The 262,720-nt window shown below is 41.1% G+C and overlaps 7 protein-coding genes and 1 long non-coding RNA gene across 12 annotated transcripts; 7 read left to right on the forward strand and 1 right to left on the reverse strand.

The window, feature by feature from the left end:
• Positions 1 to 27,722: 27,722 nt before the first annotated feature.
• LOC140997461 (uncharacterized) lies at positions 27,723 to 97,180 on the forward strand. The gene is made up of 3 exons (XR_012179367.1): positions 27,723 to 28,141; positions 61,087 to 61,153; positions 97,134 to 97,180. It is a non-coding gene; the product is annotated as an uncharacterized lncRNA (long non-coding RNA).
• Positions 97,181 to 112,137: 14,957 nt separating this feature from the next.
• Positions 112,138 to 140,926, forward strand: dlgap4b (discs, large (Drosophila) homolog-associated protein 4b). Of its 3 annotated transcripts, XM_073468772.1 has the most exons (12): positions 112,138 to 113,398; positions 113,569 to 113,783; positions 115,505 to 115,606; positions 116,334 to 116,484; positions 118,235 to 118,490; positions 118,848 to 119,000; positions 128,505 to 128,944; positions 129,537 to 129,625; positions 130,650 to 131,137; positions 132,474 to 132,565; positions 135,056 to 135,226; positions 136,135 to 140,926. In XM_073468772.1, the coding sequence occupies exons 1-12, from the start codon at positions 112,196 to 112,198 to the stop codon at positions 136,375 to 136,377; spliced, it is 3,603 nt and encodes a 1,200-aa protein (XP_073324873.1). In that variant the 5' UTR covers positions 112,138 to 112,195; the 3' UTR covers positions 136,378 to 140,926. The 3 variants fall into 3 exon arrangements, with proteins under 3 accessions (XP_073324873.1, XP_073324871.1, XP_073324872.1); XM_073468770.1 differs by lacking the exon at positions 115,505 to 115,606; XM_073468771.1 differs by lacking the exon at positions 115,505 to 115,606 and having other exon boundaries at positions 135,056 to 135,263; positions 136,135 to 136,272.
• Positions 140,927 to 142,119: 1,193 nt separating this feature from the next.
• Positions 142,120 to 149,796, forward strand: tgif2 (TGFB-induced factor homeobox 2). Its single transcript, XM_073467500.1, has 3 exons — positions 142,120 to 142,380; positions 144,412 to 144,653; positions 145,863 to 149,796. The coding sequence occupies exons 1-3, from the start codon at positions 142,362 to 142,364 to the stop codon at positions 147,435 to 147,437; spliced, it is 1,836 nt and encodes a 611-aa protein (XP_073323601.1). The 5' UTR covers positions 142,120 to 142,361; the 3' UTR covers positions 147,438 to 149,796.
• Positions 149,797 to 150,603: 807 nt separating this feature from the next.
• myl9b (myosin, light chain 9b, regulatory) lies at positions 150,604 to 156,702 on the reverse strand. Its single transcript, XM_073468592.1, has 4 exons — positions 156,617 to 156,702; positions 153,099 to 153,302; positions 151,582 to 151,743; positions 150,604 to 151,498 (listed from the first exon to the last, which is right to left on the reverse strand). Exons 2-4 carry the CDS (start codon positions 153,280 to 153,282, stop codon positions 151,323 to 151,325), a joined length of 522 nt encoding a protein of 173 aa, XP_073324693.1. The 5' UTR covers positions 153,283 to 153,302; positions 156,617 to 156,702; the 3' UTR covers positions 150,604 to 151,322.
• Positions 156,703 to 160,067: 3,365 nt separating this feature from the next.
• On the forward strand, positions 160,068 to 173,114 carry LOC140998116 (phosphatidate phosphatase LPIN2). 3 transcript variants are annotated; one of them, XM_073468270.1, is made up of 20 exons: positions 160,068 to 160,095; positions 164,267 to 164,467; positions 164,562 to 164,657; positions 164,743 to 165,014; positions 165,366 to 165,473; positions 165,624 to 165,735; positions 165,860 to 166,694; positions 167,070 to 167,163; positions 167,676 to 167,863; positions 167,976 to 168,069; positions 168,239 to 168,308; positions 168,518 to 168,610; positions 168,908 to 168,966; positions 169,730 to 169,880; positions 170,001 to 170,149; positions 170,283 to 170,369; positions 170,780 to 170,932; positions 171,024 to 171,138; positions 171,548 to 171,651; positions 171,785 to 173,114. In XM_073468270.1, exons 2-20 carry the CDS (start codon positions 164,276 to 164,278, stop codon positions 171,933 to 171,935), a joined length of 3,123 nt encoding a protein of 1,040 aa, XP_073324371.1. In that variant the 5' UTR covers positions 160,068 to 160,095; positions 164,267 to 164,275; the 3' UTR covers positions 171,936 to 173,114. The 3 variants fall into 3 exon arrangements, with proteins under 3 accessions (XP_073324371.1, XP_073324373.1, XP_073324372.1); XM_073468272.1 differs by having other exon boundaries at positions 168,911 to 168,966; XM_073468271.1 differs by having other exon boundaries at positions 165,627 to 165,735.
• A 348-nt stretch (positions 173,115 to 173,462) lies between these two features.
• Positions 173,463 to 177,170, forward strand: trim107 (tripartite motif containing 107). Its single transcript, XM_073467457.1, has 2 exons — positions 173,463 to 173,605; positions 175,027 to 177,170. The coding sequence occupies exon 2, from the start codon at positions 175,038 to 175,040 to the stop codon at positions 176,439 to 176,441; it is 1,404 nt and encodes a 467-aa protein (XP_073323558.1). The 5' UTR covers positions 173,463 to 173,605; positions 175,027 to 175,037; the 3' UTR covers positions 176,442 to 177,170.
• A 151-nt stretch (positions 177,171 to 177,321) lies between these two features.
• tpra1 (transmembrane protein, adipocyte asscociated 1) lies at positions 177,322 to 184,067 on the forward strand. The gene is made up of 11 exons (XM_073467458.1): positions 177,322 to 177,513; positions 178,349 to 178,532; positions 178,656 to 178,788; positions 179,331 to 179,417; positions 180,281 to 180,353; positions 180,548 to 180,627; positions 180,750 to 180,860; positions 180,957 to 181,017; positions 181,210 to 181,312; positions 181,744 to 181,824; positions 181,924 to 184,067. The coding sequence occupies exons 2-11, from the start codon at positions 178,360 to 178,362 to the stop codon at positions 182,192 to 182,194; spliced, it is 1,173 nt and encodes a 390-aa protein (XP_073323559.1). The 5' UTR covers positions 177,322 to 177,513; positions 178,349 to 178,359; the 3' UTR covers positions 182,195 to 184,067.
• Positions 184,068 to 184,288: 221 nt separating this feature from the next.
• Positions 184,289 to 241,439, forward strand: chchd6b (coiled-coil-helix-coiled-coil-helix domain containing 6b). The gene is made up of 8 exons (XM_073469039.1): positions 184,289 to 184,645; positions 185,425 to 185,524; positions 185,994 to 186,048; positions 186,857 to 187,013; positions 203,979 to 204,062; positions 210,719 to 210,789; positions 222,547 to 222,679; positions 241,124 to 241,439. Exons 1-8 carry the CDS (start codon positions 184,562 to 184,564, stop codon positions 241,145 to 241,147), a joined length of 708 nt encoding a protein of 235 aa, XP_073325140.1. The 5' UTR covers positions 184,289 to 184,561; the 3' UTR covers positions 241,148 to 241,439.
• Positions 241,440 to 262,720: the final 21,281 nt, after the last annotated feature.

Genomic DNA, 262,720 nt, shown 5'->3' on the forward strand with positions numbered 1-262,720 from the left:
AATTGGACTGAGGCTGGCCAAGCAACAGGAAATCAGAGGCCGTTGTGCCCACATCTGTTTAGAGACCTGTCCCACAACATCCCGAGTCAAGCTGTTGCTTCTCATGGGCGGACCTTGTTCTGAGCCAACAGATTAGGATTACAGCAGGCTGAGGAGAGGCGGACTCCATGTTTACCTCATTGATGCTTGGTGCTGACATGCAGTCAAAGATGATGGACAGTGTTTCCCAGATGTCGAACTTTCAAAGACATAAGGTACTGAGTATTACTGCTAAATATAAACTTCCTCTCAAGTGACCAGGTGCACACAGCACAGCTCATTCTACTGTAATAATCCCATAAGCCACCCAGTGTTTCTCACTGCTTTTTTTGGGGAAGTCACTGGACTGAGGTACTAATTAGGACACTCCAAGACAGTATTTAACAGTTAACTCTCGACTTTATTTGCTTGTGTAAGCAAAGCTGTGGACACAATGGTGTTTTGGGAGAATGGTATATGAAAACAACGCCTGCTGCCGGGCCATGGGAAACACGGAGACCCAAACATGCCGCTGAGTCAGAGATAGACTGCTGCACTCACAGACAATGTTGTTTAAGGTGAAACGGGGGACAACAGGTGTGTGTGTGTGTGTGTGTGTGTGTGTGTGTGTGTGTGTGTGTGTGTGTGTGTGTGTGTGTGTGTGTGAGAAAAGAGCTGCTATCTTCACTCTATCCTCCTCGTAACACATGAACAGCCAAGAGTGGACATATAGCTGCATACTGAGAATGTGATGTTTGGTTCTCACCAGATCCACTAATAAACAGAGGGAACTGGAGGATATAAGACATCCAAAAGCTTTATTTGAGGAGGCCTCTTGTCAGATGAAGTGGAATGCATGGTGGCCAGTATCGACTGCAGATTTATGGTGTGAATCACAGAGCGTGACGTGTGAGTAAACAGGGGTGTTAATTTTGTTGTGAAAGCCTAAGACAATAAGACAGTTATGTGTGAGCTTTATTAAAATACCACTGAGTCACCACAAGTCTGTGTAATTCTGGTCCGTCAACTATTCCCACCCCTCTTTTTCCCTGTCTTTCCCAGTTTCTGTCTCATCTGCTGTCTCACCAGTGTCTCCTGGGATCATTTGTCTCTGATCGCTTCGAACTGCTATAGTTTTTTAACTGATGATTTTCTGTGTCAGCTTTTTTCTTTGTTTCTCCATTTTCCCCTTAACATCTCTTGTCTTTGTTAATTTCTCTTTTAACTCCCACTCTGCTTAATCCTTTCCCAGCTGAACACACTGTTTTTAGCTCCTTTGTCCCTGCTCCTCTCTCCCTCTTCTCCTCCCTCTCACAGTTTTTTTTTTTTTTTTTTTTTTACAGTAAGCAGTCCTGGAGCAGCTGTTGGGAGGTGGCTGCCTCTGAGTGGAGCTAATCTGTCTGATTTATCACTCAGTAACAGGAACTTGAACTGGACAGAGTTGTTAATCCTTTACTGAGACACTGAGCATGAACATTTCTTATGTGTGCTTATTACTTTTCCTCTTACCCATGTTTTTTAGTCTCTTTCTCTGGTCATTTCTGCTCTCTTTGTACTCTAAACCCTCTTATTTCTATTTTATTACTCCTCCCAAATATCTTTTTTTCCTGGTTCGGATGATCACATTCTTTTAGTTTTTCCTCCCTCTTGTCTTCTTTGATACTATTCCTGTTTTTCATCGAGGCGAGTCTGCTGATGTAAAACTGTGTTTACAGTGTTTGCATTCGGTTTCTCTGATTCGTAGCCACGCCTGCTTGCCTGGCTTTGTTTGGGTTGAGGCTGTGGGTGCAGCAGATGTTTTGGCTAACCATAATCATAAAACCACGCCACACAGCGGTGGGTTGATGGTCCACAGGACCAGCCCAATGCACAACACACAATTTTGCTTTTGGCTCAAGGTCTGAAAGTCTGACTTTTCTGAAAGAACATTACAGGGTTTTTGTTTTTTTTTAATACTAAATGTATATTCCATTTCATCTTGTCTTTACATTTAGCTGATAGTTAAATATGACAATAAAGTCTTATTCCCAACTCAAACACAAAGGAGTTGACCGCCTTGGGAGACGGGTATGTATGCACATATAGTATGTGCACATATCTGGATGTGTTTATACTGTACCTATATTAAGATGCCAAATTACACTGCTGCTCCTTTAAGATCGGTAAAGTGCATCAAATAGTTTGACTTCGTTGTCTATGAACATTTGTTGTATTGCATCATGATTTACTTCTGTTATTTCAAAGGCCTTTTTAGGGACAGGTCATTGGATAATTGATGTGAATTTCTCTTTGTATAATGTGTCTGTTCCTATCAAATAAACATTTAATGAAAGACAACTTACAGTTTAACCACTTTCATAAAAGTGTACTTTGCCATATGCAGAGGAAAACAGTTCTGTCTCTGTATTAGGGTTTTATTACCAAATACACTGGTGGCTCACAATAGCCATTCCATTGAGATATTAAAGTATAAGTTCAACGTAAAATTAAATTTCGTCATTATGTACTCACCTTTGTGCTGATGGAAAGTCAGGTGAGGTTTTGTAGGTCAATGAAACATTTCTGGAGTTTTACAGTAAAACAGAATTCTCCGAAACAATTGAAGTAGATGGGGACTTGCCCAATGGGTGTAATTCAAGTCTCTAAGATCCCAAATTTGTTTGAAAATACTTTGATTACACCCTTTGTAAAGCTGAAATCTTCACTGTAGGTGCTAATAACGTCTTTTCAAATCAATTTGAGGCTTCCAGAGACTTGGATTACACCGAACGAGCTGTGTGGAGCCATTTCATGTCTGTTTTTTAACCCCTTTTTAAACAAATCCCCATCTACTTCAGTTTTTTAGGAGAATTCTGTTTTATTGTTTTGCTGTGAAGCTCCACAAATAATTTGTAGACTACAAAACTTCAGCTGACTTTCCATCAGTTGGTGAGTAGATAATGACTCAATTTTCATTTTTGTGAGAATTTATCCTTTAAGGTTTAAAGTTGGCTATGAGTAAACAAGCTGCAGCACTTAACACTATTATATTACATGTGTTTTGGAGGGCATTTATAATACAGAATATATGGGGAAAATATACACCTACATACTTGTACATTTACACTGAACACGGCTTGCGTCCCTGCCTTATATGGGCTCCTTCACTATCTGAACTTGCAGTTTAAGTGTTGGACCACTAGGTGTCATATTTCATCAACTGTCACAATTGTGTAGTGACTGTAACTTGAGAAGCTCAGAGGTCTTTGCCTCTCTGTATATGCTCTGTTTAGCATCCACATATCATCTTATGACTTCAAAGCATCCGGAATGTAAAAGAAGTGTAGTTCAAGTGCAGCAGCAGCAGCCTTTCCTAAAAAGGACAAGATGATCCACTGGATTGAGCCTGAACCAAACAAGGACTAATGATAAGTGTTTCCTCCCTGCTGCCAGGTGAAGGCCCTCATTTCCACTGGCAGGATAAATCGATCCAGATGGCATGTGGTGGACTCACTCATCGTTAAGGGCATTATGACCCTCTCCTCACCTGCCTCCTTGTAAGGGCTTATTATCACAACACCAGAAAACATCTGGCTGGCAGAGCTGAGTGATGAGAGATTCACACACACATGAGCATACTTCAAGGTTTTCACATCTCTCTGTAAAGAAAGATTTTTCTGGTATATCTGGATTTAGTCCAACTTCTCAGACGAAAGTGAAACTCAGTGTGTCGTATTATAAATCATCTTAGTTTAAAGACACTGTCAGTTGCAAAGAGTAGTGATACGACAAAGTGAGTGTTGTAAAGTGATTCAGTTTGTGTGTGTCACAGAATTTCAGCCCAACAACAAAACAAAGATTGAACAGATTAACTTGTGCTGTGTGTGTGTGTGTCTGTGTGTGTGAGAGAGAGAGACAGACAGAGAGAGAGTGTGTGTGTGTGTGTGTGTGTGTGTGTGTGTGTGTGTGTGTGTGTGTGTGTGTGTGTTAATATTCAAGTGTGCAGCTGTTTAAGCAATCGACCTGACAGGGGCATTAGTAGCAAAGAGCCTAGTCATTAAGGACATGTTTACCTACATGCACACACACACACACACACACACACACACACACACAAAGGATGTGTTCTTAAAGGGGCACCATACAAGCTACAAGCTACTCATGCTAAGTAGCTTGATGATTCCCGCAAACATTACGCTGCATAGATTTAACCTTTTAACGTAATGATTGGAAGTTCAGTTCTCAAAATGTCAAGACGTCAAGAGCAAGCGCCTACAGGACAACGGGTGGTAAAGATCTTGAAAGATTTACTTCCCACTGAATTCTTTTATCACTTGATTTATCCAGTCATTTTATATCTCTGCTGGAGTTATGTTTGAATTAAAGTTGAGTCATCGCATTTGTCAATTTTCATCAATCTCTGTGGATTCTAAATGTCGACAAGTCTGAAATGTTAAAAAAAAAAACACACACGCAACTACCTTTAAATAACTCTGCATTTGTGTGTGTATACGTGTTGTTGTTACATATAGGGGACTGTTTCTTGCATAGACACTGACCATGTGAGGACCAGTAGTCCTCATAGGGACCAAAGAGCGATCCTAATGCCACAAAACATTATATCTGAGGTCCTTGTTAAATTTAGGGATAAGGTATGAATGGAGGTTGGGTTAAGGTTAGGCATTAATTGGTTTGAGGTGAGGGTTTGGGTGAGGCTGTACAAATGGATAGAAGTCAAAAGTCCTAAAAAGGATAGCTTCGCAAACCTGTGTGTGTGTGTGTGTGTGTGTGTGTGTGTGTGTGTGTGTGTGTGTGTGTGTGTACTTTTTCTTTATGGGTTTACTGACACACCTATCTGTCTGTGCTTGTGTTTGCACAGGATTGTAAGACTTTCCGTTCTTAGAAACATTAAAAGCTTTTATGTGGGAAATGTGACTGTGCATCTGCTGGAAATCATGACAAAAACAACAATAACTAATAATAGAAGAGCCAGGATTAATATAGCTGCTGTCTGCCAAGATAAGGCAGAATGCACCCTGGGGGACAGGCAAAGGTCTAGATTTTGTATTTCCTGATTTTTGTTGTATTTGTTCAAATCAATACACTTTTTTGTTCCTTAAGGCACTTGGCAATATTTTGTTGAAAGCAGATTGGCAAAACATTTTACTCCTCTTCAACTAACATAAATAAACTATGTTCGAGGAAATGACATGTATCTATTTCTGTTAAAGGTGCACTCTGTAGTTTTGGGGAAGACATTTTAATCAGAAGACGATTGAATTTCGTCTCCAAAACTACATAGTGCCCCTTTAAAAGATAAAATATAAAAGCGACACTGTTATAAAAGCCTAATTGCAGCTCAGCTTATTGCCAAAGTACATAAATAAAGACCAAGGCGTCTTCAAGCACGACACAGGGCAGCTGACCTCGAGACAGGCCACGGGACGCTATTAAGAGGTCATGACCTTTAGTCTCCGTGACTCAACGTATCCCACAAATCTAGAAAGAAAACAAAAGATACGTCTGTGGCCAACAGGTGTGAATCCCTGACAGAAGACAGAATCCTCCACAGGAAAGTCAGTGAAACTAGTGTCTTTGTGTAGGTTGACAGCCCTACAGGTAGGAAACTTGACCTCCAGGATCAAATGAATAGCTTGATACCACCTTAAAAAATACGTTGACCTACTTTGTGCCACTGCCTTTTGTCTAAACATCCGACAGAAACAGCTCTGTGTCCTAATCTTACTGCGAGGTCTCTAAGATGATAGCCTGTATCAGCTTTCCGTCCTATTATTTTTGACACAATATTTTGAAGCCCTTAAATAACATATTCAGACTTCTTTATTTCTTCAAGGATTTGGAGCTATCACTTTCAAATATCTGGACGTACAAAACAATAAAAGTAAAAAGAAAACCTGTTGCTCCACATGATACTGAAAGGATGTGAAACCTGCACACAGATAGCTGAGCCGAGACAAGCTTCAAAGCCTTGGAAGGACCATTTCTCTCACATAACATGTTTTAACTGTAGCCAGAAAACTTGGTGTAATTCGGCTTCACAAATGTAAAAAAAATGCTGCATATTTGAGTGGCACTCTGGTGACAGCTTTTCAATTAGAAACTGTGTCCAAATTGGTTTTACTAGCCAACTCTCACTGCCACTGAACATAAACTAGAACTCCAATTACATCCAGTGCTACATGATAATTGTTATGTTGACCAGTTGGGAATCACATGTTCTGAATCAGGTAGACAGCAGAAATAAAATAACTTAAAGGAGCACTATGAAGTTCTGGAGAAGAAATTAAAACTCAGAATTTTAATATTTACAATATTAATGAAGTAATAATACAAACTCAGAAATATTTATTATTTCCACGACTGAATGAACAAGCTGTTCTCAGAGGAAAATAAGGTCCCAGAACACTGTTAGAAGCTAGAAAGGTGTCAGGGTCCACCACATATAAACAAAGTAAAACAGTATGAATTGTGTTGTCTGTTTATTCAGTTTATTCAGACGGACAGTTTGGTTATATCATTTGTTTAGGCATGAATATCAATCAATGAAGATCTTTCTCTTCTGATTCCCCAAAACTACATAGTGCACCTTTAAATTAGCATACAGTAGCTGAATTCACTGATGTAATCTGCTTTTATTGACTCTAAACAGATTGTTAATACTGCGTATTGAATCCTCAAAAAAGAAAAAGATAATTTTAATGACCATGTTTTCAAGAATACCCCACGTTCAGCTACTTCATGGCTTCGAATTGCCACCAGAAAAGAGTTAATTCTTGTGGAAACTGTTCATGGGTTTAACTGATTGCAAAACTGCATATTTATTGTGACCCCAACAACGCCTCACTGCTGAGATGTGTATAAAATATTAATTATCACTCCACTTTAAACCTCAGGCACAGGAACGTGTGAGCCTCATCAGTTCAGACAAGCCCGGAGGCAAAGTGTTGCTTACTCTCCCACAAAGTTCCCTCACAAACCTGGAGGCCAGAACTTCTTCCTGCTGATCTTAACTTTTGAGGAAACCACAGATGTATGTATATACTTGTTTTAGGCCTAATTGTTTCTTTTGTTTGGGATCTGTTAATATTTTGTATCTTTTTTAGTTATTTGAAACTGTTTCTCAACATAATTTTAAATGAGTTCCTCCCCTCAGTGATTTTTTTCGAAGTATAAATAAAGAAAATCATAAAAAACAAAAATTACCACTAATTGTCATCATCATAAAAGCTTAATTATAGCATTTAGCCACAAAATATTACGTAAATAAGTAAAAAGAATGCCATACCTTGTGATGTCACCTGAGTTTTCCGTTTCCCAACTTTATGTCCAGCTACCAAAGGAGAATCATCCTTGTGCTGCGTGAAATCAGCTCATTGTGTAGGCCCAACATTGGAAGGCAAGCTGTAACAACATTTCCAATGCAACAGGTGTAGCCTTGGAGGAAGGGTGGAGGGGGAAAAAAAGAAGGAGGGCTGAGGTTTATTTGGGGCGGAGGCTGCACATGGGCCTGTTTTACTGAGAATCTGTAGTCAAGCTACAGCAAGCCTTGTTTTCATGATGCAGTTATTCAAAGGCTTTTATTCTGTGTGTCTCTTTTTCAGTGTGTGTGGCTGTGAATTGAAAAGACTGATGCTGCCAGACACTATAAGAAGTCTTAATCCAACATATTCTAAAGATGAGGAAGGGTTTAAATTTGATTTAACTCCATCTTAACATCCTGTTTTCTCCTCAGCCAGCATTATGAAACACACTTCTCTGGAAGGATGAATTAAAGGAACATATGAACACCAAAGTAACTCTGCCCCCATTGAAGACTCCACAGAGAACACACTGGCCTTCATAAGACATCAGCTGGTGATAGAGGTTGCTGGAGGTAACCTCTTTTGAATAAATATAGCTGTGTACTATCTCATGCACAGCCCGACCCTGTTCTCTGTGCTGTGCCCAGTGTGCCTGCCTTCCACCCGTCACACAAAATGGAGCTCTGAATTTGGGTCAAGCAGCCCCAGGAGTTACGAGGCTGTCTTGTTCAGGCTGCAGTATCATTGCATGGATTATAGTATGTGTTCTGCAACATTAATCAGAATCACAGGCGTCCTTTTTACCCCTCTGCTCACGTGCTTTGATAACCACCTTACTTAAATTGTCACCATGGTGGTGGGTTAGCACAGCTGACAGAGCACATACACAGAATCATATGGGGCGGTTGAAGTGATTTTTAATCAAAGCCAATGCCGCGCAACAATTCAAACTGATAGTTAGGTTTACCCACTCATTGCAATGTTTTGATTTCCTGAAGACTCACAAAGAATTCAACTGAAAAAAGACGTCTTAAAATCTGCTTAAATTGCTCTCTCACAAAAGCCTAGGGATTTTAAATCCTTTGAACACTTGAAAGAGTCAAACATTAGTCAGATACTAAGATTTGATACATGACACACAAATACTATGAAACATTTCTTCGCTCTCAGATCTAATGAAACGTTTCTGATTTCTTTTCCTTGTCTATTTATTTATTTACTTGTGCAGATACACCAAATTGCAACGAGAAAGCTTTGGGGACAGGACATATTCTGTCTAGCCACATTGGGGTGAGGTGACACTCAAAGAAGCATTTCGCTGCTTGAAAGATGGTTCTCGCATAAAACCGGGCTGTCTTTGCAGTAGACAGACACAAATGTTTTTGAAGTTGGTGCTACATGGCCTGAGAAAACAGGAAAAGGATTGTGGTATTCCCATTTGTATGCCAGTATCCAGTGACACACAGAGTATACAGTATACTACTAAACTATACAATATCCTCTTTGTGTCTGTGGATGTGTGCATACATGAATGACACATTTTGTAGTCGGATTTATGCCGACAAAAGAGTGCAGTAGATGTATTTATATTACGCTGGTTGACAGATGTCTGGAAGGTAAGTGCATTGATGCACAGCTCAAAGTAAACATTACAAAAATTACTCTTTAAGTAGACTATGAAAAAAGTATTGATTACTTTTGAATCCCTACACGAACTACTCACCCCTTATTCTTCTCCATGACCCCTCAGGTCAGAGCACCAAATCTTGTTAACAGTACCATGGTCCAGGCTGAAAACAAAAGGGGAACTGTGCTTTTATGGATTTATGCCCCAACACTATGGAAAAAACTTGTCCTACATATCAGATCAGCTGATTCAATTCTTCAATTTAAAAAGCTTTTAGAAACACACCTGTGCAGACGCAGCGTAATGTCTGGGGTTTGATGTCTGTCTTTTGTTTTAGTTATCTGTGATTTGCACTCGTGTTGTATGGCAATGTGCTTCATGAAGCACCTTGTACGTTTGGTTTTGAAAGGCACTATAGAAATGAAGTTTTATTTCATTATTTTATTTAGACTTCGTTAACATTATTACACGACCATTACTTTTTGACTTCAACTCAAAATGATGAGATACTGGATTCTACACTATAAAAAGTCGAAGTCAACATTATGACTTATTGTTTTATAATTAGCCTGAGGATCGAATCTCAATTTTGACATATAACATTTTTATCTACAGTAAAATACTATGAACAATATAAATAATACTATTACATTATACACTATATTTATATAATTATCATTCTCATTATTATTTTCATAATTTTGAACATCATCATTTTCACACACAAGTAAGTAAGTGTGAGTTGGACAATTTTGACTTTACCAACTAGAGTTTTGTTTTGTTGTTGTTGTTGTTTGTTGTTTTATTCTTGTATAAATGAGCTTTCATACATACTGTATGTAATATTCAGTGCATGTTTTAACCCAGTGAGATGTACAGAAGAACCGACAATGTGCTCGACTACAGAGACTGCTGCGTAAACTGTTCTGTTTACTTCATGCAGCATACAGTATGCTTCATGCAGTGCCTCCCACTTCCAGTACAAGACTGTGTCAGCATGACTGTGCCTCCTCCTATAGAAGAGATGTTATCACCAGCTCCCTGCTGTGTTGCTGATGCAGAGATGTAGGCCAGTGGAAGTCTGAGCACCACTTCCTTTAAGTCTTTAATTATTCACAGTGGCTCAGAGACAAACCACAGACCTGATGTCCTTTTAGCCTGCAGGCTGTGCCTTGACTTTGATGATGCCAGTGGACAACTACTGACGCACAGAGCTGTTACGATGAGAAGAAAACAAATAAGAATACTGTAAACTTTCTGGTCAAGGATTTCAAAATCAGACAATAAGTTTACTTGTTCATTAAAGTGAAGAAACATAATCATCAAAACAAAATGCTTTAATTGTAAGACTTTCGAAATGGTTGAATAATCATACAGAAGAACAGAGAAATATGAAAAACAAAAATGAAAAAACACAAAAATGAATGATACTGACAGTGACCAGCTTACTCTACAGTACAGAAATTCTTTGTCATAACTGGTCTGTTAATTCTCATTATAATAATAACATTGGCAGCTCTCCACTCATAGTAAATTAGTTGTTAGCTGTTTCACAACAGGTGCTTTTCTTCCAGTCTAATGATAGGAGGTTTCACTATGTGAATGTAGTGGCAAGAAGGTGGTTGTTTTCACAGTTAATCTGACAATTCACAGCTAAATTTTCTCTTGTTACCTTTTGCTCCCAGATATGAAACTTGCTCCAGGCATTCAGCTATTTCCTGCAAAACTACTAATGAAAGCACTTGATATGCAGTGCTGAAAGTAAGCGAGCTGTTTCGAAAACTGCGTGTAGCCCAAACAGAAAGCCTAATGAGTTGGTTTTTGATCTGCCGTGGGAGCTGCAGGTCTGAGACCAAAGCGAAAATGTTGGGAATTCAGCATTTGTTTGTGTTGCTTTTTAGATCTTATTGATGAGATATGCAGCCTGCGCTTACCCACCCATGACTACACTCCTGAATACTCCTCGTCCTTAGGCTAACTCTGACTTCAAAGATGTGTATTTTTGGAAAATATGACTCATTTCCTCCCGTCAACATGAGGGCATACATCCAAAAAGGCATGTTGTTCGAAGCAGAAATACTTTCATGTGGTGTATGAATGAAAAATTAATCTTGGGCCCACCTTATTTAAAAAAAGTGATCATATTATGTTTTACATAACGTTCAAAAGAACTGCATTTTAGGAAAACATTGTTGCTCGTGGCTAAAAAGAACTCAGTTTGACCTTTGAACAGCGTCTCTTGACAGATTTTTGTGTTTGCATGGAGTTCAACCTCACATCCGTCTCAGATGTTATTAAAAGCCTCACCACAGGGCAAATCAATGGAGACAGTCCTGCTGTGCATTGTGCCACAGTTGAGGAGAATATCTGGAGCATATGGAGAGCTGGGTGATCAATCAGTACAGTCAGCTCACTGATCTCCTGATGCCAAACACGTACAAACACCAACGATCCGAGTGAAAACAAGCATGCGTTGATACAACTGCTGCAATTAATTTGACATCAACGGATCAAGCCCACATACAACATATCAAATCATTATATCAATCTTTGATATTAATGGTTATTTCAGCGTTCACCTTCCACTGAAAAACGACCACATCAGGAGCAGTAACTTTCAGACTAAAAACAGCTATTACTACAGACATTTCAGCTTAAGAAGGTCTTACATAATGAAAATATGACCTCCTAGCATCACACATGTCCTCACCTAAATGACAAGCACTGATACTGCGTGTGTTATTTTGTTATGGATTGCTCATATGGTAGGTAAAAGTAATCATTCATCACTCAATCACTTTCCAAGTTATGCGAGATCAAAAGTTTTAGGATCAAATCAAAAATATCTTATATTTCAAAATAAAATGTTTCATTTGTGCTGATGTTACCTCAGTCGGGTAAGATATGCAAATTAAAGAAGCAGATTTGGAATTTAGCAAACTTCATAACTCAGCTGCACACAAGCACTGTGATCAGAATCAGTTGATCCTAAGCTGCTAAAATGCAAACAAATACAAAAACACACATTCACACTGTTACACAACATAGATAATACACCCACACTCACTCTCATGCAACCCTGGATGACCCTGCCTGTCCATATTTGTATCACTTCACAACCATTACCCGAAAAAATAATGCTTGAAATGGATGCATGTTCTTATTTTCAGGCTGTCAGTTATGGTGGCTAAAGACCATCGCTTCTGTTTTGTTCAAAAAGCTGCTTTGCTTCAAAAAAGTGCTGAGAAGTTAAATATTTTTAGGGGGATGTCACACTCATGAGCTGCAACAGGAGGGAGGAGGACCATTAAAACTGCACTGGCTGAGTAAATGACGGACAGGATGCTACTAAATGCATGTGAAATGTAGGACACAGTGAAGGTGTATAATACATGAGCAACAGCAGCCTCTAGTGGATCATAAGGTGTGGGTGAGTGGGTGGCCGCCTGGTAGAAACACTGTGATGGGGAGATAGAAGACTGTGAGTGAGAGAGGGAAACGAGTGAGAGAGCTCGGGGGTGTTCTGACATCAATTTTATTGTGAAGTCTGCAAACACTGTAAAAGTGTGGGTGTGTTCCTGCAGCGCGCAGAAAGTTGGTTAACACTGAATGTGACTGTGTGTGTGTGTGTGGGCTCGTGCTGGGGTTATTCATCCTGTTCCTGCTGTGTGTCTGAATAAAATTTGAATGTATTTGATTTCCATTTACACTCATCAAAAAGAGGATGTCGATGCATCATGGGTGCAAAGTGCGGCACTGTAGCTGCGTTGTGACGCAGCGCTGTCAACACTTACCAAACACCAGAGCACAACTCAGTTTTATATGTGGGAACCAGGTTGTAACTTTGTATGTTCTCTCTAACTGCTGTCAACTGCATTTACACATTTACACAAGACTACTCTCAATATGCTAACCTCCTCCAATTTGTAATTGTGTTAATGTACCGTATGTCCCACGTGAGTTGTATGATCACTATACCTCTGCAGCAGGGAGAGTGGTGTATTGAAGGATCTCATCTGCAGAGACTAGCAGCGATGCTGTGTGGAGGGATGAATGATGCCCTGAGAGTTTACTTCTGTCAGACGTCTGCTCCCTTTTTCATCTTTTATTTAATCTTCCTCCAGACAGGTGGAGGGTAGAGGGAGACAAAAACAAAAGGGCAGGTGTGAGGCAAGGCAGGGCGAGGAAGTTTTATCTACTATACATCTCATTTAGCTACTTACCTTTCTGCAATTACCACAGATAAGTTAAAACCATTTCTTTATGTTGCTACTTTATGTTAATTTTGGTTGAATTTTCTAGTTCTCTCTTCTTGCAATGCTCCGGAAACGTTTAGGCACAAAAACCACTTGGTTAGGGTTTTTTGGCTTGGCTAAAATACCTGTTGCCACAATCACCACAAAAACAGCTGGAAATATCTTCCCAGGTGTCCTTGAAAAAAATCCAGTGGTGTGACTTGGACAGCCGTTTGGCAGCCTTGTTGGCTTGCAGTAACAACACCCTCCACTTGCTGATGTGAGAAGTGGCTAATAAGTGTATAATGTGATCGTGAAATGCCACGTTGGGTACAAATGCCAACGTTGGTTTGCAGAAACGTTAACTGCCCTACATTATATCCTGATGGCTGAGCTGAGTAAAAATTCAAAAAACAACCATCCGAGACACTGAGGAACTCCACGTTTCAGACATGAACATGCACAGATACGCACAGGCACACACTAAGCCTTTGAAAATAAAAACGTTTTCTGACTTTTTTCAAATTTCTGCTTTAAGACCTTTTCATGCCTGTAAAATCCCTCAAATGAAGCAATGTGAGAATGAAAAAATCCCTTTCTGGTTGCTCACGACTCAAACTGTGATTGGGGTCACAGTAGCTTTATTTCAAGGGGCTGCAAACCAAATGGGTTGTCACTTCTGCATCGAGGATATGCTGAGAAAGGCTCTGAGCTGGGGAGCAAACAAACATATCAAAAGAAAATGACAAAACTGAAGCTCTACGGAGAAACACTGACTTTCAGGTTTTTGAGCGTTTGCCTTCACAAATAAGAGTCGCGACAGGGTCAAGTAGGTATTGCTGCGGTAGCAAAGTCATTCGTAACCTGAGCAGAGAAAAAACATCTAAGTGGTTTCCATATAGTCACATGGTCAGATTCAAACAAGACAACAAATGATGTTACCACATACACTGCAAGATAACTGTCTCTCTGATCAAATCACAGGATGATGCAGATTTATGATGGGGTGTGTAATTTCACTCTTATTCCATCCCCATATGTCATTTGAAAAGTGAGGATGACCTAATGCCAAGAAAAACAGATAGAATGACATGAATAATTGAATCCGTGCGAGGCAGGGGGCTAAAAACAGACACCAAGTCGTCATTATCTGGGACTCTTAATTAGACAGAGATGATCAAAAGCTAATTGTCGGAAATGATCCTCACAGGCAGTGACACCCTCCTACCTGCATCTGAAGGCACTGTGAAGAGGAGAGTTATTTTTCCTATTATGCAAATAGCTTTGTCGCATTACCTTTCATTATCTAAGCTTCCCCTCCTGCGGTACAGTACTTATTCAGAGTCACTGGCCACATGAACACACATTTACAATTTATCAAACACAGGGTGTTTCGAGATATTCTGGGATGCTTGTAAATCTCCTGTCCTCAGTCAATGCTAGGTGACAGGGTAAAACTCTCATTATGCACATCGTAGTGAGGGCCAGTCATGAGTAATCACTCTGTACTGAGCAGGCTGTCCATGAATGTCACTTGGGTTAATGACAGTGAAGGACACAGAGGAGACAGAGAGGGTTGTTGTTAATGTCTAGGGTGTGAGCTGTGTGTGTGTGTGTGTGTGTGTGTGTGTGTGTGTGTGTGTGTGTGTGTGTGTGTGTGTGTGTGTGTGTGTTTATATCAGTGGTCAAGTAAAAACGGAAAAATCATCATGAATAACTTAAAACAATATCTGAGTTAAGCTAAATATTGAGTCTCTTCTGAATTATGCAAAGTTATTATTCCTGCTGATGGACACAAATGTCTTAATGTTGGAAAACACAATGCAGGGCTCAGCAATAAGGATTGTCCAATGGCGAGGGCCGGGCAAGTAAAATGTCACATTGGGCTAGTAAAGCTAGTCTAGTGGTGGTGAAAAAGAATGAAACACATTGTTTTTTTTATTCTAGAGCTGATGATGAAGGTATCTAAGGAGGGAGTCATTTTGCTTCCTTCTCATCTCAGTTGAGAGGATGTGGGCAAAACTCCAACTATGTTTGGATTAAACATGGCAATTAACTCCAGTCTTTGTTGTTATCTGATCTATGTTTGTATATAGCCTGAATTATAACAATATATATCATTTTAGTGCTTACACTGTAATTAGCTAGCTAGCTACATACCCTTGCTAGCAGGTCAGCTGCTAACAGTAGTTAGCAGAGTGATCTTCTGACCAAAGAAAGCAAAAATACTGCTTGGCTTAATTGTATTAATGTAAGTTAATGCAATATATAGTATTTCTTCTTTGTATGTCTATGTGCCTGATCCAGAAAGGGAAAAAATTGGTTGAGTAACTTGTGGTTGAATGTAGGTTGAATGTATTTCCTCTACTGTTTGGGAAGTTGCAAGTTCTTTTCCCACATCTGAACAAAGATGGAAGCCAAAAATGACCTTGTTCAGTTTGTACAATGTGTCTAAACTTTACTTACCATCACTCACAGTAATGTATTTACATGTTTCTTGTACTGCACCAAATGACAGTTCATGAAATAGGAAATGTAAAACAAGTGTGTGGAAAAAGAGACATTTTGGCATACAAGAGGAAATACAACAGACTGGGACATCCGATGGACCTGAGCCATTAACAAAATTTGTTCCACCTGTGCTTCTCTTGCTGTTAGTCTAAATGCCTGCTAAGAAAAAGTTATCGTGTGTTTGGGAAGTGAACAAGATCATTGGAAATATCAATATGAAATATAGGATAATGGATATTAAATACGTGCTATAGAGTTTTCAGGTTGTAGCGCAGTCCACGGACAACGCTCCTTCAAAGCAGACAAACCCACAACACTGCAATGCAGATTTTAGTATTATGAAGGTTTAGGATTTTAAATGTAAGAGCTGTGAGAGCGTGAAGCAAAAGAAGTTATTGTGTCTTTAGAGTTTTTACTGTTAATGCTGTTATCTCACTTTAAATGGATTTAGTTCTTTTGCATTAGATGCACAGTTGGGAATCCCTTCAGGATACAACAGTTTTTAACATCCTGTAAAAACAGAGGGAAGGCTGCCTGAGGAGAGATGGGAAGATAAAGACGCATGGACGCACATAAACACATGCACACACAGTTGACACACAAACAAACACTTATCGCAGACTCTCAGATTCTCTTTACACTTACATTAAAGGACACAAATTTGGCAGGCACATGAAAAGCACAAATCTCTGAAGCAAATCCAACACAGACATGTTTTATAACAAGTATGTATAAACTCTAGTTGTATACTACCCAAAGAAACAGTCCAACCAAGCTTCAGATCACTGATCATTTCTTGGACTGTATTTATCTGCAATTACAGAACAATGGTCTGAAGACTATCAAGATTGGTACAAGTAGAAAGTGAACGTTGTTTGGTTTTATTTTTGTTTTCCTTTTCCAGGAACTCCTTATGCTAGCTCACAGTTCTTCCATATGTTACAGTTAAATTTGTGATTTTCCTCGAGAAAAACAACCTTACATAAAGTGCAAACTCCTAACTGCTCGCAGCCGGAGCCAAATGTTTTATGGCAAGCTTGAAAGTGCTATACAGTATGACTTACTGGTTAAGTAGGCACATAGCTCCATCACAATATGCTTCAATTAAAGGTTGGCGATGAATATAAGAACAACAATACCTTTGATTGGCTGAAGTACTTCTCCATTTTTTTCAGTGTCTTGCTCAAGGCTTTGTCAACGTGTGGACAGGAGGAGATGTGGATTGAGCCGCCGACCCTACGATTAACAGTGATTACAGTCTGCGGAGACTGACTGTAAGTCAATACAATGTCCTCGGAAGTGCGGTGATGGTAGGGGTGAGTCGACCAACACGGCATATGTCCAGGCTAATTAACACATACAAGGTCATGCATAATATCAGTGACATGCTAACCAGCATGTCATGTCATACAGTAACACAGGAAAAGACGTAGCGCTGCTGTTGAGCATTCAGTAGACACTCTCGTATTACATTCACCCTTAATCTGTTATTTATTAAGTTAAACTGTACTGTTAGAAGTGTTGATATGTTGAGGATCACTTGAATTAGAATTACTGTAATAATAATAATGGCCAGATAAAGTAAATATGTGTAATCTGCGCGGGTGGCTCAGACATAAATTGTAGATTAAAGGCATACAAACAAGCTAACAGCACAAAGAGGAAGTGAAGACAAATAGAGAATCCGTGTTGTCCTTCACCTACATGTTCTGTAGCTTTCTTGTGCATTAAACACTCAACAGTGTGGCTGCTTCAGTAGTGTTTAATGTCGTCGTTCCACAAAGGAATAGTATCACTTTGCATGAATGCACCAAGTGTTTCAAATGCCTTGTAGGCCTGAATAATATATTAATGCACTAGTGCAGAACAGATGCATACTAGCCTATGTATTTATAATATATGACAGACAGTCCACAGAATAAACTGGCAGCTGGTGCTGGTTTTCCCAGCAGAATAATGACTGGGATTCGCACATCCGTATGGATTTTCTCCATGCTGACAGTAGTGTTCTGTATTATATTAATTGGTGTGAGGCTTTCTTAATTGCATAATTTTAGGGTGATGTGATAATTTTCTGCAAGTGTAATGCATTTCCAATGTTTTTATCAAGTCTTCAGGGTAGGTTCGGTCACTGTTAGATATCCCACTGTGATGCTGGATATTTAAACTCATCACAGATGATCTTCAGGTTGAGCTATGCCATTGCTTCACTTAGTTAATGGCCACCATGCGAGACAGAAGGGTCCTCCTCGTCTGGTCAACAGCCTTTTAGCAACACAACTAATCGTACAGTGTTGAAGAAGAGCAATATCTCGTCATTGTTCTTCATAGGGGTCAGAAAAGCATTATGGCGCTGTTAGCTTTGTACTGTAGCCAGTCATGCTAATCCTTCAGTCTCCTCCTTTGTCGCAAAGCTGCTTCTGCTCCCATTTGGCTGATTTCATTCTTTTTCCCCCCATCTCTAAATGTCCATGCTAGCATTAAGGAACCATCTGTGGCTGTCTTTCATTGGCCACTGGCTCAAGGCTCTGGTTTTTAAATAGAAGCAATGGAAGGGTGAGCCCCAAATGGAGCATGGTCAGGCTTTGGAAATGTTTGTGCATGAGTAAGCATTAATATTTGAGTGTATTAGAGGATGAATATTTTTATATGGATACCCACTTAAAAAAAGAAACAGGAATGAGTCCTCCAAGAGGATGAGCTCTGCTGCTGTAAGCCATCTCTCTGGACTCATCATTCTCACCAAGCTACAGCATGTGTAGCTACATCTCTATTACCTCCACGACCTTTCAGTACGTATGTCAATACAGACTTCTGCTAGTGCAAAATGTCAGCAAAAACAGCTCAGTCTGTATAATGCTTGAACTCTCTACCCTACAGTACAGGAACTATGTTTACACCTCATGAGTTACTTTTGATATAAATGTGTCGGCTTCAAACATCATGACATTAAAACCTGCATGACTTTTGGACTTTGGAGGAAAGCCATAGGGTGAACGTGTAAACTCCACACAGAATGATGTGCTAGCTTACAATATTTCTTGTACTGCCTGGTACATGTGTGTGTGTGTGTGTGTGTGTGTGTGTGTGTGTGTGTGTGTGTGTGTGTGTGTGTGTGTGTGTGTGTGTGTGAGGAGGAGCAGTATGAGGAATGTTGTGAAGAGGGCAGAAGTCAAGCACAGAGAGTGGAGAGGAAGAAATTGTACATGCCCTCATCTGATTTTTCCCAATGAAAAATGAGCTTTACAGATGCTGGTTAACCTCCACTTGCTATTTCTTTCTCACGCCCGCCTGCACAGTTAATGTATGTAGAGACTTTACCTTTGTGCCAGTGCATGTGTGTGTGTGTCAGTGTCCGTCTGCACTTGAGTCACAGGTCACGTGACTGGGCAGATGTTGACATGTTGAGTCTGCTGATCAGAATAGAAAGAGAGACGTTAGCTGGAAGAGCAATACTGAGAAACAAACCGGTTGGGTTGCGGCTGAGTGAGAGGCAGCACATTTTTCTGACATTTCTTCTGGTGACATTTCCAGTCGGAATGAGAGGGAAGGAAAATACAGAGAGAAAGATGTCGAAAAAGGAAACAATGCAACAATTTAGCTCCTCTTCTCAAGATAGACCTGCGTAGTCTGTCGTGCTTTGCTCGGTTTTCGCACATGAAATAATTGGTGTGACCTCTGGGAGTCGAACACAGATCAATTAAGTGTGTTTTTTGTGTCAGAGCCGTCTTGTTACAGTCTGGCTGAGGCAAAGGTCAGAGAGGAGGCAGCAGACTGGGCAGGTAGGACCACGTCAAAGGTGTATAACTGAACAGTGGATGAAAGTAAAAAGGCTCTTCAAAATGAGATACTAGCATTGAGCCCAGAATTTCATTATAACGTTGGTTCTGTAATCTAAACACGTCTTTTGTTTCAGTTCAAAAGGAATAGAAAATGTGTTGATTGTGTTGGCATGGAAAGTAATTTACAGATGTGAGATACTGCTGGAAGATGAATTGTGCAATATGTTGTTGTAAGAAATAGAACAGGGAGTTAGAAGTGACATCTCAGCAAAAACAAAATGGGTTACATTAAAGACAGTGTTGGATTTTCATTTATATGTTGGCTGAAATACAATTGGTTTAATGCATGGTGTAATAAGAAAAATGTATCAAGTGATCTGCTGTTTGTTTTCATTTGTTTTGGTTCAAACAGGAAACAGATTCCTGTGGAGAGATTAATTCATTTCATTCTTAATCTGTACGGGATCAAGAATACAATTCACAACACTGTATCATTACTGTTACATGTAGAGCAAATCCTACACAGGTTATTTTTGAGAAGGCATTGTGATGATTCCTACAGCTCTTTAACCTGATTGCACAAAGATAAATTCCTGCACTGTAATGCAGCTCTGATTGCTAAAAGCAGAGGCATGCTTTTGTCTGAGGCAGTAAACGCCACTGGGCATCATCAGCCATCAGCCTCTCCCAGTGGCCCATAAACTCCCCTGTGCTCCTGTCACTGGCTTCAAGTCTCATTTGTCGCCATTCACTCCAGGGAGCAGAGTCATGGAAGGAAGGCCGGCTATGACCAGAGACAAGGTCTGCACAGTCCTGCTGTGACCTCCTGACAAATCCTGAGCTCTGCAAAGCTCAGCCATTGTATCAGCTCAGTGTAAAATTAATGTTTAATGTATCTACTGTATTGTTTTCCATGTGGTGGCTGTTGAAATTGCCCCACAGTACATGCGACTTGCTGGATTTGAGCAGCACAGTTTGAACAGCTCTGACTGTTGGTGCAGAAGGTGAAATAGCTGCAAAGGCACAGCACACATCACCTGAATAACCACAAAGAGATTTCTTTTGAATGTTCACCACGCTGCTTACACTTGTCTTTGTTTGGTCTTAACTAAAATTACATTTCTGTATGGGCTGCAATCTTTTTTTCAGGATGCCAAGCACAGACTTGGGGTCTGTAGAAGGATGCTTTAGTGATGCAAGCAGCATGGTTCTATGTCTGATGGTCGTTCACAGACCTTCTGAGGGGCTGTACCCCTGAACCTGAAAAAAACAACAACTTCTGAACGCTGCTGCCTATATGTTAGCAAACTAGCTAGCTCGCTGTTATTGGTTCATGTGATTGCACATTGCAATTTTGTGCAATGTAATGCGAACATGACACGCTACATAGTGAGTTATACCATTTGTTATTTCCACAACTTTCAAAGACTCCCCTGGAGGCCTCACACAACAGCAATAATACCAAGTCTGGATGCAGCAGTGTCATTTGACAGGAGACATACAGTAGGTCATCACTTTGCATCATCTTTATTTTTTTTTTACATCTGCAGGTGTGTGTCCTGGAAGCATGCCCATCAAAAACTAATAAACGTTTGGATGATATGGTGATTTAATTTGGTATAAACTTGTAACAATGCTTTCCTCCTGAGCAGCAGCTCAGTCAAAGAGACCAATTGGGCTGTTATTGCCTTGTGTGCGTCCTTGATGCAACGGTTTTATATCTTGTGTCATGGCCCTGAATTTACAAAAGTGTAAAAAAGAGAAAACCAGACTGTTTTGCCGACAACTGTGTATTACTGCATGCAAGCACCCGATGAAGCACAATGTCAGCTAGCTGTCCACACTAAATACGCTAAATATGCCTTCTGTTACTTCATATAAACAAACCACATGCCATTAGCTGTGTGCTGGAGATCAGATTGGAGACTTAACCACTTGTAAAGGATGGATGAGTCGCTAAAATTACCAATCTTTCTATTTTTGTACTTTCTAAACAGAAAACACATTTAATGCTGTGATATTTAGATGTTTCTCTACTGGTAATTAAATACAATATAGCCAACAATGAGTAAAGTTGGTGTGTTATCTTACCAGTAACTTTCAGTTCCCTGACAATCACCCTCCAGCCAGCTGGCACCATATTTAGGTTTTTGTAGTAAAAGGAGCTGGTATTGCGTCAATAACTCCTCACTTAAACATTAATAATCCACCAATCCTTGTCCATGTCACACTTTTAACATTAGCAACAGGAAACAAAACACCATGTTGCGCTGCGCAGCACTGCACTGCTCGTGGCCAGTTAGGACACAGTGTTAAGTGGAAGTCAGCAACAACTGAGGCAATGAGATTGAACAAGTAATACAAATAACAAATATGAATATTATTCATTTTGGGAGATTCTAAGTTACCACAAGACACAATCAAAATACATTTTAACAACATCACACACACACACAAGGAGTACATGCACAATCCTCGGTATTTATTGCCTCTTACTATTGTGTATGAAGCCCACAGCCATTATAGCCTTATTCACAATCTTTTAAAAGTGCAGCACTGGAGGTGATAATAAATCAAATTAGCAGAGAGAAATTTTTAGAACTAGTTTGTATCACATTTTAGAGGTGTTGACAAGGCAATATATAGCACTGAAATCCCACGCGGTTGAACTCACACACACACTATACAGTGTGATGTGTACCTCACACACGCGGTGGAATTGTATAATGTGCTCATTACAGGCAGTGAGTGCTGATTATATGCATTAAGAAAGACTCAGCCAACACGATCAAAGACTATTTTGTTGGAGTTCAGAATGGGAGTCTTTTGTGTGGTCCGCGTGCCGTCATTCTGGACTAAAGACGAAGCATTTGAACCGGTTGTTTTACAGCACAACACTGTTGCATTCCATTACTTTTACAGGATTACCATTGACTTCGTCTTCCATAACAAAAACAAATCAAAGGTGGTTTCATTCCCACCATGTTGGCCTGAGTGTGTTGATTACTTGACCATGTCCTCTCCACGGTGTAGGAAGCTCTAAATTTGAAATCCAATTACCCACCGAGCGAAAAAAGCCTTGCAACTGACACCAACTGACAGCCTATTGAGATGGTAACGTTTAGCAGAGGCGGACAGGTGCATCTGTGTGTGTGTTTGTGCGTGTGCACATAAGTGTGTGTTTGACTTCTAAATTGGCAGCGCTCCCTTTCTGTTGACTTTTATAAAGCAGTGTCGGCATTAAAATGAGTGATCTGACAGGGGGATGGGTGTTTGGCAGGGAGAGATGCTCAAAGGTGCTGGTCGTAACATTATCAGAGCTCAGGCGGGCAGGGTAAATTTAGAAATGGAGGCATGTGCTATTGTTTATGTTCTCCGCTTTCCCACTAAGAGCCACTCCATATGCAAGCTTTTGTTTAATCAAAGTGATTGTATTCCAGAGTAAATGATGTATTATTCAATGGCTGCACTACTGAGTTCAAACCAGGTGTAATTCGATGGTGTAAAGGTATGTGGACTGTACTTGTCTACAACCAATAGAAAGACAAATTGACAAATCTGAAGTATAATCAATGTTGTATTGAATTGCCATTTTTGATACAATACAGTAGCTAATAGCCATTGTGTTTTATTAAGAATACACATTTTATGATTGTTTTTTTCTATTTGCTGCCATTTTTTAGATTAAAAATTATTCATGCACATTATTCAATGCTGTTTTGCTGTGAAGCTCCAGAAATGTCACCTGACTTCACCTGACTTTCCACAAAGGTAAGTAGATTTCATTTTTGGGTGAACTTCTCCTTTAAGCCATCTAACTAAGCTATCTATTTAAACCACCACCGTTCTAGGGATTTGTTTTGACACACTCATCCCTGTACTTCTTCTTTGTCTTCTATCGTCTTACAAAACATCAAAACTTGCTCTGAAAAGTTGTGTTGCTAATGATGGAGTCTTTTCAGTTTTTCTGCCGGAGACAAGACTCAGCAGCACCCAGCGACACAGAGCTCTCATCTGTTGCGTAGCTCCAACAACATGCCCTTCAACTTTTGTTTCTCCGGTTAATGAGCTGCCAAGCCTTCTCTTACACAGCGTGCAGTTAATCAATGTTGTCACGGACCTTGATGAGCAGGTGCAGACATTACGATTAAATAGGACTATTTCCTTAATTAGTCCAGGCCACAGTCGCACCAGTGTTCATGTAACAGAGCGAAAGGTCCCCTCTCCTTTCTGCCAAATGATTCTGACGTGCAGTTTTAACCGGTAATCTCCTGCTTTTTTCCCTAATTGTGCGAAACTTTATCTGCTTCTCCTGAGAGGAAGTGAGGACATTAAACGGCTTTGATTATGTGGGTGTGTGTGTGTGTGTGTGTGTGTGACAGAGAGAGAGAGAGAGAGACCATCTGTTTATCAGCTGGACCATCACATGACTTACTGCCCTGCCACAGTCATTCTCTGCCCTTCATTTCAATCCATTAATAAATTGCTAACAAATGCATATTTACCTCGAGCACCGATGTGTAATATGAATGCATCCTAGGCTGCTGTGGCAATTAAGCTGAATTAACTAAAATGTAAATGAATGTTTTTTAACGTATGTGGTTATGTGGTGTAATAGACACACGATTAATCACTCTGTTGTAAAGCAAATGCTGTGGGAAATCTCAAATAGACGCCTATTAAGGTGTTTGATTACTGATGATTACACCCTCTCTCTCATGTGTGCACATAACGCCCTCACACACACACACACACACACACACACACACACAAAACTCACCTCGCCTTCTAATTAAGCAGGTAATCCTCCCTCATATTCCCCTCTCACACGGCACAGATGCTGCTGAAAGACATGCTTGGAGAGGGAGAGAGCAGCAGGCGGCCTCTTTGATTCAAACGCACATGAGTTGGGCTTATCTGCGAGGTTCACGCTGCAGCAGACATGATCAGAATACATGTCGAGGTGCCCTGCCACGCGTCGTCGTGGGTCCAGGTCTGGATCTTACAGGGCTTTTTACAGTCACACTTGTCTTCTTTGGTGCCTTTCAGCTACTCATCTGCTGCAGAGGATGCCAGAGAGAAATGTGAAAAGCTAAGCTGCACCTTGCTCTTTGTGTGCAGATCCACTCCTGGCTTTCTCTCCTGGAGAAAGTGTCAAGTGAACTGAGGAGTCACTTCATTACCAGTTCAGTTTAAAATGTTTAACTCAAAGTGCTTGAAGGGAGGTCTAATGAAAGAGTGATGATCAATGAGCAAGAACTCGCCCTGCGTTGGAGAGAAGTGGTTACTGTAGACTGCAGAGATGTATTGATTTAGAGAAAGATGCTTTGGAATAGATCCACACTGTGCTGCTGCCTTCTCACCCACTAATGGTTATTTTACTGCAGAGCTCAGTCAGGGTTAATAAGTCTGATATCAATTGAAGCTGTTGCCAACAAAATTTAAAATTCAAAGCGCTGATTTTTATTCTCCAGCTTCAAATCACCATCTCTGGCAGGTACAGAATCAGTCACAGGAAGTATTTTACAGTCGCACAGCAGTAATAAAAATTACGAATGGGCTTGTTCTCACTTCCGTTGTGTGTGTGTGAGAGAAAGAGCTCAGCTTTGCAATACATCCAGGTAAATGTCGACCTTTATGAAATACTTGTATTCTCTCCACGGCCTTCCACTCCCGGGGACGAGAGCGATCAAACGTGACAGGTGGAAGCAGGCCTATAATAAAGCAATAACCCCGAGGTCCTCCTGCTGCATTAGCCTGACTAAATCTTGTTTGATATCTCACTGCTCTTCATGTTCCTCCCCGTCATTGGACAGCAGTGCATGTTTCCTCTGTGTTCTGTCCTGGTAGCTTGTGTATGAACTAATGTTGTTCTAGCACAGCAACACTAGTCTCAGCGTATCTTTAGTCTGTTCCAGGCTGAATTTAGATCGACTGACACGATAAAAAGAGGTGACAGCGAGAACCAGAGCAAAGTGTTTGGCCTAGTTAGGATACACAGAGCGCTGTCCATGGTCCTGAATCCATTTCATATCTCTCCGTCTTCTACTTTCTTTCAGTTTACCTCGGTCTGTGCTGTTATTGGCACGATGTACAGGCTCCTCACAGTGCCAAAGAAGAGGGTGACAAAATGAATTACATTCCCCGCACAGAAAGAGCAGTCTGATAAGAACAGATGGGAAGATCTACAGTGTTATTTGCATTCAGTATGGTTGCCTGTTTTCGTTAATGCGAGACAACAATCAGCACATCTTGCGGAAAGAAATCTCTCTCTCTCTCTCAGTTCATTTCACTTCTTATATGCCGTATAGGCTTTACAGGAAATAAGCTTTTAGGGTTGCCAAAGCAATTTATCCATGATACTGAAAGTGAGTGTTATACGACGAGCAATATTTACTGTGCTCTTTGTTCGTTCTTCCTCCCGAGCTATGAATCATGTTGCATTTTTGAATGTGCGCTTTATGTATTTTCATGTAGGCCTATATTTTCCTGCAGTTCAAGGCAGCCATTGGTTTTCATTTATTTCTGCTCAGTACTCGACTAGCAGTCTACAGAAGACTTGCTTATGTTGTGTCGTCTTGATCACAGCTCAAGATCAAGTCTGCATTCATTTCTGTCACAAGCTGTATTATCACTGCTGTGTGGTATTTACATGCAGTAAATGAAATTCCACTTTGACCAAAATTAAAGGGGCACTCCACAGATTTTACACACAAACCTGATAATGTCATGAGGGTTGTTGACTTGAGATAAAAAAAAAGTCATGTGGTCACTTAGCCGACAGGGACGGTGTAACAAATAATGACATCAAGTTGCAACATGGGAAATGTAGGATATATTTGTCACTACAGACACTGTGGAGTGGGGCTGCATGCTCAACCAGGTGATCAAATCTAACTATTAAGCAATAAATCTCTGTCTGTCTGTCTGTCTGTCTGTTATTCATATATCTCGAGAACTGTTCATCCTGTTCAACTTCATGCTTGGCAGGTCTGTTGCTGAGGACTCAAATAAGCGTAGTGTCAAATTTGGTGCAACTTGGACACATATGATGTAAACAAAACGGAAATTAGCGCGGTGCAACAACTTGCTGTAGTAACATGGTGCAGTGAGAACACCTGTCAAAATCCTACTCCAGGCTATAAGAAGGCTAAATATCACCAGGGAAACTGCTAACTGTAGCCGCTGTTAGCAAGTCAGTTAACCGTGCAGCTAGCCATCGTATTTGCTCACTCTGCCCGGACGTTTGTTTTCTATCAAACTATCATCTTATGAGGTACAAAGTGGCTAGGTGCTAGCTGGTTAGCATGCTTACTTCAATAGATATCTTTGCAAAGGAAGTCTTTAACATAGCGTCAAAAATGCACATTCTGTTGGTAAATTTAGTTCATTCTTGAATGATTTAAACAAAATCCTTAAAAAACTGCACCTTTAAGACAGGATCTGAGAATATATTAAATGTATCTGCTAGAAAGAAAGAAAAAAAAGCAACTGCAAAAGAGAGGAGGGCACTCCAGGCACACCGCGCCGTATGAAGATATTGGTTTTGCTGGTGATGCGTTTCTAGTGACGTATCTTGGGTGTCATCGGCCACTAAATCAGCGTATCTTGACCTCTGCCACAAAACTTAATACATACTTGATGTTTACATTCATGGATTAGATGATTCAAGCGAGTTTCGAGAATTTGCTCACAGATTTTCATACCCAGTGGAAATGAGTGGAGGCCAATGGCCGCCTCAAACAGTCGGACAACCACATTTCTAAAAACAAAAACAGAGCAGTGTGCAGAATGGTCAGCTGGGAGGTAAAGTGCAAAGAATGTGCAGTATGTGGGATAAACAAGTGGACACAGATAACCAATATTGAATGACTGTCAGCCTAAATACACTGAAGCCTTTCACTTGTGATTTGCCTTATCTCTGTGTGTGTGTCTCTCTCTCTCTCTCTCTCTCTCTCTGTGTATGTCTGTGTGTGTCTCTCTCTCTCTTTCTCTGTCTGTGTGTGTGTCTCTTTCTCTCTGTGTTTGTGTGTGTCTCTCTCTCCCTCTCTCTCTGTCTCTCTCTCTCTGTCTCTCTCCCTCTCTCTCTGTCTCTCTCTCTCTGTCTCTCTCTCTCTGTGTATGTGTCTCTCTCTCCCCCTCTCTCTCTGTGTGTATGTGTCTCTCTCTCCCCCTCTCTCTCTCTGTGTGTATGTGTCTCTCTCTCTCAGGAGTTGGTCGCTCGGGTGCAGCAGCAGTATCTCAGTATCTATCCCGCTTCGCCTGACAGACAGACAGCGGCAGCCCTCCTCTACATCTACCTGCCTACATATCTGTCTGCCTCCTCGTCTGTCTGCCTGTCTGTCTGTCTGACTGACTGACTGACTGACTGCATGTGTGTGTGTCGCCTGTGAACGCTGAGGTGAATGTAAAGCTCGGTCGGTGATGGTGATGGTGATGGAGGAGACCGCTGTGGACCGGGGCTCTCGCTTTTCTCCCCGCCGGAGACACACAAACTCACCGGACGAATAGAGGCGACAGATGCCGGTGTGACGGTGTTCAGTGTTTCACTCTGCTTTTTCCTCCTCTGCCGACACGAACAGATGCTCCTCTCGGGAAGTTACGGACCAAAACACGGATAAATCCTCCCAAGTCTCCAACATTTGCAAGAGGCGCTCTCAGTCGAAGGTAAAAAAACGGCCCCAAAGACACCGAAAACTGTTGCTGTCAGGTGTGTGTGTGTGTTTGTATGTGTGCGTTTGTATGTGTGTGTGTGTTTTACATACGAAGTGAAATGTGTTAGACAGTAGTGAACATTTCGTCCGAAGTGGGTGGGAAGGTGACTCATACTGATTCAAGCGCTGTTTTGGACTCAGTAGGCTATTTACACTGCGCCTTTGCGGCTTTTAAAAAGACAAACAGGCTGAGGGCTCAGGCTAATTCTTGGCATTTTATTCTTTTCTGAATGCACTCAAACAGCGTCAGTCTAAAGCACACAACAGTGGGTCCGTGTGTGTGTGTGTGTGTGTGTGTGCGTGTGTGTGTGTGTGAAATAATGCAGCTCCCCCCTCCACGCTTTTTCTCAGCAGTTTGAATTTTGACAGGTAAAGAAATGCGTGCCGGAGGTCCAGGGTTGGTTCTGGCCTGTTGACATTGTGACTCCTCTAATTGGGTTTATGACACGTCAGTCAAAGACAACAGGATGTGTGTGTTAATGACAGACAGAGCATCCAGGTGGAGAAGAAGTCACCACATCCCTATAGGCTCCTACAACCATAGTATAGGCTATATATGACTTATTCTACATTTTTCTATAAGTGCATTTCTATTGCATAGCAAGACTTGAGAACTTGCTGTCTGCCATTGGCAGGTGGCCCTGAGGAAAAACTGGAGACTTGTTTACGCCTGTCGCTCTTCAACATCGAGAGGCATCGTTTTATTGGTTAAAACACTCCAGTCTTTGGAGTCATGAATCAAGTAGGTCTGTCGTTTACTCTATAGGACCAGCAGATCTGTCATGTGTTTTATGGAGGATGACAAACAATATATCTAGCGTGAGATTAGATTTCTGCAAATATAAAACAAATATAAAATTGGAGGCGTCTTTTCGAGGCGATAAAACACATGAGAAATGGCCGCCCATGTTGGCCACTGGAGCATCCCTCACATTTAGCCCTGCTTCCAGAGATGATGATGATTTAGCTCCCAGTCCAGTCCCATATTTACAAGGTCAGTTACTCCACAAACTCTAATGAATCACCCATGCAGCTCTGTCCACTCAGCAGTCACTGTCCCACAGCGTGACTGAGCAGGGCCCGCTCACAACGCTGAGGATGGAGAAGCAGATATAATTACGAAAAAACTGTGATAGTGCGAACAATAAGTGGACTCTGGCTCTCTCTGTTTGCCACTTTAGTTGTGCATTTTGTAGTTTTGGGGAAGAAATTGTAATCAGAAGAGAAAGATCTTCATTGACTGATTTTTTTTATCTAAACAAACTAAATAGACAAACTTCTCTCGTTTCCATTACTGAATATACTGAATAAACAAACTGACCTTAAAGGACAAGTCAATTTCATACTGTTTTACTGTGTTTATATTTGGCGGACCCTGCCACCTTTCCAGCTTCACTCAGCCATGGGTAGTAATCAATACAAATCAATAGTGTTTTTTTTCCCCAGCAGTTTAATCAAATTAACTCCAGGGTGGCTCTACTATATAGATGACATGAGACCAGCTGTAATCGCCTGATGTACTACAACACACTCGGATCCTTTAGTAGGTTGCGGTGTCTTTCATTCCATCAAATTAACAATGGATTTAGGTCTAGCTACCCTTTTAGCACAGCTTTTTGAGTGACCTGAAAAGCAGCCTTACTGCTGCGTTAGTGGCCTCAATTTGCTTCAGCTGCAAAAAAAAAAAACACACTGAAAAAATCTAGCAGGCTATGCTAACTCACAGCCATTTATGTCCATCTTGCCTGTCGTGTTCCCTCGCTCTCTTGTCCACTTTCACACACTCTACCTCTCTCGCCCTCCTGCTAGTATGCACTCACTCAAACTGTGTCTCATCGCATCTCGTCACTCTCAGCGGCACTCTGCCCTCTCTGCTTGTCTCCGTCACACATGCACACACACGCACATGCACACACGCTCGAAAAGAAGCACACCAGCCATGTTGGATATTATTTGCTAAAATCGGTGATCTTTGCACTTATTCCTCATACGCACCATCTTTTGTTTCTGACTATTTTCTCGGTTAATTTGTTGACATTGACTTTCTCTTGAGTTGTTGATTGACTGCTGTACATGATGACCTCTTTGACCTTATCTGTTAGGAATGCGTGCCTTTCATGTGACGTACTGGACAGAAAGAAGAAGCACCACAATAGAGATTTTAAACCCCAGCGGTATTCCAAGGGCAGGTCGTTTCTATTTTCTCTATTTGCGCAGTGGCTTCATTTTAGAGGGACGGTATATTGCAGAGGGCCATTTATAATGTATAGAGCAGTCCTGTATTAAATATCTGCAGAGTCGGAGGTGTGTATTCCACCGCTCAGTCAGGGGGGGCTACATTACACCATATTGCATCAATGAAAGGATGAAGGCTATATGGGAAATGGGAAGAAAATCTCTTCCTTCTTGTGTTTCTGCAGAGAGTTCACCAGGGTGTTACGACTTTTTGCAGTGTGTGGGCTCGGTCGTAATTAATATTTAAGCAGATGTTTTAATGTCGCTGCAGTAAATATGAGTTATAATGTTGATGTCTAAAGACAAAAAGTTCCTGGTGCTGAAGTTCAAGGATAAAAACATTCAAAGGAAGCCTATGATCGTGTATCAACTGACTCTAGAGCTGCAGAAACAGATAAAGTAGCAGAAGTCTATATTTAAACGGCCTCGCTAGAGAGATAAGATGTCGTCATTCCCCCCAGTTGGAAACTGTCTGCAGAAGAAACCGAATCTTTCATATCTCTGGGTCTTTTTTCAACTTGTTCTCGATACAGCCTTTTTAGAAATAGATCACAGCTTTGCACCTTTTTACAACATTGTTACAGGTTGATTTGGATGAAGAGCCTGCACCTGTTTTGATGTGAGAGCAAATATAGGCATCACATTCTGTAGTAGTATACAGGGATAGCCAGCTATGTCAAAACTGAGCACTTTACACATTGAAATCGTCAAACAATCCTCAATTTTTGCTCTTTGTTTGCCTCGGCCTTGCAGTCCCATTTAGCTTTGGAAAACAAGCAAACCTTCCTTACTGAAAGCTATTTGAGGTGCCAGAAAATCAACAAGAATATTCCTGGTAAACTTGATTATGCTCAGCAAAAAGCGCAATGTCCCGGTCCGGAATTTGTTTAGGAATCTGCAGTGATTGCCACGGAGGATAATGGACCTGAATGAAAGCAATGTTTTCATTCAGATTCAGCCGTGGCACAATTCACAGCCATCTGCTGATTATGGCGTTTAACAGTCACAAAAACGGTGTGTGATTTTCGAAAAATTGTTCATGTCATTGTCACCTCTGCTCATGCTGTTCTTTTACCTCGTTTTGCTTACCTTTCTCTCACTCGCTCTCACCTGTCAATCATTCGAATTTAAGCTCCCTTAAGCACAGACTAGATAATTCTATTTTAACTTACAACCAAAGATTTGGAAAGAGGCCATGTCCCTCCTCCTGCTCCAAACCTCCCACTTCTTCTCCCCCTTGAAATCAAAGCAGTGTAGTGTGGATGTAGCTGACATGAAGAAAAGACACTTTTGACATCAATTAAAGCCTCTTCTGCGACTATCCACTGTAATTAAACCTTACGTCTCACTTCCCCGGAGGCGGCGAGCTCAGGAAGGGGTGCCAAACCCTCTTTTCACCTGGCCTGCAGCTAATAGCCATGCTAGCCATGCTGCGCTGGGATACTAGGGTTGGCACAGGTTCAGGCTGGCAAGGAGGGAGCTTTACCACTGAGGCTGTTGTAATTCTGCACACAACATAACATGCTGCTGTGGTTGGTGCGATGCTAGGAAGAAGTCATTAACACTGCAAAAGGAATCTCTTTGTGCACCTACAAGTCAAGGATTTAGAAAGGAATTACAGCCCAACATAACATAAAGTCTCTCAGTGGATTATTAGTGATGTTTTCGAACATTTAATGGCACTGTTTTTCCATTGATTTACTCCTACGCTGTGTGTGTGCATAGAAAAAATGAAATGTGGTTAAGCTAAGGCAACTAACACACTTTGAATTAGAGAAAGATTGTTACAGTATTGACATTTGACTGTTGGTTGAGACACACAGGCAGCTCTCCTTGGATGATGCTGAATTTGAGTCTCATTCTCGACATGCCAATCTTTAATCCTGAAGGCACTCATGCTAATCAGAACATGAAAATGTCAGCTGATGCGATATCAGGTGAGGATCCTGGTCAGACATGGAGAGAGGTACAATATGTACAAAGTTTGCATACTGATTTGCCAAGTGTTTATCTGCTGCCTGTTTGAAATGCATGTCATGCATCCAAATAAGCATCCACTAAGGAGATTCTGCACAATGTGGCTCTCCACATTTTCTATTCTGCAAAGCTTAAAGTCAGTGGAACCTCAAGGATGATTATACATTCTTCCAAAGATCTGCAAATGACCATGTAAACGTATGCAAAACATCCACCATAGGTCAGCAAAGGTATACCTGGGAGAAATTCAAACGATTCTCAGGTTTTAATTTCAATGCCAGCTACAGTAAGTAGCATGTTTTGTGTGTTTTGATTGTGTGTTTGATGGATTCAGCTATAGCCTGGATTCCTCAGGTGACACACGCTAACGTTCCTTCTTGGCACCGTAATACTTGATGGAAACAAACATCCAGACTCGGCAAATATAACCATGTGTATGTCAGGTGGTCACACTGGCCGATAGCTTAAAGCGATCAACAGACCAAATACCCAGAAGAGTGTAACATGTTTTAGTTAAGTCGATTCAGTTTCTCTGTGCAACATCAGTTATTTATCAGGAGATCTTTTCTTTTTCAGCTGCTCTGGCTCAGAGAAGATCTGTTTTCTTTGGGGTGATTAACTGACTGTAACCTAACAGAGTGTGAGAGCCAACAGCCATGACTGAAGAAAGCCAATAGTGTGAAATGCTGTTGTGATGGATCCGTGTTAGGATTTATGTTTTTGTGTCTGCGCGTAGACTGTCTCTTTATATATATATATCTGTGTGTGTGACAGTGAGTCCCACTTTGTGTGTCTGTTGAGCTGTGGATCGTGTCTGATTGTAATGCAGAAGCGTTGTAAGATTTACTTTTCTCTTGGTGAATTTATTTCTAGACCCATCTGCCAAATGGTGAAAAGGGACTCTTTTTTTAAACCAAACTCAATTCTCACCTATATCTGATGTTTTAGTTTGTACTGTCTCCTCTTTCATTAGCAAAAATATTTCAGAAACAGTGCCACTTTTGCTTTATGTTCTTCATAGTTAGCGTGACACTTTTATTCAGTTAATGAGCTTTGGGTTTATGTTTTTAGGGGTTATCAGATTTAAAAAAACAACAAAAAGCAGATTAATCAGGTGCTCCTATAGCCAAATAATTACAACTCATACCACAATACAAAATTGTCATGGACCTTTGTTGCATGTCATGTTTCTGGAGTTGGAGACAAATAAATGCTCCAAATGGGACAATTCAGGCTTTTTGCTTTGAATTTTTTGGAGAATAAAAAGAAGTCATTAAAAAATACATGACATAAGTTGTATTGGAACAAAATAATTCTTTCTTGCTGCCAAAACTTGTTATCAATACAGCAATAGCTGAGTTGAAATAATCTGTGACGACGTGATGTTTACAGTACTGGCAGTATTAAAAAGAGCTGTTCTACTTTTGTACCGTACATGATGTGGGCGTTTTTGTACTCTGCATGCATTCTTTACTTTCTTCTACACTTCTTATCCTCATTTTTTCTCCAATTCTTTTTCTACATCTTTCCTCTTTCTTCGTCACCCTAATCCTGCCCCCCACCTCCCACCAGCAGCCACCTACCACCCCACCCTGCCGCTGCATCTTCCTCCTCCACTGAGCCACCTCATAACAAGGCTGTTCCACACTCAGGCTTGCATTAAGATGCAAACCCCTCTCTCTCCTGCTCTTTCTCAGTGGCCTTAATCCTTTCCTCCTCTCTGCTATGAATGATAGCCTCAGCAACTAGCCCCCTGTCTCTGGCAGGCAGAGGCCTGTCTCTAAACATAATGGTGAGAAAATGGCCACAGTCAAAAGCTGTGTCTCGATTAGGAGAGGTCAATCCGTCAGCTGGGTGGGAGCGTTGACCTGGGAGACCGACAAAGAGGAAGTGTCCCCGTGAGGCCCACAGCAGAGAATGTGGAGAGTTTCATGGGGGATACAAGCCTTTTTTGGGTAGTCCCCAATAATTCATGTTATGATACAAATTTGTGAAGTTTCTCTGTGACCGTTAGGTACCATGGTTGATTGCAGATATCCTGAAATCTGACAGTTTTCTTTGGAATGAGTGAATCTTGTTCTCTGGTTTTGGATGAAAGCCAAAGGGAAAAAAAGCAAAGGTCTTACACTGGGTTATTTGTCGTATTCTATGTGCTGTATCGTAGGCAACTGGACGTGTTTCAGTTTCTTGGAGTTTCACCTCTCATCCAAGAGGCTTCTTCAGAACTGAAGGAGCGTCTTGGAAACATGTCCAGTTGCCTACGATATAGCACGTGACCCTCAGTTTACACATGAGTCTCCCTAGCCAAAAAATAGTCCAGCACATAGCCTCGTGTGTGGTTTCAGCTTGCAGTGCTTCCAGTCTTTATGCCAAGCTAAGTGCTATAAGACTCTTATTTTGTGTCTGTATGAAAAGCAGATGTTTTGCGCCACTTTCACTGTGTTTCTCACTCCTCCGAACTCCCCTTTAAAGAACCACACCATGCACTCTTTCCCCGATAACGTTTGCTACCGCCGCCCCTCTCCTCTCCCGCCAGTTTCTTAATAGTGTGAGAGAATTGCTCTTTATTAGTAGTGAGGCCACTTCCCAGCTGGACGGAGCCTCATTGAGATGCAAGGCCCCCCACTAGAGTGAAAAAATTAAATTAAAGGACACAAGAACATGCGGAGACGAGACCCACCTCTGTGTTCAATTTACTTGTTAAATCTACTCACAAGGCCTCGGTAATCATCTCTCCCTCTCTCTTTCACACACATGCACACGTTGTGCTGAGATGAATAGATTCACTTAGATACAGTTTGTGAATACCGCATAATAATGTCATCTGTGCAGTTCAGGAGGAGAACTTGTCTCGCTGATAAATTACACATCGTGTTTAACTTTTTTTTACAGTATATTACAGTAGTTGGCTCAAAATTAATAATGTAAAAAGTGTTTCACAAGTGCTCAGAAATGTTTGGTCAAAATGAACTAAATCTTTTCTCGTAATTAGAAATATTTGATTTGTTGTTTATACAATTAGCAAAATCCACCACAGTGTACCTGTATGAGTGTAATTTCACTCAAGCACATTAACAATTGAATCCCCTATTTTAAACATTCTGATAATGTGTCAGTCAAACGTTGAAACACACATAAGCCTTGTTTCCACTGCATGGAACGGCTTACTTTTGGTACCAGGTGCTTTTCTCGATTTCGTTTTCCTCTGCAGACAGCAGCTCCTCGACGTAGGCGTGATTCTTTGAGGATCTTCATAGCGATACCTTGTGAAACAACCATGACATAATCTTCAACTTGCCACAAACACACAAACACAGGTACAATGGAGGATATGGAAAGGGTGATGTTCTTGACTCTCGGTATGTGGCTGTCGAAGATTTCAGAAAATCTGAACACAGCAAGACATGACACAAAGAACGCTTAAATAAAGAGAGAGACAGTATGGAAACGCCTACGTCAGGGTGCAGACAAGAGAACGACTTTGGTTGCTTCGTGTTGCGTAAGTGACAATTCTGTCGGCCAGTCAGTGGTCTGTACTGTTTTCACTTTACCTTTTAAGTATTGGCTCAGCTCACTTGGAACCTTGACCAAGGTGATACCATAAAAATGGTTGTTTAGGTAATGGGAGTCCCAAAAAAAAAGCATGGTTCCAAGCTGAGACAAACAGTACCACGCCATGGAGATGAGGCATTACACACACACAGGCCCTGGCCTTCACACACACTAGGAAAACAAATTCTGTGCTCAAATTAATCGAGGCTTGACCTCAACATCCCCCAGTGATCAGTAAAATGCTTTTAAACACTTTTATGGCTCTCTTATTGCCCTCAGTTGCCCGCAGAAATAACCACTCTCCCTCTGTTCATCTCTCTCTGTCACACTGTGCGGGTATGTGATGTATCTGTGTGTGTGAGTGTGTGTGTGTATCACCAGAAATACTGATACACATTAAAACATATAATGCAATAACTGTGTAGTAACTGCATATCTGTTGCAGCTACAAGCATATTCAGCTAAAATTAGACTGAATCGCTAAGAAGCAGAACAAATGTTAGCACTCAGAGGAGATCTAAGAAGCTAAACTTAATTAAATACTGGTCCAATATAAGGCTCTTAAGCAATAGCAGAACTTTGCCAGCTGCTTTATCATGTCTAAGTGCTTTGATTTGTACAAGGAAATAGATGGGACCTTTTTATTTTTACATTTCCTGTAAAACAGTTTCTAGTCATCCAAGTGCTCTAAAAATGAAGAGATTTCATCACTTTCTGACTACCAGAGGAAGATGCACCTGTTCGTCGGTGTTCGAAACAGCTGAAGACTTACTGTGTAGGGCTGCACAATTAATTACTAGTGCTTTCATGACATTTGGCAGCGCTGCAAAGATTGACTGGCCTACAAAGCTTGTTCTCCAGATGTAATAAAACTATTTTTTTAATGACAATAAAAATTGTGATGTAAAATTGAATCATCCATAATAACCACAAATTCTATTGCAGTCGCAATATCTGTCAGAATAATCGCAATGTCACTTTTTGACCATACTGTGCAGCACTAACACTGTGTACAACTGTCAGCTTCAGCAAGTAGAAAAACAGGACTGTATTTATATCAAAATGTCAGGCATTATTGCTTTACAGCAAAATAAAGTGCATGCTGGGGTGAGCCATGATGCATAATTGCATTGTTACAGCGGGCTGATTCTCTGTCACTAATTGTATATTAGCTAATACAGTACATTCACCAGAAATAACATAGTGTGGCACAAATTAATGACACTGGAATGACTGAACCAAGCTGTACAATAATACACAAAGAGTTTGTTTTCCTCTCTAATTGCCTGATATGATGCAGAATGCACACTGGACATACAGTATGTTGAGCTGCGTGCACGACTTTTCGCTATATGTTGGTGATTTCTATGATTGCTGCACAGTTTAAGCTTTATATTTCGGCCAAAAGGGACGATAGCCCAACCTTAAGTCTTACAGCTGTTATGTTGTGCTATTCTTTTATTATTTCAATGCTAATTTTGCTTTTCTTTTAGTCTATTTTAACTTTTGAATCCATCCCTGCGTTAGCGAAGCACTTTGATACGCCCTGTGTTTGAAATATAAATAAACCTGCCATGGCTGTGGATAGGAACTGTTTTGGAGTAATTGCTGGAGTCCTCTGCAGCACAGACCTGTAGGTGACTCATAAAGGATATCACCGAGTGAGAGGAAGAACAGGGAAGGAGGAAGGTGAAGTCGGTGGAGATGAATAGACAGACAGCGAGACTGCCAGGTTCAGATGCCACCTCCAGACAAACAAATGAGCAATGATGAGTGGTAATGCTCAGGAGACAAAAACATATACCTAATGTGCTGTATTAATAAATCTATATATTAGGGCCATGCTTTTGATCTGTAACTACAAAGGGAGATTGTTTCCCCGAGCAACTGATGTCAGGATGTCAGCCTCTCCCGTATTGTTCTCTGTCAGTGTCAATCAAGTCTTTGTTTGGTTTTCCTCTCTTTATAATGACTTCTCTGCACTCACCCACAGAAGTACCGTTCCCATGAGATTAAAAGATGATGCCCCCTTTTGTGTTCAATTGTTGCATCTGCCTGACAGTTCATAAAACAAGGTTCATTGTAAACCCGCAATGTGTAGCAGTAACATTTGATTCCTGTGTACTTACGGTCTACAGCTCAGTTTGTAAGGTGTAAAGGTGCAGGATTTAACTGCAAATAACCACCTTTAATCATTTTTAACCAAGATACCAGTCAAGTCGTCAGTGTGTTGTCTTAACCATTTTTGCAATAAACAAATTATTGTAATAATGTGTCTTTTTCGCCATATAGTCGACTGGCAAAGTTAGTCTGCCGATGGTCTAGACTGAAATATCTCAACATCTAGGGTTGCCATAAAATACAGATATTCATGGTCTCAGAAGATGAAACCAAATGACATGATGATCCCCTGGCTTATCATCTCGCTCGACCAGTAGCTGTTTTCATTTATAAATGAAATATCCTACCATCCATGAGATGGACTGGCACAAATTTTTGAGAGGGTGAAGCACTTAAGAACAGTCTCACAGAGCTGCTTTTGTTGCTGTAGACTCATAAGCCATGTTTCCATCAACCATTTTATGTGCATTTTGAAGTATCGCATTAAAAAGGTTAATGGAAATGCCAAAATAAGAAAAAGCGTACTCAGTTTCATGCTTGCTTGAGGTGGTTTTGTCTTTCTCTATTAAGATGTAACACACTTAATGGGAGATAGAAACACCTTTTCCGAATATGCTGTAGCAAACATTCAACTCACATGACTGATCGGCTGTTTCCAGTCCGACTGAAGCTTCTGCTTCGCTGAAGACAACATTTATTTACATTTTCATTTGCAGATTTTCTTAAAATTAATTCAAAGATTTGCAATAGATTTACATGGAAATGAAATGCACTCTTGTAAAAAAGGAAATCGCTTGCTTATCTCTAACCAGCCTTCAACATGCCATCAGTGTCAGTTTTAAGTGACACAATAAGACTTCCTGATTAAGTGTTGTGGAGTGGCTTTGAATACGCTCCTCATACATCAAATGACATTGTGTGAGAATATACATCCCTTCCTTTATAAGGTGTCGCACTTCTTTTTATAGCACCTTCTCAGTAACACTCAACAGCCATCCAACCATCCATTAAAAGCTCAACTCTTAGTTTGTAACCGTAGCCTTGCATCATCAAGTATTTATCCAGTCACAGACGATTAACAAGGTTATCTATGCCAGTCAAATCATAAGCAGGTCTTGATTGAATGGCCTGAAGCGACCTTGGCTTATCTGAGGAGAGTGCAGCTAATTATATCATCCTCTGTTTTTTTTTTTACAGCGTCACGGTAGCTTAGCACTGCGGAGCTAATTCATGCTAACCTTCCTCAGTCGCTCTCGTCAGGCTGAGTCATCGACAACTTGTCAGTGCATTTGAGAAGTTGTGAAGGGAGGAATAAGCCCTCTCGGCGCGAGAGCACTTATCATATTACACCAGCTCTCTACAGCACCAGTGACAGATGTTAGCAACAAGGATAAAATATGTCAATACAGTGTTGTTGGACTTCAATAAACCATTTATTTAATATGAACTGTTTTAGTCTTTGTGCATTACTTTCCATTTTTATTGGGATTATAGCATATCATATAAAGATTGTTATTGGATAAATGTACCAGCTCAAATGTGGGTTGTTCTGTGGGGACTGCAGAAGTAAAGTATGCAAACTGTAATTGGAGTTTTAATTTAACAACGTATTAAACACTGTGAAAACAAAGCCTTAAGCAGAGTGGGAAAGATCACATACTCATGAATACACTGCATAAAAAACATAAATTGCAAAAAGTGATGAGACAAGGCTATTTTATGTATCTGGAATCAGTAAGTGGACCTTGACCAGAGTCGGGTTAAGGCTCTTAACGGTGACAGTGTAAGAGGCCAGACATACAACTGGAGGATAAATGCTGTCACTGAGACCTTCCAGTGAATTCTAATAAATGGCTAACTGGTGAACTGAAGCCAGAGTTAGAGCTGCAGCATGTGCTGGTTAAAGTCTGGCCTGCTGCACCCTGCACTGTGGCAGGAGAGGAAGTGATTCATGTAACAGCTTTCTCCACAGTAATGAGCACTTGACCACAAAGATTTAGAAAGTCGTGCCCTTTCCCAGGTAGTCTCCTCTCATTTTCTCTGTGGCATTTGCTTCCAGGACGGCTCTATTAGAGTTCATATTGACAACTGATGATGACCCGAAATGCATTACCTACTAAATTACCTCTACAAAGAGTGAGTCAATTAAGCAGAATTATGTAATATTGTTATAATACAACTGTTACTAACAAATAACAACCCATTCATTTGAATCGGGTGTGTAGGAGCAGGGCAGAGGGCCCACAGGACCAGGAGTGAAAAACAATGTGCTAGCATATCTCTGTTTCCCTGAAAATACGTTGGTTCTGACTAATACTTGAAAAGCAATCTGTCAGTAGATTCCTATTTGCAATGAAATACGATATCTTCTGAAATTTTTTTTTTTTGCATGGACAGATTTAGTAACTGCATCCGCAAACTTTTTATTTTACTTTATTTTCAGTTCCTTTGTGACCCAAATATTTCCAATAACTCTAGCGCGCTGTAAAGCCCAAAACTCAAAATTAATTGATAAAAGCTAGATGCAATCAATTCCAAAATTTACATGTTTTAGCTGAAGAAATATTCTGTTTTAATCTGCCTTTGTAACGGTTTGATCTCGGGCCTGTTGCACCTATGGGGCGGTCTAGCAGCAATTTAATAGAAACATATTCATGAAGGGACGTTGATTTAATAAAATGAGGCATCCCATCATTTTCATGATAGTCAATTGTAAAGATCAGACTGACCGTTGACAGTCGAGACAGGTGTATCTGATGTTCCTTTGTTGGTGTTGTTCCTACAACATCAGAATAAATGTTGTTCCATGACCATCATTGCAGCTGACCAATCATGTTGTTGTGCTGTCGTAGTTCTGCAACACATTTTAGTGTTGTTTCTGGAGAATCATAAATACTTGTAATGTTGCTCCAGTTCCATCGTTGCCACTGAAGAAAAAGCTGCAGAACAAAAATACTTGCTTGGTTTTGGGAAATATGTTTCATAGCATAACTTCTGCTTGTTTTTCTGGTCTTCATGACATTAGAGAAACGTGATTGATCAGCTGCAATGATGGTCCTGGATGTATAATCTACATTTCAGGCATCCGAGTGACACTTCAGGTGAATATTGCCATACCTTAGCCCTCCAAATGTTATTTTGTATCTTAATACATTTATTTACTTAATAAATTCTACTAATTTCATTAGACGGCATCAGTTTTAGCTCTGCCTAATAAACTAGCAACTGAGTGTACATGTCTCTACTCGATCGACACTGATTTTTGCCTTTGCTTTTGAGTAACAGGTGCCATTAAATGTGCCGTCAAGCAGTTCCCTGCACACTACTTATCTGTATGTGCTGGATACCGAGCATATCATTAACCTTTTAAATGCTGCCTGATCAAGTTTAATGTTTTGTGTTGACAATAACAATGAACACCGGCAGCTGTAATTTTCAACGGGCTCCATTGATCACTCTGATAAAGAGGCCCCATTTACAGTTAAGGGATCGCTCTAATAAAAATGTATTCATTCTCTCTGCATATGACAGAGAGACATTTCCTCTATCATTAATGTCACGTCGGGGTATTCTTTGTTACTATCTCATATAATACAAGTGAGCATCCATATTAAGTGCCCATGACCTGATTTTATTCTGCGCTCAGTGTATGTGCGGGCTTTACAGGCGTACCAGCTGCTTCAATGTGGCCCATGTAAGTTAATGCCATAACAGGGCAGATTATAATGAAATCATGTTTGAACATGAGCATTTGTTTATAGAGTGAAATAAAAACAGACAAATGGCTTTCGGGACATTGTAATCTTTCTAAATGGTCATGTGCTTACGCTGAATCATTCTGCATTTCACCCATCACCACCACCCTGCTGAATATAAGTCACGCCATACATTTTAAGTGGGGCAGGAATAATGCGATGTAAAATGTAGTACTTTAACGTATCACTGCATGACTGGTGGTCTCCGTCTGTCTAGCCACCAGTCATGCCTCGCGTCTCATCATTGGCGCCTAACATTGTTCGCTGACTGTGACAGGCTAACAATAAAAGAGTGAGAGGTTGTTCGGGGGGATTGCTGCTAAATCACAAGCGTGGTGAATCAATTGATTTCAGAAGAGGAGCAACACTGAATCCACTACAGCACTTAGTGTGAATAACAGCTTGAATTGACTGAGCCCCTTGCCTTGGGGGGGTCTTGTGTGCATGTGTGTGTGTGTGTGTGTACATTGATTTGTGTTCTTGTGTCGGTTTTATGTTTCACTGGTGTGTGTTTTGTATCTATTTCTTCTCAACAAGGCTAGGAGTCTCCCGCTAGCAGCTCTGTTAGGCAGCATTTTGACACAGGGGTGCTTTGAGCTAAATGCTAATGAATGCTAACATGTCTTACATAAATGTTCACAGTAACTGCATTTACATGGACCATATTTCTTCAATCTGATTGAAATAAACTAATCTGATAAAGATGTGTCTTAACATGCCCCAAGCATCAGAATATAACTTTTTTGACATGTGCAAACTGGTTCTGCTCACTGTGAAGCATCTAATAGAAATAGAACGGAAAACTTTTTTTTTTTCAGCTGTGTTGAGAATATTCAGTTTATTCATGCTTTTAGCGTTCGTGTTTATAGAGCTAACGGTAGCTAATGTTGTGATGTGAGTGTGTCACGATTGAACTAACCAGTAATGCTGCTGTCCTCTTGAGTAGGATCAGGAGCCTCAGACAAGTTATCCTCAAACTTCACATCCACACCATAGCAAATCATGTTCGGCAATCATCGCTCTCTCGTTAGATAATCCGTAAGTTTGTCTGGGTCTGAGCCACTTTTGCCATTTTGACTTTTAACCTTGTAACGCTAGTAGGCTGCCTTCAAACGTCTCCGGCAGTTTTTGATTTGGTCAGCGGTTCGGTGGATTCAACTTTGTTCATCTTTTTAAGCATCAAGGCGTTCAATAATCTTTAACTCCTTTAAAACCTCCAACCACAACAATTAAGTTGCATCGCCCACAGACAGTTTTGTTTTGCTTCCGCCATGTTTTTATGCGTCCTGGAGGCAACGCCACCTATGATGGTACCCCCACGTGGGGAGAACATGCACAGAAAGAATATATTTATTCCAACCAGAGAGAAACAATCGGACCAACTATTTACATGGTTAATATTTTCCTATTCAGCTGACTGCCAAAGGTTTACACCACCCCTGATTGAAAATTCATTGAGATCATGCCAGATCGGATCAGTCTCTTCTGATTGAGGTGTTTACATGAGGCATTTTTATTCTGACTGGGCGTTTATTTAGATTACTAGTGGAATATTAGGGTCCATCCAGGAATGTCATTGGGTTCCAAGCTATACGTAAAAAAAACAAACAAATAGAAATGATTATAATCTTGATGGAACAGAATTGAATGAATAAGAAAATGAAATATTTTATATTTTGTTGCAGAATAAAGTGGCAAAGAGAAAACGTTTTTCCCTGCAGAGCACTGGAAGCACCTGTGTTTCTATTACAAGAGAGCACTGCCGGTAACAGGATGGTCATTGTTGCCTTTAGGCTGTTTGATACTGACAGACATGCTTCCTCCTCCTCTTGCAGTGACTAGTACTTATCCTGCAGTGAATTTCCCTGCAGTGATTCTCATGTATTCCCGACCTCCAGAAGCTGCTCTGCCTTAACTTACTGATTGCAGCATTAGCGGTTGTTATACTGTAAAGAATTTAATTGTATGAGGAATAAAATATAACTGCCTGACTGCCACAAGTGGAGCATTATTATACTGTTAAGTGCCCAACAGCAGGGTAATGACCAAAAAGTTCATCACATTGAGTCCCCAAAGTGAGTGTTTCAATTACCGAGCCATGCAGCTACAATGTGGCGCAGTGGAATTTTAAGCTAATTTTAATGATGTCATTAGCTTGATGGATGGTCAGTATTACACTACAATAAAGTATACTGGAGGTTGTTTTTAATTAGTAACTCAGTAAATACTGTTGCCGTTTGTTTAGATGGTTTAAGTAGATCAGTGCGTCCTCTCTCATCAGTAAAGTCTTATTTACACTGACACTATTAACACGCAGAAGCTGTTTGCAGATTCAAAGTACACTAAGGGGCTTGAAGTGGTAGTGTTTAGGACAATCTTGACACATTAGGTCACGCAGCCCTCCTAGACTTCTGGGCTTAGTGTTTCTGCAATCCGCTGACTTATTTCACGTCTCACAGGTCAGGCTGTGTGACCAAGGTCATACGCAGAATTCACACTCCGTGACATTGTGAATAAATACGTGGGACTTAGTCCGACGAGCCATCTGGACACCCACTGTGTGTGTGAAAGATGCTGTAAGAGAAGGCTGACCTTCACAATGGCAGTACACTCTGCACTCACTGTTAGCCGGCCACATGAGCCCCATGCATATTTGATGCACAAACCTCACTCGACCTCTTCGAAAGTACAACAGAAGGTACGTCTTGTGGCACGCCTCCTCCAGTTAAGAATGTTTTGATACTTTCTTGTCTAAAGCTTTTCGTACATGTCGCTTTTGCGTGATTTTATTGCAGCATTTGATGTTCTTAAGTGACAGACCAAATCTAGGCCCCGAGTTCCTCATGCTTTAAATAGGCCAACTGCTGACCTAATTGCTAGTGCTGCTGTCACTGGAATTGGGACTGGTTCTCCGATGAGGAGGAGAGGAGGAGAGCGGAGCAGGAAATATAAGTGCTTGAAGATGAAGAAGACAAGTAATGGATGAAGAGAAGTAATGAAGTCCTCCACAGAAGAGGAGGGGAAATAGAGACAGAGGTGTGGTACGCGGTGGATGGCTGTCTTGGTCGTCTCGACTGTGGAAATTGCCACATATGGTCACTGCATTCGCACGTACGGATGTGAGCACACACACACTCAGAGAGCAAAAATAGCCAGGCTATTTCGACGCTACCTCAGTAAAATTGACTTGAGGAGGAAACTGCTCTTCAGCTAATCTTGCAGCCCTGACAGGACGACAGGTTTTGTTAGGCAGAGAAAATGGAAAGAGATGTGGGAGCACGATGGTAAACCAGTACTCTCCTGGTGATGGATGGCAGAGAAAGAGAGGACAGAGGAGGAGATGTACTCTTGCATGTTTTTTCATGTTCACGTCCTGATGCACGCGGTATCTCCATATGTGTCTGTTGAGCTTTTAACCAATTTGTCTAATAAGAAGCTATCAAATGTGGATTATGAAGTGAAGTGAGGCCCATGCTCTGTTCTGAGCATGCTAATGCCAGGGTGCTCCGAGGTCAGCCTCTGTCTCTTTTAATGCTATTCCTTTATTCCTCCTTTGTTCCCTCTGTACTCTCTCTGCTCCTCTCCCTCTCCTCCCTCTTCCTCTGCCCCATCACCCCTCTTCCTCCCCTACCATCTCCTCCCCTCCTGCAGCTGCCACTGTCCTTGTTTTTGACCTATATAATGACCTGGACCATGTCCTGACAACACAAGGAACCATCAGATTTCGTCTCTACACAAGCTCGAGCTCCTTTTAGCCATTGGCGATGCGTTGAACACGTGGGAGTTGTACGGTTTAACAAGACTGCATTTCGTCATTCTTGACTCACAGCGAGACCAAACATTGAACAAACTGCTGTTTCTTTCATGGGCTTAATTCGTGTCAATTCCAAAAACATGTCCTCAAAATGAGAGTTTGGAAATGATTCACCTGTCATCTTCGAGTTATTTCGGCTCCATTGCTTTAGCATTTGAAAATGGCAATGGAAAGATTATCCTGGCAGTGACAGTTGCTTAAGAGAATACATAAACTGTTAACACTGATGTGACTCATGCCACCAAAAAAATGTTTTTCTTCTGTAGGATAAGATGCATGAGTCTCCAATCTGGCATACACTGACGTACCTCGGGACAGGCATGTTAAATATGCAAAAACAGAAAAGCACTGCGACATTTTAGTCCCTTTATCTTGTCTTGTTGATCTATTACAGCAGATCAGTTTGTTCTCATTTAAAAAATGATTAAAGGACGGAGTAATTTCTCCTGGAGAAAAGTGACACACTCAAAGCAAACTCCACCTCACAGCAGAGGAGGAAGCACTCAACTTCCCAGCGTGACATCTGCAACAGGATTAGCAAATTGCTGTGACAGTCTGACATTTGAACCCTAGGGTGGAGCTGGCTGGTGAAGTCAGGCCGCTGATAGTTGGTCGTGATCGGGTCCTGACAGTGCCTGTTGGTATTATTATAAATGTTTGTGCTGCACCAACAGTATCCCTGCAAGAGCTTGTGTCATGGTTTTTTACGATGAGGGCAGATTTAAGAAGGATTGGCGGTTAATCCTTCAGGGGTTGCCCATGCTGCGAGATAATAGCTCACTTTGGTTGCAGTTCTGACACTGCAGACTTTGAGGTAGAAACCTGGACTGGAGATGTGTGATGGGAGTATTAATGATCAGGTAAAGGTTGGGTAAAGACACGCACTTCCTGTTGAATAATAAACATCTAACCAAAATGGAAGGAGCCTCTGTCTGTCTGCATCGTTCAAATTCCTTGATAACTGTTCATCCGATCAACTTCACACTAGCTGGGTACCGCTGAGGACCCAAAGAAGTGCAATGATGAGTTCAAGCACTTGAGATCTATGTGACATGTATTTATTAGTAGTACATTGCTTCAGCTAGAAGGACAAAGTGTATTATGTATATTATGCTGGGTACAGCCTGAGCTCTTCACTTACTACAGTATATTCAAGAACAGATGGAGAGACCTGAGGTGGTGCATTGTAGCAAAGTCTTGTAAGTTTGCCATTTTATTTTACTACATTCAATAATTTCAAGCATTAGCAATGCAACTTTCAGAACAATCACTTTTGACCCCAGAAATAGCCTGGTCCTAGATACGGTTGCTAGCTTCAGGTTTGCCCCAAAAAATTAGTTCAGTGCTCAATGACAAGAGACAAATACATGTTTGATCCCAGTTGAGTTGTGCCACGAATCACTCATGATGTTTGTCATTTTAAAAGATTATTTTGCAAGTCAAGAAAGTTGCAGTCTTCCATAAACGTGGTAAACTACTATTTAGTTTTGGGTAAAATCGTTCAGTGAACTACATTGTCTCGACAGTATTTGTCACCAGCTACAACATGGCCGTCACCTTGGCACAGAAAAAGTATTAAAAATTAGGACTATCACAACAAGTGTGGCTGTATTGGCAGCTGCAGTTATACAAAAGGAGGCGTCACTTACGTTAAGTTTGTGTTTATATTTTTTCTTTTACTTCAAAAATTTTATGTGAAACTGCGTCTTTCTCAAACTGAAAAATGATCTGTTAAATTGACATTGTGTGTAATTCAGGGCACAATTCTACCTGGATCAAAAAGTATTTGTCCCTCTCTCTGCATTTTCATATTTCATATATTCAAGTCATATGTCAAAAGAAACTGGCTGTGTCATTCTCAAGGTTTAATCCAATCCATGTGCTGCATACCCAGAATATCAGATCTGTAAATCGACTGGCCTTTAGAAAATGCCTAGAGACTTGAGTGTTGACTGTTTGTCTCAGTGACAAAAGCCTCTCAGCCTCAGCAGCCATGAATGTGCAAAGTGCTTTGCTGCCGGTCTGAGTACGGCAGATAAACAAGTGTGATATAGTTGTCCTGTTATCATATTCTGAGGGATTTTATCCTTTGCTGAAAAAGTATCAGCTTATTTTGCAGCTGTTTCTATGATCTCTTTCCTGGAAAATGTCAAGCATATCAAATCTTCCAAGTTGCTAAAAATAGCAAAGGTAGTTTTATGTGGATGCTTTTAGTGTACTTCACAAATTCCCAAAATCCATTTGTCTGATAAGCCTGACCTCACTCAGCCTCCTTTGTCGACTCATAAGTGTGCTAATGGAGCGTACCAGCTGTAGCCCTCGACAGCCAACACGTTATTGAAGCTGACCAGAACCTTATCTGAGCACAGAGGTCGGGGAGAGGTCACACGGAGTCTCATTAGAAAACCCTGTTACTGCTGCAGCAGGGCTGCGCTGTGAGCATGTGAGTCAACTTTGTTTAGTTCATCAAGCACTGATCTCATGTGGTGACTTATGATGTGTATTTATGGAAAATTGTTGAGGCTGAAATTTGGCTCAGGAATTTTTGCTTGTGGCAACAAGGCAGTGGCATCAGCAGCCTTTCACCCTGAATAATGCTACGTGTGAATAATGAGGATGTGAGACGAGGGTCACAGTAAGATGATTTTCCTCTGCCGTTCTAATTACCTTAACTGACCCATGTTGTGTTTGAAGATTTGCATATTTCACATTAAATTAAATTAGTTTGTGCATATATTTATTTAATGTGCTACAGTTTTACACAATACTCTGAACTGTTTCGTCCATTTCAACAGGAACTCTGTAGCACAGTAAAGTTAGTGAAGTATTACTTCCCTGTCAGTTGTGATCACACCACACGAGTGTACACAGCATGAATGTAAAGTGACAGCAGGCTGAGGTGGATTGCTGAGATGAGACTTTGCATGCCGAAGCATTTGCAGGTGCACACAGACTTCTTAATATCCCGAGGTTAACTGTTTCTAACAGTAGGAGTGTGTGAAGCTAAGTCCATGTAATTATAATTTTGTGCGCCTCAGGCTCAGTTTTGTGCTTTTCATGCTAATTGAGTTTGCTCTTTGTTTGCATAGTTTACACCTCCACAACAAACCTGGCAAAATATTCATGTCCCTTAAGTCAAAACAACTCAAAACAAGGTTTGGCGTGCATGAATTTGTCCGTACAATACAAATATATGTTGTTGTTTTTTTGTTAGTTTCACACTTTCACGCCTTTATGATGAATATTTTGTATGTTATGTATATCCAACAATAAACAGGGTTTCCACCAGTGCATTGCAAGACCGGCTGACTGCCAGGCCTTGGCATCGAGAATTATATATGCTTCAGTTGTGCGTTTAAAAACATCAGCTTGCCGTCAGTATTTTTTTTTAAAAACACAGTCACACACAGTCAAAGACACAGTTGATTTCTGGCTACATTATAATTGGTAAATGATTGCATTTATATGCCATTTATTGTGCCTCTAATTAAATTCTTTACTTATCTCTGCTGATAATTAATTTAGAGTTACTACTATTTGTTCTGGTTTTATTTTGCGCAGTTCAAGGAACCTTCGTGGTAAACAAATCCACACGGTGTTCAGGGGGTCAACAACCAAGCACAGTCGCACTAATCTCACCTTGCTGTTTTGAATTTTAATTAGACTCATTCCAAATGGAATTGCACGTTGCAGGGATTTTAATCTAATAACTGGATTGTGAGGAGATTTCATTGCTAATGGTGCTCTGAAGGGCTTGATGATGTGTCTCTGTGGGAGTCGATATCGACGATCTGTGTTAGGATACAAAGCTCATCCTGCTGATGTGGTGTCGTTGTTTCAAGACCACTTTCTTCTGGCCAAGAGGCAACAACTGCTGCAAACTGTCATCTCCAAACTTTCCCACTCTCCCTCTCCCTTTACCTCTCTAACTATCTCATATTATAATGTCCTCTCTCCCCTCTTACCTCTTTTCCACTCTCTGCGTCCCTCTTACTGACTCCCTGTCTGTCGAGTGCCCTCTAATGCTCTTTATCAACGACGGGGCACAGATGCCGAGTTGTACCCATCCATCTACTCCTCCACAGTCGTTAGCTGTTAGAAAACACGATTTGGTTCAAACACACTGCTCTCATTCAGAGTTGGAACATGTTTGAGAATCTGCTCGCACTGACAAAAGTAAGCCCTCATACACTTTCGCTGTGCACACACATGCGTGCAGAAAATTAAAAAGATAAGTGATTCCTGGCATGAAAATCCAGCCGCTGTCTGCCAAGCTGCCGAAGATTAGATTACCATTTTGTTTTGTTTTGTTTTTGTTTTCCAGATTCATATTGTTAAACTATGAACCCAGTAATTAACTATGCAGATGACGATATGCTCAACTATAATTTTATTATTTAAAGCCCCACTAATGAATACTTTTATATTAACTTTGGATCTGATTACGGTGTGTCATGTGAAAGGGGTCACCTCAAATGACGCAGACAACCAGCCCTCAACTACATTTCCACTCAACTCTATGGAGCTCTTTAGCACCTCACAACTGCACTGTTCATCGCCTTACTGCTCCCATCTGCATGGTTTCCACTCGCAGCAGGCAACTGTTTTCAATAAACTCACTGTACGCTACATCCTTAGGACCAAACAGAAACCAACAGAGCTAAAAGAGACCGAATACCGGACGTGTATTCGTCACGCGGACACAAACACGACTCTCAGTGAATGCTAATGTTGCTTAGTTTCTGCTGCATGTGTAAATGGCTGTATGTTAACACATTTGCCACATCAGCTTTAAAAGGTGATGATATGTTATTGTTGTGTTTGCAGCTTGTTGCTGCCCTCAAGTTGTCAAATAAATAAATTATAGGACATAAAACAAAAATAATGATAGAAACGTTACATATTATTTAATATATCAAAGATTGCACTTATTTGTACCTCTGTCAACCATCTGGTTGAGTTGGGAAACTTTGTGTCGCGTAAATTTGGTTTGTTTGAAAATGTATCAAACAAATAGAACTATGATTGTAATGCAAACACAGTTTTTCAGCACCTGAGGGAGTCAAGAAAAGAAGCAACAACTGAAGGTCTTTACTTAAATAGTTGATGAAAAGCTGATCGATTTTTTCTCTTTTACATCTGTCCTCATTTTTTTTCCTGTGATTATCTATTTACTATCACCTGCCAGTAGTCATTTATTTTGACATGTGTGCAGTCTGGTGTCCCCACAGAGTTAAACTTACCAACCACTACTATGAATAAAATATATAAAGTTTGTGCTGAGGTTGTGTTGGACAGCTAGTCTGATCCCTTCTATTGTAAATTATACACTGCAGCGGTTCGCGTAAAATCCAGATGTATGCAGTTGGGCGTGTGGTAAAGCCGACAAACTCTGAGGTTTACTGTGCTTAAAGCCTCGAAACTGCCTGTTTTTTCTCTTGAATTCAGTATAAAAATGTTATAAATAATAACAATTTTATGCTGCAGCGTTACACATCTACATTTACATTTAGAGTCATTGCCCTAATTTTGACAGGCAGCTGTGAATGTCTATGCCTTTGGCTGTGAGAGTGACGCATTGCAGGCCTGATTGCATCTCCCCTACACAACAACTGAGGGCAAGAGAATTTGGGAGTGAAGAAACCACGTCTGGTAATCCAAATCCTGAATGTTTCAGGCCTTCATCTCTCCTGTTTATGTCTTGACTTCTATTTCCTTACGGTTCTCCGACACTTCACAGGGCTGATATTATAAAAACAAATCCAGTCCCTGATCAAATTAGCTCAACCTGCTACTTTGCTTTGATAAATCTGTGCTGACAAAAACAAAAAGGGCAGTGAATCACCAGCCCAATTGTATAACGTCGGTGTGACAATTGTGAATTACATAATTTACATCCGCTGCCAACAGTCAGTACCAGTGCAGGAAGTAAGGTTGATATTAATGTAGATAGACAGGTAAGTGGGCGTTTAAGGAGCCAGTCTTCAACACTGGAGGACGGCTAATGCGTCTTATATTATATCAGAGGTTAGCAGTGACCTTTTTTAAAGTTCACACATGATGAAGGTCCTTCTCTAACTTTAATCATATTGTTTGGCTGTCTAGGGGTTTGAGTCATGAATTTTCACTGGCACCAAATTTTGTTTTTATTACGATTCACATTGCAACGATTCACTTTTCAACAGTTCTTGATGCATCTTGATGTATCTCAGTGTATGGCATCATCAGATTTCTATTACAAACTTCTTTTCTAAACATTGTTTAATACGAGCAGTAAAATGAAATTAAATTCCCTGTTTATTTAGAAAATCTGAGTGAAAAAAACAAAACACAAATCTGTCTGCAGTCTGTTACACACTTGCTGTAATCTACAAATATGTCGTTTTCAAATGGCAGATTACTGAATGTGGCAAACGCCACAAACACGACTGCTGCACACACCTCTCTCAGAGTTGGACGGCAAAGTTGACAGTGCTTTTTCAATTCATTTTATTGACGAAGCACTGTTATTCTTTATGGCTGTAGACTTAAGCTTTCAGTTGGAAACGGTGATTGTGGTTAGTAATTGTTGTGAGCCAGTCCAGGTCAGGCTTCCCAGCAAGTTCAGAAATGTACCCAGAGGTCCACTTTCAAAATACTGGGTGCGTTTTTATCACACCCTGCTGATATCTGCCTCCCTCTGTGATATCTACTAACATAAGCAACGTTAGCCTAAAGTTCACCCACAATTCAATACAATAGAGCGATGTTGCGACGTAACTTTCAAACTTCATTTTCCATCCTACCATTAGGAGTATTATACATATGGGAAACCAATAATTGTTTCAAAATGACAACAAATTCCATCAAAAGAAAGAAACTTTTTTGACTTTTGTGGGTTTTTTTTAAACTTTGTGATTGTTGGTGTAATGTGCAGGGAAATATCTAAACTGTGGCAGCATCTGCACTTTTAGCTTTTCTCACTTCATCAATTTTTGATTACCTCTGCAATAGTGCCTCCGTGCTTAAGGTTGAAATCCACCTTTTCTTCACTTTAAACCACGGTTTAAAAAGACACGAACTTAGCTGCCTTAACCAAATGAATCCATTAACTTGTTGCCAGTTTTACTTTGATTACAATATGAGTGGACACATTTTACCCTGTGATTGTTTTTTTTAGCATAGTCAGTGAAATGGACTCCTGCTGGACGCACTCTGTGACACTGCTGGGTTGTTTGGACATATATGGCTTAATGCTGTGGATATTCATGAAAGCTTGATTTATTTTGTAGAAATTAACCAATTTGTCCACGCTTGTCATTTATTAAGTGGGGCCCCATTTCACCCTGGAATTTAGACTCTGAAACAAAAAAGGGGTTTAGAAAAGTAAAGATTTGCTCCACATCTGATTGAATTTAATTCCCTTTTTAACAGGGCAGCTTCTCATGTTTGCCTGAGATTCAAGGGAGAAACAGACAAAGAGAGAGGGGGAGAGAGAAATATCGAGGGAGGCAATATTACAGTAATCTAAACCAGAGTGATGGGACCATGAATCAGGAGCAGCAGAAAATAAGCTTGGTGGTGAAGCTGCCTTCACACCACTGCTTTCTCATTCCTACTCTCTTTCTTTGGACCCCCTCCCCCCCTTTCCCCCTCTTTCTCACTGTAAGCATCACCTTGCCGGATGCTGTCTCCATGGCGATTCTTATGGGTCTCTTTGACAAGGTCACCTTCACCAGAGAGGCGAAGTCACCCGGAGAAGAACAGGGAAGGAACACGGGAAACAGAGACAATTTGAAGACAAAGATAAGGAGTGTGACTAACAAGCAGAAAATGAGAAGGGGGAGAAAATGAAGGGTTTGGTTGTGGGGGGGGAGAGGTGTCAAGAGAGATGGAAGAAAAGCAACAGAAAAGAAGATCAGGGAAGGGGGAGGGGTGCATAAACAAGCAAACAGCTCAAAGCCAACCTCATGTGTTCAGGCTAATCTTGGAGACACATGTTTAGTGGACACTGTATGGACAAAGTCAAGCTCAGGAGTCCATGCACGCTCTGCCTTGGACGAAGCTCCAGATCACCTGGAAGCAAACCACCGGACGCATGTGACGAAGCCAGCTGGCAGCTGGGATAACATGGTCTTTACACACACACATACACACATACATACTCCATCATTTCTCCTCATTTGCTTCACTCCACCTCGCCTCCATCTGCTGTGGCAGCCCTGTCCTCTTCACTGAAGTTCAGCCACTCTGACTCAATGTGACTGCGGTCCTGGCCTGTACCCCCTGCAGAGTGTGCTGGAGGTGGCCCTCGCCTGTGGCCATTAATATTTCAGGCTCTCTCAGCGCTCTCGCTCATGGGGGTACATGGGCCGCTCGGGGCCCAGGGGGGAGTTGCTGACAGAGAGGCAGAGCCGGAGGGAAAAAGGTTAGAGCGGAGACTGATAGGTGAGACGGAGCGGGTATGATATTGGAGAGTAAATGATGAGTGTGAGGGATGGAGAAGTAGAAACATTGAGAGGGGTGAATGGATATGAGGAGAAAATGACAGTGTGCACTATATAAGAATACAGGGAGGGGAAAATAGATGTGGAGATGTGGATAATGTAGAGAAATGTAGAGAATGGAAGAAGCAAAGGCTGGTGAGTGAAAAATATGATGATGGAAGGCAGGAGTTGATGAAAACCAAATTCTTTCTGCTTTGCTTTTGGATGGATGACTGCTGGATTTATCAGGATTGTTAATGCAGGCATATCAGTGTTTCATGATGAACTGAGAGTAAATCTCGGAAGAGACAGCGCAAGAGAAAGAGGGGAATAATTGTGATGATGGTAACGATCTGTATATTTATGACTCTGAAAATCCATTTGCTTGAGGAGAACATTAAGCAGTTAATTATGTATTGAAAATGAGGCAATAACAAAGAGGGACAGATGAGAATACAGAGGGGAAAGTGGGCAAGAGACAGATGGACCTACGCATGGACAAAAAAAGAAGTGATGGATAGATAGATGAGTGGATAGATGGAGAGATGGATGAATGGCTCGAGAGGAGCTTCACCAGACACAGATGCATATCCTGTCTGACTGCTGATGACGGAGAGCGTCCTGCTCTCCCTTCCTCCTCGCCCTCTCGTCCTTTTGTCTCAGCGTGAAAGGGCTGCACTAGCCAACTGTTGCTACGACTACAGCTGTTGCCACAATGGTGATCATTAGGGTCGTTACCATAGCAAGGAGGTTCCCGGGGGCAATCAGAGGAGACATGCTGCACCCGAAGTGTTGGTTGATACCTCGAGATTGTTTATGAGTGTAATGTCAAAGCAATCATTGCAGGGAGTCATAGTTCATCAGCCAATCAGATGTTTGTATGGATCAGAAATTAAACTTGATTGTCTACTGACCTGGGAGCCAATGAAACGAGTAGTTGTTATGACAACGATTGAAATTTCTCAGATTGGGGTCTTAATGTAATATACTGCATCGTAGGTAGTTGACCTGTAGCTATAGTCTACAGCTGCAGAATCATATAGAGTCTAATGTATCCAATGGTCTGTTGTTCAACTGCACAGTTACAGTAGGTCAAAATTTGTGATGCCATTAAAGTCTGTTTTCACAAGTCTACCAGCATGCTCGCAGCTTGTTGAGGCTATACTTACAGGCACAGATGTGCATTGAGATGAATGCTAACATCTGCATGCTAACATGCTCAAATTGTTTATGCTCACATGCACTTGTTTAGCAGGTATAACATTGACCGTGTTCATAATTTTAGTTCAGTTTAGTTTTTGTCAACATGCTAACATTTTCTAATTAGCATGGATGATGAGTTTGTTGTTAGATTTGTTAGTTTTTCCTAAATCACGGAAATAAGTTAAGTTGGCATTTTCGCACTTCCAGTTCCCTCGTCTCAAAGTAAGTGAGTCCTTTGAATGGGTTTTCAGTTAAATAGTTATGTTAGCTTTTTACTTTTGGTTATTTCTTTTACGCTTCAGTTTTTTTGCCGAGGGAACCAAGGCGATGCTAACTTCCAGGTTAGCTTACAAAAATACATCATCTCTGCAGCACTATGTGGTCAAATTGATTAATTCATCCTGAGGGGGGCATGAATGAGTATGCAACATTCTTTGGCAATCCATAGATGAGACATTTCACTCAGAACCAGAACTGAGCCCAGAGAAGAAAGTCAGCGTCACAAAAGTTATTATGGCTCATTGTCTGAGAACCACAGATGTCTGTATGACAATCCATCGAATCCATCCAGCGTTGTGATATTTCAATCTAGGCCAAAGTGGTGGACCAACAGATCGACCCACTGACGTTGCCATCCCTAGAGCCCCCGCACCAGAGAGGCTAAAAATACAAAAACAAAGTAAGATGTTGTATTTTCTACTGTATCCATCTAAGATACATTACATATTGAACAACTAACGACTAAACATCAATGTTTGCATATTAGTCTTTTTCCATGCTGTAAAGAGAGTTATATGTCAGCAACATTTGTCAGCAACCATGGACTAGTTAAAGAAGTTAAGTATGCCAGAGATAACTTATAGGGGACAAGAAGTGGAGCATGAAGTAGAGCAGGAAAGTAGCACTCACAGAGCGAGGCTAACCTAAAGTGAGCCTCTTGCAGTATTCCCCCTGGCGTCAGCTGCAGTCACACTGTAACAATGACCAGTTAGATATTTGATCTCAGTAGGGACGATTCTAGGATGAGGAAACACAAAGTGCCCTCAGACCTGTACATCCAGTAAAATGACCGTTTTGAGGAGTTATGTTTTGCTGACGTCAAGTAATAAGTAATAAGGTAATAAGGAAGAAGAAGATCCTGTGTTACTGCATCCCGATGATTTAAAGTGTCGTGTCTGTGTGTGAAAATAATTTGAGGTTGTTGAGCGGCTGTCACTTCTTCTGTAAATACAGAAGCTGATAAAATATCCACGGGGCGATATGAAATATCGACCAAGTCCTTGGCACTGCCCTCTCAACCATCCTCTAATTTAATCACACTCTGACACAAAACGATCACCCTCGAGCTTCTCCCACAGCGCTTTCCAAAACACTTTGGAAGGTGACTGTCCCTACGTATCACATCTGATGCCTGCGCAGTTTTATCGGCGGCTTCACCTAGCCATGACCCGCCATCCTGGCAATTGGTTACCTTTGAGCACCCTTGCTGAGGGTAAGAAGTGGGTAAATCCTCCACTTCCAAAGTGGATTATGGGGGTACTGCTCCCTTGGTGCGCTGCCTCAGTCTGTTTATAAACGGCCCAGTTGGGAAATAGAAAGGGATGACAACTTGCATATATTTGATACAGAAGCCTGCACATTTGTATGAGAGCGTATACTGTATAAGAGCAGGAAAGAGAGAATACGAGGAACATGATGTCATGTTTGTTTTTCTGAAAATAACTTCTTCGCATCGATCTCAGTGGAGTAGTCGCTGTTTGCTTTATGCCTTTTGTAATACGAGCGTGAAAAAGAAAAGAGCAGGACTAAAGAGGGGAGGGGGGGTTTCTTTGTTCAGTTTCAGAACAGCCTGTTATGTCAGATCGAAGCAGGATTGCGAGCCATCAACCGTGAGTGTTGGCGAAAAGATAGAAGCAGTGAGAAAATCGGACGGATAAAAAGAGATGGTTGCACGGGGTTTATGTGAAAGCAATTAGACAGAGTGGCAAAACGAAGATGTCGGCAGGTTAACAGAAAGGCAAAGGAGAGATGAATGGGAGATGACAGACGAGCGGCTGACGAGCGGCAGAGAGGCTGTGTGGCCTGTAGTGAAACAGTTAGATGTGGCTCAGACAGCAAAAGTGTGTCACAGTAGAGCTAGGCTAATGCACCAGGCTAATGTTGCCTCAATGAGCCCCTGCTGCATTCAGGCCTCCCGGTTAGCACTTACTGTTACTGTTTGTGCACGTAATGCCCCGAGAAGCCATAACAGCATGAGCCACAATGGAGGGTTTAGCTCACACGTGGGCAAAACCAGCCTGCGGTCCAACTCTGCTGTGAGGAGCCTCGCTTGTCACTTATCGCTGCTCAGTCCGTAGAAATGACTTTTTTTCTCCTCAGATGACCTTAAACCCACCAGAGAGTCACCAAGAAGCAAAATTTGTAAACCAAACACCAAAGCTATGTGCACTTTCAAGGATCAATACAGTATTGGCAGAATTATTGATCTCAGTATACGCAGTGCAGAAATTCATATTGCAACATAGTGCTGTAGAATTAAAGGCGCCATGCGGAGTAAACACACAGTTTTGTTTAATTGTGTTCACAAAGTAAAGATTTATGTATCACTAAATTAAAACAGTTTGTACCACTGAAACTAGCTCTTACATAGAAATGAGTTGTCGGAGTAGCAATCTGAACTCACTCACAATGCTAACGTTAGCTTGTATTTATATTACCTCCCTGTCCAGAGGGAAGAGTAAAGGAGATAATCGGATATGTGGCATAACACTTGATTGAATAATGTTTAGTGTTGATGTAACTGGGAAGTTTTGAAATTACACTTCACAAATAATAAAACAAATTACACCTCAAAATTACAAAACGTCGTGTTACTCACACACTAACTAAGTTCAGGGAAGGGATGTAAGTCTGTGTTGTGGGGTGTGTTGGAACTGGTGCTGAGAAAATCTTAACTCTGTTCTTTTAGTCTTCAGGATCTTCATCGCAGTCTTGTTTATGCTGTCTGTAATATCACTCTGGGAAAATAGACCTCATTACTGCTCCAGTCTCTAATAGCGCAGGCACATTCGATTGTGGCTGCAGGCTGCCAATTATGCTTCAGGCGTCACTTTGTGTCCCAGCAGATAGGTTGTTTAATTTGATTTCTAGGAGTCCTTCTCTTAAAAAAGAGGGGGTTTTAACAGTATTGATTCAATCACACACACACACACACAGATCCTCACAGAGACATACAGGTAGAAATGGGTACATGAACTCATCCATCTTATTCAAATATTGCCAGTAAACAAAGAGCAGTATACTGGATGCACACACCTACACACATGGACCACCCGGCTGGCCTTTAGCTAATGAAAGATGAACTGAAATCCCAAAATGATGCTCAGACATTTAGAGGAGGTCACACATTTAGCCTGCATCAGAGCCTTGAAAAAAACCCGGGGGAGCCACAGCTTCTCTCATCAAGCAGAGGTCAGGTGGAGGTCAGCTCAGGTCACTGATCAGTCCCGGCTCAGCGGCACACATCCAATAACCATCCAAATATCATCACTGATGCTCACCGTGCGGAGGAAGATAAGAAAAACAACAGGCGACTGGGCCAAAACCTCTTATTAATACCTGTCCTCTACTCAAATGAAAAAGCCTTCACATTGCTGGAAAAATATATTAAATATCTCAGATAGGTGTTTTCTCTGTGTCCGTCTTGGTATCTGCCTGCAGTGAATCCCACAGTCTACTGGACCCATCAGACTAATATTTATTGTGCACATTAATCACAGTATGTTCAAGAACCTCTCATAGTTGCTGTGAGTCACAATTTTTGAAAAACGTATTTTATTCACCTCTCTGTTTGACTGCTGACTCCTCACTCCTTTAAGCTGATCAACAACTGCTTCAGGGTTGAAATCTTGTTTCCGCTAGGGACTACGCAGCCTTTGAGGCCATATTTTGGCCTTCATCGTGGCTCAAAAACTGACATCCGTACTTAAGTTTGTCCTTGTTCTTCTCTGCAGATGCTCCATCTTGAGCTGGAGCATCCGATATGTTATGACACACGAAAGTTAAGCATGATACGAGATAAATAAATCCCCATTTTTGTTATCTTCGCTGCCATCTTGACTGTAAGAGTGGAGGAGATCAGCTCTGAGTGCACTCTTCTAGTTCAATATTTTCTTATTTAGATATCAGAGAAAAAAATAACCTAAACCTCTTTCACACTGGGCAAAAACCCCACTTACACCCACTAACATCTGGCTTTTGCTCTTCATGGGAATGGGTGCGATCTGCATTTACTCCCACGTCAAATGGGTAGTCACCAGCTGTGATGGAAACACAAGACCCAGGTGGACACGCTAGATGCAATGACGCGCCTTTACGTTAAGGATGCTGGCTTGTGAATACGTCCTGCTCTGTTCAAACACCATTCAGGCTGTGCTGAGTTTGAAAGAGAGACTAATGTAAGTAGTATTAAACAGTAACCACCATAACATTGTCAGTGGTTACTGATTAAGACTTTCAAGTTTAATGTCTGTTGGATGTAGTCTGATGTCGATGTGATACTCGTGTATATTTGTAATTCCTTTAGATCACTCTGTAGAGATCTGCTTTTACTTTAAAGTCTTTTTCTGTGACCAAAGAGCGACATCTAATCTGATCCAATGTTGTAAAACAAGAAAAACATTTTCCTTAAAGTGTAAGAAATCCGAACATCGTGATTGGTGGCCTTGTATTTTACTTTTGAAATATTATTTAGAGATATTATCATCTCTAGTCAGTCTATCCTTGGTTCTTTCAGTCTTTCTCTTTTTTATTCTGGCTTGTATTTTGGCTAGATCGTGTCAAACTGACACTAACACAGAGTCGTGACTGCACAGCCAGTCCATTTCAGTATCTGATATTGAAGATCCCAGCTGTTATCAGCTACTCTGAATGAGACTGATAACTAATCCCGGTGTGATCACATCAGAAACAGACTAGAAAATAGCTCTTATAAAAGAGAGGGTGCCCTTCATAATGTGGTAGGTCCAACTGAACCACAGCAGTCCTCCTGGGGAAATAATCAGTTTGATATTTCTGCTTGTGTCGCACACACATTTGTCACTAGAAATAGTCTGCTGCTTTGCGTCACACCAGGCTGCAGTGGATGTAGCCTATAATATTTAATGACAGACTGCGACGACATCCTAAAATTAGGTTCTGTCATGTGCTGTCTGTGGGATGTTTGCCCCTAAAACGCTCTTATAAATCACTGTATTATTACAAGTACTTTACACAGACACTAGCTTCTCTCAGTGGAAGTCTGTTTGCGCTTTAATCTCTGAATATCACCTGTGACACATATATAAAGAAAACAGAAAAGCTTTGCCTTCATACTGTCAGTGAACAGTATCCGAAACGTCATATTATGTAAGTGGAAAAGACTTCCTGCTGATTCATGACATGGCTTCCTGGAGTTTGACTGCCGTAGGAAGCATTTTCCTAATCTAATCTATGGTTTTTAATTGAAATGCTTTATCTCTCAAGATGTATCAGTTTGCCAATCTCCAAAAGCTAATTGATTTTTCCAAATATATGAAAAACTTGTCAAGACAATAAGCAGTTTTGAAGACAGTGAAACATTTGCCAACAAAGCGCTGTAAAACGTTCAAATCAAAACTTTGCTGGACAGTAAAAGAAATCCACCGACGCAGCTTTTGCAGGCATTAACCTTTAAAACAATTTAGCTTGAACATTTTTAGTTTGTTATACTTATTGATGCGTCATCTTTGTGTTGCAGGATTTCTTCCTCTCTGAGCCTGCTCTTCACTGACCTCAACAAGAAACTCTTCAGCCCCTCCAATAAGGTACATTACAGTTTTTTTTCTCAGGCCCTCAGGACTGTGATATTCTGTCTTTATTTAATGCCTGCATGAGCATCTTATACCCTGTTGTGAACCGGACTGGAGAGCCAGTGCTAATGAGACAGTGGACTGCTTGATGTTGTTGCTGGATATATTGAAACCGCCAGGAGAATTAGCTAATAGGCTACAGAAAGACAGCACGCCTTGACCTTGTCTAGATTGAACTACGATGGATCCGCAAGGCGTTTAGACTGAGCATGGCTGTCAAACAGAGAAAAGTATGAAACTGTGGGAGGCAGGACTTGTCCTTTGTGCAGACTAATAAATCTCTGAGGGCTTCTTTTTGCTCGGGCCAAAAGCTGAATCTGAACAGAAATGTCATTTTGTGTGATGTGAAATAGTTTGAATGTAACATGAGTACAGTAAGTGTACCAGTGTTGGGTTGCAGCATGGATGGAAGGGCATGTTTTGTCATGCAGTCACATGCACAACGTTGCCTGCAGAGCAGTGAGAGCTGATGGAACATAGCCGCGATGCTCTGCATCATGAGTGTCCTCTGTGGGCTTCCCTGTGGTACAACACTGGACTCTTGATTTCACACTGGATTACTTTCACTCTGAGCACAAACCTCTTCTGCAATGCTATCCATAGGAGCAAACTGATGCAGAGAAGCACTGCAAAGGGCTTCTTTACATACAGTACAGCCACTTGCGCTTTAGATCTGCAGGCAAAGAACGCTTCAGCGTCTTTCTTTTTACAGAGAGTACGATGGCTGGGGAAGTTACACTGATTTGCGTACTTTGTATTTAAAGGATATCTATTATTCTCTTTTTTAAGGTTCATAATTTCATTTTGGGTTACTACTAGAATAGGTTAATAGGTTAATGCTCAAAAAATGCATCCATTTTCTGATTCCCCCTCTGTCTGAAACACTCTGTTTTAGCTCTTGTCTCTTTAAGGCCCCCCTCCCAAACAGTCTGCTCTGATTGGTCAGCTCACACACGCCTGAGCCAGCACCGCTTACAACAACAGAGCAGCTGTGCTAAATCAATTCTCAGGTGCCAAGCTAGTTGCTAGGCATGAATTATGCAAATGTTTTTTGGATAAAGTGAACAAGTCTTTTACTTGTTGGGAGTAGCTATGATTGTGTGCCTTGTTGTTAAATTTGCCACACTGATGGTCCTTCCTTGATTTTTCTACTCAAAGAAACAAATCAATATCCTTTTCTGCAGCTGTTTGTGATTATTCGCTCCACTGAGCTGCTTGACGTACATAAAAACACAGTGTATCATTCAACAGGGCGCACTGAAAACATCAAAGGGTGAAAAGTTTCAAAGCCGAACTTTTTTTTTACATCTTTTGCCTTTAATAGATTTTTTGAACAAAGGCTGACCTCTGAAAATATTGACTGGATCAATATCACCTAAAATAAAACTACCCTGCAGGTAGGAATCATACATGGACAAGCATCTGAGAGCAAAACCCCTGTCAGAATAGAAAATCACTTGCTCACCGTGTTCATTTACTTCCTGGGAACAGTGGTTAATGGATACCTCATGTTGTCATGGTGGGCATTAATAGAAACCTCACAGTTAAAACCGTCACAGAGAGACATTCTCTGACACCTTTGCATGATCCCATAGCCTAATAAAATGCTTCACCAGTAGTCTATTCAAGATGGAAATATTTGACTTCAGTAAAATCTGTCTCTGCGTAGCTTACAAATGCATGTTGTCGCAGTTATTTGCATAACACGGCATCTTTCATTTACATATTAGGACACTTAAAGCGTCACCCTGTAGCACTCCCATAGGATTTCACTTAATTGATCACCCAGATGTTCAAGACTGTCCTGCTAACTGCTGTTAATGTTGTGCGTACAGTACGTACATGTACGTTCGCAAATAAATGGCCTCAAGAAGCACCATCATAAATCATATTCCATTTAAGTGTTAATTAGATATTAAAAACCACGCATATTGTCTGATATTAGAAGCTGATATTGAAGAATGGGGCTGGGTTGCATTGACGACATTTGAATTTGCTGCTTAATGTTAATTGTAGCAGGGCACATGCATAAAACATTCAATTTGAAATTCAAATGATTGTTGTCAGAAAAACATACAAGCTAATTATGCCATTTCTGTCTGTCTTAGATAAAGTGTATGTATTTATGTACCGTTGTTTATGTAAAGCATTTCAGTGTGTCAGACAGAAAAAGGGCAGAGTGTTTGTAATTAAGATGAGAAGCTACTGTTATATCTTCTATACATAACAGCATCAGATATTTGTGCTTTAATTCAAGGTGAGATTGCATTTTTCTTATTTACCTTTACCTACGTACCTATAGTACTGACTCCCAGTCGCATCCACCTTCCAGACACGTTGTCATTACAGTACATTTGGTTAATTTCTTCACGGCTTGAAAAGTGCTCATTACTGAATGCCTGCAATCCCCAAAGCTCTGATTTCATTGCCTTCATTCAGCCCACAATCACTTTGCCCTTTTCTCTCCTGAGAGTCATAGTGTTGCATTGTATCCATGATGAATTGTCGATGTTATTATGTTTTGCTTTCAAACGTCAAGGGAGACTGTTCTAATTTATCTTCGGCACAGGACAAAAACAACTCATCCGGATTGTTGTTGATCACTGCAGTCATTGTTCAGCAATGTTTGAGAGTCGGGCTATTGCTGTGATCTTGATCAGTAATATTGGCAGTGAAATCATAAATGAGGAGCAAAATATCCTGTTGTTCATTATTCCCAGAGCTGTCTTCAAGCTGCTTGTTTTGTCTGACCAAGAAACAAAGACATCCAGTGATATTAAAAGGCACAAAGCAGTTTTGGTCGATTATAGAAATTCTTGCTAACGCCAATAGATTCATCATTCCAGCACTATAACATAATGTACATGAGCCGCTGGGAACTGCCAGAGAGAAATGAGTGAGATGGGAGGACAATAAAAATGAGTCAAGTTCAAATCAAATAAATGAATCATGGTGAATTTCCTTTATTGGGATAATCATGAATTACCTCACAGGAGTGATTTGAAAATGTGTCTAGCTTGATGACGTACGGCCCTATTTTGATTCCCTGATTAGTTAGATACGCTACAAGCGGAGCCCGCATCTTTCCAGTCATTCCAAAATCCTAAGCCTGTCAGCATGACTGAAGGCTCAGCCTGCCCATCGTATCCCCCACAAAAAAAAGTTAAATCAGTTGTGTGGAAATACTGTGGGTACCAAACTAAAGACGGACAGGGATATGATGTGCCCACCATTTATTTATCCCTTATTCCAGCATAGCTTCCAGCACAACACTGTAATCCACAGAGAAAAAAAATGTAAGATAAAGTGATTCCAGTATACAGGGTCGAAGACTACATAGTATAGAAACAGGAATACTTTCAACTTGAGATTCTCTTCCAGATTTCTCCTCTTGTTCCATATTTGTGTTGATTGTACTGTATTTTGTGACTGAGAGTGACATGAGTGTCACAGCTGTATGCAGCAGGCGAGGCTCGAGGCTGAACTTCTGCGGGGGATTTCTTCCTCTCATGAGAACATTTTGTTCCATTAATTTGCATAGAGGCACTGGATTGACTTTAATGAAGTTGCAGCCAACTCCTCATGCGTGGAGCTTTTATAAAACTTCTTTATAGACTGTTCAATCTACTGTGGCCACAAAAAACAAAAGTGCTGACACTATACTGCCAGAAACGTATATTAGATGTAAAATGCAATGCTTCATTTGTTGTAATAATTACCGGGCGACATCCTGGAGCAGTGAGTCATTAGATACTGAAGGACTATTGTATGGGTCGTTCTCTCGCTTCATTTGTGGGACTTCCTCTGGGGAAGGTAGAAGTAATGTCTGATCGGTGCAATTATAAACTGCTGGTATCAGTGCAGCTGGTCTGCTGAAATGTTGGTGCTCTTAGCGGTCATTGTAGAGATCGCTGACCCTCACCTTTTCAGGACGCTGGTACTTAAGCTGGGACTGATCCGGTTTTCTGACTAAATAACCCAAAGCACAGTTTTGTATCGATGCTGCCTCAGAACAACAGTGTTGTGTTATCATATTAACGTACTACAGTTTTTAGGCTTATTCCTGTCATTCTGTTCACATGCCACCGTCTCTCTCGCCCCCATGTGTGTGTGTGTTTATGTGTATGCATGTTTGTTTGTGTGTGTGTGTGTGTACTGTGTCCAGTTTGTGTAGGCATTGCATTAACATGGTTTAATCCTCTGGATGGCTTATTGGAGCCAAATCCCTCCCAAAGCTTTTAAAGCTCCTGCCTTTTCATTTCTCTCTCTCTCTCTCTCTCTCTCTCTCTCTCTCTCTCTCTCTCTCTCTCTCTCTCTCTCTCTCTCCTATACCTACAGTATCCTTCCTTCCTTCCTACTGTAACTTCTATTTCCAAATCCTCTCTTGGTGTCACTTCATACTTAAACGGATCATCCTCCCACAAAAACACGGCCGTATAGGTCGTCCGTGGAAGCAGCTTATTATGACCCATATTTATGTTTACTTGTTATTATGATGGGAGTGAAGGAGGACTCACACGACGTAGTATAAAAAGCAACCAAGTCCATGTAGGGAGAAAGTCAGAGTAGATGGAAAGGTCAAACAAAGACAGGACTTTTACCTGGGAGACTGCTGTTTATGTCCCGTGTAAAAAACTAAACTAAACTTTGACCTGACCTATTTTAACTTGAGTACATAAGTTAACTTATGGACACAACTGAAGTAGTTTTGTTGTATAAGCCTAACCAAACTGCAACTGTTTCACAATGTTAACCACATTTTTATCATGTAACACCTCTTGTTGGTACTCTCCAATGGTCATATATGTCAAACAACCTAATCTGTGGTTGTGTTGTTATACATCCTTCACATGTGATACTTGTTCTATTGGGTAATTTTACATGTAGGCCAGTCCCAAAATGGCATTTTTTGTAATTTTGTCAATTTTGTTATTTGATTCCAGTAACTATGACTTAACTGCTTGACTGCATGTTACTCATCATCCAATTTAACTTCAGTTTGTTGGATATTGCTGCTTCAATATCAATGAGAAATCAGTACAAAAAATACTGTTTAAAGCTGAATTTTGAAACCTTTTTTCTGGCTCTCGAATTAAATTGATCCCAGCACGTCAAAAGAATGTGTGGAATGGCATTTGTATTCCTTTTGGAGGCAGCTCCAGATGAATTATACATTATACTGTATGTGTAATCCATTATGATGGTCACGATAGTGTATATTTCATGGTATATTTCAAAGCTATGAATGTATTAATAATCAGAATATACACACATCCTCATTATTGCTCAAAGCAGTAATAAGAGATGTATTAACTGAACTGAGCCTCAGTTATACGATGTGTACTGAGCTTTGATTTAGGCAAACTTTGTGTTTAAGTTTGGTTAATAGCATCACGGTTAGATTTCAATCTGGACTGATCAATGTAACAATCAAGTGAGGGTGTCAGGGTGGCTTGCTAGACGCTCAATGTCCAGGAATGTCTGCTGGACAACATCCCTCCCCTCTGTCTCTCCCTTCTTCTCCCTTTTAACATAATCTATCATGATGCACAGTCTGTCACTCTGTTCTCACTTTGAACATGTTTTAAGGATGAACAGCCCTCTGCTGAAACTGCTCTTCCAAACTTGCTAGCAAAGCCTCTCCCTATCTAACATGATTGAGAACAGCTGCAGAAATTTGCTTGGTGACTATCCCTGATTACCCCGTCTCCCACCAGCAACAGTTGTATGCCTGTGTGAGGAAATGTTTACCCATAAAACCACCAGAGCTCTGACATCTCTCTCTCTGTCTCACACACACACACACATATCCATAACACATGGCTTTGTCTAAGCAGGGATTGGAGCAAAAATAGAAAAACATTCAACAGTGCAAAAAGACTATTTTCTGCTCATCGAACAGAGAAAATTAAATTCTGTTCTGTTCCTCTTTCTTTATTAGTTTTTTTTTAGAAATGTCTGGCTTGGTTGAAAGTGTTTCTCGGCAAAATGAATGCTGGAGAAAAATGTGCCCATTATTAAAATGTGGGTTCTATTTTAATAACCTCACAACCAATTACTCTAGGTCTTCAATATCCACTGTCACACCATGTAACCTAATTAACGTGACAGAGACAGATGCTTTAATTTCTCACATATGATCTCATTCCAGATAATATTTGAAGAGAGAAAGTATATTGTTACATTACTGAAAGGTAATTGAGAAAAGGCCTTAAGGTCCAGAATTTCACTTGGAGGCTGGGACCTATTATGTACCAACTGCATTGTTCACGACCAGTTTTCATTAATTCAAAAATAATTGCATTTTGCAGCTACTGAGAAATGCAATCTAACATTAACTGTGTGTTGTAAAAAAAAGACAACAAAAAAAACATTCTCGTCATTATATTAATGTTTTCGTGCATTCCAGGTGCAGTGTCAAAATCCTCCTAATTAAACGGGCACACTGGTATTGTAACCTCCTCATTTTGTGAGGAAATAATCTCAAGTGCCCTGAAGAAGTTCTCGTGTGAAGGTCATTTTTCCCCTAGAGTAATTTATTTATAAGCTCGGCCTTAACTGCCACAGTTGGTGACTTTTATGGATCTTCCCACAATATGGCTACCTGTTATTTTTAGCTCTGTCGAGCTGTGCAGTCATGGAAGACGAGTTATATTTCACATTGAAGTTCAAGCTATCTCATGTCACATCAACCATTAAAGCTGCCATCTCGTACGTACAGTATATGCATTTTTTTCCTGAACGATGACCTCAGCCCTGCATCAGCTACCTCCTCGCGTCGAAGGTTGTCGGTAACTTCAGTCCTTTCTGTGTTTTTTTCACCCATACACGCGTTTCTGCTGATGTCTTGACACCTGACTTACCTCCAGCATGCATAATTCAATGGGGAGCATTTTTTTGCCGCCTGTAACGACAGCAAGTTGTAAAAGAAAGCACTACGACTTAACATCTGAGAGCGAGTGACAGCAGAAGCCACATCCTGTCATTTTCCCTGACTGCTTCCCCTCTTTGAATTTCTCTTCATGACGTCTCACTCCTGCAAATACGTCTCCTTTCTCTTTCCCCCCATCTTTACTCAACGCAATAAATGCTTGCCCCTCTCTTCCTTCTTTTTGTATGCACTGACTGCTCTGTATTCCCCCCCCACCCTTCAATCTGCAAGGCCATCTGGTCTTCTGTCCTCGGCCTCGTGTCTGTCTGCAGTATCTTTGCTCCCTGAATCCATTTGACAAGATTAATAGAGTGAACTTCAGACAGATATAAGCTGCTCATTTTGATAGGGATCGTTGAGAGGAGATAAGTTCAATGCTGGCTGGGAGCAGATGAGCAGGCTTGTTCCCTTTTTTTTCCCTCTCATCTATGATAGCTCACCTGGCCAATAAGGATTTAGGTAATAAAAAAAAAACTAAAAACAACAATTTAACCTATTTAATGTGAAAGATTAAGATTAAAACTAATCACTCTGATGTGACGTCAGGTTGACATGAAGGCGTGATGCATAAAATGTGACCCCCTTTTATCTTCCAGTGTCAGACTAGGTCACAAACACATTGAAACCACCCAGCTGGCAGGATAAACATCACTACCCTGAGCTGTAGTCAGCTTAACAGGCTGCCAGGTGGAATACCGCTGAAAAAGATGACTGGTTTGGGATCAGCTGTGGTTTGTGCAGAACATGTTGACAGTATAGTTTATCATATTGTTGTTTTAGTGAGGATACCCTGTGTGTGCCAAATATGACCAAAGAAATGTGACCAACAGTTTATAGACCGCTTAAGAATGTTAATAAAAGCCTTCTGAGTTTCTTATAATTGTTACTTCCGCCAAGGAGGTTTTGTTTTCAATCATGTCCATTTGTTGGTTGTTTTGTCAGCAGGATTACACAAAAACTACTGAACAGATTTCCATTAACTTGGAAGGAAAATGGGTCTTGGCCCAGAACAGACCCCATTAACTCTCCAGATAAAGAACAGATCCACACATTTTTTCTCACTTTCTTGAACATTGTGACATAGGACATTTAAAACCCATTTAAAACTGCCCAGAACATCATTGGTACCCATCTATCAAGCATCAGTCATAACAGTGAAGTGAGGTGTCTGCACAGAGCCCAAAGGATAGTAAAAGACGACACCCACCCCAAACACATGTACTTTCATTACCAAACATTTGTCTGGTGACCGAAGTTGGGTAACACTGCTCTGGCTCAGTTGTGAGCCTGTTGCACGTCATCCTCTCCCTGTCCTCCTGTTCTCTACAATCAAGCATAAATTCTTACGAAAAGTGTTATTACAGTACACTCCTCTGGGAACGTGAAGATTTGACATTCAAATCACGTGAAAACACTTCTCATTCATGACGTAATACAAACCCATTGGCCAATCCTGGCACCCAGGTAAACTACACATAGCAGCAATGTGGTGATTCATGCATGATGTTAACATTTAACTGTTTTTTAGTGTGTGTGTGTGTGTGTGTGTGTGTGTGTGTGTGTGTGTGTGTGTGTGTGTGTGTGTGTGTGTTTACTTGCCCAATTATAGTTTCTACCCCTGCAGACACATTTTCTTCTTTCATTTTCTTCCACATGTCTCTTAACCTCTTCTCACCCTCCACTTGTCTTTTTCTTTTTACAGCAAACCAATTTATCTTGCGTGCTAATTAATGAGGTTGGCCTCAATTAAAGCAGTAATTGGACTGTATGGACAATACAACATGAGACACATCAAAGACACAGGTTCTTAGTTATCCTCCTGTGAAGACATATTACTATTACTAAGGGAAGTTTGGTTTTGTCTATGATTTATACAGTATTTATTTCCTGTAGTAAGATTTGTTTTAGTGAGGAAAAAAGTATCCTTGCTTGTGCAGAGGAGCCCTTGACTGTAAGTGACAGAACATACTTCCTAGTTTAGTCCTATCAAGATACGCAGATTTTAAATTCACTGCTAGATGGCTAATGAAAATCACACCATCACTCGCAATTTGGTAAATGAATTGTGAGTATCAAAATACAGAAATATAATGGAATATAATGCTCACTCCTCCCTCAAGTTGTTGAAAATGGACAGTTTTGGGACCAGAGAGAGATATGTTTTTTTTTTGGGCTTCCCTTTTCCCTTTTTTCCCTTTTTCCAAGATGCACACCAAACTCTACAGCCAGAAAAACTAATGAAACTGCACATAAACTTTTAACCTGCCAGTGCCAGGGACAAGGGCAGACTTCCGCGCATCATTCGCTCTGCTGAGAAGGTGATCGGCTGCAATCTGCCATCCCTCCAGGACCTGCACGCCTCAAGGACCCTGAGACGTGCAGGTAAAATTGCTGCCCACCCCTCCCATCCCGGTCACAAACTTTTTGAGACTCTCCCCTCTGGCAGGAGGCTGCAGTCCATCACGACCAAAACCTCTCACCATAAGAACAGTTTCTTCCCATCTGCAACTTGCCTCATTAACAAGGCCTGTGACCCCCACTAACACTGACCCCCCTCCCTCCCCCTTCACTTACATTACATTAATGTAACTTTAAGTCACCAGACGCTCTTATTTTGCACATTGCAATATCAGTATCTACTGCGACCTTGCACACACACAAAGACAAAGAGTAACATTAGCTTTCATTTGGTGAACGCTAACAGAAACACTCTGTGTTTGTAAGTGAACAAGTAATATTATCGCTCCTTTCAGCGCTGGTTTAGTCCCCAACAAGTCCTGAAAAAAATATTTTACAATCTTTAGCTAAATTCAGGAAGTATTCACTGAAAACAGGTTGATTAGTAGTGCACTAAATGTGTGGTCTGTAAAAACTAAAACAACAATCTTAATGAGGCTCACATTTACTGAACCTTTACCGAACGTCTGTTCTTGTTTTGCATGGTTGTAAAATGTTTATCCACTGAGGGTTGTAGATGATCATGAATTTATCCATTGCCACAGTCTGAGCTCAGCATAACAGGCACCATTTTTAGTACAACTGAGAAATGTTGGCTTTAAAACACTTATGAACCATTATATTGAGCAAGCACTGTAATATCTGTCAACTTGGAGTAGAATGGAACAATCAATGTGCCTTAACAATGGTGAGAAGTGCCACAGCTTTTTTTATTATTGATGGAAAATTGGACCCATTTCAAACACCATTTTATTAGAATAAAGTTCATGAATTATTTTTCTTATCCTTTTTTTGTAACATTGCTGAAGGACACTGATCTATCCCATTAATTATTGAAATTTCTTTGGTCACGTTACTTTGTACTCATCACTGTTTTCCAGTAGACCAGTACGATATGAAGGATACCAGCAGCACTGATTTCTCTCTGTAAGCATGTTCTGTACATTCCACAAGAATACACATGAGCCGTTTTACTGTTGTTAGGCTGGTAGAAGGCTAGAATGATGAAAAGACTATTGTGGCCTCAAGGCCGTGAAGGCTTTTCTTTGGTATTTCCAGTTCATTAATATGTTAATGTCCTGGAGTTCTAGTTGCTTACCATGCATGGCGTACAGTGATGTATGGGGCTTTGTTGCCACTTTTCTTAAAATTGCACCATTACTGTTGACAAGGACGTCCATGACAAGAAATAAATGAAGGGGTTATATGATATTCAACAACACATGTGGCTCTATGAATATCATTTCACATTCTCTCCTGCTTTGGTACTATATTACTTAGTCTTAACAACGACAGAGCTTCGGGAACATTTTCTTGAAAAGGTGTAACAGCAGCTGGTGGTCACCCCCACCACCGACCTTCAGGGAGGCAGGTTTTTACAGGCTTTTCTTCTTTTTAACGAGGAGACAGGGACTGTGCAGGTAATGGGCTTTGTTCTGTGTCGGTAATTGCGAGGTGGAGAATAAAGTACGCTATATAAATGCTCTGGTTCTGAAGAATAGGATATAGGGGCTTAGCAGTGATTAGCATTCGGATGTGGCAGATTCCAGATGTTAGCAAGTGTTGCACTCATTAGCACTCCCAGGAGAAAGTGAGATTAAGAAATAGCTGTTAAAGGCTGTAGCCTGAAGGTTAAAGAAGGTAATGGAGGTACGCTCATACGGTAACTGGAAGCCCCCACCCCACCGTGACTATCTCCCCCCAAAAAGCTGGAGTCTAAATGTGCAAATAGTTGACGTACCAGCTAGGGTTGCTGCGGAGACACATTTTCCCACCAGCTAATAAATTTGTAACAACAAAGTGTTACCAGTTTCACATGGTGTCTTAAGCTCGCTCACTGTCCGTAGAGCGCTGCCTTAATGAACTGCTAATGCAAACCGGTGAAACACAAGTTGACTGTTATTGTGAAGTAGGGTCGTCACAGGAATCACAATGTGTTCAGTGAGTTTAGCACTTACCACTATCATTCTTCAAAAATGCATTTGTTGACCCTGGATCAGTTTTACATATGTCAGGGAGTAGTTTTATTGAGTCTGTTGGAGTGATGGAACAAGAAGGAGCTGTTAGATGAAGAGCTGCAGGATGCACACCTGCAGCTTCTCAGTGAGGTAACCAACTCCCTTTCCCTCATTAATGTTATGAGGTTCCCTGTATAAGATAACATACGGGAAGCTTGACATCAACTTACATGAAGACCAGCCTCATGGATGAAAGTCCTGTGTTTGTTTGACCCATTCAAGCACACTCACCTCCTCCTGATGCCGACTTTCTTGTTCTTTATACTAGTTCACCTTACATTTTGTAACAAATTGCAGCTAAAATCACATGCGAAAATACATTGTGATCACAAAATTACTTTATAAAATGGTATGTCCTTTGTACGCCATTTGGTGATAACAAGGCCGGTTGGTCGACATTATATCTTATGAAGTTCAATCAAGTAGACTATGTTAATGCTCATTCATTCACAATTCTCCCGCTCACTCTCTCTCTCTCCCCACTTCTTAATCAGTTGAACCAACCAGATTATACCAACCAATCAAGTCGTTGCTGTCAAACTAAATTCGTTCTCCTCCTCCTCCTCCTCATCGTTTCAGTATAAAATCGTTGCAACCCTCCTCCACCCCATTCACCTCCAGTTCATCATATTAGGTTGAGCTCAACAGAGTCTCCCCCATCACATCGAGATCTTCAGCCATTTATCATCATCCCATAACCACCAGCAGTATCTAGGGGCCATGAGGGGGCTTTCCTACACATATCACGGCTTCACCTTCCCTCTTAAAATATAAAGGTGAGGCGTAACTAACGTATCTAATTGCCAGAGACTCATACTCTCATCTGGTGTGCACATAGCAATAAAAATACTATGTACTCATTCAGAACAAAGTCTCTCCTGATTGAAATATGATTCTTGTTGTTTTTTGTCAACCACTGTCCTTTTATCCACATCTGGGGTGACTGACAGCTCTGTTATATTTTAGTCTGACAACTGTGGGAGGGAACTATAACTGTATTCTCTCCACACAGAAAAGACTTGATACCAGAAACATCCTGCTGTGTCGAGACAGTGTTACTCAAACTAAATCGAAATTTTCTGACAGCCATCTTTGCTGAAAGCGTCCTATTTGCTCCCAAATATGCCAGTGCTTTAAAAACTTAAGGCAACCCATGCATGTCAATGCTTTGCTGATGCTCTAATAGTCTCACAGCATAGCTAATACAGTAAGTAACCACTATGCTAAAATTGTACCTTCACGTCGGCAACCTGTAAGTAGCCTGTGAACTCATGAGAAACCAAACATCAAAGGTTTAAACTGTGTATTTCTAATACAACAGCATGTTAATATCCTCACCATGTATTTTGCATTCCCACCTGTATCAGACAATGCATGGCTGTGACAGTATTTCCACTCTTTCTTCCTTTGAGGATGAGCAAGGAAGAAGCTCCTGGTCTGAGGATATGACTAACTGCACAAAGCAATCTTTTTAAGACGCCGTGCACAATTAATCCTCCAGAAGGAATAAAGGTTTTAGATTAAGCCCCCACAGCTGCCTTGCAATGCTAACTTTAGCATTATCCACATCCACTTCTGCTATGCTTTTTTCAAATGAATGGGGATATGGATTGTACCATGACTTACCAATCAGGGTGCTAATGCATTGCTTTGCACCAGATTGAACTACATTAACATTGAACACACAAAGGTGGAACTCATCTGCAAATATAATCAGCAAGCGAGTTTTGCCGAGAGGCTGACTGTGTATTCCTGTGTCTGCTCTGAGGCTGTGGTTTGCAATAAGGCTAACGCGCTAACATGGTAAATGGACCCCGGGGGGGTGGGAGGAGATGAGATTAAGGCCACGTCAACTGGCCACAACTCGAGCTTTGGCATCATCAACACGTCACTACAGGATGTCCACATGTCAACCCATGTGCAAAGCTTTATTAAAACACTCCCGTCCAGGCCATTCTGCTAAAAGCTCCAACCCTGTCACAGAGACACACACACATCTAATCATGTTGCCAGCAGCACCAAGCTAAGGTCACTGGGTCACTTTCCATTTTTAAAGTCTCAATCCTCACCTGCTTCTCTTTCTATCGCTACCATTTTGACCCTACTGACGTCTCATCAGCCACACGATCTCTACTCCTCTCCGTCTTTCCTCCTCTGTTGTACTTCCCCACGTAACTCTTTCCTCCATTTGTGATTTACCTCAGTTGCAGCATCACATCCCACCCCTTCAGTGAGCTACAGTAGTCATTGTGGACCCATTAATATGGAGCGGCTGAGCCTTTCCGGAACTGTGACGCGTGACCGTGTCTGGCTTAGGATTTTAAACCACCTGCTGTCTGTTCGAAATGTGGGCTAGATGGTTGGATGGATGGATGGAAATGGTAATGACGTGGTGAATGTTGGGGGATGTTAATGTGCGCAGCGATTTTTGTTTGTTTGTTTTCTGTCTTTTTTTTTTTTTTTTCTCTGAGCCACAGTTGACCATGACCTCCAGTGGTCTGATGCAAGGGAGTAGAGCACATCTGGTGTTTGGATATGTGTGTGTGTGTGTGTTTTCTTCTGTGTGCGTGTGGATAGTGTGTAAGTTGAGCATCCCATCTGGCCAGGCAAAAAACAGAACTGCAGCCTGGAGCGTGCAGTGCATGAGGGCTGTCGCGCACTTCTGCGAAGATGCCAACATCTGTTTCTCTTCCTCACATACACAGGAAAGTAAATAACAACACAAGTAAACTGCAAAAATTTGGGTAGCAGAAACTACACATATTATAAAGCCCCCCCCTTCTTAGCTGAACCTCTCTGCTAGGGGTTAGCATGCACTCGCACAGCACTTATAGCTTGTGACATACATATCTTGTGCTGTTGAATGCACCATAATGGCCTGAGGCAGGTGTCCAACCCTGTGGAAAAGAGCAGCAAAAATAGCATTCACACAAACACAAACACATGCATACATGCTCTCAAACTATCTCTCGCTTAAAGTGTTGCCAAGTGAACCATAGTTGAACATATTGCTTTTAGTATATTAAATTATAATCTTGAAGGGTATATTTTATTATAAAAAGCCAATGTATAGGTTTTTGTTCAGGGATTTAAGCTTATGTTTGAGGAATATTCATCATTGTTATCTGAATTAATATGCTATCAACAGAGTTAAAATCATAGAGACGTTAGGTTTAGATAGCAATCAATATTAATCCCTGCGTCTATTCTAAAGTGTAGGCTAACATTAGCAGCTCTGTCCTGCTCTATTTGGAAGGATTTGGAAGTCCACTCCCCAACAACCCAGACAAAACTCGTTATTTGAGATACTGTTACGTTTGCATAACATATCGACTAGTCCTCATCCTCGAAGCATTTTGTCTTCTACGGTAAAGCCACAATCTAACCTCTGTCTTGCCTGTTTAAGCATGTTAGCTAAGCAGCTAGTTACAGTAGTTTCACTAAAAATAAGTCTGATTTTGATTTTCCTAATCATACTTATATTAGACTTATTAGCTTTACCCTGCAATACAAGGGCTGTTTCTTTATTTCCACATCCACATTGATTCGCAACTGATGAGGCAACAAAATTAGCTTGAGCATGAGTTTTAGCACAATATTATGTGAGCATCAAGTGTGTATTTAACAACGTTTATGACTTTTGCAAGATTGTCCTTCAAAAACTTCTTTGCTCCAAAAATTGTGAAGAAATCTACTGGAGACAGTGTGATCCATCAAATCATGGAGCTAAATTTGCTAGTTAGCGACAGCTGATAGAAATCTATCAGATGCTAGCAACAGTTGGCATTCTGACCAGCAAAATTGATGGTCGCTGACTAGAAATGAGAAAATAAGAAATGAGAAATGAATTTTGAGCAATAAGCTGCTACTATCATTGTGAGAACAACACATGCAACAGTAGCCTAACTAATGGGATTGGGGCTTCGCTAATGGTCACTTGCTTTCTTTTTCAAGACAGCTTCATTATGGACTTTAGACTTTTGGTAATAAAAACGATGGGATTTGAAAAGCCTGTGTTGACAAATGTGACTGTCTTCACAGCTTGACTCTATTAAGGCTCTCAAAGATCAAAAGGGGCTGAATTAGCATTAAAGTATGACGGATGGTGACAAAAGCAATGCTTTGAATTATTCTCAAACCTCAATTCCTCAGAAGAAAACAATATAATTTAATTAGTGAATTAAATTGAATTAAAGTGAATTAAAGTCATATGTGAGTCAAAGATATGTGAGTCATGTCTGTTTAGATGGAGCGCCTCATGGTCTTATTCATTTCATGTGTGTGATGTAACTAAATACTTGGTGGTGGTGGTGTAAATGTGATGTAGATTTGTAAAGCAACCCTCAGCTTTGACTGAACTATGTATCCACTGATCCTCAACAACAGTGAAGTCCAAATATAACAGTACTAACAAAGAGAAGAGCTGACACGTTCAAACAGACTCCGTGCTATTTTCAGTCCACTGTCAAAGTTATTTAGGGATGAGAGCTCACTCAGACATTGTTTTGAATTGCTGTTAATCTTTGGATTTCATTCAGCGACACCCATTAACGATGAACATGGACCTTATCAGTGTGGGTGCCAGGATGAGACAGTTTCCCTGCATCCTACAGTCATTCCCCCTCCCCAGAGACACACTGTGTACTTGGCACAGGAAGTGGTGCTATCACATTCTGTGTCACAGCCACGCAGTCGTATTAAATGTGAGAGGAGGACCAGCAGTCTGGGAAATATGAGTCAGGCTTTGGTTTAAAAAACTCTGCAAAAGTCATCACGTCAAGGTTGAGTAGGAGCTTTAGAGACTGCTTTCCTCATTTTTCCTTTAAGATAAAAATAGAAATAAATAAAAAAAAGAGTGCTAAGATAACCTCATTCTTCTTGGGGGGGTTGCTGATAGCTTACACAAACACGCCTCCCACCACTTTAGATGTCTCCTTCTTGATATGTCTTCATCATCTTTGTGTGTGCAACACTGTTCGTGAAGATTTATCAGTCCTTTGTTTTTCTTTTATCCTCCTCCGTTGCTGCCATTCATTTCCCACTGTGCCTCTGCCTCTGCTCCCAAAAAGTGTTTTGTTCCAGCGCATGAGGCTGTGGAACAAAAGCCAGAGTCAAATCAAGCTGACAGGTCAAGTGAACCCAGCGTGCTTTGACAAATATGGACACTTCCAGGAAAGTGAAAGGGTTTTTTGTTGTTTGTTTTTAGAAGTTCACTGTCCTGAAACTTTTGTAGTGAAGGGCTACTGTGTGATTTTTGAGTGATAGTTGAGTTGATTAATTTAATATCAGAATCTATGAGGACAGAAGCACTGGAGTAATGAATAGAGTGTTGTACATTTGGGACTGCTGCACTGGGGCAGAGATGAGCCAACACGCAATACAGTTGAGGATGTGGTATTAGCAGAGACATTATAGAGAGGAGACAAACCACTTTAAGCATTTTGAACGTAAACAGCAGCAGTACGATGTTGACAGTCAAGTGGTCGGCATTCTCACCTCAAAAGTGTGTGAGCATCAAGCGTCAATGATGAAGACACAGAGTCCACCTCGTAAAAGAAGATGTTATCATTAAACCATGCTCATGCACAATAGAAGTCTAACCTGTGGGGGAAAAGGCATTTTAAACCTTTTTTGAGTCAGCAAACATTTTATGCAGGTTTTTATCAGATTTGACTGGTGATTCTATACATGCAGTTTTTATGTCCTTGTGACCGCTACTCGGCAGGCCTAAAAGGACTCTGGTATTAATGATTTAATAGATGTTAAAGCTTTGACTATATTGAGAAATTTCAACAAATCAGTAGATAAAAAGTTCACTCCACCTGATGATAAACGTGGTAACTGTGAAGGTCATTAAAATCTCCAGTGATACCTTATCAAAACATCCATGTTTCTCCATGTTTGTCTTCGAATTTAGCAGCTGTCTGTATGTCACCGTCAGTCGGCTGTATGTTGAAACGTAAAAAACATTTGACCTGGAAATTATTCATGCAGAACTGGCTACTGATTTTGTGATTCATTATGGCTGTTGTAATGATTGACTTTCTCCTGTCACCTTTAAATTCAAACGATGATTGTCTGTGTGCAGGGGGTGTGATTGATTGAGGCGACTGAACCTGAAAAACATATAAACTTCCTGTATTAAAGGTGCACTATGTAGTTTTGGGGAAGAAATTCTATTCAGAAGAGAAAGAAATAAAAAATGGTTTTGCCTAAACAATCTAAATAAACAAACTCTCTTACTAAACTGAATAAACAAATTGAACTTAGAGGACAACACGATTTCATACCGTTTTTCTTTGTTTATTTGTTTGGCGGACCCTGCCACCTTTCTAGCATCAAACAGTGTTCTGGGGACCTTATTGTCCTCTGACAACAATTTCAATTCAAGTATTTCAAAAAATAAGCACATACAGGTGTTATTATGCAAATTAAGGCAAGCAAAGACCCCTGCACTCGTAGAGGTCCTCCTCTATGCCACACTGTGTAGCATGCTGTTTGACTTCAAAATATATAACTTTTACATAAGCTTATTAGGATTCGTATTACTCCTCTGTGACTCACTACAGCATATATAATTTACGGCACATATAGAATATTAAACTCTGGCATTATATAAGATTTCCCTTAAGCTGTATCTGCTCTTCAGCAGAATGACTGTGCCGCCCAGTGATCTCAATATAAATCACATTTCTCTCCTATTCTTATCCATTCAGCACGAAAAATGCATAAATGAGTCAGGTGTTTTGAAGTCTACAGCCAGTCTTTGGTCATGTCAGTGTGGACTGGGAGCTTCCCTCTTCCTCGTAAAGCTGCTCCGGCAAAGACGTAAGCTTCTCAATTGGCTTGGGATTGGTTTGAGTGAGACAGGCTCATGTAATAATGTCAAAGTGGTTAAGCCCCCCTGGGCATCTTTAAAGAGCTTTCAGCAGCCACACGGGGAGGAAGAGGAGGAGGGGAAGATGGAGCAAAAGGACCAGAGAGAGATGGAGAGTGGAGAGACCTTTTTAAGTGTGGAGTGGAGTGGAGCAGAGGAAAAAGGTGGAGGAAAGACATCTCATTTGGCTTAAGTGACATACAGTAGCAATGAGGACAGATAACGCGGGATGGTAAAGAGAGAAAGAAGAGGAAGTCAGTGATCTCACACACCAGCAAACACACACAGCTTGGAGTCAGAGATGACTAAGCTGTATTTCCGTGGATGCACCAATGCCTGAGCACCTCTAAAGCCTCTGGCAGTGACACAGTAATGTTCTCTCTCTTCAAAGGAAACTCCCAACGCCTGTGTGATTTACATTAAAGAGGACTAATAGAGTTTCTGTAGTTATGGTTGACATATTCAATTCTACTTAACATTTTGAGTGTGATACGTTAAGTCTCGGTAGGCGGTAAGAAAGAAAGCAATCCTGTCGTGTCTGAAGTGCTTCCTGTTTGCTGGAGGAGTTCACGTCAAGATGCCTTATTCTGACGCAAAGCCTCAACCGCAGCAAAGCGTGGTTTTCTATAGGATGGTTCGGCTGAAAATGTCCTACATCTATTTTTTATTCCTGAAAAATTGATGCATGTAAAAGTAGAGCAGATCTCACACTGTGTATACCCTCACCGTGCCACATGCCTCTTCTATCCATGCTAATTGCAGTCTTCTCACCTGTGAATTGTCAGCCTGAGCCAAAGTCCCAGGAGGTGCACGTAGCCGGTTATTAATCAGCCTCTGAGGTCAGAGATATACGCCCACTCATCCCCATCTTGTTTTCTCCGTGAATCAGCCAAATCATCCATAACTTCAGTGGGGGGGAACACATTCGGTGACACATCTGACTGTGAGTGAATCGCCTATTCACATCCTGCAGACGAGTTCCTGACACTCAGGAAAACGAGGATTCAGGCCGACTCATTAAGCGAGCGTCTCTGCCCGTGAATGACAGCACACAGGTGTCCCGATCCCTTTCTCTCTGCAGGTGACACCAGATTTGTCCGTGACAGGCCAGCATGGTTGTTTTTCATATTTACATGGCTTGACTCAGGATATGAAGTGGAAAATTAAAGGAGAGCCTCAAGCAGGAGTAGTCCTATTTATTTAAATCACAGGAACAGATCTGCTTTTTTTCCCAGAGAAGGAAATATGCATGAATAAGAAAAGTGACTGGAGTTGCCTGAAGGTTTAGAGTAGAAAATACTAATTTATCGTTTTAATTCCTTAGTTTGATGTTCCACTTTGGGGATTGGGATTGACTGTTTTCTAATCTCATAATACTACACAGCGCTCACCATGTCAGTCAGGTAGCAGTGTTTCTTGTTCTGTATTCTTGAGACATCCTTCTCCTTATGTTAAATGCACAGTCTAATGGCTGTATGAATATGGGCCCATCACAGTGTACGATAGTTGAGTCATGCTTTCTGTTTTTGAATGCGTTCCCAGTTACAAATCAGTACAAAATGTACAGAACTGTCTTAGTGGTACAAAGATAGTGCTTCAGTAGGACAGACTTACGACTCAGTTCTGTTTTTGTTCTACATTTATGTTATGTCAGAATAACCACATGCTTCAGCCAGTGAACTTCCAACGAGAATAGAGCAATGATCATGAGGTATAAAAAAAAAAAGTATAATATTTATTTTTATATCAATGTGTCACAGTAGAACTTCTTTTAATTGTATTAATTATAAGAAAATCTGTGCTCACAAAAACATTTATTTGTGAAGGATTCTTTGTTGAGCAGGACTGCTTTATAGCAATATCAATTTTACAGGAGTATGTGTGAATGTAAGTGCCTTGGTCTACGATAAGAATGATGGATTCATCTTTAAAACTCAATGTCAAGGCCCAGTTATATTGCTCCTACAGCCCTTGTTTAGTGGCTTAGCTGTCCATATTGGCCACTTTTTGAAAGACACCATGAAGGACGAAACTATACAAGAGCACCTTCCTCTGCAGTTCCAATAAAGCAAAACAAAATTAACTTTATCTCAATGTTTTGGGCCATACATACTGTAGGATGTATTTAGGGCAGCGTCTAATATGGTTAAAGACAGCATTAGCATTTGATTGGTTGCTTTTAACAGGCGGTAGCAAAATAAAGACCTCAAGATGACATCAATGAATTGTTCAAGCATCAGACAGCATCAGGTGGTTTCTTGCATAGTGTTTTTGTTAGGAACCCCCCTCTCCGGAGCCATGTAGGGTGCAGGGGTAAGTGTGTCATCAGTGATGACTATGAATGCTAAGGCGGCTAGCATCACTGCAAAGCGTCATCACCGTTTTGAAGTTTCCCCTGGGACCGAGTCACAGATGTGGAAACAGAGAACTGGGACACCTTCTGTTTCAGTTAAGACTTTCTCAACTAGAGAAACAATGATGAAACCGTCCTCAGAAGGAGTCAACAATTGTTTGGCTGATTTTGTGAGATGATAATATGCTTGACTTTGGAGGGTGACATGCTAAATGAACAGTGTTGGAGGCCTATCCCTGGACGAATCACAGCTGTGCAGTAGGTATCAGTCAGCCAGATTAACCTATCGGACAAACTAAGCGGTTGTTCAGCTATACAGGGAGTGAGAAACAACAAAGCCTTTGACTCAGATATCATTCAAATGTTACCCTCAAATGATCCCTCTAAAGGTGTGAGGACAGAATTGATAGAAGCAAAGAAGACAGGAACAAAATGTTCAGGAAGATGTTGCCATTTTGGAAGTTAGAAAAACAGGAGGTGTTCATCCTCTGACATTTACAAATCAGGCGGAGATAAAAATAGATTTGGCGCAGTCTGTCATACTGTTTCTATTTAGTCAAAGAGACTTTTGAATGTTAGTTTCTTACGATTCTTACAATGCTTTAAATTGTAGATTGTTAGAATATATTGCTGTCAATCATTTACTTACATAGTTGTCAAGTTTAACAAAACCTCTCAAATGTAAATCACTTGGAAACGAAAGTTAGGAATACATTTGTGTCTGTGTGTGTGTGTGTGTGTGTGTGTGTGTGTGTGTGTGTGTGTGTGTGTGTGTGTGTGTGTGTGTGTGTATTTGGTTTATCCTCATGAGGATTTATACAACATATATGGTAGAACAGAGAAATGCATCACACAGTGCTCATTTACCGCAACGAAAATGTTGAAAACTCTGCAGATTCCAAGTATCGTTCAGTACCAGGTGGCCTGATTTCCTGTTTCATTGCACCAAGTTTGAAATGTGCTGTGTATTTTAGTGTTATAATTTCTTGATTGATGACTAGATTGCTGTGTTATGGTCCCCAACACTTGACCCACACAGTTTGGACTAAGTTAAAGGAGACATATTATGTTCATTTTCAGGTGCATCATTTTATTTTGGGTCACTACTAGAAGGTTTATGTGCTTTAGTGCTCAAAACACATCTGTTTTCTCATACTGTCCAGTGCTGCAGCTGTCTGAAATGCTCTGTCCTGTCTCTTTAAGGCCCCCCCTCCCAAATACCCAGTCTCCTCTGATTGGTCAGCTCACACATGTCTGACCCAGCACCGCTAGCAACAACAGAGCAACTATGCTAAATCAATTCTTATGTGCCAATCTAGCTACTCAGCATAAATAATACAAATGTATGACTGGGAAGTCATGTGATGTCACGGAATTAAAGGCAGGACTACTGAGAAGGCGTTTAAGTAGCAGTGTTTTCTGTGGGAGAGAGGAACTTCTGTCTGTTTGACCTTTAAACTTTCAGGGTCTTTTACATGCACAAGAACATATATAACACACTGAAGGGAAGGGGAAAAAAACAAAAGAGATCTCCTTTAAGGAAAATTAATTAATTTATTCATTTTCTGCTTTACAATATCCTCATTGTGTATTATGTGGCTGATGAATCCAGCAGTGATAGGTGGATGAAGTCTTGTGAAGTTTAGAGATTTTCCCACCGTGTGCCATTGCAGAAATAAAGTAGTAGCAACAGTACTCAGCCTCAGTGAAGCAGCTGCCCATTAACCCATTGATTTCAGATTTTTAAATCTGACATATGCACAACAAATGCTTATAAGACGACGACATATGCTCATTTAATCCTCTCATATTTGTATTTTCTTGTTACAGTATTGCAGTGAGTAGGTCACAATATGGCTGTCAATATGGTACGGTAAATGTTTTAATAGACAATGTTGTCCATAATCAAGAGCTGTAAAGGCCTTGTAGGGATTCTGCCTTTATGTATTTTTCTTTCATGTTATTTACACATAAAACTAGGAAAGCGTATTTCTAATATCTATGTTGGGAGAAAGATCGTTTAACAAGACATCAGGTTATTTCAATGTTTTTTAAGGATTTCATTTAGAATCGGTGTCCTCCGTCATGCTCGGTTTCATCCAGGTTCTGCTTTGGCTCATTACTCTAGTAATTATTGTAGTAAGTAACTGTGTCGTGAATGTGCAGACAATAATACAGTAATTGAAATATAAAAGGGAATGATCCGTCAAACCTATTAAAATGCATCTAGGGGGGGACTTAATGTTTGTATCATGTTTATGACAATCAATCCTAAATGTTTTTAGTTTTTTTTGTCTCCTTTGGTGATCACTCCTCAGCTAAGAATGAAGGATAACATGTAGGATTTACCGAGGCTCTGATCTTGGGCCTTTGTTGTTCAGTCTTTATATGCTGCCACTGTGAAATAACATGGTGGAAATTTTGATAGCTACAGTATGCCGATGATACACAACTGTTCTTCTCCTTATCACCCAGTGATATCAGTCCAGGTTCTATGCATTGATCACATCAACCTGTGGATGTCAAATAATTTTTTTGCAACTGAACAAAGACAAGATAGAGGTTCTTGTTTTAGGAGCTGAACTCCAATGAGAGATAACTTGCTAACTTTTTAAATTTTGCACAAAAGTTGCTATATGAATAAAGTTGAAGTTGTCAAAACTACAACTGTCAACCACATGGTGGCTTGCTAAGCAAAGTCAGTAGGATTCATCCTCTGGGGACCACGAATGTCTGAACAAAATTAGACAGAAATCCATCCAATAGTTGTTGAGCTATGTGGAGTGTTGGACCGACCATTACTGTCATCCCTACAAGCTCACAATATGTACACTGAACCTCATGAAGACACTCTTTCTTCCTTTAGCCAATATCTCTTATGTGGTATCAAAGAAACTGAATGCATCGCCTGTTTTGTTATAAACACCAAAACCTTGGATCAAAACCTTTTTCAGGTTCATTGATGTTTTCAGCTTCAAAAGTCATCCCACGCACAGTATGGTAATCATTTTCTGACACGTGTCAACTGCAACAAGCGTCAGTGTCTCGGTATCAAAGGGCCATCACTAAGTCAATTTACTGAAACTCCCTTTCGAATGAATTTGTCTTCACAAAACATCTCACATGAACAGCTTGTCTCAATGTAATAGTGATGAAAGACCAAGAAGGAGCTGCACAGCCAGGTGATGGTGAAGTGTTGTGAACATAGTTACATCAGTGATTACACACAAAGGTACAGGGTAATCTGCACCTCTGTATGCTGCTGCTGCACAGTTCTGTTTTTCATCAGTGCGACTTCACTTGCAGTGATTACTGAACAGCAAAGGGCAATCAGAGCTGCACAATTATCGCATTAGACAAATCCAGCAATTCCACAAATGCAAAGCAAATTTTACTGATTACTTTCCAACATTTTGCTCCAATTTTGGCTTTCCACACATATCGTTTCTAATCACAGTATCACTCAAGGCAAACTTGCTTGCCTCCCATTATGCGAATATATTTTTCAGATTCAACACTGAGCTTTGGTGCAGATGGTGATAGATGAATCCAGTTGTCTTCAGTAATGGTAGTTACTGATCATTTGCTTGTCCCTCCAGGCTAAACAACTGACTTAAATGAAGTGATTAGTCAATTTCTGGCATGAAGAAATCTGCGTGCGTATTGTTGGATGAACACCTGCACAGTTGTACACACGCACAATCCGGTTGCGGCTGAGCTGTAGCAGATGTTTGAGCCAGTGCTCAAACACTGTCCAGATGTCTGCTTCATGCTCGTCTTTATCGGGAGGAAAAACGCAAAGCAGACTGCAAGGCACGCAAGGACCATTTAGAGACTATGAGGAAAAGCATATTGAGACATTTCGTACTTAGTGTTGATTCCTCTCCATGCCCTTCTGTCCCTATTTCCTCACTTAAAGTGGTTTACTCAAGCTGCTTATTCTTAAGCATTATCTCTGTGAAGACTTGAAGATAAATATAATTGGATTGCCTTGTTTATTAAATTATGGTGGTTGAAGAAGACGTGACTTTTTAACATTTAAAGTAAGCACTTTGCGACTATGCTGTCATTTTCAGGTCAAATGAGCGTAAAACCCAAATTCTGACACCTCTCATCTTGGTGGATTTTCAATTGTAAGAACCTTAAGGCTGTTCAACTAATTGCATTTCAGTGTGTTACACGTCAGGTTTCTGAGGTGAGAGAATATATGCAGCTTTGATTTTAGATATGATAAGACTGTGACCTCCCTGCATGCCCCCACTGGTCTCTGAGGCCTCATTAGCCATTACAACATGTCACTAGCAGGCCACTTTAAATCAATGTGAAAAGAAAAAAGGTAAACAATACTCAGTTTAGCTCAAACCTGTAATATAGCCTGTGACTAATGCATTGCCGCAAGCTAATATAAATAGCACATAAACAAAGCTTAAAATTCCTGCCGTCTGGCTGTCTTAACAGGCTATTGTTGCGGCTCAGTAAATGCAGCACTCTGCTGTCAGTGAGAGTGGTCTTTCTTTATCTATGAACATCCCATGGGCTTTTACAGTAGGCCAGCCTGTTCTTGTCCTACTTTCCAGCATGCCCGTCCTCCCTCCTTGTTGTCTGTTAAATATGACGTGTCGGCCTCTCCTCTCACCGACCCCTCTGAAGTATCAGACAACAGAGCCACTCGCTGTGGAGACAGGGTGGCTCGGTCCGCATCCATCCATCTTGTTTGCCTCCGTAAAATCCAATTCCCTCCTCTCGTGCGAGCCTCCCCACCGACACTCATCCATCTTTTGCTTCTCATGAGTCTGGGCCGTGTGGTCAGGTGCTGCAAGCACATCATTTGTTTCAGTTAGGTTTTTATCCCTCCAGCCTACTTTCTCCTGTACTCTATTCTCTCTTTTCAAATGGGCAGGCTGCTGGCCTGTAACTCACAAAAGGCCCAGTGACGCGCTGTTCAACGCTAACAGTATCACAGTGGCAGGAAGGGAATGAGGTTCGACTTTTTGCCGTCAGCAGCTGCTCTAAACCAATAAACAGGATGTTAAATTGAGAAGTACGATCGGCCATATTCCAGACACCGGTAATAGCATCATTGGTAATGCTACGGGTCTCAACGGGTTGTAATTGAATGTAACTTATTTAGTTACACGTATATATCTGTGTCTCCCACTGGGCCTCTCAAAATGTCTCCTGAGTTTCATTCTGCAATAAAGACAGCAGAGGGTTTAATAACAGTAATGGCAGTTTAATGGCTGCTACCTGCCAGTGTAATTGAAAATTTGAGGTGTCATATTGCGTCTTTGTTTTCATGGCTCAGTGATGTGATTTTATTCAGCCCTTGTTATACAGCTGAAAATAAAACTAAATTGCAGCACATCTCTCTAAGGTGATGCTTTTATTGCATAGTCCTATCACAACATGGGAAATAATCATGTTACCAGCAAGACCCAGCGCTCTCACACAGTGGAGGGCCTGATGTGGACACTTGTTAACCCGAGGCTCACTCACCATTACCCACATTGCCATTCAGCAACCTTGCTGAGAGGCAGAATGGTTACATTATTCCCTGGTAGCTTCACTGACGTGACAGGAAGCACTAACCTGCTATACTGTAGTTAATGAGTCAAGCTCAGAACATACAGACCTGCATTTACTACATTAGTTGTCTTGCCTGTCTGTGTGTTACTAATCCTAAAAACTTCCCAAAACCTTTAATCTTGTGTCGCCATTTGATTGAAACATTCCCTGTAGCCACACTTTGTGTTTAGTGCTAATTAGCAAATGTTAGCTTGCTTAAATGCTAATAGTGAACATGGTAGACATCACACCTGTTATACATCGTCATGTTGGCATTGTCACCGATTATAAGCATTGTCATTGTGAGCATTTGAGCATTCTGATGTTAGCGTTTAGCTGTGTATAACTTCAGAGAGGTGTTACCATGGCTGTAGAGTCTTGTTACAACTACTAATGAAAAAAGGGTGACCAGATGAGAATGGAAAGTGATAATTCGGAGGGACGTTGGGCCATATTTGAAGATAAAACAACATATTTGATAACCCATTAGCCTCCATTAGACAACAGCTGATGTTAGCATTCAAATGTTCGCTGTCCACTGTCTTTTCAGTTGGTATACAATTAGGAAGCAGTGAAAATTAAAACAATTTGTTACTAGAGTTATGGGCTCCAGTACAGTAAAACACTGAAAGTCAAACACTGAAGTGAATTATTTTGGATCATGAAGTGAATTGTCTGTCATTAGGAAAAGAAACAGGACATCTGGTCACCCTAAACAGAAATCTGTTGATTGAAACAAACATCATTTATTGAAAATGTATACTGAATTATGTGTCTGTGGGTGAAAGCTAATTATTGCTGAAAGACTTGTTGGAAGGATTTGTCAGATGTTTAATGTGGCATACAGACTCCTGCAGCATTTCTGGCTGTAAAGCTGAGACCAGCTGTAGACTCTTGGCATGTCTCTCCTACATGAGACTTCACCTGGAACCTGCTATTTTCACATATGTGAGAGACAGCCAGTCGTCCATTTAGCCAAACACCCAGGCGAGAATGTGCTGCTTGAAGGCTAAATTAATGAATCGATAATAGACTGCTGATGCTGTTCTCATTAAAAGGTAACAGTTCAAATGGATTCCTCATCAAACACTTCTGATACTAATAAGTACACAAAACTACACACAAACACACCCACTCACAAAAACACACACAACCTTCTGAGTCTAACATACCAGGTCTGACATCAGGTCTGAATGCATTATATAGATACATGGAAAGAACAGTGGGCTTACATTACCACCCATTTCCACTTCTTACATGTAGGCAGCAGATATAATTTATGATCATAATTACTGACACTTAAAAGCAGTCAGAAGAAATGTTGATAATGATAATTTAGTCCAAGTCACTATTTTCATCTTTCCTTCCCTCCCTCGCAGCTCTATCCATCTGTCAATGAAGTCCCAGACTCCAGTCATCTGTGTGTGTGTGTGTGTGTGTGTGTGTGTGTGTGTGTGTGTGTGTGTGTGTGTGTGTGTGTGTGTGTGTGTGTGTGTGTGTGTACAAAATAAGGCTTATTTCACTTCCTCTCACCTTCAGCTACATCTCCCTCTGCTATAGCTGCAGCCCCAGAGAGAGATAGATAGACAGGCAGAGAGAGACAGGTGTTGTCTGTCTTGAGTGCCTGCCCCGCTTCCCCTTGTGTGTGTGTGTGTCTGTGTGTGTGTGTGTGTGTGTGTGTGTGTGTGTGTGTGTGTGTGTGTGTGTGTGCGTGTGTGTGTGTGTGTGTGTGTGTGTGTGTGTGTGTGTGTGTGTGTGAAAATGTGTGTCTGTTCATGTGTGTGTCAATGTTTTTCTGTATTTGCGTGACTGCGTACATGTGGCGTTCTTGTTTAATAAAGGTATCCATAGACAAATCTATATGTACAGTATGCTCAGTGTGTGAGTGCGTGTGTGTGTGTGTGTGTGTGTGTGTGTGTGTGTGTGTGTGTGTGTGTGTGTGTGTGTGTGTGTGTGTGTGTGTGTGTGTGTGTGTGTGTGTCTGTGCACATATTGTCTGGAGGCAGTGCATCTCTCTCCTGAGCCAGGTCCTGCAGAGCTAGCGTGCTGCGTTCGCAGTCGGTCTGCATTTTCCCAGCAGTCTCCATTTACACCGTCTGCCACTCGACGGTCCGCGGCTGAAACACGTACTGTATGGACTCTCTTCCTTATAACAGGTACAACGGAGGGCAGCAAGATTTATGTAATGTTTTATACTTAACGTTCAAATTTGATGAATCCTGTCTCACAGGGCTGAATGGCTAAATAACTGGTGGTAGAAAGTAAACAACAGAGCCATTTGTAGTGTATCTTTTACTAACCTAATAAAGCCTCTGTCTCTGTGACTCCTGCACAATAACAACACATGAAGAAGGTATACATATTGATTATGCTTGTAGTGTTTCTAGGAAAGCTTGAGTATAAGACCAGGGACTGGTGTTTCAAGACTCATTTGTTCTAATTAAGAGGTCTCTCTGATTGATTTGGGCGGCTAATTGAATGGTGCGTTTTAATTCTGGGAAATAAAAGGAACCAACTTCTCTGTCAACAACCAGTATCCTCAAGAGGTTCCTCCTGAAGCTCCTTCATCCAATAATGACAAAGGCAACGTGTTCCCTCTCTTTATGAAACATTACACCAATGCGTCAGTGTAGTCATAATTGTTTATTAGTTTGGGATTACAAAAAAATAATTTCTAGTTCCATCCGCAGGGGAATTAGAGCAAACTTTGTAACAAAACACTGTTCAGCTCAAAATAAAAATGAGGATTTCAGTTTCCACTTTCCTGCCTTTTTTTATCTGGCCTTCTGTTTTCAGAGAGCTCAAATGTGCTTTGAAATACAACTGCTGCCTAAGAACTGGGTCAACAGAGAATTATACCAAGGGCAAACATATATGATATGATATAAGGTTAAAGCAATTATAATTAATGAATTCCTGTTTCCAAGAGAAAACTGCCACTGACCAAATTGAAACATCTGCAGGAAAGGTAGGAAAAGTTTCTAAATTTTCTCTGAACAGATTTGAAAAACCTGCCTGAAGGAACAGTTTTGAACTATATCGACTTAGAATTGACCCGGTAAAACTATAAATACAAAATAGGTTTTAATGTGCGGAAATTATAGGAGGTCTATGAGCAAATTGAAAGACATAGCTCAATCCAGCTTTCAGTCACTTACAGTATTACATAATGTTATACTAAAATGGACCACAGAAGGAAATAATGTAATTGTGAGAATGTGTAAAAAGTAGGGCTGTCAATCGATTAAAATATTTAATCGCGATTAATCACATGATTGTCCATAGTAAACTCCCGATTAATCACAAATTAATGACACGTTTTTTATCTGTTCAAATGTACCTTAAACATGGGAGTGGACAAATATGCTTGCTTTATGCAAATGTATGTTTATTATTATTGCAACAATCCAAAACAATGATAAATACTGTCCAGAATATTCTCCAGAATAACCTCATGCTCAAAAAATATGCTGAAAGCACAACGTGGCAAACTCAAGCCCAACAAGCAACAACAGATGGGCATATTGACCTCAATGTAACATTCCTTAGTAATAGTAACACAAAGTAGTGTCCAACTTTACACTTGTACATAACAATGTTAATTGGCCTGCGTGTTGTAGCCACCCATTTAGCTATCACTGTTGAAAGCTTGTCTCATGTAGAGTTGTCCAGGCATCTCTGTTGTAAACTATCCAGCGTGGTCTGCCTTTGGCGAGGGGAGGAGGGCTCTCTGCATCAGCAAGTGGTATTTGAGACCTGCTGGCTCCGGTGGTGACTCAGTTCACATGGACAGTAAATGCGAATAACTTTCTTCTTGTCAAGAGAACCATCTGGCAGGGCTTTGAAGCTGAACTTGCCATTCAAAAGATCCTTTTCTTTATCCATTACTGCTCACGGAGGTTTGTTTCTGCTCGCCATCCACAACGTTACAGCTGCATGCGTTAATCACACATCAAAAACATTTACAGCAGGAATTTGCGTTATTATTGTGTTAACTTTGACAGCCCTGGTAAAAAAAATAATATATAATGATTAGAACTGCATTAACTTATCTGCTTCTTTATTCCCTTAATCGTTTACTAATATTGTTTGAGTTATGAGATCAGGGGACATCAGTGATTAATGGTTGGGATAAAATGTGTGATGGTGCCATTGAGAACTATTTTCGGAGGCTGGAGACAGAGTAATGAATCCTGGTGGTGTTTAAGTCAAATATTTTACTGTATTTTTATGAGTCTTGTGTGGGGTGATTCAAGGTCTGGTGAAAAGATAAAGAAAAAGACCCATTGATCTTTGTCTAGCCCTGACACTGCATCCCTGTGGACTTAATGGTTTATTTAGAACTTTTGAAACCAAAGTGCAAACTCATTAAAGTTCTAAAGATGGCCAAGAACAGAAACTTGGCATCTACTGTAAGAGTTTTTAACTTATTCTTGTGTGTGACTTTTTAGCCCTGAGGACAGGCTGAGCTGGCTGTTTTTTTCTAGTACTTTCTCTCTCTGTACTTCATACCCTCGCTCAGAGCAGGAGGTTCAAAGCAGGAATATGAAAACAGCCGGTATAGGCCTCAAACACTTTGTGATCTTCTGCAGAGGAGAGTTCTATACTTTCCACATGTAAAGTCTGGACAATGTCAGGAGATGCACTTCCACATGTAGCACACAACAGAAGCCACTGGTTTAAGTGAGGGGTGGTACCTGGGGAGGAGGAGGACTCATCTGTAATGACGACTGTTTTTTGTGTTGATATAAACACTACACATATTTGGACAAATCCATAATTGCACCGAAATCATGAAAGCAATTTTCATGTCATCAACACTCCCACTCACTCACTGTGAATTTTCCAGACAATGACCTGTTCTATTCACACGCGGGCTCAGCGGGACACACATCGACTTTTTTAAGAGTGAAAAATGAAATGTTTGTTTTACAAGAAAGTTATACTTAAAGGTCCAGTGTGTAGGAGTTAGAGGCGTCTAGCATTGAGGTAGCAGATTGGAACCAAGTGAACACCATTTGTCTCACACTCCCTTACAGTGCCTCTAAAAATGAAACATGAAAGGCCCTCTGTAGAGCCAGTATTTGGTTTCTCCTTTCTGGGCTACTGTAGAAATATGCCGTTTCAACATGATGCCGTGGACGAGCTCATTCTAAGGTAATGAAACTACAACGATTCTTAGGTTGAGGTGATAACATGCGAATAAACACATTATCATAAATATTACATTCAATTTCTGCCGATAGATCCCTCTACATCCAACACACTGGACCTTTAAAGAGTTACAGTCTCATTTAGTTTTCTCAATCTATAACTGATGTGAAGAATTCAAAATGTGTGCCAGTAGAACATTATAAAATATGACAATGCATTTGTATAGTTAATAAGTAAATAAAGAGTCTAGGGACCCTGACTTTGTGGTGGCGCAACTGTCCTGACCACAAAATTGACTGTCCCTGATTGTGAGGGATTTCACCGCAGGGCATAGTGCACAGGTTTGGGGTTCATTGGAATGAGGCAGCACAAAGAGAGGTGTCGGTAGTTTGGTGGTAATTGGGTCCTAGGCTTTGCACTGAGATTGTAGGTATGTCCCAGAACCATGCATGTTTTTTGGCGCAGCATAAATTTGATGATTTTGTCAACAAGAGAAAGCGAAATCCTCCAGCAAATATGCAGCTGTAACAGAATATTGCATAAAACATTAATAAGGCATTTCAATAAATCACAGGACCATCTCACCCAGCCCTTCTGCACTTTGAATAGCAGGTGCGCTCAGAGACACACACGCTGCCTGTACTTGTTGTTGCACTTGCACTGTTAACATAGGGCACAGAGAGTTTGAATATAGCTCATCAATGAGATTCACCAGCTTGATGAATTACAGACTGCATTCTTCAGAAGACAATAAAAATGGAAGAGCCAGAAAGGAAAAAAGACAATACCACACTGAACAATGCGACAACTGTTCACTGAAAGATGCAAAAAGCTTTTCAGGCCATCAGCAGCGAATTCTGATAACATCTTGTAACATTCAGTTAATTACTAAGTGATTGCTCTTCGTGAAATAACAAAAGTTACAGGGCAAGTCTTTTTTTAAAACTGCCTCAGCTTGAAGCAAACTGATCACTCAACGTGTCTTTATCTCAAGATCAAATGGAGTCAAAATAATTATTTTAAAAATCCACATTAATAATTGATCATAATGTTGGCACATGTTTTGTTGTCATGTACGCTCACACCTCTCTCTCTCTCACACACACACACACACACACACACACACAAACTTCCATTATTTCAGTGGCCACATTTAAACCAGTCGCCATATCCGCTGCCAGATACTGAGTCATTAACATAATTATAACATGCAGAGAGTTTTGGAATGAGCGTGTGATTCTTTCCAAAAGCGTTGTCACACTGCCTCATTTGTGGGATTCATCTTCAGTCACACTCAAGTTGCCTCCCATCTGCTCACTGAATACTACAAAATGTATAAGTAGGAGAAGTTCTCATCCTCATCTCCATGAAATGGCCCAACAGATTTCTAAAGGACTCTCATGTCTGTTGGCCTTTACACCAGCCTTTTCCTCTTCAGCTCAATATAGTTCCTACAACATTTATGTGAGCTATGTGCACAATTTACATATTGCCTTCGAGGACTTTGAATCATCAATGTTTGCTTGATAATGCACCTGAACATACTAACCCTCAGGTCCTGCTGTAATTGGATTTCATGGTTGAGAAGTAACGACAAGGAATTGTTTGATTTAGAGCAGATTACTTCCACAACTTTGGCTCTCGTCCCTCCATTTTGGAGAATAAAAACATATTTGAGATAAAACAAATGATGCTTGTAATACTGCCTAATTATTTTTATTCTTACGTGGGCCAAAACCCTTTTAAAGTGTTGTTATTTTATAACAAATTTAAGTGCAAGGAAAAGTAGTCATCATCACCATAACTACTTAAGTAATCAGTGGGCTTTGCCTGGGGGTGCATTTTCAGCAGCACCGACGCTACTGAATAACTATAGAAGTACTGTAGGAGTATTATAGGAATACTACAGGCAGTAGTATTGATTAGTCATTAGTTTTGCAGCTATGAAGTCATCAAGCAAAGTTTTGTGCTCGTTCTGCTTTAATGATAAAGCTACATGAAAAGTTCAGCAGATCAGAGTTTCATGGCAATCGATCCAGAAAATCTTTATCTAAGTTCATTCATTGAAATGCATCTTGCAGAAATGTTTGCTAAATAAATGTTTTTTTTAATGATGAACTTCACTTTTCCTTCTGCGTGACATCTGCTGTGCTAAAAAGTAATCCTCAATCATCAGTTCACTCAATGTAGCTGCAAAATCCAAAACATCTAATCTAATGTAATTGTTTCTCAATTGAGGCCAATTTCATTCAGCCAGAGAGATTTTCCACAGCCTGTGAACAGACATTTATAATGCATTCCCTAAATGAAGAGCCCAATCAGCAGATCCCTCTGGCCTGATGCCTCAATCTGTTTCTCAATCTCATTTCTAATTTATCTTACTCTGCCCCAACAAACTCTGCACCGTGAAGTGCAGTTTGACATTAGTCTCTCGAATCTGCAGTGTGCGATGAAGTGGGAGAAGAGTGGTCTGGCATTAATCCCATTCCCAATTCAATCCCCAAAACTCCATAACGTGCCCTTCATTTGTCTTGGATTCAGCTTCATTTGTGCTTTATGAATGAGCCTAAAAATGTGAGAATTTCTGTTCCTTCAGGAAGTGTGAGGAGTCCTCATGGCTTCCTGGTGTAGCTTTGACTGTACAAGTGAGGGAGAATCAGGTTCACCTCGTATCATTTACTGTTTCTATCTTCTACATTTGCAGTTGTCTTACTTAAATGACTTTTACTCTCTGTGTACAATTAATGTGATCCACATTGATAATGGTTATCAGCAGGTGATGTTGGATTGTGTTCTTGTCCTTGTCGTTCTTCTTCTAACCGACCTTTAACACTGCTAGAGGTGTGTGTGTGTGTGTGTGTGTGTGTGTGTGTGTGTGTGTGTGTGTGTGTGTGTGTGTGTGTGTGTGTGTGTGTGTGTGTGTGTCTGTGCATTTTATTTTGTGACATTTTAATGCTAAAGGTCACAGCACTTTGGAGTTTTGTGTTTGTTGACTCTGTCCAGAAAATCAGAGCTAACCACAGTGGTGAAACTGTTTTGACAAATTTTACAGTGGTTATGGATGTTCGAGTTCTGAACTGTCGGGCCAAGAAACATGACATTTTGTATTTCCTCCACCTCAAAAGCTGCCTCCAGGGCATCCTACAGCCTCAACCAAAGGGACAGTTTAACATTTTCAGGCCTTTGCTGTTTCTCAGTGGGATTTTAGGTTCATCCTGCATTCATATTTGCCAGTTTCTTGACTTGACTCTTTTTCATTTTAACTTTTGCCCAAATAGTTGCACTTTTAAACATGCACATCAGCAATTTTACAACCTGGATAGCCAGTCAGATTTCAGAAGTTTGGCTGCAACTTTGCTGGTCAAAGGTCACCAAGGTTGAACTCAATTTTTTCAAGTACTTTGCGTGGAAACAGGGCACATGTGTCACCACATGTAAAAACAGAAACGGAAAGTGCTGCATTGAAAGCTCGTGTTGTGTATGTGCCATCCACTCTCTAGAGTGTCCTTGTATGTTTGCCACCATCAAAGGCTCCCACCACATGAGTGGACAAAATATCAAAGAGAATATTCACAGTTTCCATCCTGTGAGTTGAATATGCGTAAGGGAATGAAACAGCGGCTTAAAATACTGAACACAGCAACATTTGACTATTAACATCAAGGTTATACCTTTCTACGCACTGTATATCTGAGTGCTTGTGGGACTGATGAACAAAAGTGTCTTCTTGCTGATTTCTCGAGGAAAAGAGGAATCCATAATGCAAAAGATGCAGTTTGATGTATGACCTCAGGAGAGACGTTCTCCCACAGATTTTAGATGGCGGTTGTCAAAGTATGAGCTTTTGTAGTTGTTGCTGAGAAGCTTGAACACCCTCTCTGACAGTGGAAATGATAAAAAAGGAAAAACAGAGACAATGTTTCTAGTGTGGTTGACAGGGTTGTAACACACACTTAACAAAGGCATAAGGAAATAAGTATAACCAACTCCAGCAAACATTCGCATACACATGAATACTGTAGATGTGCAAAGGCACACACAATCCTGTGTCCGGAACTCTGTAGCGTTATCAGAAAGGACACATGGCGAGTGTACGACTGTTTGCAGAGGCTTGAGGTGAAAAGAGCCCCGATCCAACATTGTCATAGCTTCTGTAACGCTGCAGGTGTTATAAAAGCGACTGGAATATGGATGAGTGGGAGACTGCCGTGATTGAAATGTGCTAAAGCGAGTCGGCGCCTTTGTACTACCCTCCAAGGTGTGGGAGTGGAGGACGAGAGAGAGAAAGTAGGGCAGAGAGGAGTGAAGTAGACAACAAGGTGGAGCTGCTTGCTGAGACTTTGCTGGCCTGAGCCTGAACACAAGTTGCCCTCAAGCACTGGTTCTCAATCAGATTATTTTAACCCGATTCGCGGTGCTGCACAGCAAAGCCTTATCCTCCGCTCTGTGTGTGTCTGTGTGTGTGTCTAAAGCAAAATGTGCTCAGATTCTCTTGTCGGTTAACAAGTAAAGCATGACAGGGTTGCATGGGTTCATAACACACATAAACACTGACACAGTTTTGCTCGTATCTCTTTCAGGAAACCTCCTCCTACTCAGATCGAGGCCTCTGAGAAATGAGCTGCCAATGTAAGTCCTTTGCCTGACCTCAGCACTCAACCGGTAATGTTGCTTTTAATTTAATTGAACTGACTCAAAGTTGTAATTGAGTACACAAACACTCATACACGCACAGAGCCGTAGCCTTGGACCCCCAACCTTTAACTGCCTTCTCCTCGCTAACCATCAGGGACAGGATTCACCACTGGCTTCATTTATTAGGAGCTAATTGCTATTCCCCGCAAACACACTGATGGGACATCAAAGGATGACTCACTACAGGACAAGCGAGTGAAATTCAAATTTCAAACACGACCCTTCCTTCAGTGTTATGCTACAGAGTCGCCACTTCTGGCTTTAGTTTGTCATCCCGAGCACAAGGAAGGCTTAAGGCGCTATCAATAATGGATGAGGATGTGAGACTTTCCAGTGAGTTTTCCAGAAGCGTCAGCGCTCGCATTTAAAACCCAGTAGTACTGGCTCTCTCTGCACCTGGAAGCTGATGTAGTAGCTTTCAAGCAGTTCCTGAGGCAGTGTAGTCGGTCAGTGCTGCTCACAGCAAAGATAAGAAGCTGCAGCTTCAGAGAATCGCTGCGGATAAGAAAGTTAGATGTGAGGAACAAGTGTACAGACTTCCTATAATGCATTCACTGAAAAGTAGATTTATCTTTCTAGTAAACTCTAGCCCAGATAACAAATACACAGCAAAAATATCCCATTTGTTATCAATCGGATTGCAGTGCAATAAGCCTCCAGAAAAAAAATATGTACAGTAGTTAATGGTGGGAGACAAATAATTTTTTGATCCTGTTTGAATTGTGCCATGAATTACACATATGATGCTTGTCAGTTTAAAAGATACATTTTTAACTTGAGAAAGTCAGTTTGTCATTAAACTGTTACAAGTACAAGACGGTGCAAATACTTAACTAGAAAGACTACACCCACAAGTGATGTGACATGCACAACTGAAACCTTGTTGAGCCCATCTCACATATTAACTAGCTCTCAAAACTGATTATCAGTTTGCATTTCTGCAGCTGTCAATATGACCATACATGTTGTGATTTTCACCTTTTTTAAAAGTTTTTCTGTGCCGAGGTGACAGCCATGTTGATGTTGTTGACGTATAGTGAGTGAGACAACGAAGATGTAGATCACTGATCAGTTTCAGACAAAATTAAATGGTATTTTATGTCTTCACAACAAACTGCAACGTTCTTGACTTGCAAAATTGTCTTTTAAATTGACAAACATCACATGTGTAATTCATTCAAGACAGTATTTGTCACCAATAATCACCATACATATTTTTCCGAGACAAGTTCCCATGCGGGAAACTGGAAGTGGAGGGACTTCACCTTTATTAGCGACATCTGGAGTCGTGTAAGCTATAGTCGCTGACTTTCTCTGTCTGCTGTTGAGAGTGTTCAGTTGGTTTATCGGAGCTGTTTTGCTGAGTTTGGAAATAAAGTTAATAAGAGCGGTGAGAATAAAGCAAGAAACAGTAAACATTTGGGCTGAGAAAAACAAAATGATGATCGGAAAGTTGCTAAAAAAGTTATTCTGAGTAAAGTACAATATTTTTCTCCAAAATGTAGTAAAGTGGAACACTCACTTAAAGTAGAAGTACCTGAAAATTGGGCTTAGGTATAGTACTTGAGTAAATTTACTTAGTTACATTCCATCACTGGAAACAGGTTGCAATATTCTCCCACCAATGGCGGATTTTGTCACTTATTTCAAGAAAATAAGATTTATAGGCCGTCATTACAGACAGACATCCTGTTCTGGTGTAACTGGACATTCCAATAGTGTAATTTTAATGAGGAAATGGGGAAGCTGGTTGTTTTATCTTGCAGATTGAAGATTGTGTCTGCAGGGTTGTGTAATGTTTGATCTGGAAGAAGCAAATGGCCTCTATGTTCGGGTCTTTGAATTTCTAGAAAGTATCAGCACATGCACATGTGGATGTAGCTTGGGAGAGCTTATATAATGTTTCTTCTCCATCCCACCACCGATTCATTTTAAGTATTATATCCACAACCACTTCTCACATACAACCACATGTTCAATGTCAAGCCACTGTCCTTCGTCCCTTCGCACACAACAGTCTTTGTAGTTTCCTCTCAAATATTTACATCCACACTTCCTATATCGCATGTACACACATGCACTGTGAGACAGACATTTGCATACAAATATAGATCCTGACATTCACACACACGGGCACATGTACACCTCGGCAGACCCACACTTGTGCACACATTTCTGCGGGAACAGTGGTCCTGCCAGATGTGTTGCTGCGGTTTGGAGATAACAGGAAGCTCCAATCGCAGGACTCCTCTCAATCCTTCCCATAAGGCCCCTGATGGGAGTCTCCCTGGGGTGAAGGATGAGAGTGTGAAGCTGACATCACACACACAATAGGCCATGCTCGAGGTGTTAGAATTGGATCTGGAGGTTGCATTTGACACCGGCTTTTGTACAGTAAGTTGCGCCGTGGCTTGATAACAAATTAACCATACAACCTTCTTTGTGGCGGATTAATTAGTGCTTTCCTTTTCAGGTCAAAGTAAGACAGGCAGCATTCGCCGGAGGGATAATCAGATCAATGACAGCTTCGCAGAGGAAAGACAGAAAGGATACGACCACAATATTGAAACGCCGTGATCAAAGCCGAACTTGCTTTGTGAATGAGAATGCAGGGAGAGGAGCAGGGCTGCAAAGGACAGATGTGATTGATGCATTACTCTCTCCCAGCTGTCTGCACACAAAGGCAAGGAGAATGTCGCAATTTCCCTGAATCAGAGTGAAGAACTTCTTTTGTCTCTTCACTCTTACTCTCCTTTCTCGTCTCCTGTTATGCACTGCATGCATTGTAAGGTACTCATCCTGTGCTATTATAAAGCCTCTCAAGTGTGCAGACAAGCTGACTTGGAAACACGTTTTCAGTCAGACCAGGACAGCATAAAAGTGCTCTTTTGTCCAACACATTGAACATGAACTTGGTTTCACAGATTTAAAACGTGATGTGAACCAGCCTATTTTTCTACCTTTTGTAATCCATGATGCCTGAAAAACAAAGATGAATCGCAGGTTATCCCCCAGAGATGAGATGTGCCGTTACCTCTGAAATCTGTGTATTTTTAGATGAGTCACAGTAGAGAAAACATTTGTTAAATGGATATGTTCTAATACGCCGAGGCGAATTCACTCGCGAGCGCACAGCCCACTCGCACCGCGAACAGAACATGTAAGAAATTAATTAATGTCACTCTGTGTTACTATGTCAAGGTCAACATCCTCTCTGACTCAGAAATCCTATCAGCAAAGATCCACATTACCTGCTTCGGTGCAGTTTAACATGGTAATGAGTCTCAGTGGTGATGTTCAAACCACAGTGGGAAGGGAGCCTCATGGGGGCCAGTTGATTAAGCAGTCTTACTGTTTAATGTTGTAAAACAGCCTCTAATTTATAAATCACACCTTGGAACAGCACAACGGGACAAAAGAGCTTGTCATTTCCTTTTTTATAGTTTAAGTTAACGCTGAATTTTTGGTTATAAATCCAATTAAACCTTCCCAAATAGAAGTAACATGACTCATGTTTTACATCATGGCAGAATGTACTGCACTTCTTCTTTTTCTTTGGAAAATGAGGCAAAATATGTTAATTTTGCTTAAATGACACCTTCCCCTCGAGCTAGCATGGACAAGTTTGTGCGTAACCTGATGACTCATGTTATCCCAGCATGATTCGATAGTGTCTCACAAAGCTTCCTGTGATGTCACAGAATGCTTGGCTTTCTCGCTCTTCAAGTGCCCCCATAAATGTTCAATGGGGTTGAGGTTAGGTGATGGTGGAGGAAAGTCCATGACAGTCAGGACCCCTTGGTCTTATTTGGTCTTTAAGTAGTTCTTGCAAAGCTTTGAGGTGTGACTGGGGGCAGGTGTTTGCGCAACCTTGTGGAGTCCATGCCACAAATAATGCTAAAGCTCATTTAATGTCAAATGAAGACCAAAACATGGAAACTCTGGAGAAGATTTTTATAGGTTTGAGTTTTGTTACATGAAGCTGAATTAATCAAAATGTTCTATGGTGTCAGGGAAGGCTTTATCAATAATGCTGCAGGATCACAGATTATAGATGAGTGCATATTAACTCGGGATGATTTTTAGCCATGCTAGCAGCGTAGATCACAAGATGGCTCAGTCAACCTGTTTGGTCCAGACTGAAATATCTCAACAGTTATTGGATGTATTGCATTTACATTTTGTACAGACATTCTTCTCCTGTCCAATTCTGTGGTTTGTTACCAAATATCTGCAAAACTGATGACATTTCTTACAATCTCAGCTGTCCTTTTTTTCCATGTGACTTTGGACAACAGCTATATAGTCTGAGGGCCATCCTAATATATATATATATATATATATATATATATATATATATATATATATATATATATATATATATATATATATATATATATACATACTATCTCTGCCTGTCCTGCTGGTTTTATGACTGTTGTCATGGCAACGGCTCATCCCATGCGGTTGATAGGTTGACAGGTGGCCATTAGGGTATTATTGTGACCTCACGTGGGGATTGTGAGGCATGAATGCAGAGTTGACCCACTTGGTGTCCAGAGGGGACCCCTGTCCTCTCCTACCCATCACATCTCCACAGGAAGTGACTCTTCACCTTTTCCTTTTCACAGCAGGAAATCTCATTGCGCCGCTGCTTCCACTGTGGAGGTCACGGCTGTGTGGATGTATTAGACTGAAGCATGGCTATTGTGTGTCAGGCCAAGGGCATTTAGAAGTGAGGTTTAAGGCTTATCCTGGTGGGATTTATAGCCGTGCTGTGGCTGTTCATAACAGGCTGTGGGAGACTGCTCGTAGCTCACAGACACAGGCAAATGCAGCAACTCACAGAGACAGTGTTGGGGAAGCTACTTTGCGAGCGTAGCTTGTAAAACTACATGTAGTTCAGCCTGGCAGTAGTTTGAACAAACTACATTTTTACTCCTGGAAAAATGTAGTTTGTAAAACTACTGCTAAAAAAAGTAGCTTTAGCAACTACTTATACTCATTATACTCATTTAACTCAGCGTTAAATAAATCAACATATGGTGTATATGAAACAAAATATAATAGCCTACAAAAAATTCACATGCCAGCAGAAATATGCCTCTCAACTCAAGTTTTATTTTTTAAAGAACAAAAGCTGACATTTTTGGTCAACATCACAGGAACTTCAGAGGCACTAACACTTAGGCACTAGAACTAGATGCCAGGGCAGAATCGCTTGTTGACACGACACATGAGCAGTCTCTCAAAGTTTTTATCAGACAGCCGGTTCCGTTTGGCACTAAAAACATCTTTACCAACACTAAAAAGCCATCTATATCCAACATGTACATGCTCAAATATGGCCATGGTTGGGCTGGCACGTTCGGGGGCACATCGGGGGTAGCTGGAGGGTTGTCCATGACGTGCTTGTGCCATATGAGCACTGCCTTCCTTGGCATAAAGACCCACCCACTCTGTGAAGCATTTGAGTGCTGCCAGGGCAAGCCAATCAGAGGCAGCGTTGGCTTAGCATGTCATGACATGTCTCATGCCTTTTTTCAAGAAAAATAAAATAAAATTTATATTATATAGGTCTTTTTTTTTGCAAAAAAATATTTCATGTTATTGGCCAAAATTGTAGTTTGTAAATTGAGTAGTTAAACTACAAAAAATGACCCAAAAAGTAGTTGAAATACTTGACGCAGCACAAAATATGAATGCAGTTTAACTACCAGCAAGTTACAGTAAATTGTAGTTAAGCTATGTAGTTCAACTACACGTAGTTTAAGTCTCCCCAACACTGCACAGAGACAGCACAGGACGTCACTGAGCCGAAGCTTTGTAGTAAGATTTGAAAGCTTTCATTAACGCTTTCAGGTCTTATAAAAGTTGATTCATGATAAAAACATCAAACCTCTTCTTATCCCTTCAAATGATGATGTCTCGCATACTGGAGGTCGTCCTCAGTTCTATTTAGGCAAAAAGATGAAAGACTGGCTGAATACTGACCTGAACTTCAAACATAACTCATTGATGTATATGTTTGCCATAACATATAATTAGAGATAGACGGCTCTGATTTAATGTGATAGCTTGATATCAAAGAGCAGCGGAGGTTTCTAGTTAACGTTTTAGCCTTTGAAATGGATCTTTATCCTGCGTGTGGGAGGTGGTGTGTGTGTGCCTGTGTGAGAGCGTGAGTTTGAATGGCATCTTTGCATTCAAGTGTCTTAATATATGTGCATTCATAAAAAAAATCTGCTAGTGTCTGAGTGTGTGCATGCACATGTGCATGTCTCCATGTCTGCTTGCATTAGTCCTTCTGATTTGCCCTGAATCTAGAGATCGAGGCCGCAGCTGTAGCCCACAACCCTCTCCTCCCACTGTGCTTTCCTGCGCACTCGACCCAGCGAGAGACACCCATCCCTGTGCTATTCCCAAATATAAAAATACACTCTCAAACTAGAATGGCACTCAGTAGAGCGCATACCTCCGCCAAGTCCCAATAGTCCCCATTAATTTAATCAAGCCTAATCCAATATCAAACTCAATAGCCCTGGATCATGCTAAATTTAACCCACCCATAACTGCTAACCATTATTTAAGCTTACCAGATGTAGGACCTGCAGCAAATTGTACCAACTCATAGATACCAGCCACCTAAATACGGCTGAAGATCCATGCATTGTTCCCTGAGAAATTAGCAAAAATGTGGATAAACGCCCTTTCTCACAGTGTTAAAGAAAGTGAGAAAAAACTCCTGAATCTGTCCATTTAATGCGAATCCACGCCAAAAGTTACAGCCTTTTTAGTACAAAACTCTATTTGTTACTGTCGCTCCTTCTGATGAGCAAGGAAATACTGTGAATTTCATGCTCAGTAACTGGGTTCATATCCACTTGATTTGACTATCTGAGACTCTTGAAGCCTCATATTAGCTTCTACTGACCTTTAAAATGTATTTGTGCTGGATTGTGTCCCATATTTCTTAGACTGGAGTCACACTTTTTATGTAGAGATTATTAAAATGAACAATAACTCATTCTGTGGGCATATGGGCATATGAGTTTTAAAAAAATGCAACTCAGTTAGCAATAAACAGCCATGATTAGTTGATAAAGACGGCTGTTCAGTCGCATTATACTGACTAGCCCATCTTAATGTATTGTCTCGCTTGTGACTCTGCTCCGTGGTGCACAGGCATCTTCACACCTACAGGTCTAATGTCCCTGCGGATCCACAAAGGGATGTTGACAAGGTCAAAGTGTGGGAGTATATGATTTATGTTGGAACATGGCCATGATAACTGCTGCCACATAGATAAGAGGTGAAGGTCAAAATAATGAGCTACATTTCATATCATCTTATGGATTTAGGGTCACAACAAGTGGGATTTTAATTTTATTTATTTATTCCGATTCAACGCTTCAGTTCCAAGGTGACACAACGATTGGGCTGCATGATCCTTCAGCACTCACAACCATATAAAACTTGTTGAATTGTTTCTGAAATACTGAATGTAGCAACATTTTCTCACTCCCAACTCGTCAAATTGGTCAGTGGCCTTAAAAGTACAATATGTTACTTCTGCCACTCGGGGTCTCTAGCAAAACAAAAAAAGACATTTGCTGAGTGTTGTGTCTGGAGCGCCGGCGGACCCGAGTCACATCGGACTGTGCCGTTTACTAACGGGAGGAGAGCTCAGAAATTACCTATTAACTTTTAGGATTAGAGAAGAAAAGTGGATTTGTCTTCACTCCTGTTTATCAACCTGACTCCAGCAGTGATCCACGGAATATCGCTCGTACCAAACTCAAGAAAATACATAACAAAGATTAGTAATTTTTAGACATTTTAATGACGTTACATTTTTACACTGTGGGTACCACTGTAGCATCAGTTTCGCATGTGAGGGATTCCTCACATTTATGACTTTGGGACTGTGTAACATTGTCAAATGGTCATGGTTTGTTAGCATGAGGCACAAACGTGGTCAGGTTTAGGTAAAGATCATACTTTGAGACGTTCAATCACGTCACTTACATCTTGTGTAATTTATGCAAGTCAACTTACTTGCGCAACATAACTTAAAACACATCAATGTTGACACTTGGTCATACATGTGATGCAAACTCTAGTCTCCTGAGGAAATGTCCTGCATATGGCCCATCCAACCCCCCGAACTCAGACTTTTTTGCCCTTCATACTACAACAGTAGAGTGGTAACTACAGCGTCAAACTTAGAAGCTTATGTTTAACTGACCTAGATGCTGTGGGACGTGCTGGATATTAGTATATAAATGTTATTTATGTGTACATTTTGTGGAAAAAATACAATGTGTGAGATTTGAAATTGAACTAGCTTTTCAGCATGACAGGAGTAGTGTACTTACAGATCTTTTCATTGACCTCTTGTCTCCCCTCCAGGCAAAGTTAGAGGTCAGGAACAGTGTCAGAACAGCAACTATAAAGCAGTGCATATTCAGTTTCAGCCATGCTTGTTAATACACAGCAATAAAGTAACCACTGTGAACATTTTATGATAATCAGGGCTACAAATTCATGAATAATCAGTGCTAGGAAGAGCTGCTTTTTTAAATGTAAAACACTCAAAACACTCTCCAGATGGCACGTTCAGCTCTTAAATTTATTCACTCCTTTTTTTTATACATATACGAGGCTTTCCTCATCCTGAAAAACAAAAAATGCTAACAACATCACTCCACAGCTTTTTAACGCACCGACATATAGAAGTAGTTTTGAGGACATGGAAAGTTCCATCGGCCATCAGAGGCAGTGAAGTGGTGCCGCTGTCGTTCACTGACTTCCTTTCTGGCTCACAGTCTTCAGAGATGGGCTAAAATGAGTGGGTCATCTATCACAACAGAGGGGAGAGTGGTAAATTTATAGCTGTGAAAATAGGCCAGAGCACAGCACTGATGGAACAGATAGAGTGTAATTAGGACAAGGTTAGCCTGCCTCACACAAACACGCGTGAACGCACACACATTACACACTATTTATTATTAATTACGTGACACACATACATAAGAGGGTTTGCGCCTTCGCTCACAAACACTCAGCACTCGGAGGCATTCAGTGACTGACAAATTATTCAATTAAGTCTCACTCGAATGAGGCCTCGTAACTTAAAAACAAAAGCTAAGAAAATTCTAATTTTCCAAGCGGTCGCAGGCAATTATTATCTTGCACACACATATGCCTCACATATTCACACTCATTTACACTCTCACACCTTACCCGGGATAAACACATGCATCAAACACTCTCCAAACTGACACACATCTCCTCCTCCAGCATCCGATCTCTCCTGCTGAAAACTGTATTTTTGCATAAGACAGAACTCAGAACCCTCCTGACACCACCATCTCTCGTTCATCCTCCCCCGTGCTGTTCCTCCCCACTTGCTGATTTTTCATCTTCCTCTGCTCTTCTTTATATTTTGTCTCCCCGGTGCTCAGTTTACAGCACATTTACTCATTTTCACACCTTCTTCATTCCCGTTAGATTGCTTTCATTTTCGCTGCCGTCAAAACCCACACCTTTCTCCCCACAGCTTTTCCCTAACTTCCTTCTGTCCCTTCCTGCTCTCTGTAAGCACTCGCCTCCCTTGTTTTCGTGTAACACACACCGCCTTTAGACACATCACACTCACACACACAGAGCTGTCCCCTGTCTTCCAGGGCAGTGCTGTAAGCCTATGGAGCAGATGGGCTCGCTGACTGAATGCCTGAGCTGTTCTCTGACAAACCGCCTCTCTGTACAGTGTTGCTCAGATGAGGGGATGATGTCCTTTGCTCAGTCTCTCATCTTAATCTGGCCGCCCACTGACTCGCCAATCTAGAAACTGGCAACCGCTCGAAAAACCTGGCAACTCTAGACAGACAACTAAAAGATGTTTTGATACAGAATCTAGCTGTATGAATATCAGTTTGGATATTTCCAAGATGGCAAAGCTTCAGTTTGTGAATGAAAATATTTGGGAATAAAAATTCTCACTTTGTCTCGGAGTGAGGAGTCCATTTGTGTGGAACTATTTTTATGCCAGAAAATATGTAAAATGAGTAAATATTGTTGAAGACAGAATGGGTGAAATGTTCATTTAGTGGTTTTTCATCATCAAATATTTACAGACACTTGTTTTACAGATGGTTAATAGATAGGTGCACTCGTTCAAGATTGACAGAATGATGAAGTACTTAGCAGATTATTAGACATGAAGGTTCCTGATAGGGTTGTGGGTTTTTGAAGATCACAAATGTATCCCAGTAATTTAGGTTTCTGTATTTTGTGCTGATATTGAACATCTTTGATTCAACCATTTTAATCCCAAAGCATCTATCCCTTTGGGCCAGTGGTACAGTACATTTTTCCTCAAAGCTATGCTTAAACTGGCAACAGATTAGTATTCTACTTCAACTTATCATTATGAAGACAATGTTGATTGTACAGTGTATGGGATATAGAATAATGAAACCATCTGTGTTTACATTTGTCCCTATAAACCTTGTTATTACTATGTTTAGTCACCGGGCACGCGGTCACCCAATTTCCATTATAGACTAAATGGCTGAATAAACTCAAACTCAAAGCTTTTAGGTTTTAGTTTTCGGTTGCCACTTCAAGTACTTAAAACTGGCACTTCTCCATTTTATGCAACTTCTACCTCTACCATACTTCTACTCCACTTTCCAGAGGGAAATGTTCTACTTTTTCTTCACTAGATTAATTACAGCCGTAGTAATTCATGATTTTCCAAATAACACTTTACATTTAAAAATAAATCATATGATAAGCTTATAGAATACGTTGTATGGTAAAAGATAAAACCAGTATTGGACAAGGGCCCTTGTTACATTTCAGATGAGTTGTTAGAAGTTCCATCATATATAACAATCGATCAGTAACTTCTAGATTAGATAGTTCAAACTTGTTCATCTTTCCTATCCCATTATCATCTTAGGCCCCCTCAGACTTATCTTCAGGAGGCCTAACTTCTAAGGAACCAATGGACTGAAAATCTACTAGTAGTTAAAACTACCTCCACCCTAACCAGCTACAGTAATGTGATGTTTGATATTTATATGCTGAAATATACTGTCACACCCTCATCCCAGCATCATCAGAATATAAATGAAGTCCTTCAAAGACGATGTCGTTTCAGGTATGACTGTTACTTTCTGCTACTTATCGTTATTTACATTTTTTTTGACATCCACTCAGACCCTTTATATCACTTCTTTACTGATGCACTATTGTGTAAATTCTGACCTGAACAAGTGATAACATGCACACATGCCGCATGGAAACATCAGAGAGTGATGGTACTTGGCAGACTCACTGCCCAGCTTGTATTGAGTGTGATCGCCCTCCTCTGGTTAGCAGTGTGAACTGCCTGTGGATCTGAGGTAGTTGTAACTGAGAGAATGAGTAAGGTCATGAATTGGACTCGACGCCAAATGCCCCTTTTCCCACTGGAAGAGCAGATGGCAGCTCCCCAGTGCACGAGGCAGGGAGATGCTACCACCAGACGCTCCGAGCAGGGTGTCAAGACACACACAAACACAGACACGTTAACGTTCTTGTCTTGTGTGCACTGTACACACAGACTGAGACGCACACACACACTTGTCTGTCCGGCAACGAGCTGATGAATGCAGAAGCTTGACCTGAATCTTTTATTTTTCTTGTCTGTGGGTTAGAATTTTTCTTCACCTATGTCAGTGATACTGTAGCAGGCCCTGCTTAATGAAAAACATCTTACCTGCAGCATCTTTCAAGTATTTTGCGTCATCCAGGTGAGCTCAAGCTGCCTTGTTATCCCACTGTAGTATAATTATCTACAATAATTGCAAATTAACAAAAAAAAAGCCAAGGTTCTGTATATGTACTAGTGTTCAAAACTTTTGACTGGCAGTGTACAGTTTACAATCCTGCCTCCATTATTAATGCAAGTATCACTGTCATTTGTAGGCGCAGTGGCTGACACATTGAGGAGGGTATGCTAAGCTTAGCTGAGTGGCGTGTCACGACGGGATATGAGGCAGTTAGCTAATGTGGTGTAAAAGGATTTAGAGGATTTGACCCTATCAGCGGAGATGACACTCAGAGAGGCTCTGTTAATGACACTAAATGAGTCTGCGCCTGCAGCATGCTAATAATTGTGGCATGAAAGCCAGGCTTATAATTTATATGGAGATTTTTTTGCAAATGGCTAATTGCTAGAAGTGTGTTGAGGTAATGTGTGTGTGTGCACGTGTTACAGTATGTAAAAGCAAGGTAACACAAAACAACATAGTGCCTTTCTCTGAAACCAATTCACATTGTGTTGCTGGAAATGAAGTGTCATCTTTTTAAATGAGCTAATATCCAACATCCTGTCGCTTATTGTCTGTATACTGCAACGAGCAATTATCTCATTTCCTCCAGGTTTGTAGCCCTCTGGAGGTTTGAACTGAGATTTAAAGGAAACAACTTTCCCGACAACATTTTAACAACTAGATTTATAGATCCGTCACGGAGGCAATGTTTTCTCCTGTGTCCCATTGTTTGTTTGTTGGTTGGCCGGTTTGTCAGCATAATTACACAAAAACTAAAGATCTGGATAAAGCGACGGATTCAGGATTTTTTTCTTGCTTTCTTCAACATTGCAAGGTGTTTTTTGACATTTTCATTAATTTCTCAGGGAATAATGCATGACTCTTGATGAAAATCTGCCATATTTAGGTGGCTGGTATCTATGAGTGAGTACGAAAGGAGACTATTGGTCCTTGGCTGAGATATGCGCTTTACTGAGTGCTATTCTAGTTTAAAAATAAGACATGGCTAAGATGTGTTTTTGGGGACTGTGGACTCTTTTCCAATTTGGTTTTAAACTTCTAGAAATGAAAGCCATTGACTGCAAAGTTGGCAGGAAACAGGAACCTTATATTGAGAAGTATAAGTGAGGAAAATAAATTTGCAATACATCCCCTCCCCACAGTAGCAGTCTCTAATGTTAGTATTTCATCTTTCTGGTATTTTTGGAATAAGAGGACCTGGTAAGAAACAAAGTGAGGATGTCATGTCCACAGTACACCACAAAGCCCACAAGCCTGCATTTGTGTGAAGCAGCTGTAAATGTATGAATTGGAGGTGGCATTGGCCTGCCTACCTCTGGATACATCAAAAATAAATGTACTGTGCTGAAGATGAGATTGACTTTTTACCACTTTATTAGTTTTCTTCTAGTTTTGTTGGCTGGAACTCTGCAGGGGCTCTAATGACAAGACATATTCTTCATTTTAGTCCAGTCTAATGCACATACACTACCTGCTATCATACACGGCAACGACTATTTATCAATCTTCAAGAGAAACTTGAGAAGAGTGTGGTTTCACTTTATTATATATCCACCAAAATATGCAAGGGATCATCTGAATATTAGATGGTTGAGCTTTGGGGCAGCAGCCAAGAGAAATGATAGATGACAGATGGATTCAGGAAACATTTGTGATGGCTTAAAATAGCAACAAAGGACCCAAATCTCTTTGAGGTTTGGTCCACATGCTGTAGTGAAGTCAATTCTGGGGCTTCAGATAACCTGAGGACCCAAAGCAGAACATAATCTATTCAACTGCAGTCACTTCACTACACCAACAGAGATAAGGAAGCAGCATGGGTATTGAATAGACTATCAATAATGATATCTACTTAAAGGGAAGAGCTCCTTTATTCCAGCAGGAGTGATAAAGATTTGACAGATTTACTTTATTTATTCAACATATAAAAAATGGACTGTATTCTTTGGGCTCAAATGTAAGCATCTTATTTTCCTGAGAAAGAGAGCACACCTGCTCCCCGGCACTCTTTTTTGCAGAAAAATGTGATTTTCTCTTTCTTTTTTCCATGCTGAGTAAGGAGGCACTGCATATTATACCTGTCAATAATAATAATTTGCACTGCCTTGACATGATATCCCTCATCCCTTACCATCTATCATTTTCATGACAAGAGGTACCACCCTTGCCGCCTGGCCAGGCAGGGCATTGGCACAGCTTGACTAGGAGGACAAGGAGGTGTAGCCGCCAGCTCATGCAACCCACCACCCACTGGTCAATTCCTCTTCACCGGCTTCACTATGACAGTCTGCCCGCCATCTTTGGCTCGCCATGCAAAGATAGGACAGGAGCTCAGCAATCAGTGCCAGGGATACCCACTGGAGGTGGGAAGAGGAAAGCGAGGAAATGGTGGAGGAAGAGAGAGAAGGAGAAACAGATGGAGAAAGAGTGCTACAAGCTGGAAGAAAGAGCTCTCTCAGAGATTTGACTGTTCAGTATCACAGCTAACCTGAAGGACATGCAGAGAGACATTTTTTTATTCGCAAATGTTTTTGAGTCAATATCCAATTCCCCAAAACACAAAGTCTATTTTGTCGATTTGTGCACTTGAATGAAAGTGTTAATGCTCTGTGAAATAATGTTCTTCTACTCTTCTTTTCCAAATGTGATATTTGTTTACTGGCTGCTGGCATGTACGCCCCACATAGCTGTGGAGGTGTCTGTAGTTACGGATGACTGCTTGCAATTGTTGTTTTTCCCATAATGTATGCCCTGGCCCACTGGCTGCAGCACATCATTGTTCCACACGTTGTTTTTCCATTCACTTCCAGCATTTGAACACAGATGTTCACTGTGGGAAGCAGTGGAAAGTTGGCTTATTCACTGCACAGTATTTCCCTCGCAGCCCTACAGCTAGCCTGTTTATATTCTGGTTTGGCACAAGAGTGGGCGTGTGTGTGGCTGAGCTGATAGAGTTTGAATTTGTGTGTCTCATTCTAAACCTCTCTCCTCTTTCTCATGTTGTGTCCTTTTTGCTCTGTTTTATAGGAATCACCTTCGGGGTTGTCAGTCATCTCTACTCGGCCTGGGGGTCTTATAGAGGGTTGGACCTCCTCGCCACCATGAAAGGGTTGGGGACCAACCGTAACAGACACCTGTCTGACTCCTGTGAACCTCCATCAGGCCATCCTGACGCCCTCTACACTCAGAGGACCAGCACCCTGCCACGCAGCCCTTACCTACTGAGCCCCACGATGGACCACTATGGCACCATGGACCCCCACCTCTACCAATCAGCCAACCCTGGCTCCCTTCCTCCTGAGTGCATGCTGCCCCTCAACAACCAGCTGTCCAACAGTAGCACCTTCCCCAGGATTCACTACAACTCCTACGACCAGTCTGACTTCTCTCCACCTGGGGACAGCATCGGGGGGATAAGTACAGGCACCATGGGCACATCCATGTCCCTGGGCATGGGGACAGGGATGAGCATGGGCATGGCGGGGCTGAGTGGACGAACACCTATGATTACAAGCGGCTCAGCAACTATATCACATCATATGACCAAGAACCAGGCACCACCCAGTCTACTGGATTTTGACAAGCAGCTACCTGGAGGCCGTGACGGGTTCAGCACATTGCAGTTCCATCGATCGTCTGCCGTTGCTGCCGACAAGCAGCGCACAGACAGTCCTGGTCGCATCCGTTACATGCTGCACTCAGTGCAGAAGCTCTTTGCAAAGTCCCAGTCACTGGAGAGCCACAACATGAAAGGAAACATCAATGGACGCTCCACTGGCAGCGGTGGAGGCTCATCTGGCACTGAAGACAGTGGGAAGCAGAATCGTAGATCCAAAAGTAAAGATCGGGGTACAAAATCAGAGGCGACTGCCAAGCGACGACCACGCTCCAACATGTCAGGGTACTGGAGCTCAGATGATCTGGACAGCAGCGATTTGAGCAGCTACCACAACACCATGGCCATGATGACTCTGGGGCGTCCAACCGGCCATGACAGCCAGGGCGGCCAGAGCAGATACATCCACAGCGGCTACAACACTATCAGCTCCTCAAAAAGCAGCAACGACATGAAGTATCCGGCACTTCCTATGCCTGGGGGGGGAGGAGGTGGTGGAGTAGGTGGAACAGGAGGACTGCTATTAAATGATAATGACTATATGAAAGGAGGGTCCTGGTCCACACTGACCATGGGCCAGCCGAGACAGGTGATCCAGAAGGGCTCAGCTACTCTGGACAGGTCCATGCTCAAGTCCAAATCCTGCCAACAGGAACTAACCTGCAACTACCTACAGGTTGGAAGGAGGGTGAGTAGACCTCAGGAGAATTCAGTTATGTTTAAAGAGTATTTATTTTTACAGGCTCATTAACACCTATTTCCATGCATAGGCTCAAAGTATCCTACTGTCAAGAGCACTAATACAGTGATAAAGGGATGACATATAAACTAATTTTATCTACTTAATGCTGCCTGTAGGGTGATTGGAGTAGCACATTAGGCCGCAGTGGGGGTGCCAATGAAATCCCATGTCGGCGGATGCGCAGTGGAAGCTACGTGAAGGCCATGGGAGACATGGAAGACAGCGATGACTCGGAGGGAAGCCCCAAACCATCGCCAAAAACGGCCGCTCGTCGCCAGAGCTACCTCAGGGCTACGCAGCAGTCTCTGAGCGACCAGCTACCCCCACGCAAGTAAGACAACAGACCGGGCTTTATTATGGAGTGCACATTCACATTTAACAGCAAGGGAGACGGCCTCATGTTAAAGGTTCAATCTGTGATTCAAATGTAAACTGAAGCAGGGATATGAGTTAAGCCAACTTATTCTGGGTGTACAGGAAGGAAACTATCACGCCCAGCCTCAATCTCCAGTATGCAGGAAAATACAAATGCATACAACATGCACACACAAATACACACAGGCCCCGCTGCGCTTACTCACACGTAGAATTAAGTGGTGTCAGACTCCCTGTTGTCATCCACATGCCTGCCTTACTACTATACCTCATCTGTGATTTACCTTCCGGTAGTTGAACCCACAAAACATATACAGATAACATTTGGGAAGTAATACAATATGACACTGACTTTTGTTTCCACTCAAACACTAAATCACCATAAATCAGCTTCATCTCTTTAACTGACTGGCACTGCGCCTCACTTATCTTTGAATTACATACCTCCTTGCAGGCAGTAACAGTATGTAATGCAGTTGCAGTGGGACGTAGCTGAGTTCACTGTGCCTTTCAGGAAAATGAAAATGAAAATACATTCATATTCATATTCATTTGAATCCAAGGCAACATTATACAAATTTAAGCAAGACATAACTGTCGTGTTTTGTAATGTCGACTCAGATTTCTGAGCTCAAAGTGATTCAGACATTTGCAGAGGAACAATCCCAAAGCCCTAAAGTGAGAGAAAGTTTTTCGGCAGCAGTTACATCTGCTGTCTAAGATAAAATAGATTCTGTGTTGCTTGAAATGACTGTCGGAAGGGATCTGCTTGAGAAATTTATGAAATTTTAATGATTCAATTTATTTTTCTCTTTTGCCATAGATATTCCCGCTTGGCATGCTCTACTGTACAACCCCGACTTCCAAAACATTGTGACTTACTTAGAAACAGAATGCAAACATTTCCACGCGAAGTGTGTTTACCGAGAACAGATTTACAAAGCGTTACAAAGTGATGAACCTCTCTCCATCCTTGCTTGTGAACGAGAGAGCCTTTTGATGTTGCCACTTTCAGACCCAATCATGACACTATCGCCTGTTTAAGTGTGGAATGTTCAGAACAGCGTCGTTTTCTTTGTACTATTTTTTTTTTATTGAATATAATTCAAAAAAGGATTAGCAATTTATTAAAATGTATTACATTCTATTCTTGTCCCAACTATTTGGGAATCAGGGTTGTATTTTGGATATGTTTCTAGAGTTTTGTCAATGCATTTAGATACAGAAATAAATAAATTTAACCAAGCTTTAAATTTTCTTCAGCATGCATGCACAGTATATGATATATATACATATATGTATGTGATATATAATAATAGACCTTCTATAGCGCATTTATTGTTTTTTGTCGTCCTTAAGTTTAGAGGTTGCACTGCTGTACTTTATGCAGACACTCTGACAGTGGGCTTATTTCTGATCAGAGTGAGAGATCGAGTGTTGATGTTAGAAAATACTCCTTTCAGCTGAAACAAGAGGGCGTCATCCTGGAAGACACAGCCACGGGCCAACCTGACAAACACACTTCCACATATGATTTCAAATCCCTAGTCTCTGTTTAGAAATATAAGGATTCTTCCCTAACGTGTGCTTGAGTGACTAACCCTACTGCCCCTGCCAATCCCTGACCATCCAACCCCACTCTCTTTCGGTCTGCTCCACCCCTCTTGGCGTGAGCAGCAGAACCCTGGATTTCACCTTGTTGCAGGGGGAGCTGGATGCCCTGTGGTCTCCACTCCACAGTGTGTCCTCTCTGCACCAGCTGGGCAGGTCAATGAGCAGGTCAGTGATAGGTCTGTAAGCCACGTCTCAGGGGTGGGGTGCGATGTCTGATTGGATCATTAGCAATCGATGACTTTGCACCGCCTCCCTCAGATGAAGTCAGTGGCATCTCCAAATGCCAAATTCACGCCCTGCTGCCAACAACTGCCAACCTCCCTTAAGCTTGTAAATACCATCTGCCCAGTGCTTTTAGGTGAAAAGTAGCTGAGTTTGACACTATTCCAATGAGGGGACATCTGTGTCCCAAGACCATGGCATGGCAGCTTACTACACATGTAACTATCACTGTGTGCCAACAAAGAATATGTAAAAACACAACTTCAGAGCTGCTGTTCGATTAAAGCTGAAGCTGTTCTTGATGGTACGCAGAGCTGTGTACATGCGCCTGACATCACTGGCTTTGCATGCTCAGATGCTAAAATTAGATGAAATTGGAATAGAATAGAGATGAGGTTTCATGACTCATAAAATCAAAGTGGAAATGAAAGGGATAACTTGAATAATCCGCCTTTTGTCTCTCTTTCAATTCCTGGTTTTTGCTGATCGTTCATGTTCTCCCACGTTCCATGTTTCCCTTCTGCCTCCCTGTCATCGTATATTAACATCAACTCTTATTCCATCTTTTCCTTGAATATGTGCTCACGCACTCCTGACATTGCCTTTAATTTTCCTACTTATATTTCACACATCTCCTTTATCTTGTTTTGCTTCTCAACTTTCTTCCCAGCTGTCTTCCATCTCTCCGAGAGCTCTCCAATAACCGCAGCCTGGACAACCTAGACTGCATTGGGGGCACAGGCTCATCTTTGCCACCCTGGGATGACGATGACTTCAGCCAGGCCTGCAGCACTTTGGGCAGACGTAGCTGCTTGGCACAGGTCAGTGCTTTCCTGGACAAGACAGGCAGGGATTGTGTTAAACGTGCAGTTTGGTGAGCTTTCACAGGCCAAATAATGAATTCCTGTTCCTCTCTGACTGTTTGTATCTCTTTTTCTCTCATTAGCTCTGCAGATATTTTTCTAATGAGCTAAGAATACATTTGTACTCGGAATTTACATCACTTAGCTCCTAGCAAACTTTCTACTTTCCAATCACCAGTGAGTATCAAAGGGCCCTTTGTCTGCCTTGAGCTACTAGCACTCATTTCCGTAGTATAATTTGAATATTCACAGATACAGCTTGAATGACTGACAAAATGAGCTTCCAGTGAACAAAGAATCCCTATTTTTGAAATGTAACTCATATTCATGTTATCAACCTCAAAGCCAAATGAATGACATTGGTAGTTTTAAGTCTTATTCATCTACTTATGTAAGAGCTATTAGCCTCCCGCTGACAAGGTCACTATGATGATGAACAACTGTACGAAGTGGCTCTGATCTTTTTCAATGAACTAGTGAAATGAGGCAGTGCGGGCTATTAGTACAGGATTTGCACCCAATCACTGACAAGCCACCACATTACAACAAATGTGTCCAGTATGTGAATATATTGCTATGATTTGCATTAGTGAGACCAAAGCAGTGAATCAAAGAAATAAAGTTATTTTATGATTATTTCACAGCGGTTACCTTCTAAAGCACAAAAAAAAAACCTATAAGTGCATGTTTTGTCCTGTTCACTGTTTGCCTCTCAGCTCTGCCTGTGTGTGTGTGTGTGTGTGTGTGTGTGTGTGTGTGTGTGTGTGTGTGTGTGTGTGTGTGTGTGTGTGTGTGTGTGTGTGTGTGTGTGTGTGTGTAGCCCCGCCCTTAGTCAAACAGACACACAGACCTGTAGCGCGTTATGACAAGACACCTCACTGGCCAAAGGTTGATGCCCAGAAACATAATAAAAGAAGATAATACAAGCAGAGGGCAGGGTCTCTGCAGATACAGATGTCCCCACACACTTCTAGTTCGTGATGATTGGGAGGGATTCGTTTACACTATTTTTTAAGGAACTCCTGCACAGTATACCTTTAACATGACTCCAACATGTGTGTAGGTAAACCACCAAATACTGTGCTTCAATTTCTTTTTTTGTTACCTCTACTTACTGAATGACCAAAATAACTTTGCCACAGACACATTGTTTTTTTCTTCTGCTCAGGCTGTTTCTGTCAATCAACAGAAAATGAAACCCATCATCTGCAGGGCTAGTTCTTATTCTTCAAAAGAAGTCACAGAAACACTTTTTATGAGCCTGCAGTTGCTGCATAAAACATACTAAAAACTTTATCAAAGTGATGTCTTATGCCTTGGTATTGCTTTTGTTCTCTGTACGTTGACAGTTCTTTTATAACAGGACATGTAGGAACTGTCAAAAATGAAAATGCATTTTACGGATGAAATCACAGCCCATCAAGAAACCCATCATGAATTAAAGCAGGAGGAGCAGCACTGGTTTCGCTGGGGTTGAAAAGCACTGTGATCTGCTCGACTTAGGACTAATTTGCACTCAGTTAACATTTGACCCTTTTGGTGTCGTTTTATCGCATCCCATCAAATGTGTCTTACAGCTGAGTAGTTAATGGTCACCTCCATCGCTGGGAGCAGCTACTGTGATCAAAATAAACCCACTCATACAGTACACTTCTCTTTGCTTCACTACTCCTACGTCTTTACCCATCTTGTCCTTTCCGTCCTCCAGCTACGGGACCTGGAAATGAGTCATCATTATGAGGACCGCAGCTCCGACTCCACGTTCAGAGATTCCCGTTCCCACTCTCAGGACAACTCAGAGCCTCCAGACCTACCCATGCCAACATGCTTCCGATCACGCAGCCACAGCTACCTGAGAGCAATCCAGGCTGGCTGTTCCCAAGACGACGACACAGCATCCCTGGACTCAGGCTGCTCACCACCTCTGACTGACTCCACCGTTCGCACCTACAGCACCAGCACTGGTGAGTCACTGGCTGAAAGGCGGATGGTTAACTTGTTGCAAATACATTTATTTGACCTTGTAAACCATATAAAGTGGGAAAATCGAAGAGTTGTAATTATTGACGCAAACATATGAATGATTTATTTCAAACATAAGCAATATATACAGCACATATATATTTTGTTATCTATTAAGTTGTGACCCCTTTTCCAGAGTCACGCAGACACGTGGGCCAAATTCTTGCTTTGATTTGTTTTTTTTCCATAACATTGCTTTGAATGCTTTTCATAACCTCGGTCCAGGGTGGGACACAATTCCACCTACATGCACACACCAGCAGTTTTAGCTCAAATGCAGCCTCTTTTGCCCATGCTAGACGACCTTCCTGCACAGTGGCAGACATGGAAAGAACAGTTTGGCTCTTACCTGAAAGCTTCTGGCTTGGACAAAGCCCCAAAGGAGAAACAGCTTGCAATTTTTCTTCAGCGTTTGGGGACAGACAGACCTCGCATCCTACCCACACACACAGGTAACAAATTCAAACCAGATCCTCTTCCCTTAAAAAGATGTTTACAGTTTACATTTACCAATTCCCGGACAACTAAAGAAAATAAAAATACTAAACCCGACTCTTGGCAGTGCAAACAGCTGCAGTTTGGCATCAAAGCTCTTCCCTGACAGCAGTTGGACAGACACTAGATCACACTGCTGCTCCAGATGAAGCTTCACTGTGAAACTTTGGTCATCATTGAAATTATTACAGGACACGGCAACACAAGAGTAGCCTTTGCATTTTGTTTGGTAATGATGGTGGTTTGTTTGCTTTAGCAGAACGATTGTAAATGTGTGTGATGATGACACAATAGGTAAATAAGCTTCCTACTGATGCTGACAACATAGTTCTCACTGAGTTATGTGCATCTGCTTGGGTTTTTTTTTTATTACCAGCATCCACATTGTGGCGCCCTTCACCACAGGCCATGTAGAGTCCATGCTGCCTTCATGAGAGTAGAATTTTTCACCATTTAGTCTGATAATGCTGAATTTCTCCAGGATAGTCATAATCAGTCGATGTTATTTGCTGTTTTTAGCTGTTTTGTTGTTGTTTTTTCACGAAAAGAAGACACATACACTTGATGGTAGAAAATTAGCTTTTCCCCTCTTATAGTTAGCATCTGATTTTATTTCTCAGAATTTCGATGATTTCATTGTGTGCTGTGCAGCTTTAATAGTGCATTTTGGTGGTTCAGTGGTCTGAAGTGTGTTTTTGTGCATAAGTACAGGCCAGGGTGAGGTGACCTGGAGGGGGAAGAGCCTCATGACTGTGCTGAAGGAGAGCACAATTAGAGCAGAGAGGGTTTTTTTTGTTTTTTTTTGGCACCAAACAATAGAACTGTGTCCCCAGAACTCTACTCTACAACAGTATCCATGTCGTTATTCAATCGTCTCTGAAAATTTGCGCCCAAATCACATTTAGCTGCAAAAATGAAAATGTGGAGTTAGAATGTCCGAGCTGCTCCTGAAGGCACCAGCAGACGCGCCACCACGCCTCCCCCGGGCTCACAGACAAACAAAAGGCAAACGGACCCCACAGCCTGACACACTGGGACTGTGGAGTCCAGTTACAGATCCCTCTACACACTTGAGCATTTATTGAAGACACCACTGTGTCTGTGTATTTGTCTGCGCCTGACAGCAGGGTAAGTTTATGTGATGAAAGTCGTGTTGTTGTAGTTTTTAACTTTTATTGTGCCCAGTGTGTTTTCTGTTACTAACGTCAGTAGCCTAGCTTGTTTGGTGACGAAACTACCGTTAACGTCTGCTAACGGTATTTAGCTTAAATATCTCGTTTAGTCTTCCCACGGATACTTGAACACCTGTAACAAACCTTAAGGCCGCGGTTTTACTTCACTGTATGGGTGTGTTGTTGACAATGAATGTCAACTTCAGCAGGTGCCATTTGACCATCACCTTCAGCGCTAACAAAAGTATTGTTGGGTGCTCAAGTATTCCTCTGTCTCATACTGATAACAGCATTAATAGCGCTTAACTAACTTTCAGCACAAAGATCACATTAGATGCTTCTTGGCTGCCCTGCTGGAGCTAAATTTGGAGACATATCTCATTTGTCTTTGTTCGATTTAAGAGGTATCTAGAAAATAAAGAGTCAGATGCAAACACATGTAGACCATTATGCAGAACAAAAAAAGAGTGTGTAGAAAATTAGGAAAATCAAAGAATTTGAGGCAGCTCTAACGTTAGTTTGATATCTCCAAGCTCTGTGCTCACCAGAGCCCAACCAATACTTGATTATTTAATTTTTGGGGGCCGATGCTGATACCTATATTAGGAAGTAAAACATTGTGATATTAATTAATCGGCTGATATACACACATTTTTGGCAGTGATCCCTTAAATGTGTCAGACACACAGCTAAAGATATGTAACAGAGGCAAGACACAGTTTAACAATACACTTTATTGTCTAAACATCAGTGCACTGAAACAGTAACCTTTCACCTGGACTTGAATAATTATAAATTATCCCAAGCATTGTTTTTCTGCATTGTAATCTCTCATTAGAGAGTTTTCTTATTGCCACATATTGGACAAGATAAATGCAGATACAGATGTATGTGTGATATATAATATAATATCATCCAACTTATTTATCGGTGGGGCTCTGGTGCTTGCTGTTGTTATTTCTTTCTCCACAACTGCTTCCTTCATTGAGATGTTCTGTAGTCTGTTATGCTTTCAGTGGTGCTGTTTGATACTTTATTTACTGTATAAATTATTGAGTATTCCCTACCATGTCTACAAAGTGCTCTGTTGCTCATATCAGAAAAGCATGTTCCCACTCTGTGTGCACGTTCATGGCTGGGATGCTCCATCACAGATTACTCCAACTGTATAAAGACAAGTTATATTTAGCTGTCTGGATGGGTCTTTAGCTGCCTACAGTAAGAAGTGTTCACATATCTTCATAAAGGCTGCCTCTTTTTGGTTGCTGAAATGGAAAATTGGCCTTCACGGGGGATTATTTGAGGGCTGCCCCACTTTTGTCCCGCATGGTGTCCTGTGTATTGCAACATAGATTAAATCCCATTTTGAGGTCACATTTAATACAAAAAGTCTGTGCTGTGTTGTAGCTGAAGCTTTTAACGTGATAATTCATTGGAATAATGGCATTTGTGACAAGGGAGTGGCGATCATTTCGGGCAAGGTTGTCAATGTCGTATGGCTGTTAATTGATTAAACAATACAGACGGGTCAACTGGCAGGCAGCAGGCAACTTGGCAAGCGATACTAGACTGTTAAATAGAGCATCACAATCCACCTTTTGTCTCTCACTGTTTGTGCTTCTTGTCCAGCTCCAACTGACCACTAACTGTACTACCTCAACCAAGCGGATTAAAATGTATATTTTTGCTGGGGCCAAAACTGTCCCTCTGGGTGTTTAATCTGCCCCGCAGTTATTGAGATTGTGTGATAGAGTTGCAACAATTAGTCGATTGAAAGAAAATTAATTGCCAACTCTTTTGAACACCGATTAACTGTTTAAGTCATTTTTATGCAAAAATGTTAAGTTTTTGCTGGTTCCAGCTTCCTAAATGTAAGGATTTGCTGCTTTTTTTTTTCATTTCTGATAGCAAAGGAAGAGCATTTGGATTTTGGACTGTTAGTGGACAAAAGAAGATATTTGAATTATGTGATGAGCATTTTTCACAATTTTGTCACATTTTATTGACTAAACAATTAATCCATTAATCGTGAAAATATATTTTTTAAAATATGTCCCCAATTGTGGGGACCTGATCCTAAGATACACCAATAACTTCTTTACCCTCAGTTTTTTTTCCTCCATAGGGGATTTAATAAGCGAGATGGGAGGCAGATTGGGTCAGTCAGTGAAATGATGCATTGTGTAATGTGCCCCAATGAGGGGGGAATGAATGCATTGAAATTAAAAAAAGATAAGCATTTTAGACCCCGGTCTGTTCACTGAATTGTGGCTAATGTGATGACATGCCAAGGACCTTATTTTACTTTCATGTAATCTGAATTATTACATTCTGACTTTGGGGGGGAAATGTTATACCATCTGTGTGTCTCAGATTGCCACTTTGCAACATTCCTGTCAGTATAACTTTTGCATGACATAGAAAGTCTGTATTAAGTAGGATTTGGGGGTCTAAAAAGATGTGCTACCAAACAACAGTGATGTCATTGTGGGAACTGTGGTTGGATAATTATTTCTTGGTCTTCCAAGGCAAAGTAAAATGCTATTAACAGGGAGGAGACCACTGTGTGGGTTCTAGCTAATTAAAGTTGACCAAAGTTTCCAATTTCCATGTTTTTTCTTTCAGTTTGTGAGTATTTAGCCAACCTTGACATGGTGAAATGATGAGTGCAAAGCAGTCATGGGGCTGTTGGAAACTGTTTTCAGCTGCTCTAGCTTCTTGCAGCTAATTGTTTCCCAGCCTCGAAAATCACATCTTGAACCAGGGCTCACAGCGGACAACAGAACCACTGTCCAGATGGCATGAAAACAGCAGTGCTCAGCGCCCACTCCAGATTCCGCTCAAACATTTTGGCACAAAGCGTCTGGTTGTTAAATTCCCTTTTGTAGAGCAACCAATAAGTTCTTCTAAGCAGCTCCTGTACACAAATTCAGCTTATTTAAGAGCCAGCAGTGTTTGGCTTCATGTCCATTTTCTAAAGCTCTTTTCGGTGGTAATGATGAGTGTTTGATTTAGGAAAGGCTTTGTCAGCATTGGTCCTATTGTCAAGGATGTCTTTTATGCTTGCACAGCTGTGTATGTTTGTGTGGCTGAGTTTTGTACAATAAGCACAGGAAATGGTCTGAATTAGAGCATGTGCATCTTACTGTCCAGTTTCTGACATGACATGCATTTAAAAAATAGTGTCGTAAATATAGTATATTTACGACAGTGTCGTAAATATACTATATTTACGACACTATATCTATCACTAGTTGCTTACCAATTTCACTGCTGAGATCAGGGATGTGGTAAAAGCAATAGCTACAGCCGCAGTACAGTATGAACTGTAGATGCTGTGGTTAAACTCCAAACTTGTTTAAAACCTGTCTGCTCACTTGTGTGGTTTTCCATTGTTTAGCTTTGTCCAGTAGAATCAGTGCATCCCCATATCTCAGTAATGAGAATATATGATAATAATATCTCGGTAGATATGGGTTTATTAACATCAACATATAACATGCTAACTTTTTTGATTGGCGTCCCTTTTACATTTGCTGATTTGAGATCAATATTGAGTGTGAGATTTTAAAGTTTAAGAAGACTGGATTTCTACAGCCATGCTGGCAGCCTTGTGAGACTGTACTGCAGCTAAATGCTAATTTCAGTATGCTGACATTCTCTCAATGACTCAAATCGAATCAGAAAGACAGGAAGAGCACTCTCTTGACTATTTAAGGTGCAGACACGAGGACCATTAAAGCTTCAAAACCTTAAAAAACAGAATGACAAAGCTGACATGCTGATGCTCAGAAGGTTTGATGTTTACCACGTTCCCCATCTTAGCTTTGCATCTTAGTATGCCCTTATTTCCTAATTAGCAGCTAATACAAAGTTCAACTGAGGCTGACATTATTTTTTCATCTAGGTGTGTTTAATCATACATTAAAGTATGATTGCAATTCAACCTGATGATGGAGAAATATGGAAAGTGAGGGGATCACTAAAATTGTTTTGAAAAAATCCTTTAGGGAGGAATGTCTGTACTAAATTAAATGGCAATTTATTTACTAGTTATAGAAATGTCTGTCTTTACCAAAGTGGCGGACCGACCGACCTACCACCACTTTAAGAAATCTGTGCTGTAGAGCTGTAATTATGACTTCTTCCAAATTGACTTAAAAATACATTATCTTTGCCATTTTCCGTACAACTATTTCTTGTTTGTTATAGTGGTAAGCTAAAATGGGCTGATAATATTGACCCGCCACATTTATTGTGTCCAGCTCAACTACTTTATCTCCGGCCTAATCTCAGAGGCAGCTGTCAGTTATGATTTTAGGGCTTGTTTTTGGTGAGTAAAGCAGATTCAGTGGTATTAAGACTTAAGGGTGAATTCTGTTCAGAATGACGAAAGCATGATGTGACACTTGGAGAGAACTGCAGGGCAGGTGTCCAAACACAAACACAAACACGCACGCACACACACACACATCTATGCCCTCTCACACCCAGTAAGTGACAGCTATCCTGCAGACTAGGATGCAGAAGTGTAGACGATGCATCACATAGCTGCCACAACAGTGACAATCCTATTCTGCCTAGCATCCATCTCTGTCACGAGTGGGAACATGGAGAGTGAAAAGCTGTTTCAGCAGCAGGTTTTCCTGAGCGAAGGCGAGGGTGGTGGTCAGAGGCCAGTGGATAATCTACGGCTAGTGTGCTGTTTAGCTATGATGGATGCTAACCTGCAGGTTTTTGGAATAAATCTGTTAGACTGGATTTCTGTTTTGCAAGATGCCAAAAGAGGGTGAGAGCTGTTCTGAATTGTTTGACATCTCTGTTTACTATCGTGGATGTCAGGGACGACTTTTTGACAAGCAGACGAGGACATTTGGAGTGATGTTTGTATTTAGGGATGCAGGATATGGATTTCCTTTTCAGCCGATAACTATAATCTGTATTAGCCAGCTCCCCCTGACCAACCTGTAGTTTATGCACACCTGAGGGTAAAAAGGGCAGAGATGTAATGAGCAAAGATGGATGATTTATTATTCTACAGCTCTAATGACATTTACTAGCTTCAAATTTGTAGCCCTGTTCCTCCTCTCTCACTTATACTGGGCTATAATTTCACCAATACCAATAAATAGCTGATAATATAAATTTCCCAATATATGATCGATAATTTATCTGTCCAATGATTATCTACCATCCCTAATTGTATTGTCAGCTTATTTCCAATGATTGCTGAACATCTGAAAGGGTGTATGTGTGTTTCCAGTTTCCTCTCTTTGATGTTCATGTGTAGGATATACAGCCTCAGCCAAGGCCTGGAGATGGTCTAATTTGGGTGCCAGTACTTTGGCTTCACTGGTATGTGAGCTCAAGTGCATTTGAGCAGTTTGCCATTCAGTGTCTTAGCTGGTTTCATGTCTCTCTCCTGGAAACATTCAGGTGTAGAGTGTAGGGGTAGAGGTGTGTTTGAATGTATTATTTATAAATGAGGATAAAAGGATCAGAAGATTGGACACTGATCAACTGCAGAGCCTGTCTGCATTTGGCTCCACACTACTTTTGTACAACACAGGAGAGGGTTCTGACTGAATCAGTCATTCTGGGTTATATTTTTTAGTTTTAAAGAGTCAGAATCATCAAAGGAAAGCCCAAACTATGCTGAGCTCACAGCTGGAATGAACTGGATGAACTTCTGGTTAAATATCAGCCAATGGCGCACTGCAAATGTAAAAGCATGCTTCTCTAAATAACAGGGGAGCAAACCCACAAAAACACAGTAACTCTTGAAGACCAGGAGGACTGTGGAGCCAATCGTGGGGCATTTGTTCAGGCTGATACATTTCTCTGGAATAGCTGACTGACAGCAGTTTAATGACTCAGCTAAGGGGTTTAATCTGACACAAAGATATGTGTGAGGTTCACATTAGAGATGAAGCTAAGAAGTGGATTAGAACAAACAACAACCCTTTGTTTGAGTGTTTTCTCAACAGCTCACATGTTTGCTAAAAGGTTTTTTCAAATTCCTTGATGACTCGTCGAGTTCTCTGACCACGTTCAGACAAGCAACACGAGGCATAAACTGTTTGCTTCATGCAGACATCGTCATGTAGTTTCTTTCCTTGACTGTAGGAAATTGTGACTATTATAATGTTGTATTTATTAGTTTCACAAAATACCTCAAAGTTGGTGATATTGTATCGTGTCTATGAAGGCTTTTACCCTGTGAGTGCCACTGCTTTTAGTACTGGATGGCTCAGCGCTACAGAAAGATGTCAGCCCACTTACCAGTGTCAATAAAACAACCAAGTGACTGGTCTTAATCAAATTCAAATAGATTTTAAACTGACCATTCACATATGTAGTATGTCACATTTTATGGCTCTGTATGTAAGTGACATCCTAAGGCAATTAAATCTGAAAATCATTTCATCAAATTGATATCCATCATCTGGTGGTACTGCACAGACAGCAGCCTCTCTACAAATGCTTTCTACCACAGTTACATCTGTTGGAAGCATAGTTGATGTTAATATTAGGCTATGAAGGCATTAACTGTTCTATTGATTTACTGATTGTGGTGTAGGACGGACCATAATCACATACATGTTTGTAAGCAAAAACATCAAAGGGAAATGCAGGCTGTGTATGCACAAATTATATGATTATTTTAAGGTCTTAAAATAGAAAACCAAATATTCCAAATCTCTCTGCTCAGCCTCAAAATACACCCTGTTCTTCTCTATGTTCTTACTCCTTTATGGTCTTGTACTTGTTCCAACAGGTTTCAGTGGTTTTTTTGTGTGTGTTTTTTTTCCAGTGCGGTGTCAAATCAAGCATCTGTTTAAAGGATCTTGTAGTAGCCACAAGGTTCATAATGTTGCAACTATTCCCTGTTTAGATTATAGATTTTAGTGGTCCGGCATTGCACTACATTACCATATATGTAGTATAAGGAGACTTCTGTGGACTCTCGATAGAAGGCATCAGAGAGTCTGTGAATTTTCCTATAGGCAACAGGAGAGCCTTTGAGTCCTCCTATAATCTGTCTGCATAAGACTTCTGTCTGCTACTTAATTAGCTTTTTTTGTAACCATCTTGATGAATGAATACAATGTCAGATTTATGTTTCAACTGCGCACTACTTGTAATTTGGCACTACTTTGGCCAAATTTTATTTGAAGCCCATTAACGTGATCTCTTCTGATACTCCGTTTACGTCACTGGGTGAATTACTGCTCACAGACAGGCCATTTATTCCTGCTCTCACTGATACAGTACAGGCTGTAAGGGAAAGTTTCCATTGACGAGGACATTGATTTGTTTGATAGATAAGATAGCCTAAGTGAATGAGTGCTTCTACTCGTAAATGATGTAGTTGGACATAATGATGTCAGACTGGCAGAGGACAGAGCAGTGAAGGGAGATGTTTGTGTCTTTTCTGCGCAAAAAAATCTGCTGTTTACGCCAACTGTTGGACTCGCTGTGTGGTTTTCATTTAAGCCCACATAAAAGTTCCCACTGTAAGGAGCTAAGCATTAGATTGTTAACCCTGTGTATACGCTACCATGTGACTATGAATGTAAACAATGTAAAATAGTCCAATGTTAAGAAGGCTTCGTACTTTGTGTCTACTGGGCTTTTGTATAATTTAGCTTTTAAAAGAGTTAACTTTGCAAAGGTTGTACCATACAGTCTAATGTTCCTCTTAGTGGACAGTATGTGTCTGAGTGGTTTCTTTGCCTCCTCTGTCTCTGTGTACCTCTGGATTATCTCCTTTACAGTTGGAGGACATATTTCATCCGGCATTAGGGCGTGGTGTAGATTAATGTCGTTCAGCTTCTCAACCAAATTTGGTACTAAGAGTCAGATGGTCAACAAATTGCTTGATGTCATCACCTATCTCATGATCGAGGCTTTGAAGTGTGGTGTGTCTGTGTGGTTTCATTTAGTCACCTGTGTGGAACGGTATGTTGGTCTGATTTGATTTTCTGCTTTACTGATTCTGCTGGTGTCCCAGCTTTCATGCAACAATGTCCCTGTGTATTCATGTACAGTATGAAGCGTTCTGCTCTGGACATGCTGGTATAACTTGCTAGTCAATTCTTAGAGTGATGCTGATAAGCAGTTAGGGTGATGCTTTAAGCTGTTTTCAGTACTGCTTATATTTTCTGTAATTGATTCATTCACTCAAAGATTTGCTATCTTTCCCTCTGACATATGTAATCCTTTATTTATCTCTCTCTCTCGTGTCCTTTCCTCTCATTCTCCCTCCTCCCCGTTTTTCTCTGTCAGTCTCTACATGCATAACCACCTGTAAGAGAGCTGCTCCTCCGCCAGTGCCGCCGCGTACAACGTCCAAGCCCTACATCTCTGTGACAGTACAGAGCAGCACAGAGTCAGCCCAGGACAACTACCTGGACCAGCAGGACCGGAGGTCGGAGGTCAACAGCCAGTCAAGCCACGCTCACAGCAACTCCTCTGACAGCCTCGACAGTACCCGCGCCAACAGCCTGGCCAGGGGTATTCCCCGCCCTCCGCACATCATCCCAACTCCCATCGCCACCGCGAGAGATCCAATCGCCCCCACAACCTCCAATGCTTCCACTGAGACAAGTGACTCAGCCGTCCAGCATGAATCTCTGAAATTGGGAATAAATAAAGGGAATCTAGTGGCAGAGGAGCCCCTAGTGGCACCGGTACCCAGGCGGAAACTGTCCTCCATTGGAATACAGGTAGGCGACAAACAGGGCTGGTACAGTTGAATCTGTGCTGTTACCACATATTAACGCTTACTAAGGGTTGAGAGCGAGGCCTAGTCATGTTATTTTCTGAAGTGTAACTTGTTCTGCCTGTTGAGCTTGAATACAAGGGGGAAAAAAGCATTTTTAACAGTATTTGTCTGTGGTACATGGCAATATGTCTGAATGTGTCACTTCAAGCCCAAAAATGTGTTTCCAAGCATAAGGTCTCATTAGGGTGAACATCCCTCTATCATTAGAGCTAGTTGTGTTCCCCCTCAGCCTTAACTTTCTGTCCTGTACGTGCACAAATAACAGCCCTTTTCTCAGTTTTCCAGAGCCTGTCTCAATCAATTAATTGTGTCAATTGAAAACTGAGCACATTGTACAGATTTTATTTGTATTTTTCCGTTTCTATTCCAATGTTTTGGTTTGTCACTTGGTAAATTAAAATCCTTCAATAAAGTCTGTGATCAAGGGTCTATGAAATCCTTCATTCTAGGATGATTTAAGAGGAGTTAATGTTCACATTTTGAGTGTTTGGTCACTAAATGGCTTTTTTATGTCACTGTTTGTTTGTCCTAAGGTTGACTGTATTCAAGAAGTTCCACGAGAGGAGACCCCACCACCTTCCAAATTTCAGTCAATCGGAGTACAGGTGGAGGACGGGTGGCAGTAAGTCCTCTTCCTGTCCTTGTAACAACGTGAGGAATTTATATTATAGACACACACACTGCTCTGACTATTCTTTCCTTTACAGGAGCTATGTAGATGTGAAGTAATGTGAATGTCCGTTTTTTGTCTGAAAACTATCTTTGCGTGTTGTATTGTATTCTTGGCATGAGCATTTACTATTTACACTTGTCTCTGCTTACTGTATATTTTAGACCCATTTCTAGGTGTAGTTTAGCATTCTTTGCTCGTGATGTTTTGAATGCCAGGAAGTTCTTGGACGACTCATGCCTTCCTCATATATTTTCTTACTTTTGCATGCTGCATTTGGTGTTTTGTATGTAGCATCTGTTCTGAGTCCTGACTGATATTTTATCAACATAGCCAGCTGAACAATAGCTCCTCTGTTTATTTGTACGTTGTCCTTCCATATTGTACACACGTTTGTGCTTTGTGACAATCCCTCAGCTGTGTCGTTTGGTTCAACAATTACCAAAATATGGCTTCCCTTGTGCTTTCCCATTCTTTTGCTTTTCCTGTTCTCCTCTGATATCGGTTAAGATTCTTCAATCAAGCACTCCTAATATTTTGTTAGCTGACTGAATCGCCACTTGTAAGCATTTCCTGTGTGATATCAGGAAATGGAAATAATGTTTAGTGAAACAACATTTATGTTCAGCCTGCTCTTCCATTTACCATATAAAAACAAGAAGCTGGACTCCAAGTGATAAGAGGTCGGTTGATGCCGGTCTGAGTGCTCTATTATTATATATACAAAGCCTAGTCTCTAATCAATCCTGTTTATTCATATCTATATTGACCAGCAAAGTGACTCAGTGTTGAAACAAAGCATTGTGTGTTTGTTCCAGTAATGGAGACATAACTGTTGAATAATTTAGTGTTTTCTTTGTCCACTGCTGTGTACATAAATAGTGGAAAAAGAAAACCGAGTTTACAAAAATGAGAATTCTTGCTCTACAAAAAAGCCCATCTGTAACGATGAGTCTTACCTCCTTGTTTGTTTCAGGCTCAGTCGCTCCAGTAGCATGGCCTCAAAACAAGAAACAGACTCAGACACACAGGACATCCCCATCATCTCCCATGTTAATAATATCAAACACTCAGAGAAGAAAGTCATGGTCAATAGTGCCAGCCAATCCACAAGCTCCCCTCCTGGACATGACTCTTTAGACAACGGAGACGCTACTGGTGACGTCTCTTCACCCCCACCGCCCAGGCAGATCCTCAACCGCTCCACTACACGAAGTAGCTCCTCCTCCTTCTCTGAAAGTCTGGATCCAGCACTGGACCCCTCATCTCTACCACCTCCGGACCCTTGGCTGGAGAGTGGGAACGTCAGTAACAGCAGCGCCCCCCAGAGCGGAGGAGGGGGAACGCTGTGTCGGAGAGACGGCCACTGGTTTCTCAAACTGCTGCAGGCCGAGACAGGACGCATGGAAGGCTGGTGCCAGCAGATGGAGCAGGAGACCAAAGACAACCAGCTTTCAGAGGAGGGTAAGGCTGCCAGGGTAGTTCCAAAAACCTGGCAAAAGGTTATATTGTGAGACGGTGAACAACACTGTGTCAAAGTTTTAAAAAAGTTCTTCTAGGCCTTTCTTTCCTTACCAAAGTACTATAATGAGTTTCAGAATTATTAAAACATGTTTCATTAGCTGCTGGAGATCCAAAAATGGGAATGGCATGCTCCGTTTCTATTTCAGTGATAATATTTGATTACATTTTAAAGATTTACTCTTGGATTAGCTAAATGAATGTCCATCTCAATTGAGTTATTGGCCCAGAAATGGCAGAACAAAGTAGCCAAAGTGTTGCTGAAGTGAAACATGTGGCAGCCTTTTGAATGAACCCTGCAGCTTGAGCCTCTTCCAGAGGTCTGTTGCTGTCTGAGGCAGAACCTCATAACAGAGCTCTGTTATAGGCCTCTGCCTCAGGCCCTACAATCACTCAGACGTACACAGCATGGAGGGGATGAGGCGGTAATACCTGGGGTTACCACACACGAGCCGGCCTGTAATCCCAAGAATTACACAAATCTACTCTGGAACTGATTAAACCTCCAGATTAGATTAGTAGTTCAACATCAGCAGTGAGCACACACACACACACACACACACACACACACACGCACACACACACACACACACACACAAATACACACTGAACGCACCAACAAGAGGGCTTTGGATGCTCAGTTCATATCAGAAGCGCTGGATCAATGTGTGAACAAGGCTCTGTAGTGGGCTGAGGCCATATGTTCTGTGTGTGTGTTTGTGTATGTATGGCCTTTTTTACAGTAAAGTAGGCAGCATTAAATCTGTTGCAAATCTGTATCCCAGAGCTAGGTCTCACCACACTATAATCACATTGCCATAACTTTGCAATCCAGTGATCAGATAGGAGTCCCAATTTTGTCAGGACAGATGTTTGTCCTAGTTTTTCCACAGCACCACACTGGCATAGTGACCACTATCCAACAGAAGGCTGCAGTATCTATATAAGCTTAGATGCCTTTTAAAGGGGATAACATTGTCCAATACACTGTAATCCTCTTCATGCCACCCTGTGGAGTTATTTGTGCTATGCATTTTAAGGCACACCTAAATGATCAGACACATGCAGTAAGTTTTTGTTTTGCATCAAACCAGAGTTATGTATGTAGGTCAGGGGGCCCTAAGAGTAGTTGAGGCTGTTGCTTTACCTGGTGTGTGTGCCATGTTTTCTAACTATAGCTGAAAAGAATAGATCCGTCATTCAAAGTGTTACAACAGGATGCCACTGAGATAAACAAATATTAAAGAACTGATTTTTGATTTTTTTGTTCCCTCTTCAGTGCTGGGGAAGGTTCGTAGTGCAGTAGGAAGTGCCCAGCTCCTAATATCCCAGAAGTTCCAGCAGTTCCGGGGACTGTGTGAACAAAACTTGGTGAGTATAAAGCCTTTCTGTAATGCTTCCACTCCACAGGTCTGCACAGGCCTGAAATTGAGACTTGCATCCGGTGTCCCAAACTCAGGTGTTTTTAAACATAATAATAATAATGTTAAAGTGGTTCACAACAAACACAAAAACACAACAATAAAATACAGAGTAATAAAAGAGAAATAAAACTCATATCAGCAGATGATTAAAACCATAAAAACACCAAGGATAAAAAGTAAAAAGCAATTCAAATAGAGCCATGCAAGACTTAAATGCAATGAGAAGAATAAAGTACAGTGTGACTAAAAAGAAAAAATAAACCTAACCTTTAAATACCTTTTTTATAGGAAAGCCTTTAGATAAAAATAAGTCTTTAAAAGTGGTTTAAAAGAGCACACGGATGTAGCCAGCTGTAGTTCCTCAAAAATAACTAATATATAACGTCTGATTTGGTTTGGTCTTCTGCAAGGTACGCTTGCCTGCCTGATGTACTTGAAGGCTTTCACAAAAAAGAAAACCAACTAATCTGGGAACAGCCATGATACACAGCAGTTTATGCCTACAAAGAATAATGCATGGTAGCATGAAATACAAGGAGCTTAGAATAAGCCAATAAGCCATTCCTCTTGGGTGACGTGTTTTACTGGAAATGGCTTTATACAAATTGTAGCCAACTACCAGCGCATGACACTATAGCATTATCTCAAATTAGTAAACCATCTGTTTTGCCTGTTGGTTGATATGAAGCTCAGTTTCACAGATATAAGCTAGATGAACCTGGCTGGTAAAGAAATCCATAACAGTGCAGGTAAAGCATTTAACGTAACATACCTTTTCTGCAACATGCACAGGTACAATTCAGTGTTATACACTGTTGTAAAGGTCTTAAGATGCCTTTATTGTGAAAACAGAGACTTTGTGTATATGATGTATTTGAAGGTAATCAAACAAGCCCAAAGCAAAAGGACCATGAGGCTCAGGTCAGGTAGCATGAAACACACCACACGAGGATTCACTGTGGAGAAATGATTTAGTAATTTCCCTCACTGCTCCTGCAATAAATAAACATCTTAATGATTAATATTGTGCACAATGCATAGCGGGTAGCTCTCCAGATTTTCTCCACATTACATATTGACTCTGTTAGGAACATAATTATAAGCAATAATTGCTCCGCTGTTTGCTGAACTTGACAAGCCCATACGCATTATAGCAATATAGCACATTTGTTTTACCCAAAATGTGTGGACATCACAGCAGTGAATGCAGCTGCTTGAGTGTAAGGAATTGAGTGGAGCCTGCACAAACAGAAGCCAGTCTGCCTGAAGCGTTACAAACAGTGGCTATGACAGGAAAAGAAGTCAAAGCAGGATTTATTTTACATCTGTTTGACAATCTGTGCAGGCTTTGCACAAATACTAAACACAGAGGCAGTCGTTTGGAAACAAGTGAGGGGATAACTCTGTTGGTACTTTTAAGTTTGATGCAAATTTGGGTCAGATGATCACATTTCTTTATGTGGACATTGTCAGATTTATATTTCTTCTTCTACTCTGGCTCAACAAGCATTTACAACTTAATTATTTTCTGTATTTTTAAGTTACTTAAAAGGATAAAGCTCTGTTGTGATGATCCTGGATTTCAGCTGGAGAAAAGATTTGAGCTGTAACATGGCTCCCTCTAGTGATGTATATGGAAAGAGCAGCACTGGATGACAAGCACAGCATTTAAGTAGTTCAGTACAGAGGTGCAGCACAGTAATAAGCTCCTGTGATAGGCCAGTGAATAGCTTTTGTCAGGATGCCTGTTGGTCTTGGGACCGAGGTCAAGACTGTGAACCGCAACTTCCCAGGTTTGTGTTGCATGTCGTTCCCCATCTCTCGCCACTCATTTCCTTAATTTTGCACCAGAACCACCATCACTCTAATCACACCTACAGCAAGTAATTATAAAGTAAAATTCTAGTGTGACATTTTGACACAGTTTATTTACAATATGATGAAAGCTCTACCAGCAGAATGGATTTGAAGATGAATAACTTTTTTTTTCAAACCAGGACGATCTAAAACTGGGATGTGTGGTGCTGGGGACTCACAAAAGCTGACACACAGATACCCCACCCACTGCTCTCATTCTCACATCATGGACATATTTAGGCTTAAGTATGTGTAGAAATACAGCCTACTTCATACAAGCAGAATCTACTCAAATAAAGTTGAATAGACTTTTATAAATTGAGTGGTTTATTTTTTTTTAATCATGTGCCATGATCCATATCTGCAGCTGAAGACCATGGATGGATTGAAAGTAGCCTCATGTCTGTGTTTTATTTTTTAATTATTTTTCGTGTTCCTTAAGGTTGAACACTCTTTAAAAGCTGATTTGTGAGAAGCCTAAGCTCCTGTGTTGAGCATTAAATGTCTACACTACAGCATTAACTGTGTCCTCTTTCCTCATCATCATTCATTTTCACCCCCTTCTGCCTCTTTTGTTCAGAATGTGAATGCCAACCCGCGGCCCACAGCCCAGGACCTGGCTGGTTTCTGGGACCTGCTGCAGCTCTCCATCGAGGACATCAGCCTCAAGTTCGATGAGCTCTACCACCTCAAGTCCAATGACTGGCAGCCCGTGCCGTCTGCGGCTGCCCAGTCGCCCCCTGAGCGGAAGGTACTTCCCACCCCTGCTGCCCAGTGCCCTGGCTGGGGTAGGAAAGCCGCCGAAACCGGCCTCTCTCCTCCCACCACCACCACCATTCTCCCACTCTTTTTTATCTCCCCTTTTGACTTCCCTCCGTCCCCACGTGGGATGGTATCTAACAGGGCCTCCCAGTCCAATACAAAAGGGCCAGAGAGAGCCCTTTAGGCATGCATGGAAAACTTAATCTCAAACAGGGCTGTCGTTGGTTTGTTTATAAATGTGAAGCCCTGGTTTGAGCATGCATGTGTCACTTACGGACGGATGTGTGTGTTGAAGTGGAGCATGGCGAAGATGCACTGGCTCATGTGACCGAATGCAGTCTTGCTTTTGTTCCCTCTCTGTTTAAATGTCCTTGCTTGCATTTGTGTGTCTTTGTCATCGTTACCAGCTCCCTCTCTGGTCTCTGGTGTGTCTTTTTGTGTGTGTATGTTTATGGAACCTTTAACTGCTGTAGCTGAGGTGCTCTTGCTTCATGTTGCTTTGCAATGAAAATGCATTGACTGTGTGTCTTGTGGTCCTTTTTTAATTTGATCCAACAATTCATGTTGCCATTTCATGTCTTTGAAAATTGTCATATATATGACTGTTTTTCTCAATGTTTGTCTGTTTTTACCTGTCTGTCTGTCTTTTTTCTGTTTATCACCTAAAGCCACTAAATGTTACTTCAAGCTGTTTGAAACAAAGCAATCAGCATTAACATGATGTCTTTGTCAACGTCCTGTCTGCTAAACCTGCCTATACAAACACAGCCTCCTGAAGACAGTTTCCTCATTACATTCTCTCACTGTCTTGTATCTGTCTTTTCTCTTCCTTGGGCACACTGCTCTTTCCCTCTTTCCTCCTCTCTCTGTCATGTTTCATCACTTCCAACACTGCAGGACGAGGAGAAGGCAACCCCTCCAGCGTCAAAGAAGCCCGGTAAGGGACGACCGTTGCTGGGCCGAGAGAAGAGCGCCGACTCGTCGTCCACCTCTTCTTCGGCTTCGGCAGAGAAGCAGAGACAAGAGGCTCGCAAACGTCTGCTAGCTGCTAAAAAGGCTGCGTCATTTCGACAGAACTCGGCCACAGAGAGCGCGGACAGCATCGAAATCTATGTCCCCGAGGCCCAGACTCGTCTCTGAGAGAGACAGTGAGAGGGATATGTGGTCGGATCAAAGGACAGATAACTGTCGCTGGAGAAGGAGTGGTAAACTCTTCCAATGCAAATGAGCTAACTCTGAGTAAACAAGGCTGGAGGTAGGGGGAGGAGAGATTAAGGTCTTCGAGATTGGGGCGGGGGTGGATTTGGCTATTTTTGACACACTCTTACAGTTATAGGCTGGTCCTGGTGGCATCAAACACTTATTTAACAAGACGGAAAATGAAAAATTGAACTTTTATGGACTCGACGGACTATGAAGCAGGAGACTCCTCGTTTGAGGCTGCCATTGAAAACCTCAGCTGATGAACTGTATCATTTCTTGTTACTACTCTTGATATCATAAAATTGTTAATGAAGGTATTGTTATTACGACGATTATATCCTAAAGAATCTATATGAAGACTGTTTTAAACGTTCCTCTATCTTGGCTATAAGATCTATTAAGTGGGCAGAAGGCAAACATTAATGCTCTTCTGTCTCCCATCGTCCTCCTCTCTTCCCAGATCATTGGCCATCTTGTAGCTTTGCACAACACCGCCTTGTGGCCATCACACACACACTGTGCACACTACATCTACTGCACTCACACACACTGCAAACTCACACCTATGTATGTCTTCCTTGTATTTATTTGTTACTTTATTCATCCCTTTGTTTTGTATAAAAATCTGTTTAGATCTGTTAATCTGAATATTTTTGGTATGATGAATCTGAGAGTCAGATTTGAAGGGGTATTTATATAGTTCCTAGCAATTAACTTGTGTGCGTGTGTCCTTAAAGATGTTCTTGTGTCAAAGATTAACACTGGTGAGAATCTGTAAAGAGGAGTTTCTTAATGGTTTTGAATGAAAGCACATCCCGATATTAACGATGACCGAGCATGAGGATCTCTGTTTCATTCGGAATGTCAGTGGCCACAATATTACTTAATATTTTCTTTGTAGGGAAGAAATCTTCAACTTCCTGTTAGTCTCTCTTGCTTCTCTCTGTCCCATTAACTTTGTTTTACATGTTTGTGCTGTTACTGAATATTTCAATCAGTATTTGTGTTCCATCTGTCTGTTTAATGCTTCTTTAAGTGCTTTTATTAACCACACTTAGCATTCAACTTGTACATCTCAAATAAATCTAGGGCTTTTATCGAAGTAATGCAGCAGGCTGAGTATCCAGGATGATACTGTGTTATAGTTTGTGGGGGCGCACATTAAGACGCGTGTCTTGTGTGTGTTGCTGTTATTTTTATACTTTGTTTCCGACAGCATTTTGATTTATTTTGCCTCCCATCACTGAACAAAATCAATCTTTGTTAGCATTATTTTTTCCCCTCATTAAACATCATCCAAAGTACCTGCACTTTTTTTATTCAAAGAAAAGAAATATTTAATTAAAGCATTACATACATTAGTCATTGTGTTTTTCATCTCTTATTAAATGCTGCTTTCTTTTTGTTTTCATGGAAGACTGCATAAGCCAAAGATGAATTCACTGTTTCAAATTCATCTCGTGTATGTAAATGTCAGCAGCAGGGAGCTCAGCAGTAACTGTGCTTACTGTGAAAATAGATGGACTGTAGCCACAGAACTGTTTGTATTGCAGGTTTAACATGTTGATATGCACATGCCTAGAAGCTTAAACAGAAAGGCCCATCACTGCAACTATTCTGAGTGATTGCTTTGCAGCGTTCTGGAGCCTCTCTGCAGCCTGGAGAAGTTTTATTTCTGACCTGTAGAGGGCGACAGTGGTTGATTTCCAATCCAAGATGCAGAACATTGTAGTACACTGTATACACACAATGGAAAGGCATTTACACTTTAAGACCACATGCAGCCCTGCCCTGTTTTGCATTAAGAGGACACATTGTATGGATTACACATATTAACAGACAGACTCCTCTGTCTCATTTGAAGCCACTTCCCAAAACACAAAAAGGTCTGAGGTTTAAAAAGGTCTTGGTTTATGAGTCATTCATTTAGGATTTCACTCTGGAAGTACGGTACATGTCCAACCATAAAGTCAACCCTGACATGCTTTAAATCAACCGCAGTTGTTTGCCTGTCTTCCACTCACATTTGGCTTCTTCTAAGTGGTAAGCAGACAAAAACCTAAATTCCCCTTCCTAATTAGTTATGTTAAATGGTCGCAGCGTCACTCCACTGCTCTGGCTGCTGCAGTGCCTCTTTCTCACCCGCTGTGACCCAAAAATGCAGCCTGGGGCTTTGAATTGGAAAAGCCTGATGACCACCATTCTTTCTCTATCTTGGCAAGAGCTTTCTCTTGATGGCTGGCTTTTGTTTGCCTGTTGTGGATGACTCTCAGCAAGGAAAATGGCTCTGGGGTGTCAATAGCCTGTTCCCTGGTTGCTGTCAATGCCACCACCACCCCCCAGCCCCATTTGACCGGGTTGGACACATTGTTAGCACCTGAAGGCCTTTTGTGTGACTTGAACTCGGTCGTTAGCTTGATTTGATTTCTGACTGCCAGGAATAGTTGTCTGTCTGACAAGTTGTTTTTCCGCAACAAGCTGTTTGGTGTCAATATAGGTGCAGTTTTCTACAAATTTCAGACGGATTGTTATTTGATCTCCATGTCTTGGGTATTGAATATTCAGTCTTAAGAATTAATCATTCTTAAAGGGGCACAATGTAGTTTTGGAGAAGAAATTCAAATTCAGAATTTACAATAATAATGAGGTAATATACAATATTATCCTATACATTTTTTCATAACTGAATAAACAAGCTGTTCTCAGAGGAAAATAAGGTCCCCAGAATACTGTTTGAAGCTAGAAAGGTGGCAGGGTCCGCCAAATATAAACAAAGTAAAATGGTATGAAACTGTGTTGTCCTTTTAAGGTCAGTTTGTTTATTCAGTTAATTTAGTCATGAAAACAAGGACAGTTTGTTTGTTTGTTCAGGCATAAAATCAGTCACTGAAGATGTTCCTCTCCAAATGAAAATGTCTTCCCCAAAACTACATCGTGCACCTTTTCAAGAGGAAAATTGCTGTATATGTAAACGACTGGCTCGAAAGGCAATATACTGCAACAACTACATGTATATGCAACAACCACTGCCAGAGTATTTTTAAAACAAATTCATAACGTATCATTTCTAATTTTTTTTTTGCCTGCTGTCACCCATCCTAACACAAAACCGTAGGTCTGTGCCTGACTTGGACACACATCAGACACAATGTGGCATCTCAAATCCGCTGAGGGAAGAAGGAGGGAAAGTTGTTCTATCACTTGACCATCAAAAACTGAAAGGCGATTCTCTTCCAGCCCAAAAAAAACTTGGATGTGTAAAATAGCAAGAGATGTCAGTGCTCATCTAATGCATTTAAACAAGGCTTCTCTCCAATACACACGGATATCATTGGGACACACCTAGGTCTATTTCCTGGGTAGAGTCATCCATGATCCAAACAGCTGCACCGTGGGGGATTTTGTTGCTGTAAAGCCATTGATTTAAAGGTGATAACGGTCCCCAAGTACGTTTGATGGATCTGACCTATTACCATCTGCTTAAGCAGCGGTCTGTTGTGGTAAAGCTTTATTTTGAGAAGTGTTTTTCCAACACTTGTATTCAGCTGAACTCTTTAATAGGCCCCCTTCAACTATGGAAAACAACAGTGAAGTTGTCACCCGTAAATGCAAAAGTAGCAAGAGTTAAAATGTTACGCTACATCCTTTACAATGTGACCATGGTCAAAACAGTGCCATATCTTCAGTGAGACCAATGTTCCTTTCATTTTTCTGTTTTTTCTCTATTACACATTATTAAAAGTAAAGCATCCCTGTAAGATTGTTTTACACATTTGCAACTTTTTCTGCATTCCAGGACTGAGATAAAGATCAGTATAGAAGCTGCAAGAGACCGACAAAGAGACAGATTTATCCCAAGAGGAGAGTATACCTCAGCTGGGATACAACCAGTGTATCCACTCCCATACAGTAGTCCAAAGGCCTGCTTGCAAATGAAAAAAAAAGGCTCATTAGCATTTCTGCTTTGTTCCACTGAGTCGGGCATAAAACTGGGAAAGGGGTGAGGGGCAGAACCTCTGCTCTTATCACAAGAGATATGATATAGCAAAAAAGTGTCTGTAAAAATACTAGAACAAATATTTTATGAAGCAAGCACATTTTAAAAACTAGGATCTGTTCAGCATAATACTCTATAGGCTGTGTGTATGTCAGGGTTCGTGGGGGTTTAGTATAAAAGGCAAAGTTGTGAATGAGTGGGTGTGATTTGCCTAGATTCTTGTCACTATACTCTGGTAACATTTAAAGTATATGTGCAATACTGAGTATAAAAGGGTTATTTGATATTAAGATGAAACTAATAATGTTGCATTTCTCCCCCTCTGTGCTTCTTAAAGTCGTCTACTGTAAATAAGAACAAAAAACAGACTGAAATTCTCATCTTTTACAATGCTGTAGATCTATTTATACTATTTCAGAGTTGTTCAGATGTATAATGGAGAGACGTAACGTTCAATAAAATGCACACGATACTTTCTCAAAAAGTTCATCATGGCTGTATTTCTCTTACTGTTTCGCTATTTGATAACTGTTAAGAACAAGTTGATTTGTGGCTGTCATTTTCCTCATGGACTGTTTTTCAATACTGAAATCTATTTTTTTTTTTGTTGTTTTAAAAACCTGCTTGATTTGATTTGTAACTTCAAATCTGTTGCATTCATGTGCAATGATAGAAGGTATTGGAGGGGCACTATGTGGTTTTCGAAAAAAGAAATTCAAACACAGAATTTTAATGAATACAAACTCAAAAATAAAAAAAAATGATCTCGTCCATAACTGAATGAACAAGCTGTTCTCAGAGGAAAATAATGTCCCTCAGATGACTGTTTGAAGCTAGAAAGGTGGCAGGGTCCGCCACATATAAACAGCAGCATGAAATTGTGTTGTCCAGTTTGTTTATTCAGTTGTGAAAACAAAGAGAGTTTGTTTATTTAGGCATAACAAATGAGTCGATGAAGATCCTTCTCTTCTGATAAAAAAAAATGTCTTCCCCTCTAAGTCCTAAATTTAAATCATCCTGCAGATTTGTACGGCTCTTTCTTGCCCTCCTCCCGCTCATTTGGCCTGCATGGGAAATCAAATCATCCCAAAACATCTGCAGCACCTCTTTTACCCACGAGCCTGGCGTCAAACAAACTGCAGATGTACTGTCGAGATGACAGCAGGACTTGTTGCAGACAGTGTGAGCCGACATAACTCGCTTCAATTTAATTATGAACTTATCAAATGGGGTCACCAGTCGACGCTTTCGACGTTTATGATTTATGTAACAAGAACATTTTGCTCAACGTTACGTAAAGCCTTCCCACACTGTGAAGCTGTCTCCCGCACACAGGAATACAAAGAAAATGGACCACGATGGTCATAAAAGATGACCGTGTTGCTATATTTACACTGTCTGGTGTTGGTGTAACCGTGTGGTTTCAACTGTATCGACAAAATAACATTGTTTCAATGACGGCGATATATTTTGAATGAAATGGTTCTCCCGTCAGTCACCGAGCCTGTCTGCTCTCCAGTGAAGCGCTCCGATTGGCTGACGACCAGCCGGGAGGCGTAATAGAGCCCCGCGATTGGCTGACAGGCGTTGATGAGGCGGGATCATTTCAGCTGCGACTGTCAAGATTGGCAAAGAGCTGGCGCTGCTGCGTGCAGGTAAAAAGGAACAAGCGACACAAAACAGAAAACATTTATCCTGGCGGAAAGCGACGTGTGCGATGGAAGAGGACCGTCCGGTGAAAGCTTACCGTGTGGCGCACCAGAACCCCTAAAAGCGAGGTATTTAAGTCGGCGAAAAAGCGCAACACCTTCAGCTTCTTGGAAGAAAGTGCCGTTGTGTCAACCATCGCTCGGCTCGCGGGGCACGCTTTGTACAGAGAGCAACTTGGACAGCTGCGTGTTTTCAAGCGAGCCATCAACAAAGAATGAAAGCATTCAAACGAGGTGAGTCGTGTTTCTACCGCTAGCCGGGCACGTTTATAAGCCACAAAGTGTCTGTCCGCCGCGTCTTCGCTGTTGGTTTTGCCTGGTATGCGGGCTTTTTGTTGCGAGCAAATGCAGCGTGTGTTTGTGTTTAAATTTGGAGGGACAGCTAGCCAGCTAGTTATCTCTGGAGGCAGCAGGCATGGTGTCCATCTGGCGGAGTGACATGCGGGAGGCTGTGTGCTTTCCTGCCTGTGCCTCCTTTGTGCGCTCCAGATGGCTAATTTACCGAGCAGCTCTTGTGTTTGCTTTGTTTTAATGTCACATTTTGTGTTATCCGGGTGTTTTATCGCCACTTGTTTTTCGTTTCGCTGTGATTGTGACGTTATCAGTTTGATGAAGCGAGCTGGTCGCAGTTTGATGTCTGATGTTTTCTAACGGTCACATTCAAATTCTCAGCTCGGTGTGAGTTTGTTGTGAAGTTAACTTCACTGTCGAGCCTCAAAACTTCCCTCTGGAGTTCATTTACACCTTTTTTTTAAAAAAGTATATACAAAAATACGAGAAGCACTTTCGCAGGGCACAGATTTAGCCACTTGTTTGCAGCTAGAGGAGACATTTTGTAAACAAAAAGTTGGTTTAAATTTAGTGTGACACACTGTACTAGCTAAGCTAACACCTGTCTGAAAACTAAATGTCTACATCAATCCCACATTGACATGTTTTATGACAAATCTTTTAAATGTTTATCCAGTGATAAAGTGTTCAGGGTTGAGGGAACACAGCTTTGTTATGGGCCTCATCATTTCTCTCACAGATTGTTATCAGAGACAAACTGTCAAACTAATGAATGAGAGACAGAGTTTAAGACTTTCAAGCAAACATAATTTAATCCAGAAAGTGTTAAAATTGACTCTAACTGAATGAAATCAATACTGTGATCTGAATTGGGATTGTTTTAAGAACAATCACATTGGGGAAAAGGATGATGTTCAGCGGTACTGATCAGCATTACACCAGAAAAGAATCTAGACAAACTATTTTAGTGCAATTACTCGGTTTGAATCATTATTGGGGACAAAAAAAAACATTTCCTTTTAAAGATGATAACAATCTTGACATCATATCATGACATGGTTCCACCACAAATTGATAGTCAATAATGTACAGCACAGTGAGCCTGACTGTAACACACTAGTTTAGGTGCTAGTGGTTTTGGGGCTCATTTACACAAATTGGAGGGAAATGTACTTTGAATTTGCATTTAGTCTTTCCCCCACTTTTCTAACCTGGTTTTAGGACTTCCCTCATTGTCGAGGAATGCAGAATTCAAAAGATTTTGTCAACTACTCCAGCAGTCCTGAGCCGAAGTGGCACGAGGTGAAAACGGCCTTCTTTGCATGGTCAATAGGTTCCTGGGCCACTAGCTACTGTGATGTTGATATGCACACAATCTTCTTTGTGAAGACAGGCGCTGCCCCGGGGGTCAGGTTTCACCCAGCCCCAGAGAAAGACATTTACTGCATTCTGTGGCCCACCCCTGGGATCAGGCATGTTCCATTTTGAGGGGAGATTCTCTCCAGTGGCCAACCGGAGACTGACAAAAAAAAGCCCACAACAAAGTTCAAACCACACAGCATGCGTTTGAACGTGCTCTGCACACTGAAGCTTTGTGAACCGCGCTTTAAAAATAGGAGGTTAAAAGTAACAATAGGGTTTGTACACTTGTTCACTGCTAAGTGCTAAACCAGTGCAAACCATTTCTTTTTTTATTTTGTGACCAGCCTCTGCTCACATGGCTCTTAGCTGTTGTAAATGGTGTTAAAACGGTCTCATTTTGTGCTGTGGATCAAACCAACACCCTTTCTACAGAAGTGCAATTTGGTGTATGGTGATTCACACAAGATCAACAGTTGCTTCCTCCCTTCCCCACACATAATAAGGATGCACGAAAAACAACACTGAAAACTAAATGATTTGATATAAACATGTTGATGAAGTGACGGAAACAATTAACTGACAGATCTCTTCCCCCCACCCCCCGTTCCTCAGCTCTGGAAGATGAGCATCGCCCGGAGCAGGAGCACTCCTCGGCGGTGTCGGACAGCGATGACGGCTCCCCGCTCGACCTGTCAGGAAGAGGGCTCTTTGGGAAGCGCCGTCGCCGCGGCAACCTGCCCAAGGAGGCGGTGCAGATTCTGCGGAGCTGGCTGTATGAGCACCGCTTCAACGCCTACCCATCGGAGCAAGAGAAACTCAGTCTGTCGGGCCAGACCAACCTTTCTGTGCTGCAGGTAAGGGACACATTTTTGTGTATTTGTTTTTGTCTCTCTAGAAGCGTTCAGAAGAGGAATTGACACTTGTGGTGCACCCTGTTTCTGCATTCTTGTGGTGTTTTTGCCTATTCTAGACATTCATCTAGTTTGCCAGAAAAAACATTTTTGTTTGTCAACACCATCTTTTCATTTGTTGTAGAGCTACCGCTGATTATTATTATCATCCATCGAGTTATTTTCTCGATGAATCAATTTGTTGTTTGTCTATACAATGACAGAAAATAGTGAAAAATGTCATTCAGTGTCTCCTAAAGCCCAATATAACATCCTTAGATGTCTTGTTTGTCCACAACTGAAAGATATTTGTTTTACTGTCATAGAGGATTTAATTAGCCAGAACATTTTCACATTTGAGAACCTGGAGGCTTAAACCAATTAATTATCAAAAATGGACAGGAACATATCAATTATTTTTCTTGTAGCGCCATTTTTCTTGACCATGACCAGGATCAGTCTAAATGTACTCAGTGATCATAATACCTTTCACGATGCTTTGTCCTGTGCTTTCATTTTGAATTTTGCCTAGGTGAAACATGTTTTTATCAACACTTGTCACGAGCTGGATAAGTGAAAGCAAAACAATAATCATATGGTATCCCCACACTGTGCTGCTGAGAGTGACACTTTCCCAGCCTTCCATTTTTACTTCAGTGCTCCAGTAGTAGACGTTTCCTCTTAACCTCTCAACGCACAAACAGACAGGCAGCATTAGAGGAGGCATTACAGATCGGCGTGAGGCGGCAGCAGAGTTTCTTGTTATGTAGTCAGTTCACTGGAATGCCTTTGGCTGGCTTCTCTGTGGCTCAGCATATTTGAGCTCAGACCTTCATTATTGCCAGCTGTCTGAGGGCTCTCATCTCTGTCTTGCTCACTCTCTCTCCTTAGTGTGGGAGGCTGTACCACTAGAGGGGGTAAGGAAGGCCTGATGTGCAGATGTAGATGAAGGGAAATGTGTAGGTGGTTATTAAGTTCACAGGCCTCAGATCATTTTTAAGTTCATGAATGTGTTGAAGGGTTTGAGTTAAGAATCCGGCTAATTGAGAGTGCCTGAAGCTGTCGGGTAAAAAAATGTATCTGAATCTGAGAAATATAAAAGAGCATTTTCTTTAATCTATTTTTTAAGAAAAACATCCTTTTTTATGCCAACCATTCTCACTCTTTTCACAGATCTGTAACTGGTTTATCAATGCACGTCGCCGCCTCCTCCCTGACCTGCTTCGCAAGGATGGCAAAGATCCCACCAAGTTCACCATCTCCCGCAAGGTTGGTGGTAAAAATGAAGGCCACTCTTCTTATGGAGGTGGAGCCAGCTCTCCAGAAAGCAACTCATCCCAGCAGCGACCTTCTGTCATCCGCTCTGGCCCCACACTGGACCTCAGTCTTCTTGGGAACACGGCGGCAGCTATACTGACAGGAGCAGGCTACCCCGGTAAGGAGGAATCTGTCCAGGCGCTGATGAAGCTGGATACACAAAGTCTTCTGAGGGAAGCGGAGGAACAGAGTGCTTGTCTCACCAGCACAATGGCAGCTAGCCCCACCAGTGGCCTCTTCAACACGCCTCCTCCCACTCCTCCCGAGCTGTTCCCCACTCAAGACTTCAGCGACTTGAGGCTGCTGGTCGATGCAGCTCTGCAGAGGGCAGCGGAGCAGGAGAACCTGAAGAGGCTCCAGGAGAGCCAGAGCAGACCTACAGAGGCTGTAAAGACTGAAGTAGTGGAGGCACAGTGCAGTGATTACAGCAGTGACATGGGGCCAACACCACCTCCAGAGGACAGCCAACAAGTCATGGATCCTTCCAGGGTGCAGAGTTTGATGGAGAAGGCAATGGCTGTTCCAGTGTCAGCTGTAACATCAGTAAAGGCTCCAGTGCCTCTGTCCTTCGCAGCCTCCGTACCAGTCCCGGCTTCGGTCCTGGTCTCTGCCCCGAGGCTATCTCCTCTCCCAGTGAATAAAGTCATCTGGAGCCCCTTGGAGAAGGATAATACCAGAGCTTCCAGTCCACACCAGCCACAGCTGCTCCCAGCTCATCTGCCAACCTCAGTGCCAATGTCTGCCTCAGTTTTAGGAATGCCCAATACTCAGAAACCAGATGCTGCTCCAGCCGTCACCCCAGCGCCATCAGCAGCTCCAGCCTCAAGCTCAGTTCCAGCTCCACAGCCCACTGCATGTCCTGAGAGTGCATCAGTGCCATCACCTAGTCCCACCTCTGTCACTGCTCCCAGCCAAGCATCATCCAACAGTGTAGCGCTTGTTCCAGCTGCTCCTTCTCCAGCCATCTCCTCTTTTACACCCACCAGAGGGCTCCCGCTTTACCTGCCATTCCACAAATCCCCTTTAATCCCAGTCACAGTTCCGTGTCCATCACCCATTTCAACCGGAGCGTCGTCTCCTCCAGCACCTGTTCACACCCAAGTCTTTTCCTCTGCACAAGCTCCAACTCCTCCAACATCCACCTCCACGCCAACGATTACACCTCTTCTGAGCCTGGCTTCCCACCCCACTCCTCCTGCTCTTCAGTCCTCCTCCACCAGCAGCACCACCACCAGCAGCAGCAACAGTAGCAGCAGCAGCAGTAGTAGTAGTAGCAGTACACAGAGGAGTTCAGCAGTGGTGCCCAGCGTTTGGAGCATGGTGCATGCCGATAGCAGGCAACCCAGTGCTCTTCAAGTGGTTAAGACCCCCATCAGCACAGTGTGGGGCCCGCAGCACAGCCTGCACACAGTGAGTGAGACTGTCAACTAGGAGCTGAAAACACCTTTTTTTAATATATATATCTGTGGAGGAGAGGGGCCAAACATTCCCTTTGGCTGGACAACACTGTAAATAGGAGAATGTATCTTCATCACCGGTCATTAACACCTGTGCCTGCATAATACAGGGAATGAAATAAGATGAATTAACTGGGCCGTAGCGAACAAGACTTGCTGTTTCAAGCAACTTTTATTGTTTCTTGATGGAGGCACCTGCTGGTAAGAACACTCTTGATGTCATACCTGGAAAATGAACATTCCTCAGTGCAGAGTCGGTGTAATGTACAAAGCTTTCGATGACATTTTAAAATCTCTTTCCACATGACAACTTATGATGAGGAGAAGAACATCCCTTAATTGTATAAAACTTCATTCGGTGTAATTATCAGCACCAGCAGTTAGCCTCTTCAGTAGCAGTACTGGACTTTATTGAATGTACAAAAGACGTTGATATCATTGGCTAGGCTGCCTATCATCCATTCCCCTCCGCCGGACAAAAAGGAGGATATAAGTTGTTTTGGTTTTTTTTTCTACGTACAGCAAGAGCATCTCTATAGACGTGCAATTCAGAGGATTTCTTTTAGCAAAATTTAGTCTGTTTACTACATTTCCCCCTTTTTCCTTGGAGATGAGCGGAAGGGAAACTGATTGTACTGCTGCGAGCCTGACTGAATGACTCGCCTCGGTGTGTCTGTCTCCACCCCCCCCACCCCCCCAGCTCCCCATCTTCCTGTCTTTTTATAGCTCTGGGGATTCATCGGCCCTCATGAATTGTCATCTCAACCACTCAACACATGCTCTCAAGTACCACATGTTTCTTTGTGTGCTTGCCGGGTCCAGTCTCTAAAAACGGGCTGTATTTTCATGCCGTTCTGTCTATTACTTCATGTGATCAGTTGTGGGCAGCTGTCAGGGATTGTTGTTGAGGGGGAGGGCTCTGGATACAGAACGAAGGGGAGAAGGTCACATTGGATCTGTTACAGAAATCAATTTCAGTAGAGAGGTGAGCAGCTCGGTGACAACATCAAGCTCTCACAGCTCCTGAACTGAAATGTTACACTTGCTGTGAGGCATGGCGCCTTTTATCTTTTTGTGGTGCAAACACTTTAAATGTTGGATCCTCTTATTTGGGGGAATACATCAATTATTCAGATTTCCCTTATCTATTTGGGGCCTTAGTATTTGGTCAGTGTATTTCAAACCTTGATGTCTTAGTAGTGGAAAGATGAATTGATGCGTATAGTGTCTCGGCAAAGCAAATGTAGCACATGTACTGAAGTAGCTTAAAATTTGCTGGAAGGTTTTTTGTTTTGTTTTTCCCAGAAGGTTACACAAGCATAAAAATCAAGTCTTTCCTCATCAGAGCTTTTCCTCGTTTAGAAATGGTTTCTATAGATTTTCTAATCATTCATACAGCTGTAGTTTCCATGAAACTGTCTTAGCACAAACGACAATATAAGGCTGAATGCCACCTGGATATCCATAAACCTTAGCAACATGCGGAAAAGTTCCTCTGTGAATAATACAACAGTGAATCTTCAGTGCTGTCATGTTCACTCTTGTCATTGAGCTGTGCTTCGTTCAGACGGTTACATTCTGCATGCACGAAGAGAAGACAGAGAGAGAAATGTGATATTAGGTCAAAGTACTGCTGAGCACTATCCCATCACGCCCTGAAAACGTTGTCTTGTTCACGGCAGATGTGGTGGCTTCAGCTCTCCTCTTGTATTTCCACTTCTTTTTGTTTCGTTGGTCCATCCTCACTGCCTCTGTGATGTCAGTTTTTCTGTTACAGGTACTCACTAGACTGATGTGCATTTATACCTCAATTTACACAGGTCATGTCAGGCTTGGGTCATATGTAGAATACTAAGTATTAAAGTAATATTTTTATTGTTCATACTACATCATGCCACTGTGACAACACCTTATCGGTTATGATACTGGAAATGGCTGGTTTAAGTTTAGGCAGGCATGTTTTTTTTTTATAGTAAGGTTTATATGTGATTTTTTTAGATGCGCTCCAATCAGATCAGACAATGTGATGATGCATGTAAATATTTTCAAAGTCATGTTTTTTTGTTTGTTTGTATTGGCATGAACTTAATCTCAAACTGTGTAGTTTCTTTCCAGCCAAATACATTCAAAAATGTTTTTCAAGTTCATGTTGTGAATCATGACTGACTGTTGGCAGTATGACTGGCTGCTGTGCCTTAAACCTACGACTGAGGGATGATGTCCCTTTTTTATATAAAAACTTCTCAATAGTCTGTGCAATATATGCCTTAAACTTTAAATGTGTGTTTTGTATAAGCATTTCAAAGAAATAAAAGTTCAGTTTTTTCATAAAAGCTGTTTCTTCTCAGTCTTTTGTTGCCTTTCAAAACTAGCAAACATTTAGTTTAACTAATTTATGAGGATAACCAAATTGCATCATGATGTTGAAAACATTTCGTCAGTAACCCACTGACAAAAGGTCCTTTTTTCATGGAAGACATTCTAACTTACTCCAGTCATTTTCTGGTTTTGTTCATGCTGTCTCGCCATCTGTCATATCTGACTGGGACACTGTAACGGAACAGAGCCATTGCTGATGTTATTAGTAACACTTGTAACACAATGTCTGCTGTGAAAAAGGTCAGTAGGGTATGTCCTACATATGTTTATCTGACAATGTTCAAACAGTTTTGATTACTTCACAGGAAAGATTTCCATATTTGAGCAGGAAGGTTGAAAAAGGGTGATGTCACATAATGGTGTACACCAATGACCAACTTTTTACCACGCACTGACGCTAATGTAGGTGAATGTTAAAAAAAAAAAATTAAATGAGCAAATAATGTACAACCATTGAAATAATGTTTTAGATCCCCCTACTGGCAAGGAGGCCCTAGACATGTGCCTAGAACCAGTGTAGATAAAAGCAAATGTTTTGAAAAACATATCCAGGTTAGTGCACTCATGCTCTTGTATAAAGCTCAAACTACTGTGTCCCTTGGACCTTGGACAGTGGTAGCGTTGAGTACAGTGTAGGACAAAGAGCATTCATGAATGCATCATTGAACTGAAAAACTAATGATAATGACTGCAGTAAGATTTAAGTATGTAAAGTAGGAGATGCTTGTTTGAAAGAAATAGTACAAGAATTTAAAAAACACTTTTTGAGGCATGAATAAACTTACTTTATTTGCCTGAGCAATTGCAAGACTCAAATCCTTCAACAACACAGACATACCTGATCCTTCAACAAATACACACACCTCAATACACCTCAGACTAGAAGCTCTAGTAACCATTTCATCGAGAGGAAGGACTCGTCACTTTTCATAAAACAACCAGAATTATAATTTTTTATCCAACATACAGGGAGACAAGAGACAAGAAAATTTATCGCAGTGCTTGTGCAGGTGTGATGGCTAATTGGCAGGAGGAGGTAAACATTGCTGGTACTGTAATGAAGCACTGAACGTGGCAGTCCAAAAAAACCCCACGCACACATACATATTGTTTGATGCATCTCAAAAAGTCCAACCAGGTTCCCTGCAATGATCTGTGGCTGAGGCCGCAGCAGACTTGTAGCTACGAGAAGCAAACACACCTCACTTCATGGTGACCTTCAATGATGATACAAGAAAAATAATGTATGTAAAATATTTCTGCGGATTCCAAATGAATCCCAAGCTCCCACCTTTCACGTGTAGATCAATATAAATGAACACTTACAGCCTTTTATATATATATAAAAAAAAAAACTTTGCTGCATACAAATCTCATTCAATTTCTCTCAAACCTACAGGAGCCCTTAAAGGTAGGAACAAGGGACTGATTTGGGGTGTGGGACTGGTTTGGAGGGGCCCGAGGCAGTCGCTTCCTCCCTCTACTCGTCGTCTTTGTCTTTGGCGCCGTGTTTGAGAATGCGGGTGAACTCTGCGTAGTTGAAGTTGCCCTTCTTGTCAATGGGCGCCTCGCGGAACAGCTCGTCCACCTCTTCATCTGTGAAGCGGTCACCCATGGTGGTCAGCAGCTCTCTCAGGTGGTCCTCGTGGATCACACCTTAGACACAGACAGCATGTAAGATAAAGTTCCAAACACTGGCCATGATTTGCGTTGGCCATATTTAGTTCACACTGACTCACCAGATCCCTCCTCATCGAAGCAAGCGAAGGCGTTGCGGATGACGTCCTCGGGGTCTGTTCCGTTGAGCCTCTCTCCAAACATGGTGAGGAACATGGTGAAGTTGATGGGCCCTGGTGCCTCGGACATCATCCCCTCCAGGTACTCATCAGAGGGGTTCTTACCTGAGGGAAAGACGTCACTGTTACTAAGGCTGGGTAATATATCGATCTTATATCGTTATCGTGATAGGAGATTATATATATTCTTTGATCGTTGTATTATGATATGGCTAAAGTGTTGTCTTTTCCTGGTTTTAAAGGCTGCATTATAGTAAAGTGATGTCATTTTCCAAATATACCAGTCTGTCTTTACCCGCTTAGTCATTATATCCTCATTACTGATTACAAAATCTCAAAATATCAAAGAATCTTGTTGCAATTGTTGCAATAGTGTATCAAAAAAAAAAATAAATCATGGTATTTCGTCCAAATTGATCTTGAGGAGCTTTTAAAATAGGGAGATATATCTGACATAGCCGAAACATAAAACATAAAAACATAAAACCAAATATTTTTTGAAGGCTGTATTCCTAGCCCCTAATTATTACATGCATCTACTTCTTTCATGGGATTTGGGTTGCAACAGAATGATATTCAAGGTCCATATGGGTGCTGGAAATCCTTGAAAATGCTTGACTCAAGGTTCGAAAAGTGCTTGGATTTAGGATTAAGTGCTTGAAATAGTAACTGCATCACATTCGTAAGACGTTATTTCATATTTGCTAGGCCTGGTTATATAGGATGCCAAGTCTACATACAGACATTTTCATGTTATACTAACTCAGAAAATATCATGGTATAAAGTATTATTATAATTATCAGTCAGAATTACCCTTAAAGGAATGATTATAGTAGGTTTTTCTGGTTGAAACTCACTGGCCTATATATTTTTTCAATGACACTAATATGTTATAATTCATGTAGATAAGCAGTAGATAAGCATGGAATGTCAGTTTTTCATTTATGCAGCTGCAACCATACATGGGACTATACAGTACCAGGAAGTGTTTCTTTATGCTGATACAGAAGAAGAACCCTGTCGTGATAAACAGTGTACAGCATCTTTTGTTGTGAAAAACTCATTAAGAATTTATGACATGATGCAAGCCAGCAGTTTTTGAAGGAACCTCTCAGAGCCACGTGTATTTTATTGTTTCTGATTTCATTCACATCCAGCGATTTAACACCACACCTCAACAAAATTTGGAAATGTAGGTTATCCTCACTTTCAGCTCCAATAATACTGAATCCTACATTTCCCATAATGCAGCACTCTATGACCACATTTAAATACCTCACTACTTGCTTATAAGGAGGCCTGTCAGTCACAAGTTTTTCCTGGACTTTAGAGAGCTGTTACCAGAGCTACAGAATATAAACTTTAGGTGGAGAATAGGTGGCGTGTCCCTTTAAAAGCAGTGTCAAGCTCTACACTTGTAGCCATAGAAACATAGTGAAGTGAGATGACGGTTGCATACCCAGAGAGGCCAGCATGTCGTGCAGATCCTCCTTGTCGATGAAGCCGTCTCTGTTCTGGTCGATCATGTTGAACGCCTCTTTGAACTCCTGGATCTGAGACTGGTCGAACATGGCGAAGACGTTGGAGGTTGCCCTCTGGGGGCGCTTCTTGGTGGTCTTTCCCTTGGCACGCTTGCTCGACATGGTGGCGGCTGGATGTGGACCTGTGCACATTGAAAAGACATGAGATTGTAATTATGCTGCACCATCAGGGATCACAGAGATGCTTGAGATGAATACAGATTTCTGTCTGAAAAGACAGGTTGGATTTAATTTGACATTTTAGTGTTGAAACTGGAGCTCTGCATCCATGTAGCTCTTTTGATATTTTTCTTTGTTTGCCCCGAGCAGCAGAATATTTTCCCTCCTCTCTCTCTGTCTCTGTCTCTCTCTAGGGAGAGAGAATCACACTCCTCCTGAATGTCGGCTACAGTGATGGGTGTGAAAATGACATGTCTCCACTGTGCACGCTGCAGCTAACTTCAGGTCCTTCCACAATTAGACCCGTCACTCATGTTCAGGTCTGCTCTGGTGCTCTGAGATTGTGTTATACCCAGCGGGCAGGAGCAGGTGAGTGTGGCTGATGAGTCACGTAATGACTTATGACATCACGCCCTGAGTGGCGCTGAGGTGATGTGAATACTGAAGGTGCCACTAACTAACATGATAAGATCACCTAGTGGGGTGAGCTTTGTCAGCTGTGCTACACTTCAGTGGAAAGTTATGACTCATCCTCAAATGCAGGCTACTGTGTTTAGTCCTACACTGGGGAGCTGTAACATGAGATGATCCCACAGTGTTAATCATGTCCAGACGAGTCACTTCCTCTCAATTATTTTTGCAACCTTTATTCATACAGGCGAGTTTCACTGAGACAATGCTCTCCTTTTCATGAATCACATTCACACCTGGAAGCTGCTCAGTACGCCCACAGTCTGGTCTTCCAGCCACTTGATTAAAAATTAAAGGCCCAGTGTGTGGGATTTAGTGGCATCCAGCGGGGAGGTTGCAGATCGCGACCAACTGAATACCCCTCGCAGCATTCTAGCCTTCCAAGCGTGCAGGAGAAACAACAGTGGCTGCAAAAAACACTAAAGCCCCTCTCAAGATTGGTTTGTCCTATCTGGACTACTGTAGAGACATGTCGTACAACATGATAGACTCCTGTGGAAGAGGCTCCCTCTGTAGATATAAAAGGCTCATTTTGACGTAACAAAGACAAAGATTGTTAGTTTCAGGTGATTATACACGAATGAAAACACCTTTAAATTCCATTTCTGCCAACAAATTGTCCTAAATCCTAGACACTGGACCTTTAAGAATGTTGATTACCAGGGTGGTCAGGTAATTAAGATGTGATGTTAGGTATGTTTTAACACAATCTATTTTCTTAACTCCTAATTACTTCAGTCAACAAAGGACCAAAACTCACATATTCACTACAAATTCAAATAAACTACTACTACTACTTGTTTCTCTGAAAGTCAGAAACAGCACTATTAAGAGAGAAATATATATTCAAAAAGAGATTTTCCTATTTACCATCAAAATTTTAATACAGATTTGCATTTTGGCAGCAAGACACACGTCTACATCCATGTTTTATGTCGTCACAGAAGTGTAATCCAATACTTCTAAATAGATTTTCAGCTGTCTTATATTCTCCAAGTGCGCCATCTGTGTGACACTGTCTGTCATTTTGTGTCTCTGTGCCTGTCTGATTCCCACAGGTGTCACAGTAAAGCTAATGAAGGCAGGGCGGAGCAGCTTTGGCTATCTCTTTATCTCAAATTTTTACTCTGCTGAGTATATCAAATTTTATTCCTCTGCTGATCTCTATACAAATGAATGCTACTGTACCACTGAGGCAGAATTGTAGATTTTATTGTCAATGCAAATTATGACTGCCAACCTGTTCTGTTCTGTCTGTCTGCGTTTATAATCTAAATGAATAGCTTGACTTGTCGCTGTAACGTTTACATGAAGACACTGTGGCCAAAAATGGATGTGTATGTTTGGCTTCTCTTCAGTGTAAAGGTTGCAGGAAGAGAAGTCAGAGCCAAACTAAGCAGTAGTTAACTTGTTCTCAACACAAGCGGTGGTTAAGCTCCTTCCTTTTCTTTTACTGCATACACATGTTGGATCTGTCTTTCCTTTGGTTTGACTACTGTTTGGCTGCATCTGTCCACTCATGTGCCAGAGAAATGAAAGAAATCTGGAAGGTGTGTGTTGCTGGCCCACAGCCCTTCCATTCTCCATGTCGCAGTGGCTGAGGAAGCTGGAAACAAAACCGGGCGTCTAGCTCCAGTTCAAGGTTTCAGGAACAGAGGAATTCCTCGATCTGATTAGGGCTTCTCTCTCGCCCGCCTGGATGGTGAAGTCTTCCCACAATGCACCACATTTCCATTGTGCAGACACTGGCAGCAATTTAGAATGAACAAGATTTTTTGTCAGGGTTCAAATGAAGTGGCTGCAGTTTTAACAGCCCAATTTTAGGCCCTGGATTGTAGTCATCTCTATTGTGCATTCCTGTTTGGCCCCATACAGTAGGGTACTGTCTCCTGTTGAAACAATCAATAAGCTAGACTGTTTGACTGGTGTGTTTATTTTGCAACCTACATTTTCAAGGTGCAGGAAAAGAAATATGATTCCAGTGCTGTAGCAACAGCTCCAAATGTTCTGCATTCTGCACAGAGTGAATCAACAATGATTCACAAAGATGCAGAGAACAACTATTTCTGACTGCAGCGACGTCAGCTTTCGTCTGACGTGCCTCAGCTTGGCTCGTACTGACTAATTGTATTTGTTCTCTGTCCACCACAGCTCCTCCGTGCACCCTTTTATCCACTGGGATGACAAAGCTCCTCTGTTCCTATCGTCTAGCGGGAACACACACGCACACACACACACTCGAGCTTTGATATCACCAAACAGTGCGGCTGTCATCCCCTCGCCCTAACTCCAGGTCGTGTAGGTCACCGCGCTACTCAAGTGAAACGGTCAGGAATTCCAAACACAAACAGAGAGCAGAGTGGAAGTTAAGCTCTCATCACCTATAAAAAGACACCAGTGGTGTGTATGTCTGCGTGTTCAAGAGTGTGTGTGGGTGTGTGTGTGTGTCTGTGAGGTCTAAATGGGTCAGCTGCATTCAGAAATTCCTGTGTCTAATGTACCATAGTGATGAGATGGAAGTAAACACACATACACACATACAGTATGCAGAAAAAACACACAGGTCTCAGGTGAAGGTGTGTGTCCTCCTCAAGTCTCTCTTCACTGTGACCAACAGATGAAAACGTTCTCTTGTAGCTGAGCTTTAATCAAAGATCCACTTCAGAGGCTCTATGTAACTTTATCCTCCTCACAATCACCACTGACAGTTCAGTATTGTGCCACTGAACTCAAGAGAATTTACACTTCAAGTACTTTCAAAACACATTTTTTGTATTCTTTATGCAAAAACAGCTATCTCTCTCACCTTGGCTTCAGGCAGAAATATTCAGAAGTCCCTCAAACTCCTTTTAGTCTGGGTCCGACACAGCAGTGCGAAAGGGAAGCAGGCAGTCCCACTGGAAAGTTTGTTTAAAGAATCAGACTCCCGGTGGGTCCCTCCCCTTTCTGCCGGGGCCAATGGAGAGGCGGACAAGTCCCGTACAAAGACATCCCAGGCCAGGCCATTTCTCCATACAAGGCAAAAGAATGCACAGGCTGCAGCCTGCTACTGCCACAGACGCCGCTCGGGATGTTTGGGAAAAAGGCAGAAATGACAGGAACTACGATAAGGCTGCCTTATTTAGAGAAATGAGCCCTAAACATTTAGAGGAGGCTCTGTATGGTGGAGCGTGGAGACATGGGGGGGGAGAGTTGTGAGCAGATGCAGAGCAGTTTTTGAAGGCCTGTGTTTCTGTTGTAAGTCTATGGGCTTCCTTAAATAGGCAGCTTGGCTGGTCACCACTGGGGCTTTGAAAGTGCAGGGAACACCTTGAATTATGTCATAGGGGGTAACATCCGTTTAGTGGCTGCTCACTCTTTTTGTCATCATGTTTTATTAAAGGAGCACTTAAGGAAAACCTATTTGACAATGTATTCAGTGTAAAACCATGTGCTCTGGTATTTTTAGCAGTTGTTTACCCTGAAAAGTTGTTTTTGTTTATTTTTTCACTTGGAGTGTGACACCCTGCTGGCAACCTGGACTTGTGCTGCTGCTGCTTTTTGTGCCTACCTCTATCAAACCTTTAAACAAAGCGGCTTGAGGCTGAATGGATTGTGTGCAATGGTTTCATGGTGTTTTTTTATTATGATACAATACAATATATGCTTTGTGCAATTTATTGTTGTGACCGACACAGCTGGTGCTGTTTTGTTTTATGTTGTTTATTTTACTGTAAGTTGGAGGCATTTATGTGTGCAGCATTTGAGTAAAGTATATTGCATCGTATTTACCCTGTTTGCTGTTGAGATATTGTAAAGGTACTGAATATACCGTCTTAACAAAATGAATTAATGTGTAAAATCCTCACCTCCTTGAACTGGCAGTGTATAATGTATGTTGTAGTAGGAGCAGTCTGTGTCTTTAGGGTTGGAAATAACATTTACGGTAACATTTTATAACAGCTATCATTAAAACAGTAAATATATAGTAAATTAAATGTTTGTTAATAGTTATTTTCACTTTTAACAACAACTTAACAGTATTTAATCCTAAACATCAGCTGCAACTTTACAATAAACGATTACTTAATAAGTGGTTTATAAAACATTTCATTGTTTGTACCATTTATTAATGATCGTTACTATAAAGTGTTACGGGTATAATAGGCTACATGAAATATGTCAGTGTGTCTTTATTTAATTGTAAAATGATAGTTTAGTCTAATTAGTTTGGTTGTAATGATCATGATAAAGTGTTCCACCTTCTGCATGTTGAACATAGTTTACTAGGTATCTGAATTCATTTGTCTTTTCTCTGTTATTCTTCATAGCGTATGAATACTGGGAATTTCTCAAATATAGATTGATTTGATCATTAAAACAGCACATCATCTGTTTTTATTTGTTCAATAAATGCAGCACATTTATAATTTAGTAGGACATTTTGTCGAGAATACATTAGGGAAAAGTAGCTAGAGAACATGAATGGAAGAGTTCAGGCAGAGAAAGTAAGCGTCTCTGTTTAGGCTGAGTGCAGGTGCAGTGATGCCCTCTGCTGGGCTGCACTAGTGATTGTTTCTGAAATACTGAAAACTCCTCAGTGAATGATGATGAGGAGAAAAATGATGTGGGAGGGCTGTGAAATAGTTTGGTCTGGCTGTTGTAAGACACACGTATGATGGGTTAGCAAATATTTTTATTAATTCAACATGTGCGCATACAGAAAATACCTCACAGTGGTTAATGTCCTAGAAAAAACAAGCATTATCGTAGTTATCTCTTGCTGTCTGTCCTGTTTATTTCATGAAATTTACTTTTCCAGCAAACTCCAAGAACGTATTTTAATGTGAGTAATTAACATCCAGGATCAAACTCATGTAATCACAAGACCTCCAGTGGATTGGTAAATGCAGCAACACCTGAGTACAGTTTTATGAACCGTGTTCATGTGACAGATGTTTATATATAGACAGCTTTACACCATGCATTTTCCATTGACCCATATTGTGTCTCCGTGTGTCTCCTTTATCACTATTGCCTCAGGAGCTCCTGAACACCATCACAGTCTCTTCCACTAGACAAGGTTAAAGACAATTTTGGTGGTTGACACTTGTGGATTTACTAAACAGAAAAGCTTCCAGCTGGAGACTGAATATAGTCAAGCACTCTTGTCTGTGCCTGTTGCAAATATTTTACCTTCCTCTAACATATACTTTATAAGTTAAAAGCAAGGCATGTAAAATGTGAAAGTAGTCTATAAATATATATTCATGTATGTTCTTCAAATAACTTCTGTAATACTGTTGAATCACCTGATATATGACTAAAAGGCTATCATTTAAAGGTGCACTATGTAGTTTTGGGGAAGAATTTTAGATCTCCTTTGACTGATTTTTTATGCCTAAAAAAACTAAATAAACAAACTCTTTGTTTTGAATAAAGAAACTGACCTTAAAGGACAACATGATTTCATACTGTTTTACTTTGTTGATATTTGGCAGACCCTGCCACCTTTCTAGCTCCAAACAGTGTTCTGAGGACCTTATTTCCGCTGAGAACAGCTTGTTTAGTCAGTTATGGAAAAAATAAACATTTCTGAATTTGTATTAGTACCTCATTAATATTGTAAATATTAAAATCCCGAGTTTGACTTTCTACTCCAAAACTACATAGTGCCCCTTTAAAAGTAGAATTCATCACCAAGCAACTTGTTTCATGCAGAGGTGTATTAAGGGATGTTTTGTGTCATTAGGCTTTTGTGCATGTTTTGTTGCTTTGAATAGGAGACTTTGTCTTAAACTTTACGTGTCAGTTTCCAGGTTTTTTGTTTTTTTGTTTTTTGAACAATATTTTCATTGATTGACACATATTAGTGATGTAGATGCATACAATAACAATAATTGACTTAGACAATTAAATAATATATAGACAAACTGCTTTGTTTTTAGCTTAAAGAAGAGGCTCTGTTCACTGAAAAAGTGCCAGTCTAACATCCAAAATCAACGTTTGCCAGTAAGCTGCTACAATATGTTAATGACATTTTAATAGAGCTTGCTAATTGTAAAATATTATTATTACCTGCTTTTCCTCATGGCATAATATAATGTAATAAAAATGAAAAACTAAAGGATGTCTGCATGACTGAACGCTTTGTTTACTAAATTATCTAAGGGGCGGGTCGTTTTTCGTTATCCAGCTCGCTCATTGGCTACCGGGGTGATTGACTCGTGTTTTGCGCAGCCGCAGTGTACTAGGAAGCATCCAGGATGGCAGTTGTTTTCTCAATCTGAAAAAGGCTCCCGAAAGGTAAGCTGCTGTCTCCTCTCTCTCAGCATCAACACAGGCTCGATAAACTGGCTGTAACTTCTTCAGCAGTCGTAGATGTTAAACAGTCACAGCTGGCAGAGTTTCGTCAATTTCTAAGAATACTTTTGACTCGCTGTAACTTGAGCATCGCTTTATTGAGACAAGTCGTAGAGATGTTTCAGCGCTGAATTCGCTGTTAAACAAAGCAAATCCTTAATGAAGTTCTGAACGGTTAATGTGGAGCTATAGCTGTTTTATAAAGAAGACGTGTGTCTAGTTTTAAAGCGTATAAATGAGGCCAACAGTGGAGCAGAGGAGTGTTTTTTCTTGCTAGTGTTTGAGTTGTAGTGAGTTTCACTGACCAGCACTGGATTGCGCCATACGATGACACCTTTGCGGAAGTTGTCTGACTATGTGGTTTATCTCTAGTTGTATGTGTAAGACATGTAGCAACACATGGGTCACTTCTACTGAATAAAAATGCATTTTAAATGTATTTTACTTTATAAAAAAAAAATCCCAGTGGGAATTGCTGCTCTTAACAAGACCTTCACCAAATTCCCATTACCCCGGGGGACAGACTTTCTCAGTGCTGTCTGAATCAGTGATGATGACAGAGATTACATAATCATAAAAATCTGATGTAACAGACATGTATTTAGTGACCTCTGTGTGTGTGTGTGTGTGTGTGTGTGTGTGTGTGTGTGTGTGTGTGTGTGTGTGTGTGTGTGTGTGTGTGTCTACTCGGAGGCAATGTTCAGTAAAAACCAAGACAGCTCTGTCCTCACACTTGGCTCTACACATTGCGAAAGTGTGTGAAGCATCCACCACCCAAATGCTTGTATAATATGCAAATGTTCACTAACCTTTGGACCACAGGTTAATTGTGTATCCCGTGTGTGAATGACACACAGTAATGTGAATGTTGAGACAGTTAGTTTATCAGCAACCATTTTGATAAAAGATCGAGCCTTATCTAAGGCATTTAAAAAAAGTGTCAGGAGATTTGCTAATTCACCATTCAGAACTTCTTAAGAATTTTGTGTCATTTTAAGCATCTTTTAGTCTTAGATTGTTGTCACTTGTGATGGGAATTTTTCACTATTTCATAGACAAAATGATTAATGAATGAATGAATGAATTAAAAAAATGTAATCAACAAAGTAATAAATAATAAAAAACAGTTGTTAGTTGCAGCCCTGGTGTCAACGTCATCAATTTGAATTCCTCTAATTCAAGGAGCAAACCTAAAGCCGAGAATGTGGCCAGTTTACCCATGAGGGATAAGAGTAGGAATACGTTTTATACTTAAGAAACAGTGCACTACAACAGATGAAAACATTTGGTCCTTTTCGGGTCTCCAGAATAACTCTTTACACTGGTTGCACTGGTGCAGCTAACCTTTTCATTTAAGTGCACCCAACTATAGCCTACATTTTAACTGGATTTCTTAACATTGATAAATGATTGTAAACAGGAAGAGGGGTGCAGATAAATGTTTGTCTTCATTTAAAACACAGTACGCGCAACAACAAATCAAAATAGCCTCAATTGCTTAAAAAAAAGTTACAAAATGCTGATGTTTGAAGTGCTTGGCGAACTCAAAAAGTTTAAACCTAGTCTGAAGCCTATAATGTTTTCCCCTGTCTTACTTTTATACTGTATGTGTAGGACTTGTGGAAGGATTTGTGAATTTGCTTTGTTTCTTGTTGTTTTGTTTGTTAAAAATACTTATTATTATCCTACCTGCTGAATATCGAGTGCACCGGTGCGACCAATAAAAATGTTTAGCCACGTTTATAAAACAGTTATTAGCGCCTCCATCTTTCACCTCTGTCATTCTTCTCCTGCCCTACATTTTGTTATCTCTCTACCATTGTCCACTGTGGGCTTTTGTCCTTCCCGCTTTTTAAATAAAGCTGACCTGGCAGTTTCAGTCAAGTATCACTCTAAATCACATACAGATACTGAAACCTGACTGGGCGCCGAAAGAGGTGATTCACATCAGAAGGCCATGAGCGACACGCTTATATTTTACATTTAGGCTGTTGGATCAGTCACATGATAGGTCAGAGTGGATTTTTGTTTGTTGGTTTGTTTTTACTACACAACAAGGCTGATCATCTACATCAACACTCTTTTGTTTTGAAATTTAGGGCCTACCTTTTTGTCAAGTCCTCATCCAAAGGCAGCACAGGCTGTGATATCCATCAAATTGTACAACTTATTTGCTTGAGTTCCTCTCAAGTCAGCTCAACTTATGAAGGATTTTCCAGTGTTGGTAGAGCATGACCACTGGAGAGTCACCCTCATCTCTGATGGCCCAGAGAGCTGTGGTCAAGCCCAGAAACTGTGTGGTCTCACAGTTTGTGTGCGTGCGATTTCATGCCAAACGTGTTTGAATAGCCTGCCCAAGCCTTTCAGAAACTGCTGGTCTGGCTGTCATGTGCAGTGCAAGTGGGGAAGTATGAATTCAGTGTGACAGGAGTGTGTGCTTGTGAAATGGTGTGAGATAGAGGAAGCATCGGTGTGTGACTGAATATACTGGGACTCTCTCATGGATTGCTATATTTTGCGTACTAGCTCAGACCAGAGAGGACCCGAGCGCTGTCATCTCTAATGACCGCTGATCAAGTGGAGAGTCCTATTTAGCTTAGCGGTTATAATCGTCCGCATGAGATTTTGTAGCTACAATTCACTTGTCAAGGCTAACAAAATGTAGCCTTACATCTACAGACATGGGGGGGTTGAGTGGTCCTGGGCAGCTGAGAATCCTGGGGAATGGAGTTGACAGGTTCCTGGAGGTAAAGTTTCTTGAGACTGTTCCTGAGTTCCTGTGGTGGACAAAAAGCCTTTATTGTGGTGTTCTATGGCGGAAGGGAGGTCAAGGGAGAGCAGCCTGGTTGGGAGGGGACATCTGCATCCTTCAATGTGGGTAAGACATGACATTGGTAATGTGGACTATGGACAGATGATGGTATAGATTCATTGTAAAGATGTGTGGTCGGTCAGTCTTGGGTTTTCAGATCCTGACAAAATTTAACTTGCATGTTTTGTGGTGTTTTTCCTCAGGAATGTAAATTGGTTTATTGGCTATGTTGAGTTTCAGTTCAATGTGTAAGATCACGATACATCTTGTTTCTTCTGATCCGTTTGGTTACAAAGTTGTGTCAGCAAAAACAAAACATTAGAAACTTTGCAGAGCTGTGTAATTGATTTCTCTAACTTTATGTGTTTTCATTGGCTTTTTTTAAACCTAAAAATGGGAAATTCACATAAACTACAGTGAAAGTCACCTCCCCTGGCCTGCTGTGTATAGACAGTTATATTCAGTTATTTGCAGAATTAAAAATATTCACTTCAGGTTCTTTTTCATCTAAATTAAAATTGTGTGACTAGGTATTATGCTATGATAGTATTTCTTGAAAGAAGCGCTGTCTAGACATGACATAATGAGGCCAGGTAGCATACTCGTCTTCAAACCCCACAAGACCGTCTTGTTTTGTTAATGCAAGTTTAAACTAGGCCAAATGTGATGTTTACAGTCGCCTTTGGCAAAGTTTGACTTCTTGTCTTGACTCCCTAACGCTGTTGTTGTTGGACATGTTCTAAGCTGCTGAGTAAAAAAGGACACACAAAAATGTATATCATTTTATTGACCCTTTTTTTACAACCTCACTTTTAATGAACCGACTTTTGAAAATTAGCTAGAGTTTGTGTTGTTTTTGGTCTCAATTGGCTGTTGACACGATCAAGATCTGATTCTGAAGGTCAATATGGTTTGTTAAAAAACAATACAAATATCTTCTTCACAATGTTTGATGTTCCTTGGCCTCTTGTGATATGTGAATCTTTTGAAATACATTGGGTTATATAATGTAGGAGCTCTGCTGACAGGCAAATGTGATTTATTAAGCTTTTTACATAATGTAGTATTTGTTTCACTTGCTTTCTTGAAAGCCATCCGCCTTTTAGTGTGGTTAATTGGATGGCCATTATAATGAGAAGCTGTAATTCCATAATAGCAACTTTTATATTTACGATAAATAGACAACATTATTGATTGCTGCTGACATTGTGAACGTAAAAGGACACAGGATCAAGCCGCAGACACCAGAAAACAGTGAATGCAGACGCTTTCTGTTCTCACTTCTTGTTTTGTTGTTTGCAGTCCCAAACCATGAATATTGTGGGCCAGTTGGCAGAGACAGTGTTTGTGACTGTGAAGGAGCTGTACCGTGGCCTGAACCCTGCCACTCTCACCGGAGGGATCGACGTCATTGTGGTGCGACAGCCTGATGGATCGTTCCAGTGTTCCCCCTTTCACGTCCGCTTCGGCAAGCTGGGTGTGCTACGCTCCAAGGAGAAAATTGTGAGTGTTTTCTCTTGAACTACAACCCTACTCAGTTTTCTCTCTCTACTCTCTGGCTATTCTTTGACACAAATGTGCATCATTGTGATTTTAGGTGGACATTGAGATAAATGGAGAATGCGTTGACCTGCACATGAAGCTGGGTGACAATGGAGAGGCTTTTTTTGTTGAGGAAAATGAAAACATGGAGGTAAGGTGACAAATATTTGTTGCCCATTGACTTCCTGATATTGTCTGTAATCCATCATTCCAAACTTTTCTTTTCTCCCCGTCAGTCCGAGGTCCCTGCTCATCTCTGCACCTCCCCGATTCCTCTTGAGGCCCCTGAGGAGATCGAGGAGACCGCTGAGGGATCCTTCGTCGCTGGGTCTGGCGCTCGCAGGAAGAAACGCCGTCGCAAGCGCATGCGTTCTGACAATCATCTGAGAGAAGAGGCCAGCTCGTCATCAGATGAGAGAGAAAGAGAGAAGGAGTGGGAGAGAGAAAGCGATCAGGCGGGACAGGAGAGTCCTATGAAAGAGCAGCCCATCACACCATTGCAACTCAGGTCAGTGATTTAAACAGAGAAAATAATTTTTGATTTTTTTATGTGAACTGACTGTTTAAGACCCTCTTAGTTTTCTGCAAAACAGAGTAATTTGTAACTTTTTTAGTGTAGTTTGGTAAATGTGTCACTGTATTTCAGCGTTATGGTTACCATTAAATTCACAATGAAGGACAGCTGCTGTCTGAGCAAAACCGCTGAAGCTGAAAACTGCATAGAGCTACATACTGTAGTGTTGATTCTCAGTGGGTTTGTCAATACGAGCAACAAATGTACCGTTTGTTCTGTGGTTCAATGTCCACACCTTCAGAGTTAACACAGTAGTTAAAAAATGTCTTCTTGCATGTTTTAAAGTAAATCAGTGTACTACTCACTGTCTGAGGAACCAAATGAGGAGCTGGGGGCCACACAGACCAGAGACACACATCCACACTCAGACGGAGAGCAATCGCCCTCGGAAAAGTAAGGAATCTTTATGATAAATAAATTGATTTATATATTTGTCTGTACTGAGCAACCTCACTGAGTCACTGCCAATTGACATTGATGAAGTCATACTGATTTATTAAGTGGCTTCTGTCCTTACATGAATCCATCTTTATCTTTATCTAGCAGTGTGTTCTTCAGCCGGCCATCCTCTCCTAAGAGTGATTCTGAGCTTCTGATTAAAACCCAAGAGTCATCTGGGCCTCAGATGGAGTGGAACTGGGGAGGTTTTCCAATGGTATGGCAACACACGTACACACACACAGATGTAGATGTGCTTTTACTTCCTGCTCATGCTGTGTATTTGAGATTGTCCTGTTGACACACTGTCTCAAACGTCCTCTCATACCTCCTCCTCACAGCTGTGTCAATCAGAGAGGACACCAGTGGAGCTGCAGCGCATCCCCCCCTCCGTCAGTTCTCATTTTCGCACCATTGAGAGACAGGACTCCTTTGACATGAGCTATGAGCCTGTGATCAGCTGCGGCAGAGTGGGCAGTGTAACGGTGGTCAGGCCACAACCCAGGACTCAGTCCCTTGACCTTGGTAGCCTCGCTATGCAAACCACGCCTTTATCCATGGAGAAGAACTCTCACATTTCCCATTCCACCCCCAGTGACCTCTCCAAGTCATGTGCACCACCAATGAAAACTATCGTGGACTCAACACAGACACTTGAATGCAGATTAGGGGAAGTAGAGAACTCTTCTTCTTATTCAGCTAATCCAATAGATAGCACAGATTCTCTTGGTAGCCAAGAAACCACACGGAGTGCTGAGCATATTAACACCGTGACAGACATAATTATCAACGGAAGCAAAAATAGCGTGGTCAGCGTGACAGAACCAAAGAACTCACAAATACAGCTCATCAAAGAGAGCGAAGACTGCACAGTCACAGCAACAAGTTCAGGCAGTACAGACTTATCAAATCAGCAACAGCAGAGTGCCTCATCAGAGAGAAGTGAGCAGGGATCCACCGGCAGTGCCCCTGTCAGTGAGGGGGACAGTGGGATAGATCCCATTGAGGGAGCGGAGGAGGAGGGCGGACCTGAGGGGTCAGCAGGAGGCTCACTGACCCACAAAACTGCGCTGAAAGCGGAAGGGAGAGACGGCGACTCCAGCTGGACTGCTGCAGAGGGGTTAGCAAACTCTTCTGAGGCATCCTCCAAAGTGGAGCAACAGGACAAGAAGAAAGGTGAAGTGTTTCTGAAGCTTTCTCATTTAGGTTACTTTTTTGCATTCTGACACTTACTGTGTTTAAAGGAGACAGATAATGCTCATTTTCAGGCTCATAATTTTATTTTGAGTTACGACTAGATTAGCTTTAGATGTGTTAGTGCAGTTTTCTCATACTGTCCAGAGAGGAGCTCCTATTGGTGCAGACTTTTTAATTTTTTTACTTTCAAGATCTTTTACATGCCGAGAGAACCTATATAAAACACTGAAGGAAAGGACAAAAGAGCATAATAGGTCTCCTTTAAAGTCTCATTTTAGACTTTGCATTAAAGTAACTATGTCATCAGTTTATGTTAGTGCTCATCATTTGGGTTCATGTACCATTTTGTTTCAGGTAAACGTAATCACCATCTAGGACCAACAGATATTTACTTGGATGATCTGACTACTTTGGACCCTGAGGTGGCGGCACTCTACTTCCCCAAGAGGTAAAAAGACACATAATAGATATTTTTCACAAAAAGTATTAAACCCCCACCTTGCAATGACAACAGAAATCTGTGTATGGGTTTTAAACACTTACAGATGAATCAATTAAAAGGCAGTGATGTCATAAGCAGTGTCCACAGCGGTTGAGTTCCACTGAAGTAACTCAATAACCCAATGAGCATGCTGAGCTATCTTTTTTTAAATACTCTTGATTTATTGTCTCTTTATATCAATGCATGTACTTGTTCTCCATTATATATACTCGTTTCATCATGCAATTTAAATAAAACAAGGCAAAGAACATGCCCTAACATAAGCATTGTATATAAATCCAACATCATTAAATTTAAATGAGGAAAAACAAAATAAATCATATAAATTAATTCCTATCATATTATAAAATAATCACAATCATAATAAATAAAATAAAGGACAAGTAAGTACTTCCAGATCAAGAGATGCTTGCTGTGCCTTTTATGAGGGAATAACTGAGTGTCTCTTGTCCCTGCAGTGAGACAGAGGGAGCGTCTCAGCAGGGGGCGGAGCAGGGCTCCGGCTCAGGCAGCCAGTCCCCTCAGTCAGTTGGCAGCGGGGCCATGGACAGCGGTACTGAGTACCTGTCAGACTCCACCTCCTACAACATGGATGTCAGCATGTCCCTCTGTGGACAAGAGGGCGACACCAGCCAAATCACCAAAGGTAAGTGAGAGTGAAACTGTGCTCTGTGTCTGCAGTATGTACGAGTACACGAAGGAGTTCAGGTTCTCCCAGTGGTGTGAAACCATATGTCATGTTATTCTCTTTAATCCAGAGAAGTTTATGGAGCACATTGTGACGTACCAGGACTTTGCCAACAATCCAGGAATCATTGAGGATCCGAGCCTTGTCATCTGCATCAACTCCAAGTAAGACATGAAATTAGATATTTGTTATTTACTTATACAGTTTGCAATACAAAACCTTTGCTGTTTGACTGTTTATGTATATAATTAAGAGGATGTTCTTACAGTAAATGGTCATTTCAAACCAGTTCATGTCTCTGATTGTTCATCATTTGATTTTCCTCTTTCACAGCTATTACAACTGGGCAGTGGCCGCTCCAATGGTCTTGTCAATGACAACTTTTCAGAAAAACCTACCAAAGGTATTTTACTGTTCTACACTAGACCTCAATGATGTTATTTAATCGGTTAATGTCCAGTTCCAAACATTAATGAAGCTTCTCTCAGAGTTTTTTTTTATTGATTCACAAGTTAACAGGTAAAGACAGAAAAGAGCATAGTTATATGTCATATGTGAATATGATGACAGGACTAATAAAGTCATTGGCTTCTTTTTGTGTATGTTATTTAGAGTACGGTAGAGCGGCTGGTGAAGGACAAGATGCCCAAAAAGTCCGGACGGTGGTGGTTCTCCTGGAGGAGAAGAGACATGGACAATAACCAGGTACATTTCCTGTTAATAGTTATTCACTGAGTTATGATGGTGTGTCAGCAAGAAAAGAAATGTTACGTGTTTGCACCTGCAATAATCCATCCATTGTTCTTAACAGGGTTTTTCAGGTGTGGCTTTGTTAGCTAGGTTTGGTTTTAATGCTCTATCAATGGAAAACATAGAGAGTTTAAAGTGATGGAAGGGTTAGGCCAGAAGCAACTGGTCGCTGTGTGGTCTGTTTATAAAAACCTGCATCGCCCCTTGACATTTTTGTTGGATACCTGACAATGTAACCTTCATGTTTTTTAGCAGAAGAACTCAAAGGATGAGCAAGAGGAGCTACTATCGAGTGTTTCATCCACAGTTAAGTAAGTCACTGCACCCCTCTTACAAATAATCTAACACAAGATAATAAACCTTATAAATCCTCACATCTGTGTTCCAGTTGGAATCTGGGCGTTGTAATCGACAGCTGTTCTGCTGGTTTCTAATGTTTGAGTTTATTTAAGGACATTCAGACTTATTGCTTAAAAGATTAGAGTAGTTTTAGTCAATGCTGTAAATATGCCAACGGTTTGTTGTTTCTTTGTTTGATATATAAATGAAAAAGACTTAAAGGAAGGTGTTAAATATAGCTGCAAGCAGCAGCAAAAGAGTGTTGTACATCTAGAAATTCTCATCGGCCTAATTTGCTTCTATTAGTTTGAGCCAAACGTCAAATATAGAATTTTGCGGGGGGATTAAATTCTGTCAAGTGATTTTCATTTTTTTTATTTCTAAGAATACAGTATGAACAAACACAACAACAGAGGAAACAGTAAGGTTAAAACACAGAACAGTCCAAGTAGACCAATCACAGCTGTTGAAGATTTAAAATTATTATTATTATATACAGTATTTCTTCTTTCTTTTTTTTTAAAGACAGACAGTAAACTGTATTTTGTGTATCAGTTGAAACTCTCGTCACGTATTTTACCATTGCACCACCAGAGTGTGCCAAAGCTTGTCCATACAGTACATAACACATTTAATATTCTTAAAAACAATAGTCATGACACTCAACTATTTCGACGAAATTAAAGATATCTGATGGCCAAAAAATAATAAATTGGACGTGTGCTGTTTCTCCAGAGCCACGTTAGATGACGCCGACAGTGACGAGACGGCGGGCCTTGGCCGAAAAGCCGTCCTTGCTCCCAGCCTATCAGCAGAGACCCTCAACGCCACTCAGTGTATCAACCAGATATACCGCAAATCACTGCGTCTGACCTCTGAACAGATCGTAAGAGATACACACACGTACACACATTCATACACCAACATGACGGATTTTACTCTGCTGCTATCTGATTACCTTGTGGCTTTTGTTACTTTAGCTTACGCTGTCCTTTCTTGTGACCAGATGCACTTAAACCTGCGTGAAGGAGCCAACAAGGTGGTGTTCAGTGTGACCACACAGTACCAAGGCACCTGTCGCTGTGAGGCTGCCATCTACCTGTGGAACTGGGACGATCGCGTCATCATATCAGACATAGACGGCACCATCACAAAGTAAAAACAACTGTGTTTCATTGCACATTATGGTGTATAGATGGTCAAATAGACAAGTGGATGTAAAGACGGCATTGTGTGAACTCATACTGTGACGGTATCATCATTGGTCTTCACTGTCTGTCTCCTGCAGGTCTGATGCTCTGGGTCATATTCTGCCTCAGTTTGGAAAAGACTGGACACACAAAGGCATCGCCAAGCTCTACCACAAAATACACCAGTATGTCAATGTACTTTTTAGAAAAATATTATCAGCAGTCGAAGAGCAACAAACATTCGTTTTAACCAGTTTCTTTCACTTAACGTTCACACGCATTATTCTCTCCATTACAAGTAAAAAGCAGATGAAATGTATCCACTGCTGATGATTTCATTCAGTCACTTTAGTTGACGTCTAATCTACGTTGCCAGATGTTTGTCCCGATTTGCGCCTTATGCTTGTCAAACAGCTGTTCAGTTAATTGAAAAAAGATTGAATTCTTGCTAATCTTTTGTTAAACAGCAGCCCACAAACACACACAGTACACCTGTAGTCTTTGCAATATTTTTTTTTTAAACTGTATTTGACCAAATGTAAGTTCTTAATCCACAAAGTGCATTGTGCTAATATGGTTGCTCCTCTCCTTGCAGAAATGGCTACAAGTTCCTGTATTGTTCAGCGCGGGCCATAGGTATGGCTGGCATCACTAAGGACTACCTGCAGTGGGTGAATGACAAAGGCACCGTCCTCCCTAAAGGCCCTGTACTGTTGGCTCCCAGCAGCCTCTTTTCGGCACTACACAGGTACAAATGCTACGATTGTAATACTTCACAGATTGTGTCCTACTAAGACAGACACATTTTGACCATGAACTGTGTGTCCTGACCTGTGCAGGGAGGTTATTGAGAAGAAGCCGGAGGTTTTTAAAATCGCCTGTCTGAGTGACATCAGGGACCTGTTCAACCCAAAGAGGCGGCCCTTCTACGCGGCCTTTGGCAACAGGACTAACGTAAGCAATGCTGCCGTCTGGCTCCTAATACAGCAACAGCCTTCGGTAATGAGGGTATTGTTAGTCAAGGTTTTCCAAGTGGCATATTTGGCAGTGATTATAGCCTCTGGATTTGTACATAATCACAAGAGAGCAGAGAAAAAAAAAACACTCCCATGTGTCTGTAAATATTTTTACCTTGCATTCATTTAATGTGCACATCCTGCAGGTAGAAATGAGGCAGGAGAAATGTAGAAGTACAGTCTGGCTGACATCTGGGTATAAAGTAAACACCGGCTTAATGATTGACTATAGATTAGTGCTGCAACAGCCTAACAATCTTTTAAGTGTACATAGATACTGCAAAGGTTAAAGTGACACTGAAGCAAGTCTGTGTAACTCTATTGTTTTGCTGTCCTCGATTTTGCAGGATGCATACGCCTATAAGCAGGTCGGGGTGCCTGACACCCGGTTATTCACCGTCAACCCGAAAGGAGAGCTCATCCAGGAGAAGACGAAAGGGAACAAGTCCTCGTAAGTGTGCATACACGACTTGACTCGACAGACTTTATTGAGTTTTAGTGGTTTAGTTCACTTCTGATATTTCACATGTGTGCATATGTTTATTACTTGAATTGTGAGTCAGCTTTGTGTGTGTGTTCTGCAGGTACAGCCACCTCAGTGAGTTGGTGGAACATTTCTTCCCCATGCTGTCTGTCGAGGGCAGCACGTCCTCTGCTTTTGACTGTCCTGAGTACAGCAGCTTCTCTTACTGGAAGGAGCCTCTGCCAGAACTGGACCTGGCTGAACTACTGTAGACACACGCCCACAAAGATTTACCAAAAGCTGCACACACACACACTCTCAAGCACATATACTCTTATCTTGGTTCTCTCTCTTTTTCTAGTGGATTTCCAAAGGATTTCTCCCAGCATGCCTGAATGTTGCCTTTAATAGACCTGCCGACTGTCGTGCCTGTTTTACGAGACACTGAATAAACTGGAACAGAGAGAGGCGACTGTCCAGTCTTCCAAAGATGGAGCCAAATGAATTCATTAAAACACATGGACTCTACATTTCAAAGATAACTGTATAAAACATTGTGCATCATTTAATCTCAGTTCTCTCACACTGCCTGACTGTTTACACAATATTTTGCCATTTTTATGTGAAAATTGAACATGACACAACTGGACAAATATGCCTTGGACTGTTTCAGCTTTTTGTTAATGTGTTTACCAGTATCATTCCAAAATCTGAAGTTAAACAGTGTAAGGGTGATAACACATTTCGGCTCGGAAAACACTTACCAAAAAACACATTTGTGTAGAAGTTGAGCTGTGTTGGATGCCAAAACTGCCTGTTTTCTCTGACTGATCTGGAAATATTCCGTTTATTGCTTGAAGCTCAAACAGACCCACACACACACACACACACACACACACACACAGCTACATGACAAACCTGTTATCATTTATTTAGTTGAGATTAGAAAGATTGTACGTCTGTGTTTTGTTAACACCAGGGAATATCTTGGGACCTGAGTGTCGTGGGGAAGGTTCTTATAGCTACATGTACCAAGCCTCCAGATACGGTGTGAGAATGTATTTAAAACGCTAACAACAATGGGATAAGAGTAAGAGCTGGTTCTAAGGGACAATAGCATTATGTTTGGCAATAAGAAGCTAATCTGATCATTTTGAAACTACAACATGCACATTTATACTTCCTTAAGGTGCGACACTACCGAGTTTAGAAATGTTTGTTTACTCTACATGACTGCACAGGTGGCTCAGACTGGCGGTGTCGTGTAAACAGACCTTGGAGGGGGGATTCACGGTAGTTTGGCGCTGTGCCTTTCTGATATAATGACACTTGTATTTATTATTTTTGCATATCTTTCATCATCCAGCTGTGTGTGGATGCATTGGAGCTGATGATTTTGCTGTTACTTTTTAAATTTAATGTATAGGAATATAAATTAATTTAAAATGCAACGCTGCCTGTTTTCTTTCTTTTAATGTGAAATAATTGATTTTTCTGTCAGTGTGTACATCAATATATATATATATATATATATATATATATATATATATATATATATATATATTCTCTCTTCTTGTACTAAAATGTACTACTAAAAGTTAAATTTCAAATTGAGGTGACTGCATAGTTGTTTTTTATGCCTTTTTACAATATAATATTCAGTATATGTGTGCAATAAAAGAAAATATAATTATAACAAAAAAATATGTCAGTAGACCATTTCTGACCACATTAAACAGTGGGGCAGAGGGTAAAGGTTGAGAAACACGCACACGGAGTCAGGCTGATACTTGCTGCTCAGGCGGGATTAGTGAGTTGACATGAAGGTGTTGTGTTTATGAAAGGCGTAGAGGGATCTGACCGATGATCTCTGCGTCAGTGCGTTTTATTGACTAACACCTGAACAGGGAAGACTCCGCACAAGGCTGCATTGTTGTTATAGGTAAGTGTTTTTAAGCTTTTGTCTTTGAAAACAAGACTGATCGTCTACATTTAGTTGTTTGTGAAGATTTCAGCGTCTTCACCTGCTCCGACCGTGCGCACGAAGTGATGCGCAAAGGCGCATGGATAGTAATGTTTGCCTCATTGTTCTTTAAGGAAGTAAAGTCGAGTTAATTGAAATTAAACATAGTCCCTGCAGCAGAATGAGGCTAACAATGCGAGTGTGAGTTATTAAACAACAGAAAGAAAAGAAAAGAGTTTTGGGGATGTGGCCACATGGAGATCTGCTCGCTGGAAATCGAAACTTATCGAACGACTCAGCAGAATGAGTGACAGTGGACGAGGCGGAAACATTGAAGACTGAGGCTGTTTCATATGATCAGACCCTGTTCTTGACCATTCATGGTCATTTACCTTCAAAGTTTCCCATTTACAACAGATCATATTTAATGAAACCTTGTTCTTGCTTGTGTACATTTTAAATAACTTTACCTGCAAACATATGGTTTCTTTGTGCTGTGCTGAGTCATCCATGTTGGGGTTGGTAACTTCCTCAGTTTTTTCCCCCCAGACATTGTTAAGGGCAATTATCTCTAAGAGAGGACACTTAAGTTGTGTTCACAGTATTTTTTGTGGAGATTAAAAATAAATAAGTAAAAAAATACAGTTAAGGAGTAACATTTGGTAAAACTTTTTTCTTTTATATATATAAAATTGGATATTATATATTTATATATTTCAATATTCAAGTTTGATTAATTTTAGGCCAGGACATTTAACATAATAAAAAAAGAATAAAATAAAAATACACTGCAAGTGGTTTATAACAAATTGTATTTTGTGTCTTAGTATAATTTTAGGTTTTCTATAGTGACCCTGATGCTACATACTTAAAGTCATTTGCCTCCATATGTCCTTTAAACAGTAATATTTATCAACTCATTACACAGAAAGTTCCCCCTTTAAACACAGTCAAATAAGTTCACCAAGTTTATTTTAGAATCAAATTTATTGACAGGTAGGTTATCATATACTTGATATTTGCCTTGCTGTTTTGGTGCATAACAATAAAAATAGTAAGTAGAGAAGGCAAGTAGCTGGTGGTCCAGACTGGAAGCTCAGAGCACTGGGGGAGTGTACCAGGACAGGCTGGGGTTAGCTGATTAGCATGATAACATCAGTCGATATCTCTGCAACATAATAAATAGACGGCATAACTTTAAAACTTTATTTCTTCCTGTCCTGTTAATAATTTGTTCATTTTTTGAATGTTTTTCAACTACACTCTTACATATCATACCTTTATTGTAACACAGTGAGTCATGTGGAGGAGACTTTACATTATTGTAACCTGTGGTGACTGAGGAGATGAATAAGAGTCAACTATGCATATTTCTTACACCGAGTTGTTTGTTGTTCCAGCGTCTGCCACCATGTCTGAGAGTGAGACTGACACAAACATCTCCAAAAAGGATCATCCGAAAGCTTTGGCGTTGGACCTGACTTGCCCCATCTGCTTGGGGCTCTTCTCTGAGCCGGTGTCCCTTCCCTGTGGTCACATCTACTGCTTTGCCTGCCTTCAGACCATGGGAGAAGGCCTGGACCAACACAGCTGCCCCGAGTGCCAGGCAGAGTACAGTGGCATCGAAGCCCTTGTGAAAGTCAACTCCACTGCAAACCTTCTTGATGTCGACCGCGTAACGATCAAGAGTGATGATGGATCCACAGAACAACCCTTTGCTTTGGATCAAGAACGAGGAAAGGGCAAGATGGCAATGGATCAACCTAAATTCAGACTGGCATCTCAAGTCACAGAGTTGAGCCTCAAGTTGGAGATGGCAGAGAGTGTGCTGAGCAAAGAGAAGGGCCGGGACCTAGAGGTGACCACCGCTAATGGTCAGCTGAGAGAGAAAGCATCCAAACTGTTAGAGCAGATCAAAGATCTGTCGCAGAGCTACAGCGCACAGGTGATGCAGCTGATCGAAGAAGAGCTCAGTCCAGGTGAGGCCTGTGTGGCCAGTCGAGTCAGTCAAGCATCTGAGGTGACTAAGCAGCTGAGACAAGCCATGCTTAGAGCAGAGTCCCTCTTGACCGAAGATGATGAGACTGAATTTAGTGACGAGCTTCAGAGTCTACAACCACACATCGAGGAGTTAATGGCCAAGCCTGTGGAAGAAGAGGAAGACTACGTTGAACCAAAACTCAACCCTCTGCGAGCCTGTTCCAAGCTGGAACAAATGAGCACAGAGCTGAGGGAGAGAATTGGAGATATCCAGCGTTCCCTTCGAAACACCCTCAACCCTTCAGAGGTGACCTTTGACCCAGAGACAGCCCATCCCAACCTCATCCTCTCAGAGGACTTGAAGACTGTGACTTTCAGTGCTGTCAAACAGCCCTACCCATCATCCCCTCAAAGGTTCACCAACTTCTTCCAGGTCCTCAGCACCCAGAGCTTCTTTGAAGGCGATCATTGCTGGGAGGTGGAGCTCGAAGGCTCTCCATGGATCATTGGTGTGTGCTACAGTGGGAAGCTAGCACGCAGCGGGCTGCCCTCCGCTCTGGAGAGCAGCCGGAGCTCCTGGTGTCTGATGTGGTTCAACAACCTGCTGACAGCCTTTGAGCAGAGCCACAGCGTGCCGCTGAAGAGGACCACAGTGTCCCGCAGGCTAGAGATCAGACTGAGTTTCAAGACCCACAGGCTGAGCTTCTACAGCATCAGCCCCGTCAGCGGGAAGACTCATGTGTACACATTTAAGGCTAACCTGACTGAACCAGTTCACATGGCCTACAGGATGATGTCAGGGCACCCCAAAGCACGTGTCACTGTTTATTCATAACTGAAGAATTTCCCTCTAAGCTAGGAATCCAAAGTTAGGATGGAATAGACCCTGTCCTAGATTTAAAATAATAACCAACGTTGTTAGGTCTGTATGGCAAAGACATAAAATACATCCACATTTTCCGCAGCAGTGTTTTATGTGGGAGAGAGGAGCTTCTGCTGGTGTGCACTTTGACCTTTATAACTTTCAAGATCTTTTGCATGCACAAGAATATATGAAACACTGAAGGAAGAAAAAAAATGGAAAAGAATAATAGGTCTCCTTTAATAACTGCATATTCTCAGCAGTAGAAAGTAAAGTAAAGTAAAAAAGAGCAAATAATGGTAAGGTTATATTTTTAAAAGGTAATTTGAGACTTGAGATGTATGGTTCAAGAATGTAAAGTGTTTCGTTGTGTTATGATAGAAGACAGACTCGTTTCCTCATTCCTCAGGCAACTTGTTCCAAAGAGTTCAGGAATTCTGACTGCACGTCCTCATCACCTTTTGGATGCTCTATGTCACTGACTGTCGCTGAAACATGCATGCTCAATTGCAGTGCTCAAATGATATATTAACAAATGTCATCATTATTATTTGTTATTTACTGAAGGGTAATAAACAGTGTGATGCATAGTGCATGCTGTAAAGGTTAAAACAAAGCAAAGATGTCAGCATTGAAAAATATTGTGTTTTATGATGTATTTCCATTTCCAACTGACCAATAAAATCCTTACAGAATTATAAATATATATCCCAAGCCTCATAATATATTACTTCATTTTCATATTATTACACTGCAGGAGATGTCCCTCACTTGTAATGTGTAACTCACAGCCTGCCTCTTTAAGAGGCTTAGAAAAAAATCCCATGCCTAGCAGTAATCTCGCGAGACTCGCGTCGCTTGTTTGGTGAGAGTGTCAGCTGACCTCACTGGGAAAATTTGTCAACGAAACTATCAAGTACAGTCATGTCCCGTATCGGCGATCAATTTATTGATCGTTTACAGCGTGTGAAGCGTGTCCTTGAGCCGTATTATTTCTAAATCTATTGACAGCAGTTATACCCTTGAATCTGAGTCTACTGAATCGGTAAGATTTTATATGTTTACCAGCTGAAGCTGTCGTTACGTTGAGTCGGCACTTGCACTAGTATCACGTTTGTTTTGATGCTAACATGAGCCAGTAAGCTGATAAGCAGTGGTATGTTAATTAGCAAGCTATAGCGTTACACGCCGTTAGCATCGTCGGGATTAGTGTATGTGCATCTAACGGAGGCTCCGAGAAAATCGTTTTGATGTACAGTGAACGCCTCCTCCGTCCGCAGCTAGCAAAGTGTAAGTAGCAGCGTTAGCTAGCGTCCGAAATTCCCCTCTAACGCTAGCTGGAAGTATCATCATAAACCTTACTCAGAAGTCGCACATTAAGCCGACTAGCGTTATGATGATTAGCTGCTCATTATCATCGGTAACCAACTCCAGTAAGGGTGGTCTTGAGTTGAGACGAACCCCTTTTCACTTATTTTGTTAACTCTAACCAAGTTAGGTACCGCGTCTTGACAATTTGCCAACTGTTGAGTAGGCGTGAGTCAATGCTAACGAGATTAGAGTAGTTTTAACCAACGTTAACGTTTAACTGTAAATTTAACGCTAGCCTTCACCTGGCGGCTATACCAGCCAGTCTCGTTACATAACAAGTTAATGTTTATCTCCAAGCTGTGGCAGGTGCCTGCCTGGTACAGCGACCCAACAGCTGTACACATCCTCAAGTCTTGAACCACTGTCGTGCTGACTGCAGCAGCAGCGGTTTCGTTTTGCTCATATGACCTGTGAATTGAACATTAACCTCCTTCAAAAAGAGTCACAAGTCAGAAGACTCACTGTCTTACATTATCACTATCTGGCATAATGTGCTTTTCTTTCCTCAGGGTCCGACACCATGCTAGCCACAGTGACTGCTGTGGTTAGGTTTGCTCAATACAATGGCAGTGTTTCACCTTCACCGTTGGAGAACACATCAGCATTCCCAACCTGGCAACCTGACACTGAAGCCAACATCACCAAGCCTCACAAATGTCTACAAGTTCTGTACGAGGACATTGGAGACTCCAGGTATTTGGTAGCATGTTGTAGATTTGAAACTGTTCAAAATAAATATCCTCTAGACTTCACAAAATATACACAATAACAATAACATAATGTTTTAGACAGTTCACATTCGTTTCTCTGTGTCAGGGTGCGGTTCTGGGACATTTTGCTGCTTGTGCCTAATGTGGCCTTCTTCGTATTCCTGATGTGGAAGCTGCCCTCAGCAAGGGCGAAGATTCGACTCACCTCTAGCCCCATCTTTGTCACCTTTTACTTGCTGGTAGGTCACAAACTACAGAAACACATAAAATAGAATAGAATAGACACTTCATAGTCATTGTATAAAAGAACAATGTGTGTTTGCAGCAATCCTGTTCGTTAATCTACATACAGCATTCAAATATATTATCTAAAGCTTGACGTCTTGACACACCGTATGTCAGCCCATGACTTAAAATTAATCTTGTGGTCAGGAGATTTCGCTGTTTTATTGATCCCCCTAAAACTGAAGGGACATTTCACCTTGTTATTAACTTTCACTTTTGTCTAACAGCAAACACAAACGACCTTGCCAGGCTTGCAACCAAGTTTCTTTCTTGTTTATTGTTCTGCTTTATAATCTGTTCCTTGGAGGAAGATGCTTAATCTCTGTTTCCAAAATTTACTGCGTCTGTCTTGTAACCTGACAACAAAGACTCTAGAAAAGAACATCTTGGCTCAGTTTTTAACATTGTTGTTATCAGCTATGCTTTCCCCCATATTCTACTCTAGGAACTGTTTTTATTGTGTATGGTCAAACATGTTTTGGACTTTGTTTCTCAGGTGTTTGTTGTAGCAGCAGTTGGGATCACCCGGGCCGTTGTATCCATGACTGTCAGTGCATCCAGTGCTGCCACCATCATAGACAAAGTAAGGAAGTTTTTAAAGCATGTGTAACATTTCTTGAACACAAGAGGACAGTAACTCAATTAAAATTAAACGCTTAGCTACTCTGTGATGAAAAGTCTGCCCCACCACTGCCAAAATGTAAAACACATTATTGGAACTGGCACAGTAAGAGGTAATTAATGTTTTCTGGAATGTTTTATACCGGTCTGTATTATCAATTATAATCTTGTAAAAAATGTTTTTTTTTTCATCTCAAAGTCTTAAGTTGAAGCTAAATATGCCAGACATCAAAAAAGTTTCTGATTTAACCATCAGCAAAGTAGGGAAGCCCTGAGAGGCCAACGAGAAAAACAAAAAAATCTGGTGATCCATTTTCTAAGTGGGATCTATTTTGTTTTCTCCTCCTATGACTCCTCCTATTTTACGTGGTTGAAAATAGTTTGGGTTTCTTTAAGTTACAAGTGCAAAATTGTTGTGGATTTTTTTATTTCTATTGCAGCTTTGCATCATAAATACTTCACTCTACTGAAGAAGCAGTCACCATATCCTGTCACTGAAGTCTCTTTTATTAAATATCCAAAACGGCTGATATGAGCTTCAGCATGACTTTGTTGAGCTTTCATGTCCAAAAGAAAAGGCATGGCTGACATTCCTCACATACCAGACAGATCCCTATGGAGTTAGCAGTGATGGACCCACTGTTCCCATTGCACACTGTCATGGCTGCTCTGTTGAAGGGAAAAAAAAAATCCAAATGATTATAAAACGCTCTGGAATGTGACCTGACCGGGAAAGTTTTGCTTATGTTCTGAGTCAATATGTGTTACAACACAGCCGATCCCTTCTGTCACAGTGGCTGCTCATGATGTTTGTTGTCTCTTTAGGTGCTCTGGGAAATCACCCGCTTCTTCTTGCTGGCTATTGAGCTCAGTGTTATCATCCTGGGACTGGCTTTCGGTTAGTTTGCTCTACTGGTTTCAGTTCTCATTTACTGTATATGTGAACCAGTGTTCTGTTTCTGTCTCTTTTCACATGACACGTCTGTTCCAGATGCTCCATTTATAATTATCCTTTTCAGCCCTGAATCTAATTATGAATGTAACTGTAAGGCTTTTGTTTCTGTTAAGCCTCTTTCTTTATTCATCCATCAGGCCACTTGGAGAGCAAGTCCAGTATAAAGCGTGTGCTGGCTATTACTGCTGTGCTGGCTCTGGGCTACTCTATCACACAGGTATTGACAGATGATAAGAGCTTTTAAATAATGTCAAAAACTTCACTTAACATCGCACAGCAGGACATTTTTGTTAAATTGTTACTCTGCGTGCATTTAAAATAAATGCGACATTGTTCCAGGGCACACTAGAGATCCTGTATCCAGACAGTCACCTGTCTGCTGAGGACTTCAACATCTACGGTCACGGAGGACGGCACTTCTGGTTGGCCAGCTCCTGCTTCTTCTTCCTGGTCAGTAGTTTGTAACCACGCAGCAGCACGAGAAATAAAATACAACTCATACTTGACAAATGCCTGATAAGTAGGGTTGTTTTTTGTTTTTTACAGGTGTACTCTTTGATTGTGATTTTGCCTAAAACTCCAGTGAGGGAGAGGATATCTCTTCCATGTGAGTAACAGCAAAGATCAGAAATAAGACTTGAGAGGTTAAAAGATTTGCATTATTTAACATGAATGGAAAATAGATATCCACGAGGATGTGTTTGCACTTAGTAACGTGCCTTTTACCGCTGCATGATGCCATAAAATTAAACATTTATACTCTGTTGTCCATTAATCTTTGTTTCCTTCCCTTGTCCAGCTAAGAGGAGTTTCTATGTGTATGCTGCCATCCTGTCTCTACTGAACCTTGTCCAGGGCCTGGGCAGCGCTCTGCTATGCGCTGGCATCATAGAAGGACTCTGGTTAGTATAATACTTTGGAGTATTTGTACTGAATAAATTGACCTTTTATGAGTATTGCAGGAAGAAAGATTAAAAGATAAGTTGTGTGGATTGTTTGGCTTCAAAGCATCTTTGGCTATAAACCATTGGATTTTTGCAGCACAAGCTCTTAAGATAATGTCCTGCGTGTGGAGCTGGGTGGCTTAAATCTTGGTGTAATTGAGTTTGTTGGCAGGGTTGCAACAAGGGGGATGACTCACTGTTTTGGTGGATCCTCTTAAGTTCATTGGAGATTAGGCAAGAGGATGAGAACATAACAGATGTTGTTCTTTTGGTAGAAACCTGTTGACTGTCTCTTCTGATGCTGATGATATCCATATGTCCTCGAACCTTTTAATTGGACTGTTTACACATTACTGAATCTTTGCTTTATTTTGTCTTCTCTGAAACAGCTGTGTGGATGTCACCACCTTCCTGTACTTCTCCGCCTTTGCCCCGCTCATTTATGTCACATTCCTCAAGGGCTTCTTTGGGTTTGTAAAAATAATTATTTCAAATATAACAAAATAGTTGCAATTAGGACAGTTGACTATGTTTCTTCCTTTGTTTCAAGACTTTCTTCTTTCCTACAGTTCAGAGCCCAAGATCCTGTTCTCCTACAAGTCACAGGTGGACGAGCCTGATGAAAGCGACGTCCACCTTCCCCCAACTGTCGCTACAACCATCGGCCGTAAGGAGCTGACCGACCAGGGCCTGTACTACTCCTCCACCCAGATCGATGGCTCTGGTCCCGGCAGCTCTCGTATGGTCGGAGCACACCTGGACGACGTTGCATCTGGACCCTATGGGTCCAGCAGCATCAACAGCATCGAAGCGGACCGCTGGAGACCTATCAACGTGTGAACGGAAGAAGAGAGATGGTCATACAGCTGGACTTTAATGTTGTACGTGTTTAGGGTGTTGGGCAGGGTGGCGATCAGAGGGGAAGAAAAGCAGAACAAACTAGTTGGACACCAAGAAAATGTAATCTTGGTCTTGCTTTGATGCCAGAATAAGTTAACAAATGGCCACTTAAGGACGGACCTTTGCTAGCCAATTATCTGGAGGACTGTGAATTTAGCAACTGCTTTTGTAACACTGTTGCCAGAGTGCACTGCTGCTGTAGCTCCTACACTATGAGTGCTTTCCCTCATTGTGGCCCCGACAGACTCTGTATTGATTCTCCAGGCTCTTAAATTTGGGAGCCTACAGACTTCTCTCCGCACATTTTCTGTCGTTCCAGCATCATGCATCAGCTGCTAAATCCTCAATGATGGTGACGTTTTAACCCCGTTTTACAAACCCACATCTTTAAAATCTAACATTCTTCTGAAGACAAAATCTTCATACATTCCCACTAAAAGCTTTGAGTAACAGCATCTCGGCTGACTTTGTTATCTGCTGCCTTGTATTAGATTTGTGACTCAACCGGCTAATCCTTTTTTTTTTTTTTTTTACCGAATCACCGTGCCTCTCCACACAGGGCAAGGGACTAGTGCTATTTCATTTTGATAGGTGTACTTTGTCCTCTGAAATAGGTGCTGTCCCCCATGTGAACAAGTGTAAGGTGTTAGCTTGATGTGCGTCACTGCAATATGATAAAGAAAATCAGTAACTCCTAAATACAGGCATTGCTTTCATGTTTAAGATGACAAAACCATTTGTTAGATGCGAGAACAAATCTACAAATTGCGTCTCAAGCAAATTCCTCCTATTTATTTATTTTGTGCTTTTGCTTTAATTTCTTATACCTGATTAATCATTCCTGCTACTGAAGGCACATTTGTTAGCTCCATAGTCATTAAGGATGTGATATTACGTACGTGATTGGAACAACAAATGTGCTAAAACCTTCTTTGTGTATTCCAAATTAGACATGCCCTCATTTCATATCAGTGTATCTAATTCAGCTTTGCTTGCTGAGTCTTTTTCCCCCTGTCTTCAGAGTTTCCACAAATGTTAATACAAGTGGTAAAATAAGACCATAAACTCTATTACTCAATTTTATGGTGTCAAATGATCATATTGATGCAGCTTCATTAAAAAGATATTAACTTTAAATTCCTGCCGAGCAAAAGAGGTGCAGATATGGGTATTTTTAAGACTGTGTTAAGATGAAAACTGCTGGACTGTGGCAGAGCAAATTGTCCATTCTGATCAGTGTTGGGTTTGAATTATTTGGTTCTTGGTTCAACTCATCAGTTCTTGTCATACCTCCTGATATTACTACAATTTAGTGTTTTTAAACCACCTCGCGTCACACCTTGTATGTGAGCTTCCCCTGAAACTGCTATATGCTTGGTATGAATGGATTCCTGTGTTTAAGCTAGCAGTATTCACCGATAGTGGTAATCTGTATACAAAATATACAGAATTACATTTATTTTTTCATCATTTTAAAGCAACAAGAGTAAATAAGAAAGTTGTGTATTTCGAGAAGTTGCAGTATTTGCCTGATTCTTGAAATATATTATAATCCAGTGGTGATCACTGCTGTATTACTTGGAGTTAGAATAGTGATTGGGAAATCAGTTTGCTGTTTGACAGAAGTTCACGAGGTACATCGTCGAGAAATAGAAGTCCACTCTTGATACACAAGATGTTTGATGTTGAAATCATTCTGCAAATTATCTGTAAATTGCCTTTTTATTTAAGTGCATTGATTGTAAAATATTCAGCCCATATTAATGCAATGTATTGAACATTCCATGACCTGCAGAATAAACCCTGGACTCTGTCATCTGTTTGTTTGGGGGAAGGGGAAGGACACCACACAGGGGCTGATTCAGGCCACTCAGTACATGAAGTCATGGGAGGACTCCCCTCTGTGGTTCCTTGAGGTAACTACACCGTGGGAAAGAGCTTTTTCTACATATTTCATCCACATGTCCTAATGTGTTGATGACGCGACTGTTTGTCATTCCTCGTGCTTCCTTGTGTGCTTGTCTTAAGAGCTCCACAAGCCAGACTTCACATCAGACAGTTGGAACTACAATTCCCATCTACCCACAGTCGATATCAAATACACGACCACGAGCTATTGGGTCTGGATTATTTCATCCAACGAATGAGCTTTGAGGATACTGCAGCGCCAGAATGACCTTTATTGAAGTGTTTTAGCCACCGGTCGCTGTGGCGGCGACTCTCTCATTAATGTCTCCCTGTCCGGACACCAGACAGGGTTTTTACTATTATTTATAAGCAGGTGGGAACAAGACAGCTGGTTTAAGAATGGGAGGTAACAGCAGCACGACTAGGAAAGTGTCATTCGGACTGGACGAAGACGAGAAGGTCACTGTAATAGAAGGAGTGAAGGTAGATATAAAGCAACTTATCGTCTCATTTGTACAATTCAGAGCCAAAGCTTGACTGATAGTATTAGACAGGAGTAACGACTAGCTTAAAGCTAATTAACGGTTAGCTACTGCGGTGGGGCGCGCTCAGAGCCTGACAGGTCCCGTGTCCTCAAATGACCCCCTCTCCCCCTGTTGTGCCAAGTTAGCGTTACTTTCTTTGAGTAGGTTACACTTACTAAAAGCATGATGAATTACGACATGGAGCCAGTTATTAACTGTCAATAAAGAGGATATTTAAGCGGCCATAACGCAGTGCAGCGATAATATGCTCGCTAAGTTTCCACAGCGTAACGTCTGAGTCACATTCAAGGGTAAACATTAACATTAGCTTAATTAACATTGCTGTAACGTTAGTCTGTAAATTTAATGATTTAGTGACGTAAACGTTTCGAAACATAGACAGTTTCACTTTCATAATCTGCAGTTGTGTCCCATCTGAACCTGCAGACTGTACAGTAGGAGGCATGAAGTGTGCATGTGTTAGCTGGTTCATACAGGCAGACAGCTAGGCTGCTCTAACTATACAGCTAGCTAGGTAATGATGGGGTCAGGCTGCTTTTGACTTGCTCAGTGGCACTTCAGCAGGCTGCATGATGGCCTCTTTAACCACTGAGCCTTATAATCTGCTGTTTTCCAAAACACTGTTTTGTATGCTCACCCAGGGTGCGTTTGTGTGTGTGTTTATGCTAAGAAAAACCCAAACTGTGTTCATTTTTTAACTCTCACTTTACGATCCAGCTTTCAGAGGATGTGCTCCGGCGGATGAGGGACTCTGAGGAGTCTGACAGTGCCAAGCCACCATCACCAACTCCATCAGACAGTCGCAAACCAACATCAAGTAAGTCCCAGTCAAAAGCATTTCCTTTCTCACAGGGGTCCCACTGCGAGGGCCACTGTGTCCTCATACTGTCCTCATACAGCGACTGATGAGAACAGTATCAGGATAAAGGTCAGTTCTACAGCTGTATGACTTATTCAGATTTATTATAGACTCATTCTGAAAGGGATATAGTATAGTGAACAAAGTGTGTTATTTATGTGCTCAAATTCATTAAAATATTTACACATCTCAAATATTAATGTAATTTAAGTTACATTTAGCTGTTACTTAATAAATGGGTCAACATGAGAGGCAGTGGTGTGTAAGAGAGACCTATTTGTAACTTCACACCTCCAGGTAATGTGATTGGTGAGACTTTAACCCTTTATGTACCGGTAACCATTTGTTGCTCTTACTAATCTGTTCTGCAAACCGATCCTTACTGTATCTGCTAATAGTATTGATATTTACCACATTTTATTTTCAGGTCCAAAACCAACAGGACCCTCCACTTCAGAAATACAAGAAGAAATCCGCAAAAAGTAAGTGCTCATACCATCATGGTCACTGTCCCTTTCTGTTGTTATGCACCCGTATTTAGTGAAAGCTCGTGAAAGTTTGAATATAATGTATTATGATGCATTAAAATTGGCTCACTTGGAATTTGACACCTCCTATGAATTTCAATAATAACTTAAGCTTTAGATTGTGCTGAACATTTGATGCTGACGTATATTTAAGTTGAGCCTTCTGTGTTGACACAGGCAGCTAACAGCCAGTGGAGGTGACAGATGTGTAAAATAGCAGCCACTTGAGGCTAATGTGCAGTGTTTATGGAGAACACATACATGTTGAGTGACCTGTCGGCACTGCCTGTAGTGATTTACTCTGTCTGTATAACAGGCATGTTGTCATGCTGCTGGAATGCTTATATACTATCCTGACCCTCTATACATTTACATGTTGGCAAGTCCAATAATTCTCACCTACTCACACTGTAATGCTGTTTCCTGGAAGGCTGTCAGACAGTACAAAGAATTTTATGATATTATAAATGCTATTAGTGCTAAACCTCTGAAATGTAATATGTTCTTATTGATTTGGTTCATATGATTAACAGAAAGTCAAGTGACGTAATGCTACACTAGTTCAGGTCATGATAAACTAACCTGATTTGATTTAATGTAATACTTAAATTAGATTACATACAACAATTCATGAATGAGAATTATCGTTATTGCTATCATCACCATTTGCTCCTGTGTGAACAGGAACTTGTATGTTTAGCAGACTTTCACTGGATAAATAAAGGTTAAAGGTTAAAACAGCTCTTATCTTCTCCTAACTTAGCTTTGAGCGTCAGCAGGCCCTGGTGCAGGAGCAGCTGGCCCAGCTGGCCCAGAGGGAGAGAGAGTCTGCAGCAACCACAGGCCTGGATGAGCTGACCCCTGCCCTCATCATTGAGAAAGGAAAGGCCCATGAAGAGCATGAAAAGGCAAAGACACTGGTGAGTACTGGTTTCTGGATCTATACCAGGAGTCTGAGCTTTACTCTCCATTAAGACTGACTGGGTCTGATGAGCGGCACTTCATTGAATTTACACTTTGTCCAAATAGCAGGCCAGCTGTGTTACACAGAAGATGTTACCATGTAACCATGTACTGTACCTTAAACAAGGAGTTCATCAAGCATTTGCTAAATCAGATTCATCAAAACAACTATTATTATTTTCTTTTGTCCTTTCCTTTGTTTTGTAATTGTGCTTTTGAATGCTGCATGAGACAAAGGCATTCATCCCTTTACACATTTAGTCTACAACTTCTTGTCCTGGCTAATTTTGACTAAACCTGTCTTGGTAAGTTACATGCTACATTCATTGGCAAAAAAATCAGAACAAAATTTTGGGGGGGAATTTGACATTAAGATGTAAGTGTAATAACATTGCTGTTGTCATACATAGACATTTTTATTTTACCATTTTAAAGTTTGAAAACAACTTGTCCACAGTTCACCACAGTTTTTCTCAGTGACGACTTGTTACATTTTTATTAAGGGCTGAAACAGGCAAACATTTGATTATTTTAAACATACTGTATATTAGACACATATTCCAGACACTTTAAATTGTCAGATTTTGTATATATATATAAGAATTACCAGACTTATCTGTTAAGGCCAAGAAGCAATGTTCTAAAATCATCATCGGACTTCATTAAGGATTTTACCATACATATTCTTATTTATATTACTTTTTCCTCAGAAGCCTTTTGTATTAGTCAACAGCACCCTCTACTGTTCAGACGTTGAATGGCACCTCTTGGCTGCAGCGCTGGTGAATTGTCGAATTATTGGGGTGTACATCTACAAACCTGGTTTCTTTATTGCAGAGGACAAACCAAGCACATTTTTGTTATGTTAAGTTGTTAGTAACACTGAAGTATAAACACTTATTTCCATCAAAGTTGCATGTTTTACATGCATTACTTCATCCTGATTAACCCCTGCCCTTCAGCATTTGCCTGGCTTTTAAAATACCATGTAAAAAAGAAACTTATAATTTGTTTCAGCTGTTCGATATAGTGATTGCTCTGAGTATTATGTGATAGCTCTGCTTGTTAACACTGACACATACTTCTATCAAATTCAGATTGATAATGAGTTAACGTGCAGTGTGTCAGAGTAAGAGAGAGGTGATTTCCAGAGATATTTGTATGTTTAACAAGTAGGTGAGTGTGTTAACCCTTGAGGGGCTGTTTCTGACATTACTCACGTGTATATTGATTAGCAGTGATCTATTGCCAGTCATTAATTTGCGACCGTTCCTGGTGTTTTTTTCACCTGCTTCTCACTGAAACACTCTGCATTTCATACAGCCCTTTCTCTCTCTCCCTGTCCTCTCCAATTGATTTGTCCTGCAGTGTCTTTTCTGGTTTTCAGCCAGCTGTAATGAATACTGAATGAAGCCGCTGGCTTGGCTTACACTGATATGGGCTCCAATCATTTAATGATGTTGCATTGCAATGTGAAACCGAACACCCTTACCTCACAGCTTTGTTTTCTACCTTTTCTGACATGACAAGTCAATACAGCTTGTCAGTGTGTGTGTGTGTGTGTGGGTGTGTGGGTGGAAGGATTTGTCTGTGGTTGCACAGAGTAGAAAATAAGTATTGACCCAACTCTGTCATTGGTGATGGGTGTGTTTGACAGGTTTGAGCGTCTTTTTGTCAACGACAACGACATTTTTTGGATTAAAGGTTTCTTGTGTGTGTGTTTGTGTGCTTCTGTGTGTGTGTGTGTGTGTGTGTGTGTGTGTGTGTGCGTGTGCGTGTGTGTGTGTGTGTGTGTGTGTGCATGCGCAGATACAATTGAGAGGAAGCTTGGATTTGTGCCGGGTCTAGGTGTAAAGCAGAATCTCACTTGTACGTTTAAGTTGAAAGAAGGAGGAGGTTTTTGCTGCTTGTAGTTGTTGATAGAATTGAAGTGGATCGTATGTGAGAAACCTAGACGGCACATAACTCCCCCATTGCCTCTCTTTTTCACCCTTCCCTCTTTCTCACCTGTCCTTCTATTTCGGTCCCACCTCTTACTCTCACTTTTTTCTGCCTAACTGTCTAACACATTCATTGTTCCCAGCTTGATTTCTCCGCTGTCAAAAATATGACACATACTTAACAAACTCCCCAAAAAGACCCAGAAACTGTGACATAATTCACTCCTAAGATTAAAAAGAAAGATGTGCTTGTTTTTTATATTTTCTATTGCATTGCTTCAGCTTTTGAGGTGATTGAAAGTACCTGGGAGACAAGAGCTCCGCCACTATAAAATCGCTGCTTAGCAGGTGGGCTTCACTCTCTTCTTTGCATTTACCATCGACCTTGCATCCCCAGGCAACAACACAGCTGGAGGCTTAAAGAAAACGTCTCTCCACCTGCCTCTCTCTCCCCATTCCACCTTAAAACGCTCTGCTTTGAGTAGTTTTGGAGCTGCCTTTTTCCCAGAGGAAGAGACACACAGAGACATACATTCACACACAAAGACATATATAGCGAGCACCGCCTCTTTCTATTTCCCCACATGCACTCCTGGCTCCCCAGCAGGTAGGCTGTGTGTTAGTGTTGGGGTGAGGAGGAGGTGAGGGAGGCGTGGAGGCAACACCTGTCAGAGAAGTGAGCTGCTCCCCACACTGCCTCAGGCTGCCTGTCACAAACACTCACATTAGCCATTTACTCCTGTCTCTGCGCCCACTGCCACCACCGGGACTATTTGTGTGTGTGTATATAAATATATATATCTGCGTCTGTATGTATCTATGCGTGTGCATACCTGCGCATTAAATAGGCTCTGATTTGATTTACATCAGAGGAAGGTGTGCATGTGTGTGTGTTTGCAGTGTTGTGGCGGATATCTGTCTGCAAGGTTCAGTCACAGGTGAATATTGTATTTTTAAGCTTTTGTTAAACTGTGACATCATAAGTGTGACAACATCGCACTTCTTCTTCTTCTTCTTCTTCTTCTTCTTCTTCTTCTTCGTACAGCCACCCACATTCCTCTCATTCTTAGTCACTGCAGTGTCTGTTTTCATTACTAACTTGCACCAATCGGCTCTGTATTGACAGTATAATTGATGGAGAGAAATGTTGTGGTTTCAGAGAGGAAATAGTGCCACTGAAATCAGGATCAAGTGCAGAACACTGGCCGTGACTAATAGTTTCAGACTATCCCTTCACCTTCACTCCCCATTTTTAATTAAATTTGCACAGCTGATATTAAACACACACCAGGAAATGTGGCAGCCTGCGTGCTCTACAGTATTTTATTCAAATTTTTCATTCCAACTGTTACTTCCGCTCAACATTTCCCCGTCATTGTGACGTGTCCCCCCCCCACACACACACACCTACAAAAGTGCACTCAAAAAAGCATATCCCTCTTGGTTTTTTCAACATGTCGTCCCACCTTGTTCTGGGACTACATTCAGGCCTAAAAAAGTTACACCTTGATTGAAGACATAGAAGAGGCGATAAGTTACATTAACACCTAGTCTCTTCTACCGTCCTTTCTTTCATTAGCACCTTCTGTGTTTGTTTTCTTCCCCCGACTATTCTCTCTGCCTCAGAGGTGTCATTCGTGCCACAAATAAATGCTATTAGTATGCACAGGCACTCAGTGCTGAGCAACTCACACATGCACACACACACACACACACACACACACACACACAGATGATAACAAGCATCTGCTTTAAGCCATTGAACTTCAGAAGCTTCCCAGTTGGGTGTGAAGAATAGACTTTACTACCTGTTAGGAGGTCGTGGGTAATGTTTGTGACCTGTCAGTTGATTTGCTTTTAGTCTTGTGCATTAACAGCTAGCTATCTGCTGTCGGGATGGACAACAACATTACAGGCTGCAGTTTTAATTCAGACCAGTGTAGAAAGATGCTTAGAAATAAGCATATCAGATATTATAGAGGCAAGCAGTCATTCACACAGCATTTTGGGGGTTTACTGTCCTCCAAGTACTAAAAAATCCTAACAATTCTTATTCAAAGTGTGCGTGTAGTGTAGAAGATGTGCATGTTTTATTGTTATATTCATATTTGAATGTCTGAATCATCTCAATTTACCTTAATTTCGCTCATCTCTTTTCTATTCTACTCCATCCAAAAGTTTATTAGCCCTGGAGGCCATTTTCATATCAATTTCAGGGTTGAAAATAAGCCACTCTTCATGCGTCATGCTGCCTTGCTCCTTACTCTTCTGTTCAAACCCAGGAGGGATATCTCCTTGACTCCTGGAAACTTATCATTAAAGTTAAAAAGTTTAGCTAAATCAGTTTAGTTGAGATTTGATTGTAATGAAGCCATACAACTGCAGGTTCTATGAAAAAATAAATCAACATCCTTTAATTAAATAACGATATCTTGATTTTATTAGTGCGACAGATCAAGCTGAAATGTGTGATAAAACGTGATGCACTCATTTGGTCATTCCTGAGGTCCCCGTTTTCTCACACCTCCTCTTTCCTTTAACAACCAAGCCAGATTGTTGTGTAGGCAGTTAAACAGCAAATCAGGTAGTTTTTCCATATCATGTATGTAATTTAATTTTTATCATTTCATTTGTTGATGTGTTTTAATTTCTTGGGGTGTAGTCAGACCCACCCTTGTTCCTTTTTACCACATGTTACCTGTGGCTGCATATTTCGGGTGGTTGGATGAAGTAGACTCGTGTCTGTGTGATGAGGAAACAGGATGCAACCCTGTGACTAGTCACTAGATGGCATTGTTGAAGCATGTTTGGTTGGCCAGGGGATATAAAGCAGGATGGATGTGTGCTCTGCACAGCAGCATGTGCTCCTGGCCAACATGTTCTCGCAGCATTTATTCCTCCCCGGTCTCTCATCATTTTATCTTTCTCTCCTCAACCCCTCAGTCCTTATTCTCAGTGTGAGTGTGTGTGCACGTGTGAATGATGACTCAGAGAGAAACATTTGACACTGTCCAAAAGAAAGATGATGAAAACCAGGGTGAAAAGCCCAACATTCATTAAAGTCAGACCTAAGATGACAAACACTCCCACCACTGACCACCACCACAGCGGATGATGCCACACATGTTCACGGTATTGCCCCCGCTGCTGTGTAGAAGCACCAGGAAATGACACTTGACAAGGGTGGAAAATGTGTTTTGCACTGAATATGCAGCCTTTCAGTTGCAAGATGTTCTCGCTAACCAGCAGGCCCCCCTGCTGTCTAAGTCTTAAAGACATTTGTCTGTGATCACAGAATATAATTCTCTGCAATAAATCTGTGCACTGTTGTTTAAGCTAATTCCTTTACGGTTATTGATTTCTTTAAACATTATGTTTTTTTAATTGGATGTCTCGTATTTCTCCATTATTGCATATATTTTTGATATTCCCAGGTATTATTTAATCTGTGTTATGTTTAAAGACTTAATCACACACACAAAAAATTATTTGAAGGCAAATGCAATGTTACTATCCACCATCTCACCCCTGCTCACTGAACTAGCCTGTGGTTACATCAATCTGTCAATTCATATCTCTTCAGCTGCCTTGACTGTTTGCTTTCTAGCACCAGATGGACATGTTGGTTGAGCTGTATTCAGCCAATCCCAAAATAATCCCTGGATGGATTTTATTTTTTCACCCTTGACCAAAGATGACAGCATATACCTAAAATAAAAATCATGAGACCATTGTTTCCCAGCAGATGATAGCACGTCATTGTTGAGCAGATTAGAAAGCAATACAAATCGCACAGTAGCGAATTCATCATCCAGTACAGTGTTGATATCTGTTGAAAAAACTCCATAAATTGAACCCATTTATTAATGCTTTGTCCACCAGCGTCCTTTTTTACCCATGACCCCTATGAGACAGGGATGAAGAGTCATTTTCACCAATACACGGTAGCAGTCAGCGGCCAGGGCAGCGAGCACATGGACGCATTAGGCCAGAGAGCACAAGAGAAAGAGAAACATGGACAGGGACGGGCTGCAGGAGCTGAAAGGCGGAGAGGAGAGACTTGGAGCGTGGTATAGTAATAGATTCAGATGTCTGACTCCGACAGCCAGACGGCTAGATAGCCAACACTGCTTGTTAGCCAGAGACAGAGGGTGGGAGAGGGGAAGAGAGGGAGAAGGGAGAATCCAGAGGAGAGGGAGAGAGGAGAAAGATGGATCAATGAAAATAAAAAATGAAAAACAAGATATATGACAGGGGAGGAAGGGAGGTTTACATTGAGACTGAGTGGGTGAACATTAGCCCTCACCATAGCAATGGCTTTTGAGTCTGAAAGTGTTGCGAACTGAGAGGGTGCACATATGCGCACGCACACATAGATATAAACTCTGAATTTCTCTCACATAGAAACCGACAGGGTAAAATACAACAGTGATTCAGACACACACATTCACACATGGCTAAACCACTTGTTATCAGCCAATGTAATCACAGACTTGACATCTTTTCTGCATGTTAAAGCAGCTAAGCCCTTTGTGCACGCTCGCACTCGCTCACACACACAGACGCACACACGTACAGTACTCCCCGTCGTCTCGAGCGACGGTAATTGCTGACGAGCAGAGCGCTCACCGGCTGAGGAGATTTTGATCGGTGCACAGCGGTAAGAGCAGGGGGGTGGGAGGGGAGGGCGGGTGCCGAGCACAAATCCTGTCGGTTCAAAGGACAGATGTGTAGGAGTTGAATACTGCTCCCATCAGAGAGGAGTCCTAATGTAATGAGACAGCTGGACAAGACTTAATATCCAGAGGAAAAATAATGTTTCCCAGATGCTTGTTCAAATATAGGGAAATCGTGGAAGAGTCAGAGGTTTTTGAATTATAGATAAATCTTAATTAAGACATAGATTTCTTGTTCTCTAAGCAATTTGGTAGTCTCTTTAAGATGTATTAAATGCTGTCAAACATAAAGGCAGCGAACAGTCTGATGTTTCCTGTCTAATCTAATGAGACTGAATTTGATTGGTGCGACATTAAGGGCTGCTTTCATTATCGACGAATATGCAGAATAATCGATAAATCCTTTGGTCTATAAAATGTCAGAAAATAGGGAACAAAATCCATCCCAGATTGTCCAAATCCAAGGTGATGTCTTTAAAAGTCGTGTTTTGTCAGTCCAATACCCAAGATGTTCAGTTTAATATGATATAACACTGAGAAAAGTAGGAAATCTAAATTTGAGGCTGAAAACAAAATGTTCTGCCATTTTTGTATGAAAAATAACTTGAAGGATGAAATGATTATCAAAATTGTAATTTTTCCATTGACTGACTAATTGGGTCAAGTAATTGTTGCAGCTGTAGCTCCAGTTTATTTTTAATGTGCTGATTGACACAGTAAATCTTTGGTATATTTGCCAGTGAAAGTAATAACTTACTGAAGCTGTGGAATTTTGGTGGGGGGATTTTTCTTTTTCAATCTGAAGATTTGAAACAAAGTCCAAGCAGGGTGCAGCCAAGTGAAACCGCACAGGTGGTGAGGATGAGTAAACCCTCTTGACATGTTCCTGTTGCTGGGTTAAAACAGTAAGGCCTTATCAGAGCCCAGTCCGACCCAACTGTTCCTGTCGATAAGGTGTTTCCAGGGCAAAGAAAGTTGGATCTTTGGATTTAAAAAGTGTAACTCTGTATACTGTCACTATTTTAGGCTACATGAAAAGAAATTGGAGCAAATGATTGAATGAGTGAGAGTAAGCACATGAGAATATAGAAAATGCCTGTAGTTATTGTCTTTCTTTCTCACTACTATACTTGTTTTTTTCTCATATTCTCTCATTTCCTTCATCCTCACTCTCTCCCTCTAGTTCACCTGACATCTTCCCCATCCTCAGTGTCTCTCGTTTTTTTCTGCCTCTGTGACAGTCTGTGGTGGGAAAACAGGCTGATGATGAAGTGTTAATTCATTTAGCCTCCCCCGGCTATGTGACGAGAACACACATTTAATGAGCAAACAGCTAGACTAACCAATTCATGCCTCTGGTATTTCCACTGTACCATGTGCATGCTGATGTGTGAGATCATGTGTGTTTTTTGCCTGTGTGCAGGTGTGTACATCACCCACAGGTGTTAGTGTGATGATTCATGTGTAAGTATTTAAACTGCTGTCCTGTTCTCCTGATGAGGAATGTATGTTATAAATCGCTTGTAACACGGACAGGGACTTGGAAAAGCATCTGTTACTGAAGTGTTGGCAAAACCAACTTAACCAATAATCAACTGCCAGTGATTAAGATCAAAGTTTATTTTCATTATTGAATAATATGGCCATTTCATGTTTAATTGATAAATCATTTAGTCTATAAAATGTTTAAAGGATGTAGATATAATAAAACACATAGAAAAGCAGTAAATCCTTATGTTTAAGAAGCTGGAAACAGCAAATGTTTGACATTTATGCTTGAAAAATGTTGATTCATGCCAATCAGTTTCCTTTTAATCGACTAATAAATTAATCAGCTAATTGTTGCAGCTCGATGTGGAAGCCTTACAACCTTAAGCAGAAGTACAACATCACCTGAGTAGAGGATACACTGTGTATCTTCCTTTAAGCAGTGCAGGAAGTGACTACCTTGTTTTATCCTCGGGGCTTGCTGGAGCTGCACAATCCCTGATTCACTTGCTGCTGAGATCGTTCAGTGCAACTGCAAAACAGTATGTTCAACTGCCATGCTAGTGATAGCTGCTGCTGTACATACTTGCTGTCTTTGACACTTTCTATACATACTGATTTGCTAAATTCAGTTATTATTCAGTTATTGATGATAACTATACTATATAGACTGTGAATTTTAAATTGGAACAGATTGTTACAAATCAAATATTTATTTAATTTCCAATTTGAATTCTGTTCCTTTCATCATACAGTATGTCATATGTGTACATTATTTGATGCCATACACGAAAGAAGTTATGGTAGCACAGATTTTCTGAATTATGTAGCAGATTTGATAAAATTTGATGACTTGTGGATGTACATCTAGATTTTGCCAGAATGTAGGCTTACACAGAAAACAGTGGCTGTGGGTGTTTGGACGCACATTGTTTGTCTTCGGTGTGTGTGGTTGTGTCCTCTTTTGTCTCTATGTGTGAGAGAAAGGAAACACAACCTACTTGTATAAAACGCCCAAACCAGCAAAAATAATTTGCTCAGTTTCTCAAAAAATTGTAGATAACTGTTTGATGTTGAGTTACTCACTCATGAAGGACATTGTTCAAAAATGAAAAATCTATTCTCTGCATTATTAAAGCATGTAAGCATTTTAAAGTGAAACAGAAACATACTAGAGATTATTGAATGCACATGCTTCACTGTGGATCGTTTGCTGCCTTCGAGGGCAAATCCACACAAGCTAAGCATCAGCATCGACCAAACAGGAGCTGAGGTGAAAGCACTCAGCTGTACCAATGGCATTTACTGCTGGCACACATGATGAATGTGTGTGCTGAACTTATTCCCAAAGAGATATGCCAGGAAGAAACCTGTCAGTGAATTAGCTCCTATTCTCTCCTCTCTGCCTGTATTTCTGTCTTTCTCTCTCTCTCCCTAATTAAAAAGCCAAATCAGGAGTTTGACTATACAAACTGTCTGCCAGTGACTCTCCAGCCTAATCCTCGTTTTAGCCCTCTTTCCTCATCTCACTCTCTCCTCTCCTGACTCCAAGTAGAAAACCACACCAAAATCTTTTCTCCCCAAACACATAGATTTATTCAAATGCTGCATTTGCATAATTCAGTATTTACATAATTGATTTCCAAGGAAGCATTTTCTCGCCATGTGAGGTGCTGTTGGAGACCAAAAGGTCTCCTCATCCTGTCGCATTTCTGTCATTTTCTCTCTTTCACTCCCACGCACATGCACAAACACACGGACACACACGAACACACTGTTGCCAGACCACTGAGGTTTCAAGTCTAAATCAAGCATGAAGCATTGCCAAGCTGGTGCATCTGGTGACCCTCATGGTACAGCGACAGCAAACATGATTCAGCTGAGCATAGATAATCAAATGTATTGAGATCCATTAAATCAGTGTCTTTTTCTAGCAGGGCCGTCCATTAATTTCACTATGCTAGTAAATGATTTGGCCCTTTTAACCTATAAAATAGTTTTGTAGATGCAGGAATGATCCGGTTCTGCTGGCATACAATGCGTGGCTCGACCATAGCTCAATTTGTCATTGTGAAATAGGGCTTATTTTAAAATGTTTTCTTTGAGAAGGGAAGCTGGGTCCATGTGCTGATGTGCATGATTCATACTTTATGATTGTGCCAACAGTACATACATTTTTAAGCAGCCTAAATGTATCGTAGGCTTTATGCCTACACTGTTGTTAGCACTTACACATGCAGTGCTGGCGGTGGAGGATACAACAGTATCCCAGTAAACACAAATACTTCTTCAGCTCACAGCTGTGTCTCTGGGCTAGGCAGAGTGGACAGACTGAGTGTCGGCAAGGAGGACCACCCTGCTTGGTTTCGGCAAGGCAGTGTTTACCACTTGAATGCTCATGGAGCAACATCCAGCCTGTCCACTCTCTCTAGCCTAGGGATACTCAGTGAAAAGCTCCGGAGGAGGATTATAAACAAAGAAGAGCAACAGCCGGCCAGTCAGGAGGGACTGCAACAGCTAAAGAGGTCGGTGTGTTTACTGGGAAAACAGATCTCAATTCCCTGTATTAGCACTGCTGCTGAGCACCAGAGGAGAGGCCCTTAGCGATACTACCAAGTGGTTCAATCACAGTTGTTGCGGTCTGCCTAGATTAAACACAGAAGCATAAATTAAGCTTTAGACCGGGATGAAACAGATTTCATTGATGCACAAGGAAAAGTGTAACAATAGTTGTAACAAGAATGAAAAAATATGTTTTCTTGAGAGGTTTAAACCCTGGTCTAACCTCTGCACAGCTGACCAGTTATGTAAGGAAGTGAGCATTAATGTTGGATTGTCGGTTTCAGAAAGTTACAGAGGTGGTCGGAGCTATTTGACCATCTGAGAAGCACTTCTGAAGAAGCATACTGGCTGCTTTAGAAGAAGGGAAGAGAGCAGTTTCTTACTGCATGTCTTATGAATTGAGCAAAATGGAGAGTGGTTGAATGGTGGTTGTTAAGATTGTTATTGTTAGCTTAATTTGTTTATAATTCTTAATTATAATACTCTGCTAGGTACACTGTCCATGGTTAATTAAGTTTTACATGTACTGGCAGTGTAGAATGAGAGATGTTTTGTCAATGTAGTATCTTCACGCACAGTTTTTAAGGCGTCCTGATATCTGAGTTTTATTGATACCTACAAGCCAATTAGTCCCTCGTCTTCTTTATGTTGACCGAGGGCTCACCATTAACTTGATTGATAATGCAATAATACCTCATTTACGAGCTTTATCTCGGTAAAAATCTTGGTAAATATATGAGTCTTAGTCTATTTGGAATGCTTTCCTGGCCGTGTTTTTGCTAGCTCAGTTGATCCAGACTCTTAATGATCAGACTGAGGCTGCTGACTGCTAGTCACCAGGGAGCTCAGAGCTGTGAAAAAACAATAAGTGGATGTACCTGAAATGCCATTGTCCGCTATGGCCCATGGACTGCACCAAACTGCTCGGGGATGTGTTTGTCTGCATCTGTATCACAACCAGCCCCTTTACTTCGCTTCTAAAGTCTATCATCTATGGAAATGGGACCTCCACACTCCTGTGAGCACTCTGTGGGGGTCTACACACACACACACACACAGTCACATATTAAGTTTAGGGCCTGCCTCCGAAGAGCAGGGAGGTTAAACAGATGGCATTGGCTGTATCCGTTACACAGATTACCCGACACACACACACTCTGAGACACACACGTTCTGCAGCTACTGGCTTTGTGAGTTCACCTCATTTAACTGAATGGTGTTTTTATGAGGCATGGCAACATTAGAGCCACCCACCGCTCTAATCTGTCCTTTTACATTCTGAGTCTAATGCTGGACTGGGAGCGCTTGGTTTGAAAGGGCAAGGTTAGACGCACCCAAATATGGTGTCCTGTTTGTCTGTTCTGTATACTTTGACTCAGTATTATTTGATTTGGTGATAGAAGTGGTCCAACGTGAATAATGCTAGTTATGACTGGCGATGTGCATCTAAGAGCTGTTGTAAAATTGACAATAAACTCACATCTGTGTATAGTTGCCTTTTAAATATTAATGTGTTCTTAACACTTGAACCTGAAGTAAAACGAGACCACGAAAGCTTTTGCTGGTAATGTTTTCACCTTGTGAGTCTAGGGGTGGGACAAAATATCAATACAGCAATGTACCATATTGCTTCCTCTTGCAATACGCTGATCGATACAATGGTGCCAAATATGGATATATATAATATGGATATTTAAGAGATAAGATACTTAAGAACTGATTTATCACAATTGGTCTGTTGCCAGTTTTTTAGCTATTTAACATTGGAATGATGAAATTATTGAATAAATGAATTATGAAAAGTTTCAGTCAGTGTTTGTGTGTGTGTGTGTGTGTGTGTATGTGTGTGTGTGTGTGTGATAAAGAGGCACTCAGCTGTGACACCACAATGCAGTGAATAAATACATACTTCCTGCAGTTTGTCTTTTAAGGGGTATTTTTGTATTCTTTGTCTTTCAATGTATCCATTATCATAGAATCACTTCTTCGTGAGCAGTGTATCATGGATCGTATGGTATCGTGACCCACTCTGTGATTCACACCACTATGTGCGTCTGCGTGTGTCATCATTGCAAATTGTGGTCCTGGAGACACTTCTTGTAGCTGGAACTACCACCGAAGCAGTTTTAAGTACTTTGCCAGGTGTTGATATGTCTGTCTGTCTTTGGACAGATATTGTCAACGTGATAGTGCTACAACAGTGCAGTTCATGGTCCCATGTAATGATGAAGTGATGAGTACTCGTGAGTCAGAACATTAGCATGTTGAAGGGCATCGTAGCTGGTGATGGGCTCTAGTTATTATTGATGTAAAACGTGTGTTTGGTTATTATTGTTGTGTTGCTTGATTTTTATGAAAGCAGTATTTTCACTTGAAGACGTACTGAACAGTGATTTGAAAACAACATTTGTTATGCAGAGGCACAGTCATACAAGCACCAACTGTCTTGAGACTTGTGTGCTTTTATCCTCATACAAGGAAATGCTCTGTGATTTTTCATCTCAATGCTCAATGAAACCAACACTGGCTATATTAGCTCCTCATTCAAATATTGGCTGTTGTTTCATGATTACATGTTTGTTTGCATCTTGATTTCTTAAATTTATATTAACTTAATTTTTTCTGAAAGTCTAGATCTTCTCTTCTCTTCTCTTCTCTTCTCTTCTCTTCTCTTCTCTTCTCTTCTCTTCTCTTCTCTTCTCAGGATAACATCCTACATGCCTTAGTGTCAAACATGTCATATGTTTCACAAATACTGTTTTCTAGGAACTACTTTGAATTCAAGGCAGTGAAGAGAGACAAGAGACAGATGGGTGTAGAGGGTAGGGGGTGTGGATGGACAGCTGACATGCAGTGAGGATTATTTGCCAGAACCACAACATCTTGAATATTGTTGGGCAACAATTTAGCTGCCAATGTGAAAATTAATGAGTAGAAATGTTGTTTCATTAACTAACTAGTAAGTTAGTTGTTCACAGAATGCATGCTGGGACAAGATGCATTGTCAGACTGTTGGAGGGCACAATTACATATCTCACAACATCAAAATCTGGTAAATTAGATAACTAACAAGTAATCCAAGGTCTAACATGTGCAACGTACATAATGGTTTGACAGGTTGTACTAACCTTGTTCTCTCCTTGTTCCTCTCAATTCAGCACTGTTATTTCTTTCTCTCTACTACATTTTCATTATCTGCTTAATCTCTGGCTGTTTCGTTACTTCAGCTTCCTTTCCTTTTTCTTATTATACCTGTCTTTTATTCTTCTTCTCTTTCATCTCCATCTCTTCCAACCCTGTGCCGCCCTCACACCCTCTCCCGTCTCACTAACCCCTATTCCTTCTCTCTGTCCTAGCCAGCAGATTTGGATGCCTGGGTAAGCAACACTGCCATTGCTGGTGCCTCCTTATTTTTTTTTTTAAAGTCAGTTTTTCCTTCCTTTCTCTCTCTCTTCTCTATTCAAATGTCATGTTTTCATTGTGCATTAAAGCGAGGCTGTGAGTGTGCTGCCGCCACCATTCCACACAACAACACTTTGGGAGGTATTCAGCTAGAAAATTACACATCATCTGTGCTGCTAGCAGAGGTGATTTTACACACACACACACACACACACACACACACACACACACACACCCAGCCCTTGAGCATCAAACAGCCGTTGTAGAAAGAAAAAGTGCAGTGAGCACAGTACAGGGATTTGCAGATGGAGTCTTTGGGGATGCATGTGCCTGTTAAGATAGGATTAGATTAGATTGGATTACAATAAATGTAATGTCAATCTGTGCGCAAGTGTGTGTGTGTGTGTGTGTGTGTGTGTGTGTGTGTGTGTGTGTGTGTGCGTGTGTGCCTGTATTTATCATATCAGCAAAGAGCACAGAAGATCAGTAGATCATCCAGAGAAGATGCTGTTGCTCAATCTGATCTCTATCACACTCACTAATGCACAACTCGGATACAGCAATCAGTCACCATTACACCATGGTATAATGGTGTGTGTGTATGTGTGTTTATAATACACGATTTCTCTTTCAATGCTACATAAATCCAAATCCCTTTGCTGCCTGTTGCTGCCTCACTCTGAGTCAGCTTCATTGCGTTCATGCACCATATCATGTTCATACTGCTGTAGCACTGCTCCACTCATTACCCTTATTGGTTAGAAGCAAACCAAACCTGTGTTAACAGGTGTTACTGATTAATAATCATTTTGATATCAAGGCACATATGTGTAAATCTCTACAGATCAAATGTAATATGTGATTGTACAGCTGTTGAGCTCCGTCTTTGATCCACTGCATACTCACCCGCAGCATGACTCAACTTCTGACAGATGCATGTAAACACCAAGTCTACACCAAGCTGCAAGGTTCAGTTCTGATAATTGCCATTCATTGCAGTTTGAGTTAGTTCAAATCGGTCAATTTAAATAGATTTATTATAATTCTTTCACATAAAGACTCTGTATCTTACCTTATTGCAAAATACATCACTCTGTGACCATCCATGCAAAATGTGCGATCACTGCTTTTATGTTCCAAGAGAAAATCATCATTGTGATATTGCAAATGAGTACCCTAAAATGAGATGGATGGATGCTTTAGTAATGCACAGTGAGTGAAATAAAGGAGCTGATGGCAGTGCTGTGCTTTTCAGTCACCTACACCGATGTGTTAACAGTTTTCGAAAACGCCTTAAGTTTTTGATTGTGCACACCTCCTTTGACTATCCCTCTGTGTTATTTTCTTTTTGTAGCTCTGCAATAGCTTCTCATTACTTTGTGTTTATAATGTTCTTTTAATTTATATGTATCATAAAGGAATCCTCTCCTATGCAACTTTATAAAATTGTCTAATAGAGCCCGACCGATATATCAGTTGGCCTTTATTATCAGCTGATATTGGCCTATCTCAGATATCAGTATCTGCATATGTGTTGTCTGATATGTGCAGATATGAACATTTTATAAAGGTAAAAGTTTATTAAGATGCTTTGCATGATTTATACAATAAATTACAATTAGAATTAATTATACAAAGCGAAATATGCTAAACATTTGTCACAAGTGTTTAATAACCAAATTCAAATGATTAATGCAAAAAGGTGTGTATATTGACCCTTACGTCAATATTGGAATCTTTACTTTCTAATATCAGTATCGGCTCGGCCCCAAAAATCGAGTGTCATTCGGGCTCTATTGTCTAATATTGACACACTGTGAAGCATCAAGCTGTTATGATGGGTGGTCCCATCAAAAAACTAATGTTACATCTTAATCTTTCTTCCAAAGTGTATCTTTTATTTAACGTTCCTTAGTGCATGCACATGTCTGACTTCAAGCTGAACTGGCAACTTGTTTTCACAGTGAATCTTTTTAACGTCTGGCCCCTATCTTCCTCTGCTTGCATGCTGCTATGGCCATGGCCCAAACTATGGGTCTTCCTACAGCCAATCTGCCATCTTGCTGCCTGTCAAAGCTTGGCTCAGCGGGCATATTAAAGTGTTTCACCTCATCTTAACGCCAGCATCACCATGTCAGCCCCCGCTGCCGCCGTGCCAGTCACATGCTGCCTGAGTAGTTTTGTAAGTTCTGTTACATTAGATGGACCAGCTATTAGATACCCATTATTTTTGTGTTTTATTTTGTGGTGTTATGTATTTTTTATATTATTGTAGATTTCCATTAAACATTATTGATTTTTGACATATGCGTTGAAAAACACGAGTCTACAATTTGATGCTCTACTGTTAGCACATTTTGGTCTCATGGTCTCCTGAAATGTCTGTGCTGTTAATCTGTTTTTAGAGGAAACTATTCCATTGTTTGTTTGCCCACTGCTGCAGAAAATATTAATCTTATGTCCCCTGTAGCTTAGTGCTGCTTATGTTTTTACTGGAATATGAAGTAAGAGTAGAGTTAATTTGTCTTTTTGGCTTTATTTGGCAAGTCTTTTGGGCAGTGAGAGCAACAGGTTGCCTCGATTCTTCTCCCCTCAGCATTAATCTCTGGATTTGTGTGTCCCATGTGTGCAGCATGCTCATAAGCAAAGGAAGTGAATGTGTTGTTTTAGTCCATTACCATCATTTTATTCACTTACCAACAATGTCAGTTAATTTAAAACATTTTTATTTATTTTATTTTGTACCTGGATTGATTTCCATGTCCTCCTCCTTTGCCTATTTATTTATTTGCCTTATGTTTTGTGTCCTTTCTTCTTCTTCTTCTTTCCCTACTCTCTTTCCCTCTTTTTTCAGGCCAAAAAACTGGAGAGCAAGGAGAAGGAACTGGCCAGCATCTCCAGCTTCTACAAAGATCAACTAGAAATACTGGAGAAAAAAGTAAGAACAATTTACCATCTCAGAGACACGTGTAAAAATAGGAAATAGGAAACAGGAAATAGCCAGAACTCATCTGAAAGGCTTTTTCTAGAGACATGTTCCCACAAATGGTTTCATTAGTTGCATTGTATTAATCAAAATCATTTTCCTTATATTGTTGGTCTACAAATGTTAAGACCACACTGTGTGAAATTATAGATGTACTGACATTGTCTCACGTTAAGTAATGTGGCTGTGCATCTCTTCTCATCATTTGGAGAATTTTAGGGGGAAGGTTTCAGAGTGTGAGATACTTGCACTTAAAAAAATTGACAAGTATAACGGGAGAGCTCACTAACGAGATAAAAGAACATCCTTTATGCTTTCACTGAAAAGAGGTCCTCACGCATCAGGAATATCAAAACAAGTCTAAAAGTGTCATATTACTCACCCTCCTTGGAGACTAAAATCTCGTCGAGACACAAGACACTCTTTCCTATCTTGAAAATGCCAAGCCCACATACCAGTGTCACAATGTAAATGTAAATGAACTGAGAGTTTCAGCAGGCAGGTGAGAGTCACGACTCGCTGTTGATGGACCAGCACTCAGGAGAGGTTTCAAGGTGCTGTCACTCTCGGAGAGCTTCAGTCGTCTAATCAAATGTTCTGTGCTTTCCTCATCACAATGTCCTTTTGCCAGCAACCCTGTGTTCTCTTTGAAAAATGGAAAAAAAATCAAAGCAGTTTGTTGTGTGCTTTTAAGAAATTATGACCTGTGTTCCCTCCACCTGAGCACTTATGCGCTGTTGATATTTTGCACCCTGTAAAAGCCAAAACCACAGTTTTGATAAATGTTGCTTGCTCACAGAGTAAACTTGGGCGGATTTGTTAAAAGACTTTGCGAGGAACAAGGTTGGCACTGGTGTATGATTTTAGGGCAGGAAAAAACTGCTTTAAGCTCTCAGGGATGGACAGAGGCGAGAAGAAAGGAAAAGAGACAGGAGGGGGAAATTACAGAGTGCAGGTAAAGAAAGGAAACCATCAGAAAAACAGAGATGACAAGCATGCTGAAAAAATATACGAACAAAGAATGTAGCGGATGCGAGCAGAGACGGTGCAAATATTTTCATTTTTTATTACCAGCCGTGACAGCTTCGGCTGGTAATGTTTTCACCTTGTGAGTCTGTGTGCGTTATCATTGAAAAATGTGGTCCTGGAAACATCTATTGTAACGGGACTATTTTGCCGGGTGTTTATATGTCTGTCTCTCTGTGGACAGATTTTTTTCAGTGCAATAGCATCTCAGCTGTGCAAGATGTCAGTCATGACACTTTACAGGTGTGTAGTTGAGATCAAAAGGAAGGCTGAGTTAGATGGTGGGCATGATCCGACCCATGAGTACTGAGTACTCATGTAATAATGTAGTAATGACTTCTGACTAGTCTTGGGTTGGACCCAGACATGTTTTCAGGTGCCGCAGCTGGTGTAATCCCATCGCAAGATGGTCTCTAGATAAGGATACATTGACATCAACTGAAAACGACATGTACACTAAAGCAATCATGAGTGTAAAGGTGCGGCTAGACACACATAAACTCTCACCCTCCCCTGTGTCTGTCCCTCACACCCACAACTCTTCCTCCAGTATTCAGTATTCTTTGGGACTTGCCCTTCACCCCTCTCCCCATCTCGCCCTCCGTCCAGCAGGGCCCATCAGGCAGATTGGGGGGACCTTATCTAGTCCCTGGCACTCGCCTCCTTTAGGCCTCTGAGAAAACCTTTTACATAGCCAAGTTAAATGGAAGGGCCCCTGCACACCATGCGGTGAGCAGCACACGCTGCAATGCTTGACGGAAGAGACTGATTGGCAGAGGAGTGGAGGATGCTCTATCTTTCTCCGCTTGCCACTGCAGTCGCTTTTTCTATTGCTTTTTTTTTTCACCCCTCACTTGCTCGCAGCTGACCTGCATGCGGATGAGGGAGTGAGAAAGAGGGGGACTGAGAGCGAGAGATAAAGAGGCTATATGGACTGTGCATTAAACAGACAGTCTATCCTGAGCGGGCGTCCATCTCCCTCCTTCTCTTCCTTCATTTTCCAATCTAGCAGTCCATTCATCCAGGCCTCCTTTCATGCCCCCTCTCCTTTACCCTGCCTATTTTTCTTCCTTTCACTCTCTCATACCTGTGGCAAATACCAGTCAGGCTGAAAAAAAATGGCCACTTAAAAGTTGAATTGTGACTGACACAGGTCATATACATAAATGCAAAACACAATTTGAAACAGTAATATGTCTCACTTTTCACATAAATTCTGGTCCAGGCTTGTGAGGCCTCCCTCTACATCAGGTCAGCCTATTAATGCAATGCATAGATTTAAAATAAGTGTGACTATCAGTCTGTGCTTCTTTTCTTAAAATAATCTCATATGAACATACGTAAGCAGACACTCATGCTCATGTAATTGTACTGTTTGGATGTGTTGATGATCTGAGGCAGAGATTTAAGCCGAAGGTAAGAGCATCAAGATTAGAAGGAGAATCCACTGATAATTGGTGTGTGATCTTCCCTTGAATCAACATTTTACTGTGGCTTAGCAGCAGCCCCTTCTAATAGGCTAATAACCCTGTGTGTGCGTGTGTGTGTGTGTGTGTGTGGTAGTTGATTACCTGTATGAAGACACACATAAACACACTCTGGTGTCCAGTTTGCCTAAGGGATGAGTGACGATAACAGACTGTTGTGTTTGTCTAAAGGCTGTGGATGCTGTCCACTACTGACACAAACGAGAAAACAGCCTGTGTGTGTGTTTATTGTGACAGGTTTGTGTGTGTATGTTGTCACTTCAGAAGTAATTGTGATAGAGTGGTCAATCCACTGTGCAACATTGCATTTCCCCTCTCCCACACACATACAGGTTGACACATTAAAAGACATCCCAAGACTGAACCCCTCCCAACATACCAGTACATCCTGTCTCTCTCTCTCCCTCGTTTATTTGTGGATGTCTCCCTAATCTCTTCCCAGTGTAGAGGTGGAGTATATCTGTCTCCCTGTGGCAACATACCCTGTTACTCTGTAAACAAGTCTCAGTTTAAAATTCACCTCTTTTAATCCCCCACCCCCCCCTTGCAGAAATTAATCCTCCTTCGTCCAGGCGTCGCAAGCGTGAAACAACCCCTCCCTCAAAATCCTGACATCAGCCCATCTCAATCCACAGCTGCTGGAGGGTGTTCAGACGAGTGTGCATGCAAGGATCATCTGAGCACAAGCATTCACGTACAAACACAGATTTAGTCACACACCTGCATGTATGCAAGCTTACACACACACACGTACCCACACTAATCCCCTCCACGAGACTTGCCAACAACCCCCAAAACCTTGGTTTTTCCCCATTGAGGGTTATCATCCCCCTTTTCTGTCTCTCCACATTGGGCTTTTGTCCCCACGGGTGCAAATGACTGGGAAGAGCTCAGAGTGTGTGTGCCAGTGATAGTGCTGCCACTTCTCTGGTGTCATGAGAGCTGAGCTGGGGCTGTTGCTCTGGGTCTTTTCTGTCAACAGACACGCACAAAAAAACATGTTGAAACACACAAAAAACAACACACAGCCTTGCGGTCCCCCCAACATTTTGACTAGATTAGCTGTACCTGCCAGTCTAAACACTACCTTCACACTTCCACGCTTAATTTTCCCAATTCTCCCAAGTTCTATTAGCATCCAGAGACATTATAGTTGTATCAGTAACTTCTGTTGCAACATCCCTCCCATTACCATCACACTTCCCATTTTGTAAATCTCCATGGATTAAAGCATACAGTTGTTTTGGCTGTCTGTGTCAATTGGGTCACATACCCGAGAATCACTTTAAAACACACAAGTTTGTTTTTTGGACTTTTTCATTTAATGTAATTTTTAGATTTGTGGCCATGTTTTACCAAACGAGGCAACAAGGGCAAATGATGCACTGATTAACAGCAATGGTGGCAGTTTCACCAATTCAAATTTGAATTAAATTACATGAAGTTTTACAGATGAGTGCTGCAGGCCTTACAGTATGGAGTAGAGTATTCTTTACCAATGACATAATCTTTCTATCCATCAATATATAAATGTATATTCTCTGGTTTCATCAATTTGAAGTACCTTCCTGTACCCAGCTCCCTCTTGGCCTTGGTTGGGTGCAGACAAGGCAAAGAGGTAAGAAGCAAGAGAGGATCCTTCACTGGCTTCCCACCATGGTGACATTGCTAAATGTATTTATTTGTTTTTGCTCTTCAACTACTGCCTTGGAAGGACACAGCAATCATAAGTGAGAGCTTCCCTTTACCTTTAAACCATCTGCTAGCTGCTTCTCTTGCTGGTGCCCTACTCTCTCTGTCCTACATAATCTGAGGCACCCATGGGTTTAAGCCCCTGTGGAGCCTTTTTATCTTGGCTCGAACACTGGATATCCCAAAAGGCAACTACAGACTTTCAAGTTTCAGCTCAGCTTTCCTCTGTTGAGTGTACCCACTGAGCCCTTGACCTCAGGCTAGAGGCTAAGTCGCTAACATGTGGCTAACTTCTTACCACATATTCCCAGGGAGCCAGACAAAGTATTAGCTAACTCTCCTCCAGCAAGAAGACTTGCTGTCTCTTTATGTTCATGAATCCAGGGCTTGGTTTCTTGCACTTTCAAATTTACATATGTATTTGCTAATTCAAATGCTTAGTAGATTAATAATAAGCATCTGAGGAGAGGTTCTGTGGACTGGAAATGTCTTCAAAGGTATGAAATGCTGAGGTGACGTATACAGTTGCTTTGGAGATGCAGTCAATACCCCCTTCTCCTCCCGGTTGAGGTGTGATATTTAAGCCTAGTTCACATACTGTATTAGCAATGGGGAGACTTAGCAGCAACAGGAGTCTAATCCTGAGTCCTGGCCTGGAAAATCCAATATAACACATCCAGGAAACGTAACTGGCAGGGATAAAGTCATACACCTGGGGATGTTTGGCATTTCCACATTGTGAATTACCATGACAGCCAAAAAGTGGCCATAAACTCAGATGAGATAAGAAAGGTAAATGTAGTTGGAAACATGTATTAATTTCTTTTCTAATGTACATATATAGCTTGGATACAGACCTCTGAATTGCTGCCCACATTTTTGAGTCAAATAGGTGTTGTGCTAATTGTCTGCTTCCTCGGTTGGAAAAGTAAACAAGCCAATCAGAACTTTGCAGGCACAATTAAGAAGGGTAATGTCATCTTCTTGCATCAAAGCCAGAAAAATAATGCCTGAGATCAACATTATAAAGGTTGTTGTAAATCCGCTTACAGAAATTGCAACTGTTTAACTGGCATAATTATTTAATTATCTTAAACAGTTTCCCTGATGACTGAAATAGAACCTGACCGGGCAGATACTTTAACAATACTGATTGGGTTAGTTCAAAATACCCTTTCCTCCTTAATGCTAGACTTATGACTTATATTTTATGATCTTCCCTTTAAAGAACAGAAAAGAAAAGAGGAACAGCTTATTACAGTGTAGTGAATACCAGCAGATAGGATTAAGGGAGAAGATGCCTATGACATTACTTGAGTCTTTTCCAACACCAGACATTCAAATCGGGACAAGCATGTCTGCGGATCAGCGTGAAATAATGAGATATGAAAATGACTAGGGGGCACTGGTGGAGTAGAGGGCTAGGGATTGTGGAGGAGGTTTGTGTTTGATCCCATCTCTTTCCCTGCTCAGTCACTTCAATTATCTTCCTCTCCTATCACCCCATCTATTGGGAATATAGGGAATAATTAAGTAAAAGCGTGAGCGCTGCGGTTATTGGTTTAAAATGGTGATTACTGTGCAATGAATGTGTGTGAGAGGGTGGTGAGAGAGATTTGTTTTTGTGTTTGGGGCATTCTAGACAAACTGTTTTTCATATGCTTTGACGTCAAGCCTGTAAGGTGATCATTCGTCTTAAAGAGATGATGATTTTAAACATATTCTCGACACCGTGGCTGGAAATACTGCACACCTTATTCATTTTCTAAAACTTATACTATATGAATGTAGACACCTTGTGAGCAGCTCTGTCCACAATTCAGAGTAGTTAACACTGTAACCATTGATTACTCCTGCAGAGGTGTGCTGTATATGACCTTGCCCTCAAGGCAAGGGCTCCATCTGTGTAGTAATTGCTGTTTAAATGCCACTTTTTCTCGCATGAAATAAAACATTATGGAGTACCAACAGGCCATCAGCATTCAGAATTGTAAGCAGCACTGTAAAATTCAAAGGTCACTAATTTAACAAATGTGACATTTCCGATGGTGCTTTATGCATTTTGCTTATCATCGCCGGCTTATTAGAGCTTGAATTGAATGTTAAAAAAAATAGCTGTAATGGTGGTATTATGTAGATAACGCAGGATGTCAAGCTCTAAATCATGGGACTTTATTTGAGGACTTCCACGTAGCCCATCTTGTTTTTCTATGTTCTGAAATGGTGTGATATGAAAATTGAATTAAGTTAAAGCCTGTGAACAATGTTGCCACATCTTTAAAAGCAGCATACACCTGAACAGCGCTCTTTATATTGAAAATATTCTAAGTATAAAGTGAAGTAGAAGTTACCCCTGGATTGACTCTCACCTTTCTTTCTCTCTTTCTGTCTCTTTGCCTCCAGAACCTTGACAGCTACAATCAGATGGCTGAACAGTACAACCAGGCAGCTACTAAAGCAGAAGCTCACATCCGGTAAATACTGTGAATTATGTTTGCAACACCATTTTCTGTGAAATGAACCACCCTGTATACCAATTACATTGTTTGTCCTTACTGTGTCAATACTGTTATAAGTCTATCATAGGTGAAGACAGCTCACTCAGGACACTTGTAAATAATCTGTTGGTTAAGGTCTCTGGGGTAACCCTGCATATCTACATGTAAGGCAGACATTGAGTGCAAATTTACAAAAAAACAACAAACCTCAGCACAATGGATGACAGAGAGAAACCAGCTCTGACTAGCGACAGTTGTCAGAAAGCAGATGTGGGCAGAAGCCTGAGTGTGAACGCTGTTTGAAGTGTTGTTAATGTGGACGTCACGTCTTCTGCGACTGCCTGATAGTCAAAACATTGTTTTCCACACATACAGTGGTGAGACTCGGTGATAATTTACGATTGTCACTTATTATTATCACATCTAATAGTTTTGTGATAATATTCTTATATTAACATATTAGGGCTCACCATTTTCCTCTTTAGATAAATGATAAAGTTAATCCCTCTGACATCTTTCACAGCATGAGAGTTTTAAAAAAAACATTTTGGATTTTGGGGGAACAGAAGCATGTATTTGAAACAATGTGATAAACAGAGTTTTGTCTTTTTTTATCATGTAATATTGTTACATAACAAAACAATAATTAGATACTGCTGCAGCAGTACTTTAGCCTATACCATTGCTGTTAGGTGTTGTCTCCAAGTATATTAATTCTACTTCTAAGAACAGTATAATTTAGCCGATCTTAACATCTTTTGCAAAATGGAACTTCAACAGCCTAACAGATAGAGGAAAGAAATCTGTAACACTCTTCCTCTTTCTTTCTCTCTTTCTTTCTTTCTTTCTTTCTTTCTTGAATGGACTGTAGATTTTACACATACATTTATACAAAAACCTCATTACAATTAGTCTTGTAGGCACGACCGCCTTTGCAATCATGGCAAAATATAACCAACAACTTGACTTATAAGTGGCCCTATTCTAGTGGCAGGAAAACAGAAACAGCAGGGTTTCACAAGAAGCAGAGGTACTCCACTAGGATGTCAGAGTTCAGTTGTTTCTTGGTTTTTGTAAGGAGAGACAGCCAAAAATCCTGCAAATCCAGTTTAGTCAGAAAGCCATTCATTTTCCCTTTTCCCACATGCATGACAATGATTATCGAAAAACAGAAGAAAGACAGCTAATTAATTCAGATCTTTTATTTTCACCTGTTTTTCTCACATGCTCATTCCTTACCTTTTGGTTTTCATCAACACTTAAAGCCTTTGCTTTTCCCCCCATGTCTTACTGTGCACCATTAAATCCTGAACTTCAGTTTAAATGAAACACCTCTAAGACAAAACCTGTAAATGTCATAATGTAGAAGCCACTTATTTTCCCTCTTCTGTCAGCAATGTAAAATGGATCCAAGCCTTATGAGCTCTACCTGGAACACAAGAAACAGAACTGCTGAACAACAGTAATAATTTGAAATTTGTTTAATTATTGTGTTTTACATTGATATTTTACTAACAATATCTGAAAAGATTAATTGTGTTTGCTGTTTTGTCGTCCTTTACTTAACTGGCAGTGTGTACTGCATCTACAGATATTACATGTGTAGTCAATTAGTCTGAGACCTTTCCATTGGATAATGAAGGTAATGTAAATTTGTAGCTTAAGTCATTAAATGGTCATAGCACAGAGGCGTAATTGATACTCTCTGCAGTATCTCTTACATCTGTATACATCTGTCATTTCCTAACAAGGTGGGAAACGAAAGTCACCGTCACTGTCAGGTTACAGTTTCGCAGCATTAGTTTGTTACTTTGCATGATTAGGTTTTTCTGAGTTAAGGTACTGTACCTTGAAATTACAACTTTCAAATCTGTCCAAGGGCTTTAGTCGAATAGTATCCCCCTCTCTATTATTTAAACTGTCATACAAAGGATACATTTAAAACACAGCTGTAATGGGAGTAAATATATGAATGTTATTATTAAGTCAGTGGAGTGGTTTACTAGCACACAGTCTAGTGCATTCCTGGAAACAACAGGGGATAAAAATAGATGCTTGGTCTCTTTTCGCTAGCTTTGCACTGCATAATGGGCAGTGACCTCATCCACAGCACCGCCATCTTCATGCACCTGGTCCATTAAATTTAACAGCACACAATTCAAGCCCAAAATTTTGTCCAAATGATTACATTAGCAAGGATTTGCTATTGTCCGTAGCTGCATGGGAGAGGTTAGAAGATCAATTCTGCACTAGTTTGCAGAAAAAAGAGCATTTTGTCCTACCACAATGTGTTGTTCATTATTTTTTTAAGTGCATGCACGCACACACACACACACACACACGCACACACACACACACACATATATATACAAACTTTCACTCCCTTTTTCTATCTCTGCTACACATACAGGCACACTTTGTATTCAGGCAGCCATGTGCTCGTCATGTTCTGTCAGCATTTGGGCAGCGTTTCATTGTGCCGTGGTCACGCTGTCATTTCACACTACACTGACCACCCAGTAATTATTCTATTTACCCACTGCTGAAGGGAGGGGAGCAGTGGAGGGGGGGCTGCAGCAGAGTATAACACATTATGTAGCTACAGTATGTCTTTTTTTCTGTCTTTATATCTGTCTCTAGCTCTGCCTCTGAATTCTAAATTCATTTCATTCAATAATCTCATTCGCTTCTTAATTCTCTTGCCATGGTTGTAACTTGTCTGTGCCTTCATTCATTTCCCTCAGCCTCCTTTTCTTTGAACTTCTATCCATCCTATTCTGTCTGCCACTTCTGTTGTTTGGATTCTTTCCTTTTTTTCTTATGGATGGTCTTGGTTGTACTCTACTGTTGCAACTAATCTGCTCATAGAGAGATGTACAGGCCAAGACATTGGCTGATAAAGAGAACAGACATAAATGACAAAAATTACATCAAAATGATAGGAGTGCAAGAGTCAGGACTTGGAACTCCTTAAATATTTGCACGACTATTGAAGAATCATTTTTAAAAGCTCATTGATAAAAAAGAAATATAATTTATGCATATTTTTTTGCTGATCAGACTCATCCAGAAGAAAGCGAGAAGAGAAGGTAATGAGTTTTCAGTACAGCTTCACCATGAGGAAGTATTTGTGACTGAGTGACATTAAACTCTATAAACAGATGTCTGCATATGAATGCCAGATCTGTAGGCAATAAATTATCTTTTGATATCGGAGACATTATGGCTTTCGTCTGTAGTATTTGTAGTGGTATTGACCAATCCTGTTTGAGCAGACTGTGGGTGCATGCAGGTAAACAACTGTACAGAGAACAAAATAGGTGGAACGCAATGGCCCAAACGCAATCTCAGAACCCATCAGCTTTCATCTGACAACAACGTTGCAGATGTTGTCTCTTAATTCCAACTCCATTCTCCCATCTAAAGGCCGGAATATCCGTGATCCTAATACCCACTGGCTAAACCGGAAGCCTTTAAACTTTGGCTTTTGCCCCCAGAGGCTAAATTGTCATCAGAAGATGAAGAACCAATGGCTTCCAAGAGTGGAGTGACTTTGATCTAGCAGCAGCCTTCTGATGTGTAGGACTAGACTATATAGGTAAGAAGGTGCAGATCTCCTACAGCCCGTTGACCAGCACTGGGGTGAAAATTTCACAAAAGCAACCATGGCCAGCTGGAGGAGGCAGCGTAGGAAATCACATAACCCCTTTCAGGAAGACGGCCATCAGCTACAGTGCTCTAGAATAGGACCATCACACCATTACAAACCCCTTTTAGTCATTTCCACTTGTTTGACAGCTGCAGTGGTCCCACTTCAACTGCTGTTTGTCAGGTTCCAGACTGGCCTCAAATAGTTTGAGTGCAAAAGTTTAAGCTAAAAGGTGCCTCTCACACCTGAGGAGGGTACTTGTTGAGGGCAGGGCAACAAGATGGAAGCGCACTGGGATATTGCCTGTCTTTTTCGAAATCGGACTTGTCACCCCCTCTAAAATATTATCCTTGACTGGGGATATATTGAGTGGTAAAATGTTATCTGGTGCAATTTTCTACTTGCCTTGCTGAACTACATAGGGCATTTTAGAGCAGTTCGTCCATTAGCCTTGCCTTGGGGTACCAGACTACTCATATTCCCCAAAAATACCTCACCTAAGAGACCCACAACATTGCAGCTGAGCTTACTGTATGATCTAAAAATCCATTAATCCTCTTTAAAAATCTTGTTACCCTCAAAGTGTTAGCAAAGACAGAGGCTCAGTGAACTTCAGGTGGATGTCTGTGTGAGGATTCACCATGAAGTAACTGCTGACAGTTTGTGGTTAAAAGAACACTTTCATCTGGGTTCGTTATATCTACTTTATTCTATAAGTGTGTCTATTCCTGTGTGTGTGTGTGTGGGTACCGTGTCCAATTAGTGAAACAGACAGGTAAGCTAACTGTAAAGGTCTCTGTGCCCGACACAGTAGCAGACTGCTAGTCATTACTAGAGACAAGACCTGTCTGCACTGTGGTCGAATAGAGATTTACCATTAAGACTGAAGGCTGCAGTCACTTACACAGTCTGCCTCTGTTACTGTCTATATGAGGTGAAGAACACCTACACACAAACACCCCCGAACAAGTAACTGACAGGTCCGATTTGGTTTGAGCTGTTTTATCCACGAGTGTGAATTCACAGCAGCACCGGCTTATATACTACATTTTTTTTATCATTTAATGAAGACATTTCATTTATTATGATGTTGATGTGAACAGTTTTATATGTAAGAATATGCAGAGACTTAGCTCCAACTGCTATAAGAACTAGATCAGCTAGATGAGCTTTGGTCTGTATGTAAATATAATTCCAAAATGGACCATATTGGACTCAATATCAACTCTGACTCTGTGGAGTGTCATAATCACACATAATCACATCCGAAAAATGTGTTATTTTCAAAGCAAGACAGAGAGCATGCAGTGCTGATCAAATTATGTCCTGTTTTGTTTTTTTGACCTTTGCTGCTTACTAATTGGTGGCCCATCATACTGCTGTCAGTGTTTGTGCTCTCTATTTGAGTCTGTCTTAGTGCCTGGGTCCATCTGGATTGTGTCTGACTGTCCTCATTTCCCCTTTGGGGTCAGGTAGATTTAGGAAGACTTCTTTTTAGTTTGTGTTTTGCCTTTTTATTTGAGAGGCTCAGTCTAGAGAGACAGGAAACATGGTAATCAACTGTGGACATTGCGGTCATGTGGTATGGTCTTAAATGTCAGCTACCAGGGTAAGGACATCTAACACACAGTAAATATACAAACAAGATCATAGATTTGCACATTGACACAAAGGACAATGATCTACATACAGTATATAGTGACTAGGCATAAGTGTTGTGTTTTCCTGGTCGTAAAGGCTGCATTAGAGTTAAGTGATTTAATTTACTGAACTTAGTAAACTGTTCTACTTGTTCTAATACTTGTCTTTACCCACTTAGTCATTATATCCACATTACTGAGGATTATTTATCAACATTTTCATTGTGTTAATATTTTGTGAAATTACCAAAAGCCATCTCTACAATGTTTTATCAATCTGGATATCAAGGAATTTGGTAAAGAATATTGGGATATTTTTTTTTGTCACCCAATTCGAACATTTCTGAAGTGCTTTTGAGGAGAGTTCAAAATATCAAGCTGTATATCATGTATCATGTTGGCCATATTGCCTCAATTGTAACACAAAGGGACTGCACAGGGCTAGCAACATTTAAAATACAGTAAAATACCCACTCTAACACTCATTTAGCCAAATAGAGTAACATGCAGTAGGCTGCATGTAATACAGCATGCTCAATGAGAGCCAAAGTAAGATAATGTGAGAAAAGTGTATTATGTTGTGCAAAAACAGTGTTCTCAGATATTGTATTACTGTTTGTGCAGTACAGATTTGAAAGCTCCACTGTTCTTTTCAAAAGAAAAGTGAAGTTGTTTAAAGAAAAGGACCTTACAAAATAAATGACACCAAACTGGAATTGAACTTGTTGGTGATAAAAAGGCTAGTGATGGAAGGCTGATAGCAGCGAAACGCTCCAAAGAACATCTCTCACCCCGCATCACCCGCAACTCGAGTGAGTTTGTCCAACCGCAAGGTCTCCTGATTGAAAAGTTATCAGCGATGAGATGTCACACACAAACACACGTGCACATGTGCCCCTTATCTTGTTCCCGCATGTCACCTGTTTTAATGAAACACTCTCCTTATCCCCTCCCATCTCTCTCTCCCTATATTCAACAAAGTGAGTTTGGTGGGGATCAATCAGCCAGGCTAACAGAGTGCGAATTGTTCTCCTACGTTCCTATCTCCCGTCAGCACTTCAGCTGTCAGCGTGTGAAGATACGTGCAGAGTTCTGTCTGTCTTCAGTCTATGGCTTGTAGTTGTTTTTTGATTGCTATTCCCATTTGAGACGGAGACTTTGTAAGAGTTTTGGCGGAGTCTAGATTAAACTCAGCAAAGTTTCTCGGTGTTGTCATTTTGTGACGTGAGCTTAGGATTTACCTGCACTGCGTCACTTAGCAAAGGTGGAATAAGTGATTATTATGACTACCAGAATAATCATAGCTTCTGAGTTTTGTCAGTCCTCAGACAGAACCTCACAGGCTTTATGAACTAAATCTGCAGTTCTGATTTCATGTGATTCTGAAAGTGAGATTTCTGTCAGTTGAAATATAATGTTGTGAATGTTATCCTTATGGCAGTATCATAAAAGCTTTACAAAGCCTCTAACAATACAAGATGCATGCTCTGTCGTTCCTTTTGATCTCACCCCAGCCATGACATCTTTGATCCTCTCTTCTCTTCCTCTCCACTCAGCGTAATATTAAAAACCAAAAGTACAATGCCATGGCTGCTGCTTTAAAGGAGCCCAAATCCTTGTCATCATACATTAATAACTGTTCACACACACCACACACACACACACACATACACACACACACACACACACACACACACACAAATGCACAAACACAAACAACACCAACTTAGACACCGAGAGAATAATAAAATGCTACGCCTGTACGATCTTTCCTTTTTCTTCTTATTGCTTTATTCCCCAATGTCACGCTTTTCAGCCGCGCAGAACTTGAGCTCTCTTCATAAAAACCACACACTGCCAAGGTGAAACAAAAAATAATGAGAAACTTTAACGATTTGAGGCTAATCTTTCTCCCCCAACTCTGCACGTATTTATGCAAAACGTCACAGGCAGAAAAGCAATTGGTGTGTTGTTTTGCTTCTTCTCCCTGCAAAAGTTAGCTATCAAACTAGCTGGGGCGGCTAATGTTTTTCTAATAAGAGCTCACCTCTAATTTCAGTCAAACGAGGCAGTTGGTGCAGATTAGCGGAGGCAATTTTCTGCTTCAGATTCCATTATTAAAACACTCCTGCTATCAGAAAGTTTCTCTTGTTGAATTGAAAAAGTTTTTTTTCTTTTTTTCAACTTGAGCTTGGATTAATACCTTGGCGCTGTTGTTGCTGTTATCTTCTGCTCTTAGGGAGTAATTCAGAATGCCGACCAGCTGTGCGGAGACACGGGCATCAGTCGTATAATTTCCATATTGTGATTGAAACTCAGGTTTTAAACTGACCAACACAACAACACTATTTCTATTTCTAGTGCAACAATACAAATGCTCTGTTTTCAGGAGCTGACTTTGGCAAATCCCCTCCTTTCAATCCCATGTGGACAAAATGCCCCCTCCTAATTTAAGCCATTCAGCCCTAAACCCTGTATCCTGTATCATAAAGCTATTAAGTATTTTAATAATGACTCAAGCCAACAGTTAAGTGTATCCTGCTTTACCTTAATTGAAACTGTTCGTCAGCTCTTATTAACATCAGCTAGTGTTTTATATTGACCCTGATGGCACTTTATCAGCTTCCCAACTAAATGACTGTGAGACAGACATTATGAACTAATATTCACCTGTCATCCTGACCACCAAGAGCCGTGGCGCCGCACAATATGGCAGAGGTAAAATGCAGATTGTGGTGGTTGCCATGGGTTACTGTTTGTCCAGGCTAGCTACAAGGTTATTTCTCATTTAATACGTCACTGTCACGTTCTCTCTCCCTCTCTCAGGTTGCATTCACTTCCCTTTTCATGAATATTCTCTCCGCCAGTGATTTATTTAATCCTGTCGCTCTACCCTCCACTGCACACACAGACACACACACACACTCACACACTTAGACTACATAATACACATACCAGTGCAGAGAAATGTCTTCGGTGTGTACAGTTTATCTCATGCACACACACACACACACACACATACATGCAGTGCATTTACAAAGCAAAGTTCACACACATTTATTGTGTGTGTTTGTCAGTGAGGACAGGGTCCACTGAGCTCATTCATATGTGAAGGGTGCACGATTCTGTAATTGCTTCGAGGGATGGCATGATGGTAGTTCTCTCTCTGTGTGTGTGTGTGTGTGTGTGTGTTTGTGTGTGTGTGTGTGTGTGTGTGTGTGTGTGTGTGTGTGTGTGTGTGTGTGTGTGTGTGTGTGTGTGTGGACATACATGATTGCATATGTGAATGTCAGGTGGTCAGCTTCCCAAAACAAATAGGCATGTCCCATCATGTCAAATGTAGCCATGCGTCTCCTTATCAAATTGAACACTAATTCCATCTCTTCCTCTCTCTGTCTCTTGCTCTTTTTGTAATACAATGTTGTATACAGACATCACGTTCATTAGAAAATTAGAAAACATAAATGTCTACAAAAGGTTTTGTCTAGTGTCAACAGGAAGAGCAGGCAGAGCCAGTGGATTTATGTTCTGTCCTATTTTATTCTGTTGTACTGCATTCCACTTTATTAATTCAGTCCTATTCTGTTTAATTCTATCCTGTTCTGTCCTGTTCTATTCTATTCTATTCTGTCCTATTCTGTTTTATTCTTTTTTCTGTCCATCCATCTGGGGACAAAGATCATGTGATTTGATAGAGAAGTCCCGCAACTATTTTGTATTCCATTCAGTTATGTTGTATACTATTTTGTTCTTATCTTTTCTGTTCAGTTCTGCTCTGTTCTGTTTATTCTTTTCGATCAGTTCTTTTTGTTAATTTTTGTTCTTGTCTGTTATATTCAGTACGTTTTGTTCTATTCTATTCTGTTCTATTCTGTTGCTAGTGGACTGGGTGTGCATATGAGAGCTTATGCAGGGCGCAGTACTGTGAATAATAAGTTGTGTCTTTGTGTGTACGTATGTGCATGTGCGTGTACATATCCATATCCCAATCCTTCCAGTAACGAGTTCTGTCACAACAGCAGGTAAATTACTACAAGCAACAGAGCACTCAAGGATTACCCTCATGTAGGATTAGCATTCACTACCTGTATGTGTGTGTGTGTGTGTGCATGTGTGTATGTGTCTGTGTGTGTTTGTGGATGTGGATATGATTGTGTGCTTTGTCTACACACATGTACTGTATGTGTGAGTAAGATAAAAAGAAAAGAGGAAGTTTGACTTTGACTCCTAAGCTGCTTTGTCAATGCATTATTCATCTCTCTACACAAGCTGCACCTTGAAGCCTTTGAAACTATCTCAGCTACTCCAATGGCAACTAAAACAAACCATAAACAATCTCACATGATTTTAACTTCATAAGATTTAATGGCACAAAACAGACAGTGTTTGTGCTGTTGTTACTGTGGTTTCACCTCAGCCTAACTTCATGCAGTTAGGTAATGTTTAGTCACTTGTAAACTAAACCTGATGTTTTTGAAACTTTAGTTTGGCAATCACACTTGCAATTAATTACTGTTTTAGTTCTGTGTTCATTTTCTTATAGCAGCAAAGACTCATTGTATGTTTTTCATCAGTGTGAGAGACTAAACTGTAGGGTTTTCCCCCAAATTCAACCAGATCCGTGTTCGGTCCGTCTCTGATCCGCCATAGCAGCGGAGCTCTTTCACTCTAGTCTATGTGAGTACTTCCACTGGCTCCGCTGCATTGCACTGGATGCTGGAGCACAGTGCATCAATTCAGCCGATTTCAGCATAGAGCAGATCGGGCGACACAGGAAGTTAGACACCGAAACAATATGAAAACATCCGGTTAATTTTCAGAATAAAACACTCTGTCTTGACGCCAGCACAAAAATTTCAAAAAAGAGACCTTGTCTACCCTTATAATCCTTTGTTTGGGAACACTAACCTTTTGTCTGTTTGTTGTTGTGTTTATAACACATACATGTATAATTGCGATCGTGTGTGATTCTGTAATCACCGCGGGACTCCCTCGGTCTCGCCATTCCAGCTGTCTAGCAGTGCTGCACTGTACTGCACTCAAAACGCAGCCGGTGGGTGTTGACGGACAAGGGCGCACGGAGCAAAACCGCAGCGTGGCCATTCCACAATGCACATGCAACCAATGGAATTCTGGAGTTAAACTGTAGCTGCACATGAGCGAAAGTAATCTTGAGATAGCATAGTGATAGTCATATTTTAAAGCATGACAGTGCTTTGTCTAAATATTAAAGATAATTTCAGGGGGTTTTTTACAACCTGGGTCTGTATTTTCATTTATTTTAATTTCTTTGTTTATGTTCCTTGCCCTATTACACTACCTCTAGCAAGGCCACATCTAAACTCATCCTGAAGTTTCTTAGTAAAAAGCTCTCATAATCAAAGCAAACAGTAAGACCCAGGTTGTTAAAAAAGCAGGTTTTCTTCATATCATGAGGAGAAATTCACTACTACAGCTAGTTAATGTGATGAGCTTTAGAGCTAACAAAAAGCAGAACAGATTTACAGATTTATGCTACTCTGCTGAAGCTGTTCTATTATGTTCCTGTATTTCAATGAAAAGCTTAAAATTGTCACGTTCAGTTAAGAAAAAGAATACTATAGCATTAATCTAAAATTTCAATAAATAATAGAAAACATAAAATAACATATAATGTATATATATATATACATATATATGTGTATGTATATATATATATATACATATATACATATATATGTATGTATATATATATATATATATATATATATATATATATATATATATATATATATATGTATATGTATATATATATATATATATAAAACGTTTGATTGGTGATCTTTTTACCTCTGCCAAGGAGGTTATTTTCACCTTTGTCCGTTTATTGGTTGGTTGGTTTGTCAGCAGGAGAACTGATTTCCACAAAACTTGGATGAAGGATGGCTACCAGAATAGACCCCATTCACTTTTGGTGTGGATCTGAATAAAGGGACGGATCCAGCATTGCGATAACATTGCGCAGTAGGGCTTTTCCCTGATATTTTCCTTAATTTCTCAGGGATAATGCATGCATATTGATGAAAAAAATTAGGGGTATTTATGTGGAAAATGTTTACTTTTCCAACCACACTGTCTTTTTTGGCTTTTTTGCTTGTGTTATTTTACAAAAAAACAACAACGACAAAAAAAACAAAGCAAGAAATAAAACTCAATCTTAATCAATAGGTAATTATTGCAGCACTACTTGTAATAACACCTGCTACAAGAAAATCCCCTGTTTAAGGCTTCTTAACAAGCAAAAGTGGCTCTGTTGAAATAGACAATCCATTTAACCGTCAAAAATGCACAACGTGATAACTGAAACTAGAGATGTGAGCATGTTCAGTAACTGAAGATTCTCACATTTGGCTGTGCTGGCTATAATCACACTGATCCTCCTCTCTGCCCTCTGTTTCTGTGTAGACCTCGGCAGACTGTGTCTCCATGCACTGAGCTGCAGGCCAAGGTGCTCCAGTGTTACAGAGAAAATCCACAGCAGACGCTGCACTGCTCGAGCCTGGCCAAACAGTACATGGCCTGTGTCCAGCAAGCCAAGGTAAGTAAAGGCCACATACCGTCTTGACTGGGAAGAAAAGTGTTTTCTTGTGGAGAGGATATTTATGTGATGGTTTTTGTGGGTGTATTAGTGCGTTGTAATATGTGTGAATGTTTGTGTGACAGGTAGCGTCACACTTCTCTACTTTCAATCAATTTCCTCACTCCCATTGTTATTTTTCTTTTTTTTTACCGTTATCACTCCTCGCTCATTCCTTCTTAGTAACACACTTGGACAGAGGACTGGAGGAGCTCCCTCTCCCTTTAAAGATAAATGTTTTAATTTGCTTCCAGTTTTTTAAAGACAACAGAAGGATAGCAGTTAATTAGACAGACCTGGAAGGAGCCTGACAGTGACACTGACAGTGGAACAAAAAGGTGAAGAGACAAATAATCCTTTCATTCCTCATACCAAATCAGTTTAACTTCTGAGGATTGTAATCTGCATGTTGGTTACTTTGACACTTCAAATAGGAAGCTGAATCAATGAGACATGCCTATTGAGCGGATTTATAAGTCACCAGGCGTGCACTGTGTTTTGGAACTTTCTGATAGGAAGATTACACCGTTATTAGTGTATTAAAATCAGTTTTGGCATTCAGCTCTTTGAAATGCATTCTGCTCTCCGCTGATGCTTTTGCAAATAGTGTTCAGACCCCACGCTTATCTACAAAGTGCTTATTTTACCCAATTTCTCCATCAAAAAACAATAATGAATGGGGCAATTTGCACATTATTATCGTGACAAAATGCACTGATATGGCTCCAAAGTAGATAAAAGGCACAAAACAACAATTGGTGAATCTGGCAGTTTAAACGGTTGATAAAAGCAAGGCAAAGGCTCACAATAAAAGCAATCAGTCTTTTTAAACTGGTTCAAAAGATCCATTTGCCAGTGGGATGGGGCTCTTTGGGGAAAAACAGTGTATATGTGTTTGTATGCAAATCAGTTTGTTGCATTTTATTTTAGTAAACATGTGTTGTATAAATTCAGATTGTTAGTATAAGAGTTAAATGCAGAGTAAAAGAAAACTGTTTTCCTCTTTTTTTAAATCGGGTTCAATCAGGCTTATCCTTGACAGAGTGAGTTTGAATAAGAGTCAGAGAAAGAAAGAGAGAGAACACCGACGAGACAGAAAGAGAGAGTAAAAGGGCAAATGAATGAGAAAGCAAGCTTCAGTCGGTATCGAACGTATAGACGTGATGACCGTCCCTCTGTGATTGAAAGTGTTTGGGGCTGAAAACCAGTAAAGGCTTAAACTCTACACTGTCCTCTGAATAGAAATGAAAAAGTTCTTCACTTCTACTCTGGTGGAAGAAGGTGACTAATGTTGATAAATGAGGTTTGGTCCTTTTCAGGCAGTAGCTAGGTCAATGTCTAAATATAGTGTAAAGTTTAACAGAATATCTAGAAAATCTGCAGAAAAAATCTAAATTAATGCTTGTTTTCCGTCCACTACCTCTATGCAGTTATAAGAAGTTGCCTCGTTGAGATTAACAGCTAATGGCACTAATTCTCTGGAAGAGTGCCACAAAACTTTTCTCCAATTTCACTCAGCTGAAGTCTTACTTTATTCATTATTCTGATGTTTGACTTTGGAATAAGCGAAGATAAGTTGAATTGTTATTGTAAGAAATAAAAATACGATGTGTCACAGTTGACATGATGGACTGTAAGTGCTGTCATTCATGGGCTCTCATTATGTTCTTCTTGGTAGCGGTTGAGTCATGTGCGACAGCTACTGGCTACTAGCCAGTCCAGTATTAAGCCTCATATCAAAATGATTTGAAAATGTTTCAATCGGCCCAACTCTAACATTGCATCACTCCACAAAGATCTGAGTTTTTGTCTGCAGACATTTTTCATCTCTTCAGTGGAGAAGAGGCTTCAGTTCAAGGCACATGCTTCATGTTTGTCATGTGATATTCCCTAAGTCCTGTTTCCACTGCAATTTGTTACATTTTTAATACAAGCGTAAAAGCTTTTTTGCCATATGTTGAGATTTTCTTTGTTTTTTCAGCATTTCCACTCTGGTATTTTGTGCGCAAATTGAAAATACACATGCAAACTTGTGGACTCAAAACCACCTAGTGCTTTAGAGGCCAAACTTTACTGTGCTCTCTTGAAGACATTGGAGTGATTGTTGAATTGTTGCATGACTCTATACTCTATAACATATTCAAAAGTGTTGTGTAAGAGTTTATCTGGTATCTGGCCTTTTAAAAATTTCACATGGTTGCTTTCTCACTTTGAAAAAATAACAGCCCTGATCGAAAAAAACATTTTATCGCTGACATCTTCTCTGTCTAACCTTTCTTTATTGGGATAATAGAGATGGAATCTTGCTTTTCAAGAGAGACCTGCACTAATCTTTTGAAGATGGTTGGATTCTCAGGTTGACCTTTAAGACTTCTGAAGAGTACCCTATTCCATGCTCAACCTTAAAAAGGCATATAAATGTTGCTAGATTTAAGATATAAATGTGTAAATGTGAATGACCTCAGATTTCAGTGTCATATGAAACTACCTAAATCCAGTGTTCTATCCTATATAACATCATCTCTTATCCATACATCTTATGTGTTATTATCTGCTCATCCTTGGATCTTTCATGCTGCTGTCACTGTCACATCTCTTCTCCTTCTGTTCCCACCCTCCATGTGTCCCTCTTCTGGTATTAAAGTCTATCTCAGCACCCTTCACTGCACACTTTGTCACATTAGCAAGTGCATTGGTTCATAACTACTTCTGGAGCAAGGTCTCAGTCGAGCTATTAGTTAAGTTTGACTAACATGTCAGGTGTTATATCTCCCCTATTTATTTGCACCACTTGCTTTCAGACCCACTGCTGTCTTTGTTTAACACACAGATTCCTAGAGAAGCCCTTTTGTGAACCATAAACATTTCAGACATATTCAAACAGACAACAAAGCACAATTTTTCTAACCCAGAAAGTAAACTTTCGCAAGAAATGTTATTAGTTTTAGAGCTCTCTCTGTACTTTTTAAAAACTTTTTGCTGCTATAATTATTAACATCCATAATATGCTAAAATACAATGCTTCATTAAGAGCATCTTTAACACCAGCGGCATGGGTTAGACAGGGTTATGTATAGCATGACGAGGGTAGGCAGATAGGGTCAGTGAAAGAAGTAGGGAATGACAAAGCTACAGAGAAATAGAAGATGGAGACAAAAGAGAGCTGATTTAGATTCTTTCGAATGTGACGCGCAGAAGAGTTGAAGGGGGGTTAAGATACCATGTGAGGTGAAAGGGACAGATGCATGTTGATGTCATGAAAACAATGGGAAGATAGTTATGGTAGTCTGGAGTTACAGCACTGCATCAAACAGCTCATTTAAGAGATAAACGTACTTTTAAATCCAATTCAAACCCAAAAATCACATTCTCAGAGTCATAACTCAATCTAATATGAACACACAGACATGGTACACATGTTATTTGATTGAGCATGACTTACACACTGGAGAATGTTAGCTCTGTCCATGTCCATCGTGAATAAACATCCATAAATACACATAGAAATCAGGGAAAAAGACACTACTTATAACTCCAGAACTTGCCTGAAAATCACCACGTTTCTACATTTTCATCAGTATCAAAGTAATCCAGTGATAGTTACCTATACAGTCATCAGTATACTGCGATCAGGAATTGCTATTGGTTAATTCAGCATATTTTTAATTGTCTAAATTGGCCAAAATGCAAACTATACTGTAAATATAGGCTTCAAGTTGTGGCCCACAGTGTACATCATTTCTTTGTGGACTTCTTTTGAAAGCTAACACCCACACTTAAAAAACACAGTGACATACTTGTAAAACAAACAATTGTCAAATAGCTTTCAATGACTTATGTCCATATTACAGTCACCCTTGCAGAACATTCAATTTTCTAATTTTCTTATTTTGGGTTAAAATGTGAATTCTCACATAGCACCTTGGAATGATGCCTAATTGACTGAGACTGGGTCAAATAGAGAGGATAGACGAGTATAGCTGCCACCGGAGGCTACCGTTCAGTCAGCCTTAATGAAAAGAAATGAGTGGGCAGTCCCAAGACCCCTCTGGACACGCAGGCGGCTGTCCAGTCGGCCTGTCTATAAATGGATCTGACAGAGCCAGCAGCTTGGCAGAGCAGAGCACTCGGACGAGAGTTTTACTAGAAAAGTTTCAGTATTGCTGCAGGTGGTTAAGGGTCAACAGGGAGCAATATGCACTGCAGATTTAGTCATGAGAGAGAGCAGTGGATCATATTTCATTATGATATATAATGTACTGAAGGCCCTGGAGGAAACATTTGTTAACGTTCAGACTGTTAATAATTGGAGGTTTTGCATCTGTGAACGAGGTGCCTTTGTGCTCGTTCCAACATAGAACAAAAGGTTTGTTTGTCATGTGAAGAAATTACATTCAGCTGGCATATGTACATTCCTGAAAATGTTTTGTTGCATTCAGGAATTATCAGAAAATAAACAATTTAACAGCCACGTCTTTTAGGATAATGATAGATATCTCATTTAGGAACGAACTTTTTAATTCCATGACATTAACACCAGGCTGATATACATACAACCTACATGCTGATCTGAAGGACTCCTATCATACACCAAAATATTTTTGAGGTACACTTTGAAAAGGAGGGCAGTTTTGCTCAAACTTTAAAAGCAAAATAAACTGGCTGTTCAAGGGCAGATAAAATAGCTAGTGAGAAAAGACATGCAACGTTTGGATGCAGTCATTTTTTAGCTTTGTGCGACAATCACAAGACTGCTCAATAGACAGCAGAGCTTCCAGACTGGTGAAAACCTCCCGACAGCTTAAAAGCTCTGTTCTTTTGTTATCTGTATGTACTTGTAAGGATTTTCTAAAGCAGATACATTCTTCCCTGTGATTAAAGGGACAATGCTGTATTTTCCCCCCAAAATGAATCTTTGTCTGAAGCTGATACCTTATGGTTCTTTCTTTTCTTGAATATAGTTATATTTCTCTCTTTTGTCTCTCTCTGTACATGAAGCTTGACGCTTATCGAATGTCGCCTGTCTGCCTTAAAGTGTTTTCCTTATCTTCAGTTTCTGGTATTTTCTGTATTCTCCAGTCATGAAAGCAAAGTTACACTGGACAAAAAACCCACTAAAACCCACTAACATCTGGCTTTTTTTTTCAATGGGAACAATCGGCATTCATTCCCAGGTCAAATGACTCTGCAGTTGTCACAGGTGTTTATAGGCTTCAGCTTTGATATGCTGTGATGGAAACATGAAGCCCAGGTGGACATGCTAATTTTCGGGGGACATGTTGGATTTTATTAACTTGAGATGCAGCTTTTATTTTGTAGACTGCTATAGTCTAATTATTGGAAGAACTTTCTGAATAAAAGGGGAATTTAAATGATGAAAAAGTAGCCATGTGCAGGAACATAGATCATTGAGGATGCCATACACTGAGATGCAACGAGAATCGTTTTGCATTTGAATAATTGACAGCTGAATCGTAATCTAATCAAATCCTGAGGCCAGTGAAGATTCACACTTCTAGCGACCACTGACTAGCATGACTTTCCATGAGTTAATTGGTGCAGGCTCTACTGTATATATTTATACTCTTCGTCGGCCTGTCTGTTTGTCAATCAGTCTGTCAGTGAAGCCAGCGGCCTGCTTATCTGTCTTTTCTCTGCCAATGTCTTGATCTGAACATCACTAGAGTATCTATCTCACTTTTTCTGTCTCCCATTTGAAGTGCACCCAACTCACTATCTACAGTGGCACAGCCTTCCTTATATGTCACTCAAAAAAGTTCTTTTATGTTCTATGAATCATGCACACACACACATACACACACACATTCTTTAAACATCCTGCCCTCTGCCATCCATTAAAGACAGTTCCTTCAGGATATGGCCTTGCACCCCCTCTTGGCTATCACTCGTCGGTCCCTCTCCTGTCACTGTCTCTGGTTGGGCAATTGTCATGCATATGGGACCTTAAGTGTGTGTGTATGTGTTCGGGATGCAGGGTAAATGTCAACTCACCAAGGCCCTGCGTTACCATGAAGCTTTGTGGGTTTCGTCTCTTTCTGGTGTGACTTTTGACAGTATCATATATATATGGTCATTGTCACTGGACATTTACATGCTCTTTGTGTTCGTGTGCTTGCATTTCTGTGTGTGTAAGCCGATGAGAGAGTGTGCGAGTCCAACCCTTTTACCTCTCATCATCTATTCTCTCTTTCAACCTCCTTCTCACTGAAACAAAACACAGTCGTCCTCAAAGTCACATTCAAGAACAAACGTTTCTCAAACCGCCACTTACTGTAAGAGTCACCCCCCTCCTCCTCCACAATACTCCAAGGCTTCAGCGCCAACCATTTGCAGAATGCTAATACGAGCGCTGTGCCATTTAATACCATTAGCAAGGACCAGCGGCATTAGAGCAACACTTGCCACTGTATCCCACATACTTAACCCACTTGAACCTGTCGGTCTCCTGAACGCAGTGTTTGTCTACCCTGGTGTAAGTGTGTGTGTGTGTGTGTGTGTGTGTGTGTGTGTGTGTGTGTGGCCCCTGAGATGCTTGGTTAAGTACCACTCTGATTTTGCCTTGATTGTGGAGGCCTGTTGAGCAACGTTGAAGCAAAAAAGAATGTGGAACAGGCGCATTTGTGCTTGAGTATATCCTGCTATTTTAAAGGTAATCAGTATGTGGTCATTCTCAATTATAGCCTTTTGTTTGAAATTGGAATAAGTATTCAAAAGGGACAAAGTATAGTTGGAGGAGGTTGACGATGCTGCTGGGGGACTGATCACGTGTAAAAATTTAATAAAATATAAATGCCAGTCAATATATTGCAGTCAAATGCATCGCCATTAACTACAGACTACAGACTAGAGAGAGTGACTGATCTATTTGATGTTAATGTGATAATGATTGTGTTAGCTTACTTATGAATGTACCCACTGTATGGCAAAGTGGTACTTTCAGTACCATTCAATGGGAGTCCTTCGGTCCCGCCTACAAGCTAGGCAGTGTTCAGTGAGAGTAGTAGGTGAATAAAATGACTGATGTGAACACATTGATCGCTGCCTTTACATGCACAAAGTATTCTGTTTTTTGCCCTTATTCCAAAAATGACAATATCCCGACTAAGCTGTTTACATGGCTAATGAAAATAATATCGCTGTCACATGCAGCCATGCATTATCCCATTAATGTGCCCTAACATGTCATTTATCACATCAAAAGTGGAATGGCTGGAGCCACGTGTGTAGTTTTGCTTCTTTGCATCAAAATTAGATTTAAAAGAAGTTAAGTTTTCCACCAGTGGCGGACTTGTTTGACCTTGCAAACACAGACTCACTTTTTCATTCTTTACCAGAAATGTGGCTTCTCTTTTGGCAGCGAGTCTCTCTCCCAGCCTTACAAACTGTTGCCTAGTGTTATGTGTTCACTGCATCCATGATAACGCACACGGCTGAGCGTAAACAGGCAAGAGACTGTGTGTTGCAAACTGCAATAATAACCTCTATTCTGTGTGCATTGTATATACAGTCATGGAAAAAATTATTAGACCACCCTTGTTTTCTTCAATTTCTTGTTCATTTTAATGCCTGGTTCAACTAAAGGTACATTTGTTTGGACAAATATAATGATAACAACAAAAATAGCTCGTAAGAGTTTAATTTAAGAGCTGATATCTAGCCATTTTCCATGGTTTTCTTGATAGTAACCAAAATCACTTAAGTTCTTACATCAATAGCTATGGCACTGTACTGCCAAAAACACTGCTTTTAAGCATTCCATGTTTTCTTTTCTGTTTGCTTTAAACACATGATACACACAGGAGTTAGTACTTGATTGCGTAACCATTGTTTTTGATGACTGAAGCCATGCGTCTTGGCATGCTCTCCACCAGCTTCTGACATTGTTCTGCTGTCACAGCAGCCCATTCCTGTTGCACAAATTCAAACAAATTTGCTTTGTTTTTGGGCTTGTGGTTCTCCATTTTGAGTTTGATGATTTTCCATAGGTTTTCAACTGGATTCAGATCTGGTGATTGAGCAGGCCAAGGCATGGTGCGAATGTTGTGGTTCTCCATCCAGGCTTTAACTGACCTTGCTGTGTGGCAAGGGGCATTGTCTTGTTGGAAAATCCAGTCATTCGAGGCAGGAAAGAGTTTTCCAGCTGATGGAAGAAGACTGTTTTCAAGAGTAGCCCTGTACATGACCTGGTTCATTCGCCCTTCACACAATTGCATTTGCCCTGTTCCACTCATACTGAAACAACCCCAGATCATCACTGATCCACCCCCATGTTTTACTGTAGGGGCAAGACAGTCTGGTTTGTAGGCTTCTCCAGGCCTCCTCCTAACCAGTAAGTTAGCTGGAGTGGGCATCAACTCAAAATTGGATTCATCACTGAAGAGAACCTTAGCCCAATCATCAACAGTCCAATCCTTGTGATCCCTAGCAAAGAGTAACCAGGCCTTCCTGTGCCTTTCGTTGATGAAGGGCTTCTTCCGTGCTCTGTGTGACTTCAGACCAGCTTCAACAAGTCGGTTTCGAACTGTCCTTGCCGAACAAGTCACATTTCTCGACAGTGCCCACTCATTTTTAAGGTCCCTGGAGGTCTGACGACGATTCCTGACACAGGAACGGACGAGTGCATGGTCATCTCGTGGGGTAGAGAGACGTTTCCTGCCGCGGCCAGGTAGCAATTTGGTAGTGCCGTGTTCGGCTTGTTTTTTCTTGTTGTAATGAACAGCTGTCTTGGAGATCTTAAGTTTTTTTGCTACCTGTCTCTCACTCATGCCAATTTCCAGCAGTGCCAAGATGGCTGCCTTTGTGGCTTCACATAATTCTTTTGTTTTAGGCATTATGTGAGAGCTGACAACTTCTGAGTTGTGCTATGGCTTGAATGTAAGCAGGAAACCACTCTAAGCCTTTGCATGTGCAGTGCTGCTTATGACATGAAATGGCCTCTTATATACCCTGGGAATACAATTAAGCTTAAGAATGTCAAATAGGACATAAAGTATTATGTGATCAGCTGCATTTTTTGTCGTGTTCATTGTATTATACCTTTAGTGGTACCAGGTATTAAAATGAACAAGAAATTGAAGAAAACAAGGGTGGTCTAATAATTTTTTCCATGACTGTATGTCCAAAGAATGCTACTAAACTCTGAATATATGCGTATCCAACAATTCTTAAACAGAAATTGATACATATGGAGTTTGCCAAATTTTGAATTTCCAAACAGAATATACTATTTACATGACCTGTATCGCATTTTGAATATTGTGGTATGCTGAATATTAGTGGAATATTAGTCAGAATGTAAACCTATTGAAGGATATCCGTCACATTTTGTCAAGTGCCGTCAGGAACGTAGCCCAGTGGGATTGTTAGAGGTGTTGAAAGCAGAACAAGTAAGCATCATGAGGAGGCAGACAACTGTACCAAACACACAGTAAAAATTTGTAGGAATGTTACAGAAGCACCAACCCACAAGAGTACAAAAGCTCCAAGGATTACTTTCACAGTTTGAACTATGATGTGGTGAACGGAAAACCTGTGTTTATACAGAGCAATTAAAAGCCCTAATGTTTGTCCAGCGCAGTGCTGAGACATGTCCTGTCAGGGTGTAAATACAGCTGATGGGATAAGCAAGCGCTCCTGTGCTTGGCATCAGCAGCAAATGAGATTAACAAAGAGAGGGATATTCTTTAACTACGCTTCCAACTGGATTCAGTGTTAATTAAATAACAAAATAACACTGGAAATGTGTAAAAGATGCTGCAGTGAAGGGACACTAGAGAGCATGTGTGTTTGTGCTGGGATGTGTTGGTTGTTGTTTGACTCGGCTGCTTCATTTAAGAATCAGGGTAAAGGGAAGTTTTGGTTAAGGTTTACACATTTACTTTCTTAATCGATCGAATCGAGGAAATCACCTTTCTTTTCTGTCTTTTTTTAATTAAAATTTTCTAGACAAAGGGAAAAAATAATTAATAGATTAATGATTGTGAAAATATGCAGTTAATTTAGTCAACATTTAGAGACAAGGAGCACATTAGTGAGTACAAATTGTGTCTACGATCACCTCTTCTAAAGACACATATAGCTTTATATACAGGCGACAAATAAAAGGGGATTTACAAAAGAAATGTGGTTGCGTGTTTGTGTGTGCATGTGTGTGTATAACAGAAAATAAACAGTTTGGAGAGGGTTTGCAGATGGATCCTGCCGCGTTTAAGTGCTGTGGTTTTCTCTCTTAATGTCACCTCCATCAGTTGTGCTGTGTGTGTGTTTTTGTGTGTGCTGCATCTCTGTGCAATACACATTTGTCTTTGTGTTAGTATTTGTGTGTGTATCTGTGTTGAACTACTCTCTCTTCTTCAAAACATTTCAGTTTTCCACTCCGGCCACGTTTAACCACAAACTAATTCGCTGCCATTTTTGCAGGGAGCCATCCATTTCTAAATGTAGTGCCCGCAGCATCTCAAGCACCTCTCAGACAACATTCAGTCCTAGCAAAATGTTTAGACCTCCATTCCCCATGAAAAAGGCTGAATGGCTTCAGGTTGGAAGACTTTTTTAGTTATTTCCTCCGTCATTCGGTCACACAGCAAATCCCAACAACAAAAAATCAAGACGTCTGCATTCAAACCTGTTCAGTCTGTGCAGGTGAAGAAGCTGGTTTATAGGCATTCCCTGTTTAAAAGAGAAAAAAAATGAGGGATGAGTCTTTGTTGTGGGGATGAAAGAGGAAAAGAAGGTGCCTGTCAGTGAGGGAATGGAAGGAGAGGAAAGGTGGAGAAGAGGCTTAAGAGTTGCCTGTCGGTAAAGAAGGGTTAATAGAAAACTGTAAGGGAGAGATACAGTAGGAATGAGTGGATGATGGAGGGAATGTAGAGAGGATGAATAAAGAGAAGAGGAGCAGTTCTGTCAGCAGGGAGGATAAGAGAATGGCAGAAGGCAGTGATGGAAGAAGAAAGAGGGGAAGAAGAGTCTCCTGTCAGTCAGTACTGTGGGAGGGAGAAACACGAGACTGAGACAAAAATTGTCAGATTTTAAGGATTGTTAGGATTGTAAAATAGAGAGGAAATAAGAAAATAGTAAATCGTGCATGTGTGTGTGTTTATGTGTGTGTATGGCTATCAGTAGTTGCAGGTGGTGAGCCCTACTGTCAGCCTTGGCCTGCCTTCTAACTCTAATCTGATAACAGAGACACTATTCAGCAGCAATCTGGTACTGCACACACACACGCGCACACACACACACACACACACACACACACACACACAGAGTTATATACATTGTAATTATTATCATTATTATTAATATCAAAGCACCTCCTACACTGATTATAGCTTGTGTGATGTAAAATTGCACCACTACGCACATATTTCTCTGCTACTATCATTCTATAAATCACTATTATTTTGCTCATATTTCTATTTCATGCCATTAAAGTGCTATGGAAACCTATGCGAAAAGAAATATTGACACAGACCTGTGTTGTGAATATCATGTACCCACACAAACTCTCTCACACATGCTTTGCTCACATATTTTCGTCTCTTTATGTCTCTCTCTTTCCTCATCTCTCCTTCACATCCATCATCTCCAAGGCGACCGCCCCGTGATGGTGCAGGCCACATAAAGATTAGCTGTTCCCTCTCATGTCCCTCCCCTTCATCCTCCGACAGTCTCTCTGTCTCTCTCTCAACACTCCATCAGCATCCAGCTAAACATCTGATCCATGCCGCTACACTCCACTGCCTGCCATCTCTGTAACATGTGATCAATTCGCTCCTGCCAGGTCTGAGCTACCATGTGTCTCACTTCATTTGGGTACAGATAAGGTGTCGGGGTAAATTGTGACAAAGGGACTCGCTGTGGGAAGACTGAGGTGTTACTCTGTGAAAAGAATGGACTCATGATCATCTTTATCATCATATTGTTAACAGCTCAATGACACTGAATCTCATTTGGTCTCCGGTTTATGTGTATAGGTATGTTAAGATTTTTTATCAAGGGATTATTAACCTCTTTTTCATCCCATGTCTGTGGGCTGAAGTGCAAAAAATTATAAAAGAATTACTGTGACATGAAGGGATCACTGAAAAGAAAAATATTACAAAATGTAGTCAAGATCAGTGTGATAGCACCCCAGAGAAAATGAAAAATATGGTAAGGAAATAAATAATTTTGGCAAATAGACTGGCAAATAAAAAAATTAAATCAAAATACAGTGTCACCAGAAACCCCTTTTTTAATCAATAGTTACCGAAACAGACGTGTGTGAAGTGCCCTCTGGAGTTGGGTGCTGACTGATGCCCAACCTCCCTCTTGGTACTTTCCTGCATCATGCCACTCCTGTGCACTACCTGAACCGGCTTTGTCTTCATAGACCCCAGCTGTAAATAACCTTGGTATTGCATCCTGTCTTGTCAAACTGGCCACTGTCAGTCTGGGATGCTGTGTTTTTTTAAGCCTCCCTAACTGCTTCTGGCACCTCGCCAGCATTCTTCACTGGGTCCCTGAGGTGAGCCTTAAAAAACTTCCTCCTCCTGGTGGTCCAAAGCTTCTGTGCCAGCAGTCTAACCTAAATACCAACACCCCCTTGCGCCTTGTCAGGGCACAGTCAGCTAATTGCACCGCTAGCTGCATGTTTAACTAAGCTGACTAGCAAATGGCAGATTGCAGCAGTTAGCAGTTACTCTGGTGATATGTTGTCCCCTATTTGTTTGGAGTACGAATCTGACAGGGGGCCAATTCTTACATATTGCACCTGGTTTCAACATTGAACCAATCAGAGCAGACTGGGCTTTTCAGGAGGGAGGCCCTAAAGAAACAGGTACTGAAAGGGAGCATTCGGACAGAGGGTGACTCGAGGGTGCAGTGGACAGACACACCATGAATATCTACACCAGATTGCCTCGTAATCCATCCAACAGGTGTGTTTGTGCCCATTCATCTTTATCTGTACTGATATTTTACAGCGTAAGTGACAACTTTAACCAGCTGGTGGCCCTAGATTCAAAAATTAATTGTATCAGCAAAATCAACAGGATTCTTCCTTGGTCCATCATGAATGGCTGTTCAAAGTTTCATAGCAATCTGTCCAGTAGTGGTTGAAATATATCAGTCTGGTCCAAAGTGGGGGAGTGACTGATCAAAAAAATGTTGATTACTGACAGACTGCTGTTTGACTAAATGAGCGAGTGGTGTAAATGGTCCATTCAGCCAGTGCTCCCATCTAACCAACCTACAGACTGACTGGAAAAGTCTTTAGATGGTAACCAACTAGCTGCCTGAGTAAGAGGCTTCCTTGGCTGACAGACTGATTAACTGGGTGGCTGTCTTACTGACTGTGTAATCAGTGAAAGGCTGTGTGTTTATAAAGCAGCCATAGCCACGGCCACTCAGTAAGCGTCTGATTGACAGTCCTGCCTGGCAACTGTCTCTGTTCCTCCAGAGAGAGGGAGAGAACTGAGTGCTGTTAGCGCTGAGCGAGAAGACAGTTATTGATTTCCTACTTGTCTATTATTTTTGTTTTTCACAGAGAAGAGGCAAGGCAAGTGTGTTTGTGTGTGTACGTGAGTGAGCGTCTCCTCATATTGGTGCACATGTGTTTATATGTAGGTTTGCTGTCTGTATGTTGCCCATTAGGTTATGACTGGGGAAGTGTGAACACACGCAGCGTGTGTGCACTGTTTCCTCTACGCTGCTGCCGTTTCAAAGTCGATTCCTGGCCAACGAACACAACAATCTACCCACTCCTTACACTGCTCACTAATTGGATGGAAACTGGCAGGTGGAGGAAAACATGTCTTTGTGCATCTGTATGCTGTGTGTACTTTGGTGTGAATCAGTGTTTTTGTGTGTATTAAATCTAATCTCAGCAGACACTTTTCCATTACAGCAAGAGCCAGTGGTAATGAAGTGAGGCTGTCGGTTCAACTTTGCACTTTTTACTCCAGCAGTGGGAAGATTTGTTCCAGCTCATGTGAATAGGTTGAGAAGCATAAAAATGAAGGAACAACACTGTGGTGATTTTTGACCTAAGAATAAAATGACATATGGCGTATAAAGTCTATATGTGCTATTGTAACATTTAAATCAGAGATACAGTAATAATGCAAGCAGTAGGCGAGTGCTCATTTTGTTTTTAATTTAGTTTTAGCCTTAGTTTTTTTACTAAAATTGTACATTAGTCATACTCAAATTTTAGACTTAATTTTTTAGTCCGCAGAATTAGGGAAATTTTATTTTAATTTTCATAATGCATTTCGTTTGTAATTTTTTAGTCTTCTAAGCAATTTGAGGCTACAGCTGTTTCCATCTTTGTTGTCTTACCATTGTTACAGGTGCTCTTATTGTGTGCGTCATGCATTTCCTGGAACTCAGTCAATCTTTCTGATCCTTCTGAAGAAAGTAACGTTAATATCACATCCGCTGCATTGTGTTTTTTATTATAATATTAATCTTTTAACCGACCAAACTGTGCTACACAAGATATAATCATCTCCCAGACTTTGCTGCTATTAGTTCCACAGACCTTCAGGCTGGTGCATCCAGCTGATGGTGAACAAAATATAAGAAGCACATCTCAGTATAACGCAGTACAGTTCAACAGCACCACAAACCATAAAGTTGAATCAGCACCTCTTTAAAACAGTTTCAACCAAAAACCTGAATATTATAACCTTCATAAAAAGGTAGGATTTATTGCAGGACGGTCGGATTAGACTGCATAATCTTTAGCTTGGTGTACCTAATAATAAACTGACAACTAAGTGTGCGTCTTAAATTCAGTGCAGACCCTGAGCTTGAGTATTTGGCTGCCCTCCCTGCCCAAGGTGCTGTGCATAAAAAGCTTTTCCTGTCTTTAAATTATCCAAGTGTGGATGGCGGCAGTCCAAATTTGGACCTGGGGCACAAAATTTAACCGTGTGTACTGTGGGAGGTGCTGGGGGTCAGTTTGAAATTCAGGAACTACTTCATACACTATGCATGAGGCATAATGTCCCATCACACTGCTGTATACGAGTGTGGCAATACCTACACACCCTGCTGCCACAAGCTCACACATGCACAAATGTTAATGCACGGCTAAACTCCAGCACACACAAACAGAACCACTTTCACACAAATAGTGTGTTTTCATGCACATATGCAGACACACACCGCCCCCCTTTATATCTCAGGACGTGAGAGGAACAGTAAAGCTAAATCCCCTTGTCACATTTGCCGCTCATCTCCAATTCAATGGCACAGGCTGCGATGCCCTCTGATGCACTTGGCAAGTGAACAGCTAACCTGCCCGCCAGCGTATCTGTCTGCCAGCCGAGCACCGAGGTAGTTAGCATGCCAACTAGCCCACCCAGCAGCCACAAGCTAATGCTTCACTAACCCCGGGTCACCCTGTGTCTTCTCCTGCCGCTGTGTGTTTGTATGTGTATTGACACAAGCGTGGTACCCTATAGTAGACTGCCTTTCTAAAAAACAATCAACTGTGACTGTTTCTTACACTACAACAACACACAGGCAATTCTAAATAATCTTTTCATTCTCACATTTACATCAAAAGTGTTATGATACTCAAATATCAAATATGCAAAGCTGCGCTACAGGAGCTATTTTTGTCTCTCCTCTTAATCTGTGCAGTTTTGCTCCAGATTGAGTTATTCTGTCTTAATTCTGATAGAGTGGACCTCACATGCTTCTTGTTGGCACCTTAAGTCAATTAAAGATACAGTTTGTAACATTTCTAAAATAAAATGTCTAAAAATGACAAGACCTCTTTCATATGTTTTGTTGAGTTGTATACTTGCATTATCCCAAATGTTTCCATCACTGTTCAAATCCAGAGAAATCCATAGCTTTATTCAAGGTAACATTTAATTTGGTTGCTTGTTGCTTTAACTTGTGGGAAAATACCAGATTATACTTGAGAGAGACGACGAATGTGACAAAATGTAATGTGAATAAAATTTTAACACATTGCCTCATCCGTGAACATTTCTGCCTAAGGCACGTAAATAGTTTTTCATCAGCGATGGTGATTGTTTAACGTGAAAACAATAACTCCCATGATCCCACGCTTCTTTACAACGCCATGATGTCTTTTCTTTTAATTGAGAGATCTCAAGTTACTTACTCTGCATTTAAGAACATCATGTATTAAAAGTAAAAACGTAATAAGAAACAAACCTAAATAGTCAACTAAGCCATCTGAACAATTTCACATTTCATTGTTTTATTTTTTGTAACATTTCAAGTCAGGGACAAGGAAATGTCTTGACATCCGCAGTTTGGAATCTTCTGCAAATCTGCAAAGGCTGTTGATTTGCAGCAGATGAAACAAAACAGGGTAACGATGAGTACAGAGTTTACATCACAGCATGAAAAATGCCATGCCAACTTCTCTTGCACACAGCCGACAGTAACAATGAGCCTTGTTAATTAGTTGAATGGCTAGTGAAATAACGGATTGATGTATGTTTATCAATATGAACTTATTTTGGGTAGTAGCAAATACCTGAGGCAAAACTCTTCTTAAAGCGATGTGTCCAAAAAACTAGTCTACACGAGGAGCTTGTCTAGCCTTCAGTAAAATAAGCTAAAATGATCAAATATATAATAATATATATATAAAGTGACACAGGGTGACAAAAGAGACGTTCTGATGATGGTCTGGCCAGTGGTGGAGCTGGAAAACTAACCTTGTTAAATTGTTAGTCTCGCAGTAAAGACAGTTTACTTGTAAAGACAAATTCTCATTTAAGTAGACATATAATACACTGAAGTTACATATACAAAATGTTTTAAAGGGAAAAAATCCCAAACGTTCTAGAGCATCTTCAACCACTGCAGCAGATACACATACACACCTCACACACATCGTCTCAGCCATTTTACTCCAGTCCTCTTGTATCGACTAATACATTTAATAATTTCTGCTCCTTTCCTTCATCTTTTCTCTCTATTCCACAGTCTTCTTCGTAAGCCTCGTCTGGTGCTGTCACTTCCCCGCAAAGCATTGGTGCTATGGCAACAGTGCAGAGTCCCGATAAGCTGGCAAAAGGCATTGACAAGCTCTTGGATTTTAAGGTGGAATGAAGAAATAGAATAAAAGCAAGCAACTGAAAAGCTCAGAAAAAAACTCACTGCAGCTTCTGCATAGTAGTTGTAGTTACAGTGCCTTGCTCAAAGGTTTAGAGTTTTTTTCTTAGGCAGACAAGTTTGAGGTTTGAATTGTGACTCACTGTGTTGCAATTTATACTGTTTTTAGAGCAATTCACCCCCAAAAAATCACTGTGGTCAGGTTATGAGTGCGGCCAAAATATCTCAAGTGTAACTCTATTGTACCATTAAACCACTTCAGACCTTCACTGCAGCTACTGCAGAATATGAATGGGTGTGTGTGTGTGTGTGTGTGTGTGTGTGTGTGTGTGTGTGTGTGTGTGTGTGTGTGTGTGCGCGTGTGCGTGTGTGTTTGTCGTGAGTGTTTTAGATTGCTTCTTTTTTCTGTGTTGCCACATGCAGTTAAACACTGGTTGTAAATCGCTACAGGTCAAACACCGGGGCAGAGGTCAGACAAGGGCTATACTCAACACACCTATCAGGCTGCAGTTCTTCTGTGAGCCTCAGTGTGTAAACAACACAATATAATGTATGTTTCCATCGCTTACAATCAAGGATGAAATATGAGAGGATATCATTTTATCAGTCAGTTGATTAAATGTAAGAGTCATTTAGATTCAAATGGATTTGTTTTTATTTGAGTGAACAAACTGAACAAACAGTCAGCTTCCCACATCATCAGTATAGATACTAACACATTTTACTCAGATGACACATACACTCATAAAATGTAAAGCCCAACTGATACTCTATTTTTGGGGGCCGATGCTGATATTAGAGAGTAAAAGATTCCTGTATTTAAATATCCACTAATAAACACATTTTTGTTCGTATGTGTTTATGAAACACTTACAATTACAGTATACAAATATAAATTACTCTTAGCATTGTTTTCTGCATTAAAAGTTCAAAAAACAAAGTTTCCATATGGATGCATATCAGACAACATGTACTCTGATCTGTCATTGGCCAATATCTGTCTATCTCTATCTAACTGGTATATCAGTCGAGCTGTAGTAAAAACTGCATTATCTGTACAGGATACTTGTGTCAGCCGGATCCTCTTTCAACCTTGTTTCCCTGAGTGATATTAAATACTTAAAAATGACACTTTCTTGCTATTTTTGGTAATGCGTCATGTGTTGTGTGAGGGACTGGATTTCCCATGATGCATTCTGATTTGTGAGTTTCCCCTTGGGTTTTAGTCATGTAAATCTATAATCTGATGTTTCCTCTTCTCCCTCCACCCCCCTTGTCCCCCTCCTTCCTTTTCAGAACTCGCTGAAGAATCATGGCTGAGAAACCCAAAGAAAGCAGGTGGAGCAGAAGAAGTGAAGAAGGAGAGAGCACGTCAGGAGCCGTCCATTTCTCGCCTCCCTCTGTTCTTCTATTCATCCGTCCATTTATTTATCCACCATCACTGTATAACCCCCGTCCTCTTTCCCACTCACGGTCTTCCTTGGTTTTTGAGTGTATTATCTTGACATGTCACTTCAGAGTGTATGATGTGTTGATTTATTGCCAAGTTGCACCGGCACACCCCTGCCATCGCTGAAATAAATCCCAGTGATCCGGTGGTGATGAGACTGCAGGTTGTGTGTTTTTGTGTGTGTTTTCTTGTCTTGTGAGTGTGTGTGTTGTCACGGCACACTAATAACGCTTCCACTGCTGAAAATGGGGTCGTGTGCACCCTTCTGACAATGCTGTGCAGGCCCAGGGGCTTGATTGTGTGCCGTGCTCATGGTTTCATTAAGAGAGAGAAGGGAAACGAGAATGAGGGAAATGAGGGATAAATGAAGTGGAGGACAGATGAACAGTGAAGTGTGCACATATTAATATATGTGTGTGTGTGTGTGTGTGTGTGTGCACGTGTGTAACTTGTCTGTTTTTCCCACTATAGTGAACACATGTACGTACCCCTCGTCACATAAGGGTGCACTGCATACGTGAACGCTTGCACACGAGCAACACACCGGACAGGCCACTTATTGTCCCTGCTAGCAGTGTTTCCATGGTGACAGCAAGAGTTGGTGCTAGCAGCAAGGTGTGGAGGAACCTTCCAGATAACCCTGAAGGTCAGCACACAGAGCCGCAGCTCACAGCTCCACTCTGTGCTCACACACTTAACCTCCTCCCTGTGTGTGTGTGTGTGTGTGTGTGTGTGTGTGTGTGTGTGTGTGTGTGTGTGTGTGTGTGTGTGTGTGTGTGTGTGTGTGTGTGTGTGTGTGTGTGTAAGAGAGGGACTGAGTTAAGATGCATTTCCACTTATATATGGACATGGTTGGCCACCCTCGGAATGACAGAGGCTTGTTATCGCACGCACACACATACTGCACACATACACACAGTCACACAGCAGACACACACGCAGAATATTAATGGACTCAAAATATGCCCACATATTGTTCCTGGATATAAATACACATTCAGGCACTAATGTCACTGTAGTATTTGTTTATGATAGCTGCGAAGAGTGATGTATTGATCACCATTTGACTCCTGCTTGTCACCATGGCATCGATCAGGACGTAACATGCACAGCTGCACTGACCGATCCATACGATACGCGCTCTATTATAGAAATCTCGTAAAGTGAAATACTGAGACCAATGAAAATGGATTTAGGAGTGTGTGCACATCTGTCAGTCCAGTTTTGTGTGTGTGTGTGTGTGTGTGTGATTCAGTCCAAACTACAAACTCCACTTCCTCACCGGGGATTAGGCAGCTTTAACTCAACACACATGATGCACATATTACCTATATTAAAACCAGCCACCATATTAGAGGTTTCAGCCGGTGACTCTCATATCCCCTCTCTCTCCTTGACATTTCTTTACAAATACCAGCCTCTATTCACTCTGTTATTGCCTTCTCCCATTCAGCAATTCTCTGATTAAACAAGCTCCTGAAAAGCCCAGGCACCGCTATCTGCCATTTGGCTTTTTATTAGAAAACCCACCCCCCTTTAATTAAATTGGCTGAATTACAGAAATATCAGGGATATTTCACCAATATACTGGATAAGAGAGCACAATGGGTGTAAAAAAAAAAAAAAGGAAAAAAGGACTGGGCTTTATGAGATGTTTTGAATGTGGTGGTGAAGTAAGATAAACACAATCTTGATGGAGCCGTGATGTTTGGTGTTTTTTTTAAGGAAGCCGAGGTTTGTTGGAACTGAATGAGTCTCATCACCAAGCGTGCGTTACAGATGAAACTCTCACTGTCTGTAATTTATTTTTTTATAGAATTTCTTAAGAACTCGATTTATTTTTCGCTCCCTCCCTCTCCTCTGACTATGTTTCAACCCTGCTCCTCTAGTGCAGTGCCTTTATTTTCCCGCCTTATTACTGTGAAAGATCGGGGATCGAGGTTGCCGCGGTGAGGGAGACAGCTGTTAGAAGATGGCTGCTCACGCCTCACGATGCGCAACTATTGATTTCCAGTCCTTGACAATTACTGGGTCCAGTTGACTATAGCGTTTTGCAGAACATGTGCATAAAGCAAAGGACTGTGTGTTTGAGGTGGGGCGTGCTGCCACTGCTGTAATGCTCACTCTGCGACCAACGTACAGCAATTGTCTTGCTTTTTTCCAGTCGCCTAAGTGCAGGTGTTTGCCTGAAATAAAAAAGCGAATCTCTGAGTTGCTGCCAGTGCTTTAACCTCTCAGACATCCTTTTGCGTGAGCTGAAGACATGTTTGACAGTCAGCCATGGAGCCTAATGTATATGTTTGAGCAGCTCTGCGCCGTCTCCTTTGTTCAGCTCTTGAAGCGGCTGTTTTGTCGGCTGTTCGTTCTCATCCAGCTGAAGAGGTGTCTGCAAATGAGAGGTGGTGTCAGACTTTGACAAACTGCTGCCCTTTGTAAAGACTTAATGGGGATCAATTCAAGTAAAGTTAGACACTTGTAGAATTCACATGCCCTCAGTGAAATGCACACACACACACTGACTCACACACATTCCCACACATGTACCTACTTCTCTCAGAGTCTTTTGTCCCACACTTTCCTCTCTCCCTCGCTGTTCCCCTCCCCACTTCTCTTCTCTCCTCCCGCAGCCAACTTGGCATTGCATATGTGAGAAGTCGACAGTGAGCCTAATTGGAGTGTGTGGCTCCATCAATGACAGTCGCCATTCTGCTTCTGTACGCAGCACACACTCGCATGGAGCTCTCTAGCTAATTGAATAGTCTTTTATTAAACTGTGTTAATGTGAACTGGAACTGGCTGCTGGTGAATTGAATTAGACCCCCCACCACAGTCACCAACCATACATAAACACATGCAGCTGAGTGAAGCAGTTGGATAGATGGAGCCGCAGCATGGAGGGTTGAGGAAGAGGAGAAAACAGGAGGAGGGTGAGAGGTGAGTGTTTTGTGAAATTCATTGTGATGTTTGTGATTAAGAAGATTTGTGTCAAAGTTTTATAGGCTGCAGTGTCCCAATGAAATTATGGTTAAGTGGAAAATGTAGGGGATTACTCATTACATATTCATTTAAAAAGTAATTGCATCACTTAAGAAATTGCTCATCAGCAGAAATAAATGGTTACATTATTCATAACATTACATCAGGAGCTAGCATAACCAAGGGTGCACACAGCACACCAGAACTCCAGTAACGCTGTAGCATTCGCACAATGGACCAGAAATGCCAAGTGCAATATCCAAATCTCAGAAGCTGCAATTTTTCTGATGAAGAACATTTTTGTTGTAACATACCATTATAAATGAAGCATTGTGGTGCAACAGCCTACAAATCATATTCTCCAAATGTAAGGGAACATGCTTGATTGGTACAGACCCCAGCTAAAATCACATCATCATTTTTATACTTAAATAAAAATGAAATACAAAAAGAACAATTCTCAATAAAATTCACAATCAGTATCTGTCATTCAGCCCTAGTTCACAAAAATGAGCTGAAACTGAACAAAACCAAGTTGAAATTTGGATTTAGCCAAACAGCAGCTAGTTGGGTGGATATGAACAACATGTCATTAAGAAAACTGGAAATACCACATTGTTTTGGTGGCAGCTGGCTTCCTCTGAACACCTCCTGGACAAGTCTGTCTACTAAAGTCACAGAGAAAAAATTAATTAAACTATTAAAACTACTAAATCGAAATTATCGGCATGAATACTTAAATGAAACAGCTCAAGTCATGTTGATGGCACAGTGTCTTGTAATATGGTGAATGGTGTCTCTGTCTCAGCCACTCCGCTCCTCTATTATTTGTTTCTGCACTATGTAACTTCAGTGAGAGGGTAGGATCACACTGTTACATCTTGAAGACTTTATCAGTACTGGAATAATGAGGGTCAGACTTTATGCCTTCGATATAATTCCGATCCACTTATTATCACATATGGTCTGAAAAAAGTGAAATCGAGCCTTCTTCTTTCCCAACATTGGGCCAGATTCCACTCTTTAAATCCTGTGCCGTTTAATGTTTGGCCACACCCCAATAACTGATGTCACCGTGGGCTTTTTGTCATCTGTACCTGAAAGTATACTTTTATATTCACAAACTCATCAAAAAGAGATGAATGAAAAATAATGTTGAAAGTTTACAATAAGTGTTTTTCTGATTATGAACCACAAAACATTATCTCACTGTGACCTGGAAGAACAAAGATGTAAGACAAACCCTGATATTGCACAAAGGTGTAACACTCCCCCTTCTCATAATGCAATACCTTGTAGCTACATGGTATCCTGGTTTATTGACGCTCCTTCTCTTTCACCTTGAGGGACAGATACTAACACCTTGGCTGCAAATATCTTGAAATGACATCATGTGATTTATGTTGGGCCAGTTATCTAACAAACAACAAAGATCTGAAACCAGAAAAATCTCTCCATTTGAGCCCCAGGGACAGCCAGCTCAAAGGGTGTTAGGACTTTAGCGAGTGTAGTGATAACCAGAGGAAGCCCTGAAGCAGCAGGGGACCTGACCCAAGTGTCTGGAGTGAAACTCGGGCTGTCACAGCACGTGACTGAGGGTGGAGCAGTTCAGGAACCCTACACTGTCATGGCTGACACTGGAGGAGGAGAGGAGCCTCTGAAGAAAAAGCAGAAGGCTGAACAAAACCAATACGCCAGTGAAGTCAGAGAGTACGGAGAGAGAACAAGAGAAAGAGGTCAAGGTTGTGAAGGACAAAGCATTTCATTTGGGTGCAGGAGGAAGAGAGAGAGAGAGGGCTGAGAAAAGAGAAGGAGTCAGAGAGACAGTCCACTGAGGCCTGTAGAGGCAGCTTGAAGAAGATAGCTCCCTCCTCTCTGCTTTATTATATTACACCGGTGGATAAAAAGAATCCGACATCCTCTAAAGTCATTACAGCCCAGTAAGACTGGCTCAGAGGGCAACGCAGCTCCTTAACCCCTCTCAGCACATGCCTGGATGTGTGTGTGTCTCTCTGGGTGAGTGAATGAGAGAAAGGGTGCGCACGCATATGAAACACTGAGCAGGCCTGTGTGTGTGTGTGTGTGTGTGTGTGTGTGTGTGTGTATGCTTGCACACACATTCACCAAACCAAAATGGCACATCACTTAATCCTTCCCCAGTAACTTGGATAAGCCACCAGTCTTATCTCTCCTTCTCCCCCCTCGTTCTTTTCCCCTCACTCTGTCTTTCCTCAGGAAACTATTGTCCCTTTTTCCGTCATACCCTCCACTCCACTCACTCACCCCCCCTTCCTCTTTCATTCTTATTATTAGCCTCCTCAGCCCCAGACTTTAATGCCTCATTATTCTGTATTTAGGGCCTGAAATCTGCTCTTGCGCCGGCAGTAGGGGCTAACATGGATTCTACATTTCTTTGGTGCTTTATTGCCAGGCTGTGCATAGGATTTGAGAGCAGCTTTTCAGGGAGAGGAGGGATTTCGACGCCATCGACAATCAGGCTGCTGGCTCCTGGCAAGGTGCAATATTGTGATATTATGCCAAGAAGTGTCGCTACAACTACCCGTGGGAATAATGGAGCAACAGGTCCAGGAATATCCGTGGTTGTGTTGAGTTATAGATGCAGTAGATCTGTGGTTTGTCTTTAAAGCAAGGCCAAGTGTGATGTATCAGTGAAAATTCTGATCTTCTCAGTTCATTCATTTGAGCAGGTTCATATACACTGAAAGGTTAGATGTCCTTGTGGGTTAGGGTCAGCACTTTCTGCGCTGCAGTCGGTGCAGCATGCTGAAATCTCACCAGCTCAAAGCGAGGATATTCAACAGTTTTGATAAACAAACAGAAAACTAATTTTAAAAGAAATATAATATTGTGATATTTGATATTTTTATTAGTTGTCATGTCAATGCCAGCACACATAAAACTTGCATCATCTGTGTACCCAAAGTCTTATAATTAAAGATAATTAAAGCTTTTATCTGTCAACTTTGATCATGACTGTGTTTGTATTTTAGATTCATTCTGTTTTAAAAAAAAATCAAAACAACTGCAACAGCAAAGAAGAAAAACAGAAAGAAAATCAGTCAGGTGACTAAACATTCTTATTACTGTAATTTAGTTGCGACGATGGTTGTTAATTAATACAAACTCATACATGGACGCACTATACACAACCAATACACATTATCCTATTTCAGGAAATTACCTAATATCATAGACTATTACACTAAGTGAATTAGTGTCAGCGTTATAATTCATTTCATCCATCCACTCATTCTTTTGCTGAGTGTCCAAGTGAGTGAAGATAAAAGAGAAACAATTGAGGCACTTAATAGCCTTGTTATTAACATCTAATTGTTGTCTGCTATTTTCCATGCATGAGCCCTTTCCTTTAATTTTCTCCCAAATGTTGCAGTTCTTAGTTCAGACCAAGAGTGCAAGCTTTGGATTGGATGTGGTTATTTATAACGTTAAAACAATTACAGTTAAAGGGCATATCGCTCAGTGGGCTATGTGAGGCGCTTCTCAAGAAGATGACTTAAAAACCCCCACGACAATGGGAAGTCAGTTGAAGACTGTAGTCCACAAAAAAGGTCCGGAGCTTCACAGCAAAAGAGCATCAAAGGCATTCTCTTGAACAACACCTGTTCTGAACAGCCTTACTTGGAGCTGGGTGAAAAGCTTCCCATCCTAGTAAGGATGGAGATATGATGGATAGTACAAGTGATAATGGCACCGACTTTCGGACAGTTTCTTTTCGAATGTACTCGTGGCGTCTCACTCGTTTGTCCACACAAAAGTGACAAAAGTAGCTGACATGTCTGAAGCATAATGTCGCCTTAAGACTGGCCTGGTCGGACATTTGACACACTTATAAGACACACTCACTTTTCCTTCTCCACACTCACTCTTCTCTCTCTCTGTCACTCATACACTCACCCACAAATGTAGTGTCAATAATGGCAGGGTGCTGTTTGTATAATGATCCTATCTTCCCAGATTGACGGGGTGCTATCTGCTTTGTCTGTCACACAAAGAGAAGAGAGACAGTGTGAGTACAAGTGGATCACCCCACCACACACACAAACACACGCCGAACCCTTCTATCATGGCGTCCTCCCATAGACTTCCTGTGTCAACAGAAGCTTTGATTAACCGGGGGACAGGCACTAGCCTTTGTATCTCTTGGACAAAAGCACCGCTACGTGGTGAATTTTCTCTCAAACGCGGCAGATTGCAAGTGAAATTATGTCGTACGGACTGGCATGGTGTGGAAGCTCTGAAAAGAATATTTGGTTTTAATACATCGAATCTTTTTTTCAATTTTCCTCTCAACCCCGCTGCTTTGTTTTTCTGCTCCTTGTTTGTGATTAATACTCTGAAAGACACAATACAAACTATATTACTATGTGCCGCCTCTCGTCACGCAACTTCAGTCAGGAATCATCTAGAGAACATAAATTTAACACAGCCAATTTCCTTCCCCACTGACAGTGTGATTTTACCTTAAACTTCCAATTAGCCGCCTTCACTTTAGCTATCCATCACTCTCCAGAAAGGCTTTGTCTCCACTCCACATGATGTACATCAGCCGCACTGTGATCAATTTAACTCTGATGATAGGCATGTGGCCTGTATTCATCAAACAGAGCTAGTTATGACAGCAAAAGGAAATTAATATTTAGCTGCTTCCAAGTAGGGACCCGGATGTGACATGCTGTCTGAGTGCATGAGTTTGGACTGTGTGCGTGCTCACTTCCCTTCAAGGCAGGAAGTGTGTGTGTGTGTGTAGGTAGGTAGCAGCAGATAAGTGACAGGGTTAGGGACCTCTAAATGATGCCCTCTGCCTCTTTAACTGCTGGCAGAGAGTCAGCCAGGTGAGAAGCTGGCCAGTGCCAACAGGGCAACTGAATGCCAATCAACAGTGGCCTGCAGGTCGTGTGTGGTCAACTTTTGTTAGAGGAGGGAGGAGAGAAGCTGTAGTGTGGACTTTGTAGTGGTTTAATGAGGGTGTAAATGCATATCAGACTCATTTGAGACATAGTTGGTTTGGACACATGCTCAGGTATGAGAGGAGAAGGAGTGTGTGTGTGTGTGTTGTCTGCTGAGGCTTCAACGGCAGCTCAGTTCGACCTATAGATGGCAGCATTACACTCAGAGTCCTCCTCTGTCCCTGCCCGTGTCACACCCCTCTTACAGGTTTCATTGCAGCACAGCAAACACTCCCTGTGACACTGGGTAATTCACTTTTCACCACATAAGGAGGTCAACACAGGTTGTACTGTAGCCTCCTGGAACTGCGACAATTTAATCCACTTTTTTTGAGGCTGTTACTTTATGTGGACAGTCACTTTATTCCACTCTGTTGATTGGTCCCATTTGATAGTGGTCTTTACGACATAAATATTTTTTTCTTTTTCCAGAGAACATCCAATAATTCTGTCTTCTAGATCCTAAAAAAATGTGTGAAAAACCTACAATGTAACTGGCCCCCAAAAACTACAAAGACACATCACACTCATCCAACACCCCACCTCCACCATCAACATATATTGTAAATACTCCAGCAGTGTGGACCATGTATGTATGGAGTACACAGTATACAGCGTTACCATTCCACACATTCATACCATCTATTCTGTCTCACACTGGACTGTTAAGGCTCAAATGGATTTTTTTAAAAATGTGATAAGGCTGTGATCAAGTAAAAAAAAGGATATTAGGTTCGTTTTTAAAGGCTTGTCAGCCTCATTATTTCTTTGTACCATGAAATGATCATTTGCAGTAATGTAGTGATATTTCTTGACCGAAGTCACTGCACCCAGCCAAGAAGTCCAACGCCATAAAACATGTTGCTTTTACACTCAGATTAAACAGAGCAGTGTTGGGGCAGTAATGCATTACTCAGTAATATATTACTGGAATGTTATTACTTTTCCCAGTATGAGTAGTGTCAGGGATTTGTTTTTTCTCCTTGGTAGACTGTCTTAAGATCACACGTACGTGCCGCAGGTCACGTCGGCTACTAGCCAAAAAGCTGAAGAGTGGAGGATGAAGGACAGGGGTACGTCTCAGTGAGTTTGTCTCAGTCAAACATGCAAAGAACACTGTGGTCTGTTGCAAACTTTATGCAAGCAGCAAAACACTTTCAACAGCATGAAAACAACCACTGGTGTTTAGAATGAGGTGTCATCTGCCAGTAAGGCAGCATGCAGTGCAGCTACACAACAGAAACTAGATTTCAGGACAGGAAACGGTTGTGGAGAGACATTAGGTGGACAAGATCTAAAGAAGCTTGTTGCTGGGTAAGTTATAGCGTTAAGGATGTATGAACTGTAATATAGTAATATGATGAGTAATAAGTAAAGTAATATTATGACTTTTTAACAGAGTAATAAGTAAAGAGTAACTTGCCCAACACTGGTTATAGTTCATTTGTGAGCTTTAGATTTGCTGGTTAGAGACTTTCATGTTTGGACAGAGCCAGGCTAGCTGTTACACTCTGTTTCCAGTCTTTATGCTAAGCTAAGCTAACCAGCTGCTGCTTCCAACTACATATTTACTGTACAGACGTGAGCGTGGTATCAATCTTCTCATCTAGCTCTCGGCAAAGAACGCACACATTTCCTAAAATGTTGATTTACTCCCTTAAGGACTGAGTGGTTTAGGGGCACACTAGCATGGATAAACTGGGTCACACAATCTGTTGTATAGATGCCTCTACATTCTGTTTACCATCACGACCCATGAAATTGATTCCTTTATCTGTATGTTTGCGAGTGTTTGCACGGCATGACACAGATCGCTCTCCCTCTTTCCCCTCCGTGCCCTCTCCATACAGTACCTGGTATGTCTGTGTTGCGTGCAAGATACTCATTTCATGCTTCATTTGTCGCCTCACGAGCTCCGTTAATAAACAAGACCCTTTGTTGCCGTTGCCTCTCTGACACCTCTCTGCGAGGGTGTCGGCTGTGACAACTCGCCTTCAGCGCTCGTGCAGGATTAGGTGAGGCGTCACACTCATCAGCAACACGCCGTCGTGTCGATAGTGAGGGAAAATAATGTCGAGCTCATTACCAACTTCACCATCACCCATTTAGGGATTATAACTCCTTCCATCAACAAATCAGTAAATCTGATTGTTCTCGGATTGAGTGGCAATTGGTTTTTGAATTGGAAAATGCTGCATTTTATATTTGCGTAATCACAGGGAAACAGTTGAACTGCTGTTTTCTTCCTGCCTGTGCTATCTTGCTGTCCATGTGTCCGTCTATCTGTGAAAGGAAATTAAAAAAAAGATTACATAAGAATTGCTCAAGGGCAGGGTTCATCTCCCATCTGCCCAGAATGCACCTGCGATGGGAGAACGCAGCGCTAACACCTGAAGCATTCACAAAGGAAGGTCCACTTTTCCATTCAACCTCTCCTCTCCCACCACCTCACGCCTTTCAAGGACCTCGGCGAGGCCGCCGCTGTCGATTTTCTTTGAATTTTTTTTCTTAGGCTCTCCGTAAAAATGCTTCTCTTTTCATGGCACATGGTGAAACTCTGAGGAGGATGCACAAAAGAAGAGTTGATGTAAATGTGACCGTAATAAGAGCCTTGGTGATTGATGAGTTTTTATAAATATGTTTTTCAAATTTGTCTCATAAACTGAAGCAGACACATTCATGACGATGAGGAAGATATTACAGTAATTCATATTATTTCCACTTTATGCCAGACTCTATTAAAAAGCAGTTTCCTTGGAGCCTAACGTTGAATTTCAAGTTTATTTTTCCCACTCAGACAGCATGAAGGAGTGTTTATATGTTATGTTATTAAAAGGGAGCGAGCTGAGACAGTGACTAATCTATTTCCTTTCACACACAGCAGCCAGTAATCACTGTTCTATGGAGCTGCTCACTCATCCATCCATAATGTTATCAAGGCACATTATCTCTGCGTGTGTGTGTGTTTGTGTGTCTGTGCACTACGTGTGATTTTTGGGGGAGCTTTTGAAAGCAGGTGTTAAAAATGCCAATGTGGACATTTTGATTTGTGTTTCTCAGGATTTGAAGACTGTGCGCGCCTTTATGTCAGAACTCCGTCCATGCTGCACATCCAAATGCAAACGCGTTCTCCCTGCAGCCTGTGGCCTGATCTCACATTGTCAGCCAGCGGAGGTCACACTCTAATGTGTGAACATTGCTCCCTCTGCCATGACCTGAGAGGCACATGAAGCTTTCTGCATGGACAAAGCTGCAAAGACACATCTCTCTGTTTTTTACAGGGTCCAGCTCAGTCTGCTGCCACCAGTGTCTTTATATGAACTATCAGTATGAAAGTTACAGAGGATGGGATGAATGCATCGGGATGCAACAGAGATGAAGACGTCGTAGTCACAAACAATAAAGTGACCTTCAAAAAGTGAGGTCGTGTCAATCAGGTGCATCAGGAGGCTGTTTTCAGTGGCACATCTTAAGGATGGCTGAGGAGAGCCACGCTGAGTGAGGTGCTGTACCTATGTACAGTAAATGGTACCCAGGATGGTGACACATTGATCTTGGCAGCCATTTTTGGAGATGAAAGAGCACATCATGGACTATTTTCATGCATTCAACTTGTCGATTAAATGCACATGTGTCATTTCTGTCGCAAAGGGTCTCCCAATCAAAACAACAACAAACACATAGTTTGATGGCATTCTGAAGTAGCAAGGGATCATGGGAGTTGTTGTCTTCATTGTTAAGCAACCACCATTGCCAGTGAAGATCTATCCGACATGACTGAGACATGAGGAATGTTCGCAGATGAGGTAAAGTTGTATGTATGATACGTTCATACGTACATAATAATGTTCGCTAACATTACTTATTATTGTTACTAGTAGTAGTATTTTAATAACCCTAGCCAAATGGGTCCCTGTCTAGTAGAACACTTGCAAGATTGGTGTCTCTTTTCAGCTCTAGCTTGTCACAAAGCTCTCTCCATCTTGGATTTCCACACCAATATTTACCCTCATTTTACCTCTCTTCTTGTCCTATAATCTTTGTTTCCTGTGATTCCCCAGAAGTCAAAGCAGCTACAGGGGAAAAGGGGATATGACACCATTAACAGAAGGGCTACAACATTTATGTTTACAAAAAGTACCCAAAGGCAGGCAGGTAGAAACACAAAAAGTGAGCTTTAATAGTCAGTCAACAAAAGAGGAGCAAACCTAAATAAAGCAGTACAAACCAAAGGGAGACATGAGGAACATGGGCAGCAACAAAGGTAAAACACAAGGATCAGAATGTAGGACTGGGAAACTGACATCAAAACGAAGGACTGACATGAGAACTAAAACAACAAGAGAGAGTTAGTTACTCTCTGTAACTTTCAAAGGGTTACTTTCTGTAACCCTTTGCTTTGGCAATATTGTATAACACATTCATGCCAATAAAGCCTGTTGAATTGAATTGAATTGTTAGAGACATGACTTAAACAGACGAGTGAAGGGAGGTGGAGGACAGGGAGTGAAGACTAATCAGGGATGGGTGGAACTAAAAGGGCAATCAAAAAAGGTGGGAAAAAACAGACAGGAAATGTAAAATCAGAACAAGACACATAAGGAACTACAACATAAAACAAAAACACTTACATTAAATACCAAACCATGACAGCTAATGATTATTTCCATTGATTAATCACCTAACTTTTTCTTTAGTAGTCTATAAAACGTCAAAGAATTGTGAAAAATGCTCATCAGAATTATTTTGTCCAGCCAACAGCTCAAAAACCCGAAGATGCTTCATCTACTATCACGAATGAAGAAGAAAAGCATTTATGGAGCTGGAACCAGCAAATGTTTGACATTATTTCTTGAAAAAGTGACTCAAAGAATTCATCGATTATCAAAATAGTTTGCAGCTTTTTTTCGATCGATTCGTCGTTGCAGCTCTAACTGACAGGCGACAAAAAGAAAAGCACGTTAAGCTTCGATAAAATTAAGGATTTTTTTTCTGTTTGAACATTCGGATTATGTCAATACACAACTCACAAAATAATGTGGAAACATTATGTATTATGCCTTACATAAAAAAAACAACTAATAAGATTGGGATCGCCATCTTTATGAGAGAAAGGAATCAACGTTGACTGTCTTGCAGAAATGAAAAAAGAATAATTTTATGTGCATGTTTGTGAATGACAGATAAGCAGAAAACATCCATACGTTTAATAATATGCTAAGTGATGCTTGAACATGAGAGTTCAGCCCACGCGCCAACAATAAATTCACCCACCTTTAGTTTATTACCTACCTACCACCTTTAGTTTATATGTTCTCAGGGATCTGCCATCTATCTGCAGTGTGTGTTTGTTAATAGATGCAATGATCCTCGTGAGAGCGTAAGGACCCTGACCTCACCCTCCCCGTGACCCCAGCTCTGTTTTTACTGCCCTCAGCCTGCTACCACCTACACCTGTCATCACCCATGATATAGTACGACAAACAACGCTGCAGGATGTATTCTCGTCCACTCTTTGACCTTTCTCTCAACATATATACACGAAGCAGAACAGTCAGTTAACCTCTCATCTTGTTTTTCTCCTGTCCACTGTACTGACATGGTCTGGGAGAATCGACTGCTGACAACACCATTTTTTTTAAAAAGCAGTATACCTCATATATTCTTCTTGCATGAGAAATAAATACATTATCCATGTGTCAGCCTCAACCCGAGATATGCATTTTGAGATAAAAACGTATTTCAAACAGGGGGTCACAGCAGCAGGAAGGTCTCAGGTAAGGTGGAGAAATATTGGGTGAACAGTGAGTCATGTGGCTGTGTTCTCCTGCAGCTCCTGTCTGTATATTGGCAAGCAGCCTGCGCCTTGACTCATTCCCTTCTCCCCGGGGAGTCCTCCCTGTCAGACTGCAGGGGAAATTGACCTGTGAGTAAAGCGGGCATTTTTGGGAATGGTTATTTATTGAACTGGTGGAGAGGAGACTTGATGATTCACTGACAGGTTCAGTCAGTCACACACACACACAGATGTACACACACAAATAAATGTTCTCCTTCGCACTGCGAGGGAACTTTTATGAAAAGAGTGGCACTAGCGGGGTAACTTCGACTTCTTCTTTGGCTCTGCAGTCAAGAGCCTTTTCTTTTCCTCATCTTTGTTTTGTTTTGTTTTTTCTCATCACACTCTTATTCTCTGACTCACAAAATAGATTTCTGCTGGTACAATTTCATCCAGTCTAGTCAGTATAGCTGTTTCTCAGGTCTGCACGATATGATTTTACCTTGTTGCATTTTAACTTAATTTTGTTGTCATCGGATGAAAACACTTTCACCAAAAACCTTTCAGGAGCTACACTGTTCTGAATTTATCCTGAGGGCTTTAAAAACAAGGATGAAAAATGTTTCTAAGCAGCGTCAGACCAAGGATGTTTGCTTCGTGATAGAATTCTGAATTTGTGCTCACGTCTCCAAGTAAATTCAATTGAAAATGAAATGGCAATTTAGCTTATCAGGCTAAAGGTATCCAATCTTTTAACATACATTAAAACAAATCATCAAATTGTATTCATGAGGTTTTCATTAGTACATTAACACAACATTAGTATTTATAATTCACTCTCCTTTTAGCTGTTTTGGTTTCCACCAACTCCTAAGGGAAATATCTCTTTAGCTGTGAAACACACTGTTAACCAGCGGGTCACTAACTTCGTGTGTCTTCTGTTTAGCGCTGGTCAGGTAGTGTACAGTGGACATGTCAGAGTTTCAATGAGGATTTAAGAGCTTTAAATATATGTACATAATGTTACATACATTGATTGGATTTTTTAAGTCTACATGCCACAATTTATGGGGTTATAAATGTGAAGGTAGTCCAGTGGGAGAAGAAGTACTCAGATCTTTTTCTAAAGTAAAAGTAGCAATTCCACAGTTAGAAATACTCTGGTTGCAAGTACAAATACTGCATTCATAATCTTAATTGAGTAAAAGTACAAACGTATTAGCATCACAATATACTTAAAGTACCAAAAGTAAAAGTACTCATTATGCAGATCACTTACTAATACTAAATTACTGATTATAATTAGTAATACATTGATGTGTAGGAATAACTATTGTTACAGTTGGAAAAGGTGGGGTTAATTTAACTACTTTATGTACTGCTCTATAATAATACATTGAATTAATAATGAGTCTGTTAAGTAACTAGTAATATTGTCAAATACATGTAGTACAGTAAGTGCAGTTTACTGCGAAATTATTATTATATGGGAGTAAACGTATAAAGTATCGTAAAATGGAAATACTTGAGCAGGTACAAGTTGTACTTCAGAAAAGTACTTGAGTAAATGTACTCACTTACATTCCATCATTGTTAACAGACGTCTCAAGATGACAGAAATTAAACCCACACCCCTCTTTATTCTTGCTCCACAGGGTTCAACCATCCAAACTGAACCCAATGAACAAAGAAACACTGACATGCCTCGAGAGCATTTCATGATACCATCCTTTGAGAAGCACACACAAACGCACCCCACCCAGGCCAGCAGCCCAGCTGATCTGATCCTTAGCGACATGACCTTCACGTCTTGCCCAGCACCATGGAAAGCCCCCCAGGTGCTCTCTCACTCACCTCCCCCCACCATGCTTGCCTGTCTGGGGCATCTCTCGGCTCTGGTCTGGTACCTACTGTCACTCGCTTTCTAGAGACAACACATACAGCTACCTTGCAACACACAGGTGCAGCCGGGCATGATTAAGACGCATGCAAAATTATATATGCACACTCAACCTTGTGCAAAAATAAGAAATATGGACAAGAAACACACACAGTTTGAGAGTAGATATGTAGGGCAGACGGGTTGCAGGAGGGCGTACACAAATGTGCGATTAGTTTATTGGTGTTTAATGTGTGAAAAGTGAGAGTTGTGTAAAGGTAGTGTTATCCAAGGTGTTACAGAATATTTATTTAATTGCTGATTTGATCCAAATCAACAGTACATGATGAGTTGGAGGTACCGTAGGAGCTGCCACACCCTGGTCTCCAGTAGGTGGTCGTGGTCATTGTGTGTGTGCCTGCAAAACGGGCAGCATTGTAATCAAGCACCAAGCTGTCCTGTCCCGACATGAACCGGCCACTTACCATCCTGAAGACACGCTCACTCTGACAGCTTACATTATAATTCATGAGGAGGATGCTAGTCTCCTCCACACACACACCGTATTTAACCTTTGGTGCGCGGCGACACAGCAGAGAGATTTTTTACCCCCTTCATCTCCCGGTGTATGGTGAGCGCTACAAAGACAGCCCTGCAGCCTTCTTGCGTTATTGCTGCAGATTGTTTTCCTCACCGTGCGAGCAGCGTAATCACTTCATCTGCTCTATCGGTGACGTGAAAGACTCCAGTTTTATCTGGAAACTTTTGGCCAGGTATTATCTTCTGCTGTGGTACTGCTTTTTATAGCTTTTCAGTGTTTTCAGGAGAGATTGGGAGCAAATTCTCATCTTGAATTAAAGGGGCTCTATGTAAAGGAAGTAAGTAGCAAGTAACATGTATTACTCACTCAAACCATAAGTGAGGGGACTGTAAAGTGACGTGTAAAATTAGACCTTCCCCATCCTTTTCAGTTGCCTAAACATGCAATCATGGATGATTTATTAAAGGGTTGGATTTGTTGAACAAATTCCACAGAGCCCCTTTAATATAAACATGACACACAACACACAATAAAACATGAAATAATAATTATATGGTTCAGGGATGACAGTGTTGTTCTCAGTGTTGGAACATCTCTGATCTATTACATGTATTGGATTATTTTTAGCACTTCATTGTTGTCCCTCTACACCGGCATGTTGTTCAACAGGGACGGCATGTTGAAGGATTTGAATGCAGTCCAGTGAGCTAAGTTCAGTTACTTTTTATACACAAACTAAAACTGCCTTTACACAAGAACCTGGTTTTCATTCCACCTTTGCGGCACACCTGATCTATTCGTGACTGTGAAGAGAGAAAAGTCAGACGCCGTGATGTTGCTTTTCAGCGTAGTCAGCCCTGAGAACATCAGATTTGTGCCACAAAGGGTATAAAAATAATCTGAAATTCTGTCAGTATAAATGGAGCCTCAGATGTAGAAGCCAGCTCTGGTATGTGAGGTTTTCAACGGGACTGGAACACAAACATTGCACGTCACCAGTGACAAGAAAAAACCAACACCCAGAAACAACATGAGAACATTTCTGTTCGTTTGGTCGTCCTCTGCTTCTTTTTCTTTCCCCCTCGCTGTCTGTGTTCCCTGCACTGACGGTGAGAAACGGGAAAGTTGCACCGTCTCAAAGGAGAAGCTTGTGTTTGAGAGTGATGTTTTTGTGTGTGTGTTGGCCTCTCAGGGTGTTAAGAGGGGAAAATGCACTCCGGTCCTCAAGCTTATTAATGCTTTTGTCTCCTTGTGACACATCTGTCTGGGGAAAGTCCAAATCAGATTCACACAGATTATCTCTGTTTTTCTTTGAGGGTTATAAAAACCTGTTTTTCATCAGTGTCTGTGCTCCCCCTCGGTTTAGGAATCTCTGAGGTTTTCATTTGCGAAATCCACAGTCCAAAAAAGTTTAATTGCTCCGCAGCTGTACTGAATGTGTTTTGATTCTCCTTCCTTCGCAGTGAGAACGAGGCCAACGTGAGAAAAAATCCTTGGGTTTGTGCCTTGCTCGACTAGATACTTGGATAGATGGATAACGTCTGCGGTATTTATAGTCAACTCCGATCTGACCTCAAATGACCTGGCACATCATGGTGTGTCGTTCACACGCGCTCACACGCACGCAAAGTTGAACATGGTTCAAAAAACTTTGTCCCACTCTTCCGGACACACAGTCAACGGAAGTGCCAGACATCGCCAGGAGGCTCAAGAAGACGGCTGTGTGTGTGTGTGTGTGTGTGTCTGTGTGTGTGTGTGTGTGTGTGTGTGCGTGTGTGTCTGTTTGTCAGTCAGCCTGTCTATCTGTGTGGGTGGGTGTGTGTGTGAGGGAACCAGGCGTGACCTGAATAAGTAGTGTGACTAAGTATGCTGCACAAGAATGTGTGATTAAAGAAATATTCAGTTTGCTGAACTTTAGCATCCCGTGATCGCAGAGTCGTCCAATTACATTGTTCTGTCTGCTGATAGATTTGTCCTGTGTGTGTCTGGTGGCTAACTTGGTGAAACTGCAATATTCCCAAATCATTTCCAGCTGGGCATGTTCCCTGTCTGTGCCTCTCCTGTCACCTGTGCAATAAAAAGGAACATTTCGTCTTTTTAGTCTCAATTGTAGTGATGTCTCTGTATACACAAATCCAATATACCAGACAGGTACACAGTGGAATGAATTGATGTTGCATCTGGCTGATAAAAAAAATAAATAAATAAATAAAAAAAATCTATGTACATGTTCAGATATATATGTGTAAATACATATGTAAAAGGGAGTACATCCCCGTCATTGATTGACGTGTGCAGATTCCCAGAATCCCAGATGATGTTTACCCAAACTGACTTCTGGCTTCAACGCAATGGATTTGGTCAATAATAAAAGAAGATTTATTGACTTGATTTATTTATTATTCTGCATAATTTGGCATAAAGGAAAACACAGTGGAGTAATGGTAAGTCAATTTGCTAACGTCGAGTCAGTGTTACTGGGCAGTTGGATGTGTCAACTTGTCAAAGGTTTCCAGGCTAATGTCGGCTGCCTCAATGTGTGAGCCGACATCAGTTCTCTAGCTTCAAAAGCTGGTAAGTTAAACATGCAGGCAGAGGAGGATTAAGGTAGTCATGGGCCCCTAGGCTATTTTTTATGTGGGCCCCCAGCAACAGGTGATGCACTCACGGAGGGATTAGCGGAGGCTAGCATATTGTGGCTAACTCCCGGGATACTGGAGGTGAAAGCCGATGTGTCCGCTGGCTGTGTAGTGGATGTGCCCGCTGTCTCACCCTCCTCACTAGCTTGAGAAGATGACGAGCCGCGGTGGTCGCGGTCAACGTCCTTCACCTCCGCATCTTCTTGACCATGACAACCAGCAGCCTTAAAATATCCCGTTAATTTGGGAATCTTCGCTAATAGTTCTCTGTCCCTTTTTTCTTTCTCCCGCTGCACTTTTCGCTTCTGTGCCCCGCTGGGTTTTTTTTTCAGACATTTTGCGGCTGCAAAATTTTGGTTGACAGGTAACGGCCGGTGATGTAGGTAGGTCAAATCGAATCGATGAGCTTGATTGGATGAGGTGACCCATGTCTGCCCAATCAGTGCTGTTTTGTTTGTTTATTACACCACGGACCAATAGAGGTCAATGAATTTTTCCATTAAAGTGTATTTGAATTTCTAAAAAATAATCTGACCAATTCAAGGACCCCTCCACACGTGGGGCCCCTAGGCTGCAGCCTAGGGAAGCCTGTGCATTAATCCGCATGTGCATGCAGGGCTTGACAGGTAACGTTATAAATTATCCAGGAAAAGTAGACTTTTGGATCAATCAAGTGAATGCTTCATCGTATATTGTCCTATTGTTTGAGGGAAACATAAAGGGGGACATGATGTTGGCCTTTCGATTGTTGATGCTGTAACGTTTAAAGCCTGTGATTTTATTCATTCATATATTCGGACAAGCAAATTGTTATTAACTATTTTCACTTACTTGTTCTTACCAGAAAAAGCTTAATGAGAAGCCTTGAAAATGGCATGCATTGCAATTACTATCTAGTCACACTGTTGTTTCTAAGATTGCACAGCCATTTATTTGGACTATTAATAAAACTAATGAGCATTTTCATCCAAAGACTACGAATAAATCTAAAATAGCTGCATTAAAGCGAATCAGTCACAGATATTAAAGCATGTATTTACTTGTATGTCTACACATATGGATCCCTGCTTATGTCACATATGTACAGTATGATATGTACCATATAGAGCAATATATGAAAATACCTGTGTGTGTTTCTTTGTGCCTGATACACTCAGAAAAGAACGAGAAGGAAAGAGAGCAGCAGCTTGTGCTTGGGGACAGGTGCACTCATCTTCAAGACACTTCCCTCTCTCTAATAGCTACATCTGCATCTCTTCCTTCCCCTCCTCCTCCTCCTCCTCCTCCTCCCTCCTCCCCTCTCTTTCTCTCTCTCGGCTGTGTTCAGGTGGGACGGTGACGCATCGGCTCAAGCAGTCTTCTTATTAGCTGAGCGCTAACAGGCAGCCTGTGTTCCCGTGGGGGCTGAATGCTGCTGAGTCATCCTGTACGAGCTGAACAGTACAAGTCTTCAGTCGTCTCCCTGACACACACACACACACACATACAAACACACTGGCAGCTGAATGGCAAATACACTCACCGACACATACACAGGAACTTACGATTTGCTGGATTCTGATGGGAGATTTTCAGTGTAGGTGTATCAGGTTTGGTAGGTGTGTGTGTGTGTGTGTGTGAGAGAGAGAGAGAGAGAGAGAGAGAGAGAGAGAGGTATGCAGAGAAGAAGTATTTTACATGCACCTGCTGCAGCCAAACTCTTCCTCTCTCCTGTCACCTATGAGGCAGCAGCATGAGAGCACAGTCGCTGACAGATCTTCTCTCCAGCCCATCAGTCTGCCTCTTTAGTCTGCATTACTTGATTACACCAACACTGAGTTTGAAACATGCCGTACAGTAACGGATCGCTGTGGTGACAGAGCGGTCACTGTGCTATAGTTGTCTCATCAATCATGAATCATTTGTTTTTCATGGCGACTACTCATGTGTTTCTGCAGGTTAAAAGAAAATTGCATATTTGACTTGCTGCTGCTTTGGAAGTTGGCCACTTCTCTCAGGTATGGTTTAACACCTGTAAATCTGAGGCTACAGTGAACATTTCCCACTGTTTGGCAGCGAGATGTAGCTTCATGAATCTGCACCCATCTAGTTGATGGAAGAATGGAAAGTAATAATCTACAACAGGTGGGGATTACCTGTTTTTGGTAGTCAGTGGCTGCTTCCACTCTTAGGCCTCCTTGCTATAAGGAGGGAAAAGGTTTCAAACACTCACAAAGAACAGATATAACGAAATTTGACGGAACCACCCAAAGCCCACAGATCATTTTATAAACTGCCCACGGCTGAGTTGAACCTTCGCCAAGCTAATGGCCCTGCAGTCTATAATGATAACAGCTGAAAAATAACCCCTCAAAATCAGTTTAGAAACAATATACATCTGATAGAAGAAGACAAAAGGAGCTTACTAAATAACTAGATAACTAAAATCGAACCCTTGAATAGGGTGACCCCATTTTCAAAACTTCAAACCGAGACCCTTAAGTGTACCGCGCTTCATCTAGAACACATGTATGCTGTGAGGAACAATTATTTAGCACACCTACTGAGTGCACTTGAACCATGAATGCATCATTTTTATTGCTCTAAGAAGGAAGGCGTAAGCCTTCTGAAGCTCTTTAGGAAAGACCGACTTCATCTTCGG

Source organism: Pagrus major, chromosome 6 (genome assembly GCF_040436345.1).
Source record: "Pagrus major chromosome 6, Pma_NU_1.0".
Taxonomy (NCBI): Eukaryota; Metazoa; Chordata; class Actinopteri; order Spariformes; family Sparidae; genus Pagrus; species Pagrus major.

What these genes read in the sequence shown, in the direction of transcription:
- tgif2 (XM_073467500.1), top strand. An exon ending in CCAACCTTTCTGTGCTGCAG is followed by an intron (nt 144,654 to 145,862) that starts GTAAGGGACACA and finishes CTCTTTTCACAG; the next exon opens with ATCTGTAACTGGTTTATCAA.
- myl9b (XM_073468592.1), bottom strand. Translation starts at nt 153,282, where the DNA reads ATGTCGAGCAAGCGTGCCAAGGGAAAGACCACCAAGAAGCGCCCCCAG. An exon ending in CGACATGCTGGCCTCTCTGG is followed by an intron (nt 151,744 to 153,098) that starts GTATGCAACCGT and finishes TCTTTCCCTCAG; the next exon opens with GTAAGAACCCCTCTGATGAG. An exon ending in CTTCGATGAGGAGGGATCTG is followed by an intron (nt 151,499 to 151,581) that starts GTGAGTCAGTGT and finishes TCTGTGTCTAAG; the next exon opens with GTGTGATCCACGAGGACCAC.
- tpra1 (XM_073467458.1), top strand. Translation starts at nt 178,360, where the DNA reads ATGCTAGCCACAGTGACTGCTGTGGTTAGGTTTGCTCAATACAATGGC. An exon ending in CTGCCACCATCATAGACAAA is followed by an intron (nt 179,418 to 180,280) that starts GTAAGGAAGTTT and finishes TTGTCTCTTTAG; the next exon opens with GTGCTCTGGGAAATCACCCG. An exon ending in TTCCTCAAGGGCTTCTTTGG is followed by an intron (nt 181,825 to 181,923) that starts GTTTGTAAAAAT and finishes TCTTTCCTACAG; the next exon opens with TTCAGAGCCCAAGATCCTGT.
- dlgap4b (XM_073468772.1), top strand. Translation starts at nt 112,196, where the DNA reads ATGAAAGGGTTGGGGACCAACCGTAACAGACACCTGTCTGACTCCTGT. An exon ending in GACCAGCTACCCCCACGCAA is followed by an intron (nt 113,784 to 115,504) that starts GTAAGACAACAG and finishes TGGCGTGAGCAG; the next exon opens with CAGAACCCTGGATTTCACCT. An exon ending in CTGGGCAGGTCAATGAGCAG is followed by an intron (nt 115,607 to 116,333) that starts GTCAGTGATAGG and finishes CTTTCTTCCCAG; the next exon opens with CTGTCTTCCATCTCTCCGAG.
- LOC140998116 (XM_073468270.1), top strand. Translation starts at nt 164,276, where the DNA reads ATGAATATTGTGGGCCAGTTGGCAGAGACAGTGTTTGTGACTGTGAAG. An exon ending in TACGCTCCAAGGAGAAAATT is followed by an intron (nt 164,468 to 164,561) that starts GTGAGTGTTTTC and finishes TTGTGATTTTAG; the next exon opens with GTGGACATTGAGATAAATGG. An exon ending in CTCTTTTCGGCACTACACAG is followed by an intron (nt 170,933 to 171,023) that starts GTACAAATGCTA and finishes TGACCTGTGCAG; the next exon opens with GGAGGTTATTGAGAAGAAGC.
- chchd6b (XM_073469039.1), top strand. Translation starts at nt 184,562, where the DNA reads ATGGGAGGTAACAGCAGCACGACTAGGAAAGTGTCATTCGGACTGGAC. An exon ending in CAAGAAGAAATCCGCAAAAA is followed by an intron (nt 186,049 to 186,856) that starts GTAAGTGCTCAT and finishes CTCCTAACTTAG; the next exon opens with CTTTGAGCGTCAGCAGGCCC. An exon ending in AAAGCAGAAGCTCACATCCG is followed by an intron (nt 210,790 to 222,546) that starts GTAAATACTGTG and finishes GTTTCTGTGTAG; the next exon opens with ACCTCGGCAGACTGTGTCTC.
- trim107 (XM_073467457.1), top strand. Translation starts at nt 175,038, where the DNA reads ATGTCTGAGAGTGAGACTGACACAAACATCTCCAAAAAGGATCATCCG.